Below are 288358 nucleotides of genomic sequence, written 5' to 3'. Positions count from 1 at the left end.
TCTTTGGTCAAGAAGATGCTGTTAAATCCTTAGATTTGCTAAAATTACTCATGAGTGGAAAATCTCTGGGAGATAAAGCATGCTATTTCCCTAATCATTTGGCCAAAGTCCAAGTCATAGTGCATAGTCTTGGAGGAAGAACAGCTATGATTTAATGTGTGGCTGAGGCAAGAGTTTCCTACAAGGTCTACTTAGGGGCAGTGACGAAAAGTTACGATGGAAAGGAGCAGGGCTTGGCAGCATGGCCGGAGTCTCAGTCTCACCTGCCAGCCTGTTAGCACCCAGAATTTCACATGAGTAAAACAGGCCAAATCACATGCCAGAAAGTAATGTCCAGGTACCTTCACATCAATAAGTTATGATAAAATTAATGATAATGACAGAATAAAAAAAAACACAAAGAACAAGCCAAAAAATGTGTCTCACCCCAAACAATCAACAATACAAAAATACAAAATACAAACCAAGAAAGTACTGCTGCTGATTGCCAGCATTTTCTGGGAAGCTTTCCAGTGTGGCTTTTTGTTACAAGGGAGGGCCTTACTGCTCTCTGAGTTACACCCAAGTTTAAACCTCATCATTAGTAATGCTAATAAAAAATAATAGTGGTTTATATTTATTTTCTCTTAATACAGAGGAATCAACTGTACTAAGTCTATTTGGTCTCCTTTCACTTTTGCAATATCCCTAAGAGGTAGGCAGCATCACTTGGAGATGAAGAAATGAGGCTAGTACAGTTAGGTAACCAGTTCAAGGTTGCATCTATATTAAATTTCAAGGTGATGTGTAGATTTAACTCTTTCAAAATCCAAAGCCCATGCTTTTCTTCATTACACACCCTCTTTACTATTAATTGAATCCAACCCAAAACATAAAGTCTTTTCATGTCATTTTATAATTGGCAACCTGAAACTTGAAATTAGTCAGTGGCAGTCTGAAGAATTCCTGCTCCTAGGTCCAGCCTCTTTCTGGCCATCAAACAGATTGAGTTGAACGGTTCTCATGGCTGAAGTGTGTCTTTGGTGCTCCTGGAGAACACCAATAGGTCTTTGAGTTTTTTGATCCTGGCGTATTCTCCTTGCTTTCTCTTGATTTCACAATTGCTATTTCTTATTCCCTCATCAAGGAGTTCCCCAGCCACTGGCAAATTGCTAGGAAACTGAACAAAGAGAGAAAATTGCTTAGTTGTGGTATACATGTCATTCTGTCCTCTTAGCCAGTATTTATTTTATTTTATTTTTTTTAATTTCCAAAGCATTTAGGAGGCAACAGCTGGGGCTTTACCATGCTACCAGTCCCAGAGTTTGTGTGATAGATAAAAACCCACTTTAGTTAAGAAAGCCATCAAAAATGACCAGATGATATTGATCCAAACTTCTTGAATACTGATATAGACAATGTTTGGCCAGGATCTCTTCGTGTCTTCCCTCTTGTCCATTTTAGCAGCTATAGTCTTGGCGTCTGTGCATTGTTATTTTTATCTGTAATTTTGGGGAAAGTGAAGATTCAGCAATTGAAGGATGACTCAGGGAGAGTCATTTTTATTGCTTAAATGATTCTTTTCAGTGAGACAACTGAAGCCGAGAAGGGATTGTTGCAAACCTACAGGAGCTTGAGAAAATTTACACCCTTTAAGGTATTTTAAGCCTTCAGAACTATTTTGAGTGCAAAGACTTATTTTGAGCTCGTGGAGAGTCCTGTTTCCTAAGAGTGGAGCTAAACTCTAATAGCTGCTGTTGGGAACACTGGCTCTGGAGTCCCACTATAAGGATTCAAATCCTGCCTTTACCAGGTAGGAGGGTGACTTCACTTCCCTGTGCTTCAAGTTCTCATCTAAAAAATGTGTGTGTGTATGTGTGTGTGTACCTGATGTTTTTGTGAGGATTAGCCAAGGTGCTTTTTAGTGTTTATGTTGGTTAGGATTTCGTGAGTTGAATGCCCAAAACCTGACTGACGCCACCTTAGGCTAAAGGGCAATTTGTTTTTCAGCCAAATATAAACGTACAGGAGAAAGGCTGGGTTTGGGGGCTCGAACCATGTTTTCAGAACTTTGCACCTCTAACAAGATGACACTAATAGTTCCAACCCTTACCTGCTTCCAGGGAAGAAGTTGTTACCATTGGTTTCTGATTGGTTATCATGTATATCTCTGAATCCATATCAAGGCCAGTATTGGTTCCTGTGTGATGCTCCACTGGTGAAGACTGGGTCACAAAACTCACGCTAGGAGCTGGGAATGGATCCAGTTTTGAGAGAATCATGTGACCTAAAAATACATACGTGTGATTACCTAGAGGCCATTTGTGGTTGGTTACCAGAGGGTAATGAACATGATCACTAGGCTTGGTGAGTGGCAGCCATCATCACCATCACCATCATCATCATTACCATCATCATCATCATCATCATCATCATCATCATCATCATGGTCATCATCATTGTATGCTGCCTCTGAGGAAAAGACCCCAAAGTGAGTGTCTCTGTGGTACCTAGCTGACGATTATGTTCTTATTCTAGGGATTCACAGATATTTATTATACCTTTCTCTTCCACAGTTTTGTGTTTGCTGGTTTCCTATTTCGTGCTGCCCTCTTCACTTGCTTGCTTAATGATTAAACATCAATTCTCCTCTGAAGCCCACTCCACGTTGCAGTCTTACCTGTTACCTGCTGCCTGTTTCTCTCTCATCCCAGAAATTCTGCAGTTTGTGGTCTATACTGCAAAACAAGTGGAGAATTGCTTTACAAATTGGAAGCGCTGTTGTGTACTCAGGATACGACTCTAGAATGTTTATTGTGTAATCATTCTATATTATCATGTGGGGCTTTGAGATCACATCTGTCGTCTTCACCTACTTAATGGTGGAACTTGGTACAGATCATGGAATCTTGTGAACCACAGTTTCATCATCTGTGTAAGGAGGATGAAATTAGTGAGGTCACACACGTGAAGCATGTACCTCGTACTCCCCACAAACACACACAAACACACACACACACACCCCTTTCTTTGTAAGTAGCTTAACAGACACCCTCCTTGCCATCATTCTCCCTAACTTTTCTCCCCTAAACATTAGCTCTTTCTATTAGTCAAAACCAAGAGTCAGTGGCTAGCTGAAAATAAATATTATAATTATTTATCATAGAATTATTGAAATTTTGTATCTAAATCACAGGTATCAGATAATTTAGATAAAGAGATTCTGTAACTTCTTAGAGTTTCAAGGTCTCCTCTAGGTTGAAGATTCCACAAAACACTAGACCAGGACATTTCTGTGATGTGGACTTATTTCTTGTCCTGGTGCTGCACTGCCTTTTCTGCTTCAGTGAACAGTGTGCCTAACCTTGCACTTGGGAGGCAGGTGAGGGGATGTGTGACAGATACAGTACCTGAGCAATTTGTCCAGTCTGTGCCATGAAGCACAACGAAAAGTGATACAAATGCTCTTCTTCTGGAAATGACATAAATATTAGATTTTGCTGAAAAATGGCATGTGTGCCTTGGAGCCATTAAGAATTCTCACAAAAGCAGGAAAGCAAAGAGGCCTGCTCACGCCCTCTTAATAAAGTCTTGCTGACAGGATCTGAAATAAATGTACTTGGATGCACACTTCACCACTTATGGGCAGGTCTGCAGAACCAGCCAGCTGTCTGTTCAAGACATGCAAAAAGTGTTCTTTTACATGTTAAATAGGGGTACAGTATGGAGGAAAAAGAGATAGGATGGCAATTAGTAGCACACAGGATTGAGAACAGGCCTTGACTTCTAAGAATTAAGTGACCTGGTGGTCAGCGTTTTGGTGCATCTGGTTAGGCTGCCACTTTGACACTGGCATCTCATGTGAGTACCAGTTCATGTCCTGGCTTCTCTGCATCTGATCTGGCTTCCTGCTGATTCAGCTAGGAAGGCAGTGGAAGGTGGTCAGAGTTCTTGGGTCCCTTGTCCAAGTTCTTGGGTCCCTGTCACTCATGTGGGAGACCCAAATGGAATTCTTGGTTCCTGTTTCTGGTCTTCCCTACATCTGGCTATTGTGGGCATTTTGAGAAATAAACCAGTGAATGGAAGATCTCTCCCTCATCATTCTGCCTTTCAAATAAATAAATAAATCTTAAAACAAACTAAAAAAAAAAAGAATTAAATGCCCTTGACAAGAAATTTAACTTATTTTAGTCAGTGAATTTTAGTTGTGAGAGACATAGATCCACTAAAGCTATTTTTTAAAAGAGTAACATAGACTATTAAATTACTTTTTGGGGGTGTAAAATTCACATAACATTCACCATTTTCACCATCTTAAAATGCACAATTCAGTAGCTCCCAGTACATTGTATAGCAGTCCTCACTGTCTTTCTGATTCTCAGAGCTCTTTCACCCCTAAAATAAAACCCCACATCAATGAAGTAGTTACTTCCCATTCCCCTCTCTCCTTATTCCCTGGCAACTGCTATCTACTTTCATTGAATTTGCCTATTCATTTTTTGCCTATTCATTTGGTTGTTTCATGTAAACAGAATCAAACAATGCACAGATTTTGTGTCTGGCTCCTTTCAGTTAGCATAAATGTTCTTGGGGTTCATTCATGTTGTAGCATACATTAGTGCTTCATTCCCTTTAATGGCTGAACAATATTCCATTGTATGAATATACTACATTTACTTATCTATTGAATAGCTGATGCATATTTAGATTGCTTCCACCTTTGGACTCTTTGGAACAGACTCTGAATTTTGCTTCTCCATGATATGGTGGAAGTAGCTGTCTGGGTGGTCTGCAGAGAGTGAAAAGAAGGTCTGGTCTCAATTCTAAGATCCTATGGAAGAGGCTTTGGCAAGTATGTCATGTCATGGCTGTCTTGGGCAGAGGCTGTGAGCCAGACCCTCTGATGTGGTGGTAGGGCAGCCTCTTTAACAAGGAAATAAGAGGATGTGGCATACACGCCAAATAATTATGGTTGGCTGCCACTTTTCCAATGTCCATGAAGTGAGAGCTTTATCTCCATTTAATAAATGGAGAACCTTGATGCTTGACCTCAGCTTCCCCAATAATAAAATACGCATTTTACTGGCCTTATAAATATTACATGACTTGAATAGGATGCTCATGAGCTCTTGTAATAGTAAAAATGTGTAGGATCCTGTGAGCAACAGTTGCCCATTCTATCCCCTCCCCCAACTACCCCATGAATATTAAGTACCCTTTTCTCCAGGCCCAACTTCATTTCCGGCTCCAGTGAAGTCTGTGCAGTGATGGGTCCTTGTAATCAGTTTTGTTGGCTGGTGTGTGAGTACTCCAATGTAAGAAAGGCAACCAGTGTACTTCTGAGGGCCAAGGATCCAGCTAGGGTGCTTTGCACTCAGCAGTTGCATAGTGATCAGGAAGCCAGTGAATTAGAGGAGAAGTCTTGATCACGTCCACTGAGATGAACAAAGACTCCATGGACTTGTAATTTCATTTCTCAATTTGAGGGAGACATAGCCCACCATCCAGGCAAAAATGATTTTTCTTTTTCTTTTAGCCCTGGCATTGTCTTCTCCATGGTGAGTCTCCTCTCAGCTCCCCCATTCAATGTGAGGATGGACTGGTCTCTTTGAAAGTCTGATCAAAGGACTGATGAGTAGACTTGCCTCAGTAGACGGGCAGCTGGGTCTAGTAGATACTGTGAAGAGCATGAAACTGGAGGATGTCTGCTGCTTGCTTGCAAGCCCTGGCTGTCCCTGGACTCTGGAGCACTCGCCAACTCTGTCTGTGCAGAGGCTCTCCCAGTCCACAGAAGCAGCCAAGACAACTTAAGTAATGGCCACCTGGGCCTCGGTGCATGTTGTCAAAGGGCTGTTACCAGCTGTGCTTGCAGCTCATTTATGTGTGATGCTTATCCCGTTACCCAATGGGCTGCTCCCAAGTTACTCAATAGCTGTCACCCCTTCTAATGGCCGGACACCAATCTTTGTGCGCTTCCACAGTCTGCTTATTTTGGCAAAGAAAGAGAAATGAGGCCAGCTGATTTCTGTTACGGCTGAATGTGAAGGATTGAGGGTGTCTCTTCAGAGCCGAATAGGAGAAATGCTATTAAAAGCTGGTATACAGAGGCCAACGAACCTGCAGCATTGTAAATAGCATGCTCTGGGCCATTCTCCTCCTCCCCCCACAGGTTCCTATTATCTAGAGTCTTTGTCCTCCCTCTAGGACAAAGGATGCCTTGGCTGCCCAGTCCCTTTCACATCAGTTTTTCTCCCTCAAAGCCTAGTTAGGATGTGACATCAAAGGGTAGCCAATGTGAGCAGAACCTAATAACAATGGACACTGGACTTGGGTTTAAATATTCTGGAAATATGGGAAGGAGGCCACTGGAAGGTAATAGAAGTGGATGAAATATGACAGGGAATTTTCCTTTGTACTGAATCGTGAAGATCAAGGCGAGGGCTCAGTGGGATGTTGGAAGTTGTGTAGTTCAGCTCTGTGCTGTGCAGTATGGTATTCATGAGCCACCTGTGGCTACTGAGCACTTGAAGGTGAGCTCCCTGGAACTGATAGGTGCTGCAAGTGTAAAATATACGCTAGCTATCCAAGACTTAGTGCCAAAAAACTCCCTCAACTTTAAAATTTATTTTCACATGTTGGGATGTTTTTGATATATTGAGAGAAAATTGAAAAATATATGATTAAAATTAATTGTTATAGGGCCAGCGCCGTGACTCAATAGGCTAATCCTCCACCTTGTGGCACCTGCACACTGGGTTCTAGTCCCGGTTGGGGCACCGAATTCTGTCCCAGTTGCTCCTCTTCCAGGCCAGCTCTCTGCTGTGGTCCGGGAGTGCAGAGGAGGATGGCCCAAGTCCTTGGGCCCTGCACCCCATGGGAGACCAGGAGAAGCACCTGACTCCTACCTTCGAATCAGCGTGGTGCGCTGGCCGTGGCGGCCATAGGAGGGTGAACCAATGGCAAAGGAAGACCTTTCTCTCTGTCTCTGTCTTTCTCTCTCACTGTCCACTCTGCCTGTCAAAAAAAAAGAAAAAAGAAAAAAAAATTAATTGTTATGGGGAAAAAGCCACTATAATCCAAAAGTTGTACTTTGGAAATTTATATTTATTAAATAAAAGTTAAAATAATAAAATTAAATTAATTTTGATTTTTTGGTAGAGAATGGGGGAACTTTTATTTTTATTTAAGTTTTTTACATACCAATGAGTTTTTTGTCATCTTACTACATTTATAACCAACACCCAAATTAAGAACAAAGCATTACTATTATCCCATGAGTCCTTACTATTTCCCCCTCCATTTTTTAGTGTGTGAAATACTAGTTTTTTTTAAAAAGAAGTTTATTTATTTGAAATGCAAAGTAACAAAGACACACACACACACACACACAGAGAGAGAGAGAGAGAGAGAGAGAGAGAGAATCTTCATCTACTGATTCACTTCCTGATAGCAGGGCTGGGCTAGGCTGAAGTCAGGAAGCCAGGAATTCCATCCTGATCTCCCAAGTGAATGTCATGGGCCCAATTAATTTCTTTTAAGATTTATTTATTTATTTGAAAGTCAGAGTTACAGAGAGAGAAGGAGAGACAGAGAGAGAGAAAGAGAGAGAGAATTTTACATCCTCTGATTTACTCCCCAAATGGCTGCAAAGGCCAGGGCAGGGCCAGGCAGGAGCCAGGAGCCAGGAGTGTCACCGGGGTCTCCCATGTGGGTGCAGGGGCCTAAGAATTAGGGTCATCTTCCACTGCCTTCTCAGGTGTATTAGTAGGGATCCAGATCAGAAGTGGAGCAGCGGGGACTGAAACTGGTGCCCATATGGATGCCGGTGTTGCAGGCAGCAGCTTAACCTGCTAAGCCACAACACCAGCCCCAATTTTCAATGCTGCTTTTTAGCATTTTAGATATAGATAGTACAAAAGTTTAAACTGCATATGTGTTTTGCTTTTTGATTTTTTTAGCCTGTGATGGTTTGAAGGTGGAGAGTGTGGTCTTTGCTGATAGATTGTCTGGATTTAGATCCTGGCTCCTAAATCTACTGGCCGCATGACTTCTGGCACTGTGGCTTTTGGACCTCCCATTGAGAACCCAGTAATCATTTCATTCCATAATACAGCTACTGAGGTGCATACGAATTAAAACTCAGCTAATGAAATAATACTTAACCTTTGCCCCAAATAATATGTTTTGATATGTTCTATTCTATTTCATCCCCTCCTGTACCTTTTCTCTTCTGCCTATTAATTTAATGCAATGCACATCATCACTTACTGAATTAATTTCACAACCCCTGAATGGACCACCAGTTTTCATCTGTAAAATAGAACAAATACTTCCATGAAAATAAACATAAGAGAGTGTAGGTAAAGCCCTTAGCACAACACCTGGTACCCAAAGCACTTGGTGAAAGTAAGAAAAGATTATTACAGTTGTATCCCTTTGTTTCAGGACCCTCAGTAGATGTTTGAAACTGTGGCTAGTGCTGAGCCCTACTTATGCTATATGTTTTATACATATCTACCTATAGCAAAGATTAATTTATAGATAAGGTAAGAAATTAATAATAGCTCAATGTAAAATAGGACAATTAAAATAATGTACTATAATAAAAATTATGTGAGTGTGGTATTTGTCTCTAATCCCCTCCCCCTTAAAATCTTATGTACTGTACTCACCTTTCCTCTTATGATGATGTGAGACGAGATGAAATGAGATAAAGATGTCGGCACTGTGACACAAGGGCTGCAATCGTGAGACAGTTGTTCTGATAATAAATAGCCACTACACGACTAAGGGGTGGGCAGGGTGTACAGCATGGATATACTGGACAAAGGAATGATTCACATCCCACTCCAGCCAGAGTGGGATAGCATGAGATTTCATCATCCTACTCAGAATGATGTACAGTTTAAAACTTGTGTTTGCTTCTGGAATTTTCCATTAAATATTTTCAGACCACACAGTTGGTTGTGGAAAATTGAAACTAGAAAATGAAGCTATGAGTAAGTGAGGACTACCATTCCAAATAGGTTACCAGTGTTCTCTGTGAACACATAGCAGTGTATGCTATAATGGAAAACCATACTACATGTTAGATGTTCTTACTATTATTAACTTTCATTTGAAAGGCAGAGAGAGAGAGCCGAAAGGTCCTCACCAGCCACAGCTGGGCCAGGCCAAAGATAAGAGTCCTGAACTCCATCCTTGGGGACAGGTAGCAAGTACTTGAACTATCTCCCATTGCCTATCAGGATTACACTAGTGGGAAGCCACAAAAGAAGTGGAGTAGCCAGAATTCAAACTAGGCACTCAGATACGGGACACAGGCATCCCAAGCAGTAGCTTGAGCCGCACACCAAATGTCCAACCCGAGGTCTTATTATTGTTATTTTAAATGGTCCTTTATACTTCACATCATTTTTTCCACAAAGAAAAGTCATCTTTTATAAGGAAATCCAATACTTTCACAATGGGAGAGGTGACTTCCAGGCCAGCTTTTTTTTTTTTTTTTTTTTTGTACACAAAGGTTCATATTACATAATACACAAAAAGTAGAAACAACCCCAGTATCCACCAAAGTGATGAATGGTATATATATATCCATACAATGGAATATTACTCCATAAGAAAAGAAATGAAGTACAGAGTTCTTCAGAAAGTTTGTGGAAAATGTATATTATGAAAAAGCCCTATGTATGAATTTCAAATATGTTTTACGTCAAAATAAACTTATTTCCATTTTTCCACAAACTTTTTGTAAAGATTTATTTATTTATTTGAAAGACATAAATGACAGAGAGAGAGGAAGGAAAAGAGAGATCTTCCATCTACTGGTTCACCCCCCCCCCCCCAAATGCCCATTAACAACTGGGGCTGGGTCAAGCTGAAGGCAGAGACTCCAGCCTGGTCTCCCATGTGGGTGGCAGGAGTCAACGTACTTGGGCCATCATGTGCTGCCTCCTAGGTGCTTTTGCAGGAAGGTGGATCAGAAGCAGAGGCAGAATCTGATCCCTAGCATTTCAGTATGGGATGTGGGTGTCCCAAGAGGCAGCATAACCTGCTGTACCACAACTCCTGCCCCTCTGCAAACTTTATGAAGTACTCTGATACGAGTTACAACATGGATGAACCCTGAAAACATCACACCACATGGAAGAAGCCAATCATAAAAGACCGTGTATCATAGGATTCCATTTACCTGAAATGTCTAGAATAAGCAAATCTGTTATGATAAAAAGCAGTTTAGTGCGGGCCAACATTGTGGCATCCCATAAGGGTGCTGGCTCAAGTATGGTCTGCTCCACTTCCAATCCAGTTCCCAGTTAATATGCTTGGGAAAAGCAATGGAAGATGGTCCAAGTGGCATACTGGAATAGTGGGTAAAGCTGCCACCTCCAATGCTAGCATCCCATATAGGCACTGGTTCAAGTCCCAGTTACTCTACTTGCTATTCAGCTCTCTGCTAATGCACCTCAGAGGGCAGTGGAAGATAGCTCAAATGATTGGGCTCCTGAACCCATGTGGGAGATCAAGAAGAAGTTTCTGGTTTTGGTTTGGCCCGTTCCTGGTCACTGCAGCCATTTGGGAGGTGAACCAGTAGATGGCAGATCTCCATTTCTCTTTGTAATTGTGCTTTTCAAAAAAAAAATCATTTTTTAAAAAAAAGCTTCCAGGGGTAGTTGTGAGGTCTTTGAAATAATTCCATTCCTTGTGTCCAGGTGTCGGAGCTCTTAGCATGCTCTGGGCCTGGGCTGGTCTGTGGAGAGAATACTGAACAAGAGCAACAGAATGGTCTTCTCATGGAGCCTGTCATCCAGGCAATTTCAATTCCTTCCTCTTCACTCTGTTCTCACTGTAGTGCTCTGGAGATGGCTCAGTGAGTGACACCTGATGCTGGACAAGAAAGATCAACAGCATCACATTAGTCATGTATGCACATGAAGTGGGCTGCAATTGGCAATAGAGTGTCCCAGTAGGGGCTGTGCGAGGCAGGTTGTGTCGTATCCAGAGGATGTGGTGCCTCCTGTTTTTAGAGGAGGATGTGAGTGCCTTAGTGGAATAATTTCATGGGCTTATAAGGAACTTGTATCTACTACTCAGGGCTTAGCAAGAACTGTGTTTGATCCCCTTTGCTAAGGAGACACTTACCTGTGGGAACAGAGTTGGCAGGGAATTCATGGTAGGCTGTTTGAAACCTCCTGGCTTCAACTATCAGGCAGAACATAATAAAGGTCCTTAGTTTTAAGCCTCTTTTGGCACAGGGTAGGACGTTGGAGAGAAGATTGCTGGTACTCATGGCATCTCAGCTGGGGTCCCCCAGGACAGTCAGTCAGTCAGAAGATGGGAACTGGCTCATTAATGACTTCAACAGTAGGGAGGGGCTGACAGAGATGAGGAATACCCTGGCAAGAGTGGTCTGTACGGAGACAAAGAGACACCAAAGGATGAAGAAAAGACAGGAATGGAGGCTGAAGGGTACTTCTTACAGGAAGTGAGGCTCTCTGTTTTGGGCTGGTGGCACTCCATTCCCCAGCTAAATTCCTCTTCCTGGGCCCTTAGGCTTCTGCAGTACATGGCATTCCAGTTTCAACATGCTGTGTCTTCCCTGTTCTGTTATCCATGTCGTTAGTGTGGCATGTTGAGCAAGCCACAGATCATGAGCATGACAAGATCAATATGGATTCTGGATTTTGGATCTTGTTTCTCCTACTTACTGGCTGTGTAATTTTTTAAAAATAATTTTTTAGTTTGCATGGCAGTGATGGGGGAAGAAGAGAGAGAGAGCGAGCGAGCTCCCATTTAGTATTTCACTCCTCAAACAGCTGCAACAGCTCCAGGACTAAACTGAAGCTCAGAGGCATGAATTCAGTCCAGGTTGCTCATGACCCTGGAGGAGTCCAATCTTTTCAACTATATCTGCTGGGTCACAGGGTCTGCACTGACAGAAAGCTAGAATCAGAAGTAGAACTCGCTATTGAACCCAGATATTATGACGTGGGGCACAGGTATCTTAACTGTTTGGCCAGATACCTTCCCCTGCCTGTGAAAACGTGAGATGCCTGACTTCTTTGAATCTTAGTTTACTCATCTGTAAATGGATATCCTAATAGTAGCCAGTTCCTAAAGTTGGCTCAGGATTGAATGACATGATATATTAAGGGCATTTGCACTGTCTGGAGTTCAGTAGGACCCAATAAATGTTAATGATTGATACTATCTAGCGTTGGAATCCCATCTGCTCCATGTGATAGCTATGAGGACTCAGAATGTTACCTGCTAGGCAGCTGAGGTTCCTCATCTGTGAAATGGGAATAATAATCATAACAGATTAAAAGAGCAGTAAAGTGTTAATGAGATGGGGAGCACAGAGTACTGGTACAAAGGAGGTCTATGGTAAGGTCAACCGGTACTCTTACATTCCACAGACCTTTTATGGAAGCTCCTTGGTGCCCTGCCACGCTCTCACATGGAGAGTGAAGCTGAGACAGAAGGATTGGTCCTAAGAAATGGGGTGCCATCAGCCCAAAGCAGTGAGCCCCACTTCCTTAAGAAGTACCCTTTGGCCACCATTGTTGACTTTTCTCTTCCTTCATCTCTTTGTCTCCATAGAGACCACTCTTGCCAGGCCTTCCTCATCTCTGCCATGATCTTAGTACCATCACTATTATTTTTTAAATTAGCCACGTTATTAGAGAATATCTGCTATGTTCTAAGCCCACTGGCAGGTGCTTGACAAATGTTTCTTGATTCAATCTTTACCCAACCTTAAGGGGTAGTTGATGTGCTCATTTTCTCGGTGCAATGACTGAGGCCCAGAGTTTGGAGGGCAGGGCCTGCTACTGGCAAAGTTATGGAGAAGGTGATCTCCCCCCATCACTTTTAAAGAATATTTATTACTTATTTGAGAGGCAGATAGACAGAGAGAAGGATGGAGAGAGAGACAGAGTGACAGAGAGAGAAAACACATGCACTCCCATCTATTGGTTCACTCTCCAAATATGTGAAATGGCCTGGGCCGGATTGGGTTGAAGACAAGAGTCAGGAACTCATTTCAGGTCTCCCTCCTGAGCAGCTGCAACCCAATTGCTTGAGCCATCTCTGATGTCTCCCACAGTTTTTATTAGGAGGAAGCTGGAGTCAGGAGCTGGAGCTGGGAATGAATCCTAGTATTACGATGTGGGACCACTGGGCCAAATGCCTTCTCCAAGGAAGTTAATACGTTCCTGATTCATGCCTCTGACTCTGAGCCCTTCTTCAGGCTCCTCCTATTGTTCTGTCATCTATGACTGCTTAGGGCTGCCCAGTGAAAGCTCCGTCTCCAGGCCTGCCCTCTCCTGCACGGGATCATGTTTTAGTTTTTTTATTAAAGCGTGCCTGCTCTTGGTTGTGTTCATTCAGTGTCATGTCTTTTTCAGAGCTAATCTAATAAATGAATTCCAGGTAGAGTGCTGATGGCTTTATGTGAATTATCTTGTATAAAATTATTATCTCTCCAAAATGCTCTGTATGTTTTTTTAAGTGCTATTTACCAGAAATGAGTTGGATGAGGGAATGGAGGTCCATAGGTGAAGTGATGGGCTTGGGCTGCATGGCCATCAAGTGTCAGAACAGGGACAAAATCCCTGGGTTCCAAATTAGAGCACCATGATGTTAATCTGAAGCTGTGAATATGTCAGAGTCCGGGGTCTTGTGGTTAAGATTCCAGAAATGCTGTTTGCAGGTAGGTAGGGAAGAGAGGAATAGAAGAGGCCTGGAGGGTATTGAGGCACCTGAATGATTCACTCTGCCTCTATCTGAGCTGTTTGCTCCCCTCCACCTGCTTTGCTCTTCTATTGTGAGGATGTGGTGAGGCTTTTATGCTTCTGGTTCTTCAACAAAGCGGGAGGTGTGGGAAGTCCTTGCCTTCCCAGAATACTCCATGGGGAGTGTAAAGGCAGCCTTTTCCAGAGATACTCTGCTGCACCTTCTGATTAGAAACAAACCTCACTTATGCAACTGGTTGCCAAATCCCTGTCCCCCACCCCACTGACACACCATGGGGTTCTGCATCAGGGCGCCAATTACATTTGGCCTAGGGGACAACGGATGTCTTCCAGGGGGAGGGGTGCCATGACTTTTTGGAATCTGCATATGTTGGTTGTACCTTGCAGATTTCTTTCTGATAAGTGCAGATTACTGGACACCTGTACCATACGCTAACAATTAATTAGAACATAAGCAAACTGTCGCTGATCTGTGAGGCTGGTTGAGCTAAAAGCCCAGGCTTGTTGTAATTTTTCAGTTCTGCATGCAGTGGCTTTTATGAAGACATTTTATTAAAGTAGCACATCGTGGCCAGGCCTATTATATGATTTCTGCCCTCTGCCTCTTCAGTGTGCTAAGTTCTAGGTGGGGAAATCTCATAGGTGAGAATTGCTGCTAAATGCTGAGTCTTGATTGAGCTGCAGTTTGGAAAGGGTGATGCCAGGATCAAGGTCCTGGGGCAGGGAGCAAAGGGCAGAGTTCCCTGGTTGACTGCTCACAGAAGGCTCATTGGCCTCTGGATTAATCCTCTTCTTCTCTGGGAGAGTTTCCATGACCATCTTTCCACCATGAGGTTCCTTGTTCCATCACTGCCTAGCCCAATCCCATGGATATACTTCCTGGTACTTCATAATGACTTATCTACTTCTTGTTTACTGCCACTCAGGATTGTCCCTTCTCTTTATTCAGTCAACAAATATTTGCCGGCATGTCTGGTAGTCCCGACATTGTTCTCAGAGCTGGGATTACAAAAGTGAGCAAGCTGGAGACAGTCCTTGTCTTCACTGAGCTTATAGTATATTTGGAGATGGGGAAAAGAAGATAAACAAAAACACAGCATGTAAAAGAATAGAGAAAAAGGAACCAGCCCAGTGGATGGTTTATTTCAGTGATGGAACTGCTCTGTTGGATAGGTTAGTATGTCACAGAAGCTACTTGGATGAGGTGGATTTGAGCAGAAACCTAACTAAAGCAAGAAAAAAGACAATGGGGGCTGGCACTGTGGTGTGGTGTGTTAAGCCATCCCCTGCAATGGCCAGCATCCTGTATAAGCACTGGTTCAAGTCCTGGTTGTTCCGCTTCTGATCCAGCTCTCTGCTAATGTGCCGGGGAAATGCTCAAGGACTTAGGCCTTTGCCACCCATGCGGGATAGTCAGATTGAGTTCCAGGTTCCTGGCTTCAGCCTGGCCCAGCTCCAGCTGTTACAGCCATTTGGGGAGAGAATCAGTGGGTGGTGGGCTCTTTTTTTTTTTTTTTTTTTCCGTAACTCTGCCTTTCAGATAAATAGATATATATTTTCTTTTGTAAAAGAACAGAGACACTCCAGTTTGGTTTACTCACTGTTGTCCCAGTCCTGGCACAGGGCCTGGCACAGAAAAAGGGTTCAATAAATAGGAACATATGAAGGAATCAGTGAATGCATAGAATGGGATGGAATTTTGTCTGCAGCTGTTCCTATGTTCTAGCTCCGTAGGGTTGGTGTCTGCCTAGTTTGCTTTGAGCAGCTGCTCTTGCTCTGCTGATACCATGGGTGTTACTCTGAGAGGGAGGTTGCTGGAAAATGGAGCACCAGGAGGTGCCTGAGTGACCTGGATTTTGTCTCCATCGCAATCTACCTTTGCCTTGGTTTTTTCACCTGTGCAATGGAAGTAGTAGTTGTCAGTCAGTTTCATATAGTATTTTATGGAGATGGAAGACATATTGCATAAATGTAAATGTATATAAATATGAAAAAACAGTAACACCTAATAAATGGAGACCTTTGCATTGTACTTTTTTTTTTTTTTGTATTTAATTTTGGCGATAACCCACGGTAATGGTACCAGCAAGAGATCCACTATACAGATGAGAAAATGGTAGCTCTTAACAGTGAAGTACCATGTTTAAAGGTAAAGCATGAGGAAATGGAAAGACCAGGACTCAAATTCAGGACTGTCTGATTCTAGAGTCGGAGAAGTTAGCATCCTTTGAGGTCTGCCTCCCTCCCTGAAACTGTCTCTAAACTGCCTTACTCTCTATAACTCATTCTCTATAGCTGAATTAGAGATACTCTTTAAGTAGAACTCATCAATAGTGGCAATTAATAATTTACTAATAACATTAATGAAGTGAAACAACACTAGCGTGATTTTTCTCTTGGCATTATGCCTAAGTGCTTCTCCAGCTTATTTGATTTGCTAATATAAGTGTTTATGGAATGTAAAAGCCTTCCCACGACACATTAAGAAAGTAGAGAGTGCAAATCACTTACCAGTATGCTGTTTGCTACTGTTTAGGAGGATAAAGAACTTGACTTCTGCTCTCACCTCCTTGACCAACCTTTTTAACTCAGTGTCGGGTGAAGGGACAGCCTCTGCCAGCTCCTATCTTGCTTAAATCTGAACGCTTACAGAATGTATGATTCCCCATTCTATTCTGAGTGCACATTCAGTTGTCAGGTGGTATTTTGTAAGCAACTTTGGAGTTAGGATTCAACTTACCCTGTGAACTGAGAGCAACACAGGTGTAATCCCCATTTGCAGAATTAAAAATTGAGTTTGTAGACATCTTAGTTGACTGTGTTTTTTTTTGGTTGAGTAGCCACCAAAATGCAGATGCCATAGGTCCCATGTGTATCTAAAGAATCAAAGCTTCTGTGAGGTGGTGTTCCCAGGTACATTTAAAATAAGTTCCCTTGGGGGGTGATTTTAATGGTCCATCAAGTTTAAGGATATCATTTTAGAATGTAGACCTGTCCATCTATCACAGGTGGTTCTGGGGGATCATTCTGGAATATGTCCTGGAAGAATGGCCAGCCTTTGAGAGGTACTCAGAACTTAAACATTCTGGTGTCAATTTAAAGGGATTTGTGACATTGACTCTGGAGAAAGCTTGGCTTCTTTATATATTTGAAGGGCTGCTGTGTGGGGAGGATTAGGCTTGATCTGTATCGCTTCAAGGGACACAGCTAGGACCAGCGAGTTAATGGAAATTATAATCAAGCCAATTTCAGTTCCTCATGAACAGAACCTGAGAACACTCAAGTAGTCCAAGAGTAGAATAGGTCGTGTCTGGAAGTGGTAAGTTCTCCATCAGTCATGGGACACACGCATGTTGGACATGACTTAGTGAACGGGATACAGAAGATATTCACATCAAGCAAAAGGATAGACTTTAACAAGGTACTTTGTAAAGCTGGTATCTAGTTTTTTTGATTGTTTTCCTCTTTTAAAACATTGTAATAAGGTGTGCGTGTGTGTACACTCAAATGCAAGTATATGTGCGTACTTGTGGGTGTGCTTTAAGGGGAGTTATGATTTACTTTGAGAAAAGTTAAAAGTTAATTTATTCATTCAACAAATATTTTTCTTCTATAAGTCAATTGTTGTGCTAGGCATCGGTGATTCAGAATTGCCTAATATGCAGTTCTTATGCAGAAAGAGGACTTAGTTTCATGGACGGGACTGACTCATCAGTGGAAAATTATCGTGAACTTGGTAGATGCACAAGCACCAAGAAGGAGGAGAACTTAGCCAGCCTGTGCATGTGTGGCATGGAGAAGAGGGAGGAGGGAAGGACTCCTGGAAAAAAAGATGGGAGGATTTTGACCACCAAGGGCCACCTGGGGAGGCCATAAAAAGGGAACAAAATGAGCAAAAGCACTGGGATAAGAATCAGTAGGAGGGGCCGGCACTGTGGCACAGCAGGTGAAGCTGCTGCCTACAGTGCCGGCATCCCAAATGGGTGCCGTTTTGAGTCCCGGCTGCTCCGCTTCAGATCCAGCTCTCTGCTATGGCCTGGGAAAGTAGTAGAAGATGGGCCAAGCTCTTGGGCCCCTGCCCCTGTGTGGGAGACCTGGAAGAAACTCCTGGCTCCTGGCTCCTGGCTTCACATCAGCCCAGCTTTGGCAGTTGAGGCCATTTTGGAAGTGAACCAGCAGATGGAAGACCTCTCTTTCTGTCTCTGCCTCTGCCTCTCTTAAATCTGCCTTTCAAATAAATAAATAAATCTTAAAAAAAAAATTACTAGAAGATGAGTAGAAATACTGAAATAGCCTGTGCTCTGAAGAGCAAAGCATGATATTTTGCATGTGAGAAATTGGAATCCTGTTTTTTATGCTAAGACATATCTATCCTATGGGGGGCAGGGATTCCTTAAAAATTTGAAACTGATGTAGTCTGATATGGACTAACCTGCTCATAAGGAACCCCACTCTGGAGATATTTTGGCATTGCCTTATCAGTATGACCTGAGACTAAGCAGAGGCTGAGATGGCATCTGTGGCCTCATTGGCCTGATTATTACTAACATAATGGAATCATATCAGAAAAGGTCTGTGAACTCAGAAAGGACAAATAGAATAGCTTCGCAGGCTCTTCTTATCAGGAGTACCTGCTTCATGATGCTAGCCCCAAGCTTTGACCATATCCATCATCAGCACCACACGTGGTCCAATGTCTCATTTAATGCCCTTCTCTGAAGACCTGTGAAAGAGGAAACCCCCTCAACATCTTCTTCTTAATGCCCTGTACTGTGCTAGAATCCTTCAGGTACACTGTGTCTAGGATCCATGTGATCATTTGCTTTGGTATTCCACACCTTGCAAGGCACAGGAAAGAGGTCGTATTTTAAAGTTGATTCCAAATATTCTCTCTCCCCCTGCTCCTCCACTTTTAAGATTTATTTATTTATATGAAAGTCTGAGTTATAGAGAGGGAGGGAGAGAGAGAGAGAGAGAGAGCGAAACCGTCCATCCACTGGTTTACTCCACAGATTGCTGCAACAGCTTTGGCTGGGCCAGGCCAAAGTCAGGAGCCAGGAGCTTCTTCTGCATAACCCACATGGGTGGTTGGGGCCCAAGTACTTGGGGCATCTCCTACTACTTTCCCCAGACTGTTAGCAGGGAGCTGAATTGGAAATGGAGCAGCCAGGACACTAACCAGTGTTCTAACGGAATGCTAGCACTGCTGGCAGAGGCTTTACCTGCCATGCTACAATGCTAGCCCCTATTGTCTCTTTCTAATTGTCTGGTATTTCATATGGGTGGATTGGGAATGAAAAATTAGCTAAGAACGTCAGATATATGGCAGATTTGCCAGACTCCATTTGTGGACATGGGCTTCCTGTGTGTACACAAACATCCCTGTCAACACCAACATAGGAAACATATGCGCAGTGGCATCTCTCTATTTTGCTTATCAGTAAGTAACATACTTGTTGCAAGTAAATACGTATGACAAGAGACCAATTCTTTCCTGTGTCTTTTTGCTTGTGGAGATGCTTTGTCATGTTGCTAAGTTACCACACTGAAGGATTCTACTTTGGGGAATGGAAGTTATTTTAAACCATCTGATCAACATCCTACCAGAAAACCTCTTTGTAATTTGGTAAGGGCCTGTGGTATGCTGAAGAATGTGAATGGTTGAAGGACAAACCCTAAAGATCTTTGAGAGGAACACCACAGAAATGTGAAAAGCATTTTGATGACAATAAATAGTTAAAAACCAGAGTTAAATCACTAAGAAGGAGCTGGGTTAGAAAATTGGAGTATTTAGGGGCCAGTGCTGTGGTGCAGTGGGTTAAAGCCCTGGCCTAAAGCGCTGGCATCCCATATGGGCGCCAGTTCTAGTCCCAACTGCTCCTCTTCCAATCCTGCTCTCTGCTGTGGCCTGGGAAAGCAGTGGGAGGTCACCCAAGTGCTTGGGCCCCTGCATCCGCATGGGAGACCTGGAGGAAGCTCCTGGCTCCTGACTACGGATCTGTGCAGCTCTGGCTGTTGCAGTCATCTGGGGAGTGAACCAGCAGATGGAAGACCTCTCTCTGTTTCTAGCTCTTTCTGTAACTCTGTCTTTCAAATAAATAAAATAAATCTTTAAAAAAAGAAAGAAAATTAGAGTATTTAACCAAGAAGATGTTTGGTGCTTTCTTGAGAATTGCCTAGGGTAGACTGGAATAATAAAGAGAAGGATGGATACTATTTGTCAAACAACAAATAGTGATAATTCAGATATGTGCTGGGCCTTTGGCCTCTTCTTGGCTGGACCATTTCCTGCTGAAGTATTTAGAAACTCTGATATATTCATTCATTCATTCTACCAAATAATCATCAAGCTAGCAATAACAAATACTTTCCTCACACTCATGATGTATACTTTCTGTTGCTGTTAGGACTTCGTCTTGTGTTGGTCAGAACTCTTCTGTGCAAGTGAAAGGAACTCAAGTCATACTGGCTTAAGTGAAAAGGGAAGGCATGGTTTAAGAAACTAGAAAGTCCTGGAGAGAGAGAGAGAGAGATTGAGCCATACCTAGATCCACTGGCTCACATGATTTAGGAAGGCTTTTTCTCCATGCACCTTTGGCTTTGCTGTCTTTGGTTTTTGTTGTTTTTTTTGTAATAAAATTCAATTTAATAAACTTTACATTTTAAGAAAAAAATGAATAAATGACAAAATATGCCCTTTGTAATAGGTTTAACTCCAACTTTTCAATTTTTTTAAACTTTTATTTAGTAAATATAAATTTCCAAAGTACAGTTTATGGATTACAATGGCTTTTCCCCCCCCATAACTTCCCTCCCACCTGCAACCCTCCCATCTCCTGCTCCCTCTCCCATCCCATTCACATCAAGATTCATTTTCAATTATCTTTATATACAGAAGATCAATTTAGTATATATTAAGTAAAGATTTCATCAGTTTGCACCCACACAGAACATAAAGTGTAAAATACTGTTTGAGTACTAGTTATAGCATTAATTCACATTGAACAACACATTAAGGACAAAGATCCTAAATGAAGAGTAAGTGCACAGTGACTCCTGTTGTTGACTTAACAATTTGACACTCTTGTTCATGGCTTCAGTAATCTCCCTAGGCTCTAGTCATGAGTCGCCAGGGCTATGGAAGCCTTTAGGGTTCGCCGACTTTGATCTTATTCCGACAGGGTCATAGTCAAAGTGGAAGTTCTCCCCTCCCTTCAGAGAAAGGTACCTCCTTCTTTGATGGCCTGTTCTTTCTACAGGGATCTCACTCGCAGAGATCTTTCATTTAGTTTTTTTTTTTTTTTTCCAGAGTGTCTTGGCTTTCTATGCCTAAAATACTCTCATGGGCTCTTCAGCCAGATCCGAATGTCTTAAGGGCTGATTCTGAGGCCAGAGTGCTATTTAGGACATCTGCCATTCTATGAGTCTTCTGTGTCTCCCACTTCCCATGTTGGATCGTTCTTTGCCTTTTTGATTCTATCAGTTAGTATTAGCAGACACTAGTCTTGTTTATGTGATCCCTTTGTGCTGTCTTTGTTTTTGAGTTCCTTCTGTCACAATGTAGGCAGATTCCTCCATAGAGCCATGGAAGATGGTTGCTAACAGATCTAGGCTTGAATGATCCCTGTGCCAGGTGACTCTCTCTCTCTCTCTCTCTCTCTCTCTCTCTCTCTCTCTATATATATATATATATATATATATATATATATATAATGCCTATATATTAAAATTTAAAAAGTATTTTGATTGTCTCTACTCAGATCATGTGGTCCTGTTGGAGCCGATCAAAGAAAGCTATGATTGGCCAGGGCTTTGTTTGGTCTGGGACACAATGAAAAACAGGGTCTGGACTAAATACAGAAGCTTGAGGGAATTAGTCAGTGTAGAAATCTTGAGTCCTTTAAGCTCTTCTCATAAGGTCTTTAGCTGCATCTGCCAGACACAGCAATCTCTATTTCTTCTTTCCTTTAATTCATTCAAGTAAATGTTAATTCCCAGAAGAAGTGCCTAGGAGAGTGACCCTTTTCACTCTTTCCATCAGAAGCTCTATTCTTGTGGTACAACAGTTCCATTTTGCTTCTTTGACTCATGAGAGGATAATAAAAGCTAATACAACTTCCACAGGTTTGGCAATATACAAACACAAATGGTGTCACCATCATGTGACACATCAGCCAATACTTAATCTAACTGTAGCTTTGTATCCTAAGTTGTAGTAGGCAATTGGGAGAGTACAAATGAAGATATACATGGAAGTCAAACAGTGAATTTAAGAACATGATAAATGTGTTTATGAATGATATAACAAAGTATTGAATTATTGTTATTGTCGCAGGACATTAAAGAATAAGGGACCAACTGCGATTGTTTCTAAGAAATCTCATGACTTCCTCTAGCTGATGTTATGCTTGTGGTCCTTTAAGAAGGCTTTCTGGAAAAGATGGAACTTAAAGTGGGTTTTAAAATATGAACTGAAGAGATTATGTGCAGGGGATAGAATTCTTCCCTGTACTAGCCATGATTCACTTAGTTTCTCCCCATATATGCTTTATGACATGATGGTATTACCTCTTGTTATTAAGAAAGATCACTTGGGAGGAGAGATTTTAAAGAACCTGGCCTTTTCTGTGTGAGAAGGAAATTTAAAAATGTTGGATATTACAGAAGTATTAGTGTAACACACTTAGCATAAATGTATGATCTCCAAACATAAAGACTATTAAAGGAAACTGGAATCTTTTAGGGGCCATCCTGAGTCTTTAAGGTTGATGTTAACTAGCTAATGATTTCCTCCCTAAGCTGTAGAATCAGGGTTGCCATAGTTACTTCCTACAAAGATGAGAGCCAACATGGGAAGATTGCAGTTGAACATTTATGAGGCACAAGGCTGCTTCCCTCTGACCTCAAACTCTTCTAAGTGTAAACATTCCCATGGGAAAAAAGGGCTCATTTCAATTTCATGTGAAGGATAAGAGTTATTCTTCAATGTGTATGATGTATATATATATATATATATATATACATATACATATATATATAATATTCATAATGTCTGAGTGGTAAAAAATTTTACCATGTTCTTCTGAGATGGGAGCCTGGGCTGCCCTGAGAAAGCCTGCTTCCTAGAGCTATTGTAAGGTGGTGCCATGTGACTATCTGAACCACTGGTGTGGGTCAGGTATTAGTGACTGTGTGAATGAGAGTTGCCTATTGCCAGCCAGTGACATAACTCTTGAATGATGCCAAAGAACCTTGTGGTCTTCCAGCCTCCTGGGAAAACACCTGTCCTGCTGGATTCTGAATTGATTCTGAACCTTTTGGAGACTTCCCCCAGGAGGGTATCAAAAGACAGCCTTAAAATGAAGGCTCCGTTCATGTTTCAGAAAGAACTGCACATATTCAGGGCTAACGCTGTAGCATGGTGGTCTAAAGCCTCCGCCAGCAGTGCCAGTGTCCCAGAGGGGTGCCAGCTCTTGTCCCAGGAGCTTCCAATCCAGCTCTCTGCTATTACCTAAGAAAGCAGTAAAGATGGCCCAAGTCCTTGGGTCCCTGCACCTGTGTGGGAGACCTGAAAGAAGCTCCAGGCTCCTGGCTTCAGATTGGCCCAGCTCTGGCCTTGGTGGCCATTTGGGGAATGAACCAGTGGATGGAAGACCTTTCTCTCTGTCTCTCCCTCTCACTGTCTGTAACTGTACCTCTTAAATAAATAAATAAATAAATCTTAAAATAAAAAAAAAAAAAACCCACATGTTCAAAGAAGGAGATTCCTGATCTTGGCACCATCCTAAATTAGATTTACAACGCCATTTCCATTAATGAGCTATATGTCCACAGACAGTAAATAGCTTTACCTCTTTGAGTCTTGGTTTTATCAGATGGATTAATAAAACTTATTGTATTGGCCTCAGTGAGATTATGGGAATGATAATCAAAATTGTTAATATCGATTGAGTTTGCTTGGCACCAGGTATTGCCTTAAGGGTTTTAATCCTGTACAAAGAGATATTATTACCATACCTGTTTTCTAGATAAGGAAACTTACAAAGCCAAGAGTTGGAAGAATTAAGCAAATTGCTCAAAGTCACAGTCAGCTATCCAATCAGGATGGCCAAACCCCACAGACAGTGTCCCTAACTAATACCCAGAATTCCATCATGCCTGGGACAGAATGGGCGATGTTTGGGGCTAAAGGTTATGGAGACGTTGGTTGGTCATGGAAATGAGTAACTTATTGAGTGGGCTTTGGTACTGGGATTAAAGGTAGACAGGAAGACTACTCTCCCATCCCATTCTAGCAAGACCCTGTTTTGCCAAAGGACAGCCTGCTTTCTTTTTCTGTTTCATTTGTATTTACTTCTGTTTTTATTCTTTTTTAATTTGGATCTTTATTTGTTTTATTTAAAATGCAGTGACATTCAGGGAGAGATCTCCCATCTACTGGTTCACTTTCCAAATGCCCACAATAGCAAAGGCAGGACCAGGACAAAACCAGGAGCCTATAGCTCAACCTAGGTCTCCCACATGGGTGGCAGGGACCCAAGTGCCTGAGCTACAAACTACTTCCTATTTTGGTGGAAGCTGGAATTAGGAGTGGAGCTGAGACTCGAATCAAGAGCTCTGATATGGGATGTAGGCATCCCAAGTGGCATCTTAACTGCTGGACAAAATACCTGCCCCTGTATTTTTCCTTTTAATTGACACTTATTTACTTGTACATATTTATGGGATACATGAATACAATGCATACCCTAGATTAAGTCTAGAGTAAATAGCATTTTTGTCTTAAACATTTATCACTTTTTTGCATGGAGAAGCTTTGAACTCCTCTCTTTTTGTTCTTTATAAGACATAAAATAAATGGTTGTAAACTATAGTCACCCTACTTTGCTGTCCAACACAGGAACTTCCTGCTTCTATCTGCTCATATTTTGGTGTTCATTTTACATCCTCACCCTGTGCCCTCCTCTCCTTTCCTAGTTTCTAGTGATCACTCTTCTAATCTCTACTTTTATGAAGTCAAGTTTTTAAGCTTCCACATGGGAGTGAGAACATGTGGTAGTCGTGTTTTTGTGTCTGGCCTATTACACTGAACAATGAGAATGTCCTTCAGTTCCCTCCGTGCTAAAGGTACTTTTTCTAAAAGCAACTTGAGATCACATTACAACTTTGTTTGGCTGAGATAAATGCTGGGGCTTTCTGCAAAGGAGCCTGTCACAGGAGAGCTGGTTTCTGAGGAATTAATTGGAATTCTCTTAACGTTCCTCTGACATTGGCCTGAACGCTGTGTTCATCCCCAGTAGATTATCATTAATCGAGTGAGCAGGGAGACAGAAACAGTCCGTGATAGCTGATTTATTAGCTGCTTCAAGAGAAAGAGTGGGAGTGAGTTGAGGTGTTTGGGTTGACTTTGAGGGATTTAGGGGAGGAAGCCCAGTGGTAGCCGGCATTGTGACCCTGATCTGAATAGAGAGATTAATGACTTGTCCCGATCTGAGCGAAAGCGAGGATGGGGCTATTCTTTTCTAACAGTATTATTGAGGTATAATCAATATACAAAGAAGTATGAATATTTAATATATGCAATCTGATAAGTTTGAAGATCTATGAACACAAATGATAACCACCACAATGAAGATAACTGACATATCCAGTGCCTCCCACCCAAAGTCTCCTTGTGTCTAATTTGTTATGGTAAGAACACTTCTTGTGAGATCTATCCACTGAATAAATTTTGAAGTTTACTGAGTTCTGGAAATCTGCTGTACAATGTAGTATCTAGAGTTACTGGTACAGTGTTGTTGCACCTAGAATTTTACTAAAAGAATGAGTTTGCTGAGACTTATAATTTTTATTACATTTTTATTTCTTTTTAAATATTTATTTATTCAAAAGGCAGAGGCAGGGGTGGGGGATGGAGAGGGAGAGAGAGAGAGAAGAGAGAGAGGTGTTCCATCTGCTGGTTCACTCACCAGATGGCTGCAATGGCCAGAGCTGGGCCATCCGAAACCAGAAGCCTGGAACTTCTTCTGGGTATCTCAGCCTAAGGACTTGGTCCATCTTCTATGCTTTCCCAGGCCATAGCAGAGAGCTGGAATGGAAGTGGAGCAGCCAGGACTTGAACCAGCACCCATATGGGATGCAGGCACTGCAGATGGCAACTTTACCCGGTATGCCACAGCGCCAGCCCCCTTACCTCCTTTTTTAACGTCCCGTTTCCTCTCATATCCTTCCACAGCTCTTCTCCAATAACAGATCTCCCATGTGCGTGTTTCTCTTCCAATTGATATACTTTGAGGACCCTGGTTTCCCAGGAGCCAGTAGCCATTGTTTCCAATAGCTGATGTGACTTCTAACACTTTATACCTTTCTATTTTCTCTTCCATACCTACTCTGCCAGGATTTACTGTGTGTGTGTGGTTTTTTTGTTTGTTTGTTTGTTTGTTTTTAACATGACTTCCATCAGAAAACTGCCTGAAGATGGTTTTGCAATTGAACAGAGTGATTATGGGTTTTTGGCCCTGGTTCACTTAGGTTTGAACGCTAATCTAGTCGCTTTCTTGCCAGGTGGCTGTAAGCAAGTTACAACTGCACCCTAACTTTCAGTGGTTTGACTTAAAACTTTTTGGTGGTGTGAAAGTAATATACATGCAGTAGACACTGTACTGCACCTCCAGTTTTGAATTTAAATCTTTTCCCAGGCTAGCTATGTGTAATACAATACTCTCTAATGCTGCTGGAGACCAGTAGACAGCTATAGCTCCCAGGCAGTCATAGGGTGATACCTGTAGTGTTCTGTGTTGCTAAGATATGGTTATCAATAGGTTAAGTAAATTAAGAGCATTTTCAATGTATGATGAGTTTATCAGATTGTATCTTCATCATAAGTGGAGGAGGATGTGTACTTCACATCTCTGAACACTGATGTTCTCACAGGTGCGTGGAGATCATCTTAACTACTGCATTGGACTATATGTCTGATGTCCAGACCATACCAAGTCCTTCATGGCTGCTTGTTTCTTCTCCATTTTTCCTCACTGGAGAAGTGAAGGAGGGACTCTCAATGCTAGATGTGAGTGAGAATTCTGACTTTAACACAGTGTGAACATGGGACTTTTTCCAGTAATAGAGTATCCCCAAATATGAATATGCTACAGGTATTCAACTCTATAGCTGATAAACATCTAGGTTCTGTCCAGATTTTTATTACTTTCATGAACAGTGCTGCTGTAAAATGTGTTGAATGTGGGTGCACATTTGTAAAAACTTCTTAAGAGCAAGGACCTGAGGTGGAAGCTTAGAAATTGTTGAGTCATGGGGTACCTCTGTTAGCTAATTATTAGCTAATGCCAAATTGTATTTCGAAATGATTATAACATAATCCAGTCTGACAAGTAGCAAGTAAATATTCCATCACTTTGCATTCTTGCTACCTTTAGATAGTATAAATAAGATACATTTTTTTTTGCCATTCTGATATATATAGGATAGTGTCTTGGGATTTTAGTGTATATTTCTCCAATTTTTAATCAAATTGAATATCTTTGTATATATTTATTAGTCATTTGGGTTTTGTAAGGCGTTAAATCCTTGTTCATTATTCTATTTTATTATTTATTTGCAGGAGATCTTTGTATATTCTGCTCACTGCTTTTGTCTTTCTTGTTGAAAATAGCATCTGCTCATATGTGCCTTGTCTTCTTCACTCCCTTCATGGTACCTACTGATGACATGTCTCTCAGCTTTAATGCCGTCTAATTATAAGAGATGAGTAAATCGAGGCATGGAGTCTTTAAATGTGTTATACAAGGCATTTTTGGTAGCTGCTGGGAAAGATTTGATTCCAGATCTGAGTGCAAAAATTGATTTCACACTACTAGATTGCACTGCTTCCATGCAATAGTAAAAAGGGAAGGCATACAGTTGGAGTTCATAGAAGTTTTATTAGATTGCATTTTTTAGGTAATTCAAGGGAACTTTATTCCCTGCCCCTGGTAGAATGATCATCCAAACAGAATAAGAAGTTTTTGTGATAGTAGAATTTAGATACATCCCTTTCCACCTCCTCCTGTGTCTAACCCTTTCTTTTTCCCCATGGCAGTGGGATTTTTGTTAAAGCTCTGTTTATATAGCTCATAAAGAAACAATTTCAACAAAATCCAGTTAGAATCACTTGTGTGTCTCTGTATCTGTGTGTAATCCTGGCTGATAACACCCCAGATAAAGAAAAATCAGGTTGTCTCTCTAAATGAGCACAAAGAGATTTGGGCATCTGTTCCTTTTAAACTAAGCATATTTTCAGTGTCATAAAACATTTTATACTGAGCTGGTGAATGAAAATACAAAGGAATTATGAGTGCAGTGTTTCAGTGACTATCTCCTTAATCACAAAGAGTGGGACTTCTTAATTTAAATTCCTGATTAGACATGTTGGGTGAGGACAGCGCCACTCTGATCTCATTAGCCCAAGTGATAATGTGCACTAATTACCCCTCTTCCAAAGTCAGGGGTTCATTTATTACCTACATGAATGAACCTTTCTCTCATTCTTAGCATCAAAGTAAAAAATGAGCTCAGGAAAGTGATGGAGGTGCTAGGGGGAGTAAGCAGCACCACGGGCGAACTGGCTTCAGGTTTTAGTGGAAGGAGCAGAGCCAATTTGTGTTAGTGCCAAGCTAGCTAAAAGTGATTCCTAGGTTTTACCTATGGCCTGTGGGGATGTGCAACTCTTGCCATATTCTTTCTCTCTACTAAAGTAGCTTCTTCTTGGCCAGTTGATATAAAAAGTTAATAGCCAAGTGCTAAAGTCTACAATGCAACGTAACTTTTCAGATTTTGGGTGATAGTGATATGAACATCACTAACCTTGGGGCACCATGGGCTGCTCTACTCTTGACTTTACCTTCTGGCCCCTGAAGCCATCCGAGTTCAGAATGTTACAGTTTGATTAGCCCATGTTGGAAGTGTTGTGTATAGGGCCAGAAAAAAGGGGAAGTGGGAATAGAAAGTTATTTCCATTTCTTTTAAATATGGGAGACTCTGTGAGGCTCCTTTGGGGTATACCTGAATTCTTCCAGAATACTTAGGGTTATGATCTCAAAGTGATATGGGATAAGCAGGCAGCCAGCTAGGTCAGCTGAGTTGGCATTCACAAGCCCCTGTGGGTAATTCTATCCTACTACTTGTCAATCCAAACACCCCCTTTCCCAAGATTCATCTGCTTCATCCAGAAGTTAAGAGATGATGCCATGAAAATATGGATACTGACAGCTCTCTGCTATGGCCTGTGATAGCAGTGGAATACGGCCCTTGGGCCCCTGCACCCACGTGGGAGACCAGGAGAAGCACCTGGCTCCTGGCTTCGGATCAGCAAAGCTCCGGTTATTGAGGCCATCTGGGGAGTGAACCAGCGGGTGGAAGACCTCTCTCTCTGTACCTCTCTCTGTAACTCTGTCTTTCAAATAAATAAAGTAAATCTTTTTAAAAAAAATATGGATATTGAGCCCTTTGTGGAGCTTGTGGAAGTGCTATGTAGTTCTCAGGTGGCGTGAACATCATAGAAGAGATAAACACTGGGGGAGGATTGCTCTCAGTCTCTCTCACTCTCACTTTCTCCTGCCATTGACCACATCTAGAGGAGCTATTTGGGTGCTTTCTCTGTCTCCTCTCCCTAACCCCTTCTCCTTTGCAGGCAATCTTCTGCCCCACTGCCACTTATGACAGGTACTTCTCTGTGTGAGGCAATCCATCTTACATGTGTGTTCACTTTCTCACCTTTTGCATACATTTTTATCACTTTGCACACCTTATACCTGTCAGCACTAAGCATGAGTGTGCATGACAAGAACCTAGAGTAAAAATAAATATACTCCCTTGCCCACATCAAAAGGAGTGACTGCCGTGTTGTTTTTCTAATAATCCCCACCCTCTCTACTTATACCTGGAGTCTTAGAGATGTTCTAATTTTATAACAAAGGAAACCAAGGCTCATAAAAAGACTTTTATTTTGCATGAATCACACTCCCTAAAATGTTCTTTTCATATATTTAGTACTTTATGGGAGTGAATATTAGTATAGCTTTATCTATTTTCAGTTTGGCATTTCCATTAAAATCAAATAAGTGCCTCTCTTCTGATCCAGAAATCCTACCTCAGAAGTGTGTAGCACAGAATATTTGCCTAAGATTTGAAGATCTATATATCCCTATTATATATCTCTTTATGGATGTAATATATAATGTTGTCTTTATTTACATCTGTCATGTATTATGTCACCTGCTTCTCTAGAGGAATCTTCATTGCAACCTTGTTTTTATAGATATTGGAGCTGCTTCTACATTTTATTCCATCAGTAGGAGGTTGGTTAAATAAACAATGCTGATGTAGGTATTCTAAAGAATGAAAAATAATTTTAGCTGGTATGGGAAAATGTTCAAGCTATTTATCTATCATATAGTATCCCATTTGAGTTAACAACAATACAAGGACACTTGAAAAAGTTCATGGGAATTGTTTATAAAAAACTCTGCATGAATTTGAACATTTTTAACTCCCCTTTGAAATTCATTTTCCATGAGCTTCTTGAAATACCTTTGTATACAAATACAGGGCTATTAATATGAAGGCCAATGGTTCTTTGTGGTTATCTCCAAGGAAGGGGTGGTGTGAAAGCTGGGCAAGGGAGGCAGCGAAATTTGCACTTGATAAGTTATACTAGTACATTTCAGTATCATTTGAAATCTTGCAATGTGCTGACTTTTCCTTGGTAATCAGCAAAAGCAGTAACGATAACAACTGCTGCTGCACCATGCTGCTCAAGTTGGGGGTCTGCTATCGGGAGGCCCAGCACTGATAGGCTGTCAGAATTGCAAAGCAATTGGAAATCACTGCCCGGAGCACATTGAATGGGTCTGGCTCAGTGACTGTTAAAAAATTGCATTTCTCGCAGAGTAAGATTGTGGCAACTACTAGATAATGTTCTTAAAAGAGTTGTGTTTATAGCAGATAGAAGGTATAATCAGTAAGAGAGCCTGTTTCAGGTTAATGCAATCCTGCCACTCTGTGTTTAGAGCCTGTGTCTGCCTGTGTTAATGTCTGCAGGGCTGGTGACTGACTTCCAGGACCTATGTGTGGATTCATTGGATTAATTTCACTGCACATACTGGCTGATGGCACTAAGGTACTCCCTACCCTCCTGTCTCCTTGTTCATTAAGTCACTCTTTTTTGTTCTTTCTTGGCTTCCTTCTAAGTTTTTTTTTTTTTTTTTTCCTCTTCCTGTCTTGCCTTCCTCCTCTCTTTAACAAACTTTTGCCTAGTCTGTGCCATACACTGAACTGGGCACTGTGAAAAGGAAATGAAGCAATAAATCAATCCGGATTCCTGCTCCAGGGAGTTAGTTCTTTGCTGGAGAAAACTAAGAAGAGTGAATGATAAATTTTGATAAGGAAGAGGGCTTAAGAGCCAGATTGGGTTAGATGGCAAATAGGCTGTGATGGGAATAAGGACATAAGCCTCAGCCATTTTAGGTTCCTTGTTACCCTGCCTTCTTTCAAGATATCAGTTCCATCTCACACCCTGCATTGTCCCCGCCACCCCCGCCCTTTCTTCCTTCCCCAGGTTTGGAAGCCAGTGGGCCAAACCCCAAGAACTAGTATGGAGAAGCTCATCTCCACCTGCTGCTGCCCACTCCCAGCCCCAGCCCACCCAAGAGACAAAAGGGCCCAGCCAGCTGGGGTTGAGGCCTCGGTCAGGTGTTTCATCTGTGAACATGATGGCAGTTGGTCTGCGGATTTATTTTCTCTGAATAAAATCGGTCTGGTTGCGTAGCTGGCACCGTGGCTTAACAGGCTAATCCTCCACCTTGCGGCGCTGGCACACCGGGTTCTAGTCCCGGTCGGGGCTCTGGATTCTATCCTGGTTGCCCCTCTTCCAGGCCAGCTCTCTGCTATGGCCCAGGAAGGCAGTGGAGGATAGGACCAAGTCCTTGGGCCCTGCACCTGCATGGGAGACCAGGAGAAGCACCTGGCTCCTGGCTTTGGATCAGCGAGATGCACCGGCCGCAGCGGCCATTGGGGGGTGAACCAATGGCAGAAAGGAAGACCTTTCTCTCTGTCTCTCTCTCTCACTATCCACTCTGCCTGTCAAAAAAAAAAAAAAAAAAATCGGTCTGGTTGGGACTTCGTATTCTGTCTCCTCTCTGTTCTGCGCCCTTTTCTTTTGGTGCCCTGTGTGAGGAGGCACCCAGCTGCACTCTTCTCCTTCACAGGCAGAGTCTCAGCTGTGCTTCCTATTTGCCCCATGACCTTGGGCAGAACTATTCCACAGCCCCAAAGCTGTTTCTTGCGTTTTGGGAAATAGTGCCTACCTCACAGTTGTACCTGCCTGTCTCTTTCTCCCCTTCTCTTTATTCATGAATAGTAATGATAAAGGAAAAGTAAGAAGTGCTGGGGGAGCCGGTAAGGAGGAGCCTTGTGGAGGGTGAGGGAAGACACGCCCTTTGGGGGGGGGGGAGCAGCATAAATCTGCATGATAAAGAGAGGGGTAGGAAGCCTGAGGCAAAGTATGGCTGTGAGGTGGGGAAGGGTGCTGGCTGGGTTCATCTGAAAGTGGGTGGTTTTCTCCCCCTCTTCCTCTCCGTGGCAGCCCCATCCTGCCTCTTTACCCTCTTCTTTTCATAGGGCTCAGAGGGACTGCTGCGTTATTAGCTCTTTCCTCTTTAATGTGAATTGGGACCACTAGTATTTGCTTTCTCAGGAGTTTTTGCATATATGCCTCTTTTGCTGTTGTGGAATCAAAGTTTTTTTCTCTGTTGGAGGAGTTTTAGGCTTCCTAGAACAGGAGGAACTGGCTTCCCCCTCCCTTTTTGCCAGGGAGGAGTCTTTGCCACCCACTGAAATCCCATCTCCTAGGCAACTGTTTCCAGTGCTGCAGGGGTGAGTCTGACTCTGTCTTTGAACTTCCAAGGTCAGGAGAAATGGATGTCTTGCAGGCACGTCTCTGAAAGACACATGTTTAAGAAACCCACTAAATCATGGCCCAAATCAGCCTTTTCATTAAAATGTAGTAGGGTAAGTACTTTACAAGGAGAGGAGGCAGGTAAAAGATTAACCAGGCAGCTGTTGTCACTCACTGGCTGCTCTTTTCGTGTCCAATATCCCACACATTCATCACTCACCATTGGCCCCACTGCCTTTCCCTTACCCTTACCGGAATCCAGTTTTATGGTTGGGGTCAGCAAAGCTTCCCCCAAGAAGTCACCGCTTGAGGAGTCACCATCAAAATTTATTCCGGGAGGAGAGAGGACACCCTGTTTGTTACTTCTGCAGTCAGGGACTGAAAGTCAAGTTGATTGATGTCCGTGATGAAATTGCCAGAAGAGTACAATGTGTGCTGAGGCCGTTGTCAGTGCAGACCCGGCAGTCAGACAGCCTGGGTTTCAGTGCTGGCTCTGCCGTTTTCTTTAATTCTATGTCTCACTTTTCTTCTTGAAAGTGGAAATAATGATAGTATTCCAATCATCAATTTGGTTTGAAGATTAAAGAAGTTAATATTTATGGAGCACTGAGCACTGGGTGTAGCACCTGGTAAGTGCTCAGCAAACACCTGGCTCCTGCCATCGGATCAGCGCGGTGCGCCGGCTGCAGCACGCTACCGTGACGGCCATTGGAGGGTGAACCAACGGCAAAAGGAAGACCTTTCTCTCTGTCTCTCTCTCTCTCACTGTCCACTCTGCCTGTCAAAAAAAAAAAAAAAATGAATGCAGGGGTAGGCTTTGTTGTGTAGTGGGTAAAGCCACCACCTGCAGTGCCAGCATCTCATATGGGAGCTGGTTCAAGTCCTGGCTCCTCCATTTCCAATCCAGCTCCCTGCTAATGTGCCTGGAAAAGCAACGGAGGATGGCCCAAGTATTTGGGGTCCTGCACCCATGTGGGAAACCCGGAAAAGGCTCCTGGCTTCAGATCAGCTCAGCTCCAGTTGTTGTAGCCCTTTGGGGAGTGAACCAGAGGGTGATAGATTTGTCTCTCCTCATCCTGTGTGTCTCTACCTCTCTCTCTTTCTGTAACTCTTCCTTTAAAAAAAAAAAAAAAAAGAATGGTGACCTTTCACCAAAATTTAGGGTCCGTAGATCTCCAAGAGGAACTTAGAAGCATTTGATAAGAACTTGCAGGTACCCATTATTAACAAGAAAGGCAGGAAGTATAGAAGGCAAGCCAAGCAGAGCTGAATGCAAACCTAAGCCTGTTCGGTTCTTTCAACCAACAATTTCTGTCCAGTGCCTGTGACGTACCCGTCAGTTGTTGTGTTACAAATGTTGGTGTCATTTGAAAATTCATGTGTTAGAATCTAACACCCAGTGTGGTAATAGGAGGTGGGGGCCTTAGGGAAATGAGTAATTAGGATTATTTCCCATATAAAATAGGCTTGAGTGAGCTCCTTTGGGCTCAGCCTTCTGTCTTGTGAGCAGCGAGTTGCCATCTATGTGTGCCCTCCAAACTCCAAACCTGTAGCCATGGTTGAAAGTGAACTTTGCAGTGTCTAGAACTGGGAACAATAAATTTCTATTGTTTATAAATTACATAGTATAAAATATTTTTATTATAGTAACTGGATGGACTAAAATATCATTCATGTAGGTGCTACAGTGGTGAACCATTGGACAAGGGCCTCCTGCCGTGTGCTGGCTATATGGCCTTGAAAAACCCAAGGGACCCTTACTCTGGTGTTTGGTGTGCTTTATGGCGAGTGCGGCTAAGAGCTAATTGCAGATCTCTTGCTTCTGTACACACCAGCTTTGCTTGCTAACACTTGGGGGTAAGAATGTTGCCAAACTAGAAACAAAGAACTGGGCCTGAGAACAAGAAACAGGGCCCGATCTCAGGCAGGTTTCACAGACGCCCTTCCCAGATGTTCCACCGAGATTAACGGGCAGAACATTCCTTGAGTATTCCAAGAAAATAGCCCCCTGAACCCCACCTGCGGCAGCCACTCCCCACCTAAAAGGACCCAATGAGTACCCATGGTAACCTTTAAACTAGCCAATCAAGCCAAACCCCGCGAAATATGTTAATCCTGTGGTTTTTGCCTTTAAAAGATGCTTGTAACTGCTGCTTGGGGCTTCTCTTTGCCTCTGGTGACAGGGAGCCCATTTGCGCAAACGCCTAATAAAAATCCTCTTGCTTTTGCATCTACCGGTCTGGAGTTTGGGTCTTTGGGCGACCACCTGAGTGCATTGGATTCCCAAACTTGGGGTCCTTCAGCCTTGGGTGTGTTATTTGCCCTCTGAGCTTCACTTCTCACATTTGTGAAATAAGGCTGTTAATAGTGGCTGAAAGGAAAAGGGACGCAGAACAGAGAGGAGACAGGATATGAACTCGCAGCCAGAACAGATTTATTCAAGAAAATAAGTCACAGAAGTGGGTGGCCAACTGCCAGTGTGTACACAGACTGAACAAATGGCAGAGGGCCCAGTTTTCCAGTGAGTGAACTGGGCCATATATATATATATATATATATATATATATATATATATATTTAATTTATTTGACAGGTAGAGTTGTAGAAAGTGAGAGAGACAGAGAGAAAAGTTTTCCTTCCATTGGTTCACTCCCCAAATGGCCACTATTGCTGGCACTGTGCTGATCCGAAGCCAGGAGCCAGGTGCTTCCTCCTGGTCTCCCATGTAGGTGCAGGTGCCCAAACACTTGGGCCATCCTCCACTGCCCTCCCAGACCACAGCAGAGAGCTGGACTGGAAGAAGAGCCACCAGGACTAGAACCTGGTGCCCACATAGGATGCCAGCGCCGCAGGTGGAGGATTAGTCAAGTTGAGCCACGGCGCCAGCCCCGTGGGCCTTATATATCTTAATGTGGTCTAAGGGTCCGGACTGGTGGTGGGTGACAGTAGTCAGATGTGACTTTCTTCATACAGGTTTTTCAGGTTTTAGGGGATCTACAAAGCCAGAAAAGAATGCAGAGAGTGGGTGGGGAAAGTAGAGGGCGTGGAGTTTAGCTCATCTCTTCAAAGAAGGCAAGGTAAGGAGTGGGGCAAAAGGGAATTTTATCTACTTTCAGGCAAGAAGCTAAGATGGGTGAGGCTTATGTCCTTGTTCAATTAGTAGCTATTTATAACATTGTAGCTATTTGTTAGTGGTTTTTCTTTACCTGGAAAATAGTATAGAGATCTTTCATCATTCTGGCTGAATATAGAAGCAAACATTCAAGTGGGTTATAAGGACGAGAAAGTTCTCGTCCTGACTTTGAGGCTTTGTGAAATAACTTACTGCCTAACTGGGACCTAACCTGTATTATTAATTAATTACTTGGTGTGGTTATACTCCTCACCCTGAAAAGCAACAGGGTCTTTTTGGTGCCCTGTGTTTATCATGTTCTCCAGATTCCTTTGCCAGTTATCACTTTCAGAATTCTTCTGATGCTAGAGAGGTTTTATTTCGCAAATATCAGAAGAATCTGAGGCTTGGTCTTGGGTGCCAGCAGAAGAAATGCGCCAGAATGTTGTCTATTTTCTTTACCTGTTCTTGTTTTATGCATCTTTCATGGTTGGACTTGTTTCTCCTGTCTCTGCGCTGTCTTAATAATTCTCTTCATCTTTACCAACACTTGGTCTTCCATTGATTGTTACCTACTATATATATATATATTTTTTTTTCCCTCACTACTGCCAACAGTTGTAATGTATCAACATGTACTGAAAATTCACTATGCCTGAGACACTGTGCAACATACTGTAGCTACTTTATCTGTTATTGTCATAATCCCCATTTTAAGATGAGGACATGGAGGCTTAGAAACATTCAGTAACTTGGCAAAACTCAAAAATCTTGTAGGGAATGGAATCAGAAAGGAATGCAAAACACATGCTCTTAGTGACTAAACTCTTCTGTACCATCAACTCAGGGGTGGGAACTGTGTTTTCCTCTCTTGCTGTATTCTATAGCTTTGAGCACATGGTTTTGCACCATCTAGAAACACAATAAAATTTGCTGGCTTGAGTTGATTCCCAGCCTAGGTCCATTTCCAAACTCAGGACATAGTTCTCTCATCCATGTACTAAGAAATATTGTTTTGGGGCTTATTCTTCATAGAATTTTCCCATTAGCTTCTAAATGTCTCTTGTAGGAGTCAACCATTCATATTTCTTTGGATTATGGTATTTTTCACTGCTTCTTGTTAGCCCAAACCAAATCCTCATTCCATGACACAGGCCAGATGTTTATAGTTTGAGCTTGACTACTCAAGAGGTCTCACTTCCGGCTGTTTTAGCTTTTGGATGCAAGTGCATTTTTGCAAAAGCCAGTGTTCATGCTTGTGGGAGTAAGAGGATAAATTTACAAACTGAGAACTAATGACAAAAGAATCCAAATAGTAAAAAGACCTTTTAGGACTATCTGGATCATTTATTCCCCTCCGTGATCAGATGTGAAACCAAGACCCAGAAAAAAATGGGGAGGGGGGAGTTTTGTGAAGTGTATGGGAGAGCTGCACTCATTCTAGGTGATTCTTAATAAACACTACCCTTTCTGATACACCATACTGATGCTTTTGGATTCTGTTAGTCATTGTTATTCATGTCTGTGACTCATTGCAGGTTTAAAAAAGAAAGAAAGAATACTCCTACCCCTCCTTTTTATGCATACTTTTTTCTTTTTAATGATGTATTGTGTTCTTCTCTACTGAATTGTGTGAGACAGTGTATCTCATCTATGAGCGTACTTCAAAAAGTTCATGGAAAACAGAATTAAAAACTGATTTTGTGTGAAAAAAACTGAAATCCATGCAGATTTTATATAATGCACATTTTACCTTAACTTTTAAAAATTCCTTGTATTTAAGCAAAGGTTACTTTATGGCTATGGACAACATCTTAGAAATTTTTATATTTTTTAATTTTTGGAATGGAGAAAAATTTTGGGTTCTGTAGGCTTGGTGAAATTTGGTGAGAGAAGCTCTGAATTTTAAAATTTTTAAAATTTCACTTGTGTGCCTTGGAATTTCATGTACAGGAGTGTTTTTTGGATTGTGAGATTTTAGTGATGTTTCTGGATCCTTTGTGAAACTCTCACCTAACAACCTTGCTTACATGTGGGCTGAATTGGAATTCAGGAATGCCTGCTACACTATTGTCTTGTGATGTGGCTTTTCCTAACACTTCATCTTCTTGTTCCAGGAGGAAAGACTGTGTTAGGGCAAAGAGTGGTTCTGATTCTAAACTTACTGGTTTTCAGGAATACTTACTGGAGATAATAGTAAAAAGCATTGATGACTAGGTGCGATCATCAGGTGTCTGTCTACTTGAGGGAATTTCGAGGCACTGGCATCACTCCTTGCTGAGACAACTCTTCCCCTTGTGCTTGAAATGCCCACTGCTGGTACTTCATTTCTTGCTCCCTTCTTTAAAACATGGGTATTCCTACCAGCCAGCCTCATTCTCACATGTCTTCTTCAGTTTTTTGAGAGTGCTTATTTGAGTTTTTTTTTTTTTTCTTTGACAGGCAGAGTGGACAGTGGTGAGAGAGAGGACAGAGAGAAAGGTCTTCCTTTGTTGTTGGTTCACCCTCCAATGGCCACTGCGGCCAGCGCATCTCACTGATCCAAAGGCAGGAGCCAGGTGCTTCTGGTCTCCCATGGGGTGCAGGGCCCAAGCACTTGGGCCATTCTCCACTGCACTCCCAGGCCACAGCAGAGAGCTTGCCTGGAAGAGGGGCAACCGGGACAGAATCTGGCGCCCTGACTGGGACTAGAACCTGGTGTGCCGGCGCCACTAGGCGGAGGATTAGCCTGTTGAGCCACGGCACCGGCTTTATTTGAGATTTTGAGGCAGGGTGATCATGGGGGTGGTGAGTGTCTGTCCCAGGCTTTGTTCCATGACCCTGTACTTGCCTTATCTTGCACTCAGCTCCTCTGGGAACCTCTAAACATTGTCTTAGCTCCAGCTTCCTTTTCTCTCCTGACCACCCAAACCATGTCCATCTTTTTGTCTCCAAGAAATTTGTTAAAATATCTTTTTGGTTGTCCTCCATTTTTCTTTCACTATTGTTGAGTATAGCTTAAAAATTATCACCATATTGGTAGTGTCTCTGGATGGAAAAGTGCTAACTATTAATAGCTTTGTAAGTACCCCCAGAAACTTCTGGGCATAGAAACTGATTTGCTATGATCTGGATGTGGTATAACACCTGAATTTTAAATCTTACTAACCTAAAAACATTCCTCTAAATACTTCTTTAAATATTTGTATGCCTATTTATACAGTTGATAAATCGACACTTGTTATTTTAATACATTATATTTACCCAAAGTTATTTAATAAACTTTGTAAAAACTCATTACAAAAACTTTGATGAATCTCTCAAAATGCTATTAAGCACCTAAGATGTTGAAGACAATATGCACTGAACGTTTAGTGATTACTGAACTGCTGATAATACTAGGATTAAAAACAATCTAAGATGTGATTGTCCTGGCCTCTTCTTTTTAAAAAAGTTTCTTTTAGTGGTGACCTTCTTAAATTTGCAGTAGTTTTGCTAGATGTTATTTTACAACTTTGTGTATGTGTAGTCATGTTTATCAGACTTCAGAGCAGTTAAGTTCTAGAGTCTGAGTTGGTATCTAACTGGTTAGGAGAAATAAGGTGATTCAAACCCAAGCCACTTGTGATTAGGCTCAGTCCCCGCCCCCCCCCCTTAGGATCAATGTTCATTAGTTACATTGCAATTCGCGGCCTTTCGTGAGGATTTATAATTTTTTTGAAATCTGGCCACTTTCCCAGAAATTATATATTCTTTAAATTTTGTTAGGTTGGCATTATCTCTCTCGTTGTCCTCATAGAAAATGGTATAAAAAGTTTGTAAAAAAAAATGGAACTAAGAGATACTGTGAACTTTAGATGAACTTTTAAAAGTTCCTCCTATGCCTTATCAGGGCCTGATTATGATTAGTCCAGTTGCTTTCAGGTTTACTCTTCAAAGAGATAAGGGGTCAAGTTCATGTGGTTCCTCTTACTCTTAGAACACAGCTAATTTACCATCTTGGAGTATGAGGCCTTCTTTTTGGTATTGGTGATCAGTGGGCACCTCCTTCCACTCAGTTATTATGAATAAATCTTAGCACTGATCACATTTCCTGAAATAATCTGTCTTTGTGGACTATTTTTCTTTACATTTTGAGGGAAGTTCATAGACTTTTAAGTATTATATATGCATATAGTTGTCAGTACATATATAGGTACACTTTTAAACCAAAATATGACTCATGTGTAATAATACATTGCAGCTTATTAAAATCAATGAAAACTAAGTAAGTACTATTTATACTTGTATTGTGTTACAGCTCCTTTTTGCACTTTTAATAATCTCTTTGGTAAGCTATTACACAGTCTTGGCCTTATGGAGTTTTTCAATTAACTCTGGTTATTACCCCATTTTTGGTGCTCGTGTTGGGCTATGGGATCCCTGTGAACTAACTCTTGCTTTTGGCTCTTTCTGCTTTGTAAAGCAAACCAGACCAATCTGACTTTCTTCCCACTATTCCCGTATGTGAGAAACTGGCCTTTCTGGGTCAAAGTTAGGAGGCTTGGCTCCTCAGAGAATAATGGTATTGGTGATCTGGGCTTTTTGAGCTCTTGTAAGTGATGGTTGTAAGCAAAAACCCTACACTACACCTACTTTTGACCTTGTTGGCAACAGGACTTGAAAAAATTACTTACTTATGGCACTGAAGTTCACATTGAATTTTTTCAGTTTAACATAAGTTGTTCTACTTACTTATTTAATGTAAAATTATTTATTTGAAAGGGAGAGAGAGAGGGAGAGAGAGAAAGAGAGAGAAAGAAACAGACAAATATCTCGCACCTGCATCTTCACTCCGAAAATTCTTACAATAGCCAGGGCTGGGACAAGCAGAAGCCAGGAACTGGGAACTCATTCCAGGTCTCCCACAAAAATGGCATAGAGTCAACTACATGAGCTATCAGTAGCTGCCTCCTAGGTTGAGCATCAGAACGAAAATTGAAATTGGGAGCCAGAGCCAGGACTTTGATATGGGATGCAGGTGTCCCAAGAGACATGTTAACTGCTACGCTGAACTTCTGCCCTTTTATTTTTTATGATCTGAGTGATCTGAGATTCCAAGACCATCCCACATTTCTGTCACAGTGAAAATAATGTTGCATATTCAGTCTGCCACCTTGAGCCAGAAAACCCTCTGTGCATGATTTTAAGTTGTAATCGTTCTGAACAGAAAATCTTGTGTCTTTTAGTATCATTGAAATGTGTAAGATTTTTTTATTACAACTTCTTAAGTACAATTTTAATGGCTACATAAAGCTCCATTGTTTAGCTGTTATTAACATTTCTCTTTTATTAGATGATGTTTGGTATAGTAAATATCATCTAGATGAGTTAATGTGGGTAATGGTCTTTTGTATTAAATATTATTTCCTATGGAGGGAAATCTGACAATTTGAATTACTGGATGAGAGCGTATGAACATTTGAAAAACTCATCCTATGAAAACAAAGGTGGTAATACCTAGACCATAGGGTTTCGGGGGGTGGGGTGGGGGGGAGGTATGAGGATGGAATGACTTAGTGTGCAAAACACTGAAGGTACTTTCTGGCACACAGTGAGGATCCAGCCAGTGTTAGGTGTGGTATTAAGGAATGTTCAAGTGCTTTCTCCAATGGTTCTGCCTCTTTACATTATTGGGAGCTTGTGCTGGAGAGAGCTAGTCAGACAGCTTCTGGACACAGATGCTTGCCAGGAAGTCTGGGTTTTTACTGCAAACAAATATCTTTCCAGCTGGTCAGTGCAGGTAAATGCTACTGTGCTGGCTGCTCACTAAGAAGGGCTGACAGTTCTCTTTTGAAACTGCTTGAATCTGGCTCTCTCCTCCTCCAGTGGTGGCTGAGAAGTTAGCCCGTGAGCCACAGACATGCCTTGATGCAGCACACAGAGCGACGTAGTTTCCTCAATTGCAAAAATTACGAGAGCTCTCAAATGGCCTGAAAGTGGGATGAAAAGTGGATCTCAGCTTTCCAAGCTCTGTGCCAAGGGGTGAGAAGTTAGGAAAAAATGAAAAATCAGCAAGCCTGCCCTCAGGAACCTTAGGATCCTGCTTACTGTCTCCTGTAGAGAGGACTGTTACAAGTGTCCTCCAGGATATCCATCCCCAGTACCTGGGAGGATCCTGGCTATTACATGTTGTTCTACAACCTCCCACCCCAGTACCAGCCAATGACCAACCAGTGTAGTCTCAAGGTTGTTGCTGTTGTTTTTTAAAGGTTATTTATTTGAAAGACAGAGTGACAGAGAGAAAGAGAGGGAGGGGGAGGGGGGAGAGGGAGAGAGGGAGAGGGAGAGGGAGCTTCTATCTGATGCTTCACTCAACAAATGGCACCAAACAATTGGGGTTGCTAGGCCAGGGTGAATCCAGCAGCCAGGAACTCCATCCAGGACTCTCACATGATTGGCAGGAATTCAAATACTTTGACCATCATCTGCTGCATCCCAGTTGCATTATCTGGGAGTTGGATTGGAAGTGGAGTAGGTGAGACTCAAACCAGCACTCTAATAGGGGATGCTGGCATCACAAGCAGTGGTGTATTCCACTGTGCCACAATGCCCACCCCTGCTTCAGGGACTCCTGGATATGATGTCCCTGATTAGCAACTTCTCTGATCTATTCTATTTCCCTCCCTTATGCCTCCCACTCTACCCTCCTCCTCGCCCTCCTCGCCCTCCTCCGCCCTTGTCCCCAGCGTGCCCAAATAAAGCAGGCACACCTGTATCTCTGGAATTTAGGGAATCTGACATAGATGAGGAGATGGGATTAGTCTATGGGGTAGATTGCTCTTAGAGGTTAAACACAGATATAGGCTGTAGCTGTACGAAAGACTCAGTGGTGTCTAAGAGATGGGAAGGGAAGAGTTGGGGTTAGTATTGCCGGAGGTGCTAACCTTTACAGTGGTTGTATATGTGTAAGCACATTTTATGTATATACATAGACACACGTATTATATATAATATATGTATACACACACATACTTAAATAATTTTATACAAAGGTAAATATGAAAACACATCGTGATGTTTTACAGAGATGTGATACAATGATTCAAAAGTTACATTAACATTGAGACTCCGCTCAGCCTAGTCTACACAGGTTTTCAACATAGCCTGCATTAACAAGGACTATGTCCTGGTACTCTTGCAGGTTCCCTGCTACCTTGATTCTATAATTGCAGTTGCTGTTCGCTTAACAATTGGGTATCGAGCACTTACTGTATTTATTGTATTTTGCTCTGGGACAAGTGAGGGAGTAAGTTGGTTCCCTCTCTACTAATTGACTTGTGGGTAACATGTGAGTCATAAAGTCTAGATACAGAGAAGTCTGGGTGACCAGCATGTCCCTCCACCACCCCCATAGGTTTTTGAGCTGTTGGTTCACTAAGGATGCTTATTTCCTGGCTTTATTTATTTGCTTCTGTATTATTAGGAAGGAGAAAAGACCCTAGTGTGAAGGTTTCCGTAAAGACTTAGCAATTTTATTATGACATAAAGGTGTCATTATGTTTTTATCAAAGTCGTCCTGTCTCTGTTACCTGTACATTAGAAGAGGGAATTGAAAACTGCAGAACTTCATGCTGTTTTGCCTCCCAGGACAGGAAAGCCCCGGGAAAAGCTATGAGAAATATTTCAAAACATGTTGCATAGTGTTTGATGGATAATAAACTCAGAGCCCTGAGATGTATAAGCTATACAATTCAATAGAATTTGTTTTTTCAAAAGCAGCTGCAAGGAAAATAAAAATTAAAAAAAAGCGAAAAACAGAACACATCAGACAACAGTGGTCTCATTCACAGCTGAAGATCCATCGTGTATTATGGAAGAGGAGGAAATCAATAAAAGCTTCCCAGGAACTGAAGTTCTCCCCTCAGAGGATAAAAAGGGATACTCAAGATTCTAGTGAGCTCAAGATGGCAGCTACAAAATATTTTGCTCTAAGATTAATTTAAAGAAATTTAAACCATACATAATTGATACAGTAAGTGGATAGAACTCAGGGCAGAATCAAAAAACAACTTTATTTTTCCTACTTTGTCTTACCCCTCACCCTCCCTTTGCACAGCACATGCAAGAGCACATGCATATACACACATATTCTGCCTCACACGGACACATCTGTGCACACTCAATTATATAAGCGTATGTATGTGCACACAGTCTTTCACAAATCCATATCCATGTGCACACGTACTGAGCCACACAAGTGTGTATATACTCTCAGTCACATAGTACACAAACATGTGTGCACACACTCTCAGTTCCACTCTTTCTTCCCAGTTTCCTGGATATGATCAGGCAGACCCTGTATCTTATATTCATGCTTGTCATTTACAAAGATACTGCTAAATATTTTACATTTCCCAAGAAGTCTCAGTACAGCAATGAATGTGCCTTGTTTGACATTATAGGAAGAGTTAACATTTCTTTTCTTTCCCAGCTCTGGCCTGGTCTGACTTCTTCATTTCTGCACCTGTTGGGCATCCTTCTGCTCTCCATTTGATCCCCAGATAGCTTCTCTGAGAAAGATGGAGTAGGGGGCAGAGAGGAGTAGTGAAGGGGATTTGAACATGTTACTTTGTCATGGGGATTATTTTGAGCTACAGGCGACTGAGAAACAGCAAACAGAGAAAGAATTCACTTCTCTTTTTGTCTACCTAAAATCAGGGCATAAATGTCTAGTTGAGAAAGGTGCTTCTGTTGTGTGAGGAATAAGGGGAGATTCTGACTGTTGATGGTGGAGAGCCAGCACGGAGATGAGTTTGCATTAACAGACATTACCACTAGGTCCCCCTACATTTCCTAGTCACTTCCCCATGACTTATTGTCCCTAGATATCCAAACTCCCTTTCCTGTATTAAAAGGGAATAAAGTCTCCAAGTTGCCATTTTTGAGTTTTACCTCTTTTCTGGTAACTCCAGTGCACATAAATACTGAGGAAAATTGTGTGCCCTTTTCCCCCTGTTAACCTGTCTTTTGTTAGCTTATTTTACAAGCCTTCAGGTACTGAGCACTTGAAGTTAAAGAAAAAACTTTCCCTCTCTATCAGTAGAAAAGGGCCAGAGAGGATTAGGAAACTAGAGTTGGTTTCCTCTTTCTTCTGATCTTGACGAGTGTTGAAAGCCGGCTTGCACTGAGGCTCACTGAGTGATCACAGTTGAGTCCGTTTTTTGGGAATTGGTGGTGGGTTCTTTGGAGGCAGCATCACACCGAGATAGATCATTTTTCTGCATTTCTTGCAAAGCCAGAGATGCTTTTCTATCTGCTGGCCTTTTGTATCTCCTCCACCATTACCAGGGAATATATGGTTCTGATTTCTTTACATCCCTCTGGACAATGCCTTCCGCTGAAATTTAAAGAACATAAAAAATCAGTTCTCTCCCTCTTGCTCGTATCTCCTGTCTAACACTCAAGAAAACTTTATGCAATCACCCCCTGTCCTTTGCTGATGGGTGTCTAGATCCCAGTGAAGTTGAGTCTCTTATTGCTCTGCTCCCTCAAATTCCTAGTCAAAGCCTTTAGCCTTTAGGTTGCTTAGGTTTGGGTCAGAAATTAGTACTGGTTTTTTCAGATCCTTGAGAGATTCATATCATTCTCTCTTGGGGAGCTAGGTGGTAAGAGGGAATAGTGAAAATAAAAAGGATCATAATATTCTAATGACCTTTGTGTAAGATAGACTTTGTCCAAACTCCTACCTTTCCAGCTGAATTCTTAGCCACAGCAGAAGTAGTGTAGTGTTAAAAGATGAGTGAAGATGTCTCTCCTCTAAAGCTAGGTATGGCAGTAGGAGACTCTGTTACAGAATTAGGTTCCCTGGTAGCAATAGGGCCCAGAATCAGTAGCAGCCAGGTGGACACAATTATTCTAATGAGTGGCAGGGTCAGAGTAGCAGCAAAGAGGCCTGACCCACAGGGAGTTGCAATATGCTTAATGGAACACAAAGTCCCTGGGGTAAATTAGTTGGGTAGCCAAAAAATGTTCTAATCAGCCAATAGGGTATCATGAAAAGAAGGCTTGAGAGCTGGAGGATTGCTGCTGTAATAAGTTTTTATAGTTGGACTGGTTTCCAGACATGACTCAGTTTTTTTTTTCTAAGACTCATTTATTTATTTAAAAGGCAGTTATGGAGAGGTGGAGGCAGAGAGAGAGAGAGAGAGAGAGAGAGAGAGAGAATCTTCCATCCACTGGTTTACTCCCAAAATGGCCACAGTGGCTGGAGCTGTGCCAGTCCAAGGCCAGGAGCCAGGAGGTTCTTCCAGGTTGCCAATGCAGGTGCCAGGGGCCAAGGACTTGAACCATCTTTTACTATTTTCCCAGGCCATAGCAGATAGCTGGATCAGAAGTGGAACAGCTGGGTCTCGAACCAGTGCCCATGTTGGATGCCCGCATTACAGGTGGCAGCTTTACCCACTTCGCCACAGCACTGGGCTCATGACTCAGTTTTAAGACCCAGAAGTTGTTAATTGATGAGGAAGCTGAGACCCCTGAAAGGATTGTGTAACACGGTAGTAGGTTTCCTACATGAGAACTACGGTTGGTTATTCACGACCAAGTCCAGCAGTCCTCAAATTGGCATTGGTATTTGGGGAGCTGGTACTTGGACTGATACCTGTAGACTTTGAGCTGAGGTCCATGGGAATCCAGGGAATAGAGACCTGGCTAAGGTCCAGTTTATAGTGGTTCAGTTTCCTACACTAATTTTTCTTATGCTAATCTAGCCCAATGGTTAAGAAGCATCTAGCACACTAGAGACTGTAGTAAGGTACATGTTCTCCATTGGATGGATGATACAACCCATAAAGATTCAGAGACATGGACATCTGTAAAATACTTAGAGACCTAGTAGTAAGGAAAAACTAGGTCATGCTCTCCAAATTAAGGTACAAATTATTTTGTCTTGCACTTCTCACCAGAAAAGGAAACATACTGTCTGATCAGCCTCTTTGGTTCTTTACTCCATAGTTAAGAATATTGTTCCAGTTCATATGCCAAATCATGCAAATGGCATCCAGTTTTAAATGGAACTCAGAGCAGGGAAGGGCTCTGTGGTAGGTCTAGGCTATACCACAACAGTCTGCTATTTGGCTCTACAACCTGGAGGGCCCTGCGTTATTAGAGGTGTCAGTGAAAGGAGAAGACGCCGTGTGGTGCTTATGTCAAGACTCAGTGAGAGGGGCTGGCGAAGTGGGTTAAGCTGCCATCTGCAGCGCTGGTGTCTCATAGGGACACCAGTTTGATTTCTGACTGCTCCACTTCCAGTCCAGCTCCCTGCTAATGCACCCTGGAAAGCAGCAGAAAATGGGCCCCTGTACCTACTTGGGAGACCTCGCTCCAGTCTGGCCCACCTCCAGCCATTGAGGCCATCTGGGAAGTGAAACAATGGATGGAAGATTTCTTTGTTCCTCTCTCTGTGTCTTTCTCTGTAATTTTGCCCTTCAAATAAAAAAATAAATCTTTAAAAAAAAGTCAGTGGGAGGACAACACAGGGTCTTTACATTTGGATCAAGAATAATAGGTGTTTATGTATCTTGGGGAAAACATCTCCTGTCATATCATTGGATCTTGGGAGAGGTAGAGTATCAAGAGTTACCAGGATACAGTGGGTCTTAAATTGCCCATCATTAGCTGTCATAGAAGCAAAGTAATAAGATTGGGTGGGGTCAGGAATCTACCCAAAGGCAGAATTGCTACAACTGGGGTTGAATGCAAGTAGGACTAGGGGGTATAGGCAAAGTACATAAGCATGTGGTCCAAAAATCTGTCATGCACCACTGTTGCACTAGGTCCCTGCCTTCCTACCCCTCAGCTCACACCTCTGCCTATGGCAAACATCATTTAACACTAGCTGACAGAGCAAGAAAAATGCCAAACTTTATTTATGGATTATTCTGTCACTCACATAACAAGAGTTTTAGGAGTCCACCCCCTTGAATAACCAGACAAAAAGCGCCATTTCCTCAGAGCTGTTGTTCAGGCTGAGATGGAGGAAACACGTGACTCCAGCTGACCTGGAAAAAGCCCTAAGAAACCAGCTAGAACCAGTGATGAACTCAGTCAAGATAACTGAAAATGTGTAAGTGTCTCAAAGTGAAAATTTTCCTGATTTTAATGCTAAGATCGCCACCTGAGGTGGAGTTTAAGCCTTATTATCATAATACATGTTGCATGTTGGAGCATGTTTCCAAACTCTACTGTGCGAGCTCTGCCCATCACCTCATAAGATGGCAGGACCTCCCCTCTTGCATATTCATTTTCCCTGAAAAAGATGCCTGTTTCTCCTTGATCGGGAGGCCATTGCACAGTCTTGTTATTTGTTACAAATAAATTCCTTTGGGTGACAACTACTTCTGGTAGAGGTTTTGATTTTACTCACCAAGAAGTTGGCACACAACTTGAGTGGGTAAAAAATTTTCGGCCACCCAGACAGGACTGTCCCTTGGGGATCTTGGTCTTCTCATTTCCCAGTGTCCAGCAGATAAAGAGGAGGGCAATGGCATATCATTTGAGCTAAGCTGTTCACACCAACTGGGAGTCTGGAATCGTACCTCATGAAGGGAGCTTCCTTTATGGTGCTGATGCTGCTAATCTGGCATCATTGCCCACTTAAGAGATCTAGAAATGTCCCTGAGAACTTTGCTGAGGATCTCCAAGACAAGCATGGCTATGAATTATTTCTTTGAGTTATCTCATAGTCTATAAAACTTGGTTTGTGAAATCTGATGATCACATAACCCTAAAAGAGAGTCCTTAATCTTGGGAGTAGTCTAAACTTTGACCAGTCATTTCTGCATAGCTCAAGTATGGATATAACCCCCTCTTCTGTCAACATGTAATTGAATAACCAGGTATGCATTCACCTCCTCCAGAGTCACTGGGTGATTAAACAAAGCCTTGTTGGAGATGCCCAACTTCTCACAGTTTACATTATCAGGCTGGCTTTTTAGGGTACCTAAACTGTGCTTGCTTCTCCCAGTTCCCGTTACTGCTCTCTGATGGTGCCCCAGACTTTTTAGACTGTCTTGCACATGTATGCAGAGTTCCCTTAAATTTCCTTCCTTTTTTAGAAGATCTTTTCCGGTCTTCCTGGTGCTTTCTCACGTCTCTCTCACATGGTGCACATGGACATGGACTCCCAGTGGAAGTACCTCTCTCAAGGCCGCCAGCCCAACCCATGAGTGATCTACTTCTGAGCTATCTTCTTTCTATTAAAAGAAGTTAGATGATTGTCAGCCTTAGCCAGAGTCAGCCTGAGCTTGTGCCCAGCTTGGTCCTATGGAGTTGTCTATATTCAGAGGGAATAAAAGAAGCATGGAGAAAAGAGTGTTATATCTTTTAGGAGGAATTCCATAAGTTACAATCCCCTAATGTCTACCCATGGTCAGTGTGGGTCTGGCATCAAGCCCACCAAATTTGTAGTCTGATTTGGGCTAAAAACTATGCCATTTCTGTTGTGACTAATCACTTTTAAGTTACCACATGGATTTTAGAAACAAACTCTGAGAAAGGTCCCTAGACTACAGAGAGCAAGCTTCATCTGGGAAGAGGGCCCAGGGGGCTGCATCTTCTATAATGGGAAGGCCTTTGTGATTTCCCCACTGGCCTGGGTCTTTATTCTCATTACAGTCCATGCGCTACAATATAGATAATGTTAATTTCTTTTTTAGAGAAAAAAGAAAGTTGGCCAGAAAATGAGATCCCCAATTTTAATACCATCCTATGGACAAAAGCTGAGAAAAACAGATAATATGAGCCAGTTAGAGTCAGATATTTGGAGGTCCAGTAAAGAGGCTGTGCCAGGGAATGACCCTAACCGGGATCCCAAAGATACTGATAATTAAAAAAAAGTTAGGATGTTTTTAGGGTCTACTCTTGAAAGCCATACAAATGGTGAATCTGTTGTGCCTTAACTGGCCTAAGCTAGGAAAGGTCCAGCAGGATTCTGAAGAAAACTTACCTGCCATCTTGTAAAGACTGGGGGACTGCTTCAGGTGACATAGGACTTGGAACTCTTATGCCCAAGGAACTACAGTGATTCTCAGTTCTTAGTGCATATCTGAAAGTGTTCTAGACATCCACAGGAAGGTCCAAATCTTGGCTGTAGTTCCCTGCTGCATCCATCAAGGCAGGGTGGCACGTTAACCCAAAAGAGGAACGAGATCGCATAGGTTAAGGAAGAAGACTCAGATTGAAGATTTTAGTGTGGGGAAACCAGGGGATAACTCTATCCACTGCCCAAGGTGGAGGCAGAGGCCCAGATGTCTGATTACTCCAAGTATTTATTATCAGTGGTGATGTGACCGATTAATCATAAACATATGCAGTTTTGTGAAAACAGGACTTCATGATGAGGCAGTTTAAAGTAGTGAAACAGGGAGGACTTGTTGATTAGAAGCTGGGATTAAGAAAGCAATCCCAATGTTGAAGGGTCTTCAGGGGGACTAATTATTAACTGGGACTGATCCCACTTGCTGTCTACTGGAGCCCATGTCATTTCCTTAGCTGCTTCAGCATCAAATGACCTTTGCCATTGTTAACACAACTTGACCAATCACCTTTGCAATTTGGCCAAGCATGCCTTCGGCAGAATTCAGTCAATGCAGTGGTCTCTAAAGTGTAGGCCTTTAACTGAGTTCAGGCCATATGGTGATCCCTGACAGCTCCTAATCCTAACTCTGCCTAGCTATCAGAGGCTGCCTTTAATGTATTTACAACTGAGTTTTGACCACAGAAGAAAGGGTAGACAATTAGTAAGCTGCCCTGTTAGCTGTGGCCTCAGGTCTGCTGGAGGTAGCCCAACGGAGAAGATGCCATGGTAGAGTCTTCTGGATGAGGGAATAGAACCAAGTCAACTAGTCTCTGCTGGTGCTACAAGTAGGAAGGACACTGGCAGTGGGTCTGTCTGAACTGTACATAGAGTTGGGAGGAACTGAACAGGACTGAAGCATGTCAGTAAGATGAGATGAAGATGAGCTATGATGGGGCCATGAGGCTCCTGGGCTGGCTCCAGGCAAATCATCTTCTCCAAGGAGCCCAGGGTAACCTTAGTGGCTAGAGAAGACTATGTTGGATTTCTACACTATACTGGTGCTGCAGGCCAAATGCAGAAAGCCAAGTATCACATGATCTCATTCATATGTGGAGTTAAAAAAAAAAGTGATCTCATAGAAGTTAAAAGCCCAAGTGTGGTTACCAGAAGTAGGGCAAGGAGGGGTTGGGAAACGTTGCTTGATAGGAGTAAGAAGTTTTTGTACAGTAGAGTGAAGATAGATAATGTTAATGTACTGTATATTTCTCTACTAAAAAGTAGAAGACAGAATTTTGGATGTTTTCACTATGAGGAAATAGTGAATGCTTGAAAGGAATGCTTGGACATTACACAGTATGAACATGCAATGAAATGTCACATAGAACCAAAAAAATTGTACAGTTTTAATATGTCTGTTAATTCTATTTAAACAAATTCTATTCAAAAGATTTTTTCCCCTTCTGTTTCCCATTGGATTCTAAATCTCAGGAATACTTACTTTGAATGGGAGCACAGCAGAATCCCACCAGAAGAGACAGAACTGGTGCGTTGTCTACCCTCAGAAGTATCAAAACTCCCTTTACTAGCTTTGGGAAAATCCTGGGTCTAGATTTAGGAGAGTTAGAGACAGAGTAATGTATTAATAATAGATGACATGTTGATTCTTATCCTGCTAAAAAGTATCTAATGAGAAAAATGTAACCACGATAAACTTTCTTGCAGGCAAGGGATACAAAGTCTAAAGAAAGGGCCCAAATCTCTAAAAAAAAATCCAAAAAAAAAACCCTGTAAAATATTTGGGGTTTGGCGTCTCAAAAGGGCAGCACAACATTCCACAAAAAAAAAAAAAAAAAAAAAAAAAGATAACATCCCAACTTATCTGACAACAATTCATAAACAAATACAAGAATTCTTGGGGGATACCTGGTTTTTATTGCATTTGGATGCCTACCTTTGGGTGAATTGATAATCTTCCCTATGATAAATGATAGGGGCGAGAAACGGAGTCCTTTAAATAAGATAAGCTGTGTGACCAACCTTTGAAGAAGCTTAAAAGCCTGCTTATGGAAACACCTACACTGGCTTTCAACCTGATTTAAATAACCTGTTTGACCTATATGTCCGTGAAAGGAGAGGAATAGGTACATGAATATTAACCTAGATATTGGTGACTTTAAAATGAATGGTAGCCTACCTCTCAGAGCAGTTAAACACATTAGCAAAAGGATGGTCTCCATGTGTGGGAGCTGTGGCTGTCACTTGTCCCTTAATCAAGAAAACAAAAAGCTGACTATGAGTCAGCCTTTGACAGTATGGTAAGTCTCCAGACTACTAGACACTAAAGGACATCTGTTTGATCCTAAAATAGAGTACTACAGTATCAAGCCATATTGCTAGACTCTTCTCAGATCTCCTGAAAACCCTGTCATATTCTGAATCCAGCTACCCAGCTCCCTGATCCCAGTGGGCCTGTTACCCATGCCTGAGCAGAAGTTTGACACGTTGATGACCTGATCAAGTTTACTCTTGTCAGAAACATCCCTAGGGTGAACCCATAGCTAACGCAAAGATGTGGTTTCTAGTTGGGGACTGTGTTGTGAACAATGGACAGAGAGAAACAGGTTGTGCAGTAGTGTCCCTGCATTCAGTCATGGAAGCCAAAGAACCAGCAGCAGACACCTCAGCTCAAAAAGCAGAAATAATCACCTAAGGAGAGACTTGGAACTGGGAAGAGGGACGATAACCACAGTATACGTGGATTCCAAGTACGTTTCCTCTGAAATTCACACTCATGGAATCATTTGGAAAGAATGAGGACTTCTAAACAGCAACAATAATAATTTAAATGTGGACCAGAGGTTGTTAAACTGCTAAAAGTTGTGCATTGGCCCCAAGAAAGCAGCTGTGGTCATTGTAGAGGTCATAAAAGGGGAAAATCAGAGACCATAAAAAAAAAAATAACAGGTGCACCAGCAAAAAAGAACTGCCGTGTCAGGAGTTTCTCCATTTGCCATTAATTTCTTCTCTACCTTTTATGAGTTTACACCAATGCACTCCCTTGTTAAAATAAGGGATGCAGCTGCGGCGGCCATTGGAGGGTGAACCAATGGCAAAAGGAAGACCTTTCTCTCTGTCTCTCTCTCTCACTGTCCACTCTGCCTATCAAAAAAAAAAAAAAACAAAAACAAAAACAAACAAACAAGGGATGCTGTCTTACAGAGGGTTGTCTTTGGTCCCCAATAGGTAACGGCTAAATGATAAACTAACAAGAAAGGATTTGGGTCACCAAATAGACAATGTGGGGATTCCTTAAAAATTTCATGATTCTACCTCTTACAGGAAACAGACCTTCTATCTACATGGTAAGAGTATAACCCCCAGTCTTGCTTCTATACTGGGAATCACTTTTCTTATAGCTTTGTTAATGGCTTTGATATTTACAGTCACCTGTGCCTTGCCTGGGACACTCATAAATGAATGCTCTTCTAATATGATTTACTCCTACCCTTAATAAAAGTATCACTTAGAATTGATATTGCCTTTGATAATCTTTTTGCAGACCAATAGGGAATCTGTGTCTTAGCCAGCACACCTTGGTGATTCTTTGTTAACGCTAGTGTTGCTCCAAAATAAAAACACAACTAGACCACTAGAAAAAGGACCACCTGGCTAACAAAAAAGCCAACCTGACCCTAACAAGACAAACATGCAATGAAATAAAGCAAAGCTTTCCTAGCATGACTGCATTTTTCCTATTCCTGGGGCCACTGTTGGTCATTCTTTTGCCCTTTGGGCCTTATATATCTAACTTCCTTATACACTTTGGGATCAAATGCAATGAAGTCATTGAATTACATGTCAATGTTATCCAGGGATATATACAATCAGAAGTTACTTGTGATCTTCCCCAAGCCACCCAGGGGCTAGGAGGTGAAAAATTCAGCTCCTCTACTGGGCCTTGTGACAATATCCAGTTGCAGCAGGAAGTAGTGCCAGAAAGTAGACCTTTGCCTCGTTCCCCTCAAGAATGAGGATCAGGATAAAACCAGAGAGGTGATTTTGCTTGATAAGACTAAAAGTCCCATTTCCTCAACATTATTTTGAGGCCTAAATGTGGGAAACAGATGACTCCAATGGATCTGAAAGACCCCCAAGAAACCAACTGTAACTAGACATGACCAGAGATGGGATAGCAATACATGCCAAGTGTTTCAAAGTTAGTCTTTCTCTAATTTTAATGCTAAAATCTTCAACCAGGTGGAACTGAAACCTTTTTACCATAATATGTGGTGTGTGTTGGGCCATGTTTATATTGTATTTTTATTTTAAAAAATATTTATCAGGTTTTTTTGAGATAGCATTTTAAAAACATATTTATTTATTTGAAAGTCAGAGTTACACAGAGAGAGAGAAGGAGAGGCAGAGAGAGAGAGAGAAACAGAGAGAGAGAGGAAGAGAGCGAGAGAGTCTTCCATCCACTGGTTCACTCCCCAATTGGCTGCAATGGCCGGAGCTGCACCAATCCAAAGCCAGGAGCCAGGAGCTGCTTCTGGATCTCCCAGGTGGGTGCAGGGGCCCAAGCAGTTGGGCCATCTTCTACCACTTTCCCAGGCCATAGCATAGAGTTGGATCAGAAGTGGAGCAGCCAGGACCCAAACTGGCACCCATATGGGATGCCAGCACTGCATGCGGTGGCTTTACCCACTATGCCACAGAAATAGCCCAAATATACCATTTTTAATTTACAATTTGCTCAAAAGACCATTGGTTCTATTAAATAAAGAGTGCAACAAATCAAAAGTAAAAAGACTGAAATCCAGCAGGGATATAGCAAGGGCTATACACAGTCATCAAAGGAGAAGATATTCAACTTCACTCATACAAAGTAAATTTTAAAATAGTCATAATATCATTAAACTATATTTGTATGTAATAAATTTGATAAGTATTTAAAACAAAGTTAGACAAACACTATGTTTGCATCAAGGCTGGTACACTCGGGTATTTCTTTTTAAATTTTAGCTTCCACATATAAGGGAGAATGAGCAGAATTTGCATTTCTGTGTTTGGCTTATTTCACTCAACATGATATTCAGTACTTCTTTTTTCTTTTTGACAGGCAGAGTGGACAGTGAGAGAGAGAGACAGAGAGAAAGGTCTTCTTTTGCCGTTGGTTCACCCTCCAATGGCCGCCGCAGCCAGCGTGCTACGGCCGGCGCACCACGCTGATCTGAAGGCAGGAGCAAGGTGCTTCTCCTGGTCTCCCATGTGGGTGCAGGGCCCAGGGACTTGGGCCATCCTCCACTGCACTCCCGGGCCACAGCAGAGAGCTGGCCTGGAAGAGGGGCAACCAGGACAGAATCCGGCGCCCTGACCGGGACTAGAACCCGGTGTCCTGGCGCCATAGGCGGAGGATTAACCTATTGAGCCACGGTGCCGGCCGCTATTCACCAGTTCTAACCATAGTTCTGCAAATGTTAGAATTTCCTTCTTTCTTTATAACTGAATAATATTCCATTATGTGTGTCTGTAAGCACACACATATCATATTTTATTTATTCATCTAATGATGGACACCTTGGTTGATTCCCTATTTTGACTATTGTGAACAGTGCTGCTGTAAACATGGTGGAGCAGGTATCTCTTTGATACAGTCAGTTCGCATCTTTTGGGTATATAACCAATAGTGGGATTTCTGGGTCCTATGGCAAGTCTATTTCTCATTTTGGGGTCATGTTTCTAAGCTATACTTGTATGAGCTTTTGCCCACACCCACACATGATCGAAGGGAACTTCCCCTCTTGTACATTCATTCTCCTTATTTGCTGTAGAGAAATTCTTTGTGTGATAACTACTGCAGGTAGAGGTTTTGATTTCTACTCACCGAGGAACAGACTCACAACTGGGTAGTTAACACATTGATATAGTACGTGGGCGTGTGGAGGTCGGCAGAAAATGGTAAGAACTGCACTGCAGTGTTGATGTTGGCTTTGAAAGGTAGTGATGAGGAATAAGCTTCTCCATAGGCAGAGCTTTGGGCAGTGTGCTTGACTGGCCATTCTTGTGTGTAAGAAGTACTCAGAGATTAAAACGTATTTGGATTTATTAGGAGTAATATATTTTTTTTCACTGTCTTTTTTTTCTTTCTCATCTCTTTCTTGCTTATTTTCCTTCCTCTTTGTATAGTACTTGAACTGTGTAAGCTCTAATTCTTTCAAACATCTGTTCACACCTGCTGGGGGCCAGGTATTGTTCTAGGTGTGTGTGTGTGGGGGGGCGGAGGGACACTAAAGTCTTTTACTTCCATTTATCACATGCTTCCTACATATGTGGCATGATGCTTTTTATATGTGCATCTCTTCTAATCTTGAGAGAAACTCCATGAAGAAGATTGTTAATGCTATGAGATGAACCTGACACCAATGCTTAAATACCTGATACAAGCATTTTAGGTGATAAGTTACTTGGTATTAAATAAACCCACCAGGGACACTGTGTTGACAAAAGAAACAATGCTAATTTTCCATGAAGTTCAAGCCATGGAAACCAGCAGTATTCACACTATTAGTGTAAGGCTGCCACAAAACACATCAAACACCGGAGTAAGGGAAAGGGTTTATTGGAGAAAACCCAGCAGGCCGGAGGGAAGGATCGAAGGAGGAGAAAGAGAGAGTAAGAGACAGAGACAGAGAAAGAAGTCAGGAGACAGAGAGGAAGGGGGGCAGGGGGAGGGGGAGGGAGGGAGGGAGAGAGAGAGAGGAGAGGAGAGAGAGCCTTGTGTTCAGGAACAGGTCCATTTAAAATTTTGCCATGGTGTGGGGGGGGAGGTAGGGAAGTAGGAGCAGTGAATCCCATTAGGATGGGGGTGGAGCTTGACACTGGTGGTTGGGTCATGTGGCCACCTGGCTTCCAAGCAAGGGTGGTGGGGGCTAGAGCCTAGGATGGTGTCAGGGTGTAGATCGCGCCATAGATAAGACTGCACCATTTTACTAACAATTAGCAAACACACATTTTATTTTCTTGTATTCTTTTATTTTAATATTGATGTGGGAAAATTACGTTTAATTGCCTTTGAATTTCCATTGTGCTAAGTGGTTATCATCCAGTAACATCCTGCACAGGGCCACTTGTCTACTCTGTAAGACAGATCCTCTTTGAGCACTGCCAGTGTAACACAGGGGAGACTTCTTTGTTTCTTTAGAGAATCCTGATTCTCTAAATAAGTTCCTGGGAATGGAACTTATCATGGCTAGATGATTGACTCATGGAAAGGCCACACCGCTTGCCTAAGGTAACTCTGTAGGCTGACTGCAGTGCTAGCGCACGAGCTGAGAATCTGGCTCTAGACTCTTAACTTTAACCATTGGATCACAGAATCAGGGGGCACTCGTAAGCAGCTTTAGCATGGCTAGTGCATTGTATACTGTTGTTACCAGAGCTAGTAACCATATGTTCTGCAGTTTTGCTGTGTTGCCGGTGGTCTTCATAATTGTGCATTCACGGTGATAACTTGGTATTTTTGTTTATTTTCTTACTCTGTACTCTTTAAATTCATATTTTTGTTGTCATCATTGATAGTCATGAAATATTGGTCAGTTTCAAAGAATGGCACTGATAGTCATGATGTATGAAGAAAATTCCTATTTTATTTGATGAATGTTCCTTAAATCAACCCGATGGTGTCTCCCTGGTGACACAAATCACAGGGTCCATTTTGATCATCTAAGTTCACAGTGAGTGTGAGATTTTACTTAAAAATCAAATTATTTTGTATAATTAGTTGAAGACCACAAAATTATCTAATAAATTAGGATATCATAAAAGATGACTTAATAAGCTAGGAAGTAACTGAGTCTAGTCTGAGCATTCAGGTGATAAATGAAGAAACCCATGCTTTGCAGTATGTCATCTTAGCCTGTTCACACACAGACCAAGGACCACAGAACATTATGAAAGCTTTCTGGGGTTCAGTATTGGGGTGCAGTGGGTGAAGCCACCACTTAGGATGCCCACATCCCATGTCAGAGTGCAGGTTTGGGTCTGCCTTTCAAATAAATAAATCTTTAAAAAGTTTTTTTTCTGTGGAGGTATGTCATATAGCCTTGGTCATCTGATTCATTTAAATTTTCAGTTACGTATAGGGCAAGGTCTAGGTTGAAGTAAATGAGGTACTTGCCTCAGAAACAAATAGTCAGGAGGTACCCTAAAACTCAGGAATCAAGATAAACTACCCCCACTCCCATCACACACACACATACAGACACATACACACACACACAGGAGGGTACTTTAGAGGTTTTGGAAAAGTAGAATTAAATAATGACTTTATTTTGGTGCAAGAAATTTTTGAAATCTATACATAATTTTTTCAAAAAAAATTTCCCATTAAGTTTTTGACAGCCTCTCATGTACATGGACTTCAAACTTTTTTTCCACTAAAATAAATTTATCTCTTAATTCCATGTCCATGAACTTACTGAAATATCCGTGTGTGTTACATTTTCATTTAAACATTTATTATTTTCAATTGACATATAATTATACTATTTGGGATAAAATGTGACATTTTAATATGTATATAATGTATAATGATTGAATCAAGAAATTTGTATATCCATCACTTCAAGTAATCATTTGTTAATGTTGGGAGCATTGAAAATCCTCTCTTCTAGCTCTTTTGGAATATACAATAAATTGTTGTTAACTGTAGTCAGCCTAATGTGCTATTGAACACCAGACCTAGTCCCCTTCTCTAACTGTATTTTTTTTAAGATTTATTTATTTTTTGAAAGGCAGACTTACAGAATGGGGGAAAGGGAGAGAGAGAGAGAGAGAGAGGGAGAGAGAGAGAGAGAGAGAGAGAGAGAGAGAGAGAATGAGAGAATCTTCCATCTGCTGGTTCACTTTCCAGATGGCCACAACAGCTGGAGCTGGGCCAGTCTGAAGGCAGGAGCCAGGGGCTTCTTCCAGGTCTCCCATGTGGGTGCAGGAGCCCAAGGACTTGGGACATCTTTTACTGCTTTCCCAGGCCATAGCAGAGAGCTGGATTGGAAGTGGAGCAGCCTGGTCTTGAACTGGCACCCATATGGGATGCTGGTACTGCAGGTGGTGGCTTTACCTGCTATGCCATAGCGCTGGCCCCGTAACTGTAATTTTGCACCTAGTTGTTAACCTCTTCTCCTTCCCATTTCCTTCTATACCTCCTAGCCTCTACTAACCTCTATTCTGCTCTCTACTTTTTATATTTTAAAGAATTATTTTATTTATTTGAAAGACAGAGTTACAGAGAGAGATAGTGCCAAAGGGAGAGGTCTTCCATTCCTCTGGTTCACTCCCCAAATGATCACAACGGCCAGAACTGAGCTGATCTGAAGCCAGGAGCCAGGAGCTTCTTCTGGGTCTCCCATGTAGGTGCAGGGGCCCAAGGACTTGGGCCATCTTCTACTGCTTCTCCAGGCCATAGCAGAGAGCTGGATTGGAAGAGGAGCAGCCAGGATTCAAACCGGTGTCCATATGGGATGCCGGTGCTGCAGGCTGGGGCTTTAACACATTGTGCCACAGCACCGGCCCCTGTTCTCTACTTTTTAAAAAATATATTTTTATTTTTAATTGACACACTACATAATTGTACTTATTTATGGAGTACAATGTCACATTTCAATGTATGTATACAAAGTGGTATGATCAGATCAAGGTAATAGGCATATTTAGCAACTGAGATATTTATAATTTCTTCATGTCAGGCATATGCCAAATCATCTCTGCTAATTTGAAATATCCAAGTAGTGATTGTTAGTCATCATTATTCTACTGTGATGTAGAACATTAGAAGTTACTCCTTCTGTCCAACTATACCCCGTACCCATTAACCCTATATCCTTCCAAGACTCTGATAACAATTATTCCATTATTTCTTTTGGGTCAGTATTTTGGCTTTCACTTGTATAATTGAGAATGTGGTATTTTGTCATACCATAATGTCCTCAATTTCTATCCATGTTGTTGAAAATGACAGAATTTCACTTTTTATCGCCAAATAATATTCTATTGTGTAGATATACCATATTTTCTTTATACATTCATCCAACTTGATTGTGTTGTGTAATCTTTTTGTACTGTTTGATTTTATTTGTTAGTATTTTTTTGGAGAATTTTTATATCTATGTCCATCAGGGATATTGGATTGTAGCTTTCTTTTTTGTAGTTGTTGTTTCCTTGTCTTGTTTTAGTATCAAAGTAAAGTTGGTTTTATAGAATGAATTTGGTAGGGGTCCTGCTTTTTTTTTTTTTTGACAGGCAGAGTGGACAGTGAGAGAGAGAGACAGAGAGAGACAGAGACAGAGAAAGATCTTCCTTTTCCGTTGGTTCACCCCCCAGTGGCCGCTGCGGTTGGCATTCTGTGGCCAGCACACAACGCTGATCCAAAGCCAGGAGCCAGGTGCTTCCTCCTGGTCTCCCATGTGGGTGCAGGGCCCAAGCACTTGGGCCATCCTCCACTGCACTCCCGGGCCACAGCCGAGGGCTAGACTGGAAGAGGGGCCACTGGGGCAGAATCCGGTGCCGCCGACGGGGACTAGAACCTGGGGTGCTGGCGCTGCAGGCGAAGGATTAACCTATTGAGCCGTGGCGCCGGCCGGGTTCCTGCTTTTTGAGTATAGTTGTTCATAATAATTTCTAATGCTCCTTTGTATTTCTGTGGCATCGATTGTATTATCTTCTTTCTCATCACTGACTTTATTTGAATTTTCTATCTTTTTACTCAGACTATCTAAAGGGTTGATGATTTTGTTTTTTCAAAAAGCCAAATAGACATTTCGCTTATCTTTTAAAACTTTATTTAAAAATTTGAACAGACCTATAAAATCATGTATTACAGGGTATTGTGTGATATTTCATAACATGTATACATTGTTTAATATCTAATCAGGGTAAATATATTCATCCTCTTAATTATCTAATATTTCTTTATAGTGAAAGCATCCAAAATCCTATCTTCCAATTTTTTCTCTTTTTTTTTATTTTAAAGATTTATTTTATTTATTTGAAAGACAGAGTTACAGAGAAAGGTAGTGACAGAGAGAGAGGTTTTCCATCTGCTGGTTCACTCTTCAGTTGGCCGCAATGGCCGGAGCTGAGCTGATCCGAAGCCAGGAACCAGGAGCTTCTTCTGGGTCTTCCACGTGGGTGCAGGAGCCTAAGGACTTGGGCCATCTTCCACTGCTTTCCTAGGCCATAGCAGAGAGCTGGATCAGAAGAGGAGCAGCTGGGACTTCAACCAGCACCCATATGGGATGCTGGTACTTCAGGCCAGGGCTTTAACCCCCTGTGCCACAGTGCTGGCCCTACCAGTTTTTCTTAAAATAGAGAAATATCTAAAATAGTAACCGCATATATAGTCTATTGGCCTCTAATTATATATTTTCTGTTGTTTTTTTTCCTTTTACTAATTTTGATTTTTTTCCCCTTGCTTTTCTAGTTCATTGAGTTGCACCATTAGGTTATTAGATTGTATTTTTTTATGTAGGCACTTAATAATATAAAATTCCATCTTGGTGCTGCTTTTGCTATATGCCACAGATTTTGATATTGTGTTTTCATTTTCATTTGTTTGAATAATTTAAGAACTTTTCTTTTGAGTTTTTAATTGACTCATTGGTTATTACAGAGAATGACATTAAATTTTCATGTGTTTGTACAATTTCTAATGTTTCCCTTATTTATTTCTAGTTTTATTCCATTATGTCCAGGGAAAACACAGGCTATAATTTTTGTCTTTTTAAAATTTGTTGAGACTTGTTTTGTGGCCTAACATATTGTCTGTCCTTAGAATATTCCATGATGTGATGAAAAGAGTATGTATTTCACAGCTGTTGGGTGAAATGTCTTATAAATGTCTATTAAATCCATTTGGTCTATGGTATACTTTAACCTCAGTAATTCTTTGTTTATTATTTTTTCTGGGTGAACTATCCATTACTGAATTAATCCAATATTTTTTTTTTTTTTTTGACAGGCAGAGTGGACAGTGAGAGAGAGAGAGAGACAGAGAGAAAGGTCTTCCTTTTGCCGTTGGTTCACCCTCTAATGGCCGCCGCGGTAGCGCGCTGCGGCCGGCGCACCGCGCTGTTCCGATGGCAGGAGCCAGGTGCTTATCCTGGTCTCCCATGGGGTGCAGGGCCCAAACACTTGGGCCATCCTCCACTCCACTCCCTGGCCACAGCAGAGAGCTGGCCTGGAAGAGGGGCAACCCGGGACAGGATCGGTGCCCCGACCGGGACTAGAACCCGGTGTGCCGGCGCCGCAAGGCGGAGGATTAGCCTGTTGAGCCACGGCGCCGGCCAATCCAATATTTTTCAATAATCACACTAAAAATATTTGGACAAAATATCAACATTTTGAATAAACTTAGGATTTTATCCTGATTTGCATGACTCACCTCACCCTATTCCTAATATCATCTGCTTGTCTGAGTTCTTGCACTCTACCAAAAGAAGGAGGAAAAAACTATTCTATCCTTTTCCTTGTGCAGCAACTCCCTTGTTTTCCTTTCTTTTTTTTTTTAATTAATTTATTTATTTGAAAGTCAGGGTTACAGAGAGAAAGGAGAGGCAGAGAGAGAGAAAGAGAGTCTTCCATCTGATGGTTCACTCCCCAGATGGCCACAATGGACAGAGCTGTGCTGATCCAAAGCCAGGAGCCAGGAGCCTCCTCCAGGTCTCCCACGTGGGTGCAAGGGCCCAAGGACTTGGGCCATCTTCTACTGCTTTCCCAGGCCATAGCAGAGAGCTGTATCAGCAGTGGGGCAGCCAGGTCTCGAACTGGTGTCCATATGGTATGCCGGTGCTTCAGGCCAGGGCGTTAACCTGCTGTACCACAGTGCCTGCCCCACAGCTCCCTTGTTTTACAGTATTTGTAGGGCTTGACACACTGGATATGCTTGGTACCTTTTTTTTTTCCTCTTACACAAATGAATGAAAAAGTATTACATAGAAGGAGGACTGCATTGTGAATCTAGAACCATGTACTCTCTAGCCTCAGTTAAATCACATCTCTGTTTCCCTTGTATTTGAGAAGAGGGAATTAAATGCTATGAATCCTATGGTTCTTTCCAGCCTTTACATTCCAAGATTTGTAAGTGAGATTTAGACAGGCTCTCGTCACGGGGGTTCATGAATCCAACCATGCAATAGAATTTATCACATACCATCCACATACCTGATGGTAGGCTAAATGCTAGAGAAAGGAAGTCCAGAACAAGCATTCCTGACCCTCAGGAGCCCTCAGTACAACAGCAAGGCAGATATAGTAGCATGCGTGGAAGAATGTAATTAGAATTATGCTCATAGGTTGCAGAAGAAACTTTAGGAAGAAATCTCTGTGTCTCCCAAGGGAAGTCTACATTTTCACAGGCAATTTGAGGGGACAAAGGATAAGGAGGAGCAAGAGAAGAAAGAATAGAGGTTTTCCCGCTTAGGGCAGTGCCTATATGTCACTGCAAGAGATTTTCTTCCCCCTCCCCAGAAACTAGCATATGAAAGGGGATGACTAATAAGAATAAAATGAAGCCTTTAAAACTAAACCAGTGATGGGGCTGGCACTGTGGTGTAGCGAGTAAAACCACTGCCTGCAGAGCCAGCATCCCATATGGGTGCCAGTTCAAGTCCTGGCTGCTCCACTTCCAATCCAGGTCTCTGCTATGGCCTGGGGAAATAAAGGAAGAAGGGCCAAGCTGTTGGGCCGCTGCACCCATGTGGGAGACCTGGAAGAAGCTCCAGGCTCCTGGCTTCAGATTAGCCCAGCTTGGCCAGGTTGCGGCCGCTTGGGGAGTGAACCAGCAGGTGGAAGACCTCCCTCTCTTTCTCTCTCTGCCTCTGCCTCTGTAACTTTGATTTTCAAACAAATAAATAAATCTTAAAAAAACCCTAAATCAATGGGTAATGGAGAGGGCAATGATTCCTTTACTGTAGTAAGATGAGTTATACTATCAAATTTTAATCGTTGAGGTGTAAAGTTTTTATTGTCTTTAAAATAACTTATCCTGATGCCAGATTCCTCCTCATCTTGAAGGGCTCTTTGCTCTTTCTGTGTCCACTGTCGTCATCAAAACCTCTCCTTCACTGGAGAAAATGGTTGCCCCATCTAGGCTAGGAGGTACAAAGTAGCAGGAGTGGGAAAAGGTAGAACAGTGTGTGTGTGTGTGTGCATGTGCACATGTGCACACAGGGGAGTGTGTGTACTTTCCCATGGCAAAATATTGTGAAAGAGTGTGGCTTGCTTGGTCAGAACATTATATCCTACAATAAATACATTTCCCCATAACAGAAAGGAGCATTGTCATGGTTGGTGGGCGAGGGGGATAGGTTATGAGCAGTGAGGTGACTGGCTTTAAGTGTCAGAAAGCATGGGATTGGGCTAATCCTTAGGTCAGATGGAGAAGAATAAGAAACATTTCTCTATATTGGAAGTGTTCCCTGGGTGGTGCTGAACTTCTGTGATATGTGAGTCATTCTATTTACTGCCTTCTTACTACATCAGCAGGAAGTCCTTGAAACAGTATCCCAGGATGAGATTCCCAAATCAGGGAAATGAAGGAGTGGGGACCCAAATGCTGTCACACTGGGTTATGAATGTTGTGATCCGAGTTCACCTCTTACCTGGTGGTTTGCTCAGCTTACACATCAAGCAAAGCCCAGAGTAAAAAGAACCCTCCATCTTCAGGATACTTCTCTGGGGAGCTTCCTTCCATAGAGAATTGATGCGAAGGTGCCGAGTAAAGTCTTGGTGCGTGTGGAGTTTCCTGGCAGTCATCTGGAAACTCCCTTGTTTTTTTCCAAGAGCGTTTTACATTGACTATGACCTGAGGCTTCACAGGTCAGAGAGGGAGAAAATAGAAGTGGCCGTTCACTTCCTGTCTTCATCCTCTTGTTTCACAAAGGGAAGAGTCTTTGCTAAAAGTCAGGTGATGTCTGGGGATTGTCTGGTTGCATGTTTTCCCACTGTGTTCCTATTCTCTAGCTAGGCAACCTAGATACCATGGTTGGGAATTTTTCCTTGAATTTTGTCTTGCTCTGAGAGAGGAGCATTCTCTAACAGTGATCTTGACACTGCTTCTCCTCTGAGCAAACCAACCATGATAAGCAATAGCATTTGTACGCAGCTGCAAAGGTTATTGACTCACATACAAAGCAACATTAAATATTATATACTTCTTCCTCTTGTCATGACCTAAAGACTAATCTCCTAAATCAAGATGGGCGAGGAGACGTTGTATGTTATGTGCCAATGGTAATCTATTACTGGCAGGAGTGTTGTATTGAAAGGGTAGATGTAGTTTCCAAATTCATTGAGAAGGAGTTGTCTGATAAGTGTAAGAAAGGGAAGAACAGGTTCATGTGTCAGAAATTTGCACTATCTTGTTCTTATTTCTAAGCTCTTTCTGTCTTGCAAACCAGAGCTCTTTTTGCATTCTTTAAAGCTTGCCTCCCAAGTTTTACATATTGTCATCTTATGCAATTTTGAGTAATTTGAGCCTTAGACAAAGTAGCTCTGTTAAAGGAATTTATAACAGATAATCTGATGATTCTTTTCAGGTTTCGTGCTGTGGTAGCAAAGGATTACTAATCTTAAAGGGGAATAGCATTTTTTACCTCTTACCTATCAACTTGGAAACCATTTTGACTACTGTGTAAGAGAACTTAAAAAGGCTTGTGGAGAAATGGAATTAAAAGATAAATTTGTTTTGGTGCAAAAAATCCATGCATATGAGGGGGCTTCAAAATTACATGAAAATGCATCTCATGAAAAATTGTACATGGATTTCAAGATTGTTTTCACAGGAATTACTTTTAAATTCCATTTATCCATTAACTCTTGACATGCCCTATATTAGCTCATATCAACAATGATACAGGATAAAATAGGCACCATAATATACTAACAATGAGAATGAAGTTTGATAAGTCCTTTTTGGAGAACAATTTGAAATTATATATTAACAGCCTTCAAAAATGTGGATGTATCCTTTGATCCAGAAATGATTTTTTTCAGGAAATTATCATGAGTGAGCAAAGGTTTACAGTCTTGTACACACATTGAAGTATTATCTGTAATGAAAAGTAGTGGGAAACAAATAGCAAAAACCTAAAAAAAAAGGTGTAAAAAAAGACAACTTACTTTTAAAATTTTGTAAAAAGTTTAGATTTATTTGAAAGTTGGAAAGACTTTGAATAATAAGATAAATAATATAATAAAATATAATACAGCTAGGTTTTAAGTGTATCCCTTCAAAATAGTAATGCAATGCCTTCTGCCAGGCACCTCAAAAGTATTTAGCTTATGAATTCCAGGATCACTTAGGTAGTTTTCATTCAAATTCCCAATTTATATTAAGTAGATCAATTATGATGGTCCGTTAGAAACTTTTATTTTTTGTCCGATGCCTGGGATCGGAAAAAACTACTTGTGGGCATCTTTGATGGTGTGTGGACATTTCCCCTAGTCTACTCACTCACTATAATCTAACTTTATTCATACTGTGATATCCCACACACACCTATCGTAATACCTTTCCTTCTACCTCATGTAGATTTTATAGTCAAAATCTCATGATTACAGAGCTAGGTGTGCACATTGATACTGGACTGTTAATTTCTCTCAGATTTTTCTCAAAAGAAATACCTGTGTTTAGACTCTGGAAGAGAGGGGCGGAGCAAGGTAGCAGAATATTACTCTCTGCGGTTATCTCCCAAGAGAAACAACTTGAATAGCTATCCCTATGCAAAAATACTTACACAAGAGCTAAGGAAATCAGGTGAAAAACCACAATACCTGGTTGTAGCACAGCATAGTCATAAGAAAATATGCATTGATGAGGGTATGAAGGGCGGTTTTCTATTATCCACACAACTTCAGAAAGAACAGCACAAAAAGAGACACTATTCACTTAGGGAGAAAGAGGAGGAAATGAGCATGGGACTTGGCCTTGAACCCCAACACCACATGCCTCCGTAAGACTGAACACGAAGCAGGCCCTCACAGCTCCAGACATCAGGACTGCAGCTGTGGAATGAGGTTCCAGACTTGTGCTGGTACTAGGTGGGTACTCGGTAATGCACACCTAGGGCTGCATTACTGCTCACCTACCAGGCCCTGGACAGCTCTCAGTGACAAACAGGCCACAGTGCCCCCAGAGATTGGGCCTGCCCTGGTGCTGCGCCATCCTCAGACTTCCAGCCTGTCCCCATGTCATATATGCCACCAGCTTTGGGTCCCTGACTTTTTCAGCTCCAGGTGTAGGAAGATACAAAACAAAACAAATCAAAAACCAATAGAAATCCCAGGGAACTCAGTGCCCTGTCATTTCTTGTGTCCTGAGGTCCTTCTCTGATATGTTTTCTTCTCTTTACCTGTTAGTCTTTTTCTATGTGTTGTCTATATGGCGACCTGAGCTTTTAGTTGTATTCCAGGATGGAATAGAGAAAAGCATATCTTCTCTATCTTCCTAGGATCCTGTTCAAATTTTAATACAGAATAAAGGTAAGAAAAAAAAACAAACTACTTCAATACAGACAGGACATCAATTTCATGAACAGATTTATGCAAATGCACAAATAGACATACGTGGACACAAATATACAAGGCTATGGAGAAGGGAAAGCATCAACATTTTAACTCCTTGTGTTTAATAAGTTAGCTTCTGACTTCTTAACTGGCTAGTATTTTTTTTTTTCTAAGAAGGGGAAAATAAATCATGAAAGGAACTACCCATTTGTTAAAAACATGCTTTTTCATGGTTTCTGAGAATTCTGTTATCTACCCTACCTATCCTATACATGATTATACAAGTAAGTATTTCATACATGTTAAACTGTTAAAAATGTGAAATTTAAATCTCTAGAAAAATAGGTTATTTCTAACTGTAATGAAAATGAACTGAGGCCGGCAGTGTGGCGCAGTTGGTTAAAGCCGAGGCTTACAGTACCGGCAACGTGTATGGTTGCCAGTTAGAGATCCGGCTGCACCACTTCTGATCCGGCTTCCTGCTAAAGAGCTTGGGAAAGCAGCAGAGGATGGACCAACTGCTGGGGTTCCTGCACCCATGTGGAGATCCACAAGAAACTCTTGGCTCCTGGCTTCGGATCAGCTCAGTTTCTGCCATTGTGGTCATTTGGAGCATAAACCAGTGGATGGAAGACCTCTCTCTCTTTCTATCTCTACCTCTCTCTGAAACTCTGTCCCTTGAATACATGAAATTAAAAATCTTAAGAAAATACGTATGAGCTTACTAAGAGCTTCCTTTTCCCATTAGTTTCTGTGATTGTCCTTCAAGCTTTTTTTCTGAATATAAAATGGATGATTTGTTTTCTTTTCTAAGTTATAAAGTTGACTGTGAAATAGTTCTTCCCACCGTTTTCAAAACTGCTAAACAAACACCTCACCTTTTTGACCCAGAAGGCTATTAGTGCAGTAAATCTCTCTTCATCTTCTCTGCCAGTCAGAGTTCTAAGCAGAAAGTATGTCCTTGGTTTCTACGTTAGGCTCTGTAACTCAGGCTGAGTAAGGTCTTCACTTTGATACCCTTTAGTTTGCTGTTGCCGTGGCTCACTAGGCTAATCCTCTGCCTGCGGCAGCGGCTCCCTGGATTCCAGTCCCAGTTGGGGTACCGGATTCTGTCCCGGTTGCTCCTCTACCAGGCCAGCTCTCTGCTGTGGCCCAGGAGTGCAGTGGAGGATGGCCCAAGTGCTTGGGCCCTGCACCCACATGGGAGACCAGGAGGAAGCACCTGGCTCCTGGCTTCGGATTGGTGCAGCGTGCTGGCCAGGCAGCCATTTGGGGGGTGAACCAACGGAAGGAAGACCTTTCTCTCTGTCTCTCTCTCTCTTTCTCTTTCTCTCACTGTCTAATGCTACCTGTCAAAAAAAATACCCTTTAGTTTGCTCTTCTGGAAGCTGAGGGTGATGACCACAGATGTGAGTTACTGAATGGCCAAGAATAAACTTGTGTGTTAAAGAGAAGCCCTAGGAGATGATGGAATGTTGAATGCTGGTGCTGCTTCTCTCTGCCTGGCATTCATTTCTATTATTACATCCAAGAATTCATGTAGCCCAAACAGTAAAATTCAGAATAAAACTTTTATTAAAACTGTTTTCCTTCTGCTGTGGAAGTCATAGTGGAAGATTTAGCAAATGATTCTTTGGCCTGCTGGGCCTTCACAGCTAAGAAACTAGGGTGGACAGTTCCCGCCCTTCTTGGATGCTGAATTGGAAATACTCAAGGCCCAATATATTAGACACCTGTTCTCAAGTTTCACAAGGTAGTTTGAGAGCCCATCTGGCCCCCCTTCCTCCTCTTTTCCCTAGGAAGTCGCCTTCATCGTCATCTAACAGCAAAGAAGGAAAGAAATGCAAAGAGAAATTACTTCTAGCTGCCAGGCAGGAGTGGGTAAATCCTTCCGTTTGTCTGTTTTGGTAATTTCATTTACTAAATATGCACAGCTCTCCTTGAACCTTCGGGAATTTAGTAAAGCCCCACCCTCCTGCTTTTTTTCAAGCTGAGTTACCATGCCTCAGGAGGTCAGTTTCTTACTCTGCAATGACAGAGAGAATCCCCTTGGCTTGTTCTATTCTCAGATGCTAACCGGGTAGATGGAAGATCCTAGCTACCTGTTGCTTACATGCTGATCCGGCATATGCTCTCCTGTCTCTCAGTGAGAAAAAGATGGTGCTGCAGACTCCACACTACTGTTCTTGATGCCATGGATCCGAGTTTGCCTATGTAAAAAGACAGAGCCTGGAGAAAACAGAAAGGCAATTTCTTCAGTCCTAGCCTCTGTCAGCTGGAAGATAGGCTCCACTAACAAGGAAGCAGACTTCACAAAGCTCTCTTTCTACACCTTAGCCTGCTGCTAAAAGATGTCCTATGTGAATCGTGGTTCAGCAGCCAGCAAGTGTGATGTGGTGGGCCTTGTTGAAATTCTGATCATGTTAGGATGACATTATGGCTAAGAGTGACATTATGGCAAGAGTGCACCATCCTGTTTTGTTGATCCCTACTTCCACTGTGGTGTTACTTAGGAGACATCACATACCAGAGGCAAAGAAAATCATAATTAAAACTTCACCTATTAAATAAGTGCATAGTATCCCCCATGAGAGCTCACCTGTACTACTGGATTAGGACAGTCATATTAGGTTTGAGGCCTATCCTGATTTCAAATCTTACCATCAATTGCTGGAGACACAGATGTTCTGTGTGCCATGTATTGAAGAAGGGGGAACAGGATGGTTGGGATTGTTCCTAATATATTATTAAAATGTAGTTTGCATACCAACAACATCAACTAAGAGTCTATTAGAAATGCAGGCTCTGGGAGCCTGGCACTGTGGCACAGCTGTTTAAGCTATGATGTGCAATGCTGGCATCCGGTATGGGTACTGGTTTGAGTCCTGGCTGCTCCACTTCAGGTCCAGCTCCCTGCCAATGTGCCTGGAAAGGCAGGGGATGATGGCCTAAATCATAGGCATTTGCACCCATGTGGGAGACCTGGAAGGAGCTCCAGGCTCCTGGCCTCAGCCTGGCCCAGTCCTGGTCATTGTGGCCATTTGGAGAGTGAACCAGTGGATAGAACACCTTTCTCTCTCCCTCTCTCACTCTGTAACTCTATTTTCAAATAAAAAAAAAAAATCTTAAAAAAAAAAGAAATGTAGACTCTGGGATCTCATCCCAGACCAACTGAATCAAAATCTGCAGTTTTAACAAGATCCCCATGTGATGTGTATGCTTGTTCATGTTTGAGACACATTGTTCTAGGAAACAGGCTTCAGAGTCAACTCAGCTGCTCATGGTTGGACCTTCACTGTGACTTTACTGTGTGGTGACCCTGACTTCTATTTACTAATCAGGGCCCAATCTCTGCCACAAATCTGAATAATCAGATTAGTACTTTTAGGGACCAGTGCTGTGGTTAATGCCCTAGCCTGAAGCACCAGCATCCCATATGGGTATTGGTTCTAGTCCTGGCTGCTCCACTTCTGATCCAGCTCTCTGTTATGGCCTGGGAAAGCAGTAGAAGATGGCCCAAGTCCTTGGGCCCCTGCACCCATGTAGGAGACCCAGAAGAAGCTCCTGGCTCTTGGCTTCAGATTGGCCCAGCTCCGGCCATTGCGGTCAATTGGGGAGTGAACTATTGGATGGAAGACCTCTCTCTCTCTCTCTACCTCTCCTCTCTCTGTGTAACTCTGAATTTCAAATAAATAAATAAATCTTTAAAAAAAGATTAGTACTTTTAAATCTGGGAAGAAATAAAGAAGGTATGGGGAAGATAAAAAGAGTTGAGAGCTCTTGCCTATTGCATGTGCAAAACTTCTTGTTAAAACAAAATTCAATTTATTTAATGCAAGATTTTCTCAGCATGTTAATATACATTGTGACTTTTAGAAAGAGAATATGATATGCAGCATTGCTCAAACTTTTCGAATTTCACAACCCTGTTTTGAGGAAGACCTATTAACAGTCAGTGTTCTCTGGAACTCAATATTGGAACTGCCAGTCTCAAGGGAATCATGATCTTATTAGGAACAGTAAGATGAAGTCCCCACCCCCTTATGAAATCTGGTTTGTTTCATTGCTTGAATTTTAGATTTGTCAATTTTCCAAAAGTTAAGACATCTATAGTGAAGTTACATCTCACATGAGAGCTAGAAACTAAAATTAACACATAAAACCAAAATTACATTCTAGTGAAAATTTTCTTTGGAAAAAAATTTTATTATATTATATTACACACTGATGTACCATCATTCATGAAGTGTGGTGTAGCTTGTGTGAACCTCCAACATTTTCACTTTTTTTTTTTTTAATGTGTCCTATCAAGTATTTGAGTAGCACCTAGTTTGAAGAACAGGAGTCATTAAGCCCTAGATCTACAGTCAGCATGATAAGATGCTTAGACTTTTAGGTGTGGGTTGAAAGTAGGACTGACTGAGGGAATAGCAACTTCACGTCTCCTATTCTGAGTTATGGAGAATGGTTGTATTTACTGGAAGAGCTCACGGAATTATCCATACTATTTGAATAGTTCTGTCTCTGTCTCTCAGCATGTATTATTAAACTTACATATATTAAATTTGCTTCAATGTCTCCTTCTGTAGTGTGCACAGAATTTTAGAGACTTGTTTTTCCCTTCAGGGGAATGCCAGAAACCTGGTTTCAAGACACTTGCCATATGGCCTTTGGTGAATTTGATGCAATCTGGAATTTTGTCTTTAAAGTCTCATTGGTTTCATATTTTTTTAAAAAATAAAAATTGAAAAAAATTATTAAAATTAATTTTAAAAATCAGAAATTTGAAAGTCAGAGTTACAGAGAAAGAGGGAGAAACACACACACACACACACACAGATCTTTCAGTTGCTGGTTCACACCCCAGTGACTGCAACTACCTGGCTGAGCTAGGCTGAAGCCAGGATCCAGGAGCTTCATCAGGGTTTCCCATGTGGATTAAAGTAACCCAAACACTTGGGCCATCTTCCACTGATTTCCCCAGGCCATTAGCAGGAATCTGGATTGGAAGTGGAGCACTGTTACATAAATGGGTGTCTATATGGGATGCTGGCATTGCAGGTGGTGGCTTTGTTAGATAGGAAGTCAGAAATGAGCTTATGTGTATGTGACAAAGGCCTAAGGAATTGACATCTACAGCAGTCGGATCCTGATGACCTTCCAGGGCATCCTGCTCCTTCTACCTGGCCTGATAAACATCCTTCCTCTAAGGCGGGCAATGCCAGCCAGGCTCCCCCTGTCCAGTAACTTCAATGGGAAAAACTCAGAAAGGAGTTTTTTGTATTTACATCCAACAAGTCCTTTGTTCCGGGCGGAGAAGAAGAGGGGAGAGTAAAGGCGGGAAGGCGAGACCCATCCCCTTAAAAACCCCAGCCTAACTGTGAACTAGGCACTCTCTCTCAGGTCCTGTCTGGAGAGGTGCCCATCCGTCCTTACGGATGTCCCTTCCCTAATAAACCTTGATATGTCGCTTTCCACTGCTCTCTGTCTCGTGCCTGAATTCTTTCTTGTGCGAAGACAAGGACGCTTTGCTTCTCCGGTAACAAAATCACTGGGTTGGTATCTTGGCATGGGAAGTAAAGCTGTTACCAGAGAAGCAAAGGGTCCTTGTCTTCACACAAGAAAGAATTCAGGCACGAGACAGACAGCAGTGGGAAGCAACATAGCAAGGTTTATTAGGGAAGGGACATCCGTAAGGACGGATGGGCACCTCTCCAGACGAACCTGAGAGAGTGCCTAGTTCACAGTTAGGCTGGGGTTTTTAAGGGGATGGGTCTCGCCTTCCCGCCTTCACTCTCCCCTCTCCTTCTTCTCCTCCCGGAACAAAGGACTTGTTGGATGTAAATCTGAAAAACTCCTTTCTGAGTTTTTCCCATTGAAGTTACTGGACAGGGGAAGCCTTGCTGGTGTCTCCCCACCTTAAAGGAAGGATGTTTATCAGGCCAGGTAGAAGGGGCAGGACGCCCTGGAAGGTCATCAGGATCCTGGCAGGACTTTGAAGTGCAGATGCTGGGCTTCTGGAGCTTCCACAGTAGGTGCTGGTCTTTAGGCCTTTCTCATACACACAAAAGCTCAATTTCTGACTCCCTACCTAACAATTTCAGAATTTTAACAGCAGTGATAGTTTCACTAGTTAATAGAGACCAATGAGCATATGAACCAGAATGCCAATTCATGTTGAGAAATATAGCCGTTACATAAGCTAGAACATTTGTGTCAGTAGCCACCACAATTTTCTTATAGGAAATCTACATAGGAAGTCAAATTATATTTCCAAAGAAAATTCCAAAGTATGCAACAAGAAATGAAACTACACCAAAGTCTATAGCTAAAAGAGTCTGGTGAACTAAAGGGTTAATTCATTTCCCAAGTAAGTGAGTCATTCTGTTGCCTTATGTTTTGTGAAGGGTGTGTGACTTCAGCAGCTGGGGGATTACATAGACCAACGGTGGCCAAATCACTTTCCCGTCCAGCCAAATTCACTTTTCCCCCATGCATTCACAGTGAATTAAATTTATGTGTGCTTCCAAGGAAAGTCTAATAGAGTTCAGTGTGTAGCATTATTACTGTTTTTCTTTATGTCTCCTTGGTATCAAGAGAGGAGGGCCATTGCCAGCTTCCCCTAATCATTTTGTTGGCCAAGTATATGGTCCAGGTAGGAGAAAATTAGAGCCTGACAGTTGCTTCCTGGTGGACGCACTGCAGTTTTGGATGCTATTTTCCTTTTAAAGTTCTCTGGTAAAATGAAGAATCATGCATGGCACATTCCCTGTTCTCCTTTTTCTAGGGACATAAACCACCTTTGTAGATAAAATGATTTTCAGCTATCAAGGTGAAGCAAGCCATTGTCTTCCCTCTCCCTTGACCACATAATCCTTACTTTCCCTCTCATCTCCAGAAAAATGGAGTAGTGATTATATAATTATTTCTTTATATTCTTATTTCTGTCAGTTGAGCTAAATGTGATCAAAGGCAGTAGTTAGCACATTTTTTTTTCTGTAAAGGTCCAGATAGTAAATATTTTGTAGGTCATACAGTCTCTGCAAACTCCCTAGCTTTGCCTTCAAAGTTCCAAAACAACTATATAAAGCAAATTATAGGCAGTTCAGTGCAAATACTAGTGAAGACACTGGTAAAAGTTAAAGGAATATATGACTAAACATTTCCAAAGTAAGGTGCATGGTTTAGAATAGGTTTTAGGGAATATTTAATTACCCTTTGGCTTTTTTCTTTATTTTTGTTATCAGCTTCTGAGGACTTAGGTAACAAGCAAATGCAAATCCCAGGGGAAGTGTGATGCTGGGCTAAAAGGTGGGAATGTGCTGCTGTTCCATTGTTGAAAGTTCATTGCCTCAGTGTTTATTCAGTACCACCTCATGGAGCTTTGATGTAAATAGATTATATGTATAATTGGCAATTTGTATAGTTTTGTAGATCTATAGATAAAATGCCCTCATTCATTTTCACCTGTAATTGTGCTTAGAGTGTTTGTGCTTTATCCTTTGACTTCAGAAGGCTCTGATAAGTTGGATCTGGTGATTTGAATTGTCAGGAAAGAATTGTTCAGAAGTGAGAATGCTATAGTTGGAATTAGCTCAACTGAATAATGTACAACAAGACAATTTTTTGGGGTGAACTGATTCCATAATTAAGTTACTCCTGATGGAAAGATTAGGTTTGTTGTGGAGCTGCTTTCTTGATCAGACTGACACTTTATAGTTTTTCTACATAAAGATTATATGGTTGCAAAGAACAACAACAAAAAAGCAACCATAGATAACACAAAAATGAATAAGCATGGCTGTGTTCCCATAAACTATTTATGAGTACTGAACTGGGAGTTTCATATAATCTTTATATGTCGCTAAATAATCTTCATATTGTTAGCCATCACAAAACACACCAAACACTGGAGTAAGGGAAAGGGTTTATTGGGGAAAACCCAGCAGACTGGAGGGGAGGGGCGAAGAGGGAAAAGGAGAGTAAGAGAGAAAGAGGAGAGAGGAGAGGCTAGATGGGAGGCTAGAAAGAGGAGATGAGGAGGCTAGAGAGAGAGAGAGAGAAGAGAGAAGAGAGACAAGAGGAGGAGAGGAGAGCAGACCAAGAGAGCAGAAGAGAAGAGCCAAGAGAGCAGGAGAGAAGAGCCAAGAGAGGAGAGTGAGCAGGAGAGAGCAGAGCAGGAGAGAAGAGCCAAGAGCGCCGCGTGTTCAGGAACAGGTCCTTTTAAAACTTTGCTGGAGGATGGGCAGGGAAGCAGGAGCAACGAATTCCATTAGGATGGGGGTGGAGCTTGACAACAGTGGTTGGTTGGGCTGTGTGGCCACCTGGCTTTCAGCAATAGGGGGTGGGGGGAAAGCCAGGGCATAGGATGTAAATCAGGGTGTAGATCGCGCCATAGATAAAGCTAACATATTTTTTAACCATTTAAAAATATAAAATCATTTTAAACTCATGAGGTATATTAAAAATCAACTATGGGCTATGTTTTGTTAATTCTTGGTCTAAGGAATTATCTAATTTCCCTACATATAGCATTGTTTTCTTTTGTTTCTGGTTTGGTGATAGGAAATAGTAGTGTGAGGAGTCAGACGGGTTAATAGGTAGCCAGGTTGGTCCCAATGGAAACTGAGGGTACAAAATGCTTGGTTTCCCTGAAAGTTATCTTAGCAACATCAAAAGTACCTGCCTGCCCACTCCTTGGGAGATTTCAATCTTGTCATCAGAATAGTGAGGGAGTGGTGACTCCAACTTTTGAGCTCCCAGTTTACTGTGAAACAAGTTAGGTATCCCACTCTTCTGATGGCTCTTCTGTTTTATCATGAACAAGCTAGACGGGGTAAATAAGATTATAAATCAGGTCTTTTGATGGGTTTGTCCCAGCCTTGTACTGATTGGCAGTTTTCTCCCCCAAAAATTGTGCTTAAAGACCTTACTGCCACCAACTCCTTTGGAGTTTGCCTCTCTTGGAGCCCCTCTTCTGGCCACTCCACCAAGAGGTCTCTGACTGAAGTAAATCTTGCTTTTAAATACGTTTTGATTTCTCTTTGCCTTGGCTGCTTGGGAATTCTTCCATGTGAGACAAAGAACGGAGGTAATTTTTTTCTCCCCACCACCGTTTCACCCATAACAGTAGGACACGTTAATTCTTATTTTATTTAAACATTTATTTGAGAGGTAGACAGATGCTTATACACACGTAAACAGAGAGACAGTGAGCACACATGTGCTGGTTCACTACTCAAATACCTGCGGTAGTAGGGACTGGGTCAGGTCAGGGCTGGATTTCCCACATGGATGGCAGGGACTCAATTATGTGAGCCAATATTGTCTCCTCCTATGGTCAGCATTAGTGGTAAGCTGGAATCAGGAGCTAGAGCCTGGTATCAAATCCTGGTCCTCCAACATGGGATTTTTGCATCTTAACTGCTAGACTAAATGACTAAATGCCCTTCTCTGCTTTGTGTTTGTAACTTGGTACAGGGAAGTGGGAGAAGTTAGCAGTTAAGAGCATGGTCTTTGCCATCAGATACAACTAGGTTCATTTATGACTTTTTATATATAGTAGGAGCCAATTGCATAACTCATTTTCTGATATATACAATTCATAATTCTTAAATCTCATGTAATTAAAAGATATATGGAAAGCAGTCAACAATGCATACCACATAGTGATGATATAATATTCAGCAACTGTCACTATGTTGTAGTATTGTTATCAGGGGACCTATGTTTTCCATTTGTCTTTCTTTTGCTTTATCATCTCTGGGGCAAGTCCATCTCCTTTCTTGGCTTTAGGTAAGGGGGCTTTTGAAACTATGGTTAGACCCATTCATGCGATTGTGCATGTCATGTAATGCCTTGCATTGTAAATGTATTCGAGATGATCAGTGTTTAAAAATAATGTGTTCTAAGAGTAGACTTTGGAATCTTGGAAACAACTCAGTATTTGTGGGAAATGGGGCAGGAGAAACATGGGAGTCTTTATTCTGGTGATTAGTGTTTAACAGAAACATTGACTCTTTGCCTCTTCTTGCTGGGCTAGTTAACAAGAAACAAAATTCTTTTGGATTCCCTGGGGGCAGGTGCCATCATCTGAAGAACATGGCACTCACTGAGCCTCTTGGTATCTCAACTACGATACCATGATGTTTATGGAACTCGATTTGAAGAGCCCAGGTTAGAAAAGACACACAAAATTCAAAAAAGCCTCCAAATGTAGAGAGTGTATTTTCCTCAGCTGAGTGAACTGTGCTATCCAATTAATTCCAATTACAATTGCGTTTCTTTCTTTAATGTTTTCTATGTGATACCCAAGTTGCTAATGAAGCAGACCCCCGCTTTATGATCCCCATTGTTGCGACTTGCTGGGCTTAATTGCTTTGTCTCCATAACAGACAGACATTCTGAACAATTAGACAATAATAAGGAAGCAAGATGGGGAAATGGCTTAGGTTCTCTCATTTTAATTATGCTGATTGTGCACCCTACAGTTCTCAATCGATGCTAAAGTATTTTTTTGATAGTATTCAATAATATCCAACTAGAACTAATAAATTCATATTTCTAGTGCAAGAAATCCACATCCTCTGGCTCAATTGATTGCTACCTTTTGCAGAACAGCAATACTTTCTGTGCACACTGCACATGTGACCTTCAAGTTCCTTCTTTCCTTCCTGTTACTTTACGTTGCTTCTGTACAACATGTAGGGAAAATGGAGTGTATAAGAGGGCTCGGACATACTGTGGCATCTTGGGGCATTTAGCTCCTCAAATATGTCCAAGAATGCCTCTTGAAATTCATCTTTACTTAACTCCCTTTTTAAAAATTTTCTAATATATGTATTTTTTTTTTACTTAACTCCCTTTTAAAGATGTCAAAAATGTAACCATGAGGGTCAGATTTCAGTCTTACCTAAGTGTGTAAAAGGCAAGTTTCTTCACAACTGAGTTCCTGCCTCATTTCTAATCGCAGTGCATTCTACTCTTGCAGCCTCCTGGCTCCAACTACACCACTCAGTCAGTGAACAGCACAGGCTGTCTCGTCTGGTGGTTTTTCTGTTGGTTTTCTGGTTAGTTTTTTATACTGTTAGTTTTAGCTCAGCTGCCAATCTCCTGGGAGAAGTCTTCTCTGATCCCTTGATCTGCTTTGTTCTTCTTCTCACACCCTTTCCCTTTCTATTAGTGTCATTTACTGGATTTTCCTTGTTTTCTCCACAGAGTTCAGTTGTGATTCCATGTGTAGCTTACTGTCTACTTGTTAATCACTTAGGTGCCATGAGGATGGGAGGTACTTGTGTTTTGTTAATCTCTGTGTAACCAGGAATTCAACAGTGCTTGAAACTAATAAGTGCTTAATAAATATTTGTTGAATAAATAAGTGAATACCTGAATGAATGGATCCTTCTTTTCCCCCAGGTGCATAATCTCAGGGCTTTCCACTGAAGCCTTCTAGTTGTATCTCAATGCACTGAACTCTCTGGTCACACAAGATTTCTTGAGGGTAAGTATTTTGGCTTCTACATCTTTGTGTTTGACATTTCTCTCTATATATGGTTGTAGATATTCTTGTGAGAGATGTGAAAAGTTCTCTAAAAAAGATATGACCCTTACAATCTGTGTTTTATATGTGATGACAGTGGTTTGCCAAAAAAAATTAATCTACTTAAAAATAATGAAATTTTTTTTTTTACTTTCATCTTTTTTTAACTTTTATTTAATGAATATAAATTTCCAAAGTACAGCTTATGGATTACATTGGCTCCCCCCCCCCATAACTTCCCTCCCACCCACAACCCTCCCCTTTCCTGCTCCCTCCCCCATTCCATTCACATCAAGATTCATTTTCAATTCTCTTTATATACAGAATATCAGTTTAGCATATATTAAGTAAAAATTTCAACAGTTTGCACCCACATAGCAGCACAAAGTGAAAAATACTGTTTGAGTACTAGTTATAGCATCAAATCACAATGTACAGCACATTTAGGACAGGATCCTACATGAGGAGTAAGTACACAATGACTCCTGTTGTTGACTTAACAATTTGACACTCTTGTTTATGGCATCAGCAATCTCCCTAGGCTCTAGTCATGAGCTGCCAAGGCCACGGAGGCCCCCTGAGCTTGCCGACTCCGATCATACTCAGACAAGGCCATAGTCAAAGTGGAAGTCCTCCCCTCCCTCCAGAGAAAGGCACCTCCCTCCTTGATGACCCCTCTCTCCACTGGGATCTCACTCACTCACGGATATCTCTCATATAGGTTTTTTTTGTTTGTTTGTTTGTTTGTTTTTTTGCCAGAGTGTCTTGGCTTTCCATGCCTATAATACTCTCATGGGCTCTTGAGCCAGATCTGAATGCCTTAAGGGCTGATTCTGAGGCCAGAGTGCTGTTTAGGACATCTATGAGTCTGCTGTGTATCCCGCTTCCCATGTTGGATCGTTCTCTCCCTTTTTTATTCTATCAGTTAGTATTTTCAGACACTAGTCTTGTTTATGTGATCCCTTTGACTCTTAGACCTATCATTATGATCTATTGTGACCTGAAATTGATCACTTGCACTAGTGAGATGACAAGACACTCTGACCAAAAAAAAAAAAAAAGAAAGAATGAAAAAAAAGAAAAAGACCTAAATGAAAGATCTCTGTGCGTGAGATCCCATTGGAAAGAATGGGCCATCAAAGAAGGAGGCACGTTTCTCCGAAGGGAGGAGACAACCTCCACCCTGACCATGACCCTGTTGAAATAAGATCGAAGTCGGCAAACCCAAAAGGCCTCCACAGCCCTGGCAGCTCATGACCAGAGCCCAAGGAGACCACTGACGCCCCAAACAAGAGTGTCAACTTGTTTTTTTTTGTTTTGTTTTGTTTTTTTATTAAAAACTTTTATTTAATGAATATAAATTTCCAAAGTACAGCTTATGGATTACATTGGCTTCCCCCCTCCCATAACTTCCCTCCCACCCGCAACCCTCCCCTTTCCCACTCCCTCTCCCCTTCCATTCACATCAAGATTCATTTTCAATTCTCTTTATATACAGAAGATCAGTTCGGTATATATTAAGTAAAGATTTCAACAGTTTGCACCCACATAGCAACACAAAGTGAAAAAAATACTGTTGAGTACTAGTTATAGCATTAAATAAGAGTGTACAGCACATTAAAGACAGAGATCCTACATGATATTTTTAAAAAATTAATTAATTTTCTATGCCATTTCCAATTTAAAATGGCATAGAAAACTTTTTTTCTTAAGATTTATGTATTTGATTTGTTATGTATGCAGGAGCCAGGAATGCTAAGAATTTTTCCCAGGGGTGGCAGGAGTCCAAGTATTTGGGCCAGTGAGAACTGCCTCCCAGGCCATTCCTAGGAGACTAGATGGGAAGTGTGGAGTAGTTAGATTTTGAACCAGAAATGCTGATACAGTATATGTGTATCCTAAGTGGTGGTTTAATCCATTGTACCACAATGTCCACCTCTTATATATGTACTTGTTTAGCATGAATCCTGTAGACAGAACAATTTTATTATCTGTGGTTCTCATGTTGCACACCAGACATCTCGTCTTATTTATTCTGCATATCTTTTACTTCATATCCTCTGCCCTATGTCTCCCTGCATCCTACTCTTCAACCTATTTCCTGGGCCTGATGATCAATTTTGTTCTCCATTTTTGTATCTTTGATTTTTTTCCAAATTCTGTGTATAAGTGAGATCATGCAATATTTTTTCTTTTATGAATTATTTCACTTTGCATATATCATTAAATCTTACATGTGTTGTAGCAATTGGCAAGAACTCATTCCTTTTTTAGGGTAGAATAATATGCCAGAGATGCTTTATCTATTCACCCATTCATGGACTCTAACATTGTTCCCAAGAGTGCAGAGAGCTTTATGAGAAGGTAATTTCATTTCCGTTTAGTATATATCTAAATGAGGGATTGCTGATTTACATGGTCATTCTCTTTGTAAGCAAGCCAACCAAACTTGTTGTAATAGTTGAAAAAAGATAATTTGTATAGAATTCCCGAAGTTTCCTTGCTTATAAAAATCTTAAATAAAATAAAGAATAAGAGGACCTAAATATTAAGAGGAGGGTCTCAGTGAGATAAGAGTGCAAATGACTTTTCTTTATGCCCCGCTTAGATATTTTCTCTATAGTTAAAAAAATAGTATGACACATTTAATATGGTAAGAAAAAGGCCATTCGCTTTTAAAGTTATGCTGATGGCATTAAAGAGCCTAGATACTACAGGAAGTACTACAGACACTACAGGATACCATAGCGTAGGGCCTAATTATATTAAGAAAGTGTCTGATATCCTCTGTAAATTCCACATGACAGTTGCTTATGATTTCTTTTATATCTCTTAGAAATGCAAACTGATTTTTCTCAGGCTCTTGTTTGAGGTTAAAGTGTGCCTATTGATTTATGTTTTGAAAGGTATGGTGTGAACAAAGCTCTTCTTGAAGGTGAAAGCTGCTTTGTGCCACACATAGTTTAGAACGGGGAGCCTGTCAGAAGTAATCATTTGAAAACAAAATCAAAACGTATTATGGTAATGTGATGTGGATTTTTTAAAGTTGGTTGAAGCAGTTAGGTAGGCTTGCTTATTTCTCATATCACCCAGAGAAAAGTGAACTCAGAGACTGCTTGTGAAAACATGGACTGGGATAAACCTTGAAGCTCTCAGGAGCTTATTTGGGATCTTAGGGTGCGGTACTGGTGATTGCATTCTGGAAGAAAGATAGGGATGTATTATTATTATTATTATTATTGTACATACGCAGTGTTCTTGTGGAACCTGAAAGTATGGTGACTGAGAGGGTAATCTGGGTCAGTGTTGAAGCTATGGACTGAAGAGAAAACCTTATTTCCAAACGAATTTTGGATATGGACACTAGTCATCACTTCTCTCCTTGGTAGTGTTGCAACCAGCATAAATAAACCAGTATGCGTGAGCCTTTCTTTAAACCTTCCCCAAGGGTTGCTACTGCTGCCTGTGAAACAGCAGTGGAAGGAGACTTTGAAGAGAAGCAGCGATGTGGAATTGCTTTAATGCAGAGCAGAGGACAGCAGTCCTAGGGAACACACAATACAAGTAACGATGAAGCTAATTTGGAAGACTTTTATTGGGGAGAAGTTGAGAGAAACCTTGACAGATGAATAGGACTTTGGTTGAAAGTGCAGGATGGATTATCCAATGCAGAGGACATGAGTACAGTTCTCCCGGTCAGCCGACTGGTTTCTGTCTCCCACTGACTTGGCATTGAACTACCTCCTTCACAAGCAGACATCATTCTCTAATCTGTGGTGTGGCTTTTGCCATCTTTAAAATGTGTGTAGAGTGTCAAGCTCTTCATTTTCTCTCCTATCTACTAGAGCAAAACGATTTGCTTTGTACTGGTGTCCTGCATTCTATGGTAACCTTCTTTGACTTGTGAACTTTTGACCCACCACCTCTGGTATTTGCTGCCGCTATCCCTAGCTCTGTAATAGCCTTGCTTTTTTCATCTGTATAACTTTACTGGCATTTTGTCTTGCTTTCACTTACTTTGTTATCATTGCTTTCTTTTAGAATTCTCCAAGTTTAGGCTTGCATCTGGAGTGTTTCTGAGCATTCTGTAGATGCCTCCCTTCCCCAAACCTGGGAGTGTGGCTTAGCTTTGCAGAATGGTCCTCGGATGATACCACAGTTCTCTGTGCATCACGTACTCTCATCAGTTTCAGTTGACTCTCTGAAACATGGTTCTCCAGAGAGAGGAGGAGGAAGAGGTGTTTTAAATTTTTTTTTTTAACATAATACAAGTGATTCATCATTTTTAAAGTCATAACACTATATAATCAGTCAAATGTTGGCTTTAAGAATGTCCATTTCAGGGGCTGGAATTGTGGCATAACGGGTAAAGCCACCACCTGCAGTGTTGGCATCCCATATGGGCGCTGGTTAGGGACCTGGCTGCTCCACTTCCAATCCAGCTCTCTGCTATGGCCTGGGAAAGCAGTAGAAGATGGCCCAAATCCTTGGGCCCCTGCACCCGTGTGGGAAACCTGGAAGAAGCTCCTGGCTCCTGGTTTTGGATTGGCACAGCTCCTGCTGTTGTGGCCATTTGGGGGGTGAACCAGCGGATGGAAGACCTCTCTCTCTGCCTCTCCTTCTCTCTCTGTGTAACTCTGACTTTCATATAAATAAATAAACCTTTAAAAAAAGAATGTCCATTTCAGACTTTTCTTTAAACTTTTTCTTAAAATTTTGGAAGTTTAAGATATTAAAAAATTTTTGTTGCTATGGTTTCATCTTAATTTTGAAAAAAGAGCAACTATTTCTTCTTTAAAAGAATTACACTTTGGAGTTCTGATGCTCTTAGAATTGGGCTCAGGGCATGTACTGGAGGCACAGATTCCATTTTGAAGCTCCCAGTGGTGGTGTAATACTCTCTGAATGAAGACCATGAGACAGAAGTGCTGCCATCCAGTCACTTTGTTAGGACAGCACTGCAAACCCTGCAGAGCCCAGAGCACCAGTCTTGGAATATGGCTTTCCAGCAATGATAGGAAAATGAAAAATTATTAACAATAGTAATGCAGGGAGTTGGTCATATTGGCTTAGACCAGTCTAGAAACATGAAACTCTTTTAAGTTTGAAGAAGTGATGTGATTTTTTGGGGAAGAAAAACATGTAAGAGCACATAAATGGTTTTACTTAACCTTTTAAATGAAAAGGAAATTTTATTAGCAAGTATAAAGAACAAGATGTTCTACTTTTCTTCTCTTCCTTTTTTAAGAAAGAAAAATACATTTTCTAATTAATTCAGGAACAGTAGGAGTTCACATTATTTTCTTTCTTTATAACTTTTTATCAGCATGAGAAGTTTGATGCAGTTTTTCTCCATACGCACTGAAGGGTGGTCGCCCAGCCTGGTACTAACAATTTTCCACAGCAGGAAGTTCAGGATAGAATGTTCCCAGGAAGAATGTCAGGGTGCCTACTGGGCTGATGACCACCTGCATTTCTGGTTGTAGAAACAATATCTTGAAATCACAAAGTGAGTTCACATTCTGAAAATGCAGTAGAGCCAGCACCGTTGCTAGTTTTGAAGTTCATGACAGTATAACCAACTGGTTCCTGAACAGACTCCCACTCACTGTGTCCATGGCCGGTTTGGCTCATTGGAAACTGCACTTCCTGCATCTCAGATGATGTCAGAGATCAACTTTTGATGCAGTGAGCAAAACTCATTCAAATCTTAGTACTATTGATACTAGTGTGATATGGATGAGTTAAGTTAGCCAACACATCCTGGCATCAATTTCATCTCTTGTGAACTGTTTCTCTTAATTTTTAAAAAAGATTTATTTATTTATTTGAAAGGTAGAGTTATAGAGAGGCAGAGGGAAAGAGAGACAGACAGACAGACAAAGAGGGCTCCTCTATCTGCTGGTTCACTCCCCAAATGGCTGCAATGGCTGGAGCTGGGCCAATTCAAATCAGGATCCAGGAGCTTCTTCCAGGTCTCCCATGTGGGCGCAGGGGCCCAAGGACCTGGGCCATCTCCTACTGCTTTCCCAGGCTCAGAAATGGAGCAGCCGGGACTCGAACCTGGGCCCATATGGAATGCAGGCACTGCAGGTGGCAGCTTTACCCACTAAGCCACAGCACCAGCACCATTTTTTTGCTATTTAAAAATTTATGTAAAGGGAACAAGATTGAGGATGGAAGGCTTGCTTTAGATTGGATTGCTTCTCTCTAAATATGTGGATCTTTGGCCAGTCAAAACTTATATAAAAAAAATAGCTTGGGTTTATGCTGTGGATATGTGTTGAACTATTATACTGTGTCTCATAAAAACATATGAATGTTCCATGTCAAGCAAGAATGTTAATAATGAAAAGAATTAGTTGGGAAAAGTGAGTGGAATTCAGTCGAAAATATATGTGAGGTGGGCATGTTTCACTAACAGCTCGTATGTGTAAGAGATGTAATATTCTCTGTTTCTTCATAAGTGAATCTACTTTGTGTTTTGTGCTTCCATTTGCTGGGGGAAGTGAAAATGAGTTTACTCTTTGTTCCGTGCCTGGAGGCAAAGGGAGTACAGCTTAATTTCAGTGAATTTGGAATTTTTATTCCTTCCTTGGGGTCAGTACTAAGACAAGGAGCATTCCCAAGGCATTGGAGTGTGTCACCATCATTTAGCTGTGGCTAAGATGTCTTGGACATCTTCCGATGTTGAGTTCCTTCCTGTTTCCTACCTCAAAAGCTTTTCAAAGCCACAGACTAGAATATGTTGTGGCTTCTGCGTGCTTGTGGATATGGGTTGGAGGGCGGAGGTGGGAACTCAACTCCTTCCACAATACTGAGGACAGTGGGAAGCTCTGCTTCTGTGTTTCTGAATCTAGTAACTGGAAAGAGCTAATTGTGGTTCATTAGGAAAGCCTGCTCTCCAAGACCAGAGTAAGGTTTTTCCCTTTGACCATGATTGCCAACCTGTATGTGATTTTTCATGCATTTCTCTCATTCACTCTCAAATACTTATGCATTTACTATGTGACAGTCAGTGGATATGTATGTAATCTTACAGACCTATGGGCTGAATTTTTATTGTGTTGAAAGCAATTGTTCTGAAAGCTTGCTGTTGCACTGATGTAGCTGTGAGACCATGCATAAAAGACTTGGAAAAGGCAACATCATGGGATGATAGACATATACCATGTGTAAGTTCATTCCTGTAACCTACACCAAGCTTTTGGAAGCCATTTGCTAACTCAGCATAGCATTCTTTCCTATGGGAACTAGATATTTCAGAGTGCCTTGAAGTAAGTTACTAGCAATTGATTGGAGTTGACAAGAGAAAGGAAACATGATTTGCTGTCTTGACCAGGATTGGAAGCAAAGCCCAGATCTAAGGTTGTAGTGGTGGGAGGGGCAGGTACATGGGGATTTGACATTACACTGTGCAACTAAAGGAAATGAAATTGATGGAGGCAATGTCATTACCTGGACCCTCTGAACTTATTTGACATGCCTCTCATCCTTCCAGAGCTAAGCTCCCAGGACACTGTGGTTTTAACAAAAACTCTGGCTGCATGTTGAGGCTTTGTTTGCATTTTCTTTGAGAAGCAGAAGAATGAATAGTAACCCTCAATCATTAGTAGGCATGAATTGGCTGTAGTGGCCCAAAGCCCTGAGAAATGATCGTGTTCTTTGATTTCTCTTTCCCATGCCATGTTTGGACTGAGTAATGTGTTGCTTTGTGAAGAGCAGGGTCTTGGCATGGCAGGCACGTTTGACTGTGTCTACAGGAGCCATTTGTACATTGAAGCCCCAGGAGAAGCCAGGGTTCTGGCATGCTAGTGAACTGTTGCTCATTTGATCAGACAATCCTGGAGAGGTGAATGCATTCTCTCTGGATTCTCTTGCCTGCCAGGGGCCTGGGCAGAGAGACAAGGGATATTCCATAGGCAAAGATCCACAGTCTGGCTGGAGGGTGTCCTATAGCTATTGCTCCCCTGTTCCTAACTGTGTAAACACTGAAAAGTCAATATGGAACCAGAGGTAATTTCTTGGGGGCTCAAAGCAGGTCCCATTTCTGTCCCTCCACTCTCTCAGGTCTATCTTGAAGCAGCCTTAACTACCCTTTGAGGAGCAACATCTGGACCTGTGACAGTGCAAGTCTTAGGGGTGTCTCTAGCTTTTCTGCTCTTGTTTTAGCCATACTTCTGCTTTTTTTTTGCAATGGTGACATCATGTCCAGATTCAGAGAGTCTGGTCCTGAAAGTGTGCTTTTGCAGTGAGTTGCTATTTGGATGTTGGAGGTGGGTGTGTGAGGGTGGACACTATTTGGAGCAGCTGTGAATTGTGTATGGCCATTATGTAGTCTTTATCAGGAGCCCCTGTAGATGTTTTGTGTCTGCACAGATTCCCATGGCATACAATTTGTCTACAAGAGACTGTTTTCACATATAGGGTGTTTGAAGTTTGCATTCTTATTCATTACTCCATATTTTAACTCTTTAGGCAGGGCTGGATTCTGTCATAGAAGCAGAATGTGCGTGCTAAGTAAGCTACCTCCCCTTTCTTCATCCAGAAATATGCTTGCCACAGGTCTGTCAATCTGTTTGAAAATTCCCACATCAGGACCTCATTCATAGCTCCTTTGAGAAGTTGGTGATGAGGAGGAAGCACCATGATCAGATAATGCTGCCCTTCTCACTGAAGTGCTGTAAGGGCTTCGGCAAGTCATTGCCTGTCATGTAGGCTTCCTTTTCTCTACAGCCAGATGGTGGGAGCTGATCTCTAAGAGCTTTCCAATCTTGGCATTCAGTTCTCGTGTAATTCTGTCTGAGCTCAAGGCTTCCCTCCTTCATGAAGTCTTTCCTAATTAGTTCTTGGTGACCTTTTCTCCTGAGTTTGTCCCATATCATCCAGACTTGGGTTAATTGTGTGATCTTGTATTGCTTTATGAGAGTGTATGCTTTTTTTTTTTTTTTGGTATGCTTTATTTTCAGTGTATGTAAATAGTATTGCTTGGATAAAATGAGAAGTTCTTTCAAGGAAGGAAATATGTCTTCTAGGACTATTAAAAATCATGACATAATCCTGAGTTTATAAAGTTATTGGCTTGAATTGTTAACTGAAATAGTCCCAATTACTTTATATTTCTCAGGAAAGATAGTTAAATGATCTAAGTATTCTGAGTCTGCCCTGAGATGAAGGTAGACAGGTCTCAGTTTTCCCAGATATTAATAATTTGCTACACTGAGTCAACACCTTCTTATAGTTACTAGATAATTTTCATATTATTTTTTCAAAAAATATTTATTGATTTGAGAGGTAGGGAGACAGACAGACACACATACACATACACACACAGAAAGAAAGAAGGAGGAAAAGAAGGAAGGAGGGAGGGAAGTAGAGAAAGAGAAAACCCATTTGCTAATTCACCCACCAAATGCCCCCAATGGCCAGGGCTTAGGCCAGGGTCAAACCCAGGAGCCAGAAACTCAATATAGGTCTTCCATGTGAACAGCAAGAACCTGGTTACTTATGTTATCACCACTGCCTCTCAGGATCTGTATTAGTAGGAAACTGGGGTCAGGAGAATTTTCCTATTAATTTTTTCATTTCAACCTTCATAAACTTTGTGAAGTAGGTAGATGGTACCAGTATGAGTGTTCCTGTTCTATAAATGAGAAAATATGAGTTTCATATACAATATCGTATTGTTTAGTAACAGATCTAGGGCTGGCACCCAGGTATGTAGACTCAAAGTTCAATGTTCTTTCTATTATTTTGTGTTGCAGTTGCCTTGGTGTTTCTTTTGAATGATAAAGACTAGTCATATAGATGGAATGATTAAGGCTGTATAATACAGATTTAGGGCTAAAGGATTTACTGCAGATTTGGAATTGAATCTCCAATCTAGGTGTCACCAGTTGCTAGCTATGTGATCTTGCACAACTTAATTAAACTCTGGTTTTTCCAAGTTTCCCATTATTAAAGTAGAGATTATAATAATACCTATTTCAAAGAATTCTGAGTATTAAATAATATATGTCTGACTTAAATGGCCTGGCCCAGAGTGGAGCTAGCGTCCTAACTATTAACTACTGTGAGCATTACTACATGATGTAAGATTAGGAGATCAGCCTTGCATAATTACGTTTGTGTAAGAAACATGTTCTTCTTTTGCCATAAATATTTTTATTTGAATTTTCTTGAATTTGCTCAACCAGGTTCTTATAGAACTATTCTTTTTTTAAAAAACTTTTATTTAATGAATATAAATTTCCAAAGTACAGCTTATGGATTACAATGACTTCCCCCCCCCCATAACTTCCCTCCCACCTGCCACCCTCCCCTTTCCTGCTCCCTCTCCCCTTCCATTCACATCAAGATTCATTTTCAATTCTCTTTATATACAGAAGATCAGTTTAGTATATATTAAGTAAAGATTTCACCAGTTTGCCCCCACATAGCAACACAAAGTGAAAAAAATACTGTTGGAGTACTAGTTATAGCATCAAATAACAGTATACAGCACATTAAAGACAGAGATCCTACATAATATATTTTTTAAAAATTAATTAATTTTCTATGCAATTTCCAATTTAACACCAGGTTTTTTTTTCATTTTCAATTATCTTTATATACAGGAGATCGATTCAGTATATACTAAGTAAAGATTTCATCAGTTTGCACCCACACAGAAACACAAAGTGTAAAAATACTGTTTCAGTACTACTTATAGCATCACTTCACATTAGACAACACATTAAGGACAGATCCCACATGAGATATAAGTACACAGTGACTCCTGTTGTTGACTTAACAATTTGACACTCTTGTTTATGGCGTCAGGAATCTCCCTAGGCTCTAGTCATGAGTTGCCAAAGCTATGGAAGCCTTTAGGGCTCGCCAACTTTGATCTTATTCTGATAGGGTCATAGTCAAAGTGGAAGTTCTCTCCTCCCTTCAGAGAAAGGTACCTCCTTCTTTGATGGCCCCGTAGATCTATTCTTACTGATGAGCACAAACTAATGATTGAAAGGAAGCCCTTCATGATGAATTCATCTCTCGGCTTGTCTGTCCTAGTGCTGCTCAAATATCTGTAGTGAAGTACTAGTTTTTTATGTGTATTTAATGCCCATTCTTTTTCAGACTGATACTTCTATAAAGTGCAATGAAAATATTGCAGCCATGTTAACTAGCCCTAAAAGTTCCTACATGTTTACTCACAATTTTTGCTCTGATGTCAATGAGAACAAGTCCATGGGCCAGACTTGTAGCAGCATGGATCTCTCTAGAGTCCTTCCAAACCAGCCTCACCATGGTCCAATGTGAGCTAGTCTGACCCCAGAGTTCTCCCTACAGCCTGTAGGTGAGATCAGTTTGCTGTGTTGTGTTTGAAGAGGAAACACTTTGCTGTTCCATCTCAGGTGAAAAAGTCCTCCTGTGATGTCATTTTTCTAATACAGCATCTGTCCACAGACTGGGAACTTTTCATTATCTGGTAATAAAGTGAAAGACTTCAGCCTTTCTCTGTAATTCATCCAGTAAAATCCCTAATGCACAGAGGGTGGTGGATAAAGATATGGAAGAGCTGGATGAAACTGTGGTCATTTTCTGAGTGAGGAGCTCCCCAGAAAGATTCAGGCTTGATGATAGAGTTTCTAAGTTGGAAAGCAGAAGAAATTGACAAGAAATTAATGAAATGAAGGGAGAACCATTAATGAGAGTCCAGGTAGGGACAACCATACTGAGGAATAGGAGGGAATATTAGCATCTGTTTTACCAAGGCTTTAGCAGGGTGGTGGCCTGTTCTTTCTTTTTATAGATACAAGATTCTTGTATTTTCATTTGATGTTTCATTCATTAACATAATGAGCAAATATTTCTTTAGTACTTTTAAATTTAAGTATTAAAGATGCATCAACAAACAATAAACAAAGCTCCCAATTTACAATCTCCTGCAGTGAGGGTGAGGGGAAAAAGGTCACAGATGCATTTAAAGTTAGGAGTGAAACTATGGGAATTCAAGAAATATTAACTGGTCCCTGAGGTTGGAGGAGATATTTTTCAGAGGAGTAATCCAGGTGTAGGTAGAAGCTTCTAGACAGAGGAAGCAGCATGTGCAAAGACCCTGAAGTAAGGCCGGCGCCGCAGCTCAATAGGCTAATCCTCCGCCTTGCGGCGCCGGCACACCGGGTTCTAGTCCCGGTCAGGGCGCCGGATTCTGTCCCGGTTGCCCCTCTTCCAGGCCAGCTCTCTGCTATGGCCCGGGAGTGCAGTGGAGGATGGCCCAGGTCCTTGGGCCCTGCACCCGCATGGGAGACCAGGAGAAGTACCTGGCTCCTGGCTTCGGATCAGCTTGGTGCGCCGGCCACGGCAGCCATTGGAGGGTGAACCAACGGCAAAAGGAAGACCTTTCTCTCTGTCTCTCTCTCTCTCACTGTCCACTCTGCCTGTCAAAAAAAAAAAAAAAAGCTATTAAATAAAATCATATGATAAGTAACCTTTAAAAAAAAAAAAGACCCTGAAGTAAGAGAGAGATATTGGTATATTTAGGAGTCTGAAAGATGCCCAAAGTGGCTAGAGAAATAAGGGATAGGGAGGTTTGGAGTTGAGAAGGAAGAGTCTTGTGAGCCACAGGGTTACACTGTCCTTAGTACAGTGGGATCCTAGCAAAGGGCCTTAACCAGGAGTAAGGAAGAATATGATGAACTGTGACTTTCAGAAATACAGTTTTGACTCTGTGTGGAAAACGGATTGGAGCTTGGATGTCTCATCAAGTGACCATTGATGATCTGAGCTAAGGTGGCAGTGGTAGAGGTGGAAAGAAAAGGACTGAGAAGCAATAGGAAGAGATTTGGAATGATGGTATATGGGCCACAGGGGAGAGGAGATGTGGAACAAGGCTTCCAAGTTCTGGGCTGGGCAACTACATGGATGGGGGAGTGGGAGGGTGGAGGAACATGGATATTTGGTGGAAGTCTGCTGAGTTTTCTATCTCTCTTTCTTAAAGATTTATTTATTTGAAAGGCAAAATTTCATAGAAAGGGAAAAAGAGAGAGAGAGAGAGAGGCAGGCTGACCTTCTATCTGCTCGTTCATTCCTCAAATGGCAACAATGACTGGGGCTGGGCCAGGACAAAGACCTGGAACTCCATCCAGGTCTCCCATGTCAGGGACTGGAAGGAGCTCCTGGCTTCTGACCAGCTCAACCTTGGCCATTGCAGCCATTTGGATAGTGAATCAGCAGTAGGAAGATTGCTCTCTCTGTCTCTGTTCTTCTCTTTCTGCTAACTCTGCCTTTCAAAAAAAATTATAAAAAAGAAATAAGGGCAGGAAAATTGGAAAAGAGGAAGTCAAAATATCCATGTTTGCAGATGACATGATGTTGTCCATTGAAAAACCTAAATACCCCACCAAAAAGCGTCAGAACTGATAAAACAATTCAGTGAAGTTACAGGTTATAAAATTAAAATACAAAAAGTAGAAACTTTTTATATGCTAATAATGAATTCACAAAAAGAGAAATCCCATTTACAATAACCACATACACAAATCAAATATTTAGAAATAATTCAAAAAGTGAAAGATCTCTACAGTGAAAATGAAAATTATAAAACACTGATAAAAATCATGAAGGACACCAAAAAAAAAAATGGAAAGATAATCCTTGCACATGGATTGGAAGAATCAATATCATTAAAATGCCTATACTACCTAAAAGATCCTATCGAGTCAGTGCAGTCACCATCAAAATACCAATGACATTCTTTACAGAATTATAAAAAACAATTCTAAAATTCATATAGAATCATAAGAGACCTAGAATAGCTAAATTGATCCTGAGAGAAAAAAAGTCAAGCTGGAGACATAATAACAGACTTCAAAGCATACTACAAAGTTACAGCAATTGAAACAACATTACACTGGCATAAAAACTGACATATATCAATGAAACAGAGTAAAGAGCCCAGAAATTAATCCATCTATGTACAGCCACCTGATTTTTGACAAAAGTGCCTGACCATAATTTTGAGAAAGGATAATCTCTTCAATAAATGGTGCTGGCAAAACTGGATGTATGTAAGTAGAAGAATGACATTAGATCTGTGTCATACCATACACATAAATCAACTCAAGATGGATCAAAGACATCAATTTAAGATCTGAGACGATGAAGTTGCTGGATGAAAATATAGAGGTAACACTCTGCAAGACATTGGTGTAGGTGATGACTTCTTGGAAAACATCCACAAAGTACAGACAAAAAAAAAAAAAAGACTAAACAAATGGGATTATATCAAACTCAGAAACTTCTGCACAGCAAGGGAAATGATCAATACAGTGAAGAGATTTCTAAGAGAATGGAAAAAAATATTTGCAAGCTGTCTATCCAACAAAGGGTGAAAATCCAGAATATACGAGCAACTCAAAAACCCAACAACAAAAAATATCTGGTTAAGCAGGAGGCAGAGGACCTCGGTTGAGAGTTCTCAAGTGAAGAAATACACATGGCCAACAAATATATGAAAAAATGCTCAATATCACTAATCATCAGGGAACTGCAAAAAAAAAAAAAATCACAGTAAGTTGTCACCTCACCCCTGTCAGTGGTTACTATTCAAAAGACAGAGAATAACAAATTCTGGCAAGGCTGTGGAGAAAGAGAACTCATTCATGGCTGGTGGGAATGTAAATTGGTGGCAAAGATTATGAAGAGTTCCAAAACACTGGAAATAGACTTGCCATATGAACTGGCAATCCCACTAGGGGGTATATATTCAAAAGACGTGTACACATTGTATCAAAGAGATACCAGTTCTACTGTGTTTATAGCAGCACTGATCAATAGCCAAAATATGGAATCCACAAAGGTGTCCGTCATCAGATGAATGGATAAGGAAAATGTGGCATACATATGCACATGCAATGGATATATATAGTATATAATATATATTTATATACACAATGGAATATTATTCAGTTATACAAAAGAATAAAATTCTCTCATTTGCATCAAAGGGGTTGCCTGTGGAAGGCATAATGTTGAGTGAAATAAGCTAAATACAAAAAGGCAAATGTTGTATATTCTCCCTTATATGTGGGTATTAGAATTCAGACAACAAAAATGAAGAAAGAAAAAAGTGTCTGTGATATCCATTTCAGTTTTTATGCAAATATAATGTTTTGTCAAACTTTGTTTTAAATATTTGTCAAAAAATCATTAACAGTGATATGCTACTATAGTTTTAATGAGCTGTGACTATTTTAAAACTTACTGTAGATGAATAAAAATAGAAAATAAAATAGAAATCTTTTCATTTAAAAAATTTGTTGGGGCTGGTGCTGTGGCGTAGTGGGTAAAGCTGTCACCTGCAGTGCCGGCATCCCATATGGGTGCCAGTTTAAGTCCCAGTTGCTCCACTTCTGATCCAGCTCCCTGCTCTGGCCTGGGAAAGCAGTGGAGGATGGCCCAAGTCCATGGGCCCCTGCACCTACGTGGGAGACCTGGAAGAAGATCCTGGCTCCTGGCTTCGGCTCGACCCAGCTCTGGCTGCTGCAGCCAATTGGGAAGTAAACTAGCAGATCGAAGACCTCTCTCTCTCTCTCTCTCTCTCTCTGCCTCTCCTCTTCTCTCTGTATAACTCTGACTTTCAAATAAATAAATAAATCTTTAAAAAAATTTTGTTGCAATAAAATCCTATACCAAAACAAAAGTGCACAGAAAACATGTATTATGAGAAAACTATACATGGATTTCAAAATATTATTGCACCAAAATTTACTTATTTGTGTATTTTGTTCTAGGAACTACCTGAAGTACCCTCACATTATAATAAAAGTTATTTAAAACTTACAAATTGTTCAATTCGGAGTTTCTCATCTAATATTTTAAGGCCACAACTGACTCCAGGAAACTGAAGCTGTGAAAAGTGGAACCATGGACAAAGGGTGACTGGTTCCTGTAGTTTGCTCTTGTTTTTCCCTCTACACTGCCTAGGCAAGTGCTGGCTGAACTGATTTGTAAAACTAAAGCATTCATAAATGTGCACCTGCACACATCTGAGTCTCTCTGAAGAGGTTGCAGGCCACAGAGGTATTCAGAAACAGAGCAGGTAGGTCACAGAGATATGTGTTACTACAGCAGCGTGTCGGCGATCAGATACTGAGTTTGGAGGCTGAGCCTGTCAAGCACTCACATGTTTGGACACAGAAGTTATGGAGGCAGGGGTGCCTTCCCTTACCGATCAGTGAGTTAGATGGATATCTGCCACCTAAGCATCATGCTGGTGAGGTTCCATTTCTTTCTTTGGTCATTTTCTTCTACTAGGTGTGGTTTAAATCTAGCACACACTACTGACTTTAATCATAAGTAGATATTGTCAGGGGCCAGCGCTGTGGCTTAGTGGGTAAAGCCGCCGCCTGCAGTGCCGACATCCCATATGGGCACTGGTTCAAGTCCTGGCTGTTCTACTTCCAATCCGTCTCTCTGATATGGCCTGGGAAAGCAATAAAAGATGGCTCAAGTCTTTGGGCCCCTGCACCCATGTTGGAGACCTGGAGGAGGCTCCTGGCTTCAGATCAGCGCAGCTCCATCTGTTGTGGCCATCTAGGGAGTGAACCAGCGGATGGAAGACCCCTCCCCCCCCCCCCCCCCCGCCTCTCCTTCTCTCTCTGTGTAAATCTGACTTTCAAATAAATAAATAAATTTTTTAAAAAAATAAGTAGATACTGTCAACTTTATTGTGGTCGTATTCCTGACTTGGAGCACTAGCTTAGAAGGTGGCTGTAGGGCCCAGGATGAGAGATACAGTTCTACTGGCGATTGCCCAATTTCCCACTTAATTTCACAGTTGGCACCAGAGTGGCATGCTTGTTCTTAACCTGGACCGGCACAGCAGTTTGTGATTTCAAAGAGTTCCAGACACCAATGAGTAGAAATCAATTTGCCCAGGAAAGTCAGTCATTAGCTTTATCTAATAGATAGAAAAAACAGGGACACATTCGTGTGCATGCACACATATACACAGAAAGACACAGACAATGATGAATGTGTAAATGGGCAGAACTGTTCTGAGGCCTGGAGAATTTATACAGGGTTGGATTTAAAGAATGTGGTTGTGCTCACACTGCAACTGTAGTGTTTCCTGTTCCCATGTTATCCCACAGCCTTAAGCATATAGTAGTTAATATATTATTAGTATTAGTATTATGTAAAAAGTCCTGTTAGAATTAATTTAGCTTGATTTTTTTCCCAGGTGTTAGATAATTATTTATTAGGGTTATTTCCAAGATTTGTTGATGAATACCACGACAGTGAAAGTCTTAAAGAATATTTTTAATTTTTGATTAACAGCTTCTATTCTTAACAAAAGTAATATTATGTGAGTCTCTGCTCAGAGATTTTCTTCAAGTCTGTACAAAATCCCCAACCACAAAAATCCTTCTTTTTTTTTTTCTTGTTGAGGAAATGCTCCTCATCTTTCACAAACTAGCTGAAATGTGAAGCTTTCCTGGGTCGTATAAGACTAATAACTCTCTTCTATGGACTCGTGCAGGCCATTGTTTGACCACAAATCACCTGGAGGTGACTTAGCTGAAAATGTACACACTTGGAGGGCCCCATGCTTTCTCTGCTCAGTCTGAATCAGTCCTTTTGTTAAATGTTCTGGTGGCAGCTCTAGAATCATCCTTCATAGCATGTATTATGATTATGGTTGAATGACTCACTAGACGATGACCTCATCTAACTTGCCTCCTTCAGTGGAGTATACCCATGGGTGGACCATTTCACAAGTCTTCATGCACTATCCTAGGGACCCCAGGGAACATTTGCTTGCTAAATGAAAGAATGGATGATGGTGTTCCAAAACAACAACAACAACAACAACAACAAAAACAAAACTTTAATCACAGAAGTCTCTAGAGGGGATTAGAATATCAAAAAATTGCTATTTTATTGTTTTTATTTTCTCATAATCTAGACCAGCTTTATAGCCCACACACATGCAAGGATCATTGTAAGTCAAGAGCTGTTCTAACCTTTTTAAAAATGCTTTATCTTATTTAAGGATGTTATGGATCTGGTGCGAAAGGTGATACCAAGCTCTCCTCTTAGAACTGAGGCCTCTCAGAGGCTATAATACTTGCTTTTGGTCATGAAGATAGTAAGAGGTGAAGCTAGGATTTGTCTGACTTGAATTAAAGTTCTTCATCTCTGTTGTAATCTATTTGGGCTGCTGCAATAAGCTACCATAATTGGTAATAAACAGCAGACATTTATTTCAGTTTTGGAGGCTGATTGTCTGAGATCAGGAGTCAACGTGGCAGAATTCTGGGAGGGCCTTCTTCTAGGCTGTAGATGGCTACTTTCTTGTTGCAGCATTGTGTGGTAGAGAGCAAGAGAGCTTTCTGGGGTCCCTTTTATAAGGACATCATTCCTATTCATGAGGGCTCTGCTCTCATCACTGAATCTCTACCCCAAAGTCTCACCTCCTTATATCATCGCATTGGAGTTTGGGTTTTCAACGTGTGAGTTTTGAGAGGTTACAAAAGTCCATTGTAGTTGTTCAGTGTTAGCTCCTGGGATGTTCTGTGCAATGGTTTATCCCCCACAAAGGGTCATGTGTTGGGAGCTTCGTTCACAGGGTGGCAGTATTGGGATATGATATGATATGGAACTTTTTGGGGGTGGGGTCCAGTGGGAGATCCTTAGGTCACCTGAGGGAGCTGCCCTTTGGAATAGATTAAGGTAGTTCCCATGTAGTACCTCTGAGAGGGTTGTCAGGAGATCCTGAACCTTTGCGCTTCTTACCTCTCTCTGTTTTACCTCGCCATCAGCTACCTTCCTCCTGCACATGCTGGAGGAAGCATTGTGATCTACCATGAGGTTTTCATCAGATGCTAAACTACTGGATCTTGGACTTGGAACATCTAAAACTGAGAGCTACAGACACCTCTTTTCTTTATAAACCAAGCTTGTTTATGGTGTGTTGTAGCAATGAAAAGCCTAATAAGACATGCAGCCTTAACACTGGACTGGAATTTCATGATAATCTCTCATTTACTGGATATAGATATCTTTGTTTTGAGCTATGTGCAATAAGGCTGTTCTTCCTTCTCCATGAGGATGCTTCAAAGAGGTCATGGAAAATGAAAGTAAAAGATACATTTCTTGGGGGTAGGCATTGTGGCACAGCAGGCTACCTGCAATGCCTGTATCCTGTATCAGATAGCTTGTTCAAGGCTTGGCTATTCTCTTCCAATCCAGCTTCCTAGTAATATATCCTGGAAGGCAGCAGATAATGTCTCAAGTGCTTGGGTACCTGCCACTCACTTGGAAGATGCAGATGGAATTCTGAACTACTGGCTTTGGCCTGGCACAGCCCTGGCTGCTGTGAGTATTTGGGAAGTGAAGCAGCAGATGGAAGATTTCTCTCTCTCTCTCACACACTCTCTGTCTCTCTCTCTGTGTGTCTCTGTTGTGCTGCCTTTTAAGTAGATGAAAAAATAAGTTAACATTAAAATTAATTTTGGTGCAAAAATTGAAATCCATGTACATAAGGTCTTCAAAATATTAATGTATAAAGCATCTTATGAAAAAACTATGCATGGATTTAAAAATTTGTTTCCCCAAAATAAACATATTCTAATTCCATTTTTCATGAACTTTTTGAGGTTTCTATAAGTTCTCAGTGCACAAAGATTTAAGCTCTGCACAAATAAGCCCCTCACCAGGCTTAATCATTCTCAGTTCTTTCAATCATGTCACTTGAGACTAGAACATAAGTTTTCTGTCTTTGTTTGGAATGTTTATTTTCACTTAGGTATTTTATCTTTTCTATGGAGAATTAGTCAATTTCTGTATTGAAAAGATGGAAAGGTGACTACCAGGAAAAGGATGAAAGAAAAAAAAAACCAATAACACGTGTGTTAGGATGTCTCTTTTTTTTTAAGGTTTATTTATTTTGTTTAAAAGGTAGAGTTACAGAGAGGCAGAGGCAGAGAGATAAAGAGACAAAGAGGTCTTCCATCTGCTGGTTCACTCCCCAAATGGCTGCAGTGACCTGAGCTGAGCTGATCTGAAGCCAGGATCCAGGGGCTTCTTCTCGGTCTCCCACATAGAAATAGGGGCCTGATAACTTGAGCCATCTTCCACTGCTTTCCCAGGCCACAGCAGAGATTGGAAGAGGAGCAGCCAGGACTGGAAGAGCAGGCTCTGTGGGATGCCTGCACTGCAGGTGGTGTCTTTACCCGCTATCTCACAGTGCCGGCCCCATGATCTCTTAAGAGAGGTTTCATGGCATGATGGTTAAGGCCATGGTTCTGGCCAGATTGCTAAAGCTCAAATCCTAGTTCCTCGACTAGGTGGCTGTGAGCATTAGGACATTTACCTACCCTCTAAACGAGCTGATTAGATTCCAGGAGGCTGCACGCACCACAGCTAACAGAGATTGAGGACTCTCTGGGCCATCTTCTTGCAGCTGTGAGAGGCTACTGTCTTCTCATACCCAGAGAGATATTTATCGAACACTTCCTGTGCTGCCACTGTCCTAAACACTAGGCCTGCATTAACTCATTTAATCCTCACAGCAACCCTACGAAGTGGATCTGGTGGTTCTGTCCATCTCACAGTTGCAGAAACAACCGAGAGAAATTGTCTCATCTAAGTGCCTCAGCTGCTGAGTGGTCCAGCTGCAGGGGCTGCGCTCCAAGCCACTCTGCCTTTCTGCTTCGACTTTATAAACTCATTTTGAGGCACCTTTGCAACCTGCATGCTTGAATGCCTCTCCTTATATTCTTCCACTGTGAGCGATTTGGTTCCTCAGACAAACTCTTATCTCCTGGACAGTCTTTGCCGTCCTTGCCTGCCCTCCCTTATGAGGGTTATTAGAATGGGAGCATGGCTCCTGGTGATTGATGGCCTGGCTGCTGATCATTTGCTACCTCTCCTGCCTCATGGTAAATATTTACTTTTTGTTACACAGGAACAATGAGGTTTCATGCAGGAGATGGATGTCGAGAGAGTATATAATATTTTGCTTGTCTGACTCCTTTGAATGCTCAAATCTCATTTCCCTGGCTTGCATGGAGAGAGAAGGAGGTGCCCCAAGGTGAGTTGGTTGACTTTTCAGAGGACGCTGGGTTAGTTTGCAAGCTGGTTGGATTTATTTTTTTTTCTTACTGAAAGGCTACAAACATGGTCTCTCTCAGTAATTTAAAATCTAGTCAGGACCAAGCAGTTATGCAAGTACCAATGGTTGTGTCATTTACCTAATATTGTCTTTAAATTGATTCACACTTTAAAAATAGATTAATAATTTATACCTAAAAATATGCCCCCCCCAAATTGTGGATGTGATATGCTAATTTTATCAAAACTAGGAGGGCTTAAACCTGGAACTAAAAGGTGAGTTTATTTTGATGCAAAAAAAAAAAAATGAAATAAACAGCTTTTTCTTAAGGTACATTTTCCATGAAGTTTTTGAAGATTCCTCATATATGTAGATTTCAAAATGTTTTCCACCAAAATAGTTTCATTACAGTTTCTGTGGACTTCTTGAAGTACCCTCATAATACTGCACCATGTATATAACTTATTAAAATATAAAATGCTTCCTGTGTTCTTGTGAATGTACCTCAGTAGCACTAGATGACTGATAACTTGTGCAACACACCAGTCTGCCACTTTCTGATTCTATGACCCTGTGCAGGTAGCAGTTCTTTTCCATACCGGCATCTCTCCATCTTCAAATTGAAATGGATTCTTACCGCTTTATCTTTTTCCTCTTTGTTTTCTCTTGCCAGCTGAAGGTAATGTTTATAACAGAAAGAAGAGCTCATGTGGGCAGACAGGTCAATCTAAAAATTTTCTCACTTCCATAAAGGCAGTTTCCAATCTTAACCTTGGAAGGATGTTGGTCGTTCTTGACATTCATGTATCATTGCTACTCAGACAAATACATGAGGAGAGATGCAGCAACAGAAAGGTTCTGGGGTGTGGTTACAAGAGTCTGAGTGGAGAGGCAGAGGGAGACGGGAAGAGACAGTAGGATGGAGCAAGCTACCGAATTGTGAACCCCTCCTTCTGATGAAATCACATCGGCTTTTAGTATCTCCTCATCTTAGCTCCTCTCAATCTCTGTCTCCTGCCACTGCCTCCATTTGCTTCCATTTTTCCACTCCACCTCTTTGGATCTTTTATGCCTTCCTTTCCTCTTTGCTTCCCAACTTGAAAAATGTGCATTTCTCTTTCTAAAGACCCAAATTTTAGCCCAACATCATTGCCCCAACACACCATGTAGTTTGTGTGTTTCTGCCCCACTTATCCTTCTTAGAAAAATAAAACTTTGGAGGAAAATGCTTTCAACAATGGCGAAATATGTCTGCAAGTTCAAGCTAAAGGGAATTCTGGCAAGAGGAAGATTCTTTTGAGCCCAGGCAGCTCCCCTCTTCTTTAACCTGTTCCCTTGCTGCCTCCCCTCCCAAGATGGGGACTCTGCCTCTTGCAGCATGGGCTCTGGTGCAGGAGGCTCTGCAGAGCCTCCCTGTTCTCTGTCTTGCTGCAGGGGCCTTTGAGATTCTCTCAGCTAAGCCCCTTATCTTATGCGTAGGGCAATTGAGGTTCTGAAGAGGTCAAGGCCTGCCCAAGGCACTGTGTTATAGAGATAAGGTGAGGAGTAGAGTCTGGATCTTGAGATTTGAAGATCCTGATCCTCTTTATCTGAAAGGTAGGTGACAGAGAGGAAGTGACAAAGAGTTTCCATTTGCTGGCTCAATCCTCAAGTGCCTGCCACAGCTGGAGTTGGACCAGATGTTCCATCCAGGTCTCCAAATGGGTGGCAGGCACCTGAGTGCTTGATCATCATATGCTGTCTTCCAGGTGCATTAGCAGGAAGCTAGATTCATAGCAGAGGCAAGAATCCATACCAGGCACTCCAATATGGAATGTGGCCATTCCAAGTGGCAACTTAACCTACTGTGCCACAACACCTACTCTGTGACCCCAGTTCTTATTCCCTGATGACTTTTACCGGATAGTTTGGGTCTCAGGTACCCACCGTGACAGGTTCTTCTTTGGACTACATTTTTATGCACTCTAACGACAAGTTCTGTTTCTCCTTCCGAGGATACCCTTGTATCTTAGTAATTCTATGTAGATTATTGTCAATGGCTCTCTTTCTTGTTATTTTTGAACTTCATTAGGGCAGGGACAAGATTGTCTTCTCCCAGCTTACCTCTGTGCCCACAGTCATAAAAGCCATCCGTTTTTAGTTATTGGTTAGGCACGTGTCTTGTGCCAGGCTGAACACTCCATATGTACTGGTTTACTTAATCCTAACAACCCTGTGAGATAGGTGCTGTGGTTATCATCACCATTTTATAATTAGGAAACTAAGATGCAAAGAGGTTAATTAACTTGCTAAAAGTCCCACAGCTACAGAGTGGCAGAGCTGGAACCCAAACTCAAGCAACCACAGCCCAAAGGACCTACCTTATCTTCTACCGTAGTCAGCCTGTCACTCATTTGTTGAGAAAGATACTCAATAAGCATGTAAAGATTTAGTACATTGTCCTGACCATGCTCTCCAGAGAATATTCTGCCTTCCAGTATGAGTCAAGACCAGATGTTTGTGAAATGTTTATTGAGGAAGATGGACATAAATTAATTTTTGAGTCAGAGTTTCTCTACCGTCAGTTCACTTGTGATTTTTCTAGGGTGCTTGTTAATGCAGTTTCCCTGGCCCTATCTCGGATCTCTGACAGGAATCTCTGGCAGAAGGGTCTGGGAATCTGTATTGTTACCTGTTCATCCAGGTGGTACTGATGCAGGTAGCCTGGGGATGATACTGCTGAGAAATATTATTTTGCCAGTTCTTCATTAACTAGGTCCACCTGAGCAGTTGTATGCCATTGGGTGGAAACCCAAAGCTGGTGCAACAGTTTCTACCTTTTCTGCTTCTGTTACTTAGGGAACGGATTTTGGCTCATTAAATAACAAAGCCTAATTCACAGGACACTTAGTGAGCCAGGGGCAACTCCAGCAGGGTAAGCAGCATCTGGTTCAATGATTGCTGCTGAACTCAGGGCTACTAGGAGTTAGGAGGCATAATTAGGCCTTCCTTCAAGGCAAGTCAATCAGCAGCAGCAGGTGGCTTCTCACAGGAACACTTCAGTATGGGGTCTGGTTGTCAGAGGACTCAGTAGAGTTTTCAGAAACATAAAGTTGTTCCATTTGACCGAGGAGAGGAAACATCAATGAAATAAGACAGGATGGTAGGGGCCTCCATGTTCATGTTTAGATGCTATGGTTTGACATACTGCATTAGAACGGAAAACTCATCTCCTAGATAAGAGGTTCACCCCAGTGCACAGGATGGAGACATTTGAATAAGTAGTCCCTTGCTGTGCGTGCACATTGCCAGTCCTTTTGCTTTAAAGACCAGTTGTGGAAAAATCACAACTACTGTCTTATTTCTCCTGCTTTCTAAAAAGTTTTTATTTCAGAGATTGAGATAGAGAGAGGTAGAGGGATAAAGAGAGAGAGAGAGAGAGAGAGAGAGAAAACATGGACACTCCTATCCACTGGTTCACTCTCTAAATGCCTGCAAGGGTCAGGGCTGGGTTGGGGTTGAAGCTGAGAGCTGAGAACTCAATCCAGATCTCCCTCAGTGGAAAATGGGAAGCCAATTACTTGGGCTATCACCTGTTGCCTCCCAGGACTTGCATTAGTAGGAAGTTGGAGTCAGGAGTTAGAGCCAGGACCAGAACTGAGGCACTCTAAAATGGAACATGGGTGTCTTAACAGCTCAACCAAACACTCACTCCTATTTCTCCTGCTTCCAATAACTATTTCCTCATCTCTGCAGCTACCCACCCATGCATCCTTCAGCCTTTAAATACTTGCTGAGCACCTGCTGTTTCTTAGGCCCTATTCTAGGCACTGGGGGTACTTAGCAGTGAATACAACAAAGAGATGCTCTTGTGGGATTTTCACTGTAACACAGATGAGTAGCCATGTTTGTTCCCTGGTACCCTATTTCCCAACCACTTCCCTTCCCTGAAACTGATATCTGATTCATTGTTTCATTCTTTCCTTTTTCAAGACAAACTAGAAAGTATCCCATTCTTTTGCTCACACATTTGTGTGTGTATAAAAACACATTTACATAGACATGTGTATCTGTGTACACATATTTGTGTATCTGTGTGTGTTTATACACATATACATGTGTGTATACATTTAGCAAAGTTAACTCTTAAACTTCAGGATCATTTCATTATTCCTTCAACCAATGTTTTATGAGTTCCTACTATGTGTTTCAGTGATTGAAGTCAGAACCTGTTTGTGGCCTCAGGGGACCTCATTGTCGTTCCGCAATGTGGGCCACATTCCTAAATTTAAGGGCAGGTGTTTAAGAAGGAGCTATCAGTTGGATGTGTGCCTGTTTTCCTTTACTTATTTCATTTATTAGAAAGAATCATGTAAAAAGAAAAATTTCCACAGGATATTCAGTTTTAAAAACAGATTATTAACCTCACTGGAAAACCATCTTCTATATAAATATTAGTAACTTGTTTCATATTCAGAAACTCCTAAAAACCAACAAGGCAAGCCCCAGATATCATCTTGGAATAAACTTGGATGCTCTTATCATATCCTCCAGTGTCTCCAGCTACAAAACACAGTGTTTTGTTAGATTTATTGGCAACAAATAAGCTTAGATTTATTGCAGATTATTGATTTCAGCATTCAAAGGTTAATGAGGTTGGTGCCTTCATTCACCATTTCTCCTCTGGGGAGAATAATGAGATTTCCCGAAGATACAAACCATTCAATTAAAATAAACAGATGACTATAACATGCATCTTGGCTTTATTCTGATACTTTAAAAAAATTTCCCCTTTCTTTTTTTGCCCCTACACGTTTTCTAATTTCACAGCCAATTTTAATTTTTGAATCTGCAGAGATGATTAAGGCTATCCCCAGCAGCACTATTACAAATCATAAATGATTCCCTCATGGACCTTTATATAGAGAAATGGAGCTAATCTATACAATCTATCAAAGCTTGTTTCTTCTGCTACCACTACAGAAAGTGCTACAAAGATAGAAATGTACATTGATTGATGCTCAATTAGACTCTAGACTGACAGGAAGATCCAGCTACACTATTAGAAGCAGGAAGCTGGGGTGGATGTTGCAGTACAAGAGGTTACAATTTAGGATACCTGCATCCCGTATCCAAATGCCTGGGATCCAGTCTTGCCTCTCCTTCCTATCCAGCTTCCTGCTAATGTGCCTGGGAGGCAGCAAATGATGTCCCAAATATTTGGGTTCCTGCTACCATGTAGGAGACCCAGATGAAGGTTCTAGCTCCTAGCTTTGGCCTGGCCCAGCTCCAGCTGTTGCTGGCAATTGGGTAAGAGGATCTTTCTCTATCTCTCCCTCTTTGTCACTCCAGCAGAAATCTGGTAGAGATTGAAGAGGTAATGTGTTGCCAGAATTAACTAGCAATAGACTCTTAGCCAGTATAGTGCTGGGCTTAAATAACTTCAAACAATTGTTTCTCTTGGATCATTCAAGATTTTCTGGCCTAATAGCCGATTTTAAATAGTTTAGCATCTATTTGTATGCATGCTAATATATGTTTTTTTTAAAAGATTCATTTATTTATTTGAAATGCAGAGTTACAGAGAGACAGAGACGGGGGTGGGGGTGGGGGTGGGTGTCTTCCGTTTGGTTCACTCCCTAAATGGCCACAACAGCTAGAGCTGGGCCTATCCAAAGTCAGGAGACTGGAGCTTCTCCTAGTTCTCCCATGCAGGTGCAGGGCCCAAGGACTTGGGCCATCCTCCACTGCACTCCCTGGCCACAGCAGAGAGCTAGACTGGAAGAGGAGCAACCGGACGGAATCTGGTGCCCCAACTGGGACTAGAACCTGGGGTGCTGGCGCCACAGGTGGAGGATTAGCCAAGTGAGCCGCGGTGCTGGCCATGATCATAGATGTTACTTTGTGGTAATCAGCTTTCCATTGCTGTAATGAAATACCTGTAACAGGCAACTTTATAAAGAAAAGAGGTTTGTTTTAACATGTGGCTCTGGAGATTCAAATTCCAGTCAGCATGACACAAGCTTAAGCAAGGACTTCCCTAGCTGCTTCTCATCCTGGTAGAAGGGTTTGTGTCCATCTATATCTATGTGATCTCTCCCCACTGTCTATAAAGTTACTAGGATTCAGTCTTGGTGACTCCACCCTACTGCCATCTACTATCTAATCGCTCTCTGAAGGCTCCACCTCCCAGCATCAAAGATGCATTAAGTTTCTACCTACTTAATGTCATTAACATAAGACTTTGGGGATTAAACTCCTGCATGAGTTTGGGGGGGATAAATCATATTCAAATTATAGCACCTGGTTTGTTTATTAATTCTAGGCAAAACTGCAAACCATCTAGACAATTTAGGATCTGTGCTTTTCAAGGTCTGTTTTTTTTTTAATTTTTAAAAGATTTTATTTATTTATTTGAGAGGTAGAGTTACAGAGGGAAAGGTCTTCCATCAATTGATTCACTCCCTAATTGGCCACAATAGCCGGAGCTGGGCCAATCCGAAGCCAGGAGTCAAGAGCTTCCTCTGGGTCTCCCACATGGGAGCAGGGCCCACGCACTTGAGCCATCTTGTACTACTTTCCCAGGCCATAGTAGAAAGCTGGATTGGAAAAGGAGTAGCTGGGACTTGAACCGGTGCCCATATGGGATTCTAGCACTGCAGGTGGATGCTTGGCCTACTGTGCCATAGCACCAGCTCCCAAGGTCTGTTTTTGTGTAATCTCACAGTCTAGATTGGCATAGAATAGTTTTTCTTAAGTTTTGTCTGACCCAAAGCATTAATAAAATCTGAGTCTGTGTCTGTTGGGGGACCACTATGGAGAACACTGCAAATTGTTCTCTGGAAGTAGCTTTCTGCCAACCCAAAGACAAATTGCTTTTGCTCATGCATTCCTGTGATGGTTTATCTTTGGTTTAGTTCTTCTGTGGACACAGATGGAAGGCACATTATGGACAAGGTTCACATTTTAGTTAAGGAATGTTGGAAATGAGAGGAAGCTAACAGTTTATTTTGGGCTGTTTCCTCATTTTGCCACTTGGAAAAAGAAACCCAGACAGGAACTCTCAGGCCCAGTGCTATGCAAAGCCATCTCTCTGATTTTTTTCTCTCCCTAGAAAATCCAGCTGCTCTAGCCTTATTGTGATAAGAACGACCCTCCGGAACAGCGCGGTGCGCCAGCCGCAGCGCGCTACCGCGGCGGCCATTGGAGGGTGAACCAACGGCAAAAGGAAGACCTTTCTCTCTGTCTCTCTCTCACTGTCCACTCTGCCTGTCAAAAAAAAAAAAAAAAAAAAAAAAAAAAAGAACGACCCTCAAAGGCCTGAGGTTGTATTTATTTCTGGACTCATTTCTTGGGAGCTGTAGATTATTCTGTAGATCCTTCAGTTGTCTGTCAACCACAAGCTGTTGCTATGAAACCATGCAAGAATGCATTGTCATTGCAATGGGATACACTAGCTTGTTCATAAAGGTCAGCTTAAATGCAGTTCTTTAGAAGGCATGCAATTAGCAAAGCTAAAATTCCAAAAATATTGTAGACCTGTGAGGTCCTGTAGAACCCCAGCTGTGAATTAGAAGATTTTCTAGCCTCACAACTTAATGTACTTCAATCCTCTTTATAAAATAATCCCTTGGACATCCCTGAATGTACTAAATCCAAGGCCTAAAGCATATTTCTTAGGTTTTTAATATTGTAAGGCTTTCTGCGATACCATTTCTTTTGTAGGTTTTTTTTTTTTTTTTTTTTAATGCTATGTGTCCCTGAAGTAGCATTTGGGATTCAGGCTTGTTATGATGGAACTTGCACAAATTTACACGGTCACCAAAACCTTGCCCTCTTTTGAGTGAGCATTAAGTAATTCCTTAAAGAAACTTTGTGCATGACCCCTTTGCTAGCCAGATGGCAATTCTTGTCAACCAGAGATTTCTGAGTTTGGAATGAAACACAAGCAAGCAATGAACCAGAATAATCTTACTCCTTTTCATGTTATTTTAGAAAGTTGAGAAATATGACAATGAGCTAAGATTTTTCTAAAGCTGGTTGCACTAATATTAGATATACTTACAATAGGTATATTGTGTATTGATGAGACATCGAAATGAGCAAAAGGTAGCTTTTTACATAAGGAGCTAAATCCCAAGAGAGAGTCTAGTAGCTGATATGATGGATTGACTGAATTCACCCATGAGTAATGAAGGGTGTACTCCTGTGGTTGTTGGGAGCACTGTGTGGCTGGCACTCCTACAGGAACTACCCAGTTTGAAGAGATTAATCTTGCCTGAGGCCATGTTACCTTCTTGGGGCAGGGCCCAACCAATAACCAGTTTTATGGAGTATAAAGCTCTAGCCTTCTGTTCCAATCTGTGTCACTCTGAAGAGACATCCCAACTGGAGAGCTTCCTTTGGAGTTAAATGAGACTTTTATTGTGCTTGCAGCTCAACTTCTTCCTTTGTCTGATTTTCCAGTCCTGCTTTCTTTCTTTCCCTTCTGTAAATGTTGACCCCAAGAATACATCTTGATTAAGCTTTTCCATGCTGTTCCATCTCAATATCTGCTTTTCCTGAAATGCAGTCTGTGACAGAAAACCCTTTGGTATCACTTTAGAAGAAGGGGCTAATATAATCTGGCCCATGGGAAATATCTTGCTTTATTGGTAACAACTGCTTGTTTTTGTAAATAAAGTTTTATTGGAACACAGCCACATCTGTTCATTACTTATTGGCTGTGATTGTCTTTCTGTGACTGTCTTCTGGCTACATTGGTGGAGCTGAGAAGTTGTAAATGAGGCTCCATGACCAACAAAATACAAAACGTTTATTATCTGACCCTTTTACAGAGAAGTGTACTCATTTCTGAGATGACAGGTACTAGAACCAAGATATTGAATGGCACAGAAATCCAGGACATGAGCCTCTGAGAACATTATGTGTTCAGAATGGAATTTTAAGCATCAGTTTCATGAGATCATCTTTGATGTGTTTCTGTTCACACTCATATTCAAACTTTTTTTCTGACTCCCAATTGAAAATAGGAGAAAGAGAAGAATATTAATTTCTGATTTTGAGTTTTGACATAATAAGTGACTGTTCAGGTTTGTAAAAGCATTTTTGCATCCTCTCACTTATCTTGACATAGTAGGCTGTAAAAAAACTTAGGATCAAGAAAGATAAGTTGTGGCCCATGATCATGTCATGTTTGAATGTTTTAAAGTCTTGGATCTCTTGGACCTCATGCTTCACTTATTTTTCTGTTAGTCATAAAAAATGGAAAGACAAGAAAAAAACCATCATAGAGATAAAGTAATGAGATGGCTGAAAATGGTTTTTGGAGGAGAAAAATTATCTTTCCCTGCTATTTGTTAATATATTAATTTATCAAATGTGTATTGAACATACCAAGTTGAAATATGGAAACACTGATATTATGAAATAGCTTTATAGATGATACCCATGTGTCCCATGGCTGCTTGGGGGCCATAGGCCATGCCCTGATTGTTAAACCTAATGATATTATCTTTGAGTGGGGCTTCTGTTTATATAAGAGGCACATTTATTCCCAGAGAATTGCACTTTCTTGATTTTGTTACTTTTTTCATTCATCCAAAAAGCATTTATGAAGTGCATTTTTTGTGTCAGGTACTGTGTAATAATGTTGGGATGACTGATGAATAAGTTAAGCATGGTTCCTGCATTCACAGGTGGAACTTCTAATCTAGGAGGAAGAGAAACTATCAAGCAAGTAATAATCACAAGTGAGTAAAGGACTCGATAGGGCCAGTACAGGCTGCTGCAGATGGGCTTAACTGGCATGAGTCAGATCCGAGAAAGAAATGGCATTTAAGTGAGACCTGAAGAATAAGTAGCAGTTAACCAGGTGGAGAGGCAGAAGTGTGTGAAGGAGAGAGAACATGATATGCAGAAGCCTAGGGATAAGAGAGAACATAATGTAGTGAAGGAACTGGCAGAAGTTGATTGTAGCTGAGAACAGGATAGAGGGGAAGGTGGTTGAGAGATGACTCTGAGGACATACAGCAAATAGGGAAAGTTTACGAACAATTGTCTGCAAGTCACAAAAGAAATTTCAACTTTAGTCACTGGGTTTGGGGGAAGACATTTAAGAGGATTGAAGAGGAGAATAACAGTTATTTTTCCAGCAAAACAAACAAAAAAAGAATTAGCTAAGACTGAAGTAGCTGTTTTCTATGCAGGAGCCAATGGGACACAGAGACTGTTTAAGGAAGCTGAGGTTAGAGGTACCATCTGTGATTGCAAATGAAGTTGGAGCTCTCGGTTTTGTGAGGGCAATGCATTTGCTTTGACTGCCTCTAGACAATTTCAGCATGGAGGGAAAGAAACCATTTAAGTCCCACCTGTTCTGCCTTTGTTAGGCTCACCTCTGTAAACACCACAGACTTGTTTTCAGTGGCTTTGCTGCTGCACCTTTGAGATCCCGGTGAAAAAGGCATTCTGCTGTCTAGCTCTCTCTCTTTGCTCATCAGTGTTTTGATTAAAGTCACTTGGAAGTCCTTTTCTTGGAGTGGAACAGATCTTTCCTTAAGGGGCAAGTGTGAGCCATTTCGGCTGGATTCATGGATTATTGGGTAGAATGCAATTTTCTACTGAAATGGCGCCTGATTACCTATCAGCACAGCACTGCTCAGGGAACTCACTTCTTCCCTGCTAATGTACTTTAAGGTTGTACGTCATAAGGAAAAAGTGGGCAACTTAAGAGGAGAGATTTACCCTTGATGCCTAAAATTTCAGCTGAATAGGTTGAAAATCTTCAATTACCTGTGAGCCTGCAGGCATATAGCTCAGAGAGAGGCTTCCAGCTTTGGGGTTTCATCAATGTCTTCCATTTTCCATAGAATGAAAGGGTAGAAAAGATTTTTTTTTTTTTTTTTTTTTTTTTTTGGTCAGAGATGTGATATTCTGTTTCTAAGCTTTTACTCATTTTACTTATTTCCCTCATCTCTTGCAAGATAACTACATGGCCAAATGATTAATAGGACAGTTTTATATTAAAAACAATCTCTTGTGATGATGTGAGAGAAGATGTGCCTTAGGGGAGATTTCAGAAGATCTTTATTTTCTCCATGTTTAAAAACTTTCCTGTTGTCTTTCTGTTACTGATTTCTAGTTTAATTCCCTTATGATAGAGAACATACTATGTATGATTTCAGTTCTTTTAAATTTGTTTATTTGATGACCTGGGATATGTTTTATCCTAGTGATTGTTCCTTGGGTACTTGAAAATAATGTATGTTCTATTGTTGGGTGGAGTGTTCTGTAAATGGTAATTAGATCCTGTTGGTTGATCATGCTGAATTCTGTGTCCTTGCTGATTATCTAATATTTCTAATAATTGTTGAGAATAGAGTATATAGGTCTCCAACTACAGCTATTGATTTGCCTGTTTCTCCTGTTACCTCTCTTAGTTTTGCTTCACAGTTTTTGCATCTCTGTCGTTTGGCCTTTCCACAACTAATCTTGCTATGTCTTCTTAGTGGATTGCCTTTTTAATTATTTTGTACTATCCCTTTCTATCTCTTCTAATGTTCTGTGCTCCAACTTTACTGTTTTGGGGGGTGAGGGAGGAAAGATGTGTGGCTTTCTTTAAAATCAGTTTTTTTATATCAAACATTTTCTTTCTTTTTTTTGAGATTTAAAAAGCAAGATTTATTAGAGTCAGAGACCTCCAGCAAGAGTGGCAAGGAGGGGGGGCTTCCAAGCGAGGAAAAAGCCCAAAGTGCCTAGTCAGTGGTAGTGGGGCTTTTAAGCACAATTTTGGAAAAAAAAGATTTACAATCATATTGACATTCAGTTACAAGGCAGGGACAAAACCCATCACAAGACTTGCTTTGCAATCCTTTATCCTGTCTGGCTTGCTTATGATAAAACAACAAAGCCATCCAGAAGGGTGGGATAGGTAGCTTGTTTTCACAGTAAACTCTGAGCTCAGGAGTATGGAATCACCACTCCCTTGCTATTCTCATGGTGACATTGGAGAATCCTAAATAAATGCACCCCAATTTCCAGAGTGCCTGTCAACCCATCAGACTCATCACATTTCCCCTTCCCCGGATGAATAGACCCTACCTTCTGTTAGGGGAGCTGGGCAATGATCTCCAAGGCTGCTTCATCCTGAAAAGGGGCGTTATTGGGAACAGCTCTCAAGACAGGGTTCCAGCAGAAGGTGGCTTCTCAGCAGGAGGTGGCTTCTCAAGGGAACAGTAGTGCTAGCTTGCAGAAACTGCTTCCATCTGAGGTTTCATGTGCATGGCTACCTAGAATTTCACTGTTTCAAGTCTAGAGAAAACGAATCTAGCAAGCAGATTAAACTCACAGGGTCTAAAACGAAGGACAGAGTCATTATTAGAAGACCTACAAAAGGTACAGTCTAAACCACGAGCAAGTTTTCCAATTGAGAGGCAAATAGAAACTGACAGAAGGGGGCTTGTTAATAATCAGGTGGACTTTAAGGCCTTGCAAGTTAGGAGGCCCAGACCTATCTTTCTCTTCACATGGGGTGCATCATAAGGGAGGTGGCAACCTCCTTAGGGAAGGCACCCTCTTGACTTCTATTACCTAGCTGGCCTGGGAGGAGAGCTGGCCTGAAGAGAAGGCAGGTGGCATCTTTAAAAACAGTCAAATATTTTATTTCCTATTTTGTTTTATGTTGGCATAGTCATTCCTACCCTTAAAAATTATGTTTTCAAGGTCTATGTTTTTTCTATACTTTCATTTCCAACCTTCCTCTGGCATTATGTTTGAAGTGACTTTCTGTGGACAGCAAAATTGGGTCACAATTTTTTTTATTCATCTGGCAATATTCATCTTTTAATTGGTGTGTCTAGACCACTTATAGTTAAAATAATTATTGGTATGTTGGGGTTTCAGTCTGCCATTTTTATTTTCTGTGTTTCTTTTTCCTTTTTCTCTTTTCCTACTTTGATGTGGGTTATTTGAACATAGAAGTCCTTGTACTACTCAGTGAAATAAGGCAAGAAAAAGAAATTAATGACCCTATAATTAAAAGGAAGAAATAAAACTTTGTTCACAGATGTCACAATGGTGATAATACCAAATGCTGGAAGGAATGAAGGGAAGATGGGTTACTCATAATTCCGTTAGAAATGCAAAAAGGAAAATTACTCTAAAATAGTTTGGCATTTTCCTTGAAAGCTAAAAATGGATGTATATGATTCAGCAATTATACTTATGAGCATTTATCCCAGAGAAATTAAACTTAGTTTCCCACAGAAAAATTTATGCAAACGTTCATAGCAGCTTTATTTTTAATAGCTCCAAACTGAAAAATATCCAAATATCTTTTAGTGGGTGATTTTTCAAACAAACTTAGGTTCACCTATGCTATGGAAGACTGCTAAGATATAAAAATGAATCAGCTATTGGTCTGCATAACAACTCAATTTTCTTTGGTGAATCTCAAGGGAATTATGTTGAGTGAAAAAGACAACCACAAAATGCCACATCCTGAATGATTTCAGTATATAATGCTCTTAAGATAACAAGATTAACAAGATGAAGAATAGATTACTGAAGGAGGTTGGGGATAGGAAAGGCTGTGGCTAAAAGTAGTAGTATAAAGGGGCTCTTCAGTGATGGTTTAGTTCTATATCTTGATTTTAGTAGTAGTCACACAAGCTACACATTACAAAACTGTGCAGACCTGTACACACACACATAACTGAGGGCGGGTGTCTGAAAAAGTCTGAATTACACCATTGTCAACTTCTTGGTTTTGATATTGTACTGTAGTTATGTAAATACTAACACTGGGGGAAGCTGGGGGAAAAGGACACTGAACCTTCTTAGACATTTCATTTCAACTTCCTGTGAATCTCAAATTATTTTACAGTAGAAAGTTGAAAAGATACTTAGCTATGAATATGTAGTCATGCATGTGTATGAAACTACTTCAGCTTATTTCTTATTCTCAGTTCTTTCCTTTTTCAAGCTTTACTTATTTATTTAGAGGCAGATGGAGATGGAGACAGAAACAGACAGGGAGCTCCCATCCACTGGTTCCTACTCCAGATGACTGCAGCAGTTGGGCCTGAGCTGGTCTGAGGCTGAGTGCGAGAAACTTAGCCCAGGTCTTCACATGGGTCTCAGGATCCTGGCTACTTGAGCCATATCCTCTGCCTTCAAGAATGTGTACTAATAGGAAGCTGGAATTGAAAGTGGTGCCAGGGCTCAAATCCAAGCACTCCACTATGGAATGCACGTGTCCGAAGTGACATCTGCTGTGTCAATACCTGTCCCTTAACTGGCGTTTTAATGTCTCGGTCAAACATCTGTCCCTCTTCTCAGTTCGTTATCAGATCTCGTAAGGATGCCGATGGGATCTGAGGCTGCTAAAACGAGGGGCTATACTCCCTATCAGACTGACTGGGTCTAGAATTCATTTTTAAGGATGTAGTCAGCCGACAGATAGTAGCTCAACGAGCTGAGGTGGTGGATTTGCAACAGCTTACAGAAAGACTGTAGTTTAGTGTGATGTTTCCCAAATTTTAAGGTGCATTAAAGAGGAGCTTAATGGACTCCACTCAGAGATTCTAATTCTAGTCTCTGTGGGGGTATGTATCAGAAGTCTATGTTTTAAGTAAACACCGGGTAATTCTCATGTCTGTGGATCTCCAACTACATTTAGAGCCACACTGATATAGCAGATAAAAATTGTACCCTCTGTCCTTATTTACTGAGTGAACATGGGCAGGTTCTGGGACTAATTTTCCTTCTCTGTAAAATAAGGGTAATAAACTCATTATTATGAACTGGTGCTCAAGAAAGAATTGTGATGTTGTTACCATCATTGTCATAAGCATCATTAGTTATCATCATTAATAATATTGGTACACAGTAGGTTTGTCTTAAATCAACACTTCTTCCCTAGGGATAATGCATTGGTAGTATTACACCAAGATGTGCCTAACATGTTACCATTCAACCCTACTAGGGCTTTTGATAAATTAGGTTTGAAGACCTTATAGATACATGAGAGGTCTTATGCTCTATGGTCACTGAGCAGGGTGATGCCAAGGCCATGAGGGTCCAGTCCCATAATATGGGTATGTGTTGCTGCCTGAGGCCAAGTAGTTTGTGCATTTAAGGAGTGCTATCTATAACAGGTAGCATCATGGGCAAAGAAACTTACCCTTGAGGGAAATCTATAAAAGCCCCCCAAATTTGGGGGAACCGAGATGATGTCAGAGATAATGTCATTTTGTCCTAAATCATGTGGGATTATTTTTATATATTCATCCCACAAGTATTACTGTGTACAAAGCAATGGGTGATGTACTGTGGGCTATTTTGGCAAACAAAAGGAATGCTGTTCTGCTCATAATCCAGGGGGAAGATGGACATTGAAAAGAATACTGTACATGGGATAAAGTGCTATTAAGCAGGAAGCAAGGGAACCCTGGAATCACATCATGTGTTTGTGTGTGTGTCTAGTGATTTAGAAGGTGAATGTTAGGGATATCTCCCTCCAGACATGATATTTAAGTTGTTACCTGGAGAACAAGTAGGAGAAGAGTTGTCTGGGGGTAGAACCGGAAAGGCCTGCAGCTGGTGGGAGACATTGGCGTTTCTTTCTTCTTTTTTTAGATTTCTTTATTTATTTGAAAGGTGAAGTTACAGAGAAGGAGAGGCAGAGGCAGAAGCAGAGAGAAAGAAGTCTTCCATCTGCTGGTTCACCCCTCAGATGGTTGGGATGGCTGGCGCTGGGTTCATCTGAAGCCAGGAGTGAAGAGCTTTTTCCAGGTCTCCCACGTGGGTGCAGAGGCCCAAGCAATTGGGCCATCTTCCACTGCTTTCCCAGGCCATTAGCAGGGAGCTGGATGAGAAGTGAAGCAGCCAGGTCTTAAACTGGCACCTGTATGGGATGCCGGTGCTGCAGATGGTGGCATAACCCGCTACACCACAGCACTGGACCTGACCTTGGCGTTTTCAAGAAACTAGAGAAGTGCAGGTTGGGTGTCAGGCAGAGTATGAAGTAGAGAAGGAGAGGTGTCAGTAAAGCACTTAGGACTGTGCTTGGCACACAGCAAACCAGGTCATCTTTTAGTATCATCGTCTTTGCTATCAATCCAAAGAGCAGTTAGAAGTCATTGGGGGATTAAAGCAGGGAGGTAAATTGATGAGATTTTCATTTTAGGACATTTAACGTCACTTATTAAGGACTATAACCTGGTGAAGTACTGAGAACTTGAAAGGGAGAGCAATTCAAGTCTTCCCAATACCCTGCATCTGGCAAGGAATTAGTTCTTCCTTTTCCCTTAGACACCAACTTTTTAAGTCCAGGGAGCCCAATATGGATTGTGCTGCACTGAACATGCATCAAAGCCTTCTTTTACAAAAGGGTAATTGTTGATCTAGAGATCCTGACTACAACTTGTAGATTGAATCTACAACTTGATTCTTCCCTGAATCTGCAGAATAACGAACTTGGACCAGTATCTAAATAGGAACACTCATTGTCCATTTGTTGTCACAAGTTTGAATCTTGCCAACAGCCACCTGCTGTCACTCAGGGAGTCTGTCAGGAGGGCTAGCAGTGCCTTGGCTCCTTACAGAGGTCAAGCCTGCAACCCCATCATGTTTCACTAACGGTTCTGCAGAGGGCCACACAACTGAATCATGTCTAATGCCATGCCTTTCTTCCTGTGGCATGTTGTTGTCTTGGCTGCTTTCTGTATCAGAGATAATAGATTTAAAACCTCATTACTCTTTACATCATAGCAGGTGGGTGTCATCAACCCAGTAAATTTGGCATGTCTTCTCAAAAGGTATTTCAATCTTGTGGAAGACGAAATTTACAGAGACCCTTGTGTGTGTTTAGAAAATTTAAGGACTGTTAGGACATGGTATGATTTGGATCTTCAGTGTTTCTCCATGGAAAGGCTTGAGTTCTCTGGTGGCAGTATTGGGAGGCACTGTGGACCATTAATAGGTTTGGTCTAGTTGGTAGGCTCTGGTCTTTGAGGATGTTCCTTTGAAGTGGGCCATGGAGCCCTAGTTTCTCTGGCACTCTTTGTCCTCCTTCTGTCACTCTCTGCTTGTGGCTTGAGATATAACTACCTGCTCTGACACATGCTCTCATCATTGTTACCTGCCACCTTCACTAGACACCATACCAGTAGGACTGCCCAAACTAGGAGTGCGAACCTTCAAAACTGAGCTAAATAAGCCTTTTCTAAATTAGCTGCCTCTGCTATTTCATTGTAGTAATGCAAAGCTGATTAACACAATGCATATATGGAGAAAAATATTTTATGAAGAAAAATTGAAAAAGCTTAAAGGGGAGAGCAACAATACATATGCTTACCATAATCCTTAGAAATGAGTTTTAAATGAATCTAAAAGGAAGAATAAAAATAAGAAAAAGTATGATGGTTTTGCATTCTAAAAGAATGTCAGTTGTATTAAATAAAACCAACATATTATCTGAAAAATATATGAAAATGTTCTTCCATAGGTTCATGAAGAAAATGGAATTAAAATTAAATGGTACAATTAAAATTAAAATTAAATGGTACAAATTATTTTTGAAATCCATACAGAGTTATTTCATAATGAGCATTTTCCCGGAACCTTTTGAAGATCTTTTATATGTATGATTTTAAATTTTTTGAACCCAAAAATCCAATTTTCCATGAACTTTTTCAAGTATCCTCAAGTGTAGCTAGGTAATAAAAAATCAAACCACAAAATGAACAGTGAAGTTAAAGGCAAGGCAGGAAGACCTGGCGGTCTCTGACAAAGCCCTCTACAAAGTCCAGCTTTATGTGAGGTTCATTTTCTTTTTAGGGTGGCTACATTATTTTAAGGCAGAAAACCAGGGGACAGAGATCCCACTTACCACCCATGCCTCTTAGGCCTCCCTAAATGTGGTGTCCAAGCCTTTTTAGCTTGACCTGTGTTGACAAGAGCTTTCCTGGAAGCACCTGGGAAGTCTCTAAGCAGAAGCAGCTGTAGCCAAAGTAGCCTTTGATGAGTTTCTAGGCCAAACTGTAGGGGTTTATAAAACTCCTTGGAGAATGACTATATGTTGCAAAGTAATTTTCTGTTTCACCTTGGTTGGGCCATGGCACCCAGAAACATGTCCAAACATTATTCTAGGTATTTCAGTGAGCATGCTTTTCTTTTTTCTATTAATAATAACATTACCATTTAATCAGTGGACTTTGAGTCAAACAAGCACGTCCTGTTAGGTGGGTCTAATCATTTCATCCAATCATTTGAAGCCTTTGATAGAACAAGGACTGACCTCTCGTGCCCAAGAAGGATTTCTGCCAGGAAAACTGCCTTCAGACTCCAACTGCAACTCTTCCCAAGACTCCAGCCTTCCCTTCCAGCCTTGCCAGGCAGATTTTGATCTTGTTATACCTCCACAGTCATGTGAGTCAATACCTTCATTTGGGACTCTCTATGTCTCTTTTAAGTCCTTTTGGTTCTGTTTTTTTTTTTTTTTTTTTTTTTTTTTAAGAACTCTGGCTATTACAGCCGTGATAACAATCTGTGAATGCTGCATTATGGTTCAATGGTTAAAGACATGGGCTCTGGAGTCAGCTTGTATGTTGAGCTTAGCTCCACAATTCCTGTCTATGTGATTCTGAACAACTGAACTTTCTATGAGTTTTAGGATCTTGTTTTGTAAAAAGAGAGGATATTAGAACCTATCTGTGTTTATTAGGAATATCTCAGCTGTAACTGATAGAGTAGAACTCAAAATGGCTAATGGTAGTACTCCTGAAATTTTGATAGATACTGGTCTGAAGTCTTTTTCTTTTTTAAGATTTTATTTATTTATTTGAGAGGTAGAGTTACAGACAGAGGGGGAGAGACAGTGAGAAAGGCTTTCCATTTGCTGTTTCACTCCCAGAGTTAAGCAGATGAGAAACCTGGAGCCAGGAGGTTCTTCTGGGTCTCCCACATGGGTGCAGGGGCCCCAGAACTTGGGCCATCCTCCACTGCTTTCCCAGGCCACAACATTGAGCTGAATCAGAAGAGGAACAGCTGGGACATGAACTGGTGCCCGTATCAGATGCCAGTGCTGTAGGCAGAAGCTTAACCTATGCCACAGTGCTGACTCCTGGTTTTGGAGTCTTAAGTGGAAAGAAAGCAGGTGGGGAGGAACATTTTTTTGAATTTAAAAAATTTTATTTATATAGATTTTTTTGCTTTTGTACCTTCTGTACCTGGAGAAAAGTTATTGTTGCTTCAGGAACAGCTGGATCAAGTGCTTAAGGAGGATCTTCCAGAGTTTTCTCTCGATTTTCAGGCTCTGCTGTTCTCTTTGTTGGCTGTTAGACTCCCTAAAGTTTCAGAATTTCATCTTAACGGTTGAAAAGCAAAAAGAAGAGCGCATCCTTCCCAAGTACTTTCAGAAAAAAATTCTTTCATTCGTTTGTATTTGTCGGCCTTGGTTTTGGTGACGGTTTACTCCCAAGTCAATCATAATGGGCAGGTGAATGCAATACTTTCCTGCACCTTCAGCCAAAGCTGTGTGGGATTAGATGCCAAACCCTTTAGCCTTGAGGCATTTAATCATCACAGGCCAACTTGAGCCAGGCTTTGAAAAAACCCTTTGGATCTTTGAAGCTTTGGATTTAGTCTGTGCTGTGAGATATTTTGCTGATTAAGTAGTCCCCATTAATGAAGTGTTTCCTGGGAGGTCTTCAGAACTACCTCCTTTTTTGTAATTGAAAGTTTTAATTGAGTTTAAATTAGACAACGTGACCATAAAACGGGAGAAATAAAATAGGACAAATAAAAGAAAACCTATAGAGGAAATTAAATTTGTAAATGCACTTTGGGCAGGGGCATGTGGGTGAGCTGGGATTAAATGGCTCATCTTTGAGAGGGACCTTGGCTGCTTGCTGGAAGTAAATGACCTTCTCCAATGCACTAAATGGCATCCTAATGGCCTAAAAAGCTTAATACACCCCCCCCCCCAATTCATTCCTTACTGATCAGTAGGTTCATTGAGTATAATGCACTTCCCTATATACCCAGACTAAATGACTAGAAGATGAGAATGTAGAAGGAGTTATTAAACTTTAAGCCAACATAAAGATTTATGTCATGAACTTTTCCCTTTCCCGATGTGTTTTCTGACAGGCTTGATTTTAAAGACTACGAAAGACTTCCAGCTTATTGTATAAAGGCATTTTCAGAAATATAAATGATTGGATAATGACCTAAGTCATCCAGGCATGTTGGAAAGAACTTTCCTCAGAAACAATTTCTGGGGTCTTAGCTAAGGGAAGCTCATTATTACCCATGAGTAGATTCTTGTGATTTTTTTTTTTTATTCTGACCTGTTACACCACACATCATTCTCTGTGAGTCAAAATGAATAGCAAGAGCAAACATGGTCACATTCATCACACAAGTGTATTTGTTTTCTGGACTTCTGGAGAACGTTTCATGGGTGCTAAGTCAACCATGTTGAGTGCTTGATTTGGAGAGAATGGCTGATCCACTTGGCATAGCAAATTTTATCCTATTTTGTGCCAGTCACCCAGAAGACCATTTGGAAGTCTTGGGTAGCGTTTATTTCCCTTGATGGATTCATTCTACTCTGGCAAGAGAAAATGTTTCTATGTTGCCTCTGGTATGCAAATAACTCAAAAATGGTCCTTTGGAAGTGGCTAACCTTATTGGGCTGGTTTTTGATATTAAAATGAAGATGAGGATTTTTGTTTACCTTTGGATTTTGGTGAAATGGGTAAAATTTTTTCCAAGATTGATTCAGTTGTTGTTTATTGGGTTCCTATTATGTAGTGTGCATGATGTGGTGCTAGGGCCAGAGAATGCAGTGGTAGGGCAAATTTTGTCTATCTGCCTCCCCTTAGAGCTTAATGTTTAGTAGGAGAGTAAGATAAAAAATTCAAATCTAGCTATAAGTTCTAATTGTGTTAAGTGTTATAAAACAAATGAACAAGAAACAAGGGGAGAAGATGTGAGAAATGTAATATTGGTTGGGGAGTGGGAAATACATACATATACTCATATACTTGTGCAATAAGAAATTACCTCTGTTTTAAGGGAACATTCATCATTTCCTTCTGAATTCCATGTTCAAATGAATAAAGGAATCTGGGAATCATGATACTTTGGATATAGATTTAGGTTCACACTTGTTGGATTGTATGAACATTTTCAAGTATTTAATAATCATGGAAATTACCAAAGTGGATTAGGAAGGTCAAGTATGCTTTACAAATGGAAACAAATGCTAAACACACACACACACACAGTCAAGAATGAAATTTGTTTTTCTCCATGTACTCTTGCTAAATGTAATTTAAACACCTTTGAGATCAAGAATTATTTTTGTATACTTAAGTAGAAGTAAATCTAAATTAATATTGTTTTAGTCACTTATACCTTTGCACACATAGTGTTTATGCTTTACCAGCCTGTATTCATTATGCTCCTCACCATTTCCATTCCATTTATTTTGCAAGAATTTATTGAGCACTGTACTTGTTACTCAGCTTGGGCTGTGATAACAAAATACCAAAGACTGGGTGGCTTATACAGCAGAAATTTATTTGCTCATAGTTCTGGAAGCTACTAATTCAAGATGAAGGTGCTCTCAGGGTTGGTTTTAGTGAGGCCTCATTTGCTGCCTGCAGTTTGCTCTCCCTTCTTGACTGTGTCCTTACATGGCCTCTCTGTGTGCCTGACCAAGAGTGATTGAGCTCTGGTGTCTCTGCCTCTTCTTCTCAGGACACCAGTCCCATGGGATTAAGGATCACACTTTTGAGCTCATTTTTACTATATTTAAATTTAATCATCTCCTTAAAGGCACTATCTCCACATTGGGGTTATGTCTTCTATGTATGAATTTGGTGGTGGTGGGGGGCATAAATGAATCTATAACAAGGACTCAATGGTGTGAAATCTACTCTAGGCACCAGTGAACAGCAGTGAATAAGGCAGTCACTCTCCCTCCCCTCACAGAGCTTCCAGTTGAGTTAGGTGGATACACAGTAAACCAGTGATTGTAAAGGGAATAATTACTGTTCTGGCAAACACATCTTGGGGAGGAAATGGACTTTTGCAAAGCCCAAAGACAGCATTTGTCTAGTAGCTTTGGAAATAACACGAAGGTTAGCAAGAGTGATACAATCATATGATTAAGTTCTTAATTCCTAGACTTGGAGCAGATTATATGTAGGTGACAAAGAAAGATGATGAACTGCAAAAATGGAAATAGTGTGTGTGTGTGTGTGTGTTTAAATAACAGCACTGTATTTCCATTCCACATTTGGAATTGCTTCTGCTAACATGAAAATTCATGCGTGAATGGGGTTCATTTTATAACAGCTGTTATTGCCAAAAGAACAGATGTTAGAGCACTGTCTCCCTAATTATTTCAAGACAATCATTCAGTTACCAAAATCCAGTTTTTGCTATCAGAGATAACATAGGAGGAGGAAGGAATGAGTGATGGCATAGGTATTTTAGGCTGTAAGATAATCTTGATATTTCTGCTTCCCAAAACACCTCCCCACACTTCCTGTCCTTCCCACATACAAGAGGCAGAATTTCTCATTCCCCCTTTCCTGTCTGAAATCCTCCATGACTCTTCTAGGTGGGCGTTTTGACTATGTTTATAATCATGAATGGAACTTGAACTTGGCATCTAATCACAAGCTGTACTAGGCTCATGCACTCATTCATATTGCTCACCTGTCTGCCTTCCTGGAGCAAACTCCAGGCCAATACACAGAAGTATTGGTAAAACAGCTCTATTTTATGCTCAGGGGTCTTATTGAAAATAGAGTGGATGCAATTCCTCCAAATGGAGGAAGAGCTGGGTTAGTTGGAATTGTCATGGGTGCCAATCTCCACATTGCCTGTTGATGATCATCATATCAAAGGCTGGTGTCTCTCCACCCTCATTTGCCCTCTCTTGTGCAACCATTACAGATTCAATCTGGAACTGGACTTGGAAAACAAAAGGTAAGGGGAACGGCATGTAGGGATGTTCTCTACTGAAACTCAGTAACAGAATCAGAAGTGAGGCAGGGAGGAAAACAGGGAGATGTGATGCGGGCCAGCCGCACCTGTCGAACGGAACCTGAAGGAGGGAGTAGGAATGAAAAGAGGGACACGGGCGCAGAGAATGGAGCCAAGACAAAAGTCTGATCAAGGCTCATTTATTCCAGCGTCTCAGTGATACTTAATACATAACCAGCTGCAGCTCAAGGCAACACAGAAGTTAACAATACAGGCAAGAAACTTAACAGGCTTCTGCAACACAATCATAACATAGTTAATTTTAGCGGAGTGTTCTTGTTTGATCATTCTCCTACAGCATGGGAATAGGTAACTTTTTTTCATCCCAGGAATTCCACAAGCCAAGACTGACCTTGACTTGTCTATGACTTGTTTATGGGCTGCCTACAGAGATGGTCAGAGGAACCGTTAAAAAAGAATTGTTTGTGTTGTGATTTAGCTCATTAAGGCTTACTCTTTGTGTAGGATCAAATACTTCAACAATATTCTGTTTCTTTGTCATTTTTTTCTCTCATCATTACTCCCTTGGCACCTGTAAACCTCATTATGATTGCTTTTACATGACAAAAATGTCCATGTCTTAGAAACATTGCAGTTAATTTTACCATAAGTGATATAAAACAGGCAAGAATGGAGAGTATTACAACTTGTCAGATTTTTTTTGTTTAGTACATACAAATTTCCAAAGTACAGTTTATGGATTACATGGCTTTCCCCCCCATAACTTCCCTCCCACTCGCACCCCTCCCATCTCCTGCTCCCTCTCCCATTCCATTCACATCAAGATTCATTTTCAATTATCTTTATATGCAGAAGATCGATTCAGTATATATTAAGTAAAGATTTCATCAGTTTGCACACACACAGAAACACAAAGTGTAAAAATACTGTTTCAGTACTAGTTATAGCATTAATTAATATTGGACAACACATTAAGGACAGATCCCACATGAGAAGTAAGTACACAGTGACTCCTGTTGTTGACTTAACAATTTGACACTCTTGTTTATGGCATCAGTAATCTCCCTAGGCTCTAGTCATGAGTTGCCAAGGCTATGGAAGCCTTTTGGGTTCGCCAACTTCGATCTTATTCCGACAGGGTCATAGTCAAAGTGGAAGTTCTCTCCTCCCTTCAGAGAAAGGTACCTCCTTCTTTGATGGCCCTATTCTTTCCACTGGGATCTCACTCGCAGAGATCTTTCATTTAGGTCTTCTTCTTCTTTTTTTCCCCCCAGAATGTCTTGGCTTTCCATGACTAAAATACTCTCATGGACTCTTCAGCCAGATCCAAATGCCTTAAGGGCTGATTCTGAGGCCAGAGTGCTATTTAGGACATCTGCCATTCTATGAGTCTGCTGTGTATCCCACTTCCCATGATGGATCGTTCTTTGCCTTTTTGATTCTATCAGTTAGTATTAGCAGACACTAGTCTTGTTTGTGTGATCCCTTTGACTCTTAGACCTATCAGTGTGATCAATTGTGAACTGAAGCTGATCACTTGGACTAGTGAGATGGCATTGGTACATGCCACCTTGATGGGATTGTATTGGAATCCCCTGGCACGTTTCTAACTCCACCATTTGGGGCAAGTCAGTTTGAGCATGTCCAAATTGTACATCTCCTCCCTCTCTTTTTCCCACTCTTATATTTAACAGGGATCACTTTTCAGTTAAAATTTAAACACCTAAGAATAATTGTGTGTTAATTACAGAGTTCAACCAATAGTACTAGAACAAAAAAATACTAAAAAGGATAAAACATTACATTGTACATCAACAGTCAGATCTTAATATTATGTAAATCTGCAACTGACCTATTTATGTTACAAAAGAAATAAGATATCTCAGATTCAAATAGGAGCTTCCTGTATACCCATTCTTCTTCTTTTTTTTCTCCCCACCCTTTACAGAAGTAACTACTATTATGGGTTGAGTGTTTTTACCTATCACATATTTAGATTTCTAGATATTTATCAATGTTATATAATATTGTTTTGCAATTTTGAAAGCTTTATGTGAATGATAGCATGGCACATATGGCCTTTGAACTTTTATCCTCTGCATTTAATATTTTGAAATTAATATGTGGTGACACAAGCAGCTCTAATTCATTCATCTTTACAGCTGTAGAGCAGCAAATGAACATACTTCAGTACATTTTCAGGGGGAATTTTTGGCATCTTTATATTCTATATTCAGTAATACAAATCTAAATCATTAAGGACCTTTTTCTGCAAAAAATATGTTTTATTTTTCATCTAGATTTGTTACAGTATTAAAATTTATAAATAAAATTGTCCATATTTATGGTATATAAGGCATTGTTTAGATATATGTATATATTGTGAAGTGCTTGCTACAGTCAATCTTATTAACATATCACCTCCCATACATAACATTTTTTTATTAAAAGGATAACATTTTAAGATCTATTCTCTTAATACATTCCAAGTTACAACATGGTATTATGAGCTATGATTACCATGCTATACATTAAATCTACAGAACTTACTCATCCTGCATAACTGAAACTGTACATCTGTCCAGTAGCTGTCCATCAGGTTTCCTTTAGCTATAATGATTAATGCTTAAGTAGCATTAATCCTTCTTCCTTGTGTACATACATGTGTGCTTCTCTTGAGTGTATGTCCAGAACTGTTTGTTAATTTCCTAGCAGTACTGTCACAGTAACTGTAAACTGGTGGCTTAAAACAACAGCATTTTATTCCCTAGACTTCTGGAGAACAGGAGCCCAAAATCAGAGTGTTCACTTTGTACTCAAGAGGCTTGAAGGGACATTCTGTCTTTTGCTTCTTCCTGCTCCTGGTAGCTGTTGGCTTTTTTTTTTTTTTTTTTTGCCTGTGGCAGCATCGCTCCCATCTCTGCCTCTGTCTTCACATGGCCTTCTCTATGCCTCTCTTCTGTCCCTGTGTTTCCTTCTACTTACAAATAAACTGTCATTGAATATGCAGCCAACCTGGATAATCCAATATGATCTCTCCTTAAATACCTAAATTTACTATGGCTATAGAGACACTTTTCCCATTGACTGGTTATGGGTAGACATAGCTCTTTAAAATTTTTTTTAACTTTTATTTAATGAATATAAATTTCCAATGTACAGCTTATGGATTACAATGGCTTCCCCCCACCCCCCATAACTTCCCTCCCACCCACAACCCTCCCCTTTCCCGCTCCCTCTCCCCTTCCATTCACATTAAGATTCATTTTCAATTCTCTTTATATACAGAAGATCAATTGAGTATATATTAAGTAAAGATTTCAACAGTTTGCACTAACACAGAAACACAAAGTGAAACATACTGTTTGAGTACTAGTTATAGCATTAAATCACAATGTACAGCACATTAAGGACAGAGATCCCACATGAGGAGCAAGTGCACAGTGACTCCTGTTGTTGACCCAACAAATTGACACTCTAGTTTATGGTGCCAGTAACCACCCTAGGCTCTCGTCATGAGTTGCCACGGCTATGGAAGCCTTCCGCGTTCGCCGACTCTGATCATATTTAGACAAGGTCATAGTCAAAGTGGAAGTTCTCTCCTCCCTTCAGAGAAAAGCACCTCCCTCTTTTTTTTTTTTTTTTAAGGGAAAGGGTTTATTGGGGAACACCCAACAGACTGGAAAGCTGATTCCAGCCAAGACTGGGAGAAAAGTCACTCATCTTTTGTAGACAGAGGGGTTTGTCTGTAGAGAAATTTTGAACAATTATACAGCATTAAGTGGGGAAGAGGATCATCAGTACACACAGTTTTGGAGTAGAGCCATTGGTGGTAGAGTAGAGGTTATGATTACAAAGAAATGAGGCCCAAGTGCGCTAGACAGGGTCTAGAACAAAGGACAGAGTCATTATTAGAGGAGCTAAGAAAGGTGCTGTCTAAGCTACAATTAAGTGTTCTGATTCAGAGGCAAATAGAAGCTGACAGAAGGGGCTTGATAATAATCTGGTGGGCTTTAGGCCTTGTAAGTTAAGAGGCCCAGACCTATCTATCTCTTCACATGGGGTACATCCTAAGGGAGGTGTGAACCTCCTAGGGGAAGGCACTCTGTTGACTTTCATTACTTGGCTGGCCTGGGAGGAGAGCTGGCCAGGTAAAGGCAGGGGGCATCTCTAACGAGAAATTTACAGTTCTGCCTGCAATGTTGCTGACCCAACTTGGCCGTCCCCTCAGCTGCAGTGGTCACTTTGGAAGCTGGGCTGCGTGAAGGGCTTTTCAGCTTAGAGCCAATAAGATCTGTGGCTCTGACCTGGGCATCCTTCGACTCCAGGGCAGGTCCATTTCCAGTGATCCAACTCTTGGCAGAGCTGCCAGGGCTCTTCACAAGCTGACTTCTGCTGAAGCCCAGGCTTACCACATTGAAAGCCACTGCAGTGGACTGGCCTGTTGGGTCTCCTTGAGGGCAGATCACTGTACAGAACAGCCATTAATAGGCCTGCCACTCTTTGCTTCTGATGCCTAGCTTTCTTTTCCTCCTGGTTTTTGTTAAAGCAGACCAGAGGATGCAAGTCAAGGGAGTGCCCGTATCCCATCTCTAATCTTTGGTGGCCTGAACTACAAGTCTATAGTCACAGGCATGCTCTGTAGTAGTTTTTCTAAGGTAGACAATGCCCATGAGGAAAATTATATTCTCACTTTAAAACTTTCTTTCCCTTTGGTCTGAAAGGGAGGTTTTTTCTACTTACTGTTTACTTTGCTGATGGCGAAGTAAATCTAGCTATGAGATTATTATTTGAGTTCTTATTTTGGCTATGCTATTACAGAGAAATGTTAGCCATCTCTTTTATAAGGTCTAAAGATTAAATTGTGCATCCTACCGATTCCTTCATAATAGAATTAGTTTCCTACCTTGAAGAGAATAGAGAAATGAAAGAACAAGTTGGGCTTAGAATAGAGAAATGAGGGAGCAAGTCCTAGATCGCTTGCTGACAATAGCAATATCACACGAAAGCTTAGCAAACAGTTTCAGCCATTAGATAACAACATAATAAAACATTTACCAGAAGGTCCAATGCCTTCTATAAAATTTAAGAATCATGTATTTGGAAACACCTCTTACTATCTAACATTGGTGTAGTTTGTTTAACCAGTAAACTTAAGCACAACCATATAAAATGTTTTTAGTTTCGTTCTACCAACAAGTAAAAAAAAATATGATGCAGAGAATCAGGTCACACGAATTAAAATGTATCTGATTAATTTTAGCAGCTTAAATTTATGGACAATCTTATCTATAAGCCAATTAAAATAAAATTCTTAATAAAATTTTCCCATGTGGACATACAATATGTACACACATATAACCTAACATAATAGACCAATATAGCAATTTTAAAAATAGCTTTTAAAATCTTTAACTCTTTTTGTAGATTGCCAATTGATTTGAATTGCTTTTTGTTTTTTTAACCTCAGTTAAACATACTTTATCTCAGTTGGTACTGTTAATACATTGTTGGCTTCATCTGTTTACAGAGCCATCCCTAAGTACTGAATACAATAGAAGTGGCTAGAAAAAGTCCATAGGAACCTATAGGAGGACAGCTAAACACAGAACCAACAATGCTTTAGTTTTATGAGCAGCAAATCGTATATAACTGTGGATGACAAAAGACTTTAATTCGCCATGTTTAAAATTATAAACTCATCAACCAACAAGAGGCACTTGCTTACTTCACAGTATTTTTGAAAGCATCTGTAGGCTTTTACAAGTATTTAACCCTCTAGGCCTCTGGGGCTTTCTCATTAAGATAACTATCATGTCTAGTAACACAATTAGGATAACATTTTAAATAAGGTAACACAAATTTTAGCCTGAGCTTTTTCATTTCTGTTGGCATGGTATATCTTTTACCAGCCTTTCACTTTCAGTCTGTATGCATCTTTGTTGGAAAGATGTGTATCTTGTAAGCAGCAAATAGATGTGTTTTGTTCCTTAACCCAATCAGCCAATCTATGTCTTTTAACTGGACAGTTCAGTTCATTAACGATTAGTGTGACTATTGATAAGTATTAACGTTGCCCTGCCATTTGCCAAAGATATTTTCTAATATATACTTTGAGCTTCCTGTGATCTTTTGCTGTGAGGTTTCCTTCCTTTACCTTCTTTCATATTGATGACCGTGTTTCTGTGTTTCTGTATGTAACACATCTTTAAGCATCTTTTGCAGGGCTGGATGAGTGGCAACAAATTCTTTCAATTTTTGTTTACTATGAAAAGTTTTTATTTCACCTTCATTCACAAATGAGAGCTTTGCAGGATTTAATATTCTGGGCTGGCAGTTTTTCTCTCTTAGTACCTGGGCTATGTCCCACCATTCCCTTCTAGCTTGTAGGGTTTCTGATGAGAAGTCTGCTGTGAGTCTAATTGGAGATCCTCTGAGAGTAATCTGATGTTTCTCTCTTGCACATTTTAGAATCTTTTCTTCCTGTTTCACTGTGGTGAGTTTGATTACAACGTGTTGTGGTGAGGATCTCTTTTGTCATGGTTACTAGGGGTTCTATGAGCTTCCTGTACTAGGATGTTTCTGTCCTTCTCCAAACGCAGGAAGTTCTCTGCTAGTATCTCACTAAAAAGGCCTTCTAATCCTTTCTCCCTCTCCATGCCTTCAGGAACTCCTAGAACCCGAATGATGGGTTTTTTTAATAGTATCCTGTAGGTTCCCAACAATATTTTTTAGATTTCTAATTTCCTCTTCTTTTCTTTGGTTTGACTGTATACTTTCCTGTGCTCTGTCTTCTAAGTCCGATATTCTCTCTTCTGTTTCACTGACTTTGTTTTTAAGGCTCTCTAATGTGTTTGTCATTGATCTATTGAGTTCTTCATTTCATTTTCATTTCTCTTCACTATAACACTTTTCCTGTTCTACTAGTTTCTGTGTTTCATTTTGATTCCTCCTTAAGATTTCATTTTCTCGAAGGAGATTTTCTATCTTGTCCAGTAAGGAATTCTCTAGCTCAAGCATTTGTTTTTGAAAACTTCTAAATGTTCTTATCATAAATTTTTTGAAATCTGTATCTTGCATTTCTTCCATTTCATCATCTTCATAATCTTGGCTTGGGGTATTTTGTTCATTTGGGGGTGTCATAATGTCATCCTTGTTCTTGTTTTCTCGGTTTTTGTGTTTGTTGCTTGGCATTGTAGAGATATCTTTTAGATTCTCCTTCCCTTCATGTGGTGTTTCTTCTCATTATACTATAACTGTATTAAGTGGATGTCTGCTTTTGATGGAGCCTTAGAGGCTTGAAATGGGTGTGGCCTGAGAGTTCTGTTTGGTTTCTCAGAGTTAAGGGTGTGCCAAAGGTGACATTCCCAGGTTAGGCATGGTAAATCTCTCTCCCTTTTTCTTTCTTTTTTTTTGATTCAAAAGGGAAGTAATTCTGCACAGCTGAGTGGAATTGGAGGTAGTTAGCAGGCGAATGGTATACCCACAGGTGCCAGAGATTGGAAGCTCTTTCCCAAGGACCACACAAGGAATCTGTGCTGCCCTCAGTGTGGGCTCAAATTCTTCTGCAGTCTCCCACTGGGTTGCCAAGGTTACCGAATTGTAGCGTCTCTGGAGAGTACTCAGGTGAATTCCGTAAGTTCTCTCCCCCACTGTCTCTTTTTTCACAGTCTCAGTTCATTAGCACCACACATTCATTAGATCCTAATCTCCTGTTATTTCACCCCCCCCCCCCCAGAGTCAGGTTTTTCTGCTTGGCTGAGGGCGGGTGCAGACCTGAGATCACCCCGCTTCTGACACATGTCCAAAATGGTGCCTGCTCTTTGTCTTGCTCACCTTTGAGAGGTGAGCGGAGAGAGAGAGAAACTCGTGTCCATATCGGTCACTTTTTTTTTTTCCCTCTCTCTTCTAGTTAGCCAGGTGAACTTTTCCCCACGGGGTTTCAAGCCTCGTTCCCTCTAGTCTCGTCTTTCTGCTTGCCCGCTGGTGTCTTGAGCTATTGCGGTTCGGCTCACCTCGCGTTCCAGCGCTGGTGTGTTGATTCCACTGCTGCTGTCCTGAATCGTGGGCTCCCACGCTCTCCATGCAGGTCCACTGTGAATCACTAGTTCCGGAAGAGTTTCCTCTGCTGTTTCTTCCCCTACTCTTCCTTGAACCTGCAGTATCTCCACTTTTATTACACTGTCTCTTGCCGACTCTCAGTGTGCTCCCTTCCTATTCTGCCATCTTGCCGCAGTCTTTTCATTTTATTTGAAAACCAGAGATACTGAAACATAAGCAATCATGGAGGGATCTTCTGTTTGCTACTTCACTCCTCAAATGTCTCAAAGAACCAGGCATGGAACTAAATCTGGATCTCTCACATGGGTGTTAGGGACCCAAGTACTTGAACAGCACCTTCTACCTCCCAATAGCACTCTGATATGGGATGCAAGTGTCCCAGATGACACTTTAACCACCATGCTGAATGCCTATCACTCAGTGGACATGACTTTTGGGAGCTAACATTCAACCCACTCAGATGGTTTCCTAATCTCAGCACTATTAATAGTTTGAGACAGAGAATTCTCTGGGGATAGGGACACCCTGTACATTGTAAGATGTTTAGCAGCATCCGTAGCTTCCACCTACTAGATGTTTGTAGTATCTGTTCTCTCCTCCCTGGCTGTGACCACCAAAATGTCTCTGAGCATTGTCATGTGTCCCCTCCTCTACCATTGAGAACCATTGCTCTAGGAGAATATTGTCAGATGTCGGGATATGAGCATTTACAACTTTACTGGGTATTGTCAATGGTTGTACTACTTGACATTGTCAGACATGAACTTTTATTTCTTGCTATCTCATTGTTAATTTGTGTCTTCCTATCTATATGGTAGGCCCCTTTTAATTCATCTATTATTCCTTTGGGTTTCTTGGTATATGAATTATTGCTTCTTTCAACCCTTTGTCCATTGTTTTCCTTTTTGACTTATTGGAGCTCTTTATGTATTCTGGAGACTCATCCCTTTTCAGTTATGTCTAATACTAGTATTTTCTCAACTGTAGCCTTTATTTTAACTATTTCTTTTATTGAATTTGATGTTGTCAGTTTATTAGTTCTTTTCAATAGTTTGTGGTACTCCAGTTTCCTAACATCTATTTTATGATTAAGTATGCTGTCATAATGTTTAAGCAAAAGACTGTGGAGACTGATCATGTCTGAAAAGTCTTAGCTGTGGGGAGGCAGCCTGGTACATTGGAAAGGTATAGAACTTCAAGTGAGAAGACTGTTGTCTCTTTCTGTTCTACAGTAACTGTGTATTTTTGGAAAATAACCACTTTGTGTTTCCTTGCTGTTCTAATGGAACTTATATTTTAGAAACACCCTTTTTGTATTATAGTTGAGATTACTTAGATTGTAGTGAAAGAAAAAAACAAAGGAAATATACATTTTCTACAAATCAATAACAAAATATCTGTCTGAAGCACACATTTTCTCTTCTGTTTTTAAATATATTGGTACAAAGGTTTGCAGAGTAAACTTGATTATGCCTTTTGTAGTATCAAAATAAATCCAAATAGATATGCATACTTTTCTTTAAAATATTTATTAATTTAAAAGGCAGAGTTACAGCATGGAGGGATGGAGAGAGAGAGATAGAGAGAGAGAGAGAGAGAGAGAGAGAGAATCTTCCATCTGCTGGTTCACTTCCCAAATGTCTCCAACAGCCAGAGCTGGGCCAGACCAAAGCCAATAACTCAGAAATTCTTCTGGGTTTCCCATGTGTGTGCAGGGGCTCAACCACATGGGCTGTCCTTTGTTGCTTTCCCAGGTGCCCTAGTAGAGAGCTGGTTTAGAAGTGGAGCAATTGGGAAACAAACCAGTGCCTACCATTATGGGATGGCACCATCACAGGTGGTAGCTTAACCCAGCATGCCTCAATGCCAGCCCTTGATATGAATAATTCTTAGCATAGGTATTTTAATTAAATTTTCCCTATAGTTAATTTTAGAAATTCCATTGTTGGTTAGTATAGTGACAACTAGTTGGTACTCTTCTGTTGAGTGCTGTATTTCCCTCTTCAGGCATACTTTGCTAAACTTGATTTCATTTTAGTTGATGCTATGCATAAAGTGTTCTTCAGCCAACTTGGGGATCCCCTCAGATTCCCACAACTGCTATGTTTGCTTTCCTGGACTTCATAGTTAAAATCTTTACTGTTTGGCAAGTTCATTTTCACAGTTCTACTTCTAAATATTTTTATTATGAAGCCAAAGTTTGCATTCATCTTAGTCATAATAACACAAGACTACTTGAAACAAATGAAATAAATACCTGGAACTCCATCTGCAGCTCCCACATGCGTATGAGAGATCCAAGTACTGGCCCATCTTGCTACCTTCCCAGGTACATTAGAGAGAAGATGGGTTGGAGTGGAATAGTCAGGACTTGAACTGGCACTCCGATGTATGATGTAGGTGTCTTAAGAGGAGACGTGAAATGTGCTGTGCAGCTATGCCTGCCCCTATGATAACTGTTAAAATTCAATTGCTGATAAGTTACAGCATCTCTAACTGCTGTATATTTATGTACTAAGTTTGTGAGTCTTCACTTTTCATTTGTGGGTATGAACTGAGACCTTCAACTTCTGATCCATCAGCAGTGACATATGCCAATTTCCTTCTAATCAGTTTAGGAGTTTGCTTTATATCACATTCAACAGGGGTGACACTTCTGGCCTACAGTGTGACAGATGACCCTTGTGGAGATCATGGCACCTAATAGATCATCTAACATGAGCAGCTCTGACACACGACCAAACTCCTTAAGCATTAAAAAAATCATGTAAATCCATGCCATATTGAAATCTGTCATTTCCAATAAGTGTCCACTGCTGTCATTGGCAGTTTTGGCAATTGCTGCCAATGATGCTGAGGACAGAGAATCAGGCTACATTCCTGTGGAATAGTCCACATCCATCATAGGGGAAATCAACAGAATCTGGGGAAGAAAGCAAGGGATGCTGAAAAGAGCATTTTCCTTTCTTCTTGACCTGTCCAAAATTTGTTAGGCTGCTTTACAGTACCAGAATATTCTAATTATCACATAAAATATAGCATATAACTAGCTTAGTGATATCTACACACACATATTTAGTAAATCTTTGTTAAATGAACAAGCAGAAAGATCATTAGCTGATTATTACTATGACTGGCTACAGCATCAGGCTTCTTGTTGATTCATGCACTCCCTGACCTGTTTGACAAATAGTTATTGAGTCCCAACATTGTGCCAGGACCTAGACTAAGCACTAGGGGTTCAGTGTGAGCATGAGTACTCTCTGTGCTGGATAAAACATATAATCAGTTGAGGGAGAGAACTGTTAAATAGTCTCACAAAGACATTTAAAATCCCAGCTATGCTAAGTGCTACAACAGACACATTGTGCTTTAGGGCTTGAGCAAAGGTCAGGGAAGGCTTTCCTAAGGAGATGGTGTGGAAGTTGTGAGTTGAGAGTGAGTAGGGGCTAAATACAGCAGAAATGAAATAAATAGTCCAGAGGAAAAGCGGTGTGTGCCACAGTCTTGTGGGGAGAGACTGGTTGGTGCTTTGTCAGACTGGCAGAAGAGCAATAGGCTGTGCTGCTCCTGAGGTTGGAGAGACACAGGGGTCAGAGTTCATAGAGCCTTGTTACATATATTCAAGTGTTGTGTTTTAGAAAAATGAACTGTTAAAGAACTGAAATGGGAGGACAACTTGTTGAGGTTTTGTTGCCGTTGATTTCTCCACAATGTTGCAGTGGGTTCATTTCTGAGAAGAGCAGCGTGGTGGGGGCAAGAGGCGCGGAGTCAACACACAGACCCCGGGAGTCCGGTGAGAGCAGGCTTGAGGCGAGCAGCCTGCAGACTCGTTTATTACAGTTGGTACAACAGCTTATATAGCCAAGACCAGCCAATCTGGTCAAGGGGCGGTCCATACCCCAACCAATCACAGCCTGTTGCCAGGCAGTTTCCAGAGCCATCCAATCACAGCCTGTCGCCAGGCAGTTTCAAATCCATCCAATCACAGCCTGTCGCCAGGCAGTTTCCAGAGCCATCCAATCACAGCCTGTCGCCAGGCAGTTTCAAATCCATCCAATCACAGCCTGTCGCCAGGCAGTTTCCAGAGCCATCCAATCACAGCCTGTCGCCAGGCAGTTTCAAATCCATCCAATCACAGCCTGTCGCCAGGCAGTTTCCAGAGCCATCCAATCACAGCCTGTCGCCAGGCAGTTTCAAAACCATTCCTGACTAACTGACGCTCGCTTGCCAGTGGCCACCTTGACATGGCCTTCTCATTCCACTACATTTCCCCCTTTTCGTTTATTTTTGAGCAACGGGAGGCATGATTCTTGGCCATACCATTGTTGACCCCGTTTCCATGTGGTCTCCGTACGCAGCTGTGCCTGTCTTAGGTTGTCCCCCAGGGGATCTTACCCGTCATTGACTAACCAGCGCTCAAATCGAGAGACCACAGGATTGCTTGCTCAGATAGGGGTAGGAATGAGGAATAATGGTTATCAGGAGTGGCATGACCGCACACAGGCTGTGGGCCATTGGAGTGGCTGACCAGAGCTAGTGGGGTACACAACAGTAACAGATATGGCTTTGGGCAGTTTCTCAGGGTAGGATGATAGGGCAGGAGCGTCTGCTAACAAGGTGGAGTCTTGGTCTTGTTCAGCTGGTTCTGGTTGGCTGTCAGTTGCAGGCTTGATGTTTCTGGCTGGTACCCAAATGGGCTGTTCCGCATTCTCTGGAAAGACACAAGCATATCCTCGACCCTTGGTTAATAGAAGCCTTTTTACAGGCGTTGGAATCCAGGGCCTGAATTCTGCATCCGCTCCTGTATTAACAGCAAATGTGCAGGTGGGACGGGGTCCAGCTGCTGCCCTAAGAGCTTGGGGTGCCCGAGGACTGCCACTAATGTGGGGATCCACTGGGTGCGGATGGGATGACCTCGCATGAGTTATTGTGTAGAGGTCCTCTTAGTTCATCCCACGGGTATGTGGGGGGTGGCTGACTAGGCATTGCTACCTTGTTTGCTACGTTGTTTTTTTCACTGTCGGAGCTCTCTCTCCCTAAGTCTTCAACCATTGTCTGTGAGACAGGGACCTGGAGTGTCAGGCTCCTATCACTCACAGATTCAGTATCTTTGATAATCTGCACAGGATTCTGAGAGGGGGGTATCTTTCCCATGTCTGAGCGCTTAAGAGCGGCACGGTACGCCAACTCTAGCCAGAGGAAAGACACGTATAGCACTGCTACCGTAACAAAGCAAATTCCTAGCACCTCAGCTGTGGATGGCATTTTGCAGGAGGTTTCCCTATGCTAGACAAACAGACAGTGGTGTATCAGATCGTACGTATGTCTTGTGCTTAGTGGGGAACTTCCTTGATTCGTTAGGTCAAGGCCGTATGCCCACACGGTGTCTCCGGAGCGTCACCTCTCTCGAGTGAGGGAAGATGACTTGGTTCCGAATTCTGGGATGATCAGTCCCTTATGTGAATTCGCCGGGCGAACCGAAAGTAAAAGGAGGAGCCGAGAAGCGACGTACGCTTCAGGGCGGTGTGTGCTAACCTGGGGTCACTTAGACCGAGGACAAGGACAAGGAAAGGGGCGTAGGAGGGGGTTCTGTGCTCACCCTCACAGAACCGAACAGCACACAAAACACCGAGGGGCCTACTTGCCGAAATCCAGGGGGGACCTCGCCGAGTCCGACACGCTGTTTCTTTCTCAGTCACGTTGGCGCGCCAGATGTTGTTGTTGATTTCTCCACAATGTTGCAGTGGGTTCGTTTCTGAGAAGAGCAGCGTGGTGGGGGCAAGAGGCGCGGAGTCAACACACAGAACCCGGGAGTCCGGTGAGAGCAGGCTTGAGGCGAGCAGCCTGCAGACTCGTTTATTACAGTTGGTACAACAGCTTATATAGCCAAGACCAGCCAATCTGGTCAAGGGGCGGTCCATACCCCAACCAATCACAGCCTGTCGCCAGGCAGTTTCCAGAGCCATCCAATCACAGCCTGTCGCCAGGCAGTTTCAAATCCATCCAATCACAGCCTGTCGCCAGGCAGTTTCCAGAGCCATCCAATCACAGCCTGTCGCCAGGCAGTTTCAAATCCATCCAATCACAGCCTGTCGCCAGGCAGTTTCAAATCCATCCAATCACAGCCTGTCGCCAGGCAGTTTCCAGAGCCATCCAATCACAGCCTGTCGCCAGGCAGTTTCAAATCCATCCAATCACAGCCTGTCGCCAGGCAGTTTCCAGAGCCATCCAATCACAGCCTGTCGCCAGGCAGTTTCAAAACCATTCCTGACTAACTGATGCTCGCTTGCCAGTGGCCACCTTGACATGGCCTTCTCATTCCACTACAAGGTTTGTGTTTCAAAAAGATCATTCTGCTATACAAAGAATGGTGTTTGGAAGGGTTAAAATAGGCAAAGGCAGTGAAAGGCTAGCAGGTGGCTAGCACTATTCAGTTAGTGGTAAAATAATCAGATTATCCTGGGTTATCTGTCCAGTCAGAATGTAAACACCAGGGTCTTTCAGTGTGGAAGAGGGGTGCAGAAGAGTTGGTATTAGTAATTAAAGGAGAAAGGCTTGGCCAGTCCTGGCTTTGAATGGAAGGGAGCGTCTAGCCATGGAATAGGGGGGAGTTCTAGAGCAGGGGAAGATAAGAAAACAGATCTTCCCCTGGAGTCTCCTGAAATGAACACAGCCTAGCTGAAAACTTGATAGCCCAGGGAGACCCATTTTGGGATTCTCATTTCTAGGACAGTAAGGTAACACATTGGAGTTGTTTGAAGGTACTACATTTGTGGTAATGTTTTACAGCAGCTATAGGAAATTAAAGCAATCGTCTTGAGAGACACTACAGACAGGGCATAAAACGGAATGAAGAAACTTCAGTATGTAATGGCCACATAGGAAGGGTACATGCACAAATGAGACCAGGAAGATAGAAAGGGGGGAAATTGGGAGAATGTATGGTTCTGGAAGTGGAGGGAGAGTATCTATTGAGAAATATTCATTGAGCTGGGTGACAGGTACTCTTCGGTGACCTTAGTGAGGGTTGTTTGCTTGGTGTGAAGGGAGCCCAGTCCAGGTTGGGGTAAGATGTGGTGCAACTAGGAGGTGACGACATGAGGATGGGGAGTATGAATAGTTTTTTGAAGTTTGCTTTTGCAATGGAAAGAGATTGTGGAACTGATTAACTTCAGACTATGTTTCTGAAAGAAATTTGGCACTGTTGGAAATTGAGGCTTGGTAATTCTAGTTTAGCACCATCCTTGCTTTCTACCCATTAGAAGCCAGTAGCATTTTTCTCCCTCAGTTGTGAAAACTTGAGATGTTTTTAGACATTATCAAATGTACTCTGTGGAAAAGGGGTGCAAAATGCCCCTGGCAGAGAACCGTTTTGGATAGAAACATGGAATTTCCAGAGTTTGATTTTGTCCAAGTACATAACACTTGCCTTTTTTTTTCCCCCTGAAGTTTAAAAAAGCCATCATATGACTAGAAAATAATTTGAGTGGATTCTTTAAGGCTCCTATCTGTAGAAGCACATCATTTGTTGGCTACCTACTCTGAACTGATTTATAGTGATTTTGTGTAAATGGTGCATGCTGTCATACAAGAATGAAAAGGTGAGGCTTTGATGGACTCCAGGGTATATTCAAAGTGGGATTTAATTCTCCCTTTGCCACTTAATCTAGATCAGTGACTGAACAATAATTGAACTGCATGGTTCCATGAAGTTACCCCTTACTCCAGGATCATCTGCCTACAAGAATTCTAATAGCATTAGCTGAAATCTCAGAGCAGGTGCCTATCAAATCATGTTTGGAATATTTCACACTGTGAAAAAAGTGACAGTGTCTGCATTCCAACGTGGTTCATGTGACACTTGAGAAATTTAATGGGAAATGCAGGCTGAACCTTGTTTTTGAGTTTGAGGAAAAGAATTGCTTAAAAAATTTTTTTTTCTGCTTATGTTGAATCTTAGAAATACGAAGACTATTTCTCTTACCACCATTCTCAAGATTTTCCTTGTTGGGGTGACTCTTTTGGTATGCCTAAGATGCAAAATTATGTGGAATCTGATTTATTTTATTGCTTTAATAATGCACTGTGTAGTTTGGGGGAAGGATATGGAAAAGGTCTTGTAAAGTAAATTAAAAGCAAACTTTCATGCTTGATCACACATGTAAAAGTCAGAATAATTCATTGGGGAGACATATGGTTAATTAGAGGTCAGTGTTCTCATTGTGGTTGTTCATTTTTTTAGTGTTTTAATATGAATGCTTTTCTTCCCAATTCACTTTTTTTCATCTTTCTGGTGGTGTTTTTACAGTCATAGTTCAGAGCTGGTGTCACCTCATCCTGGACATTGCACTGTTCAACAATGCAGATTTTAAACTATTCCTGGCAAGGCAAGTTGAGCTCTAAAGGATAATGACTTTACACTGTTTGAATTCCACTTTTTTTCCTTATTTTTACTTTTTCATTGTTTTTATATTCTTTCCTTTTTTCCATTTATGCTTTTGTTCTTCTTAAACTTTCATATTAATAGCATATAAATATCTTCTTAAAGAAAACACTAACAATGAAGATAAAATAAAAATCTGCCTTGGTTTATCCTCTCTTCACTTGACTCCTGTTTGCAGAAAAAAACTGATAGTAGTTTGGGCTTTACCTTCTAAAATGGTCCAATCAATTGCTCACACAGGTGGTCCCTAGGTATGATTTTTTTATTTTACTGCGGTGAAAAAGCAATATTCAGTAGAAAATGATCTAGGAATTTTGATTTTTTATCTAAGGTTAGAGATCTGTAGTCAGTTTAAGAAAGTATCTATTTTAATGCATATTTCCAAAGAGGCTATCAGTAAATTTTATAAGATGTTTTAAGATTAAGAATAAGCAGAGGGGAGGACATTGTGGCAGATGGTGTTAAGGAGCTCCTAGGGACACCCATATCCCATTTTAGAGAGCCTGAGAGGGATTCCTGCCAGTAGTTTAAATCCAGCTTCCTTCTTTACCCTTCCCACCTTGGTCCTTTAAATGGTAGCCTTTTAATATTTTCCATTAATTGCTTTAAATAAGGCAATATACATATCATGCTTTCCTCATTATTATTAGTTCATCAATAAATATACAACAGTCAGAAGAAAGATGTGCTTGCAAAAATCAAAGTAACAATAACAGTCACTGCACCTGAATGAACAAGGAGCTTGTCTTTAGAAACAATACAAATGATTTACAAAGAGACATAATTATGACCTAAAGATAAATGGTCTACATTATTCTCTTTAAAATTTTATTTAAACATTTTTAAAATTCATTTTTCCACCCAAAGAAACCTTTTACTTAAGGAATACAGGCTTCATGTATTTCATAAGTACAACTTTAGGAATATAGTGATTCTTCCCACCATACCCAACCTCCCACCCAGTCTCCCTGTCCCCTCTCCTCCCTCTCTCATTCCCAGTCCAATTCTCCACTAAGATCCATTTTCAATTAACTTTATACACAGAAGACCAACTCTACACTAAGTAAAGACTTCAAAAATTTGCACTGTAAAAAAAACCAAAAACCAAAACAAATAAACAAAAAAAACTTCCTCAACAGTCGAGACAAGGGCTGTTCAAAGTCATTGCATATTGAAGTTAATTTCACTTCATTTCTTTTATAAACTTACTTAATTTAAAGAAGCACCCAGGAATGATACATCTTTTGCAAGCACTTAGACAAAATTATAATACAATTCTTTGAAGACAGAGGTCTTGCATAGGAAGTTAGTACACAGTGACTCTTGTTAACAATTAACACTGTTATGTATGACAGCAGTGGTCACTTAAGGCTCTTGATATGAGCTGGCAAGGCTATTGGAAGCCTTTTGAATCCACAAACTCCATCAGTATTCAGACAAGGCCATAAGCAAAGCCAGTTGCTCTGTAATTAGGTGCATATACATTTATGATAGTTATGTCTTCCTGTTGAATTGATCCCTTAATCATTACATAGTGCCCTTCTTTGTTTCCTTTAATAATTTTTGTGTAAGAGTCTATTTTGCTGATATTAGGATGGCTGTACCAGCTGTTTTTTCGTTTCTGTTACCATGGAACAACTTTTTCCATCCTTTCACTTTCAGTCTGCATTCATCTTTGTTGGTGAGATGTGTTTCTTGTAGGCAGCAAATAGATGTTTTTTTCTAAAGATTTATTTATTTTACTTGAATGTCACAGAGAGAGAAGGAGAATCAGAGAGATAGAGGGGGCGGGGAGAAAGAGAGAGAGAGAGAGAGAGAGAGAGAGAGAGAGAGAGAGAGAGAAAGGTCCTCCATCCACTGGTTCACTCCCTAGATGGCTGCAATGGCTGGAGGTGCATTGATCTGAAGCCAGGAGCCAGAAGCTTCACGTGGGTGCAGGGGCCCATGGACTTGGGCAGTCCTCTACTGCTTTCCCAGACCATAGCAGAGAGCTGGATTGGAAGGAACAGTCAGGATTTGAACCAGCGCCCGTATGGGATGCTGGCACTGCAGGTGGTGGCTTTACCTGCTATGCCACAGTGCTGGCCCCTAGTTTTTGTCTTTTAGTGAGAGTTGAGGCCATTTACTTTTTTTTTTTTTTGACAGAGTGGACAGTGAGAGAGAGAGAGACAGAGAGAAAGGTCTTCCTTTTCCGTTGGTTCACCCCTCAATGGCCGCTGCAGCTGATGCGCTTTGACCGGCTCACTGTGCTGATCTGAAGCCAGGAGCCAGGTGCTTCTCCTGGTCTCCCATTTGGGTGTAGGGCCCAAGGACTTGGGCCATCCTCCACTGCACTCCCAGGCCACAGCAGAGAGCTGGACTGGAAGAGGAGCAACTGGGACAGAATCTGATGCCCCAACCGGAACTAGAACACGGTGTGCCAACACCGCAGGTGGAGGATTAGCCTACTGAGCTGCGGCGCCAGTGAGGCCATTTACTTTCAAAGTAACTATTGATAAGTAATGACTTTGCCCTGCCATTTTCCCATCAATATTCCTATTGTTTAATTTGGATTTCATTTGTACTTTTACTGGGAGATTTTCTACCTTCACTTTCTTTCATAATGATGACCATGTTTCTGTGTTTCTATCTGTAGCACATCTTTAAGCATCTTTTTATAAGGCTGGATGAGTGGTGACAAATGCTTTTAATTTTTATGGAAAGTCTTTATTTCACCTTCATTCATAGTGTTCTGGGGTAACAGTTTTTTTCTCTTAAGACTTGGACTATATCTCACCATTCTCTTCTAGCCAGTAGAGTTTCTGATGAGAAATCTGTTGTGAGTCTAATTGCTGATCCTCTGAAAGTAATCTGGCATTTCTCTCGAGCGCATTTTAGAATCTTTTCTTTATGTTTTACTGCTGAGAGTTTGATTACAATTTCTGGTCATGTCTACTAGAAGTTCTATGTGCTTCCTATACTTGGGTGTCCCTTTGTTTGTCCAAATTAGAGAAGTTTTCTGTTATTATTTCACTTAAAAGGCCTTCTAATCCTTTCTCTCTTTCCACACCTTCAGGAACTCCTAGGAGCCCTATGTTGGGTCATTTCATAGGATCCTGCAGATTACTAACAGTGTTTTTTAGTTTTCTAATTTGTTCTTCATATATTTTGTCTGAATATATAATTTCCTGTGCTTTGCCTTCTAAGTTGGATATTCTTTTTTGTGCTTCACTGATTCTGTTGTTAAGGCTTTCCACTACATTTTTCATTTGTTTTATTGAATTCTTCATTTTTAAGATTTCATTTTGCTTTCTCTTTAAGATCTCAATTTCAGGGGATAAATTGTATTTCCTGTCATATACAGATTTCATTAGTTCGTACATTTGCTTCTGATTCCTTCTATGTAATCTTATGATCAATTTTTGGAATTCCATTTCTTGGATTTCTTCAAACTCTTCACCTTCACAATCTAGTAGTGAAGTGTTGTATTCTTTTGGGGTTGTCATGTTGTGTTTCTTATTCTTATTTTTTTGAATTGGTGCATTTATTATTTGGCATTTGTGGAGATACTTGTTGGTTTCTTGTTCTTCTTCTTTTTTTTTTGGTATGGTGCCTTTTATCTTTGGAGTATGTCTTTGTGGATTAGTGGAGTGTCTTCTTTCATAGAATATCTAGAGGTCTATGGTAGGTGTGGCCAGGGAGCTCTGTTCGGTGCTCCAGGTTCAGGGGAGTATTAAGGTGACACCAAGGTTGTGCATGGTATAATCTCTCTCTCTCTTTTTTTTTTTATATCAGAGGAGAGGTTTTTCTTCCGTTGGTCTAGACTCAACGCATTTCCTTTCCTCAAAGGAGACCGGTGCCTGGGCACTATCCCCAGTGGGTATAATATTCATCCACACTTCCACAAGAACGACACAAAGAATCTGTGCAGTCCTCAGTGTAAGCAGATTCCCCAGCAACGTCCATTACCAGGGGACCAGGGAGCCCTGAGCATGTGGAGCCTCCCACAGAGACTGCCCAAAGTCTTAGCCACACCCATGCAGCCTCAGTGTTGTCAGAGCCCCACAGTCTCAGTGTTTTCACAGTTCGGGGACACAAGCATCCCAGAGTCATGAGCACCCATGTCATTTCTCCCCACCAGATTAAGCAGTCTCCATTCAGCTGGTTGCTGGGTGCAGCTGTTATGCATGTCCAAAATGGCACCCACTCTATCAGCTTGTTATAGGATGCCATTGCAGGGTGATCGGGGAAAGAGAAAAGTGCCCTCCTCTTTTCCTCCTCTAGGTTGACAGGTACACTATCTCCCACAGGGCTCCAAGTTGGGTGCCCTCCCAGCTTTTCCTGCAGCTTTGTCGTCAGTGGCTTGGGCGGCTGCAGTCTGGTCTCACCTCTCTCCAAAGCTAGTGTGAAGGCTCTCAGCTGCTGGGGTCCTGATTCACGTGTGCCCACACCCTCTACGTAGTTCTGCTATGTCCCTCTTATTTGCATGGAGTTTCCTCTGCCGTTTTCTCCCTAACTCTTCCTGAGAATGTACTCTTCCCACTGTTTTTAAACTATCTTCTCCCATACTAGAGTGGTAAGTCTCCCCCCTCCCCCACTCTGCCATCTTAATGCTATTCTTGTTCACCAGCTGCCTTCTTATGCGTTCCAGGAGGCAGCAGTTGATGGTTCAGATACTAAGATCTTGACACCCAGGTGGGAGCCCAGGTTCCTGCATGCAGAAGCTTAACCTGCTGCTCCACAGCATGGGCCCAAAATTCAAGTACTTTTAAATCATATTTTTTTGCTTTCTTATCGTTGGATCTTAAGAATTCTTTGTATATGTTGGTTAACAGTTCATTTTCTCTTAGTCTATAGCTTGTCTTTTCATTCTGCTGAGTGTTTTAATTTTTAACAATAATTTTTCTTTTGAAACTTTATTAGAGACTGATGAGGAATCTATAGCCCTTTAGGAAATTGATACTGAATTTAGCAGCAATGTTAGGAGATAAGGTCTTGCCTAAGCTGCTTGCTACATTCCTAGGTTTTTAAATAGTTTTCCCCAGTGGCATGAAAAGATTACCCTTCAGTTTCAAAAGAATTGCAACATGAGGACAAGGATTTAGTTCAAGAATACCAATTTCTGAGACCTAATTTAATCCTTAGCAAAATACACTCCAGTTCTCATTTAAGCAAAATAATTAAAACAAACTGAAGGTGTTCACACTTCTATTTGCAGGATTTAGAGGTTTTCCTGTGGGAGAAAGTTTTGCTTTAATGAAGAAATAGCTTAAGCTGGGTGGATTAAGTTGATAAAATTCATATCTGTAGTAATTTAGCAAGGGAAATATTAAGATGTTGGCCACAGTTGCTGCTAATTTGGTCTCAGATGAAGATCTCTGAATACCTCTGAGAAAGGTAGCATTCATTGCAGTTGATTATGCGGCAATTCAATGCTGAACTTGCACATCACAGCTCCTTTACTCAGTGTCCTTTAACTTAGAGGAACTGTGATGGCTAATTTTAGGTGATAACTTGATTAGGTCAGAGGCTATCCAGGTATTTGCTTGAAGATTACTTCTGAGTTTGTCTGTGAAGATGATTCTGGATGAGTTTTGCATTTGTGCCAGTATTCTCAGTGGATTGCTCTCCCAGGTGTGGACATGTCTCTGCAGTCCACTGAGAGCCCAAAGAACAAAAAAGAGATAGAAAGGACAATTTGCTTTCTTCACCTGATTGTTTAGCTGGGGCATTGGTTTTCTGTCCTTGGACTTGTACTTACATCATTGGCAATCCTGGTTCCTAGACTGTAACTCACACCATCAGCTCTTCAAATGCTCAGGCTTTTGACTAAAACTATGCTTTCAGCTTCAGGTGACAAATCATGGAACTTCCCAACCTCCACCATCAAATAGGCCAATGTCTTTTTTTTTCCTATTAGCTGATAGCTAATTCTGCAGACTTTATTAGATTTACTTTCTTTTTTTCATTTTTGTTTTCTGAATGTGCCGTGTGTTTCCTATATACAGATTTAGGAGCATAATGATGCTTTCCACCCTGTATCCCCTATATCTTAAATTTTACAACATACTTTGAGTTTATTTTATAATCATAAGCTTTATCCTCCACTCAGTAAGGAATTCAACAAAGAGTAAGAAGAAAAAAAGCCCTGTTCCTCAACACTAGAGACAAGCGCTGTAAACAATCATTGAATCTCAAAATATCAATTTCACTCCTATACATTACATTTTTTTTGTACTCTATTAGTTACCAGAGATCAGGGAAAATATATGATATTTGTCTTTTTGGGACTGACTTATTTCAATAAATATAATGGTTTCCAGCTACATCATTTTGTTACAGCATTTCATTCTTTATATTATGGCTGAGTAGTATTCCATAATGTATATATACGGAATTTTCTTTATCCAGTCTGGGTTGATTCCATATCTTAGCTATTGTGAATTGAACAGCAATGAACATGGGGTACAGGCAACTCTTTCAACTGCTGATCTCATTTCGTTTGAATAAATTCCCAGGGGGGATGCCTGCATCATATGGTAGGTCTTTTTTCAGCTTTCTGAGGAATCACATACTGTCTTCCACAATGGCTGTACTAGTTTACATTCCTAGCAAAAGTTTATTAGGGTACATTTTACACACGTCCTCCACAACATTGTTTTTTGATTTCTGTATAAAAGGCATTCTAACTGGAGTGAGGGGAAACCTCACTGTGGTTACTATTTTCATCTCCCTCCTGGCTAGTGATCTTGAGCATTTTTTCATGTGTCTGTGGGCCATTTGAATTTCATCTTTTGAAAAATGGCTGCTCAAATCCTTTTCCCATTTCTTATATAGATTGTTTATTGTTCAGTTTCTTGAGCTCTACATAGATTCTGGCAATTCATCCTTTATCAGTTACATAGTTTGTAAGTATTTTCTCCCATTCTGTCAGTTGCTTCTTCACTTTGTTGAGCATTTCCTTTGCAGCACAGAAGCATCTTAGCTTGGATAATCCCGCTTGTCTATTTTTGTCTATTTTTGTTTTTATTGCCTATTATTCTGGCTAAATACAGTGTTTTACGTAGTTTCCACAATGTTCTCCTCTAATAATTTGATGGGATCAGGTCATAGATTTAGATCCGTGATCCATATTGAGTTGATTTTTGTATGAAAAGTAAGGTTGGGGTCTTATTTCATGTTTCTGCATGTGAAGATCCAATTTTCTCAGTATCATTTATTGAAGAGAACTTCCTTTCTTCAGAGATTGATTTTAGCTCCTCTGTCACAGACTGCTTGGTTGTGGATACATGAACTGATTTCTGGGGTTTCCATTCTGTTCCATTGGTCTATATTTCCATTTCTATTTTCGTGCACTATGAAGCTGTTTAGATTATAACTACCCTGTAGCACATCTTGAAACCTGGTATTGGGATGCCTCCAATTTGTTTTTGTTGTTTAAGATTGCTTTAGTTATTCGGGGTCTCTTGTGTTTCCATATGAATTGTAGTATCATTTTTTCTAGAACTGAGAAGAATGTCATTGGTATTTTTATTGGGATCACAATGAATCTGTAAATTGCTTTGGCTAGTTTAGACATTTTAAGATATTAATTCTTTCAATAAATGAACAGCTGTGACACTGTCTAGCAAACAAAGGCTGTTTGATTTTACATCTTGCAACATTACCAAACTCTCTTATGAGTTCCAATACTATCTTAGTGGATTCTTTTGGTTCCTCTCTATATAGAATCATGTCATCTGCAAATAGGTATAATTTGAATTCCTTCTTTCCAATTTGTATTTCTTTGATTCCCTTTTCTTACCTAATAGCCCTTGATAAAACTTCCAGAACTATATTGAGTAGCAGTGGTGAGAGTAGACATCATTGTTGGTTAAAGATCTTAGTGTAAATGCTTCCAACATTTTCCCATTCAATATGATGTTGGCTGTGTGTTTGTTATATATTTTCTTGATTGTGTTAAGGAATGTTCCTTCTGTACCCAATTTGCTTAAGGTTTTCATCATGAAAGGATGTTATATTTTATGGAATGCTTTCTCTGCATTGATTTAGGTAATCTTGTGGTTTTTACTCTTCAATTTGTTTATGTGATGTATCACATTTATTGATTTGTGAATGTTTAATCATTCCTGAATAATAGGGATCAATCCTACTTTGTCCAGGTGCATGATCTTTCTGGATTTGATTAGCAAGTATTTGGTTGAGGACTTTTGCCTCTCTGTTTATCAGGAATGTTGGTCTGTAGTAATTTTTCTTTGTTGTATCTTTTTCTGATTTTGGAATTAAGGTGATGCTGGCCTCATAGAAGGAGTTTGGAAAGATTGCCTCACTTTCAATTGTTTTGAATAATTTGAGAAGAATTGGAATTATGTCCTTTTCAAAAGTCTGGGGCGGCTGGTGCCGCGGCTCAATAGGCTAATCCTGCCTGTGGCACCGGCACACTGGGTTCTAGTCCCAGTCAGGGCGCCAGATTCTGTCCCAGTTGCCCCCCTTCCAGGCCAGCTCTCTGCTGTGGCCTGGGAGTGCAGTGGAGGATGGCCCAAGTCCTTGTGCCCTGCACCCACATGGGAGACCAGGAGAAGCACCTGGCTCCTGCCTTTGGATCAGTGTGGTGCGCCGGCCGTAGCAGCCACTAGGGGTGAACCAATGGAAAAGGAAGAACTTTCTCTCTGTCTCTCTCTCTGTCCACTCTGCCTGTCAAAAAAAAAAAAAAAAAAAAGAAGTCTGGGAGGATTCAAAGATGGCTGAATAGAGAAGGAGCTTCCTGCTCTAGTATAAAGGAAGATAGTGGAAAAAAGTGGAGAAAGTGCAACCTCAGGGAAGAGTTTAGGGAGAAAACTACAAAGGAAACTCCATGCAAATTAGAGGGAGACTTCGGATCTCTGTGGAGCATGTGGACATACAAAACTCAGGAACCATAGGGCCGGTGCTATGGTGTAGTAGATGGGACCACGGTCTGTAGTGCCAGCATCCCATATGGGCCCCAGCTGCTTTGAGTCCCAGCTGCTCCACTTCTGATCCAGCTGAATGCTATAGCCTGGGAAAACAGTGGAAATGGCCCAAAACCTTGGGCCCCTGAACCTGCAGGGTAGACCTGGAGGAGGCTCCTGACTCTTGGCTTTGGATTGATGCAGCTCTGGCCATTGCAGCCATTTGGGGAGTGAGCCAGTGCATGGAATTTCTTCCTCTCTCCCTTCCTCCCTCCCTCTCGCTACCTCTGCCTCTTTGTAACTCTGCCTTTCAAATAAATAAATAAATAAATCTTAAAAAAAAACCCTCAGGAACCTGCCAGCCAAGAGCCTCAGCACTGGCTTTGGAGAGTTTGATGAGTCCAGACTGTAGCAGCCCAAGCCACTGGTGATAAAGCTGTGGGAAGAGCCTGTTATGAGTCTTTCTTGGAGCCCTGTGGGGGGGACAGTGTACCTGCCAACCTATAGGGAAAAAAGGGGGAAACATTTCTCCCTGACCTACCTAACAATGACATTCTGTAACTAGCTGAGAGAGGACAGGCACCATTTTGGATATATATAACAGCTGGCACCAGCTTGTGTTCGCACACCTAGCAACCAGCTGAGAAGAGATGCCATAGTCTGGCTGGGAGAATTGAAAGGAGACTGGGTGCTCATGACTGTGGGAGCCTTGTGTGCTGGGGCTGTGAAAATACTATGGCTGCCCGGGAGGGCAGAGGTTGTGGTTTGGTCTTTGGGCAGTCACGGTGGGTGGCTCCACACAGTCAGGGCTCCCTGATTCCCTGATGAGGGTCATTGCTATGGGATCTGTGCTCACTAAAGACTGCATGGATCCTTCGCGTGCTTTTTGTGGCAGCATGGTTGAATATTGCACCCACTGGAGCTAGCATTCAGACATTGGTCTCCTCGGAGAAGAGGAGGTGAGTGTGAGACTATGACAACAGAGCTGAGAAACCTTCCCCTCTGATTAAAAAAAAGGGGATATTTGTGACACCCAACTTGGGTGTCACCTTGAACACTCCCCTTACCCTGGAGTACTGGACAGAGCTCCCTAGCCTCACCCAGCACATACCAGAGGGTATTCACTGAATGAATAGATATTCCACTAAGCCACAGAGGCATAGTCCAAAGATAAAAGCCATCAAAGAGGAAAAAATCCCAAAAAGTATATCCACAGATGCCTAAAAATAAAGGCAGATATCGAAGAAACAAGAATAAGGAAGACAACATGATGCTGCCAGAGGAACACAACAACAATACTTCAATACTAGAATCTGAAGATGAAGAGATGGGAGAAATGCCAGAAACAGAATTAAAAAAAATGATCATAGGGTTGCTTAGAAGTAATCAGAAGTAAATCCATGAATTAAAGAAATCAACACATGACATGAAGAAAAATTTTCTCATAAAATTGAGAGTTTAAAGACAACTCAAAATTAAATAATAGAAATGAAAAATTCAATAGATGAAATAAAAATGCAGTGGAAAGTTTAACAACAGACTCAGGCAGAAGAAAGAATATCTGAGCTTGAAAAAAATCTCTAGAGCTTTTATAGTCAGACCAAAACAAAAATGAAATTAGAAAACTTAAAAACTGCGTTGGAAATTTATGGGATACAATCAAACAACCTAATATACAAGTCTTAGGAGTTCCTGATGGTGTGCAAAGAGAGAATGTATTAGAAGACCTTTTTAGTGAAATAATTAGAGAAAACTTCCCTAATTTGGGCAAAGAAAGGGACATCCATGTACATAGAACTCCTGATAGATATGACCAGAAAACATCAACACAATAACATATTGTAGTCAAACTCTCAACAGTAAAATATAAAGAAAAGATTCTGAAAGGTGCAGGAGAGAAACACCAGATTACTTTCAGAGGCTCTCCAATTAGACTAACAGCTGACTTCTCATCAGAGACCCTACAGACTAGGAGAGAATGGTGAGATATTCCAAGTCTTAAAAAACAAAACAAAACAAAAATAAAAAAACCATTCTCTCTGCTGTGGCCTGGGAAAGGAGTGGAGGATGGCCAGGTTCTTGGGCCCCTGCACCCATGTGGGAGACCTGGAAGAAGCTCCTGGCTCCTGGCTTTGGATCAGCACAGCTTTGGCCATTGCAGTCAATTGGGGAGTGAACCATCAGATGGAAGACCTCTCTCTCTCTCTTTCTCTCTCTCTGCATCTCTTCTCTTTGAGTAACTCTGACTTTCAAGTAAATAAATTAAATCTTAAAAAAAATGGCAGGGCAAAATTGTTACTTATCAATAGTCACCTTGAATATAAATGGCCTCAACTCTCCAGTTGAAAGATACAGATACAACAAATTAATTAAAAAAAAAAAAACAAGACCCATCTATTTACTACCTTCAAGAAGCATTTCCCGAACAAACATACACACAGAATGAAAGTCGAAGGATGGAAAAAGATATCCCATGCTAACAGAAATGACAAAAGAGCTCATTTAGCCATCCTTAATAGAGTTTAACACAAAAACTGTTAAAAGAGACAAAGAAGGGCACTATGTAATGATTAAGAGATCAATTCAACAGGAAGATGTAATAAACATTTATGCACCTAATTCCAGGGCATTTGGCTATTTAAAAGAAATCTTAACGGATCTAAAGGGAGACATAGATTTCAATACAATAGTAATGGAGGATTTCAGTACACCACTTTCAGTAATGGACAGAACAACCAGACAGAAAGTCAGCAAGAAAACAACAGAGTTAATTGACACTATAGACCAAATGGACCTAACAGGTATCTATAGAAATTTTCATCCTACAGTTGCAGAATACACATTCTTCACACCAGTGCAAGGAACTTTCTCTAGGATGGACCACATGCTAGGCTCCCAAATAAACAATGGGACAGAGGAGAATTCAAACATACAACATATCAAAACTTATGGGATATAGCAAGAGCAGTGTTAAAAGCAAAGTTTATAGCAATGGGGCCTACTCAGGAAATTGGAAAGACACCAAATAAATGGTTTATCCATGCATCTCAAGGAACTAGAAAAGCAACAGCAAACAAATCCCAAGATTAGTAGGGGAAAAAGAAGTAAATAAATTAAAGAAGAAATAAACAAAATTGATATGAAGAAAACAATACAAAAATCAGCTAAATGAAGAGCTGGTTTTGGGAAAAATAAACAAAATTGATAAGCTATTGTCCTAGCTAACAAAAAAAATAGAGTTAGGAGGGAGAAGACCAAAATCAATAAAAGGAAAAATATCAACATACACAATAGAAATGAAAAGAATCAGCAGAAATTACTACAAAGAATTGTATGCCAACAAATCAGAAACCTAAAAGAAATGGATAGATTTCTGGACACTTACAACCTACCTAAATTGAATCATGAAGACACAGAAAACCTAAACAGATCCATAACCAAGATGGATATTGAATGAGTAATGGAGACCCTCCTAGCAAAGAAAAGCCCAGGAATGGATGGCTTCACTGCTGAGTTTTTCCAGATATTTAAAGAAGAACAAACTCCAATTGTTCTCAAGCTATTCCAAACAATTGAAAGGTAGGGCATCCTCCCAAACTCCTTCTAAACAGCTAGCATCACCTTCCTAAATCTGAAAAAGATAAAACAGGAAAGAGAACTGCAGACCAATTTCCCTGATGAACATAGACACAAAAATCCTCAACAAAGTACTAGTTAACCAAATCCAACATCACATCTGAAAGCTCATTCACACAGACCAGGCGAGAATTTATCCCTGGTATGCAAGGAAGGTACAGCATTCACAATACCATCATTGTGACACATCAGATTACCAAATTGAAGAACAAAAATCATATGATTAACTCAATAGATGCAGAGAAAACATTTGATGAAATACAGCATCCTTTCATAATGATAACTTTTAACAAGTTGGGTTTCATTTTTTTTTAGATTAATTAATTTATTTGCAAGTCAGAGTTACAGAGAGAGAGGGAGAAACAGAGAGAGAGGTCTTCCATCAGCTGGTTCAAAGGAACATTCCTCAGCACAATCAAAGGAGTTTATCACAAACCCATAGCCAGCATCCTATTGAATTTTAAAAGATGGAATCGTTCCCACTAAGTTATAGAACCAGACAAGGATGCCCACTCTCAATGTTGCTGTTCAGTATAGTCCTGGAAGTTTTTGCCAGAGACATTAGACAAGAAAAATAAATCAAAGGGATCCAGATTGGGAAGGGGGAAGGCAAACTATCCATATTTGCAGATGACCTTGTTCTGTATATAGGGGATCCAAATGACTGTGCTAAGAGACTATTGGAACTCATAAAAGAATTTGGTAAATTGGCAAGATATTTTAAAAAACCCATAAAATTCAACCCTATTCAATAGCTTTTGTATATACAGACAATGCCTTGGTTGAGATAGAACCCAGAGGCACAGGCAATCAAATCCACATTGACAAATGGGATTATATTAGATTGAGAAGCTTCTGCACTGCAATAGAAACACTCAGCAAAAATGAAGAGGCAATTGACAGAATGCAAGAAATTATTTGCAAACTAAGAAAATGATAAAGAATTAATATCCAGATTCTATAAAAAAAGCTCAAGAAACTCTACAACAAAACAACATAGTTAAGACATGGGCAAAGGACTTAAGAAAGCATTTTTCAAAAGAGGAAATCCAAATGGCCAACAGACACATGAAAAAATGCTCAGGATCACTAGCCATCAGGGAAATGCAAATTCAAAGCACAATTAAGTTTCACCTCACCCCAGATATAATGGCTTTTGTACAGGAAACAAATAATAAGTGCTGGCAAGGATGTGAGGAAAAAGGTATCCTAATCCACTGTTGGTGGGAATGTAAACTGGTACAGCCATTGTGAAATACAATATGTAGAAACCTCAGAAATATGAATATAGATCTACCGTATGACCTAGCCATCCCACTCTTGGTAATTTTTCCCCAAGGGAAATGAAATCAACAAATAAAAGAGTTATCTGTATCCCCATGTTTATTGCAGCTCAATTCACAATAGCTAAGTATGGAATCAACCCAAATGTCCATCAGCTGAAGACTGGATAAAGAGATTATGAGATATATACACCATGGAATTCTAAACAGTGGTAAAAATAAGTGAAATACAGTCGCTTGCAAGGAAATGGCTGAAACTGCAAAACATCATACTTAGTGAAATAAGCCAATCCCAAAAAGACAAATACCACATGTTCTCCCTGGTCTCTTGTAATCAATAGAACGCCTATAAGGTAATCCATAGAAGTGAAAATGACACTTTGAAATGTGATGACTTTGAACAGCCCTTGTCTCGACTGTTGAACATGTTTTTTTGCATGATATTTATTCAACTCTTTATTTAGTACAGAGTTAAACTTATGTGTATAAAGTTAATTGAAAATAAGTCTTAGTAAAAAATAAGAATGGGAGTCATAGAGGGAAGAGGAAGAAGTGTGGGAGTGTGGATGGAAAGGCAGATACAGTGGGGAGAGTGACTTTATTTCTTAAGTTATACTTATGAAATGCATAAAATTTGTGTAGCTTAATTAAAAGATTTCTTGGAAATGAAATAAGTTTGGTAGAATTTAGCAGTGAAGCTATCTTTTCTTGGGCTTTTTCTTTGTTGTGAGGTTCAATATTACTGATTGAATCTATATTTTCATTATCAATCTTTTTTAGTTTTTCTTCATCTTCATGACTCAAGTTTGGTAATTTTTTAGTGTCCAGGAAATCTTTCCCTTTCTGGTAGATTTTCCAGTTTGTTAGAATATAGCTGTTTGTAGTAATTCCTGGTGCTTCTTTTTATTTCTGTGATATCCCTTGTTACACTTCTGTTTTTCATCTCTGATTTTATTGATTTGGGTTTTCTCCCTCTTTATTTTTGGTTAGTTGGGCCAATGATGTATTCATTTTATGTGTTCAAATAAGCAGCTCTTCATTTCACCAAGCTTTTGCATTTTTTGTTTAAATTTTGTTTATTTATTCTCTAATTTTGATGATTTGTTTCCTCATACTAATTTTGGGGTTATTTTGTTGTTTGTCTAGGTTCCTCAGATGACATGCATAGCTTATTTATATGATGCCTTTCCAATTTCATTATTTAGGCACCAATTACTGTAAACTTTCCTTTGAGCACTGCTTTTGCTGTGTTGTATTGTCATCTTCATTCATTTCCAGTAGTGCTTTTATTTCTCTCATAATTACTTCTATGACTCACTGTTCATTCAGGAGCATGTTGTTCAATCTTTATGTGTTTGCATATTTTGTAGAAGTTCTGAAATTGTTAATTTCCAGCTACATTATATTATGGTCAGAAAAGATATGTGGTATGATTTCAATTTTTTAAAAATTAGCCTAGACTTTCTTTATCTCCTAGTATTTGGTCTATCTTAGAGATAGTTCCACGTACTGATGAATTAATATTCTGAAACTATGGCATGAATTGTTCCATAAATAACAGCTCCACTTAGTCCATAGTTTAGATTAACTCCTGTTTCTTTTTTATAAATTTTCTGTCTAGGGAGTGGCAAGATGGCAGAATAGGAAGGGAGCACACAGATAGTCTGGGAAGAGACAGTTTAATAAAAGTGGAGATACTGCAGGTTCAAGGAAGAGTAGGGGAAGAAACAGCAGAGGAAACTCTTCTGGAACTAGTGATTTACAGTGGACCTGCATGGAGAGCGTGGGAGCTCACAATTCGGGACACCAGTGGTGGAATCAACACAGCAGTGCTGGAATGCGTGGTGAGCCTAACCTCAATAACCCGAGACACTGGCAGGTAAGCAGAAAGACGAGACTAGAGGGAACGAGGCTTGAAACCCCGTGGGGAAAAGTTCACCTGGCTAACTAGAAGAGAGAGGAAAAAAAAAAGTAACTGATACAGACACGAGTTTCTCTCTCTCTGCTCACCTCTCAAAGGCGAGCAAGACAAAGAGCAGGCACCATTTTGGACATACATCATAAGTGGGACGACCTCAGTCAGGACTGCACTGGCCCTTGGCCAAGCAGAAAAACCTGACTCTGCATGGGTGGGGTGTGAAATAACAGGATATTAGGACCTAGTGAATGTGTGGTGCTAATGAACTGAGACTGTGAAAAAAGAGACAGTGGGGGAGAGAACTCACAGAATTCACCTGAGTACTCTCCAGAGACACTACAATTTGGTAACCTTGGCAACCCAGTGGGAGACTGCAGAAGAATTTGAGCCCACACTGAGGGCAGCACAGATTCCTTGTGTGGTCCTTGGCAAGGAGCTTCGGATCTCTGGCTCCTGTGGGTGTATCATTCGCCTGCTAACTACCTCCAATTCCACTCAGCTGTGCAAAATTACTTCCCATTTGAATAAAAAAAAAGAAAAAAGAAAAGATTTACCTGGCCTAACTGGGAGTGTCACCTTTGACACACCCTTAACCCTGAGGAACCAAACAGAACCCTCAGGCCACACCCATTTAAAGCCTCTAAGGCTCCATCAAAAGCAAACAGTCCACTTAATACAGTCATAGTATAACAAGAAAAAACACCACAGCAGGGAAGGAGAATCTAAATATCTCTACAATGCCAAGCAACAAACGCAAAAACCGAGAAAACAAGAACAGGGATGAGACTATGATGCCCCCAAATGAACAAGACATCCCAATCCAAGATTATGAAGATGATGAGATGGAAGAAATGCAAGATATGGATTTCAAAAAATTTTGATAAGAACAATTAGAAGTGTTCAAAAACAAATGCTTGAGCTACGGAATTCCTTACTGGACAAGATAGAAAATCTCCTTCAAGAAAATGAAATCTTAAGGAGGAATCAAAATGAAACACAGAAACTAGTAGAACAGGAAAAGTGTGATAGTGAAGAGAAATGAAAATGAAATGAATAACTCAATAGATCAAATGAAAACACATTAGAGAGCTTTAAAAAAGAATGGGTGAAGCAGAAGAGAGAATATCGGATTTCGAAGACAGAGCACAGGAAAGTATACAGTCAAACCAAAGAAAAGAAGAGGAAATTAGAAATCTAAAAACTATTGTTGGGAATATACAGGATACTATTAAAAAAAACCAACATTTGGGTTCTAGGAGTTCCTGAAGGCATGGAGAGAGAGAAAGGATTAGATAGCCTTTATAGTGAGATACTAGCAGAGAACTTCCCGGGTTTGGAGAAGGACAGAGACATCCTAGTACAGGAAGCTCATAGAACCCCTAGTGACCAAAAGAGATCCTCACCACAACACGTTGTAATCAAACTCACCACAGTGAAACAGAAAGAAAAGATTCTAAAATGTGCAAGAGAGAAACGTCAGATTACTCTCAGAGGATCTCCAATTAGACTCACAGCAGACTTCTCATCAGAAACCCTACAAGCTAGAAGGGAATGGCGAGACATAGCCCAGGTACTGAGAGAGAAAAACTGCCAGCCCAGAATATTAAATCCTGCAAAGCTCTCATTTGTGAAGGAAGGTGAAAGAGATACCTTTCATAGAAAACAGAAATTGAAAGAATTTGTTGCCACTCGTCCAGCCCTGCAAAAGATGCTTAAAGATGTGTTACACACAGAAACATGGTCACCAATATGAAAGAAGGTAAAGGAAGGAAACCTCACAGCAAAAGATCACAGGAAGCTCAAAGTATATATTAGAAAATATCTTTGGCAAATGGTAGGGCAAAGTTAATACTTATCAATAGTCACATTGAACGTTAATGGCCTGAACTGTCCAGTTAAAAGACACAGATTGATTGATCAGGTTAAGGAACAAAACCCATCTGTTTGCTGCTTACAAGATACACATCTTTTCAACAATGATGCATACAGACTGAAAGTGAAAGGCTGGTAAAAGATATACCATGCCAACAGAAATGAAAAAAGCACAGGCTAAAATCTGTGTTACCTTATTTAAAATGTTATCCTAATTGTGTTACTAGACATGATAGTTATCTTAATGAGAAAGCCCCAGAGGCCTAAAGGGTTAAATACTTGTAAAAGCCTACAGGTACCTTCAAAAATACTGGGAAGTTAGCAAGTGCCTCTTGTTGGTTGATGAGTTTATAATTTTAAACATGGCGACTTAAAGTCTTTTGTCATCCACAGTTATATATGATTTGCTGCTCATAAAACTAAAGCATTGTTGGTTCTGTGTTTAGCTGTCCTCCTATAGGTTCCTATGGACTTTTTCCAGCCACTTCTATTGTATTCAGTACTTTGGGATGGCTCTGTAAACAGATGAAGCCAACAATGTATTAACAGTACTAACTGAGAGAAAGTATGGTTAACTGAGGTTAAAAAAACAAAAAGCAATTCAAATCAATTGGCAATTTACATAAAGAGTTTAAAGACTTTAAAAGCTATTCTTAAAATTGCTATATTGGTCTATTATGTTAGGTTATATGTGTGTACATGTTGTATGTCCATATGGAGAAATTTTATTAAGAGTTTTATTTTAATTGGCTAATAGATAAGATTGTCCATAAATTTAAGCTGCTAAAATTAATCAAAGATACGTTTTAATTCGTATGACCTGAATCTGTGTATCATATGTTTTAAACTTGTTGGTAGAAAGAAACTAAAAACATTTTATGTGGTTGTGCTTAAGTTTACTGGTTAAACAAACTACACCAATGTTAGATAGTTAAGAGGTGTTTCCAAATACATGACTCTTAAAATTTATAGAAGGCATTGGACCTTCTGGTAAATGTTTTATTAAGTTGTTACCTAATGGTTGAAACTGTTTGCTAAGCTTTCGTGTGATATTGTTATTGTTAGCAAGCGATCTAGGACTTGCTCCCTCTTTTCTCTATTCTAAGCCCAACTTGTTCTTTCATTTCTCTAGTCTCTTCAAGGTAGGAAACTAATTCCATTATGAAGGAATCTGTAGGATGCACAATTTAATCTTTAGACCTTATAAAAGAGATGGCTAACATTTCTCTGTAATAGCATAGCCAAAATAAGAGCTTAAATTATAATTTCATAGCTAGATTTACTTTGCCATCAGTGAAGTAAACAGTAAGTAGAAAAAAACCTCCCTTTCAGACCAAAGGGAAAGAAAGTTTTAAAGTGAGAATATAATTTTCCTCATGGGCATTGTCTACCTTAGAAAAACTACTACAGAACATGCCTGTGACTATAGACTTGTAGTTTAGGCCACCGAAGATTAGAGATGGGACCTGGGCACTCCCTTGACTTGCATCCTCTGGTCTGCTTTAACACAAACCAGGAGGAAAAGAAAGCTAGGCATCAGAAGCAATGGGTGGCAAGCCTATTAATGGCTGTTCTGTACAGTGATCTGCCCTCAAGGAGACCCAACAGGCCAGTCCACTGCAGTGGCTTTCAATGTGGTAAGCCTGGGCTTCAGCAGAAGTCAACTTGTGAAGAGCCCTGGCAGCTCTGCCAAGAGTTGGATCACTGGAAATGGACCTGCCCTGGAGTCGAAGGATGCCCAGGTCAGAGCCACAGATCTTATTGGCTCTAAGCTGAAAAGCCCTTCACTCAGCCCAGCTTCCAAAGTAACCACTGCAGCTGAGGGGGCGGCCAAGTAGGGTCAGCAACATTGCAGGCAGAACTGTAAATTTCTTGTTAGAGATGCCCCCTGCCTTTACCTGGCCAGCTCTCCTCCCAGGCCAGCTAAGTAATGAAAGTCAACAGAGTGCCTTCCCCTAGGAGGTTCACACCTCCCTTAGGATGTACCCCATGTGAAGAGATAGATAGGTCTGGGCCTCTTAACTTACAAGGCCTAAAGCCCACCAGATTATTATCAAGCCCCTCCTGTCAGCTTCTATTTGCCTCTCAATCAGAAAACTTAATTGTAGCTTAGACAGCACCTTTCTTAGCTCCTCTAATAATGACTCTGTCCTTTGTTCTAGACCCTGTCTAGCGCACTTGGGCCTCATTTCTTTGTAACCATAACCTCTACTCTACCACCTATGGCTCTACTCCCAACCTGTGTGTACTGATGATCCTCTTCCCCACTTCATGCTGTATAATTGTTCAAAATTTCTCTACAGACAAACCCCTTTATCTACAAAAGATGAGTGACTTTTCTCCCAGTCTTGGCTGGAATCAGCTTTCCGGTCTGTTGGGTGCTCCCCAATAAACCCTTTCCCTTAAAAAAAAAAGAGGGAGGTGCCTTTCTCTGAAGGGAGGAGAGAACTTCCACTTTGACTATGACCTTGTCTAAATATGATCAGAGTCGGCGAACGCGGAAGGCTTCCATAGCCGTGGCAACTCATGACGAGAGCCTAGGGTGGAAACCAGAGTGTCAATTTGTTGGGTCAACAACAGGAGTCACTGTGCACTTGCTCCTCATGTGGGATCTCTGTCCTTAATGTGCTGTACATTGTGATTTAATGCTATAACTAGTACTCAAAGAGTATGTTTCACTTTGTGTTTTTGTGTGGGTGCAAACTGTTGAAATCTTTACTTAATATATACTCAATTGATCTTCTGTATATAAAGAGAATTGAAAATGAATCTTGATGTGAATGGAAGGGGCAAGGGAGCAGGAAAGGGGAGGGTTGTGGGTGGGAGGGAAGTTATGGGGGGGGGGGAAGGCAGTGTAATCCATAAGCTGTACTTTGGAAATTTATATTCATTAAATAAAAATAAAAAAAAATCTGTCTAGTTAATCTGTCCATCGATGAAAGTGGGGTGTTCAAGTCTATCATTACTGTTGGAGTAGAGTCTGTGTCTCCCTTTACATCCATTAACATTTCTTTTCAATAGCAAGGCACCCTGCTATTGGGTGCATATACATTTATTATAGTCACATCTTCCCATTCAGTTGATATGTTAATCATCACATTATGCCCTTCTTTATCCCTTGGAACAGTTTTTGCCTTAAAGTCTATTTTGTCTGCTCTTTGAATGGCTACACCTGCTTATTTTTTCTTTCCATTAGCATAGAATATCTATTTCCATCCTTTTAAACTTAGAATGTGTATATCTTTTTGGTGATGTGTGTTTCTTGTAGGCAGGAAGTAATTTTAATCCATTCAGCCAGTCTATATTTTTTATTAGAGAATTTAGACCATTTGTATTCAAGGTTATTATTTATAAGCAATGATTAGGTTCTCCTGTTTTTCTATAAATATTCCTATTGTTTGCTTTCTATTTTCTTTGTAGTCTTGCTAGTAGATTTTCTACTTTCCCATGCTTTTATAATGATGACTATCATTTTCTATATCTGTGTGTAGTGCATCTTTTTTTTTTTTTTTTGACAGGCAGAGTTAGACAGTGAGAGAGCGATACAGAGAGAAAGGTCTTCCTTCCATTGGTTCACCCCCAAATTGCCACTACAGCTGGCGCTGTGCCGATCCGAGGCCAGGAGCCATGTCTCCCATGAGGGCCCAAGCACTTGGGCCATCCTCCGCTGCCTTCCCGGGCTACAGCAGAGAGCAGGACTGGAAGAGGAGCAACCAGGACAGAATCTGGTGCCACAACTGTGACTAGAATCCGGGGTGCCAGTGCCACAGGTGGAGGATTAGCCAAGTGAGCCATGGTGCCGGCCATCATCATTTGTAAGGCTGAACAAGTGGTGACAAATTTTGTCAATTTCTCTTGTTTTGAGGTCTTTATTTCATCTTCATTTATAAATGAGAGCTTTGCTGAGTACTATATTCTTGTGGCAGTTGGACTTTATCTGTTCATCTCATCCTAGTCTATAGGATTTTTGATGAAAAATCAGCTTTTAATCTCATTGGGGATCCTCTGAAGGTAACCTGGCATTTCTCTTGTGCCCATTTTAGAAACTTTTCTTTATGTTTTACTGTTTAAAGATTGACTATGATGTCTTTTCTTGTCACGTTTATTAGGAATTCTGTTTGATTCCTGTAGTGGGAAGCCTCTTTCTTTCTCCAAAGTAGAGAAGTTTTCTGCTATTATTTGCTGAATAGGCCTTCTTTTTTATTTTTATTTTATTTATTTTTATTTTATTTTTATTTTTTGACAGGCAGAGTGGACAGTGAGAGAGAGAGACAGAGAGAAAGGTCTTCCTTTTGCCGTTGGTTCACCCTCCAATGGCTGCCGTGGTCAGCGCACTGTGGCCGGTGCACCGCGCTGATCCGAAGCCAAGAGCCAGGTGCTTCTCTTGGTCTCCCATGGGGTGCAGGGCCCAAGGAGTTGGGCCATCCTCCACTGCCCTCCCAGGCCACAGCAGAGAGCTGGCCTGGAAGAGGGGCAACCGGGACAGGATCGGTGCCCCGACCGGGACTAGAACTCGGTGTGCTGGCGCTGCTAGGCGGAGGATTAGCCTATTGAGCCACAGCGCCGGCCCTGAATAGGCCTTCTTAGCCATTCTCTCTTTCTATGCCTTTAGGAACTCCTAAGACACTTATGTTTGGTTGTTTGATGATGTCCCATAAATCTTGAACATTATGTTGTGTTCTGGATTGCCCAGATAGAAAGAACCAGTGAGACTCACCATAATACAAAGAACAAAGGGACTTTATTTCTAGGTGCAGCATGCTGGGGCCCCAGCCTCCCGTGCAATGCAGTGCTGGGAGACCAAGACCCCCTTCTCTTTGTTCTCGGGGTTTTTATATTTCCTGGGCAAACAAGTATTACGTTTGCATTCCTTTCCCCTCATATGGCCATACATTGAGCCCACCCATTAGTTGCCCACCCCCCCAGCCCTGCCGGACCAAGGACCAGTCAGTTCCTTTGTCTTGTGAGAAGCCTGTCATGGCGTGAGTCTGGCCTCTCACAATTAGTTTTAGTTCTTAATTTTTTGTTGTTTTGTCTGTTTCCAAGGATTTGTCTTCTAGCTCAGTTATTCTTTCTTCTGCCTCACCAAGTCTGTTGTTAAGGCTTTCCACTGCATTTTCTATTTGACATATTGAATTATTCATTTATAGAATTTCAGTTTTATGTCTCTTCACTTTCAATATCTTGGCACAATTTTTATTCATATAGTGTATGGATTTCTTATTTCGCAAGTTTTTCCTCTGTTTCAGTGTAATTTTACGATCATTCTTTTTAATTCATTTTCATGCATTTCATTGATCTCTTCATCTTCAGATTTGCTTTCCTGAACGCATTAGCATTGAGCTGGATTGGAAATGGAGCAATTGGGACTCTAACTGTCACCCCTATGGGATGCCAGATATATAGGTGGTATCTTTGCCTGCTGTGCTATCACCTGCCCCCATCCTCCTTGTTCTCATTTCTTGTATTTCCGTGATTATTTTTAGGCATTTGTGGAAACACTTGTTGGTTTTCTCTGCTGATGGTTTTATCTTGAACCATGCCTCCTTCAGTAAATACCCAGAGGCATGTGGTGGATGGGCTAAGGAGGTTTGGTCAGTGCTCAAAGTGGGGGTGAGAATCCAGTATAACACCCAAGTTGGGCATGGTAGATCTCAATTTGCAGCAGGGGCAGGGTTTGATCACACCTCTTGGCATAATCATGACCTTACTTCCTTTCTTCCAAGGTGACCAATACCCAGGCTTATCCCACAGTGAGTACAACCCCCACCCACTGCATTGAATGAACTGTACAAAGGATCTTTGTGGTCCTCATTGTGTGCACAGAACCTTCTGCAATGACCCACCTTAAGCATTCAGGGAGTTCTGAGCCTCTGATTCCAAACACGATGATTGACCAGAGACCCAGCTATACCCTGCATCTTATTGTGTGGTCACAGAATTCCTACAATCACAGTGCACAAGGCTCCTGTCACAGTCATGGGGCACAGAGGATCAGAGTACGAGTCCTGTGAGCCTGCCCCATCCACAGAGAGAGAAGAGACATTGCCAGAGCCAAATGCCTGTTGGTTTTCTGCCTTGGCAGTTTGAGTCCCTGAGCCTATGATGTGTTGACAGGAGGAGAGCACCTCACAGTCTTATATGGGTTCCCAGCCCCCTGTCAACTCTCTCAGCCAGACTTCAAGTCAGTGGGACACATGGGTTTTTCCCTTTGGTGAAATCCCCTGGTCAAACGCTGTTGCAGCCTCTACTGGTGTCAAGATGACGCCCTTTCCCCACCAGTTGCCAGCTTCTCTCTTGGGGGAATGGGAGGAAAGAAATGTGTTTTTCCTGCAGTAGAGTAGATGGATACCCTGCCCGCCACTTGTGCTCCAGGACTGACTCAAAGTCAGTGTGGTCCACAGGTTCTCCCTCAGAAAACATCGCCAGTGGCATGGGCTGCTCCAGTCTGCTCTCACCTCACCCTCAGAAGCTGGAGTTCCCTTTAGCTCCCACCTGTGGGAATCATTTGTGGTATCCCCGTTGGCTGCTATGAGTTAGCACTTTCCACGCAGCCCCACGCATCCCTTTCTTTCTGTAGAATTTCCACTGGAAGCTTCGTTCTAACTCTCCCCTGGGAATACACTCCTTCTGCTTTTCTTCTGCTGTCCTCCCATGGTCAAAATCAGCATGTCTTTTCCCTATACAGCCATCTTGGAATCCCCGCTGATGTCTTAAAATAAATCCCTCTCTATTTGCATGTGTTTATGAAATAGTGGAATTAAGAGATAAGTTTATTTGGGTGCCAAATTTTTTAAAAATTTATGCACATTTTAGTGATGCTATAACTAGTACTGAAACAGTATATTTACACTTTGTGTTTCTGCGTGGGTACAAACTGATATGATCTTTACTAATTATATACTGAATCGATCTTCTGTATATAAAGATAATTGGAAATGAAAAAAAAAAACCTGGTGTTAAATTGGAAATGGCATAGAAAATTATTATTTTTTTAAAAAATATTATGTAGGATCTCTGTCTTTAATGTGCTGTACACTCTTATTTAATGCTATAACTAGTACTCCAACAGTATTTTTTTTCACTTTGTGTTGCTATATAGGGGCAAACTGTTGAAATCGTTACTTAATATATACTAAACTGATCTTCTGTATATAAAGAGAATTGAAAATGAATCATGATGTGATTGGAAGGGGAGAGGGAGTGGGAAAGGGGAGGGTTGCGGGTGGGAGGGGGAAGCCATTGTAACCCATAAGCTGTACTTTGGAAATTTATATTCATCAAATAAAAGTTTAATTTAAAAAAATTTTATGCACATTTTAAAATTCATTTTTAAAAAGATTTAATTAAAGTACAGTATATATACCAAGAAATGCACTTAAGTGTGTAGATTAGTGCTTTTTTGGGTCATCTGATCCTACTCACAGCCAACACCCAAATTCAGAGAAAAGCATGAGTACTACCCCAAGAGTCCTCACTAATCACCTCTCTCCATTTCTTTTTTTTTTTAAACCTGTGATACGGAAGTATAGTGTCGTTTACATGGTATGATTCAGTGAAGCAATACTTGTAACTGTATACCAGATGATGTGACATCCAAGCCATTTTTATCCTCTCTATGTTAACTACCACAAATAAGAGAAAACATGTGAAGTTTATGTTTTTGTGTCTGGCTTATTACACTTAGCATAATTATTTTCAGTTGCATCCATTTTGTTGCAAATGTCAAGATTTCATTCTGTTTTTGTTTTTCAAGATTTATTTTATTTGAAAGGCAGAGTTACACACAGGGAGAAGGAGAGACAGGAAGAAATCTCCTGCTGGTTCACTTTCCCAGTGGCTTCTATTACCAGGCTGGGCTAGGCCAAAGCCAAGAGCCAGGAGCCAGGATCAAGGAGCTTTTTCCATGTCTCCTACAAGAGTGCAGGAGCCCAAGGCCTTGGACCATCCACCAGTGCTTTCCCAGACGAATTAGCAGGGAGCTAGATCAGAAGTAGAGCAGTTAGAATTTGAACTGGCACCGTATAGGATGCTAATACTGCAGGCCATGGCTTTAACCTACTGAGCTAGGATTTTCTTTCTTTCCTTCTTTCTTTCTCTCTTTCTTTCTTTCTTTCTTTCTTTCTTTCTTTCTTTCTTTCTTTCTTTCTTTCTTTCCTTCCTTCCTTCCTTCCTTCCTTCTTTCCTTCTTTCCTTCTTTCCTTCTTTCCTTCTTTTTTATATTTTCAATACTATCAGTACCCATGAACTTTTTGAAGATATTTTGTATGTATATATTTATTTATCTTCTAGTGGTTCTGTTTCTCCAAAGAACCTTGACTAGTAAATAAATCAAGGCCCTTAAATGTAAAAGCTTTCTTATTTTAAAAGAGACATTCTGGAAAAAGAGAATCTTTCCATTTATATGATCATGAGTTGCTGGCAAAATAGCAAATGTTTGCCTGTGTCTCAGTCTGTGGCAGCATCATTTTATGTGAGGATGTGAAATTGGGCAACAAAGGATCACTCATTGTGTTAAGTAGCAATGCCAGGCCAATTTATTTTGACATGCATGAGTCTACATTGTCAAGAACAACCATGTTAGGCAAAATCTATAGGAAAAATCAATACTCCTGTTGAGAGTTTTCAATAGTATTTAATGATTCTATGCACCTGCTATATAGGTGTGAAGAAGGCTCAATTAAAACCTGTAATGGTGTAAGCAAATCCTGCATATAAAAGAAAAAAGTCTTTATCAAAACCACATGATAAATATAGATGGAAGGTTTACAAAATTTTTCTATTTATTTGCGAGGCAAACACATGGACAGAGACAGAGATACTCCATCAACTGGTTCACTCCCTAAATTCCTGCAGTAGCAGACCAGGCCAGAACTAGGAATCTGGAACTCAATCTGGGTCTCTCACATGGGCTGCAAGGACTAAACTGAGCCATCACCTGCTGCCTCCCAGGGAGTATATCAGCAGGAATCTAAATTAGAAGCAGATTTTGGACTTAAACATTGTGATATGGGCTGTGAGTGTCCCAAGTGGCATCTTTGCTGCCTGGCTAGAAGATTGAATGTTAGTTGGAGTGGCCAGGAAGATGACATGGTAGGGCTGTGCCTCAGTTTTTCTCAGTGTACAATTTCTGTGATAAAGTATCTTTCTCCAAGTTGTGGTGAAGATGGAATGATGTTCTTAGAATTATGCCTGACAAATAAGAAACTCTCTTTATACATTTAAAAAATTAGGAAATCTAAGTACAGCTTTGGGCACTGTCTTACAGACGTGACTGCTCTGAATTTCATTCCTATGGTTTTCTCTGTTTCAGTGAGATCCATTTGCTGAGACAAGGGACTTTGAATGTGAAAATCCTCCATCTGGACTCCTGTGAGCCTCTTCAGCAACAGCTCATATCTCCTTGCAACTGGGATTACTTGTAATAGGTCAGTGTGTGCTGTGACGTCGGGAAGGGCTGGGGGCACTGTAAATGTGTGCCAGGCAGGCGGTCAGGCAGGGAAGAGTCTGAGATATGGGGTATTTCAGGCAGACCCAGGCTTTATCAAAGCATGGTGGTTGCTGGGGATTTTAGAGCAATTTATGGAAAGTGATCCTTGCAGAGCTGAGCTTGGAGCATCATCTTCTCTCGGATTCTGAAAGCCCCTGGTAGGCTGAATATCATGGGAAGCCTTCCTCTTCACTTCAAATCCAGGCGAATGGTCTGGGACATTGGTCAGTGGTCTCCATTCTAGAACTGTTTTACTAGTAGAGATGATTAGGACCACAGATATCACCTGATCCCACTTCAGCATCGTGTGAAGGAGGAGACGGAGGACTGGACTGGGGGAAGAGCTTATCCAAATGAGCCACATAGAGTGCCACACAGTTGAGACTGAAATCTGGGTCTTCTGCCTCCACACTCTGGGGTTATAAAACACATCTGTGACAGATAACGAGGGAAGCAGATGGAGAAACAGGGGATTCGGGCAGAGGAGTTTTTGGATGGATCTATCTCCACAGATGAATTATAGTGAAATGTTGTGTCATAAATAACAATGGTGACGGCTGTCATTTTCCAGCACTGACTATATGATTAGCATATCATGTGCATTTGTCATTTAATATCTGCAACATCATGAGGTAGCACCATTGTTAGCTTTGTTTTGGAGATGAGGAAACTGACTGATGCAGAGGTTCAGTTAATTGTTCAGGATCATGAAGGTAATAAGTGGCAGAGACGAGACTAGGATAACCACTATTGGCAAATTATATTTCACACGACTTCACGCTATTTTCAAGCACTCTTTGAGGGAAGCCCTGTTTACTTCTTCCACTCTGAACTTTGGTTTGCATATCTGTAAAGTGAGGGGAATTGTTAACAGATAATCTCCAAGATCGCTACACAGGTTGCTGGTTTTTTTAATTTTAAATAAATATAACTTTTAACAATGAATACTTATTTGCTAGGGGGAAGGAGAGCTCTCCCAACTACTGGTTTGCTCTCCAAATGCTGCTAATGGCCGGGACATGGTCATGGCCCAAACTGGGAGCCCAGAACTCCTTCTAGGGCTCCTCCATGAGTGACAGAAACCCAGTTACTTGAATGCCTCCCAGGGTCTGCCTTAGCAGTAAGTTGGAGCTAGGAGCCAGGATTGGGTCTTGAACCCAAATACCCTGATATAACAGACATGGGCATTCTAACAGGCTTCATAACCCCTAAGCTAAATGCCCACCCTTGTTATTTGTTAATTCATTTTTTCCTACATACTCTGAGCTCAGTTTTTTTCTAACTACTTGAACCCCAAAGTCTGAGAACAGCAAAGCAAGTTCTCATCAAGTATGGGGTTGGACAGTGTGGTGGCTAACGCTGATGAGTGAAATGGCTGCTCTCCTTCACTCTGGGATGATCACGTGCCTACAGGACTTCTTTTCCAGGCCTCCTTCTATTCCACTATTTCTTCTTTGATGGATGTTGATATTGCCATGTTCCTACTTAAGTGTCTCCATGCTTCTGTGTTTTCTAGATTAAATGAGTTTTTAACAAGGCTTATGGGGTGATTTGTTGTCATTAAAATAACAAATGGATTGAAAACAGCCTTCTGTCTCTTTGGAATCCACTCCCATTAGTGGACCATAATCCAGCTGGTGACAGAGCACAGAGAGCCAGGGGGCTGTCAAAGTGCAGGGAAAAATGTGACATTTCCCGTGGTTTGTCAGTAAGGATGGAAAATCTCAGGAGTGTCAGAAAATGAACTCAAACCTTAGCCGGATTGCCTGATTCTCTAAAACAGATCCTTGCAAATGTGAAGGGAGAGTGGAGAGATGGAGGGCCTTGACACTCTTCCCTTTATGTTTCTGAATTTATCACTGGTTAAGTGGCAAGAAAAGCAGTAGGTGGGGCATCTTCATCCTTCTACAACTCTACACTGTGGAAGTAAACTGAGTAAGCACTGAAAATTTTAGAACTTGTAACAGGGTTTCCAACATCAGAAAAAAGTTGCAAATTAAATCAGAGTTCTCCCCACCTCCTTGGGCAGACAAGCTAAACTGCTTCTAGGGATTCTGTTTCAAGTGTGTGGTACTCTCTAGACAGGCAGGAGTTGGAATATCAGGTTCCAGAGCACTAGACTCCTCTGCCTGGAGCAGATCTTTGCCAAAGGAAATGTGGTCATTATCAAAACCAGGGAAAAATTCTGCTTCCTATTCTTGACCCTGCTTAAGAGAAAAACAATTTAGGGGGTGAAGTTGATACTATCCTGAGAAAAATGATGTCTTTCAATGCTCTGCCAACGGAGCCCTTTAAAATTAATGACTACAACAGAGATATTGAGTTCAGGCCAATTTAGGAAATTAACTAATGACTAAAATGGAGAGCACCAGTCCTCAGACTGGTGGGGGTTGAGACAGACGCTACTGTACAGTAAGCTGCTTGTGACCCAGGCTAGCTACTCCCACGAAGATAGAAAAGCCTCAGGTTTCAGAAGGCTCAAAACTGACAAGCCACAAACTGATTTCTAGCCCTCGGTGTCCAGCATGACCTGGACAAGCCTCTTGCCTTCATTGAGTTCCCTTACTCCCTCTGGAAAATGGGGAATTGGGTTGGCTCATCATTTAGTTTTAACTTTTTTTTTTTTTTTTTTGGACGTGCAGAGTTAGTGAGAGAGAGAGACAGAGACAGAGAGAAAGGTCTTCCTTCCGTTGGTTCACTCCCAAAAGGCTGCTGTGGCCAGTGCGCTGCGCCGATCCAAAGCCAGGAGCCAGGTGCTTCCTCGGGGTCTCCCATGTGGGTGCAGGGCCCAAGGATAGAACTGGGACAAAACTGGTACCCCAAATGGGACTAGAACCCAGAGTGCTGGTGCCGCAGGCGGAGGATTAGCCTAGTGATCCGCAGCTCCGGCCTAATTTTAACTTCTTATAGTCTTTGTTTTTAAGTTTGCTTCCAACTATGTTTACTGGCAGAAATAGGAGCCATCGTATTTTACTTGCTGCGTAAGTTTGCAGAGAATGGAATCTTTTCAAGCATTCAAGTTCCCGGTTATTTCCCTCAGTTCTTAACTCCAGAGTTTTTGTGAAGGATAGTCTTCTTTTACATGTTTTAAAAAGATGGATTTATTTGTTTGAAAGGCAGAACAACAGAAAGAGGGAGAGACAGAGAGAAAAAGAGATCTTCCATTCTCTCTTTTTCACTCCCCAAAAGCAAATAAGAGCCAAGGTTGGGCCAGACCGAAGCCACAATTGATGATTTCCTTTCTAATGTTGCAGATTGATTCTACTTAGAATCAAATTAAAATTTACTACATCTTTACACCTTTTTAGCCAACCACTTTTATACCTTTCACACCAAAATAGTTTTGTATGCTTTTGTAAATAGAGAAACTTTTTTTTTTGCTATCTTCTTTCTCTCTCTCTCTCTCTCTTTTTTTAAAAGATTCGTTTTATCTATTTGAGAGACAGAGTTACAGAGAGAGGTAGAGACACAGAGAGAGAGAGAGGTCTTCCATCCAATGGTTCACTCCCCAGATGGCTGCAATGGCCAGAGCTATGCTGATCTGAAGCCAGGAACCAGGAGCTTCTTCCAGGTTGCCCACGTGGGAGCAGGGGCCCAAGGACTTGGGCCATCTTCTACTGCTTTCCCAGACCATAGCAGAGAGCTGGATTGGAAGGGGAGTACGTGGGACTTGAACCAGCACCCATATGGGATACTGGCACTGCAGGCCAGGGCTTTAACCCATTGTGCCACAGTGCAGGCCTTGCTGTCTTCTTACCATAATAATACTGATGCATTTTTCTATGTTGAAATATGGTTTGGGTTCTTTTATCCTCCAAGTATATTCAAGATTTTTTTCTCTATATGCAGGATGCATTAACATATTATGGATTATTTCTTTTTGTTTTTCTTTAAAGATTTATTTATTTGAAAGGTAGAATTACAGAGAGGCAGAGGGAGAGAGAGAGAGATTTTCCATCTGCTGGTTCACTCCCTAGATGTCTGCAATGGCTGTAGCTGCACTGATCCAAAGCCAGGAGCCAGGAGCTTCTTCTGTGGTATAAGCATTATTGTGCTACAAGATAAACCACTTCCGGGGATGTCCACATCCTAAATCAGAGTTTCTGAGACTGATCGTGTCTCAACTCTGCTTTTTTTTTTTTTTTTAAGATTTATTTATTTATTTAAAAGGCAGTGTTATAGAGAGGCAGAGAGAGAGAGAGAAACAGAGAGAGAGGTTTCCCATTTGCTGGGTAACTCCCCAAATGGCTGCAATGGCCCGAGCTGTGTCAATCTGAAGCCAGGAACCTAGGGCTTCTTCCTGGTCCTCCCACGTGGGTACAGGGACCCAAGGACTTGGGTCATCTTCTGCTGCCTTCCCAAGCCATAGCAGAGAGCTGGATTGGAAGTCAAGCAGCCTGGACTGAGCCATTGCCCACATGGGTTGCTGGCACTGCAGGCGGTGGCTTCACCTGGTATACCACAATGCCAGCCCCTAGATTATTTCTTAAAAATATGGCTTTCTCCATGTCATTTTTTAAGAACGAGGTCTTGAATTTGTGTTTTTAGATTCTCAAATATTGCCTCAACTAACCTACTAAACTTCATTTTTGATTACTCTGTAGAAGTGCAAGTGGTCCAGGGCAGGCAATCATTTAAAGTATAATCTGGTATGGTCACTATTGATCAGTGCCTATAAGATCTCCTTTCCTGAATCTATCCACCAGTTGGTCCAAGGCTTTTATGATACCCTGTGCTTTGAAATCCATGTTACCTGGGGAGATTTCCCAAGCTGTAATCTAGATAAATTTTCCTTATTTGAATTTTTATATTACGCATGGGTTGAAAACGGAACTCCCATGTTACTCCAAAGAACACAAATCTGGAAAGGAATTTAGAGGTGAATGTAGTTTGGTAAATTTAAGTATCTGTGGAAAACAATTAGGGAAATTGTACTTATGGGTTTCTTGAGGACACAGAGAAAGTATAGTAAGTCTTTATACCCTCAGTACAAATATAATTCTTTTCATACAGTAGCTATTCAAAAAATGTAGAATAAATTATTGATTGTTTAAAAATACAGCCTTTAATTTTCTTCTAAATTATATTACTTTTAAGTTTGATTTTTAAAAGTTTTAATTTTTAGGAGAGATGAAAATATTAAGAATAGTATCCATGTCTTACATGATGTTTATATATTTATTTTTAAATTTTAGATCAATATGTCTTACTTGCACATTTTTGAGGCATACAGTACAACTTTTCAACAAATATTTATAGCTTAAACCAACCATAGCAGATAACCAGGCTTTCCATCTCATTGTCTTTTTGTCTGGAACCTACTGTCTGCTCTCTTCAAGTTCTCTGTACAGGGTATTGTAAATCATTAGGAGCTGTAGTCACCCCACTGTGAAAGTTAAAAATTTATAACAAAACACGCACACACACACACACACAATGCTTATATGTTTCACAGCATTTAGTGCAGGATTTGTCATCTGATGGTAATGAATTAAAAACTTGTTGTGTTGCTCTAACTTGACCACTGTGTTTGTAAGCATGGGATAATCACTGTCATTTTGACAACTGGAATATGACATAACATCTTTGATTAGTATTTCATCCTCCAAGAGTCACATTGAATCAGTGATTCCAAGATTCCATTTGACTAAATATTTGATAATTCTTGTGTGAACTTACTGAAACAAGTGTATTCATTCTAATTTTCCTCTTTCAAATCTGTTAGAAGTGATCCATGTGAGCGAAACTACACTGAATAGGCTTCCGAATCTAGCTTAAAACATTCCATCAGAAGGCTTTATTTGTAGGTCAGAAATTAAGGTTTCCAGAGAACTCAATAATTCGAACAAATGCCAAGGCATTTGATGTGTTACTTGCCAATATTCTGATCATCGGAGGACTTTAGGCATAGAGATTTCTCCACCATCCTGTCAGCACCACTATTATTTCCTAAGACTATACTACTTGAACTCAAGGAAATTTTGAAAGCCAGTTTTCTTAAATCTTGTGTGTCTGGATGTGGTCTTTGGCTCTAGAATACCAGGTCATGTATTTCAGTTTGATTTTTCTAGTTCCTGATAGAATTTTGGCTTGTTTTATTTATAGCAACCTACTGTCATTACTTTCAGGAAGTTAATTACAATTACTACAATCTTGATATTGTAATAATTATAATCTAATATTACCTAATAATTAGCTAACATTTGTTATAATAATTTGAGAAACATAAAAATTACACATAATGAATTCATAAAAATTGTTGTGAATTTGTATTATTCCATGACCTTGGACACTTGGGGAAGATGAGCCATTTAAAGTGAATCAGCTACACAACTGATTACTAAATCACAGAGCACTTCCTTTTACGAGGCAGGTTCCAGAAGAAACAGTATGTTGTCTGGGATTAAGCCAGTTCTTCATTTCTTTGTTTCGCCAAAATAGAAGCACAGGTGAGACCTCATACGATGTATTGGCCTTTTAAAAAGTGCTTGAGAATATATTTGCTTTCCTTCTATATGGGGAAATTTAGCAGCTTTCTTAAGCCATTCTTTTTTTAAATATTTATTTACTTGAGAGGTAGAGTTATGGACAGAAAGGGGGTGATACAGAGAGAAAGGTTGTTGTTTTTTTTTTTTTTTAATTTACTTGAAAGGCAGAGTTACAGAGAGAGGCAGAGGCAGAGAGAGAGGTCTTCCATCGCTGGTTCACTCCCCAAATGGCTGCAACTGCTAGAGCTGGACTTATACAAAGCCAGGAGCTTCTTCTGGGTCTCCCATGTGGGTTCAGGGGCCCAAGCAGTCGGGCCATCTTCGCCTGCTTTTCCAGGCCATTAGCAGGGAGCTGGATCAGAAGTGGAGCAGCCTGCACTCAAAGTGGTGCCCACATGGGATGACTGCCCTGCAGGTGGATGATTTAGCTACTATGCCACAGCACCGACCTCCTAAGCCGTTCTTCTTATGAAGAGTTGCAGATACAGAGATCTCAGTTTTCATCCCAAAGGACAATAAATTGGTGCCCCTCTAACATGCATGACAGACTCCTTTTTGCTTCCATGGACTCTTCCCTTGTTTACTTAGCATCTCCTCAAATTCCCTCTTTTTATATTTTAGCTGTATGTTTGAGCTTTTTGTAATCTGTTAGTGACAATACGGCATTGAGGCTAAATGCTCATCTGGCAAGAAGGTTTATGAATGACTGACAATAGAATTTCTAAAACTATCTTTATATTTTGATCACTGGGCACTGCTTATTGTGGGATCTTCAGTGGTCCCTTTTTCTTCTGGATTTTTGAAGGACTTGACCCACCCTTGTCCACCCACAAGTGTCCCACTTTGTCCAAGCATAAGCACTGTCATGTCTCCCAACAATGAACTTCTCTTCTCTCCATTTGGCAAGACACATCAGGTGTTCTGAGCAAGACTGCTTCATCACAAGGGAAAGGAAAACTGGAAACACAGAGCAGCCTCACTAGGAGTTCTTGGTTTCTGATCACATAAAAGCAGTAAAAGTAGAACTAAGGATAGTAGCTGTTTTCCCCATGTAGTGATGGTTAAGTTCATCGGCCTGTTGAATTTCTTGCAGAACATGAACAGGCCTGGAACTTCATGTTTGTAATTGTAAGCATTCATATGACAGTGTGTGTGTGTGTGTGTGTGATAGAGAGAGAGAGGGAGAGGGAGAGAGACAGAAAGAGAGGGAGAGAGAGAAGGGTGAGGATATGGGCTATCCTTTGCACAGTAGCTCAAGCTGAATCCTTGTGTATCTGATGATAAGAGCAATGTTTGAATAGAGTTTTATAATTGGTAAGTATTTTAAGTTAGATTATAACATTTATTTCTTTTCTTTCTTTTTTGACGTTATTTATTTATTCAAGATGTAGAGTTACAGACAGAGTGAGAGACAGAGAGAGAGGTCTTCCATCTGCTGGTTCACTCCCCAAATGGCCTCAATGGCTAGAGCTGTGCCATTTTGAAGCCAGGAGCCAGGAGCTTCTTCGGGGTCTCCTACATGTGTATGGGGGCCCAAGCACTTGGACCATCCACTACTGCTTTCCCAGGCCACAAGTAGAGAGCTGGATGGGAAGAGGAGCACCTGGGATATGAAGCAGCATGTATGTGGGATACTGGCGCTGCAGGTGGGGCTTAGCCTACTATGCCACAGTGCCGGTCCCAACATTTATTTCTAATACCAGCTGTATATTGAGGATAATGTCCTCACTGCTTCAGATGGTTTAAGAGGCCTTTCTAGTGTAACCTCTAATTATTTCATCAATACTTCTTTCATCTCTCCCTTTGTGGATCTCTATCCTACAGCCAGACAAAACTCCTGTTATTTGCTAAATGATGAAATGTTTGTTGCTTTTGTGTCTCAGGATATATGTTTCCTCTGCCAGAACCATAACTCCTTTCTTTTTTTAAAAAAAGATTTATTGATTGCTTTCTTTGAAAGGCAGGTGGCAGAAAGAGAGAGGGTTAGGTGAGGGGACAGAGAGAGAAAAAGAGAAAGAGATATCAATCTTTACTCTCATGGCTAGGGCTGGGCCTGGCTGAAGCTAGGATGCTGAAACTCCAACCGGGCCTCTTACCTGGATGACAGGGGCCCAAGTACTTGGGCCATCATTTGCTGCTGTCCGAAGTGCAGGTGAAGCAGCTGGGACTCCAATGGGCTTCTGGGATGCTGGCATTGCACATAGTGGCTTTAAGTCCCTGCATTACAACATCAGCCCTCTTGGTTAACTCCTTTAAAGAAGCTGTCCAGTACTCAACCACTTACCGATAGTCCCTCCTGTATGGATCCTTGGCATCCAGTATGTCACTTAGTATAGTGCCTTCATTCTGTATCACGGGTGTCTTGTCTAGTGTCCTTATTGGACTGAAAAATGTCGTGACTTCAGGAATCATATCTTTTTGTTTTGTTTTATTTTGAGAATCAAACTTATTCTTCTAATTGGATTTAAACTTTTGGGTATAAAAAGAATCTTGGCATTGTATTTTCAAGCAAGATATAAATGAACTTCACTTTTCTGTTAATACATTTTTGGAAAATATACTTTTTAATACAAAATGAGATGAGTTAAATACATGTTAGGCTCATATGATCATTTAATTTTTTTATTTTTTAGCAATAAGCATGCTAGGCAAATACAATGAGAAGTAATGCAGAGAGTATACTTGATACACCAGATAGGCATCTCATCAAAGGACTGAGAGTCCAGTGTGCATTCAGATTGAAGTTTCTATGGATATCAGTGTGGATCCTCCTCCTCTCCTCCCTCCCTCCTCTCTGAGATTTAGCTGGGTGGACTTCCTGGGCTTGGAATTCCTGAAATTCCTTCCAGAACTTTAAGCCTCCTGGAGTGAAGATTACCTTAAGCTGTCCCCCCCACCCCCCAGTTGGGACCCACCTAACAATGTCATCAAATAAAAGCAATACTTTAGATACATGATTATTGATCAGACTTGCTTCTACATTTCTTTGCTCACTTAACCACACAAAAGAAATCATATCTTAGCTATCTCTATATCGCTATTATCTGGCATGCACCTATCAAAAAGAACTATATTTTGAATTAATTTGCTGGGTAGCTGGCATTTTTGCCATATTACAGGTTAGTGAATGTAAACTCAAAAAGGGTGAGAAGTCCTAGCAGTGAAGGCATGCCTAGAAAGCAAGTAACACGTCTAGAACATAAATGAAAATGATGGCAGTACTACTGTAACTACTGATGATGAGGATGATGGTAACTATTTTTTTTTAATAAAAAAATATACTAGGGACCACATACATTAACTTTGAAATCCCTAGGTCAGCTCTTTTTTTTTTTAAAGATTTATAAAGATTTATTTATTTATTTGAAAGAGTTACAGAAATAGAAAGAGAGGCAAAGAGAGAGGTCTTCCATCTGCTGGTTCATTCCCCAATTGGCCTCAATGGCCGAAACTGCATGGATCCAAAGCCAGGAGTCAGGAGCTTCTTCCAGGTCTCCCTTGTGGGTGCAGGGGCTCAAGGACTTGGGCCATCTTCTCCTGCTTTCCCAGGCCATAGCAAAGAGCTGGACTGGAAGTCGAGTAGCCGGGTCTTGAACTGGCAGCCATATGGGATACCTGCCCTTCAGGTGGCAGCTTAACCTGCTATGCCACTGTGCTGGCCCCCCTAGGTCAACTCTCTAAGGTACATACTGTTACTGTTTGTATATTAAGTTTCAGAGAAGTCCATTAGCAGATCTAAGTGTTAGGCAGTTAGGTGGAAGATTCTAGTACTTGTCTTCCATCTACTTCCTTTCTGTTTATTAGGATTTTGATTAAATATTCATATATGAAATCTTTAAAAAAAAAAAAAAGGTGATCACATAGAAGTTAGGAGCACGATTGTGGTCACCAATTGTGGCTGTTTACTGGCATCCCATATGGGCGCTGGTTGGAGTCTTGGCTGTTCCATTTCCCATCTGGCTCCATGGTAATGTGCCTGGGAAAGCAGCAGAGGAAGACTAAAGCCCTTGGACCCTGCAATCATGTGGGAAACCCAGAAGAAGCTCCTGGCTTTGGTCCAGCCCACCCTGGGTAATTGAAGCCATTTAGGGAGTGAACCAGTGGATGGAAGGCTCTCTGTCTCTCTCTTTCTCTGTGACTCTGCCTTTCAAAAAAAAAAAAAAAAAAAAAAAAAAACCTCCAAAAACAAAAAACAAAAAATCTATAAAACGTTTTTTATAAAAGTTTTATAAAATAAAAAGAATTTGGAAGGTCACAGTAGACACATAAATATTTTAAGAGATATATGTTTATCCCAATTGGACATTGTACAATGCATACAAATATCAAAACATCACATGATACTTGTCAGTTAAAAATTTTAAAAAATTATTGAAAAATGGAAAATAACATGCAGTCTTCCACTGAGCTACAACCAGCAGCAGTCAATAATTAAAAGATAGCAAATCAATTGGTTGTTCTCCTGCAAGTTGTAAACATTGGTTTGTTTGACTAGGTAGATTTCAATGAATTAACAAGTCCAAATTAATATTATTCAGATTACCACTGATTGTGTATGCTCCAATTATATCATTCTAATCTACATTTCAGACTCCATGTAACTTGGATAAACTTAAATTTTAAGACACAGATGATAAAGACCCTAGAATACGGGGGAAAGTCACACATTTCATACTAACACCAAGGAGCATAATTACATGTTTGTCCTTCACATTCCCTGTTATATATTACAGTCAGGTGCAAAATGCTGACCTGGGTGGCCTGGCATTGATCTACTTGTGACAGATTTATATTCTGATGATTTATATGCAAAATTAGCTGTAATTGACAGGCTTACCCCCTCCTTTGTGCTCCCAGCACTTAGCACCCACTGGTGTATCAGAGTCTCATCAAATAGAATTCTGATGAATTGACAATGTGCAGCCTCTGCCTTTTTCCCATTAGATTAGGAGCGCCTTACAGATAGGGAGCTGTCTAATTCATCATTACATCCAGAGCTTGAGGCACTTGTTGGAACTCAGTATGTGTGTGCTGAATAACTGAACTAATATGGCATTGGTGGGGCAAGTTATCCTGAAACCCTGTGCAGTTTCCCTTTCCACTTTAGTTATGTAGGGTAGTCAGTGTCTGCATGTATCCTTCCTCCAACCTAAAGCACCAGACCTCTCAGAGATGGCAGCATTTCCTTTATGTAGTCTTGGATGATGTCCCAAGATAAAAAAAAAAATACTGCAGAAACATCAATGTCTTGCTTTAAATGATGGAGTGGTATTTCTTGGAAGTGTCCAAACTGCCATTTAAAATCATCCAGTTAGCATGACAGTTTCTTATTGTTTGTATTACCAGGAGCCTTCTTTATGTACAAACTCTTGGGTTTTTTAAAAAGCATCTTGGTTGAGGTATAACTGACATGCAAACCACACATATTTGAAGTGTACAGTTTGATAAGTTTTGGCATACGTATAAACCCATAAAGCTATATCACTGCAATCAAGGTGCTGAACAAATCTGTCACCATGGAAAGTCTCCTTGTTGCCTTTATATTCACTTTCTCTTGGCTGTTCCCCCCAACCCCTGCCACCCAGTGCTTCCTGTTGCTGTAAATTGTTTTGCATTTTCTCGAGTTTTTTTTTTTTTCCATAAATCAAGTCACAAAAGATGCATTAGTCTTTTTTTAAAAAAATATTTTATTTATTTATTTGAGAGGTAGAGTTATAGACAGTGAGAGGGAGAGACAGAGAGAAAGGTCTTCCTTCTGTTGGCTCACTCCTCAAATGGCTGCAACGGCTGAAGCTGCACTGATCTGAAGCCAGGAGCCAGATGCTTCTTCCTGGTCTCCCATGTGGGTGCAGGTGCCCAAGCACTTGGGCCATCTTCTACTGCTTTCCTAGGCCACAGCAGAGAGCTGGATTGGAAGAGGAGCAGCTGGGACTAGAACTGGCGCCCATATAGGATGCCAGCATCACAGGTGGAGGATTAACCTACTGTGCCATGGCACTGGCCCCGATGCATTAGTCTTTGTTTGGTTTCTATTACTCAGTATAATTTATCTTGACATTCACCTATATCATTATATAGATCAATAACTAATTTGCTTTTATTGTTAAATAGTGCTGTGTTGTATATAATACATCACGATTTATTTATCCATACACTTGTTCATGGGCATTTGGTTGTTTCTGAATTTTGGCTATAATGAATAATGTGGCTGAGCATATGGGTGTTTGTTTTTGTTTCTTCCAAGTAAATGCCTATGAATGTGATGGCTAGATGATTGTCATAGGTAGAATAGTATTTCCCCAAGTGATATATTGGAGTTGTAATGTGTGGTTCCTCTTTTTTGGAATTAGAGTCTTTACAGACATCACAAAGATAAAATCCAATGTGATGGGTATCATAGGGGAAAACTGGCATGCAAACATGCACACTGGAATGATGATGTGTGGTGATAAAGGCAGAGAGATTGGGCTGATGCTTCTGCAAGCCAAAGAACACCAGAGAAGGCCAGAAAACCACAGGCATGCAGGGGTGGGGCATGAAACAGAGTCTTCCTGGAGCTGTCAGCCTGAACCAACAGCTGAGCCCTCAGCTCTCAGCAAGAACTTTGATACAATGAGATAATAAACTGTTGTTGAAGCTACCCCATTCAAGGGACTTTTGTATAGCAGCCCTAGAAATTAATACATTAGAAGAGTATCTCTTGTTTCAAAAAATCACTCAACTCACCCCCAGTGTTATTATGCCAATTTCCATTCCCAGCACAAGTATATAGGAGTTTTATTTTCCCCCACAAACTCATCAACACTTGATATAGTGTTTGTTAAGTTTAGCCTTTCTAATAGGTATGTAGTAGTATTTCATTGTGGCTTAATTTCCATTTCTGTAATAATTAGTGATGTTGAACATCTTTTCATATGTTTATTTCCCACCTAGCTAACTTCTTTGATGAAGTATCCAAATAATTTACCTACTTTTAATTGGGTTGTTTGGGTTTTTATTATTGCCTTTGAGATTTCTTTTTATTTTCTGCATTAATTCTTTTATCAGAAAATGATTTGAAAAGGTTTCTTACCTTCTTTTTCTTACCTTTTTGTGTTTGTAGCAATGTATTTTGAAGAGCAGAAGTTCTAAATGTTGATGCCATTCAATTCATCACTTTGTTTTTTTATGGATCATACTTTCAATGTCATAACTAAAAGACATTTGCCTAGCTCAAGATTGCAAGTATTTTCACTTATGTTTTCTTTTGGAAGTTTTCTACAATGTAGAAGTGTTATTTTTTATTTAGCTGAAGAATTCATTTTTAGTTAATATTTATATGTAGTGTGACTATGAACCTGGATTCTTTTCCTTTTCTTTGCCTGTTGATAGCCTATTGTAAGATGCTGTTTGTTGTAACTTGTTTCCATTGAATTGTCTTGTATCATCATCAAGAATCAAGTGATCATTAATGGGTAGGTCTACTTTTTGATGTACTATTTGTATTCCATCAGCCTGTACATTTCTATGACACTTTATTATCTCACTTTATTTATTAGTATAGTTCAGTGTCTCTGAACAGGGTGAGATTTTGTTACCCAGGGAGCACATGGCCACGTCTGGAAACATTTTTGGTTATGACAACTAAAGGGTCATTATTTATATCTAACAGGTAGAGATCAGGAGAGCTAACTATCCTGTAATCCAAAAATATGGTGAATTATTTTAGAATTGTGTTTTATATATTAATTTTGGAAGAGTTAATATCTTTATAATAGAGTTCTCACCTATAAACAGTATTGTGTATGTATGTGTATATATATATATATCCATTTATTTAGGTCTTCCTAATTTCTCTTAGCAAGGTTTTGTTGTTTTTCGGTGTATAGTTTTGTATCTTTTATCAAATTTATCACCAAGTAGGTTGAAAATATTTATTTTTTGAATGGAAGAGCAAGCAAGTGCATGAATGATTGAAACACACACACATCCAAACATGCAAGGAGAGCGAGAGATATCTTCTGTCTACTTGTTCACTCCCCAGATGGCTGCAACTATTACAATAGCTTGAGCTGTGCCAGACTGAAACCAGGAGACAGGAGCTCCATCATGGTCTCCAGACACTTTGGTGGTAGGGGCCCAACTGCTTGGGCTATCTTCTGCTCTTATCCAGGTTCATTAGAAGGAAGCTGGATCAGAAGCAGAGCAGCTGGGGAACAGACTTGGACTTTGATATGGGATACTGGTTTGGCAAGCAGTGGCTGATCCAATGCACAACAATGCTGCCCCTCCCCAGTAGTTTTTAATAGTTTATTTCCTGATACTTTAAATTACATTGTTTTTGAGTGAGTGACATTTTAAAGAAGAGACATCCATTATTTCCCATGAGTTTACAGGATTAGTCAGGCTACAGCTTGGTCTATTTTGTGATGAAAATATATTGGGATTTGTGGAATTCCAAGTAGTAAGTACTCAGGTTCTTTAGATTAGGGAAAAGCTGGTCCCTTAATGAATTAAGGAGCTGTAGGTCAGGGCCTCAAGAGCAGGGCTTGATGGCATTCAAATCCACTCTCACATAAGATCCTGAATGTTCTCTCAGGGATCAGCTTCATTTCCCCATGATCCCCTGCTGAAGGGTATTGTCCTGTGCCTTTGCAGGGACGTACTCAGGCTTTGTGGATAGTGAAAAAAAGTTTTTTTCAATGAGCCCCTTTAAAAGGTCCCTGGGAAAGACTCTGCCCTTCTAGGGTCACAAATCTAACCATGGACCAACTATGTGTGGCCAGTCCTGGCTTGATGAAGATTAAATTCCTTCCCTGTAATCAGAGTAGTAGGGCTTCTTGCTAGAACAAAGTGAGGAGAGGAATTGTTCTAGGAAGACAGCAGCCATCACAACCAGCTAGACAAACTCCCCAGATCTGAGTATGCTCCAGAACTCAGAAGAGAAGCCCTCTCATGTGTCATGCCTCCCTTCAAAGCGGTGCCAATCTCATTCAGTAACAGAAATATACCTTGACATTCTCCGTACTTCTGCTTGTATCATCTCTGCTTTTGTGAGCTGATGGCTGGTTGAGAAAAAACTTGAATTCAGTCTCTCATCTCTTCCCTCATCCAAAGAATGCATATTTTGTTTTACTGATTTGTGTTCCAAATAATAATACTTAAAAATGAGGTTAGGAGGGCCACATGCAAAAAGGGTCAAGATGAGCGTTAGCAAGGAAACAGTAACTAGAATAGGGAGAATGGCAAGGGAGTTGTCTTTTTGTCTATCATAATCACCTACCCAGAAGAGTACATTTTGCTTCACTAAGTCTTCAGTGTCCTTTCTGCCATTTGGGAATAATGTAGTTCTGCAAGTTACTTCTCAAGAGGTTACTGCTTTTATTAGGTTGCAAGTTTAAAACAGGATGTAATTCTGAGATGGCACTGGATGCCAGTTTCTCCACCTCTTTCCTCCCTGTCCTCTCCCCCAGTGGCATCAAATTAACTTTAGGTTAGAATGATCTCCAGGGACGGATCAAGAGGTGTTTCTGACAAGCCCAGCTTTTGCAGTGTTGACTGAGCTTGGGAGAACTAGAGTGTGGGTGTTCTGCTTCTGCTCCTTGTGGGAATAACGATTTCTACACTTACATAAGGGATCCAGGCTGGCATTCTGTGTGTCCTCAGCTAAGGAAACGTGTCTTGAATAGTGATTAAGGTGAATTAAAATTCACTTTCAGAGAGGATGGACTTGTTAGTCTGTAATCTTTATCTTTTATGTTTACAATATGCGCTGCAGGTTCTAATAGCAAAGGTGAAAAAGAAAAAAAAATCACAGAACAATCATCATTACCATTGCCATAACACTCGGTATGTAGCACGTACCAGGTCTGTGCCAATGGCTTGACTTTGTTGTTTCGTTGAATGCTCACAATAAATAGATGAAGTGTCATTGTCTCCATTTTCCACATGATGAAAACTAAGATGCAGAGACTAAGCCACCTGTTTTGAACACATAATTATTTGCTAGAGCTAGCATTTCAACCTAGATATGGCTTGTTACCATCTCTTATCACCATACATCCTTCCTCTCTTGGACTCTCAGTGTGAGCAGGGCTTTTAGAGATCACGGACTGGTCTCTGGTTCCCTGGTTCCCATCAACCCCTAATTATGAAAAAAAGAGCAGACAAGTTGTGTGGTTTTCCTTGGGTTGAATAAGTTAATTCTTATGTGAGAGAAGTGAAGCAAAACTTTGAGTCATCTGTGAACGATGAGAATTCCTGGGCTTCCCCCTGTATGTCAGGGCAAGAATTTGCACAGGAATAGGATGTTTCTTTACTCCTTGCTGCTTTTGCTAACATGGTCTTTCGGTCACAGCTTGAGAAAAGATGGATTGTTATGGTTGTGCATTCAAGGCTCTATGGAGCCCAGGTTTCATGGATTAACTTGTTTAAAGGTATGTGTGTGTGTGTGTGTGTACAGGCACACCTGCAAGGTTAAGCGGTGAGAGAGAAGGAAAACGATGGAAATGGAGTTAGCTAGTTAGGGGAAAAGAATGTGTTAGTAAGGAGGATTGAGGAGTCAGCTATATACAAACACATCTCTGTCTATATTTTTTCACTCAGGGCTGTACCCAGCATGCGTCCTTGGTCATAGCTTCCTGCTTCAAAGATCTCAGAAGTACTGCTCAGCTCTGGTCATTTCTGGGCTATAGCCTGCAGTTCAGCTCTAGCCAGGCTCTCACAATGTGGGAGGGGAGATGAAATAATAGTGACATGCAAAGTCATTGCCGCTCTTGCCAATAACAAAAACAAGGTGAAACTACCCCAAACCCAGGAGAAAAACCTTCTGAAAAGGACGTCAAGATGAATGGCTTCTTTCTGAAGCCTGGGAAGCCTCCATGTTTCTCCATGTCCCCTGCAGATCCATGCAAGAACTGCCTAGAAAAATCAAAGAGATCATTTAAAAATTGTTGGAGACATAAGACAATGTTTCTCTAGTAGTCATCATTGCAGAAAATAAGCTTCCAGAAGTCAAGGATTTAGTGTGTGTATGTGTGTGTGTGTGAGAGAGAGAGAGAGAAAGAGAGAGAGGGAGGATGTATTCTTGGTGCCTAGGATAGTGCCCAGCCATGGCCGATGCTTGGTAAACTGTTGTCTGAGTGATAGGAAGAAAGTGTGAATAAACTGTCTCAAACTTTGACGACAAGCAGAATAAAATCACAGTTCCTGAATATGGCCTACAAGGCCCTTTCTCCCATCAGCCTCACCTTCAGTCCTCGTTAAAGTGCAGCTTCTTTCAGTCATCCAGAGGCATCAGTAGCATTTGGTGCCTCTGTGCCTTCTCCATGGCTGTTCCATCTCTGGAAGCCCGGGCTCCTCACTCCTACTAATGTGAAGCACCTTGTCAGGTCTCAGCGTGAGTGTCACTTCTTCAGAGTGGCCGTTCGTGACCTGTCTCCCCCAGCTGAATTAAATTTGCTTCTAATAGCATTCTTCTCTTTTCCCTTTTTGGCCTTGAACACAATTTGTATTTACTTCTGTGTTTTTGTGATTCTTCATTAGGTCATTATCTATGTCTTTTATTGGATGATAGAGTCCATGGAGGCAAGACCTTGGTCTGTTTAACCCTATTTTTCTACTCAGGGCCTAGCAGAAGGCTAGACACAGAACAGGCACTGAATAAATAATTACTTGTTGAGCAGACAGCCACATTTGAGCTGCAGAACATTCCAGCTAAATAATTTAAGTCACGGATAGGACTACTGGGTATCCTGAATTCATGAAAATGAAGCCAAACCCTGGCTAACCCAGATTCACTCAAAGGAAAAGGGCAAGGTTGTCATTGTGTGAGAATGTCAGAAATGATGGAGTTGCTGCAGCCTCACAACTGACCTGTCTTGCTGGTAATTAGTAGCCTGAGGCTAAGCTAGTAGCAAGAGTGGGCGGGAAACAATACTTAACCACCCAATTAGAAGGCAGTTGGAGCTTAAATTTAGAAGCTGTCTGTGGCTATGCTGGAGAAACCACACTGTGGGGACAGTTGGTTGCATGGCTCTGGCGCTGAGGGTCATTCCTCCATGTCAGTGAGATAATTAAAGATACTCTGACACTTCACATTTGGAAATTATGTCCAGTGGCCCTCTTGGCCGAAACAGACAAAAACACAATGGGTTAAGGTCTGGGCCACTGCATACATGATTCCAGGTCAGAAAGTATTTAAACTCCTCCTGTTTGAAAAGGAGGAAGGCATTTTTATTGATGCCAGCCGGTCAAAGGCATGGGGTAGTAGAATATGCTGTGAGCTGGGTATTAGGAATCTGTTCATGGACTTACTCATCCCTTAAAAGGTTCATGTCCTTGGGAAGGACACTCAGAATTTTTGTGAGTCACTTTTACATTGAAGAAGTTAGGTCTCTTTTGGTTAGAAATGACCAGTGGTTTGACTTGAGGGTTTGTTTTCTTTTTCTTTCTTTCTTTCTTTTTTTCTTTGGCAGAAAAGGTTTTAATGGGGTTATATAATTGAGCAGTACTGATGGGAGAAGGTGTTTCTTGCTGCACGGGATACAGGAGTAAAACAACACATTCATCTGGCCTCAATTTATCTTCCCAGCCCGTTTTTCTGTTGGCTCTTTTCTTATGCCTGTTTCCTGTGGTGACAGGATGACTGCAGTATCCCTGACCCAGGTCTTTTCAGCAAGTGTTTTTCCCACAAGTCCAGATGTATCATGAAATTTACTCTTAACAGGAGGACCAGCTGGTCACTGGGGCCCCATTAATGGCAGAAGGAAAGTCTTATACCTCTGCCAAGGAGGTGCTGAATTCACTTGTTTTGGGCAACTTTTTAAAAAATTTTTTTTCATAGCCCTGCCAACATATCCCAGGAGATCTGCCTGTTTTCTTGACAGACTTGAAACTCCCTAGCCAGGGTCCAGTGGGATAGGAACTAGCAGTTGAACAGGATGGATGCAGGTGGGGCTTACTGCATTTCTTTCTTCTCCAGATGTGCAGTTCCAGCAGCAGGTGTTCTGACTTTCTACTGTGTCACACATGATAGTTGAAATTCACATGGCTGTGTGCCCAGAGTGATTCAGAGGGTTGGGCTCTGAAGTTAGGCAGACCCAGGTTCAAATTATGTAGCTTTTGAATCCCAGACAAATGAGTTACCTCTCTCAGCTGTACTTCTCTATTAAAATATGTTATGAGGAGTGTGAAACATTGTTTGGAAAAATACTTACATAGCTAACATGTATGTTAAGTGTTATTTATTTATTCTTTTGTATCTATAAATAAGCCCATGCCTTGCTCTTCTGAGAAACCATCAGGAATGCCAAGTTATGGGGATAATGTGGAATGAACTCTCTTTAACAAATGTTTGTCTCCTTATATTAGAGTTTACTTGTGATACACCCCTCGATTGTTACACGGCTATGTGTCTTGATAGCACCTTTATTTTCAGGTAACAAGTCCCAGGTATGAAAATCATCCAGCAGTGGGCAAAGTGCTTGAGGCATCAGGAGAGAAAAAGTGTTTTTGAAGCGTACACCATGTGTTGGCAGAGACCAGAAATACAGCCTTGAGAGCATCCTGACTTCTTGGCTGAGTTCCCAGTCCTCTCCCCACCAACCCAGATTGTTTCCCTGGACAAAACCAGAAGCTCTCTGCATCTCACTCTAAGCAGGGCTCCTAGTTTAGCAAGTTTTAATGGAATTAATGGGCAAGAATACCAGCTGAGGCAGATTTTTGGCTGTGATGGCATGCCAGCCTGCCATATTTTCATAGGCACCCAAATTCAGAGTTTGTTTACTTCCTGAATTTACTATAAATGAAATTAACCACAGGCCACTTGGGGACTTGGAGAACCACAGATGCCAATAGAAGCAGCCACATCTTTCATATTTCATGTTTATTTGAGTCACAGAATGTGGGGAATATTAAAGAGAAAAGTGTAAGTTGATTTTTGATCATCATTATAATCATCATTATTGTTGTCATTAATCAAAGCCTGAGAGGTTTCAAATGAAAAAAAATTTATCTGAAATGTCATGCCCTGAAGTGTCTCTCCTGCTTTTTCTTTAAGGAACAAAATCAAAGGCCAAGTCTACTTCTGAGTACAAATAAAGCAGGTTTTTAAGTCTATTTTCAACTGTAGAAGGGTGATACTATTTCTTTTGGCTGAGATGGCTTTCAAAATTTCTCTTTCCATAGGGTAAACCAAGTTCAGATAAGCAGGCATCCAGCATCTTGAATATTGCAAGATACACGAGCTGGGGAGTGTTGTAGGTGATGCGATCAGGTATTTATGACAAAGTAAATGATGTCTTTTGCATTCTGACATTTTGTGACTTTAAAAATGGTCCTGGAACCTAAAAAATTTTATTTAATTTATTTGAGAGGGGGAGGGGGGGAGAGGGAGAGAGAGAGAGGGAGAGAGGGAGAGAGGGAGAGAGGGAGAGAGGGAGGGAGGGAGAGAGGGAGGGAGGTAGAGAATCTTACATGCTTGCTCACTCTCTGAAGCTTAAAGCATCCAGGGCTGTGCCAGGGCAAGACCGGGAGCCGGGAACCCAGTGTGGGTCTCCCAGGTGGGCAGCAGGGTCTCTAACATGTGAGGCATCACCTGTCACCTCCCAGAGTGCACATTAGATGGAAGCTAGGATTGGGAGCACACCGAGGGCTCAGATCTTGGCACTCTCATGTGAATGTGGGTTTCCCAATCAGTGTCATAACCACTAGACCAAGTGCTCACCCTAACCATTTTGTTAAATTGTTCTTTTCATTAATGCAAGGTTAATTGAATCCTCTTTGAAGGGAAAGCTTGTTATAGCAATAAAAAGTCTTAAATGGGAGCTGAGGTCTGGTCCTTAACCTTTTTATAACCACATGCTTACTCATCTTCTCTGGTCTGATTTTTTTTTTTTCTTCTTAAAAATCAGGTTAAATAATCTAGTATGTCTTTTTTACTTATTTTTTTATAAGATTGATTTATTTATTTGGAACTAAGAGCTACAGAGAGAGAAGGAGAGAGAGAGAGAGACAGAGACAGAGAGACAGAGAGAGACATCTTCCATCTGTTGGTTCAGCCCCTAGATGGCCACAATGGCCAGGGCTGAACCAGGCCCAAGCCAGAGCCAGGGGCTTCATCTGCGTCTTCCAACTGGGTACAGGGGCCTAATAACTTGAGCCATCTTCTGCTGTTTTTCCCAGGCCATTAACAGGTAGCAGGAACAGAAGTGGAGCAAGCATCCTGGTCATGAACCAGCGCCTATATGGGATGCTGGCATCACAGGTGGTGGCTTTGCCTACTGTGCTACAACACTGGCCCCTTCAAGATGTCTTTTAAATTGAGAACATTTTTTGTTCAATAAATTTTTGAGGGGAATAATTTTGTCTACAGACACAAAGAAAATGTAATCATAACTTTGAAATTTATTTATTTTAGAGAGAGGCAGATATTCACAGACATAGAGATACAGATAGGTATATAGGTGGGTAGATACATAGACAGACCTCCTATTTGTTCGTTTATTCTTTAATGCCCATAATCTCCAGGACTGGGCCAAGAAACAGAGAGTTGAGAACACAATCCAGGCCTCTGGGAAGCAGGAACTCAGTTACTTGAACCATCAATCCTGCCTCACTGGGACTGCTTTAGAAGGAAACTGGAGTCAGGAGCCAGAACTGGAGCCAGTGCAAAAGCCTGCCATTGACCTCAAAGCACTCGACTTAGCCACCCTACTAAATACATACCCCAATCATAACTTCAGGCCAGTGGTGTGGTTAATTTACAGAGGTGCTTTGTAGCATTTATTATGCTTGAGCTCAGTTGAGGTGCTTCTAGAAAGGCAGATGTCAGTCTGTGTCTCATCCGTAGAGATTTGGTGGGTCTGTGGTTGAAGTCTTCATTTAAACAGATACTTTTGGGGTCTACAGGGTGTGTATGTGTTGTAAATGGGAGTAGCATGGTAAACATTTGAACACCATCATAAGAGTAAGCAAAATTTGAAAAGAAAAACCCTTTCTCTATTTTTTTCTCCTTATTGAATAAGTGCAGCAACCTGATTGTCAGGAAAAGACATGGCAAGTGTTTTAAGCAGATGTTCCTTGATTTGTAGAGCACCAGAGGAGGTAAAGGACTTGCTGGCATGATAAGTAATGGAAATACCACTTGATTCAGGTTTTGAGGAGGACTGCCTTAGCTCAGAAGATGTCACAACTTCTGGTTCCCACACTGTTGTTTACCCACTAACGCCTTGGACCAGTCACGGCTAACTGTAGGAGGTTCTACAGTGCAACCAGCTCTCCCTTTTGCAATGAATGATGTACTCCCCAGCTTCTGGATGTGCTCCAAAAATGAACCTCTGGGGGTGGCCTCAGCTGGAGAAAACTGCCTTATACATGGTCTGCTTCCTTCTAGGGCAATGCAAAATAATGACTCATTGGGGCTGGCATTGTGGTGCGGGGGAAGCTGCTGCTTGTGATGTGCACCTCTCATTTTGGAGTGCTGTGTTCAAGTCATGGCTCCTCTGACTCCAGTTCAGCTTCCTGCCAGTGCATCCCGGGAGGCAGTAGATGATGACTCAAGTGCTTGAGACCTGGATGGGGTTCTGAATTCCTGGCTTTAGCATGGCCCAGTCCTGGATGCTGTGGGCATTTGGGGAGTGAACCAGCAGATGGGATATTCTCTCTCTGTCTCTGTCTCCCTCTTTCAAGTGGATGAAAATAAAATAAACTTTTAAAAAATAGCTACTCATCAGTGTGAGGATAGAAAGACACAGTCAGTGATAAGGTCGTGGAGCCAACCTGGTCTGGAGCCCTCCATGGGATTGACAGAGACTTTTTTTTTGACAGGCAGAGTTAGACAGTGAGAGAGAGAGAGAGAGACAGAGAGAAAGGTCTTCCTTCCATTGGTTCACCCCCCAAATGGCTGCTACGGCCAGCGCTGTGCCGATCCAAAGCCAGGAGGCAGGTGCTTCCTACTGGTGTCCTATGTGGGTGCAGGGCCCAAGCACTTGGGCCATCCTCCACTGCCTTCCTGGGCCACAGCAGAGAGCTGGACTGGAAGAGGAGCAACCGGGACAGAATCTGGCACCCCAACCGGGACTAGAACCCGGGGTGCTGGAGCCGCAAGTGGAGGATTAGCCAAGTGAGCCACGGCACTGGCCGGATTGACAGAGACCTTTGTTGGGAATGGTGACAACTCAGCTTCTCCCTCTGTCCCATGCTGTTTCTTCTCCTCCCTCCACAGGTACTGGCTTTTAAAGCACACTCTGATAATGGATTTGCCAATCTCTGGCCCCAGAAACCCCATCTGGGACAGCTTATAGGGTTGAATATCCCTTATCCAAAGTGCTTAAGCTCAAAAGTGTTTCGGATTGTGGGATACTTACATATGCATAATGATCTATCTTGGGGATGGAACCCAAGTTTAAATGTGAAATTTTTTATGTTGTATATACACACAACCTGAAGATAATTGTATACAATAATTTTAGTGTGCCTGCATTTTGGCTATGCCTTCGTAAGGGAGGTCAAGTGTGGGCTTTTCTGCTTATGATGTTATGTTGACACTTAAAATATTTTGGATTTTAGAACTTTTTGGATGTTTGGATTAGGGACAACCAACCTCTGTAGTAATCCTAGTTGTGATAATAGCAGCTGCCACACATTGCATTCTTAAATTTGGGCAAAATTTCAGGTCTCATATAAACATCATCCTGTTTTCTCTGCCAGACTAGCCTATCAAGTGGAATTCTCATCTTACTGGCAAGGACTTGTTGGGTTCCGTTAGAAAAAACATACATGATCATGCTTCAACTATTACAGATGACCACTGCTTCTACTTGTAATGTTAACCGGAAGGACTTTCGTGAAGCTCTCCAGCATCCCTCTCCAGTTAAAAGCTTCTTACTGCTTCTCAGAGAGAGAGGAAGACAGCTCTCCTCTCTCATCCTCTGCCACCTGCTCTATTCAACGAACTCAAGGGGAACCCAAGAGGCCTCTTTGGCCCTAACCTATGGCTCTTTACAAATGTTCTGTGGATTACAATACTGTTCTTTTACAATTATGCTTTGCGTGGAGTTCTGGTGACACTTTTTCAAAATCCAGAAAGCATCTTTGCGTAGGAGGAAAAACAGCACTCTTTGTGTCTCTGTATCCTTAGCCTTTAACGTTCCTATCTCATTGAGTCACTCACACTGCACAGTTTTTGGGTGACTCCCAGGCAAGAGGAAATGTACCTAGCACAAAGGGTCACTAAAGGGATGACGAAGATTCAGTCTTTGCTGCTAAGAAGCTTTCTCTGGGGAACTTTGTCCCAGGCCTTGATCGCACAATTTCTAGACCCTGAGTTGGTGCTAGTGCTTCTGTAGTTCAGTTTCCAGACCCCAGTTCCATCAATGCATCCAGGACAGCAACACATTTTCCCTTTTCTGTGGCCTCTAGCCAGAAGTTTTTCAAATTCTGAAGCACTAAACTTACTCCAGTGAGTCAAGGAATCCTCCAAAATAAGTTAACATCATTTTGACTGAGAATGCCCACTTTGGTTTTGTTTTAAACAGACATTAATGTTTTCTGCTATTTCTTCACCAAATTCAGTCACATGTACCCTAAGGAAGTACAACTCTAGTTTGAAAATAATTTTTAAAGCATTCCCTTTCAAATCAACCAGCAGCAGGCTCCTTGCCAACAACTGTGTTTATTCTTTTAAGAATCATTTCACTCTTAAGAAAGGACTCATCCCTTGCAGTCAATAGTGTTGTTAGTGCATACAGATAATATTTACTGTAGTGACTTCAGGGACTGGAGCAGGTTCTCTCATAGGGATACTTATAGCAATGCAGGTGGCAGTTGTTTGTAACATCACATCCCTAGGCACAAAGAGATTTCATCTTTATCATATTTATTGGCACATGGATGTGTGGGAAGGCTTGGGATTCTCTGATTTGCTGATTCAGCCCTGAGCTCACCATCAACGATGTCCAGGGATTCCAGCAGGGAGTCATCTGTAGAATGTGTAGAGAAGTTATTATTTTTGGGACAAAGGAATCCTGGGAAAGGTTGGGTCCTGGTGTTTGCAATTGTGTAAATGCTATGATGACTTAAAACATGAACACCATATGAAATTAATCCCTTTCACTTCAACATTTATTTGTTCATTCAACATGCTTATTCATCCCCTGCTAGGTACCAAATGCTGCCCCGGGTGTGGCTAGGAACTCATGAAAACAGGGTGGGAATCAGAAAATGACATCCAAATAAAGCAACATGCAGTTGCTGTGCATCAGGAGCCATTTATACTGGGTTGTTCCCGAGGTTCTGGGATGGTGGCCTTTGTAGCCTGGAAGGGGAAGAGTGAGCAGTGTGAAGAGCAGGAGGAGCCCACAGGTAGAGTGGCCTGCATGTTGGCAACCAGGACCAGGAGAGCACCGGAGGAGTTGGCACGCCTGAGCTGGGAAGAGGGCGTGAGAGGTTGGAGCAGTGGGTCAGGACAGATGGCACAGAGTTTACACAAGGCCGTGCTTGGGATTTTAAGTTCGTCCTTAGTAGAAGATGGAAGTGGCGTTATCTGATGTGGCCTATACCAGTGTTCCAAAGGCGGCAGACATGCACGCAATCCAAGCGGGTAAGGTCATACAAATCACCTGTGTAGTATTTCAAGCTGCTGGGAAAAAGTCCTCTGTGATGACCCAGAAGACTTGACAGCATGCACTTGGCAGTCTAACTTCTCAGGTTTGGTATTCTGACTCCACTGTTTATTTGACTGTGCAACTTGGACAAGTTAATTTACCTCTCTGAACCCAGGCTCCCTGATATGTAAAACTGAGCAAATAAGATTACCTGGGGAAGCTCACTCACCTGATTCCTCTGAGTTTTTTTTCCTGCAAACATCAGGACGGGTGGGATGATGTGAAGGCTGAACGTTGGTGTATGAACTATAGTGTGACCAAGGCCATTAGGAAAGACCACAGGCCTGTGGAACTGAGTTCATTTTCTGACCCATTCCATTTTCTACCGCATTCTCCTGCTGCATCCCTGGTCCCACTCCCAGCTCTTAGAGCGATCCTTGCTCCGTGTACTGCTGAGCCTCTTTTGCACATGGCTGTTCTCATTGCGATGAGGCAGGGATGGGGTGAGTGGGGCTCATGACTGAGAAACCAGGGGTGGGACTTGTATACTGTCTTCCTTGCTAAGATCACGGTGTGGAGACATGAGGTTCCAACTTTCTTCTTATCTTATTATTGGAACAGAAGCACTTACCCGCTTTGCATTTGTCCACTTGTAACTTCTGTTTCTACAAAGCGTCAGGCTCCAGTATGAGATCCAGTCCTCTCATTTCACTCACTGAGTGCATTAAATTTGTATTAAACTTAGCCAGACGGGTTTGCTGTTTTTCTATGGGGGACTGTGGCAGGGTTTTCCTAAGGAAGAAGGTTGCCTCCTTAATGGAAACCGGAAGTCTCATGATGATTTGAGTCCTGTTGTTCCTCAAGCCACATTCCTCTGTACACCCCAGCTGCATAATCATTTTCCCATGCCGACTGAAATAATTGCAGTTTCTCCAAGTTATTCCTGTTATCCCTTCTCCTGGGCCTTTGCACATGCCATTCCTGGTCCCTGTAAACTTTTCTCTGTCATCATCAGCTTCTTCTCATCCTCCGAATTTCGCCTCAGAATCTACCTTCCTTGGAAAACATTTCCTCTCTTCCCAAGCCCGAGGTGGGTGTGCCTCTCTCTGCTCTCAGCACTTCTTCTATTTCCTGCATCACTATGTATTACGTGACCTGTTCACATGCTCACTGTTTCCTTCCAGTCTGTGAATGTTGTGCATACAGGGACTTGAGCAGGTGACTGTTGGGGTCAGAAGCAAATTTCCATGTACCACATATTCCTGGCACGCAGTGTCTTTAAATATTTATGGCATAAATACATACATGAATCAAACAGCATCACATCCCAACTACACACAGATGTGCGTGCACACACACACAGATGCACGTTGTGAGAGAGGAGAAGTAGAATGTTTACATGCAGCTGAACAGGACGGCACCCTGTTCTCCCTAGCAGGAACAATCTTGGAGCCATTGCCAAGAAATCTCTGAGCTTAGAAGACATGCATCCATGTCTTTTGTGAAACTGGAATTACCTGGTAGGGGATTAAAGATTTGGTCCACAGGACTCAAGCAGGAACAAATCTATATTCTTTGAGGCTTGTGGTAGGATGTTTCTAAGGCTACTTGCTGCTAGATGAGGCAAGATTGGATATTTGTGGTTTCCTCTGGAAAATGCCCTCATTGTGAGCTGTTGAGAGCTAGGTTTTTTTTTTTTTTTTTTTTTTTTTTTTTTTTTTTGCACTGGGAACATGTAGTGCTGTGATAATCTCCCATGGTTCTGGAAAAGCTGCAAGCTACAGAGACAGGTGTTTGATCCACTAATCCATCTCCCATGGCTTACCATTGTTCGAGTTTGGGTAACAGTGAAGACTTCACTGTACTTCTGCAGGAAGTATTTTTGTGCTCTGGAAGCATCACTGCTTCTCCCTCTGTGAGATAGTCTACACAGGGTTGCGCTGGGCTCAGTGCTTCTTCCTGTCCTGTGTCTGAATGAAAAGAGGGAGAGAAGCCAAGTTCCAACTCCAGAAACCCAGAGGAAAAGGGTATAAGATGAATAAGGGATCATTACAGACAACAAAGACTTTTTGTCATCTTCACAATGGATTTTGTTTCTCAGGGAGAAGGCTTATTTACTGTTGGAATAATAGAATGAAATAAATTCATTTAACTTGTGAGTTCTGTAGAATGCTACTGGGTTTCAGGATTGATGTATGAGAATCTGAACTAATAGCATATTGTGCTGAGGAAGGCACTGATGTGATTGTACATGAAAGCAGCTTTACTGTTAGAATGATGAAGACCTAAGGTAGTTGGGATGCTCAGTGTTCCAGGTGAACTCAAATGGAGGTAGACACCAACAAAGACTTAAACTACTTTATCATTTACTAAAATGGGAAATATTCAGTTATAAGCCTGACTCAGAACAAGGTAATTTATTTTAAAAAATAATGATTTACTTGTAATTATTTGAAAGGCAGAGAGAGAGAGAGAGAGAGAGAGAGAGAGAGAGAGAGAGAGAAATGTTTCATCTACGGGTTCACTCCCTGAATGCTTGCAACAGCTGGAGCTGGCCAGACTAAAGCTGGCTGTCTGGAACTCAGTCTGTCTCCCATGTGGGTGGCAGGAACCCTAGAACTTGAGCCATTATTTACTACCTCCTATTGTGTGCACAAGCAGGAAGCTGTAAGCTGGAATCAGAAGCAGAGCTGGAACTCAAACCCAGCCACCTCGATATGGGGTGTGACAGAGCCCAAGTGACAAGTACTGAACCAAATGCCTACCTACAAAAAGGTACATTCATAGACATTGTTCAGTCACAGTTATCTGTTGTTTTCTGCAGTCTCCTTGAGAAGCACCTCCTCCTGTTTCCATGGTAACTCATAAACAAAACAGGTAGAGAGGTTTCTGATGTTGTGTTTACAAGAAGTCTTACCTTCCTGTTTTGTGGATGTTACTAACAGGCCAGAGTCCTTGGATCGCCATTTTTGCTTTTCTCCCTTTGAAGCTCTTTCTCAGGCAAACCTACATGTGTCTCTATGATAAGAGAACTCGAGAGTTAGCTAGATGTTAGCAGAAGCCCCCTCATATGCTTGGTTTATGTTTTTATTTATTTTAAAGATTTATTTATTTATTTATTTGACAGAGTTACACAGAGTGAGAAGGAGAGATAGAAAGAGAGGTCTTCCATCCTCTGGTTCACTCCCCAAGTGGCCACAATGGCCAAAGCTGTGCTGACCCAAAGCCAGGAGCCAGGAGCTTCTTCCAGGTCTCCCATGTGGGTGCAGGGGCCGAAGGACTTGGGCCATCCTCCACTGCTTTCCCAGGCCACAACAGAGAGCTGGATCAGAAGTGGAGCATCCGGGACTGGAACCAGTGCCCATATGGGATGCTGGCACTGCAGGTGGTGGCTTTCTCCACTATGGCACAACACCAGCCCCATGTTTGGTTTAGAACATGAGGAAAGGCACATGTAAACCCAATGCTGTGTGGCTTTGGAGAGAGATGGACAGCAACCTGGTACAAAATGGACTGTGGAGGATTAAAATATTTTCTGCTCAACTGACTTTGCTCTACACTATGACCACACTATTCTGATGACTTAGCATTACTATCAGGTCTTATTATTTAAAGCTTTTGAAACCTTAATTAGCTCTGTCTCTTGACAGAATCATACAATGGTGCTTCAGAAAGTTCACATAAAAAAGGAATTAAAAGATAGATGTGATTTGGGGGCCAACACTGTGGCACAGTAGGCTATGGCTCCACCTGTTGCACTGACATCCCATATAGATGCTGATTCATGTCCTGGCTACTCCTCTTTTTCTCTGTTATGGCCTAGAAGAGCAGTTGAAGGTGGCCAAGGTGCTTTGACTCCTGGACTCAGGTGGGGGCCACAGAGGAAGCTCCTGGCTCCTGGCTTCAGACCATTGTGGCCATGGCTTCTGACCAGTGCGGCCACTTGGGGAGTGAACCAGTGGATGGAAGACCTTTCTTTCTGTCTCTTCCTCTCTATCTGTAACTATCTCTCAAATAAATAAATAAATTTTTTTTTAAAAGAAGTGTGTTTTGGTACACAAATTTGAAATACTTGCATAGTTATATGATATAGGTTTCATACCTTGTAAGATTGTATTTTTTTTAAAAAGATTTGTGTTATTTATTTGAAAGAGTTACAGAGAGAGGTAGAGACAGAAAGGTCTTTCATCCACTGATTAACTCCCCAGATGACCGCAATGGCTGGAGCTGTGCTGATCTGAAGCCAGGAGCCAGGAGCTTCTTCCGGGTCTCCCACGTGGGTGCAAGGGCCCAAGGGGTTGAGCCATCTTCTACTGATTTCCCAGGCCAGAGCAGAGAGCTGTATTGGAGGAGTAGCATCTGGGAATAGAACTGGCACCCATATGGGATACTGGCATTTCAGGCCAAGGCTTTAACCTGCTGTGCCACAGCGCCGGCCCCGGTTGTATTTTTTTTTTTTTTAAGATTTATTTACTTCAAAGTCAGAGTTATAGAGAAAGGTAAAGACACACACACAGAGAGAGAGAGAGAGAGAGAGGGAGGGAGAGAGATCTTCCAAGAGCTAGTTCACTCCCGAATGGCTGCAGTGCCTGGGCTGAACATGGCAGAAGTCCTGAGCCAAGAGCTTCATCTGGATCTCCACACATGGGTGGCAGGGACCCAAGCACTTGGACCATCTTCTGTTGCTTTCTCAGGTGTATTAACAGGGATCTGGGACCCTGTAGTTTTGTTAATTAAAATGTATGCTTAAGGTTTTTGCCTTGTAGTTTTTTTTGAGACTTCAATTTCATATCAGTGTAATATTTTTTTTACCCAGAAACCTTTTAGTTAAGGTATACAAACTTAATGCATTTCATATATTACAAATTTTGTTACATAATAATTCTTCCTACCACACCCACCACTTGTATTCCTACCCTTCTTACTCCTCCCTTTCCTATTACCATTCTTGTTTTTTTTTTAACTTTTATTTAATGAATATAAATTTCCAGTGTACAGCTTATGGATTACAATGGCTTCCCCCCCATAACTTCCCTCCCACCCGCAACCCTCCCCTCTCCCACTCCCTCTCCCCTTCCATTTGCATCAAGATTCATTTTCAATTCTCTTTATATACAGAAGATCAATTTAGTATAAAGATTTCAACAGTTTGCACCCACATAGAAACACAAAGTGAAACATACTGTTTGAGTACTAGTTATAGCATTAAATCACAATGTACAGCACATTAAGGACAGAGATCCCACATGAGGAGCAAGTGCACAGTGGCTCCTGTTGTTGACCCAACAAATTGACACTCTAGTTTATGGTGCCAGTAACCACCCTAGGCTGTCGTCATGAGTTGCCAAGGCTATGGAAGCCTTCCAAGTTTGCCGACTCTGATCATATTTAGACAAGGTCATAAAAGACAGAGTGAGGATAGTAACCAATGATCCTAAGAGTGGCATTTACCAGGTTTGAACAATTATATAGCATTAAGTGGGGAAGAGGACCATCAGTACACACAGGTTGGGAGTAGAGCCATTGGTGGTAGAGTAGAAGTTATGATTACAAAGGAATGAGGCCCAAGTGTACAAGACAGGGTCTAGAACAAAGGACAGAGTCATTATTAGAGGAGCTAAGAAAGGTGCTGTCTAAGCTACAATTAAGTTTTCTGATTTAGAGGCAAATAGAACCTGATAGAAGGGGCTTGATAATAATCTGGTGGGCTTTAGGCTTTGTAAGTTAAGAGGCCCAGACCTACCTATCTCTTCACATGGGGTATATCCTAAGGGAGGTGTGAACCTCCTAGGGGAAGGCACTCTGTTGACTTTGATTACTTGGCTGGCCTGGGAGGGGAGCTGGCCAGGTAAAGGCAGGGGGCATCTCTAACAAGAAATTTACAGTTCTGCCTTCAATGTTGCTGACCCTACTTGACCATCCCCTCAGCTGCAGTGGTCACTTTGGAAGCTGGGCTGAGTGAAGGGCTTTTCAGCTTAGAGCCAATAAGATCTGTGGCTCTGTCCTGGGCATCCTTCGACTCCAGGGCAGGTCCATTTCCAGTGATCCAACTCTTGGCAGAGCTGCCAGGGCTCTTCACAAGTTGACTTCTGCTGAAGCCCAGGCTTACCATTTTGAAAGCCACTGCAGTGGACTGGCCTGTTGGGTCTCCTTGAGGGCAGATCACTGTACAGATCAGCCATTAATAGGCCTGCCACCCATTGCTTCTGATGCCGAGCTTTCTTTTCCTCCTGGTTTGTGTTAAAGCAGACCAGAGGATGCAAGTCAAGGGAGTGCCCGTGTCCCATCTCTAATCTTTGGTGGCCTGAACTACAAGTCTATAGTCACAGGCATGTTCTGTAGTAGTTTTTCTAAGGTAGACAATGCCCATGAGGAAAATTATATTCTCACTTTAAAACGTTCTTTCCCTTTGGTCTGAAAGGGAGGTTTTTTCTGCTTACTGTATACTTTGCTGATGACGAAGTGAATCTAGCTATGAGATTATAATTTAAGTTCTTATTTTGGCTATGCTATTACAGAGAAATGTTAGCCATCTCTTTTATAAGGTCTAAAGATTAAATTGTGCATCCTACAGATTCCTTCATAATAGAATTAGTTTCCTACCTTGAAGAGAATAGAGAAATGAAAGAACAAGTTGGGCTTAGAATAGAGAAATGAGGGAGCAAGTCCTAGATCTTTTGCTGACAATAGCAATATCACACGTAAGCTTAGCAAACCGTTTCAACCATTAGATAACAACTTAAGAAAACATTTACCAGAAGGTCCAATGCCTTCTATAAATTTTAAGAATCATGTATTTGGAAACACCTCTTAAATATCTAACATTGGTGTAGTTTGTTTAACCAGTAAACTTAAGCACAACCATCTAAAATGTTTTTAGTTTCTTTCTACCAACAAGTTTAAAACATATGATACACAGATTCAGGTCACACAAATTAAAATGTATCTTTGATTGATTTTAGTAGCTTAAATTTATGGACAATCTTATCTATAAGCCAATTAAAATAAAACTCTTAATAAAATTTCCCCATGTGGACATACAATATGTACACACATATAACATAGCATAGTAGACCAATATAGCAATTTTAATAATAGCTTTTAAAATCTTTAACTCTTTTTGTAGATTGCCAATTGATTTGAATTGCTTTTTGTTTTTAGTAACCTCAGTTAACCATACTTTCTCTCAGTTGGTACTGTTAATACATTATTGGCTTCATCTGTTTACAGAGCCACCCCAAAATACTGAATACAGTAGAAGTGGCTGGAAAAAGTCCATAGGAACCTATAGGAGGACAGCTAAACACAGAACCAACAACGCTTTAGTTTTATGAGCAGCACATCATATATAACTGTGGATGACAAAAGACTTTGTCGCCATGTTTAAAATTATAAACTCATCAGCCAACAAGAGGCACTTGCTTACTTCACAGTATTTTTGAAAGCACCTGTAGGATTTTACAATTATTTAACCCTTTAGGCCTCTGGGGCTTTCTCATTAAGATAACTATCATGTCTAGTAACACAAGATCATTAGACTTTTTAATTCTTAAACATTTGTATTAATAGCATTTTCCATTATAGAAACTTAAAACTTGGTACCACGTCACATCTTGACAGTACTTCTAATATAATCCAAATAGCCTGATTAGTCGGTGTCTCTATAAGATGAGAGACATAGGTCCTTCGATTTTTTTCAGTTGGGCCCAAACTGGGAAAACCAAAGTCCAGGATTTACTGGAAATTTTAGAGACCAGATTGTTTGGAACTTTGATTTTTTGAATGCCTGTCAAGAATGCCACGAAGGCTCAAAATCCAAAATATCTGGTTGAAATAAGATTCCTTAAAATGATGACATAATATAGACCAAATTTGATCATTGTTACAGGTGATTATTCAAATCTTTGAAAATAAGCACATATTTCAATAACCCATAGCTCTTACTAAAAATTCAGCTGTTTTTGAACAATTAGAATTTAACAGACATCAAGAGAACATCATAGATTACTGTAACACATTCCTTTAACAGAGCATCAGAGTTTAATTCTATGTCAAAGAGAAGTTGAGCTTCCTGTGAACTTTTGCTGTGAGGTTTCCTTCCTTTACCTTCTTTCATATTGGTGACCATGTTTCTGTGTGTAAGACATCTTTAAGCATCTTTTGCAGGGCAGGATGAGTGGCAACAAATTCTTTCAGTTTCTGTTTGCTATGAAAAGTCTTAATTTCACCTTCACTCACAAATGAGAGCTTTGCAGGATATAGTATTCTGGGCTGGCAGTTTTTCTCTCTTAGTACCTGGGCTATGTCTCGCCATTCCCTTCTAGCTTGTAGGGTTTCTGATGAGAAGTCTGCTGTGAGTCTAATTGGAGATCCTCTGAGAGTAATCTGGCATTTCTCTCTTGCACATTTTAGGATCTTTTCTTTATGTTTCACTGTGGTGAGTTTGATTACAACATGTCGTGGTGAGGATCTCTTTTGGTCATGTTTATTAGGGGTTCTATAAGCTTCCTGTACTAAGATGCCTCTGTCCTTCTCCAAACCTGGGAAATTTTCTGCTAGTATCTCACTGAAAATGCCTTCTAATCCTTTCTCTCTCTCCATGCCTTCAGGAACTCCTTGAACCCGAATGATGGGTTTTTTAATAGTATCCTGTAGATTCCTGACAATAATTTTTAGATTTCTAATTTCTTCTTCTTTTCTTAGGTTTGCCTGTTTCCTTTCCTGTTCTCTGTCTTCTAAGTCTGATATTCTCTCTTCTGCTTCACCCATTCTGTTTTTAAGGCTCTCTAATGTGTTTGTCATTTGGTCTATTGAATTCTTCATTTCATTATGATTTCTCGTCACTATCACCGTTTCTTGTTCCACTAGTTGTTTCATTTCATTTTGATTCCTCCTTAACATTTCATTTTCACGAGAGAGATTTTCTATCTTGTCTATTAAGGATTTCTGTAGTTCAAGAATTTGTTTTTGAGAACTTCTTAATGTTCTTATCAATTTTTTGAGATCCGCTTCTTGCATTTCTTCGATCTCATCATCTTCATAATCTTGAATTGGGGTGTCTTTTTCATTTGGGGGCGTCATAGTGTCTTCCTTGTTCTTGTTACCTCGGTTTTTGCGTTTGTTGTTTGGCATGTTGGAGATATTTGGTTTCTTCACTGTGGTGTTTTTTCTTGTTACACTATGGCTCTATATTAAGTGTACTGTCTGCTTTCAGTGGAGCCTTAGAGGCTTGAGATGAGTGTGGACTGAGAGCTGTGTTTGGTTCCTCAGGGTTGAGGGTGTGTCAAAGATGACACTCCCAGGTTAGGTGTGGTAAATCTCTCTTTCTTTTTTTGATTCAAAAGGGAAGTAATTCCGCACAGCTGAACGTAATTGGAGGTAGTTAGCAGGCAAATGATATACCCACAGGAGCCAGAGATTGGAAGCTCTTTCCCAAGGACCACACAGGGAATCTCTGCTGCCCTCAGTGTGGGCTCCAATTCTCCTGCAGTCTCCCACTGGGTTGCCAAGTTAGATGCTAATCTCCTGTTATTTCACCCCTCCCCCCAGAGTCAGGTTTTTCTGCTAGGCTCAGGGCCAGTACAGACCTGAGGTTGCCCTGCTTATGACGTATGTCCAAAATGGCGCCTGCTCTTTGTGTTGCTAGCCTTTGAGGGGTGAGCGGAGAGAGAGAAACTCGTGTCCGTATCGGTCACTTTTTTTTTTTTCCTCTCTCTCTTCTAGTTAGCCTGGTGAACTTTTCCCCACGGAGGTTCAAGCCTCATTCCCTCTAGTCTCCTCTTTCCGCTTCCCTGCCAGTGTCTCGGGCTATTGAGGTTCGGCTCACCTCGTGTTCCAGCACTGGTGCGTTGAGTCTGCCGCTGGTGTCCCGAACTTGGGCTCCCACGCTCTCCACGCAGGTCCACTGTGAATCACTAGTTCCAGAAGAGTTTCCTCTGCTGTTTCTTCCCCTACTCTTCCTTGACCCTGCAGTATCTCCACTTTTATTAACCTGTCTGTCCCCCAGACTAATCGTGTGCTCTGTTCCTATTCCGCCATCTTGCCGCTCTCTGCCCATTCTTGTTTTTTAGTGAGATCTATTTTCAGTTAAATTTATACAGAGAAGATTAACTCAATACTAAGTAAAGAGTTCAACAAATAATATGAAAAAAAGAACTGTTCCTCAACAGTTGAGATAAGAGCAGCTCAAAGTCATCACATCTCAAAGTGGCAATTTCACTTCTATAGAATACCTTTTAGGTACTCTATCAGTTACCACAAATCAGGGAGAAAATGTGGTATTTGGGACTGGCTTATTTCACAAACTACAATGTTTTCCTCTTGCATCCATTTTGTTGCAAACGACAGCTTTCCTCTTAACACTGCTTTTGCTGTATCCCATAAGCTTTGATATGTTGTATTGTCATATACATTCGTTTCCAGAAAATTTTTGATTTCTCTTTTGATTTCTTCAATGAACAACTGTTCATTCAGGAGCATGGTTTTTAGTTTCTATATATTTACATATGTTCTAGACATTCTTTAGTTGTAGATTTCCAGCTTCATTCCATTGTGGTCAGAGAATATGCATGGTATGATATTGATTTTTTTAAAAGATTTGTTTTTATTTATTTGAAAGAATTACAGAGAGAGGTAGAGAGAGGTCTTCTATCTGGTGGTTCACTCCCCAGATGGTCGCAATGGCCAGAGATGAGCTGATCCGAAGCCATGCATATCCGAAGCCAGGAGCTATGAGCTTTCTCTGGGTCTCCCATGTGGGTGCAGGGGCCCAAGGACTTGGGCTGTCCTCTACTGCTTTCCCAGGCCACAGCATAGAGCTGGATCGGAAGAGGAACAGCTGGGACCAGAACCGGCGCCCATATGGGATGCTGGCACTTAAGGCCAGGGATTTAACCCACTATGCCACAGTGCTGGCCCCTTATTTTGACGTTTTTGAATGTGCTGAGATTTACTTTATGGCCTAGACTATGATCTAACCTAGAGAAAGTTCATGACCTGGTGTGAAGAATGTATATTCTGTAAGTGAGGGATGAAATGTTCTGTAGGTATCAAGTCCATTTGGTCCTTAGTTTTGATTAGCTCTGTTATTTCTTTGTTGATTTTCTTTCTAGTTGATCTTTCCAATGTTGAGAGTGGGGCATTGAAGTCCCCCATTACTATTGTATTGGAATCTATGTCTCCCTTTAGCTCCATTAGCATTTCTTTTAAATAGCCACGTGCCTTTAATTGGGTGCATGGACGTTTATTATAGTCACAGCATCCTGTTGAATTGATCCCTTAATCATTACATAATGCCTTTCTTTGTCTCTTAACAGTTTTTGTGTTAATGTCTATTTTGTCTGATATTAGGGTGGCTGCACCAGCTCTTTTTTTGGTTTCTGTAAGTATGGAATATCATTTTCCATCCTTTCACTTTCAGTCTCTATGTATCTTTGTTGGTAAGATGTGTTTTATTGTAGGCAGCGAATAGATGTGTCTTGTTTTTTAATCTATTCAGCCTGTCTATATCTTTTTTTTTTTTTGACAGGCAGAGTGGACAGTGAGAGAGAGAGACAAAGAGAAAGGTCTTCCTTTTTGCCATTGGTTCACACTCCAATGGCCACTGGCACATCTTGCTGATCTGAAGGCAGGAGCCAGGTGCTTCTCCTGGTCTCCCATGCGGGTGCAGGGCCCAAGCACTTGGGCCATCCTCCACTGTACTCCCGGGCCATAGCAGAGAGCTGGCCTGGAAGAGGGGCAACTGGGATAGAATCTGGAGCCCCAACCGGGACTAGAACCCGGTGTGCCGGCGCCACAAGGCGGAGGATTAGCCTGTTAAGCCACGGCGCCGGCCTTTAATCTATTCAGTCTGTCTCTATCTTGTAACTGGAGAATTGAGTGCATTTATATTCAAGGTGACTATTGATAATTGATGAATGACCCTGCCATTTTTCCATAAATATTCCTTTTGTTTGCTTGGGATTTCTTTTGTACTTTCACTAGGAGATTTTCCACCTTCACCTTCTTTCATAGTGATGACCATATTTCTGTGTTTCTTTGTGTAGCTGACCCTTAAGCATCTTTTGTAAGCCTGGATGAGTGGCGATAAATGATTTTAATTTCATTTTGTTATGGAAGGTCTTTATTTCACCTTCATTCATAAATGGGAGCTTTGCAGGGTACAGTATTCTGCGATGATTGTTTTTTCCTCTTAAGACTTGGAATATATCTTGCCATTCTTTTCTACCTGCAGTGTTTCTTATGAGAAGTCAGCTGTGATTCTAATTGAAGAGTCTCTGAAAGTCATCTGGTGTTTCTCTTGTGCAGATTTTAGATTCTTTTCTTTATGTTTTACTGTGGAGAGTTTGACTACTGTGTGTTGTGAAGATTTTTTCTGGTCATGTCTGTCAGGAGTTCTATGTGCTTCTTGCACCTGGACGTCTCTTTTCTCTCCAAACCAGAGATGTTTTCTCTAATCTTTCACTAAATAGGCCTTCTAATGCATTCTCTCTTTGCACACCCTCAGGAACTCCTAAGACCCATATGTTGGGTTGTTTGATAGTATCCAATAAATCTCCAATTCTTTTTGAACATTTTTAAATTTCATCTTTTTATTTTGGTATGACTATGAAATTTCTAGAGATTTCTTCTCTAACTTGGATATTTCTTCTGCCTCTGATTCTGTCATTAAGGTGTTCCAACTGCATTTTTTATTTGCTCTACTGCTGAATTCTTGATTTCTAATATTTCATTTTGATTTTTCTTTAAAATCGCAATTTCCTTGGAAAATTTTTCATTCATGTCAAGTATGGATTTCTTTAATTCATATATTTGTTTCTGATTACTTCTAAGTAATCCTACAATCAATTTTTTAATTCCGTTTCCAGCATTTCTTCGATCTCTTCATTTTCACATTCTAGTATGAAGTGTTGTGTTCCTTTAGAGATGTCATGTTGTCTTCCTTATTCTTATTTCTTGGGTTTCTGCATTTATTTTTAGGCATTTGTGGAATTACTTGCTGTTTTTTAAAATTTTTTCCCTATGAATGCTTTTATCTTTGGACTATGCCTCTGTTGTTTAGTGACATACCTGCTCTTTTAATGAATATAATGAAGTGTGTGGTGGGTGTGGTCAGGGAGCTCTGTTCAGTGCTCCAGGGTGAGGGGAGTGCCCAAGGTAGCACCCAAGTTGGGTATAGCAATCTCTTTTTCTTTTTTTTTTAATCATTGGGGAGTTTTGATCTGCTCTGTTGGCATAGTTTCTTGCTTACCTCCTTTCCTGCAAGGAGACCAGAGCCAGGGGCTAGTCCCAGTGGGTGCAGTATTCTTCCACACTGCCACAAGAACCACATAAAGGATCCATACAGTCCTCAGTATCAGCATGGATCCTACAGCAATAACCTTCACTATGCAATTGGAGCCCCTGCTTGTAGAGTTGCCCATAGTGACTGCTCAGAGACCCATGCAGCCACAATGTTTTCCCAGTGCCAGCACTCAAGGTTCCTACAGTCATGAGCACCCAGCCCCCTGTCAGTTCTCCCAGCCAGACTCATTTGTCTCTTCTCGGTTGGTTGCTTAGTACGTGGACAGAAGCTGGCGCAGCTGTTATGTATGTCCAAAATGGTGCCCACCCTCTCTCTGCTAGTTACAGGATGCCGGTGCTGGGTGTTCAGGGAGAGAGAAACGTGCCTTCTTTTTTTTTCCCCTCTAGGTTGACAGGTGTATTGTTCCCCACAGGACTCCAAGCTGGATTCATGTCAGGCTCTTCCCACAACTTTATTGCCAGTGGCTTGGGCTGCTGCTGTCTGGTCTCCCCTCACTCTCCAAAGCTAGTGTTGAGGCTCTCAGCTGCCAGAGTGTTGTGTTGTGTCCTTGTTGGTGCTGGCAACATGTAGATCCATGTCGACTCACAGTGTCCCTCTAACTTGTGAGGAGTTTCCTTTGCTATATTCTCCCTAACTTTTCACTGAGATTGTACTCTCTCCACTTTTTTTTTTAAAACCATCTTCCCCTAGACTAGAGCAGTAAGCTTTCTCCCTATTCTGTTATCTTGGAATCTAGTGTATTTTTTTTAAATTAAGAAAATGAAGAAGGTGTGCGCAGATCAGTTGTTTTTCTCGGTAATGTGTACCCTCTTTGTAAGTCCAGATGTTTATGAGTATGGTGGTGGTGCTGCTGTTTTCACTTTACTCACCGTATCTTTTTTAATTAATTTGAAAGACTGACAGAGAGAGAGAGAAAGAGAGAGACAGGGAGAGGGAAAACTCCCATACTCTGTGACTGCCCAAATGCCTTCAATAGTTGAGTCTAGGCCAGGGCCAAAGCTCTGAGCTTGGAGCTCAAACTGGTATCCCACATGAGTGGCAAAGATCCAAGTACTTGAGCCATCACCCGTTCCTTCCAAGGGTCTGTATTAGTAAGAGGGTAGAAGTGGGAGTAGAACTGGGACTTGAACCCAGGGACTCAGATTTGGGCTGCAGGTGTCTCAGCTAGTATCTTAACTGCCAGACCAAATGCCCACCCTACATCAGATGCCTTTTGACATCTATTTTTAGAAATATTCTGAGATTATTTCTATAATTAGTGAATGTTGTGCTAGACACTATTTTAGGGACTCCTGGACAAACCTCTATCTCCCATCCAGGTAGAAGTTACCCTTCATTCACAAATGCTGTATCAGCAAGTGGGGAAGAAATGTCTCCAAGAATCCTAATACTTGATTTGCAACTCCTCATCATTCAAAGATGATGCATTACCAGTTTTGATTAAATTTATGGACATAAAACAATCAGTGTCCTAGCCTGTTCTTTGGTTGCCAACATAAAATGACTTAGGCTATGTAACTTATGAAGAAAAATGTTTCTCTTAGCTCACCTTTCTGGAGGTCCAAGAGCACGGTGCTGGTATCTGCTTAGCTTCTGGTGAGGGTCTCATGCTATGTTGTATCATGATGGGGAAGCACCAAGAAGAAGCACATGCATAGGGACAGACCATGTGTGTGAGAGAATGGAGAAAGGAGACTAACCTTCTTTATAAGTGCCTGCTCTCATAGTAACAAATCCCATTCTGTGAGATCTAAACCACTCCTAAGGTGAGAGCATTAATTCAGAGAGCTTTGGCCCCATGACCTAATCACTTCTCACTAGGACTCACCCCTTAAAGATCCCATCATCCTTCAATATCCTTAAAATTTTGACCAAGCATCTAGCATATGAATCTTTGGGAAACAAACCATCTAATTCTATCTTTTTTTAAAAAAGATTTATTTATTTGAAAATCAGAGTTACACACAGAGAGGAGAGGGAGAGAGAGAGAGAGAGAGAAAGAGAGAGAGGCCAGGGCATTAACCCACTTCACCACAGCGCTGGCCCCAAAGAAATGTGTTTTTAAATTATATTTTATTTATTTATTTGAGAGGCAGAGTTACGGACAGGAGAGGGAGAGTAGAGAGAAAGGTCTTTCTTCCATTGGTTCACTCCCCAAATGGCCGCCACAGCGATAGCTGCACCGATCTGAAGCCAGGAGCCAGGTGCCTCTTCCCAGTCTCTGACGTGGGTACAGGGGCCCAGGGACTTGGGCCATCTTCTACTGCCTTCCCTGGCCATAGCAGAGAGCTGGACTGGAAGAGGAGTAGCTGGAACTAGAACCAGCACCCACATGGGATGCTGGAACCGCAGGTGGAATTAACATACTGTGCCATGGTGCTGGACCCAATTGAAGAAATTTTTAAAAAAGACCTTTTATTGGCTAATATGCCCACAGAGTCCAGACATAGGTCAAGTACCAGGAATGGTATGATCCAGGGATTAAATGGCACACCAGAACCTAGTTTTTATTTCTCCTTGTCTTCCCTTTGCTGTTTCTCTTTGGACTGCATTCTTACATTTTTTTTCAATAAAGGAGGCAAGTCGATGGCAGAAGATGCATCCTGAATATTTCTAGGCTCAAATGAAGAGATTCTCTTTCTTGATGTTCCCACATGTATCTAGTTGAAGAACTATGGCCGATTGTCATGACTGGTGAAATATAGTGAGTTGGTTGGCTATGGGTGGATTCCAGGTCCCATTTTTACAGTTTCAAAGGGAGTCCCACTCAAAGTTAATAACTTGGTAATGGATGAGATGCTTAAGTTTCAAAAAGAAATCAGAATAAAGTTACCCAGTGAGATGGAATGGTTCCGAGAACCAAAACAGTATTTGCCTTTATTTCCAAACGAATTGAAAGTAAAATTTTAAAGGCTAGATTTGTTGTAGAACTGGTTGAAGACTCAAAAAATTCAGTAAATTTCTGAGATTTCCTGAATCTCTCTCTTTTTCTTTTGGTTGTGAGGTTCTTACATTTTGGGTTAACTTAGAAAACCAAAACAGTTTGTCCATTAGAGCTTTAGGAATTTGCTTCTGGAAGGTCTGGTCCTCATGTTAGTGGTATTTGTGTCACCTGGGATCTGTTAATATTGTAGAATCTGAGGTCCTACCCAGACCTATTATATCAGTATTTGCATTGTGAAGAATAGCAACAGAATCCATAGTCACACTGAATTTTTTTCATAGTTGTTTACTTTTTTCCTTATCAGTTTTTTTTTTTTTTTAAGAATTATTTATTTATTTGAAAGACTTAGAGAGACGCAGAAGCAGAGAGAGATCTTCCATCTGCTGGTTCACTATCCAAATGGCTGAAGCTGTGTCAATCTGAAGCCAGGAGCCAGGAGCTTCTTCTTAATCTCCAATGTAGGTACAGGGGCCCAAGCACTTGGCTATCTTGTACTGCTTTCCCAGGCCATAGCATAGAGCTGGATCAGAAGAAGAACAGCAGGCCAGTGCCGCAGCTCACTAGGCTAATCCCCCGCCTGCAGCGCCAGCACCCCGGGTTCTAGTCCCGGTTGGGGTGCCAGATTCTGTCTCGGTTGCTCCTCTTCCAGTCCAGCTCTCTGCTGTGGCCTGGGAAGGCAGTGGAGGATGGCCCAAGTGCTTGGGCCCTGCACCTGCATGGAAGACCAGGAGGAAGCACCTGGCTCCTGGCTTTGGATCGGCGCAGCGTGCTGGCCGTAGCAGCCATTTGGGGGGTGAACCAATGGAAAGGAAGACCTTTCTCTCTGTCTCTCTCTCTCACTGTCTGACTCTGCCTGTCAAAAAAAAAAAAAAAAAAAAAAAAAAAAAAAAAAGGAAGAGGAGCAGCTAGATCTCGAACCGTTGCCCACATGGGATGTCAGCACTACAGACGATGGTTTTACCTGCTATGACACATCGCCGGCCCTCTTTATCATTAGTTTTAAGAAATTTAACTTAGGTATACCTTGGTGTAGTTTTCTTCATGGTTCTGATGCTTGAAGATCATTGATTTTTTTTTTTATCAACAAGTGATTAAAATGTGGTAAAAGAAAGAGATAGGAAGATCAAAAAAGCCTCAAGGCACATGTGTGACCATTTGGAACCATTTGCTTCGAGATTTAAGTCTGGGACCAGGGAAGGTGTGGAACTCTGGGAATTTCCTGCTTTTCATCAGCTTAAGCGTTAGACCACTTCATTATTCATATGAATACCTAGCAGATGCTCACCACATCTGTGGAAAAGTTGAACCTGAGTTTGAAACAATCCACTAGCAAGTTTTTGGAACATAGCCCACTCCTAAATGAGAAACACCTTATCTTCTCATAGCTTGCTTAGCATTTTCCATCCTGTCCTGTGTTCAGGTATCCTGTTGAAGGGACTCCACTCATGTCTGTCTGTATTTCTAAACCTGGCCTTGCCAAGCCAACATTATCCTCCACTTGGGCTTTTTCATTGGCACCCAGAGTGACAGCTTTGATCATGTGCTTAGGCTGTTGCAGTCCCTTGGCCATACAGTCAGCCAGAGTCATTTTTTAAAAGCTTGCCTCTGATCCTATTACTTCGTTCCTTCAATTCTCTAATGGCTTCCCGAAGCACTTACACTGCCATCTAAGCTCCTTCCCAGGATCCTTTCTGGCTTCCCTTCCATCTCCCCTTGATTGGCTGGTCTCCTCTGCTGCATGCATGCTGGCTTGCTGCTTTTTCTTCCTCAAGCTCTCTTTTACCTTTAGGTCTTTGTGTTTTTTTTCCTTCTGCCCATGTACCCTTCACGTGGTTCTTTTCACGGCTGAATCCTCCTACTTACCTTAAGTCAGAGTCGAAAATAGCGTTAGAGAGGTCTTTCTGAGCACGCTCTATCAAATAGTCTCTTCTCTATCTAAAATTAATTTCCTTAATGGAATTCATTCCAGATTGAAATGTTGTTAATCCTCTTGTCTTCATTGTTAGAATATAAACTTTGGGGGTTGGTCTTTGGCCTGGCATATTAAGACATCATCTCATGTTGAAGTGCCTGGGTTTGAGTCTTGCTTTCTACCAATGCAGACTCTGGGAAACAGTGGTGGTGGATCAAGTACTTGGTTTCCTGGAACCCAGATGAGAGATCTAGATGAGTTCTGGCTCTGGGGTTCAGCCCTGGCTGTTATAGGCACTGGAAGAATGAACCAGTGAATGGGGCTCGTTTTCTCTCTCGCTCTCTCTCCCCCCCCCATCTTTATGCATTTCAAAAAATATTAAAAAGTAAGATTGACTAGGACAGTTATCTTTTTTTATCTTATTCAAGCATGTCCTTATGCTTAGAATAATACTTGGCACATAGTAACCACTTGCTGAAATTGCTGAATGTAGGGAAGTACTGTAAGGTGATGTTTGGTGTAATAAACTAAGGTGATTTGATTATATTTGAATAATCATATCTTGAATCATTTTTAAATGGGTTCTATGTCAGATACAACTGTTGATTTCTCTAACCGAGATTGCTGGTAAATAAATGTATGTTCTCTGTTTCACTTGGTTAAAATGTAACCAATGTACAAATATTTTGCTGCTTGTTTTTCTTATACTTCAATAAATACATTTCAAGTATACTAGACTAGAGAATCTGTAATGAGAATATGAAATTATTTTTTCAAAAGTAGTTCCTTCTTAGTTCCTTAATTCTGGAAATAGCTTGAAATAGGGTGTTCAAATCTTAGGAGACTAAAATTCACATGCATGAAGAAATATATATCTTTCATACATATGCATAGTACATTAATCTCTCCATTTCCAACCATCATTAGCTTTATATGTAACTTTCTTTTTTTTTAAAAGATTTATTTATTTATTTGAAAGGCAGAGTTAGAGAGACTCAGAGGTAGAGACAGAGAGGTCTTCCGTCTGGTGGTTCACTCCCCAGATGCTACAGTTGCTGGAGCTTCATCAATCAGGAGCCAGGAGCCAGAAGCTTCCTCCTGGTCTTCCACATGGGTACAGGGGCCCAAGGACTTGAGCCATCTTTTAATTTTTTCCCAGGCCATAGTAGAGAGCTGGATTAGAAATGGAGCAGCTGAGACTCAAGCCAGTGGCCATATGGGATGCCAGCACTTCAGGCGGCAGCTTTATCCGCTAGGCCGCAGGACCGGCCCCTATATGAAACTTTCATATAATGTTATGTGATGTAATTTTATCTAAGGAAAAAGTGCCTCAGTTAACCTGTTTGGTTTTTTAAATCAAAATTATAATAATTCGCTGTTACTTATGAACACAATATTTTCACAATTTATGTTATGAATTTACATTATGATGGAATTATCACAATTTATTATTCACAATTTACGTTATGATGGGATTTTCAGAGCAGAACAGCATGATGGGGATTCCCAGATGGAAAAAACTGATTTGGGACAAAGTTCTTTTTTGTTTTCAAGCGTGTATTCCTTCCTTCTTGCTATGTGCTTCTCATGGGGCTAGAAGAAAATTGCACTTAATGGAATGGAAGGATGCACAGTTTTGTTCTAGAGTCCTTGGTGCTATTTAGAGTGTGTGGTGTTTTCTATTCAAATGATTCCCCAATTGTGGTTGCCCGTTAGAGCAAAGAATCAACAGGGTCTTTTGGTAACCATGGAAGCCACTGGCTCTCGAATGAGTTATTTTTAGATTGCTTCACTGAATATATTTCTTACTTTCTGAGAGGAAAATAATGTAATACGATCTTTACAGTTTGAGGTCTCAGCCATGGAAACAAGATTGGGGTGTTGAGAATAAGGATCTTGTATTGCCTTATTGTAATGATAATCCACATCCTAGTTCAAATTAGATTGGGGAAGTTACATTAATGAGGAGGCATTTTACAAAATGTGGGTGTCATCAAGCAGCTTTTGTTGGGTCTTCAGAGTTTATAATTGAAATTCTGGATTTTTAAAAATTTGTTTTGCCTTCTAATCAGAGCCTCAAAGGGTGGCTTGATATAAGTCCAGCTAGTACTTGAATTGAAGATACTAAGAAAGAGATCTGTTTCTTACTTCTGGGTAGGTGAGCATTGAGTGCCTCCTTTGTAGGTTGTTTCAGACTTGAATCTCCCATTCAGTCTCAGCTTAGAAAAGAGGAGGAAAATTACCGTGATGAGCTTGATTTCTAAAAAATAAGGTCTTGTCTCAATATAATTTTGAAAATATGCATTGATAGAAATTATTCTTATTTTTAAATTTGTAATAAGATTTATCTCTTTATTCGAAAGGTGGATTTACAGAGAAAGAGGCAGAGGCAGAGATAGAGAAGTCTTTCATCTGCTGGTGCACTCCGCAAGTGTCTACAATGGCCAAGGCTGGGCCAGACCAAAGCGAGGAGCTAGGAGCTTCATCGGGGTCTCTCACATGGATGCAGGGGCCTAAGAATGTGGGCCATTTTACACTGCTTTCCCAGGCACATTAGCAGGGAGCTGTATCCGAAGTTGAGCAGCTGGGATTTGAACCAGTGCCTGTAGGGGATGCTGGCACTGCAGGCTGTGGCTTAACACTGGGTGTCACAGTGCCAGCCCTGATAGAAATTTCTAAAAATGCTAACTATGATTTTACCTCTCACTAAAGAACAAATTGCATTTTGTTCCTGGAAATGCCTCTGTATTACTAATATTTTTATTATTATTTTTAGAATTTATTAAATGACTCAAGGGTGCATTCATGGGTTTTGGAAGATGCATGGAAGAAGCAGAAGACTGGATTTCTTTCTAAGTAGGTCAGCCAATATTGGAAAGACATTACATTCATAGTGTTTTACCTTAATGGTCTTTATAATGGTACCCAGAAAATAATGGAATTTCAAATCTGTGTAGAACCTTTACCCCAAGCTCTCACTTTACAGAATGAAAGGAAGGGCAGGGAATTACTGTCACCCATTCTCCTTAACTGGACATCCATTGATATTTCTGTTGCAGAGGAGTATAATCTCATACAAGGGATGAGCAGCTAATCTTAATGGCTCTACTTCCCACAAACACTAAAACTCAAGGTTTTGTCATTGACACTGAGGACCAAGATATTCTGGCACCTGCTGATACCTCCTACCTCATGCCTGCCTATGCTTTGCTTCCTCTTTCATGCTTTGGTACAACAACATGCTTTCCCTTTCCTGAAAACATCAAGTTTGTCACCAACTCTGAGTGTTTTCTATTTCTGGCAACCCTACTTGAAAGACTTCTCCTGGTTTTGAACATCTGGTTCACAGCTAAAGTGGAAAAAATCTACACTGGCCCTCTAGATTTTCACCCTCATGTCTATGTGCTCTGTTGAATCCACTATTGAGTAGAGAATGTAGGTAACCCATACCTGGACACTTGATTCGGAGAAACTCTGAGACAATGCATTTTTTTTAAAGGGCTCAAGTTTGTGGCAATTCATCCTATGGTAATAGAAATCTCACACCTCTTATTTCCTGTCTTGGCTGAAGTGTTACTTCCACAGCAAAGCTTTCTCTGAGCCCTCCAATGTTGTGGGGCTCCTTCTTCTCATGGATCTGATTTATTCTGATTACCACTTAGCAGAATCTAAAGCCACCTTCTGTGCTTATTTTCTTACTAGTTGCTGTGTCCTCCACAGCCTGGAATGTCATTGTATATAGAGTAGGCACTAAATAAACATTTTTAAGGGTGGGCTTTGTGGTGCAGTGTGTTAAGACACCACTTGGGATGCCTGTGTCCCATGTTCTATTTTCAACTACTAGGCACTTCCTGCTAATGCTGCTTCTACGTAGAAAATTGTGACCCAAGTACTTAGGTGTCTGCCACCCATGTGCAAGACCAGAAGGCCTGGGTCTAGCGTAGCCCTGGCTGTTGTGGCCACTTGGGCAGTGAACCAGAGGATGAATGGTCTCTCTCTCTTTTACTCATTCTCACGCACTCTCACTCTCTGTCTCTGACAGTATACTTTAGAAATAAACAAATATTTTTGTTGAATGAATCACTGAATGCACATTAGTGCGTTTTTACCTACTGCCCATGTCTAAACTTCTGAATTATTTCTTGGACCACCAGGTGGCAGTTAATTCAGAGAAGAAAGTAAGTAGAATAAAAGAACCTTGGCCTGCTGACAGAACGTCAATTCTCTAATGGCAACATTGCCATCCAGACTTTAATCTAAAACCATCTGCCTTTATTTTTCTTAACCTGGTCAGTTGGACAGCACATCTGCTATCGCTGGTGTTTCTGTAGCCAAATTGTGTGATTAACTCTCTTAAAACAGGAGCTTAGAAACGTAATAGATTGATAGCATCCTCGCCACCAATTCTCTGACCATCCACAGTAGATTGTCTTTACCACTGCCATTTGTAATTGTGAATTTTATTTCCTGCACAGTTTAACTTCCACAGTGCAGATCTTAGTAATTTGCTCTCCAGCTTTCAGTTGGTGACTATTTTGCATCATATTTTTGGAACAGGTGTTCTGTTTTGAGAGAATGGACCATTATCATAATGAACCTCTCATCATAACTTTGCTCAACTGTACCATGCTCATTGTTGTAATGCAAACCCAGATCACTGAGTACCCAGCTGATTTGGTTCCTGGTTTGTGGGTAAGGCTTTCAGCATGTACACAGAAATTCATTAGAGTGTAAGAGCCAGGGAAACGGAGACCTAGTCTATGTTATTGTTGACTGCACTTTTGTCCCCTGGAATAGTGCCAGGTATGTAATAGATGCTTGATAAATAGCTTTCAAAAAATCAATTAATGAGTGAATAAAATCTCTTGCTACCTGAACTATAGCCAGGTTGTGAAGGATCTTTTGTTTTCTAGGGTTCCTCCTGAAAGAAATCGCCCCTTTTGTTTGAAGAATCTGTACTTTCCAGATCCACTCAACTATCATTTCCTTAGATGATGGGTGTTAGGATGATTATCAGTTATATGTTGTTGAACATATAAATGTGGAACATCTGCTCTGTGCCTGGCACTTTGTGATGTGCTGCTATCACAAGGTAGATGGTACCTACCCTGAACAAGAAGAGTTAATAGTCCTGCAATTGTAATCTATACCACATGTTGTCAGGATTGGCACTTGATATAATTCTCAAAGAGATGTAAAAGTTCATCAGAGTTTCAGATGTGAGAATTCTGAAGATGGCCTTGATGTTTGAGTGTATAGTATTCATGCTCCTTTACTTGCTTTTGTTTAGTTAATGTAATGCTTGATGTTGAAACAGATAAACCTAGCTGCTTCGCATACTTGGGTTATACTTCTCCTTTGTGCACTTTCTAAAAATGGGTCTCCAGATCATTTTGCAGTGTCACCTAAAGCTGTGGTTCAGGGATCCGGGTTCCTTCCATCTTGCAGATCTGCCATCTTCTACCTACCCAGTAGCTGTTCAAGGTGAAAGAAAGGAAGATCTCCTGGGTCAGGCATGCAAGCGCCACAATTGCTCCTACCCACTCTCCACTGGACAGAGGAGCGTTGTCACGTGATCTCCCCTAACTGGAGAGGAGTGTCATACTGTTATAGATGCAGATAGGAAGTGCTTCTGTTCTCCAGAGCACAGCCAAAAGACAGGATTTCTCTTCATCAAAGCTAAGGGAATTTTGATATCATTTTCTTTAAAACATTCAGGATTTTAAAAAAGCTAAAGTTCCTGATACCCAGGGATGAGCTATTTTGAATGGCTTTTTTTTTTAGGAGAGGAAATACTTATTACAATACTAAAACCGAAACACAGAAAATTATAAGCTATTCTGACAAAAACAAACATTCGAATATATCATAAAAAGAGTGAATGTAATGTAAGGGAGACTATAAAGGAGGAAAAACAAGCAGACACAGTGGAGAGCCAGCTGGCCAGTCAAAGTGGTGCCTTGGTATGACGGGAATTCCTTTAGAGTGTCCATACCCACTCTGATTATCGATGCAGAGGGATCAAGAGCCAGGGGCCAGAATAAACAAGCTTTATTTGCTTTTCTGCTATTTATCAGCCTGTTGACTTTTACAGGAACATATACTCTGTGGGCCTCCACAGATTTACATAAAACAAGAACAAGACTCACATTGCGTTACTTGTCATATATTTGTTTGTAGGATAGAATTAAATCACAGCTGTAAAAGAATGTTGTGAAGTGAGGATAATGGGATGTAAGGAAAAGGTGGAAGGCAAGGTTGGGAGGTCTGATCTGGCTTCAGCTTGATCAGTCACTGCTCTGTCACCGTCTGTAGTCAGACTGAAATCCTCGCTGCCCTCTCACAAGCTGGACCAATAGCACTCATTTATTCCATGACGGAGACTCACAGCCCTAATAACAAGTGATTGTCTGTACTGAGTTTCAGGCTTGGACTCCAAGGCCTGCGATAGACAACACATGTGCTTTAGTTGGGTGACCTCATTTGATTTCTCCTTCACCACTTGAAGGGGCGGATTCTGTACCCACCCCCAGCTTTTCACAGATGGGAGAACCAAAGCTCATAGGGAGGAAGCTGGTTCTTTACAGTCACACAGCTGAGTGCTGGCAGACCAGCTCCAGAGCCCGTGCTCGGGACAACTGTTCTCTCTTGGCTCTTCATGTGCCTGTCAACTGCCAGGCACCAAGGGCTTCCGTGGTGAGCAAGAAGACATCATTTCTGACTTTAAGGAGCTTCCCTCCTGGCTCTCGGCAGCCTTTGGGACCTTATACATGCTGTTCCTTTTATTTTTTAAAAAGGCTTCAGTTTTTAGAGCCTAGAAGATACAGAGAGTTGCCATGTATATCTGCCCCCACATGGCCACAATCTCCCCTACTATTATTATTTTATTATAATTATTATTATACTAAAGTTTTTTTTTTTTTTAGATTCATGGGAATGGAATTGAGAGAAATTTATTTTAATGCAAAAATTTTGAAATGTCTGCATAATTTTTTTTTCAAAATATACATTTTCTGTGAACTTTTTGCAGTGTCCTCATGTGACATTCCCCCGTAAGGGTGGTATATGAACATCACCTACCAGAAGAGTGGATTAGTCAGAACTGATGAACCTTCACTGACACGTCGTCACTACCCAAAGGCCACAGTTGACATTGGCTTCCCTCTTGATGTGGTACATCCTGTGTGCTTTGACAAATGTATAATTATATGTATCCACACCATAATATGCAGAGGAGCTTCACTGCTCTAAAAAGTCCTCTATGCTCCATCAATCCCACTCTTCCTTCAGCTCGCAATGTTCTCTTCATGCTGTCCCCCATCCCGCTCCTCGTGCACATGCCTTTCTCCGCCCAGGTGGTTTCTCTCTCCTGTAAGGAGTCATGCCAGACATTACCTCCCTTCTTTCTGACAGTCCAGGTGGCACCTGAAAGGTGTCTCACATACACTTCTGAGCAGAGATAGTATTGTCTAGTGGCTGCTGAAATGGTAATCTAGACTGAAACTTGTCCATCACTTTCAAATGCTAGAATTTGGGGTACGTTATCTCAATTCTTTTAGTTTCAGATTCTATATAGGTAAAATGGGACTTTTTAAAAAAATGTATTTCATTGAAAGAGTTACGGGGCACAGGAGAGAGAGAGAGAGAGAGAGAGAGACAGAGAGAGATCATCCATCTGCTGTTCACTCCCCAGATGGCCGCAACAGCCAGTGCTGAGTCAAGCTGAAGTCTTGGATGAAGCCTGGAGCATCATCCGGGTCTCCCAAATGTGTGGCAGGGCTCCAAACACTTGAGCCATCTTCTGCTACGTTTCTCAGGCCATTAGCAGGGTGTTGGATAGGAAGTGGAACAGCTGGGATTGAATTGGCACCCATATGGGATGTCGAACTGTAGGCAATTGCTTAGGCCACTACTCCACAATGCAGGCCCCAGATTTCTTTTTTTAAAAAGTAGTTTATTTGAAAGGCAGAGTTTGAGAGGGAGAGGGAGACACATATGTACACACCCACACACACACACAGACAGAAGTATTTGATCCACTGATTTACTTCCCAAATGGCTACAACAGACAAGGCTGGGATGGGCTGAAACCAGGAGCCAGAAGCTTCATCCAGATCTCCCATGTGGGTGCAGGAGCCCAAGCAATTGGGCCATTTTCTACTGCTTTCCCAGGCACTTTTGCAGGGAACTGGGTTGGAAGTGGTACAGCTGGAACATCCAGTATTTCAGCATGCCAACGTTGTAGGTGGCAGCTTAAACCACTATGTCACAACACTGGCCCCAAGATGGGACTTTTATAAGGATTACATGAGGTGATGTGAATGAATGGCTTTATGCTTGCATGGCAAATGCTTAGTTAACTTAATTACCTCCCAGTGATTACCATTATGAATGTTAATCTGTGATCACAAAATATTCTTATTTCTTCCTTGTGCCTGTGACCCTAGAGCCTGCTGTGAAAGACAGGGGTGTTGATTAATAACATGTCTTCAATTTCATTGACTTTACATTTGGACTGAAGAGTCAGTGTCTCTGAACTTGAATGCTGCTTTTCTGGGGTTAAACATGAGGAAGGGCTGTGACTTGACCAAAGCTTCTATTTTTTTGTGATAATGCCCATCTTAAGGTACATGCCCAGTTCCACAGCTTTCACATGGAAACATAGGACTGAGTTATGATTTTAATCAGGTCAGCTTTCGCTGGTGTCAGTGAGAAGTAATTAGTTGATTGTTAGTGCAGAGAATGCCATTACACTCAGTTAAGAGAGTATTCTTCCTCTTACACTCAATTCCCATGCTGAGGTATCTCCCTTCGTTTCCTTCTTGCTCAGAAGTGGAACTCGATGGGTGTCTGTGGGAAGCCTAATCATCTCTTTGTCTGCACCTCCTTGCCCAGGCATGTTTACAGTCCCCAGGGGAGAATGAGGACATGTCCAGGTAACCAATTAACCAAAACGGAGCATCAGGAGACTTGCAGAACACATACAAATTCAGTAGATTAAAGGTCAGTGTTCAATAAATTGAGTCTGAGCAAGGCTTTTCCTCCCAGGATTTGAGATGCTGCAGAGTTTAATCTTGGAGCTCCCAGGGTCTATAAAGGAAGCAGCAGGTGTTCAGAATGTCAGTCTTTGTTCCACTCCAAAGGCATATGTGCTCTTGGCTCTAGAAAAATTTTGTCATGTCCTCTGGAAGCTTTGGTTCACTCTCTGTCTTCTTCCCTGTTGTGTTTAGAAACCCCAATGCCTATTTGTAAGCTACACAAGTACATTCTTTACTTCAATCAGAGCCTGGAAATCCAGGGGAAGAAAAAAACTCCCAGACTTGTAGTTGCTTTCTAAAGCTAAAAAATAAACACCATATGGAATGTGGAAACTTAAACTGTAGTCACAAATTCTTCGACATTTTTTCCAGTGAGAGGTGGTATCTATACTTCCCCCCACTTAAATCTAGGTAGGCAAATGACATATTCAAATAATGAAATGTGATGTCAGGTGATTTCAGAGGCAAGGTAAAAAAAAACAACACACATTTTCCACCTTGACATTGTGACACTTGCTCTTGGAACTGTTAGCGCCATGTGAGAAGTTTGACTACTCTGAGGATCACTGTGTTGTCAGGAAACCCAGGGACCTAGGAGAAGCCACACAATGCTTCTTTTAACAGCTTGAGGTGCTGTTAGCCTCTGAGTTACTCCAATCCAGGTGCCACCTATGTGAGTGAAGAAGTTTCCAAATGAATGCAGTCCCCAGTGGTTTGAGCCAACTCCAGACATTCCAGTCACCTACAGTTATTCATGTCTGACATGGATATAGACATTGGGGAGATGAGACCAGACCTGTCCAAATTCTTCCCTTCCAGAATCCAAGAGCATGATAAACTGGTGGTTGTTTCTATGTCGCTATGTTTTAGGGTAGCGTGTTATACAGCAATAGATAGTTGGAACAATGATTTTTTTGAAGCCATCCTCCAAATCTCAGAAGCGAGATTAACTGCAAGCCCAAACAGATAAAAGACTACAAGAATCATAGAATTAATAAATTTAGAACTATTAGAGACTCTAAATTCTATCTAGTAAATTCACAGTCCCTCAATAGCTACTAATAGGTATTTTCTGTTTGAAATAGTCAAGCAGAGGTGATTTACTCTCTACTTACATGCTTCCAATGATGAGGAAGTCATTCCTTTATGAAACATTCTCTCTTGCAGAGTTACAAATGGGTGTACCAAAGAGATGCTCTTACTACTGGATAGAAGTGACTGGTGATAGGACTCAAACTGCTGCATCAGGAAATGCCTTTGGGGAAAGACTCTATGCAGGGTAGAGTTTGTGGGAAAAAAAAAAGGGACACACCATGGTAGCTGTTGCTTGGGCTGTTCAGCTGCTAGTTTTCACATATTGGCTTCTCTTTTTCGGCTTTAGTAACATGTCAATGGCTTCTGTTTCTAGCATGTGCTGGGTTGTAATGGAAAGGGATGGGGGAAGTAGAGCTCATCAGGGTAACAGTCTTAGAACCATGAAGACTGGCATGTAGGCTTAAAAAAAAGGGGGTCACCATTTATCACAAGCTGAAAATAAGTAAATGATGCAGTGTAGCTGCCAGAAACAGAAACCCAATAGGCTACATGATAGAGTGGTCACAGGTGTTAGTTACACCTTTCAATTGATAAGTCAAACCCTTTTTGTAGAATTTCCTTTAATTCTGGGAGTTCTGCTTTAGGAAGCATATTGACAGCCTAGAATGTTGTCAGCAGTTGCCAATACAGGTAGAAAGGAGTCTAGAAACTGTCATATGGAATGTAATTGAAGGATCTCAGCATGTTTAGTGCAACAAGGCAAATAGAGAATGAAATGATAACATCCCTCAAATATTTCAATGGTCCTAAACAGATGAAAAAGCCAACCTTTTCACTCGTTCTGTTCTTAGCACCAATATAGGTCTCCATCCTTGTTTGACTTGACCCCTGCTTTACGCTTCTCTCTGGTCTCTGATTTCCTTCTTACCTCCTGCAATCAGTTTTCCACCAATGCAGATGGGAGCTTTTAAAACTGAATATCAGACCACAGCACTCCCCTTTTCAATATCCTCCAAACTCTTCCTTGGCCTTGGAATGAAACACACAGTTTTCACTTTGTCCTACAGGGGCCCTCTGTCAGATCCAGAGACTCTCTTGTAAACAAATGTTTTTAATCACTGCCTTTACTCCCTTGTAGTGATGTTACAGATAAAGTAGCCTATCTGATCATTAATTAAAAATAAAAATGACCTAATTTTATGAAATTCAGAATGGAAGTGAAGTAGTGTACAAAAATGCAATATGTATTATAGGGTGGACCTATATAGAGATCATTATGATAGTTCATGGAAACAGAATGGTAGGATCAGTTCTTTTGGTGCAGAAGATTGAAATCTATACATATAAGAGGTCTTCAAAAAGTTCATGGAAATGTATATTATAAAAAAGCTGTGCACAATTTCAAAAATTTTTCACACCAAAATAAAAACATATTTATATGGAAATATCTTATATTTCAAACCAAAATAAACATTTAAGCTCCATTTTCCGTAAACTTTTTGAAGTACTCTTATAGATGATTGACCCAATAGGTAAAGTCATCAGGAATACATAAAGGACAAATGTAGGTTGCTATAGGTTTGTTTGTATTTTGAGTAGTGACTCGATACCTCAAACAGCATTGGTATTCTTGATATTATATCTTTAAGTATTGTCAATGTTCAGAACAAACAAAAGAGGCATTCTTAGTTTCACAAGGTGTTTGTGTTTTTGGAAAATTGAGGGACTAATCATTTTAAAAATTATATTATATAAAATTGATGTAGGTTCTAGGCTGAGATGATTGTAAGCTGGAGTTTTGTCCAAGTGAATGTCTGGTGGAACGTTACCATTTCGTATAGGATGAACTGCAACTCTCATGTCTCGACTGTCCTGTGTGTTCCCAGAAGCCCAGAAGTCCTGATCTGAGCCCTTCCAGTACCAGGAGAGAATTTCTGTTGTTTCCACCAACTGGAAAAACCACTGGAAATGCCCACAGGGGTGGCTAGTGCCCACGAATCCAATGGAGAGCCTCTGTCCCAGTGTGTGGTCCTGACTTCTTTGTTCTTGTGTCTCTTATCTGCCCTTCCTACCATGCTCCAAATTCATCGCCTTCTTTATCTTTCATACATAGTGGGAAGCTGAATTTTCTTTTTGTACCCTTTGGACTATTGTGTTTCCAAAGCTTTGCTTGGCTTGGATCTTGTTCAGGGTTTAGCTCAAATGCTACCTTCTCAAACACTCTCAGACTTCCTTGGGTGAAGTAGCCTCCCTACCCGCGGCATTAGGTCCTTACCCCATTTTACTTGCTTTGCAGCATATCTCATGACATGTAGTGTTATCTGTAAAATTTTAATTTGTTTTTATGTTGTCTGTTCCCTTCTGCCACTAGAATGTAAGCCCTAAAAGTCAGGAACTCTTGTTTGCTACCATATACATTCCCAGTGCCTAGAAAAATATCTCACACAAATTAGATACTTTATAAGTATATGTATTGGATAAATTACTAAATTCTTCCTTGAACCACTCAAAATAAAGCCCAAACCCTTTAGTCTGAGAGGTGAAACCTTTCAAGATCCCACCCAGCTTCTATTTTTTTGACCTCTTCTCTTTTCATTCACCCCTCTGTCCTTCTATTATTGCTTCTCAAATAGGCCATGGCATTGAACGTTTTGCTCCTTGGCTCATTGTCTTTCCTGCATGTGGAGTTCAGCTCAGTTCATGCTCCCTCATCTTCTCCCTTGCTCCCATTCAGGAGAGGATAACACAGTCCTTTCACCAGATATGTATTTCTCACTGTGCTAATACAAGGAGATTGCTTGTGTTGGAGTATGTATTGACTACGCTTTGAGCTCACTGACAGCAGGAACCACTTCTTGATTTTTGTGTATGTTCAGTGCTCAGTATGGTGCCTGATGTACAGTCGGTTATAGAATCAAGTTTCATTGTGTTAGGGTTGAATTGTCATCTTAGGTAGTTGAGACCTTTTGGAATCTCAATTTTATCATCTATTTCACTGAGTATTTTCCACAGTATCATAGTAGTTATAAATTTTGTAAGCATGCTCTGGTGTTTGAGACTTTATTGGGATTCATAAAAGTACATCAATCCTTTTCTTGTATTTGCAATGAATGGCAAAATAATTTCAAGATTGTTCTTGTGTTTACTAATAATACTATTTCAATGTGATGTGCTAGGCACATTTCTAAACACTTTCCAAGACTTCAGCATTTCAGTGGCAGGAGTTACTGACATTAGCCCCATTTTTCAGACTTAAAGTGAAATTCACACAGTCACGGCTGGTGAATAGAAAAACCCGATTAACCTGATGTATCTGACTCCAGAGCCCAAGACTTCCACTGCAATGCCAAGTATTTTCTGTGCAATTTCTTTATGCCTGTATTTCTTAGATTCAGCCATCCTTGAACCTGGCCACAAAAGAGTTAATGGAGATATTTTAAAATTAATCCTATTTAATCAGGATAAAGACATCAGTCTTTCCTCTCCCCTCCTAAACAAGATGATATTCTTTTGTAAATTACTGCCTTTTCTTCCCCTTTGTGTCAGGGAAGCTCAGTTTATTATGGGTCACGGTGGATGCAACCAAGCTAATGACAATTGATGTCCATCCTCTGCTCCTCATATTAGTGGCTCCGCATCAGCATCCCTCCTCTTGCACTGGGCATGCCCCTCTCCATCACTTTATCCCGTCAGTTGAGATTTTGCCTTAGCCAGTGAACTTTTAATCACTCTGAATGGCTAATCACCATAATTCCTCACTGTCCAAAGCTGCAAGTTCATCATGTGAATGGACCCGGTGTCCTTGTTAATCACAGTAATCGCTCACCACTCCTGAGCTGTGAAAAGTAGTGAAGAGCCTCCTCATCGCTCAGGTTGCTGGCCATCTGAGGGCGGCTGCTTAAAGTGTCCTCGTTCACCCCACAAGGGCTGTGGAGCTAGCTAACAGTGGAACGTCTGCTAGAGTTGTAGGACTCAGTTGTCTACTGCAGACTGTTTTCCCCGAGTGTGCCAAGGATTGCATCCCCACCCCCATGGTTTCGGATGCTGCAGCCTGGCTTACTGGCCAGGTTGTGAACTTTCTGCCCCATGTTAAACAAGATTTGTCTTATACTGGCATTGTTTTAATAGCAAGGAAACAGAGGCCAACCCATCTGGTTCAATAATACAGGGATTTGTTATAAGGAATTAGGGACATCTCTTTGACCAAAGGCCTAGAAATCTGACCATTTGTCAGGAAGGAGATAAATTGGACTTGGATAGACTTGAGATGTCAAGGCAGTTATTTTAGTACTCTTGTTCCTTGTAGTGTACTCTGTACATGTGTGTCCCACTCTTTCACTTTCTGTCTTGCCTTGCTTTGCTGGTCACCTCTTGCAGCTGGATCATGCTGCATATACATTAGATGGCTTTTTCAGAATGGCAGCCTCTGTTTACATGTCCTGCGCTTCCAGGGTTTTCAGCTGTCTGGATGCAGTTTCTGAACTCCGTTTCTTCAGCTCCTGCCAGGCTTACGCACTCCTTGCTCTCATCTCTTCTCCCAGATTTGTGTATCAAGTTGTCAGCCCCACATTTGTTAAAATCCATCCTTTTAGAAAATAACTGTTTGAAGTTTCCAAAATAAACGTCTCTATTATTACCAGAACCTTTCAGAAAGTCCTTAACAATCGTCTGCATGGGTCAAAGACCTCGACAGACACCTCGCCAAAGATAAACACAGGACCAATAAGCACATGAGAAGATGCTTTGCTCCTATCTTATTTCATTAAGGCAACAGTGAGCTGCCACTGCATACCTATTAGAGTGTCCAAAACCTAGAGGGGCAGGCATTTGGAGCACTGAGTAAGATGCTTGAGATACCTGCATCCCATATCACAGACCCTGGTTCTAGTCTGCTTTTCACTTTCCATCCAGCTTCCTGCTAATGCACACCTGGGAGGCAGCAGATGATGGCACAAGAACTTGGTCCTTACCACCCACGTGGAGACCCAGATTGAGTACTCAGTGCCTAGCTTTGACCAGGTTTATCTCTGGCTCTCGCTGGTATGCTGTCTTTCTGCCTTTCAAATCAAGTGGAAAAAAAATTTAAAAATTTAAATCGCTCAAAAATACTGACCACAAGAAATGTTAAAAAGATGTGGAGTATGGGGCCAGCATTGTGGCTCAGCGGATTAAGTTGCTGTCTGCAGTGCAGGCATCCTAGTTTGAGTTCTGGCTGCTCCATTTCTGACCCAGTTCCCTGCTAATGTGCTTGGGAAACCAATGGAAGATGGCCCAAGTCCTTGGGCCCCTGCACCCATGTGGGAGACCTGGAAGAAGCTCCTGGATCCTGGCTTTGGATTGGCTCAGTTCCAGCTGTTGCAGCCATCTGGGGAGTGAACCAGTGGATGCAAGATTGATCTCCCTCTCTCTTTCTCTCTCTTTCCTTTGCTCTGTTAACTCTGGGTTTCAAATGAATAAATAAGTCTTTAAAAAAAGTAAAAAAAAAAGATGTGGAGCAATATGAATTATCATTCATTGCTGGTGAGGATACAAAATAGTATATGTAGCTATTTCAGATGGCAGTTGGGCAGTTTCTTAGAAAACTAAATATACCCTCTCCATACAGTGCAGCTTATCAGATTCCTTGATATTTACCCTAATGAACTGAAAACTCATATCTTCTGCCTGGCATTGTGGCATAACAGATAATGCTGCTGCCTGTGACTCTGGCATCCCATATAAGCTCAGATTCAAGACCTGGCAGCTCCATTTCTGATCCAGCTCCCTGCTATTGTGCTTGGGAAAGCAACAGAAGATGGTCCATATGCCTGGGCCCCTGAACCCATGTGGGAGACCTGGATGAGGCTCCCGGCTCCTGACTTCAGCCTAACCTTACCTGGCAGTTGCAGCCATTTGCTGAGTGAACCAGCAGATAGAAGATCGCTCTCTATCTCTGTCTTTTTCACTTTCACTGTAACTCTGGCTTTTACATAAATAAATCTTTTTTTTAAAAAGGAAACCTATTTCTTGGGGTGTGTTTTACATATCAGTTGCATGCTATGTCACAGATACTATATCCAGTATGGGAGTGTCTGGGTTTGTCTTGTCTCTGATTCTGATTCCAGCTTCCTGCTAAATGTGCACCCTGAGTGATGGCTCAAATAGTTAGGTCTCTGCCTCCCTTGTGAAAGACATGGATCACCATTCTGGCTGCTGGCATTGACCTGGCCCAGCCTTAGCCACTGCACCTATTTGGGGGAATGAATCCATGGATAAGAGCTTTATGTCTTTCTCTGACTCACTGTCTCTCAAATACATTAAAAACAAACCCTATGACCATACAAAAACCTACATGTGAATGTTATTGAGGGGTCTTCAGAAAGTTCATATAGGGGTTGGTGTGGTGGTGCAGTGGATTAATCTACCATCTGCTATGCTGGCCTCCATATGCATGCCAGTTTGAGTCCTACCTCTTCTACTTCTGATTGATCTATGTCCCTGTTAATGCTCCTGACAAATAAGTGTTAGATAGCCTAAGTACCTGGGCCCTGGCCACCCTTATGTGATATGTGGATGGTGTTCCTGGCTTATGCATTTGGTCTGGTCAAGCCCTGTCCACTGATGTCTTTTTGGGAGTGAACCAGTAGATGGATGATCTCTCTTTCTCTCTAACTCTCTCTCTCTCTCCCTCTACCCTCTCTTTCTCTCACACAACTCTGCCTTAAAAAAAAAAAGAAAAAATTATTCACATAAAATGTATACTCTAAAAAATTATGCATGGATTTCTTTTATACTGAAATGAACTTATCTTTTATTTCTCTTTTTCTACATTCTTTTTTTTTTTTTTGACAGGCAGAGTGGACAGTGAGAGAGAGACAGAGAGAAAGGTCTTCCTTTGCCGTTGGTTCACCCTCCAATGGCCGCCGCGGTAGCGCGCTGCGGCCGGCGCACCGCGCTGATCCGATGGCAGGAGCCAGGTGCTTCTCCTGGTCTCCCATGGGGTGCAGGGCCCAAGCACTTGGGCCATCCTCCACTGCACTCCCTGGCCACAGCAGAGAGCTGGCCTGGAAGAGGGGCAACAGGGACAGGATCGGTGCCCCGACCGGGACTAGAACCCGGTGTGCCGGCGCCGCAAGGCGGAGGATTAGCCTAGTGAGCCGCGGCGCCGGCCTCTACATTCTTTTTAAGATGCCCTCATATAACAGCTTTATTCATTATTGCCCAAACTTGAAAGTAACATTGATGTCCTTCAGTGAGTGGCAGATAAATAAACTGTGGTATATCTAGATGGAATGTGGGTTATTCATCACTTAAAAAATACTTTATCAGATCATTAAAATATATGAGGAAACTTACATGTATATTACTAAGCAAAAAAAAAAAAAACCAATCTAAAAAGGTAGCATGCTATATGGCTCCACCTTTATGTTACTTTGGTGGAGGCAGAACTGTGTAGACAGTACAAAGATCTGCAGTCGCTTAGGGGAAGGGCAAGGGTGGTGAAGGGGGTGACTAGGCAGATCAGAGAGAGTTTTTAGAGCTGGGGAAGTTCTCTGTGTGACATTGTGATGGTGGGGTTGTTGATTGTAAAGTGGCCTATGCATGTGTGGGGGCAGAGAATATATAGGAAACCTCTTTAACCCCTCTGTACCTTTCTCTTCATTTTGCTATGAATGTAAAACCTCTCTGAAAAATAGAGCATTAAGAACATCAAGCCATAATGAGATACCACCTCTGTGCAGTTAGAATAGTTACTGTCAAAGACAGAGAGGTAGCCAGTGCCACGGCTCAATAGGCTAATCCTCTGCCTTGCGGCGGCAGCACACCAGGTTCTAGTCCCGGTTTGGGCGCCGGATTCTGTCCCGGTTGCCCCTCTTCCAGGCCAGCTCTCTGCTGTGGCCTGGGAGTGCAAAGGCCCTGCACCCCATGGGAGACCAGGATAAGCACCTGGCTCCTGGCTTTGGATCAGTGCGGTGCACTGGTCGCAGCGTGCTGGCCGTGGCAGCCATTGGAGGGTGAACCAATGGCAAAGGAAGACCTTTCTCTCTGTCTCTCTCTCTCACTGTCCACTCTGCCTGTCAAAACAAAAAAACAAAAAAACAGAGAGGTAACACGTGCTAGTGAGGATGTGGAGAAAAGGGATCCCTTTGCGCAATGTAGGAAAGCCAATCCACACACCAGTTGCAGATCATAGTATGGAAATTTCTAAAAAACCAAATATAGTACTACATATGATCCAGCAATCCCACTCCTGACTATATAGTCCAGGGAAATGGGATCAGTCTGTCAAGAGACTTCTCTACTCTTGTGTTTATAAACCCAGCATACAGTCCGTTAGTTGTGAATGGTTAAAGAAAATGTGGTATGTATACACAGCAGAATATTATTTAGGCATAAAAAGTTGAAGTTCTGTCATATGCAACAACATAGATGGGGCTGGAAGTTATTTTGTTAAGTGAATTAAGCCAAGCACAGAACGATAAGTAGCACATGATCTTGCTCATGAAGGCACCTATAAAAAGTTGATGTCATAGATGGTGAGAGTAGAATGGTGGTTACCGGAGAGTGGTGGAGGATGGAGGAATGGTGAAAGGTTGAGAACAGGGACTGAGTTACATAGTTAGCTAGGGGAAGAAGTGCTGATGTCCCATGGCACAGTGGAGTGACTATGGATGGTGGAGATATACTGTGTATTTCAATGGAAACAAGCCTAGGGGAAAGGATTTTTTTTAAAGATTTATTTATTTATTTGAAAGGCAGTTACAGAGAGGTGGAGAGAAAGAGAGAGAGAGAGAGAGAGCCAGAGAGAGAGAGAGAGAGGTGTTCCATATGATGGTTCACTCCCCAACTGGCCTCAATGGCTGGAGCTGTGCTGATCCGAAGCCAAGAGCCAGGAGCTTCCTCCGAGTCGCCTACATAGGTGCAGGGGCCCAAGGACTTGGGTCATCTTATACTGCTTTTCCAGGCCATAGCAGAGAGCTGGATCAGAAGTGGAGCAACTGGGACTCGAACTGGCACCCATATGGGATGCCAGCACTGCAGGCAGTGGCTTTACCCACTATGCCATAGCACCAGCCCTACGGAAAGGATTTTGAGTGTGTTCACTGTGAAGAGCTGTTAAATGTTTGGTGAGACAGATATAGTAATGGTGATTGGCCATCATGTAGTGTGTGAATGCATAGAAAATCGCATGGTTCCTGAAGAATATATTCAATTTTTATGTGTTAATTAAAAATTTTTAAAAATCTACAAATAAGTTGTGTCACAGGCCTGTTATTTTAAGCCAGAATGGCTGTCCTGAATGCTGCTGAAAGTTATCGCCTTTCTCAGTGTTTCTTTACCTCTTCTCCTTCCCTCCCAGTCTTCCCAGTCTTGAGAGAGAAAGGGAGAGAGAGAAAATGAGAATGAACGAATGAGGGAATCCAAATCAAACCAACAAACAACAAAATGTTCCTAGTGAAAATCAAAGTTCTGGAATATTGCAGTGGATTTTTCCTGTACTAAGCATCCATTTCCCACATCACTCCTAAACCCCTTTGGGAACTCTGTACCCAAGTTTCTTTGGATAATTGTCTCTTCTCTATTATGTAGACTTTTAGTGGAAGTAGACTTTTAGTGAAATAAATTTCTCTAACCAAGAAGTCAACTGTGAGACCTGAGCCTGAATCAAGGTGTAACTATTTTAAATTAGGCCTCCATCTTGTAACTTGGGCCTGACCAGGCCCTGAACTCTAAGCCAGAAGTAAATAAATGAGCTCACCTTGCAATAAACTCTCCGATTAACAGATAACAGAGGAATACCTAGAGCCCCTGGTGTCTTCTCAGGGCAGATAAGGTGATTAATAGTTACCCGAGACCCTGCAGTTCGGCACGTACACCCCAGCAGCTCGAACCCTATGCTTCGGCCAATCAACTCAAAAGGCATCAACCCCAAAGCCATCCAACCACCTTTAGTAGGTCCATTCCCGCCACTGATGCACTAATCAGTTCTAAGAGATGTCCTTTGAATTTCCCGCGGGATGAGATGATTTGCTAAATGGTACCATGATGTATAGAATGTCTCTGAAAACCCTATAAAAATCCTGTTAACTGAAGGGTCGGGGCTCTCAATTCAGACCCGCTGTGTCGGTGTTGATTGAGAGACCAGGCCGGACCTGTAATAAAACTCCCGTGTGCTTTACAGTGGTATCAGCTCCTTGGTGGTCTTTGGGGATGACTGAACTGGGCATTACACAACAAGATACCCAAACAAGGCCAGTTTGATTCTTATTTAGAAACTTTAAAGTTAAGAGATCCTAGGATGTAAAGTTGTTCAGGATTGATTCTTTTACAGGGTTGCCACCCTCATTATTTATTATTTCCTTCTACTTGGGTCTCTTCTCCCTTTCCTCCACACCCTAAGACTGGCTCTTTAGCAGTTTCTTTAATTCTTTGTGTTATTGTACTTCTGCCAATAATACTGTTTGGCTTCAGTTTGCTAAAGACAGTTGTGCTGTTTGGAAACAAAACAAAAACATCCAATTGATCTAGCTACTACCTTATAAAAAGTCTCAGGACTATAGGTTTCATGTTGCATGATACTAGTTACTGTGTTTGTCTTTACACTCCTGATGGTGTGCTGAGATTCTAATTGGCAGGATTCAGTGGATTAGTGCCTTGTTTATGTCAAGTAGAATTAATAGAGTAGCTCATATTAAAAGAGAAACTCAGCATGGGTATTGTGGCATAATGGGTTAAGCCAACACATTTGGGATATTTGAAACTCCTATCAGAGTGTCTGGGATCAAGTGTTGCCTCTCTCTGCCCCTACTTCCGATCCAGCTTCCTGCTGATGTGCCTGGGAGGCAGCAAATGATGACCCAAGTATTTGTGTTTCTACAACCCAGTTTAGAGACCTGAATGGAGTTTCTGGCTCCTGGCTTCAGCTTGGATTTTCCCTGGCTGTTGCAGGCATTTGGGGAGTGAACCAGTAAATGAAAGATCTCTCTCTCTCTCTTCTCTCATTCCCTCCCTTACCTCTCCCTTTCTCCTCCCTACTCCCTGTCTTTTTGTCTTCCAAGTACATAAATAAAACTTAAAAAAAATTCAGAACCATATTTGGTCATGGTTATACAAGCTGTGGTCTGGTTTCTGGAGACACATGTCTCAGGTAGTTTAATTAACAACTCCAAATCAATCCATCTGGGAATGTTGTGGAACTTGAACCTCACAGTTTGACTACTTCTCCCTCCTGGAAAAGATTCTGAATCATCTGTGGAATGAGGTCCAGGAGGGGATAATGTAGGAAGAGGGTGTTTGAAGTAGTTCAGCAGTTGAGGTACACAGACAGGGAAATCTAGCTCGAAGAACAATGTAGTCCCCGTCACTGCCAGGGATTTCCTTGGTTCCCATTTTCTCTCTCTTGCCTTCCCTTTTCTCTTCTCTTCCTTTGACCCCCTTCATCACCCACCCCCAAGTTCTCCTTTCTTTTTCCTGTTTGCATCTTCCATAATCGTTTCCCACCCTGTTTCTGTTTAATATTCAGCAGCACCTCTTTCTCTCGAGGAATTCAGAGGACTTCATATTAAGACAGGGTGAAGATGTCATTCTTCCTGTTCTGAAGAGAAGTTGGCTGCCCAAACTCATGCAGATGTTTAGACTCTGCCGTCTGAATGTTAAAGGTTGTTGGATTGACACTGGAGACTTGATCCCATTGTGGTGTCTGAGAAGAGGGGTTGGGACAGGTCATGTGTGGCATGCCCCATGGAGTTGGCACTTGTGAAAGGGTTGGTTATTTGAGCACAGTTCGGCCTGGATTCTCTGCTTCCTGGATCACCATGTGACTGTCCCTGTGTGTCCTCTGTCATTGCCACTGTCCCCCAGATGCCACACTATGGGGCCACTTGCTTTTGAGCTGTGACAGCCAAACTGTGAGCCAAAATAAACACTTTCCATCCCAAGAAGCTGCTCTTAGGTATTATAGCTAAATTAACAAAAAGCTGACTGATATTCCCCCCTTGCTGCTTTCTAAGCTGTGTAACCAAGAAAAAGCTCTGCTCTTTGTCTACTTTTCTCATGTTCCAAATGGGAGGAATACAAGTTTTCATCTGAGGTTTGCAAGAAAGGCACTAGACATAGTGAGTATCCTAGAATTGGGTACACAAGGATTGCTATAGCTGATTCTATTGTTGTTGTTGTTATTGTTATGTCTTTCCAGAAAGGAAGAACATTCCTCCTCATTATTTCTCAGTACATTTATTACATTTATCTGTGTCTTATTCCATTTGACTCTCTCTTCACTGTGTTCATCCCCTCCCCTTCCTCTGCCCCATGCTAAGACCACTCAGAGGGAATCTGGGCAATGGAAAGTCATTGCTAAGGGAATTTCAGTAACAATGAAGAAATGCTAGCCTCTGTGAGAGTCCTTGTGGGTTTCCCTTGACACGAGTGAAATGTAATTAGAGATTACTTTAGTACTTCTTTCATGGGAGGTTTCTTTTTTCTAAGTCTCACTTTCCACTCTCTTTAGGGAGATATCAGTCCCTGAATGTTCCAACATAAGGCTAAATCTCACTCACCATCTTCCAAATATAACAAGCTGTATGTATAACAATATTTTTGAAATTGAGACTGCCATAATGATATTTGTATTTATTACAGCAATAAAGATGAGTTGAACTTAAAAGATCAAACTCTTTGAAAATGTGCCATAGAAATTGTTTTAAGTGGAGGGTATTATCACTGCTTATTGGGGCAGAATTTTAAAAAGTTCATTGGTAACTGCAATTCAGTATCTATTAAATATGGTTATCCCTTTCTTTAAATGTTAGTTATTATACTTATTATTTATTTTTTAAAGATTTATTCATTTGCTTGAAAAGCAGAATAAGAAAGAGAAGGAGAGACATGAGAAAGAGAGATCTTCCCTCTGCTGGTTCACTCCCCAAATGGCCACAACAGCCAGGGCTGGACCAAGCTGAAGCCAGGAACCAGGAGCTTCTCCCGGATCTCCTACATGTGTGCAGTGGCCCAGGGACTTAGACCATCTTCCACTGCTTTCCCAGGCCATAGCACAAAACTGGTTGGAAAGTGGAGCAGCAGAGACTCAAACCGGTGCCCATATGGGATGCCATGGCTTTCACCCACTGAGCCACAGCGTTGGCCCCTAAACCTTAGCTACTATGAGAGATATTTAAAAAGCTCAAAGAAAATGCATATTTTGAAAAACTTATTCACGGGTTTCAAATTTTTCTGCACCAAAATAAACTTATCTTTTAGTTACATTTTCCATTTTCTGAAGCACCCTCATATGTTTGATAAATTGTTGTTGGGAAAACTTATTCTTCTAAGCCCAGCAATGTGTAAGAAATGCTATTTGTCTAAGCCAAGGCAGTCTCCACTTGGCTGTTTTCCTAGACTCCTGTTTCTACTTTTAGATGTGTGTTCTCATTCATGGCCAACACACATGCATATTTCTTTCAAATGTATTAAACCTAGGAGCTTATCAAAAGTTTGAACTTGGAAGTACCATAGCTGCAATGGGAAAACCTTGCTTTGCTAAATCGTTAATACTCAGAGTTGAAGTGTGAAAGCCCATCTGGGCCTAATCCACTCCCTGTCACCATTTTCAACTGGAGTTTGGAACATGCGCAAAGTCAGGGGCTAAGTGGAGGCAGGGATCTAGTGACTTAAAGAGCTGAAGGGATTTTCTCTCTGACTCAAAATTTTTCTTCAGACAGTTGAGGGATTGACACCGGAATGCAGCCTTCCAATCTCTGTTTAATACTGGGTATTTGAAGGCATCCACATCTTCTGTCTTATTTCTGTTCCCTTCTTGCCATGTACAGCAGTGAATTCTATCTGATGTACCCCAGGTACACGCTTGATCACCCTCCTCAATTCATGCTTGATGGTTCAGTTCCCAAGAGCTTGTGCTGAGATCTGTTTCACATCAAAATGCATTTCTGTGACATATGTAATCCTCTGTAAGCTTGACGAAAGAGCCTTGTTTCTGTTATGTGATTCCTTTTGTGTGTGTGAGAGGATGGGAGATATAATTTATCTTACTTTGAAGGTGAGAATTAGAGAAAAAACTGAGGAGCCAGAACAATGTTGTTCTGAGGCAGGAATAAAACTACAAGAACAATGATATAGAGAAGTAAGCGGGGATACGAATTTAAATATAGAAGAGGTATAGAAAAGTAAAGCAAAATTGCTTCACTTCGGTGGTTAAATGTAGGTCAAATTTTTAAAAAATCTCAACTTGTTTCTAAAGCAAAAACTATGAAATAGTGCAAATGTTCTGAGTAAAATGAAGGGAAAAGTAACAAAGGCCTCTGTTCTCCTCTCTCCCCACTCCTGCCCTTATTTTACTCCCAGGGGTATGTACTGTGATTTTGGTATGTATTCTTTGAGTCACCTGTTGGGCTATTTGGGGCAAGCTACTGAACTCTTCCAAGGTTTTCTCATCTCTGTAAAGTGAGGATAACACGAGTTACTTAGCTTGTAGCACTGTTGACAGGATTAAAGGATATATGCCACTTTCATATATGTGTAAAAACAAAGAGTCAGTGAATATTGGCTATCAGTATTTTTCCAGGCACATGCAACATACGTATTTTTTTGACATGTATACATAGTGCCACATTATATATGCTGTGATATAGGTTAGTTTTTAAACTAACAATGTGCTATGAAAACTTAAAAATTATATCTATTATTTAATACAATTGCATGCATACAACCATATCATAGTTAATGATGCTATTAGACTTGCTTTCTTTCTTTAAGCCCTTCCCATCCATATTACCTGTCTTGAGGATTCCACATAAACAATGTAGTATATGTAGGTATCTATATTTTTCTTCATGCTCATACACAAAATTACATATCCATATGAAGTTCTGTAATTTATTTACAAAAGTAAGATTACAATGTACAAATATATATTTTATGATGTATAAAATTATAAAAGACCTTTTTTCTGAGCCCTCATTTACTAATTGAGACTGGAAAGCTTAGCATTTGAATTCCCAGCAAATGTCTTTGCTGCTGGGGTGGAAGAGGTGAGGGTTCCTGTGCCTATCTGTTATACTCAAGAGGAAATCTGTTGCAAGGATTTCTAGGGAATTTTTCTTTCCTAATAGATTATTTGGCTTTTGGGTTCCTCTCCTTTCATTCTTCTTGGAAAGCGGAAATGGAATCTGGAATGAGACAACATGTTTAGATCATCTTGGGACAAATGTAAGGACAAACACCACAATATTAATAGTAGCGTGATAGGGATAGAAGGCTGAGGTTCCTGGTAGCACTTTGAGAGGTTAAATTTGTACCAGCAACTGCTGAACTCTCTATTTCTAAAATAAAATATAATATCTAAAACCTAGGTCTCTAGGTATTCTCTTCTTTATGATTAAACATATTAAAGTATATTTACTTATTTATTTAAGAAGTAAAGAAACAGTTCTCATCCACAGGTTCATTCCCCAATCCAGGTTCCATGCAGGTTTCCCAAGTGGGTGACAGGAACTCAGTTACTAGAGCTGTCACCAATGCTTTCCAAGGTCTGCATTAGCAAGAAGCTGGAGTCCGGAGTGGGAGCTGGAAATCAAACACAGGCGCTCTGATCTGAGATGCAGATGTCCAAACCTACATCTTCCGACCTCAGGATGAATTTGAAACTGATATACACTTCTGGATCTTGTTTTTATCACTCACAGAAATCTTGCTGAAGTTCTAAGTGATTACGTATCATGGCTTATACTATTTCGTATTGTGAATGATTTAGTGGGTATTAAGTTTTCATTTTGTTCTTTAGCTACCTCCAGTAATATTGTATTAAATAGCCTTAAAAATATATCTTTGTGTCCTGGGACTTATTTTTGTATGAAATGAATCCCCAGGAATAGAATTGCTGAATCAATGTATATATATTTTAATTTTAATAATATTGCCAGTATGTATTCTATAAAGGCTTTAATAATTTACATTTTACCAGCAATGTGCAAGATTAAACTTTTTCTTCCCATATCCCCACTGGCAATAATTTTTGTTGATCTTTTGCCAGTTGGATGTTTGTAAAAATCATAATTAATTGGTGGATTAGTTCACATTTTCCTGACTGCTAGTGATTTTAAGTCCTTTTCTGTATTATGTTAGTTATTTCAATTTATCCTTCAGTGAATTCCTACTTATGGCTTTGCATATTTTGCTCTTGGGAAATTTTCTTCTTGTCTCTTTAAGAGAGATTTTTAAAAATTATTATAGGCACTCTACTACCTTAGGATTTGTTTCTGTTATAGTCTGAATATTTGTGCCCCTTAAAATTCATAAATCTCCAATGTGATTTTCTTAGAGATGGAGTTTGGGAGGTGACCAGGTCATGAGCCAGAATTCTCATGCGCAGGATTAGTACCCAGGAAAGAAGAGATGTCAGAAAGCCCATTTGCCTCTTCCACCATGAGACAATACAGGTGGAAGTTGGTCCTTCTCCGAGCTTCATCAGACACTGAATCTGCCAGTAAAAATGGTGCCACTCAATGCATACTGCACTATGAACTGCTGGTTTCTGAACTATATTGTTCTATGCTAAGAATATTTAAAGATTGTTTATATAGCTATTACTTAACCTAAGTGAGTACACATGATCATATCACAGTTAAGGATGTTTTTAGGCTGAGTTCCTCTTCCTCCCTCCCTTTCTCCCTCCCTCTCTCCCTTCTCTCCTTCATGCCTTCTTTATCCTCATTACCCATCTTGAGAAAACCTACATTAAAAACAATACAGGGGGCTGTCGCTGAGGCACAATGGTTAAAGCCACGGTCCACAGAGCCGGCATTGTATATGGGTACTGTTTTGAGTCCTGACTGCTCCCCTTCTGATTCAGCTCCCTGCTAATGTGCCTGGGAAAGTAGTGGAGGAGGTCCCAAGCACTTGAACCCTTGTACCCATGTGGGAATCCCTGAAGAAGCTTCTGGCTCTTGTCTTTAGCCTGGCACAGCCCAGGCCATTGACGCCATTTGGGAAGTGAACCAGCAAATGGAAGATCTCTCTCTATTTCACCTTTCAAATAAATCAATCTTAAAAAAAGAAAAACAACTTGGTATGTGTGTCTGCTTTTTCCTTCATGTTCATATAGTCATAGACAAGAGCACATGTTTATATGTACTTTTGATCTTGGATTTCCCAGACTTTAGAACTGTGTGAAATAAATTTCTTTTTTGCTCATAAGCCATCCAGTCTGTGGTATTCTGTGATAACAAGCTGAATGGGTTAAGACAGTGTCTTTGGCTGTAGATGTTTAAATTTTTACATGGCTCAATGTGGGTTTTGTAGTATTTTATTTTCTGGTGTTCATAGATTTACTATGAGAATATACATGAAGTCATCTATTTTTTCTTGTGTGATTTATATATATATATATATATTTTTTATCCTTTGTTCTATCTTTACTTCACATTGTGTATATGGGAGGCTCACTTATCTTCTTTTGTGTGGATCATAACTTGTGGTGATTCCTTTAAAAAATTCATTCTTATCACTTTGAAATATTAATTTGTCATATTCTTACAAATTCTGAAATTTAATTTTAGAATCCTTACTAGCTTTTATTTGTTTGCTTTTCTGTTACTGTACCAATATCACATACTGATTTTAATACCAAGGCTTTAAAGTATTCTGATATTTGGCATGGCAAGTACTTTTTTTACTGTTTTCAACAAATCTTGGATTTTGTCAGGATTTTAGTGTTCTTTGTTACCTAAAAGATAACATTTTTATCTTAAGTTTATTGAATCAATGAAGCCTCCTAAGAGTATTTTAATTTTGATATTATTTCTATTATTTTATTTTTTAACCTTAATGTAAAAATGTAGATTTTAATATAAATCTTTTGACTGTCATATTACATGTATTTCATTTTATGTCTTCTGTTAACAAAATGAAAATAATATTTGGTGATTATCCTTTTATAGTGACTTTGGGCTTTAAGTAAAGTTTTTATTTTTGTTTATATTATAATTAAACTATATTACCATGTTTTAAAATTAAGCTCTTTTTTTTTTTTTTTGCTCATATGTAGTACTTTGTTGCTATTCAATTAGTCACCACAGATCAGGGAAAACCTATGATATTCATCTTTTGGGGACTGATTTATTTCATTAAGTATGGTTTCAAGTTGAAACCACTTTGTTGTGAAAGACAGGATTTAATTTTTTATGGCTAAGTCATTTTCTATAGTGTGTATACACCACATTTTCTTTATCTACTCATCAGTTGATGGACATTTTGATTGATTCCATATCCTAGCTATTGTGAATTGAGCTGCAATAAACAATAAGCGTATTTTCATGTGTCCATTGGTCATTTGAATTTCCTCTTTAGAAAGATGCCCGTTCAAATCCTTTGTCCATTTCTTAACTGTATTGTTTGTTTTGTTGTTGTTGAGCTGCTTGAGCTCTTTATATAATCTGGATATTAATCCTTAGCAGCTGCATAGTTTGCATATATTTTCTCACATTCTGTCAATTATCTCTTCATTTTGTTGAGTGTTTCCTTTGCAGTACAAAAGCTTCTTAGCTTGATGTAATAACATTTGTCTATATTTGCTTTTATTGCCGGTTTCTAGGGTCTTTTCTAAGAAGTGCTTGCCTAGACCAATGTCTTTCATAGTTTCCCCAGTGTTAAGGTCATAGATTTAGATCTTTGAAGCATTTTGAGTTGATTATTTTATAAGGTGTAAGGATGGAGTCTTGTTTCGTACTTCTGCATGTGGAGACCCAATTTCCCCACATTTGTTGAAGAGACTATTCTTTCTCCAGGGATTGATTTTAGATTCTTTGTCACAGAGTAGTTGGTTGTAGATGCATGAATTGATTTCTGGGGTTTTTAGTCTGTTCCATTTGTCTACATCTACATGTCTATTTTTGTGTAGTACCATGCTGTTTTGATTAACTTCCCTGTAGTATGTCTTGAAATATGGTATTTTGATGCTCCAGCTTTGTTTTTGTTGCTTAAGATTGCTTTAGCTATTTGAGATCTCTTGTGTTTCCATATGAATTTTAACATCATTTTCAAGATCTGAGAAAAATGTCATTGATATTTTGATTGGGATCACGTTGAATCTGTAAGTTGCTTTTGGTAGTATGGACACTTTGATGCTATTAATTCTTCTAATCCACAAGCATGGAAGATTTTCCCACTGTTTTGTTGTCTGCTATTTCTTTAATGTTTTGTCGCTTTCATCATAGAGACCTTTCACCTCCTTAGTTAATTGTTTCCAAGGCATTTAAATTTTTTTTTTTGTAGTTTTGTAAATGGGACTGATCTTACAAGTTCTTTGTCAGCCATGGCATTGTATATGTATACAAAGACTGTTCATTTTTGTGTGTTGATTTTATATCCTGAAACTTCACCAGACTCTCTTATGAGTTCATAGTCTTTTTGTGGGGTCTTTTGGTTCTCTTATATAAGGAATCCTGTCATCTGCAAGCAGGACTAATTTGATTTCCTCCTTTCTAGTTTGTATCCCTTTGGTTTCTTTTTCTTGCCTAATTGCTCTGGCTAAAACTTCCAGAAATATATTGAATAGCAGTGGTGAGAGTGGGCATCCTTTTCTGGTTCCAGATCCTAGTGGAAATGTTTTTAACTTCCCCATTCAATATGATGCTGGCTTTGTATTTATCATATATTTCTTTGATTGTGTTGGTAAATGCTTCTATATAAAATTTGCTTAATTTTTTAAAAAGATTTATTGATTTTGTTTGAAAGAGTTACACACAGAAAGGAGAGGTAGGGGGCGGGGGGACTTCCATCTGTGGGTTCACTCTCCCAGTTGGCCATGAAGGCCAAAGCTGCACTGATCCAAAGCAAGCAGCCAGGAGATTCCCTTGGGTCTTCCACGTGGATGCAGGGGCCCAAGGCCTTGCGCCATCTTCTACTGCTTTCTCAGGCCATAGCAGAGAACTGGATTGGAAGTGGAGCAGCCAGGTCCTGAACTGGCTCCCATATGGGATGCCCACACTTCAGGCTATGGTGTTAACCCACTGTGCCACAACGCTGGCCCTGCTTAATTTTTTTATCATGGAAAGATAATGTATTTTTTCAAATCCTTTCTCAGCACCTATTGAGATAATCACAGGATATTTATTCTTCAATTTGTTAATGTGGTGCACCACATTTTTAAATTTGCATATGTTTGACCACCCCTGCATACTAGGAATAAATCCTACTTGATCTGGATGAATGATTGGACTTAATTAGTTAGTATTATGTTGAGGATATTTGCATCTATGATCATCACAGAAATTGGCCTATAGTTCTTTTTGTTTGTTGTAATTTTTTTTCTGGTTCTGAAATTAAAGTGATGCTGATCTCCTAGCAGAAGTTTGGGAATTTTTCCTCCATTTTCTCCATTTCATTTGTTTTGAATAGTTTGAGAAGAATTGGAATTCATTTTTCTTTAAAAGTCTGATAGAATTCAGTAGTGAAGCCATCCAGTCCTGGGATTTTCTTTGTTGGGAGAATCATTGTTACTGATTCAATTTCTGTCTTGGTTATTGGTCTTTTTAGGTTTTCACTGTCTTTGAGCCTCAATTTTGGTAGGTTGCATATGTCCAGGAATCTATCCATTCTCCTAGGTTTTGGAGTTTATTGGCACATTGCTGTTTATAGTAATTTCCGAGGATTCTTTTTTATTTCTGTGGTATCCATTGTTACATCTCCTTTTTCATCTTTGGTTTTATTGATTTGGGCCTTTTTTTCTTTTCTTTTTGATTACTTAGGCCAATGTTATATCAATTATGTTTATTTTTTCAAAAAACCAGCTCTTTATTTCACTGATCTTTAATATTGTTTTTTGCTTCAATATTTTAATTCTATAATTTTAATTATTTGTTTCCTCTTACTAATTTTGGGTTTGATTTTATATTGTTTTTCTAGTTCCTTGAGATGCATTGATAGATCATTTATTTGGTTCCTTTCCCATTTCTTGATGTAGACATTAATTGCTGTAAGCTTGCTTCTTAACACTGCTTTTGCTATATCCCATAAGTTTTGATATGTTGTATTGTCATCTTCATTCCTTTCCAGGAATTTTTTAATTTTCCTTTTGATTTCTTCTATGACTTACTGTTCATTCAAGAGCATATTGTTCAGTCTGTATGTGTTCACATATTTTCTAGAAATTCTGAAGTAGTTAATGTCCAACATCATTCCATAGTAGTCAGAAAAGCTACACAGTATGATTTCAATTTTTTTGAATTTGCTGAGACTTACCTTATGGCCTAGAATATGGTCTATCCTAGAGAAAGTTCCATGCACTGTTAAGATGAATCTGTATTCTGCAAGTATGTATGAAAAGGTCCATTTGGTCCATAGTTTTTATTAGCTTTGTTTCTTTGTTGATTTTCTGTCTAGTTGATCTGTCCATCTATGAAAGTGGGGTGTTGAAGTCCACCATTAATGTTGTACTAGAGTCTATGTCTCCCTTTAGTTACATTAACATTTGTTTTAAATAGTCAGGAGCCCTGGCATTATGTACGTATACATTTATTATAGTCACATCTTACTGTTGTATTGATCCCTTAATCATTATATTATACCTTTCTTTGTCTCTTTTTAACAGTTATTGTGCTGAAGTGTATTTTGTCTGATATTAGGATGGCTATACCTGCCCTCTTTTGGTTTGCATTAGCATGGACTATCTTTCCCATCTTTTCACATTCATTCCCAATTTTTCACATTTCATATCTTTACTAATGAGGTGTTTCTTATAGGCAAGCAGTTTATATTTTTTAATTGCAGAATTTAGGTCATTTATGTTCAAGGTTACTATTGATAATTAATGACTTGACTTGACATTTTCCTGTAAATGTTTCTTTGGTTGCTTAGGATTTCCTTTGTAGTTTTACTAGCAGATTTTCTATCTTCACATTATTTCATAAGGATGACTATATTTCTGTGTTTCTGTGTGTAGCTCATCTTTAAGCATCATTTGTAAGGGTGGACAAGCAGTGACAAATTTTTTTGATTTTTGTTTGTTTTAATTTTATAGAAGGTTTTTATTTTACCTTAATTCATGAATGAGAGCTTTGCAGGTTACAGTATTCTGGGTTGATAGGCTTTTTTTCTTTTAAGATTTGAAATATATCTCTCTGTTTTCTCCTAGTCTATGTAGTTTCTGAGTAGAAATCATCTGTGATTCAAATTGGAGATACTTGGAAGGTAGTCTGATGTTTTCCTCATATATATTTTAGAATCTTCTTTCCATGTTTTATTTTTCAAAATTTGACTACAATGTGTCATGGTGAAGGTCTTTTCTGGTAATGTCTATTAGGAGTTCCATGTGCTTCCTTTTATAGGATGTCCCTTTCTTTCACCAAAGTCTGTAAGTTTCTGTTATTATTTCACTGAATAGGACTTCTAGTCCATTCTCTCTTCCCACACCTTCAGGAACCCCTAAGACCTATATATTGGGTCATTTGATAGTATCCCATAAATCACAAACACTGTTTTTAATTTTTCTAATTTTTTCTTTTTGTTTATTCATTTTTTGGTCTGACTGAGATATTTCCAAAGATTTATCTTCTAGCTTGGATATTTTTTAAAAGGGTTCATTTATTTACTTGAAAGGCAGAGTTACAGAGAGGCAGAGGCAGAGGCAGAGGCAGAGGCAGAGAGAGAGAGAGAGAGAGAGAGAGAGAAGAGGTCTTCCATCCGCTGGTTTACTCCCCAGATGGCTGCAACATCTGGAGCTGAGCCGATCTGAAACCAGGAGCCAGGAGCTTCCTCCAGGTCTCCCACGTGGGTGTAGGGGCCCAAGGACTTGAGCCATTTTCTATTGCTTTTCCAGGCCATAGAGTTAGATCAAAATAGAGCAGCTGGGACTCAAACCAGTGCCCATATGGGATGCTGGCACTGCAGGCGACTGCTTTACCTGCTATGCCACAGTGCCAGCCCCCTAGCCTGGATATTATATCTTCTGCCTTACCAAGTCTGTTCTTAAGGCTTTCCAATGTATTTTTTTCTTTGACATATGAAATTTTCTTTTCTAATATCAGTTTGATTTCTCTTCACAATATCTATGTCATGTGAAAATTTTTCATCCTTGTCATGTATGTATTTCTTTAACTCGTGACTTTGCTTCTTATTGTTTCTGAGTAATGCTATGGTCATTCTTTTCAACTCTATTTCAAGCATTTCATCAGTCTCTCTGTCTTCACATTCTAGTATTGAGCTGTTGGTGTTTTCCTTTGGAGGAGTCATGTTGTTTTATTTGTTCTTGTTTTTCTGCATTTATTTTTGCAATCACTTGTTGGCTTTCTCCACTGATAGGTTTTATCATTGAACTATGCCTCTAAGGCTTAATGGATTTTCTGCTCCTTAAGTAAATGCTGGAGGCATGTGTTTGGTAGGGCCTGGGAACTCTCTAATTTCTCCAGGATGGGGCAAGAATCCAGAATGACACCCAGATTAGGTGTGATACATCTTTTTGTCAGCAGGGAATTGGGTATGGTCACACCTATTGGCAAAATCACAACCTCACCTCCTCTTTTCCGAAGTGTAAGTGCCTGGGCTTAGCCCAAAGTGAACACAAAATTCTCTTATGCTGGTGCATGAACCACACAAATATTCTGTGCAGTTTTCAGTGTGAACATGGAACCCTCTGCAGTGACCCACCCCAGGCATCCAGGGATCTCAGCCTCTGACGCCAGGCATAGTAATTGCTCAGAGACCTAGCTACACCCCAAGTCCTGTAGTGAAATCACAGAATTCCCACTATCATAGGGTGCAAGGCTCCCATAGTTATGGGATACAGAGGATTCCCTTTCAGCCCTGCAAATCTGCCCTATGCATGGAGAGAGCAGAAACTTTAATTCCCAGAGCCAGCTGCCTGTGGGTTTTCTGTCTTGGCAGTCTGAGCCCTGGATCATGTTATATATTAAGAGAATGGGAACACTTCACAATCCTAAGTGGGTGCCCAGCCCCCGTCAACCCTCCCAGCCTGTCTCAAAGTCAGTGGGAAATGCGGATTCTTCCCTCTGTTAAAATCTTCTGGTCGTGTGTACAGGAACTGTCACAGCCTCTACTGGTGTTAAGATGGTGCCTTCACCTCATCAGGTGCCAGACACGCTCATGGGAGGATGGGGAAAAAGAAACCTGCTTTTCCTTTGCTGGGTTAGGTGGTTACCCTGCCTCCCCAGTGCTCCAGGCTGGGCTAAAAGTCAGTGTTGTCCACAAGGTTCTCCCTCAGACAGTATCAACAGTGGCGTGGGCTGCTGCAGTCTGCTCTCCCCTCATCCTCAGAAGCTGGCGTCTCCTCCAGGCCCTGGCTGTGGGAGTCACGTGTGGTATTTCCACTCACTGCTGTGCATATGCTCTTTCCACACTGCTCCACTATGTTCCTCTTCTTTCTGTAGAATTCCCACTCTCTCCAACTTTCCCCTGGGAATAGACTTTCTCCAGTTTTCTTCTGCTGAAAATTGGCACGTTTTCCCTATTTAGCCATCTTAGAATCCATCCAAGAATGTTTTAAAATGATAAACTTCATTTTTCTAAGAATAAAATCCTATCCATAGCAAAAAGTTTCTTTCTCTCTCACTTTACCACTTTTGGTGCCACCTATTTAACTTTTATATCGTATTATATGTACAAGATTCTCTGGAGTAGTACTATGAATATGATAGTTACAGTAGGCATCCCTATTGAGTTCTGTCTCATAATTGAAGTGGACACCATGTTTTACTACTAAGGGTCTCTTGTTATAGTTGATAGTTTCTGATAAGTGTAGTTAAGTAGTTTCTGTCTATTCCTGTTTTATGAAAAACACTGTCAACTTTTATTATAGACATTCTCCTCGCTGGTTTTATGTTGCAAACACCACAGTACTAAACTCAGGAGTACTAAACCTCTTCCTGGGTGAATAAAATGAATAAAATCAGAATGTGGGAGTAGAGCTAGTTCATCACAATTTTAAAGCTCCCTAGTTAATTATCATGAATATATAGTATCAATAGCCACTGATTTATTGATTGGCCAACATGGTTTCCTTCTTCACCTTTTTTTGTAATGATGTGTTATATTGATATGTTTCCTGAATTTAAACCTCCTGTGCTTTGACAGAATTAATTATACAGAGGTATAAGGATAAAATTATTTTGAAGCCTTGCTGTATTCCATTTTTCAAATGTTGTCATGGATATAAATGGTCATTAATTTTCTCCTTTTCCATATGTTAGTCAGATTTTGGTAATAAAGGGGTTCTGGCATTCTGTGATAAACTTGGAGCCTTCAGCCTTTGGTTCCTTACTAGCTTGTAGACATTCAAATAATATTTACAATATAATTTAATTGAAGGTTAGATAGATGGACCTGCAAGCTCTTTTAGTCCTGATTACTCTTTTATTTTATGTTTTCAAAGATTTAGTTATTTTAAAGGCAGAACAACAAAGGGGGAGCAAAAGCTTCCATTTTCTTATTCACTTCCCCAAATGACTGCAAAATCAGGTCTGGTACAGGTTGAAGCAAGAAGCCAAGAGTTCTATCCTGATTTCCCACTTTTGACAAGGGTCCTAGTCCTTGGGACGGCTTACACTGCCTTTTTAGGTGCATTAGCAGGAAGCTGAATCAGAAGTGGAGTAGCCAAGACTTGAACTGGCATTTGGATATGGGATGACGGCGTCACAGATGGTGGCTTAGACAGCTGTGCTGCCCCGCTGCCCTCCTTGCTGCTGTTTTACTGGCAGGTCTTTGATGACTACCAATACAGTCTAGAGTAAGTTTTGTCCGTTGCTTTCTAGTCAACAATAACAATTTATATTTGGCTGGAAAATTAGCCATTTGTCATAGATTTTCAAAGTAATTGCTTTATACTTCTATATAGCTTTTTCCTCTTATTATTCTTTGTTGTTACTTTTGTGCCTATGGTTGAATTTCTTTTCAATTTCTAATCACTTTTGTTTGTCTACGTGTGTGTCTTTTGCCTGAGGATAGTTTACTTTTCCTACAAATTTTCATTTTCATTTTCCTCAACTCTTTCCATCATTTTGAATCTTATCTTTCTAGTGAGTGTGTTTTGTTTTGTGTTTTCTTCTATTTTTTCACAGATAAAATCCAAGTTCCTGCATTTTTCATCTTTCTTTAATGATGTAGGCATTAAAACATATGTATAAATGTCTGTGTGTGTATGTGTGTGTGCACACACGTGTACATTTCACATTTTCTCTAAGAAACAATTTCTTTTTTTTTTAATTTTATTTATTTATTTATTTATTTTTGACAGGCAGAGTGGACAGTGAGAGAGAGACAGAGAGAAAGGTCTTCCTTTGCGGTTGGTTCACCCTCCAATGGCCACCGCGGTTGGCGCGCTGCGGCTGGCGCACCGCGCTGTTCCGATGGCAGGAGCCAGGTGCTTCTCCTGGTCTCCCATGGGGTGCAGGGCCCAAGCACTTGGGCCATCCTCCACTGCACTCCCTGGCCACAGCAGAGAGCTGGCCTGGAAGGGGGGCAACCGGGACAGAATCCGGTGCCCCGACCAGGACTAGAATCCGGTGTGCCGGCGCCGCAAGGCGAAGGATTAGCCTAGTGAGCCGTGGCGCCGGCCAGAAACAATTTCTTTACCTGAAGGTAGTATAGATTTTCTTCAGTGTTTAGTCTGAGAATTCTTGGATTTACCTTTATTTCTACTATCTTTTAAATTGATATTTTATATGCTGTTTTTTATTTATGTTAAATTTTTAAAAGATTATTTATTTATTTATTAGAGATATAGTTACAGACAGTGAGAGGGAGAGACAGAGAGAAAGGTCTTCCTTCCACTGATTCACTCCCCAAATGGCCGCATTGGCCAGAGCTGCATTGATCCGAAGCCAGGAGCCAGGCGCTTCTTCTGGGTCTACCACATGGATGCAGGGGCCCAAGGACTTGGGCCATCTTCTACTGCTATCCCAGGCCACAGCAGAGAGCTGGATCAGAAGAGGAGCAGCTGTGACTAGAACCGGCGCCCATATGGGATGCTGGCACCGCAAGCAGAGGATTAACTTACTGCGCCATGGTGCCGGTCCCTTATTTATGTTTAAATTATTTATTGGAGGGATGGGTGCTGTGGTATAGTGGGTAGAACATCCTATGTGGGCACCAGTTTGAGTCCCATCTACTCAACTTCAGAGTCAGCTCCCTACTAATGGCCTGGGAAAGACAGTAGGAGATGGCCTAAAGCATGGGCTCCTGCTACCCATGTGGGAGACCTGGAAGAAGCTCCTGGCTCTTGGCTTCAGCCAGTCCCAATTTAGACTGTTGCGGTCATCTGGGGAGTAAACCAATGAATGGAAGACATTCATTCTCTCTCTCTCTCTCTCTCTCTCCCTCTCCCTCTCCCTCTCCCTCTCCCCTACCCCCTTTCTATTTCTGTAACTGATTTTCAAATAAATCTTTAAAAATGACATATTTGAAAAGTGGGGTGTGCAGGAAGGGAGAGAACTTGAGCCATTACCTGTTGCCTCTAATGTGCATGTTAGTAGGAAACTAGATCAAAAGTGGAGTCAGAGCTCAAATCTGTGGGCTCCAAAATGGGTTTTGCACATCCCACCTAGCAACTTAACTGCTATATCAAACGTGTACCCTGTACAGAGTCTTTTAACTGTTGTTATAAAAAGGACTAAGTTCCACATTCTTAATGTCCAGTCTGTGATCAGAGCATACCTAAAGATTTTCCTTTTTGCCCCTCCAGTGCTTCCCAACTCCCTTGCCTGTCTGTGAGTCTCTCCCAACTACAAACAGTGGCTGACTGCCTGGCTCTAGCAAGCTCTGAATAAACAGGCTTTGCTTATTCTCATCTGGGTGATCTTCACTTATTTCCAGGTAAGTCTTCAAAGAAGGTTGTATAAGTCCTCCAATGTTGCTATTATTTCATTTTCATAGGTTATTTGAAAGGGTTTTTTGATTTCAATATTAGATTTGGCTTTTCAGTTTCTACAGAAACCCTGTTTTGATTGGAAATGCAATGAATTTATAGGTCTACTTTTTTATTTTGCTTTTTTTTCTTCCCTTTATGGAGCTTTTTGTTATTTGTATTTTAAGTAAAATTATTTTCTGCAGTGTTCTTCTATTTATATGTGTGTTCTGGGGGCTTTTATTTGTGTGTTAAGTTTCTCATTCATCTTCCAATTCATTTTTCCCCCCTCATGATTTTTGTCTTTTTATATTTCTTCATACTCTGATTTCTTTTTCCAAGCAACTAAGTCAAGTTTCAAAAGTGATTTTGAATGTCATCTTTAGTTCACAACTAAATAGTTTAGCTAGAAATCAAATCTTTTTTTCCTGGAAAGTTTTTAGGATGTGTGAGGAGGGAGTAAAAACCGGCAGGACTATGCATAGGTGTCACTAAGCTCTCATTATTTCCTTTTCAAGCTGTCATTCGTCTGTTAGCATCTTTAAAGGTTGTTTCTGTGCATTTTTGGTGTTGGTTTTCTTTCTATTTCTCTGTCTTCCTGCTTTCCTTCCCCCATTTTAAATTTTCATTCATTCATATATGTATTTGAAAGGCAGGGTTACCGAGAGAAAGAGAGAGACAGAGAGAAAGGTCTTCCATCTGTTGGTTTATTTCCTAAATGGCTATAATGACTGGGTCTGGGCCAAGCTGAAGCCAGGAGCCAGGAGCTTCATCCATGTCTCCCATGTGGGTGGCAAGCACTTGGGTCTTCTGCTGCTGCCTTCACAGGAACATTAACAGAGAGCTGGATCAGAAGTGGAGCAGCGGGGGTTTTAACCAGCACTAATATGGGATGTTGATATCGCAGCTGGCACCATAGCAACTTAAACCGCTGTGCCCCAGTGCTGGCCCTAGCTTTGTCCCTTTGAGGTATGGTTAGCACCATACCTGTTACACCTTCTTGTTTCCTATCTACTGTATTCACCAATCTAAAAGGTGAGAGTTCACTCACCCATTATAGCTACTTCTAGATCTCTGGGAACCTGGGTAACCTGGCATTTTCTGGGGGCCCACAGATCTTGGCAGGGCACACCTTCCCAAGATTCACAATTTAGTTGAGATCTTTGCCCCAGGGCTTTCTGCCTATGGTCTCAGTATGTGCCCCTAGTCTACAACAAAGGAATTCTCCACTGATTATCTGCCCAAAGGGCTCTCACAAATTTCTATGTACCCACCAGAGGGCCTAGGCTCTTATTTAGACAAATGAAAAGATTTCAATTGAGATGGAGAGAGTAAAAGAATGGCATTTAAGTCACAGTTTTTCTGGAATCTCCTACAGGCATCTTTTCTACTCAGTACTCAGAGAACTGTCACTTGTTCAGCAGTAGACAGAAACAGTTAATTTTAGACCAAAATACAATATCTCTGCTGGTGGAGTCCATTCCCTGTAAAGCAGCGCTGACAAATAATGGTCAAATCATCTCTACCTGAAGACCTCCAGGGATTCTGAGCTTGCTACTCTGAGTGTCCTTTCTCACTTTAGTCCCAAATTTGTCTCTCTTTGGGTTCCTGTTCTCATCCTTTTCCTACCCTTGGGACCCAGCAGAGGTTATCTACAAATTACCCAGACTTAGATAGCCTATGTCCCCTCCGCTTTGGTAATTTTCTCGCTCATTGAAATTGTTGTAGATTCAAGAGAAGAGAAAATAACGTTTGTGAACTCAAAGCTTTGTTGCTCCTTTAGACTCTCTTAGGTAAGATTTGATAAAGGAGAGTATTAAAGAATTCATTAAAATGAGGGTTTTAGATTTATCTTTTCTTATATTACACTGACTCATTCTGTTGTTTTACTTCCTCTCAATTTAAAATATTACCTTTGTCTTTCCAACATGAAATGAACTTCATTTTTTTCTGAACATGAAAATGATTCTAACTTATTGAGAAAAGACAATTAAAAATAGATAAGAAACAAAATATCAAAATTCCACATCTCAACATCTCTAAATGACCCTTTTGCTTAAGTATTGTTATTTATACATATTGTTTCGTAATCTCCATTTTCACTTAATGAAATTCTGTGACTTTCAACAAAGGACAATAAACCATGGGCAGGAAACTAGACAAAGGAAGGGGCTTTGGATTTACAGGAGCAGTAAATTATCGGAAGGTCACTACAAAATATACAGGGGAAACTAATGGTAGGTAAGATTTATTCAGTAAAGTTTGTTTATACAGGCTCATTTTGGTGCCATCTCTGTTAACAATAAAGGTTATTTACATCTTTTTGACATTGGAGAGGGGGGCACTTTTGCAATGGAAATTTATGCTCTGCTTTTAGGCAGATTTGGGGAGGAAAGTAAGGTCTCCTGGTGTCTGAATTTTTTTTTCCCCTGATAATTTCAAGTCAAAATAATCCTTATGGCAAAGCAGAACATTTAGGGTGGCATGTTCTTATCTCCATTACAAGGAAAAGGGAACCATGGAATCAAAATGTGGGAAAGGACTTTAATGTTCATCCCACCTAACTTTCCATCTGACCCTCGAATTATTAACCATTAAACAACTCTTTCTTCCCTTTGTTTTTTGTATTTTCTTGGCTCTTTCTCCTCTGTCCTTTCCCTTTCTCTCTTTTACTTCCCTCTTTGTCTTCACCTTTCTCTTCTCTTTAATTTGTAGCAAATGCATCCCAGCTTCCAAATACATCTTTTTACCTCCTGGCTGGTTGTCTTCTAAGCCCTTGGAGAAAATGGTTGATATCACTTATCTTTCTATTGTTTTACTGTCATGCAGCTCTGCTTCTGAGCCCAGATACATTTTACAATATTAATGATGTGCTGTAAGAACCTAACATAACATTTTATAACCCTATAACAAATCTTATTATCAGATGACAATGAGGTACAGTACATTAAATATTCATCATCCTTGGTTTACTTTAAAACTTTAACAGGGATACGACACAGAGGTTGCTTCAGACTAATTACTGTTCTAAATATATAGCTTGCTTTTCAATATTTAACGGGTGACTCATAAAACCATGATTGAAAACAATGCAGTGTATCAATCAGATGCCTGCTGACATGCACCATGAAAAAATATCCTGCTATCTTACAGACAATGCTGTTCTATTTCTGCAGTACCATCAGCACTAAGTCAGAAGGTGCACAGTTGTTCTCCCAGTAGCTGGCTAGCTCTCCTCATATTACTCAAGTTGAAGGTTTTACTTCTGTCAATTGGCAATCCAGATAGTAAAAGGCAGTGCTTCCCCCTTCAGCATCTGTGGGCCAGTCTTTTACTGTCATGCCTATATTTTGTATGACTTGATATTGCTGAATAGAATGTCTGCCTGAACAGTGTTGTTAGAAAAGGAAAAAGAAGGGATGCTACCATGGGCATAGGCATTTGGCATAGAAGTTTAGACACCACTTGGGATTGTAATACCTGAGTTCAAGTCCCAGCTTTGCTTCCAGTAAAGCTTCCTGCTAATGTGCATCTTGGGGGCAGCAATAATGACTCAAATGCTTGGGTCCCAGCCACCTATGTGGGAAATCCTGTTTGAGTTCTGGATTCCCAGCTCCAGCAGGTGGAATATCTTTTTGCAACTGTCTCTTGTCTTTATGCCTTTTAAATAAAAATGCAAATAAGTAAAACAGTATAATACCATAATTATCACTGTGTAGCATTAGCAGTTATTGGTTATAAAGATTGAGTGTGGTATAGGAAGAACATAGGAGCCTTGGTTTAAGACTCAACTGTAACATTTATTTGCTACTTCTCCCTGGAAGGCTATTTGATCATTCTGTACTGTAAGGTGGGAAAATATGAAAATCTAGAGCACTCACCATAGGGGAGGAATCTCACCAGTCCTCTCATCACACTCAGCTGCAACTCTCAAAGATTCCATGCACTATAAGAAAGAGAGAGAACAAGATCTAGAAAAGTGCTTCTGAGGAATTACAGTTACAGACTGCATATACTGTGATTTTCAGTGAGTCTCAGTCCTGGAACTTGCTAGACTCAGAGTGTCCCCAGGTGTCTGATAGAATAAAATTAGTTTTTAAGATACAGTCTTTAATGTAAGGATCCAGGCATGTGAGAAAATTAGGCTTCATGAATAAAATTCAATAGAGACAGCTCCTCCAATCCCCACTCCTAAAAAAAAGCCCACAAGCACTTGGCATTAACAGAGATGGATATGAGAACCACATTAATGACATGTTTGCAAAATCAAAACCATTTGCAAATAATAAAAGATTATAGGATTTAGTAGATCTCAAATCAAATAGAATCTCCAAACGCAATTTATTTTTTTAATTAAAAAATATATATTTGAAATGAAATAGCTGAAGTGTACAACTTAATGGTGAAGTTATCAGCAGATTAGATATAGTTGTTGATAGAATTAATGAATTGGAATATTTGGGAGAACTACTCATGGTGTAGCACTGAGGAATAAAGAGATAGAAAATAGAAAAAGAGAAAGTGGAAGACATCGATGCAGTGAAAAAGCTTAATCTAAATTTAATTAGAGTCCTAGGAGCAGTGAAGCAAGAGAAAATGGGAGTAGAGTAAAACATTATAAAACTGTTGTGGTTTTAAAATATGTCTGTACTCTTTGACACTCCTCCATTTACCAGCTAGATCCTAATTCACGTTTTCTTGGAGTATGGGCTGAATTTAGTGACTTCCTCCTAACGATTAGAATGTGGTACAAATGATACTGTGTGGCCTACAATGCTTGAGCATTTGGTGTAGTAGTTAAGATACTAATTAAGGTCCCATATAGAAGTGCCTGGCTTCTAGCTCCTGACTTGAGCCTCCTGTTTTTTTTTTTTTTTTTTTTTTTAAGATTTATTTTATTTATTTGAAAGACAGGGTTACAGGGAGAGGTAGAACCAGAGAGAGAAAGACGTCTTCCATTCTGCTGGTTCACTCCCCAAATGACTGCAAAAGCCAGAGCTAAGCTGATCCTAAGCCAGGAGCCAGGAGCTTCTTCTGGGTCTCCCACATGGGTGCAGGAGCCCAAGGACTTGGGCCATCTTCTACTGCTCTCCCAGGCCAAAGCAGAGAGCTGGATCAGAAGTGGAGCAGCCGGGACTCAAATCGACGCCCATTTGGGATGCCGACACTGCAGGCTGGGGCTTTAACCCGCTTTGCCACCGCTCCAGCTCCCAGCTTCCTGTTAATATAGAACCTAGGAAGCAGGAGGTGATGGCTCAAGTAATTGGATTGAAGCCACCCTGTAAGAGATCTGGATTGAGTTCCCAGTTTGACCCCAGCCCTGCTCTAGCTGTCCCAGGCATTCAGGGAGTGAAGCAGTGCATGGGGGTGCACTTGCCCCCTCTCTCTCTGTCTGGCCCTCAAGTAAATAAAAAAGGAACTTAGCAGGCGCCGTGGCTCAACAGGTTAATCATCTGCCTAGCAGCGCCGGCACACCAGGTTCTAGTCCCAGTCAGGGCACCGGATTCTGTCCCGGTTGCCCCTCTTCCAGGCCAGCTCTCTGCTATGGCCCGGGAAGGCAGTGGAGGATGGCCCAAGTCCTTGGGCCCTGCACCCGCATGGGAGACCAGGAGAAGCACCTGGCTCCTAGCTTCGGATCAGTGTGGTGCGCCGGCTTTGGCGGCCATTGGAGGGTGAACCAACCGCAAAGGAAGACCTTTCTCTCTGTCTCTCTCTCTCTCTCACTGTCCACTCTGCCTGTCCAAAAAAAAAAAAAAAAAAAAAAAAAGGAAGTGAACAAAGGAAAAAAGTTGGAAAAAGAGAGGGTAGCTTCTGCTGAACATTCTGTCTCCTGGGTTGCTTCTTCTAATGGGAAGCCAGCTTTCATGTTGTAAGGATGCCATACTGTATAGAGAGCCCCATCTGAAGACAACTGAGGCTTTCTGTCAACAGCCAGCACTAACTGCTGGCCATTTGAATTACCCTCTGTGGATCCTCCAATCCCAGTCATTATTTTGGTTGACTATAACCTCTGCTAAGTTGTGAAATCAACATTGTGAAAGCTCCTGGGCCGCACATGCCCAGCCAAGTCATTTCTGAGTTTCCCATCCTCAGAAATTGTGAGACCTAACACGTTCATTGTCTTAGTGACTGATTACGGGTGAGCTTTCATGTGCATTGATAAATAACTAGCAGAGATAATGAATCAGGATTTCTTCAACACTGCTAACATTGGTCAACAAATTCAGGATCCTTTAAGCATTTCAAAAATAAATATAAAGAGACACATTGTAGTGAAAATTAAGGAAATGAAAAGACAGGGAAAAATATTCAGAGAAGCCTGAGAAAATAAATTGATAGAGCTAAGCAAAATTTCTCTAAAATAGGGCCCCAAAGTGTTTATATTGGGCTTCAAGGTCATATGATCTTTGTCTCTACTACTTAACTCTGCCAGTATAGTGTAAAAAGGCCAGAGATAATACATAGATGTATGGGCATGGCTATGTAGAACTTTATTAAAATAAACCATGGTTTGGGTTGGGTTAAGGGTTATGGTATACTAGCCTCTGTCTAGTGTAAGAACCAGTGTTTCAAAAATAAAATGGAATCTGGCAGCCATAGGGTCTTCAGAAAATAATTGCTAATGACAGACTTCTATGACAAGGTATATTTTGTGATGGTTTTTTTCACAGAATCACAAATAGGAAGACTTTCTACTTCCATTAGGTCCTACTAAAGGAGATTATAATGGAGAAACTTCAAATAAAACTTAAGTGGTCTCTGGTGCAAAGTCAGAGGTACCAGAAGAAATAAATAATAAAGAGGGTATCAAAATTAATTAAAAAATAGTAATGTTTTCAAAGTAAAAAATGGAAAATATTTCTTAAAAAATGCATGTAAGTTAAAAGGGTGGAAAATAAGTTATCTGGAGTTTATGTAAATAAGAATAATGACATCATTTGATATATTTTAGTATGTTGAAAGTTCACATCACAATTTCTTATGTGCCCATTAATAAAAGTAACAAAGAATATAATCACTAAAAGTAGTAGAAGTTAACAGCAATGGAATTACTCCTACTGCAAAAGAAGGCAGACATGGAGGTAAAGAGAAGCACAAGAGATGTGAAACATAAGAATCCAAAAACAAAAAGAGCAAAGGAGTAGAAATGGATCTACTATACAGACATTAATGAAAAGAAAACTGATGCAGCTGTGTTAATGTCAGACAAACTAGAATTTAAGGCCTAAAGTCATTATTAGAAGTACAGTCCCTTTGTAATGCGAAAAGTTGACATTCAGCAGAAAGATATATTTGTATGCTTTCAATAATAGCATGAAAATAGCTAAAAATGACAAAATAAAAAGACAAATGAGCAAATCTGGAATTTAAAAATATTTTTAACAACTTCTCTTCATAATTAATGAAACAGATCAAAAAATCCAGAAAAATAGAATGTATTTGAACAATGAAGTATAAATGAAATCCAAAGAAAGTGGAAGGAAGAAAATAGAAATTAAGGAAATGGAAAACAGACTATAAAATTAACAAAGATAAAATATGCTTCTTTGGGGGAAAACACTATAATTAATTTCTCATAAAACTTATAAAGAGAGAATAGAGAAGACAAAAGAGCTTATATAAAAATGATAAAGAGGAGCCGGCGCGGCAATGTGGCGTAGCAGGTGAAGCTGCCACCTGCTGCTCCGTTTGCGATCCAGCTCTCTAAGGCCTGGGAAAGCAGTAGAAGTTGGCCCACAATCTTGGGCCCCTGCACTCGCATGGGGGACCTGGAAGAAGCTCCTGGCTTCCAGTTGGTGCAGCTCCAGCCGTTACGGCCACTTAGGGAGTGAACCAGAGGATGAAGGGCCTCTCTCTCTCTCTCTCTCTCTGTGCCTCTGCCTCTCTGTAACTCTGCCTTTCAAATAAATAAATAAGCAGACCAATCTTTTAAGAAATGAAAAAAAGACATCATTACAGAGTCTTTAGATGATTCTAAAAGGCAACAAGAAGATACTACAATTTTATGTCAAAAGAGTTGAAAATGTAGAGCAAATGTGGAAGTTGTCACCCAAGTAAAAAACTTGTTAGCAAAAGAGTAAGAATATCTGAAAATCCTATAATAAATAAAGAAAATAAATTAGCTTTTCAAAAGCTCGCCTCAAAGAAACCTCCAAATCCCGATAGCTTCACTAATGAGTGTTACCCACTGTTCAAAAAAAAAAAAATACTTCTAGTCAACTTTTCCAGAAAATAATAAACAAAGAGACTATGCTTCCTGGCTCATTTTCTGAGGTAGCAGATGGCAGGATGAGAACCAGCACAATCTTGATTTTGATAATAAAAGCAAAAGTCAGCAAAATATTAGCAAATTGAATCAAACATTACATAAAAAGGTGCAAACCATGATATATTATTAATAATATGTTCCTTCTTTGTTCCAGGAACTTTAGATTGTATTTCACATTAAAGGATTAATCATATAATCATTTCAGTAAAGCATTTGCTATAATTTAATTTCCATTTATAATAAGCGCTCTTATTAAATAAGAAAATAGATGGAGACTTTCTTAATTTATAAAATGAATCTACAAGAGATTTACAGCAAATATTATGTTTAATGGTGAAACAGTGAAAATTCCTATGATATGGATATTGCTATAAATACATTCTTCACAGAACTGGAGATTCTGGTCAGTATGATCAGAGAGAAAAAAGGGCTCAATAGAAGGAAAGGAAGAAGCAACATTTCATTATTTGTAAATGATATAATAAAAGTATCTACAGCAAATGATTAACAACAATAAACTGAACAAGGCTGCTGGAAATGAAACCAGTATACAACAACCACCATGCTATTCTACATGGGGTCCAACATTTCAACAAGTAAAATGTAAGGACTCATTTCTGGTCAGGTTAATGTAAAGGCAAATATTTCAGACCACCTGTACTGACACATAAAAAACAAAAGTAAAGATGACATTTACACTGTCCCCAGCTGACTACACAGTGACCCAAGAAAGTATCATGTGATCACAGAGCAAAAGCAGTCATTCTCCAACTGTGTGCCTCCTGCTTCCAGAGAAGAACCTGACCCCACATGCCCATGAGAGAGCTGAGGCCAAACCGAACTGGAACACTGATTGTTTTATATCTGCATTTGCAGTATGACAGAGTATGTCATCACAGAGTTTCACTGTAAAATTTGTATTGCATTTATGTGTGCCAGAAATTAAAAAATGAAATTAAGAAAATATAACATTATAGGAGCAAACATAATAGCAAGTACTTGAGACTAAATCCAATGAAAAACGTGCAGAACTTCTTTGGGGCAGACTACACTCTTGGGGTTAGGGGCAAGATTCTGAATAACAAGCTTAAGGCAAATTGGCTAATTAAGAAGCTTGGATGTGCAGGACCACACAGAGATAGTGGTAATTGTGATGCTTGTACAGTCTGCCAAAATGCTGGTACCTAGTGTGTGACCAGCTTGGAGGACAGATGTGTGATGAAAGGCCACATTTGGCCAATGAAGTCCAGCCAGAAGGAAAGGTCTGGATGTCATCCATGCCTTGACACCTACAGATGCTTAATCAGATGGCACCCACACAGAGGGCCCAGAAATGCCAGCATTAGTCACTGGCTGATTCCCGAGGTTCAGAGGTGCAAGTCAAAAAACGGATCAGTTAAAATCTTTTTTATGCTCTTCCTTCCTGCAGTAGTAATGGAGGTATTGATGCCTGCTCCTTTCTTTCCTGATACTGGCCACAAAGTGGTAGACTGAAGGCCAGAGAAGTCAGGCTTATGTGAGGCCAAAAGTGGGTTGTTAGAGAGTGTGGTCTCTCACCCTGTAGCCAGTCAGAATAGGCCATCTCCAATATTATGAGAAGTTCTGTTGGGGAAAAAACATTTCTCAGACATACAGAAGGGGGAATAAACTAAACAATAAATCCAAACAGCTTTAGGGAGGGAATTTCAGAGGCCTTCCGAATGAATGAAACAAATGACAGCAAGAAATTTATGATAACCTTGGTGCCTTCAGGAGTCTCAGGCTTATGGAGTCTCTTTGCCATTTCAGATTATATTTGGAACAAGACTGTTGTAAACCCAGCACGCAAGCAAGCAAGCAAACAACTATCTTTTCTCCACTCAGGAACATTTTCAACTGGCACGTGGGCTAGTTGAAAGAGGTTAGTACTCTCTGACACAGAAGAGCTACATTTTTAAAAGATTGATTTATTGATTTCAAAGGCAGAGTATATATATATATATATATATATATATATATATGAGAGGGAGAGAGAGGGAGGGAGGGAGAGAGAGAGAGTGTGAAAAGCGAAAGCGAAAGGGAAAGTTCTTCCATACCACTGGTTCACTCCCCAGATGGCTGCAACAACCAGGGCTGGGTCAGGATGCATCTTCTGATGCCTTCTCAGGTACATCAGCAGGGAGCTAGATCAGAAATGGAGCAACCAGGACTCAAACTGACACTCATGTCAGGTGCTGGCATCACAGGTGGCAGCTTAACCTGCTGTGCCACAATACTGGTGCCAGAATGAAGTATTTTGCAAGGCTTGTGATGGAAGTCACTGGACATACATGAACCTTTAGAAATAATCCCAAGTATTACCCTGGGATTGCTGAAGGGAAAAAATATAGACCTCACTCATTAGAACTATCAAAAAAGGTGAAATTAGGCGAGCCCACTTGAAATAAAACTCTGCCTCAAATAATGGCATAGTTTGAGTATTTGGATACTTCTTAAAAGAGTTCTACAAATTTGGGCAATTTTATTCAATTGAAAACTTCCTTTGACTACTTTGAATTAAATATTAAAGAAAAGCAAAAACAAAAATAAACTTCAGTGCTTATGCTTGAGCTGTTTTAAGCTCCTAACTCTATTTCAACTACTTTTGGCAGTGAGTCAGTGAACAGGGCATTCTAAGGGCATTTCTAATATCCTTTAATTAAAACTCGCAAGAGTTTGTATGATGTAATACCACCAAAACCAATTATTCCCATATATTCCTTTGCCAAGAAGCTTTGTATTGGAAACATGTAGTCCTCTCTCTGAAAGCTACCTGATGTCCTGTGTGAAATATCTGTCTTCCCCTGCCGTTGGACTCATGTCTTAGTCCAAGCTCCCCTAAGGCAAAACCTGAGACACAGGCTTCGGTGAGAGTAGTTTATTTGGACACGTTTCAGTTACCAGGAATGGTGATTTGGGTGATTGGGTACTATGCACTGTATATTTTATTTCCGCAAAATTCATATCTTAAAACCGAGGCTCTAGTGTGATGTTATTAGGAGGCGGGACTTTTGGGAAGTAAGTAGGCCTTAAGAATAGATACCTTGGGGCCTGCCTTGTGACATAGTTGATTAAGTTGTTGCCTGTGATGCCAGCATTCCATATAAGCACCAGTTCCAGTCCTGGCTGCTCCCTTTCTGACCCAGCTCCCCACCAATGCACCTGGGAAAGCAGCAGAAGATGGCCCAAATCCTTGGGCCCCTGCACCTACTTGAGAGACCTGGATAGAATTCCAGGCCTCTGGCTTTGTCCTGGCTCAGTCCCAGCTGTTATGTCCATGTGGGGAGTGATCCAGCAGATGGAAAGTTGATTATCTCTATCTCTATCTTTATCTCTCTCTGCCTTTCAGATAAATAAATCTTAAAAAATAATTTGAAGCCCCCATGAATGGGACTAGTGCTCCTATAAGAAGAGGCTTGAGAGAGTGTGCACCCTCTCTCTACACTGTGTGAAGACACAGTGAGAAGGTGGATATCTACATGTGAACAGGTAAGGCCTCACCAGACAACAGATCTTCCAGTACCTTATCTTGGACCTCCAAGTCTACAGAACTGTGAGAAATCAATGTGTAAGGTGCCTAATTTCTAGTATTTTTTGAATTTTTTGTAGCACATAGACTTACTAAGACACGGGGGATGGAGGTGGAGAACTATGAGGATATGCTACTAAAGTTATCACCAAAAGGCTGTTGCCTCATTTTTTGAACTTTTTAAGAAGTTGTGTGAAATTGCCTTAGAAATGTACACGTGGAGGGAGTAAGAATGAGACACATAAACCCATCAGCATCTGTCCTTTTCAGTCAGTTTTCCCAAGGAATATTAACTCCCCTATATCCTGGATTACACATGTGTCAATGCCAAGCACCAGAGCAGCACCTATGCAAAGTGAGATGAATCTGTGCAGAACAGGTCACTGCCAAGGTTTGTGCTGTTAAGCAGGAGGTATACAATATACCTTCCCTTCATTCAAGATATAGCGATGACTGCATGCTTCCATTGTTTACCTTCTTAGCATAAACCAGGGGAACTTGCTTCTGTACTCTGTTTTCTTTCTCATGGATGTATATACTGGTGCCATTGCAGTCAACTGTGGGTGAGATCTTGGGTCATTTCCATGCCTCTCTGTCTTTATCTGTGCAGTGATGGGAACATTGTATGAGCTCAGAGCTACAAACTCGGATGTCAGATGATGCCAGGTTAGTTTGAAAATGGTGTCTGTCTTTTTGTCTTAAACCATATTCTCTCTAGAAAGACATGCTTTTTTGGACATTAAATGCACAAAAAATTGCCCTCATGTTAGAAAATAAATTTTTCTTCTCTCATCTTTCTTGAAAACCCGAGCTCTCCTGGTCTGCCACTCTCTTACTTTAGATAGAAAGCTGTTTACCTATCTATGGCATCCCAGTGTCAGCGGTCAGTGATGTCTTTCATTTGGCCTCAGTGTTGAAGAGATTTAACATGCCAAAAGGACCGTGGTGAATCGTTGAAGGGGACAGCTCAAACATCGTTGCCACTAGACCCAATGTTACCAAATTCTTCAGGATTTCTTTTTGTGTGTGAAAAACCAAAAATCTTGATTTTTATGCATAATTTTTCAATTTTGAGAAGTTGCATCTCATTGAAGTTAATCTTTGTAAAATTATTTAAAGTTACATTTTAAGTTTATTAATATTTAAGGAACAGATTTCATGAATCTCATAGATATGACTACAAGAATCCAATGATGCTTTCTTCCCTCCCTCCCTCTTTCCTTTTTACTTTGAATTTTTGTGATAAACTAATTTCAGTTTATTTATAATCACAGCCTCAGTTCCCCTCTAAACAGAGTGCTCTGCAAGTAAAAGATGGACAGACCACTGTTCCACAGGAGTGTAGACAACAATCAAATCAAAGCTGACAGCTTAGCTAAATGGAAGTTATTTTGCGGGGACCCAAGTTAGCTGAGTAGCAAAAAGACAAAGTGATTTTGACCACGGGAAGACACTAGAAGAACAGGGGAGGGACTGCATTCCGAAGGGACAGCTGGAGAGAATTTTTCTTTCAAATTGATCTTGAAGATTATGTGTGCCAAACCAAATTATCTTGGTTTGTTTTGACTTCCTGGGAACCAAGAGACTTGGGATAAAAAAAAATTCCTAAAATCCTTTCCAGAGTTAATATGCCCTGGTCTATACATAAGCACACCAGGAATCTTTGTTCCTACATCTCGCTGGTCTGCTTTCAGACAGTCTCAGAAATCAACCCGAAGTAGCAGTGCTATTACCATCTTAACCCTGTCATTCCAGGCCTTAAACCCAGCGCGTAAACAGGCTTTCTGCCAGACCAGTTATATTGCATTAAGCTCTGCAAATCTCTGAGATCCAAAAAGAATAAGCCACTAAATGAGACATCATTCTTCTACCAAAGGATTGTAACTTTGAGCCAAAAGCAAAGGCATCGGGAACTATGGGAAGCCTAAGTCACAGGTGCTGTGCTAACCACAGGATGTGTTGCTACAATGCCAGAATAAATTGTACCATCTGATAGGGTGCCATGAGCCACTAGAGGAACAGATTCTGATCTCCTGCTACAAACCACATTCCTTTTGCTCTTTCTCTGTTACCTGTGTCTCCAGCAATTTATCTGGTGGCCATTCCACTTTGCACCTTGGGAAGACGGTAACTTGCTGCAACTGTTGAATACCTATAATTCATAAGTATGCGGCAAGGTCACAAGACAACTTCTTTGCTTTTTGTGCAGTACCTGCTAAAACTTTTGTTCAGATGAAGCAGTGATGGAAGAATAAATACTGTTCCCCCTTTATCAGTTTTATAGAGAAACTTATTAATGATTATAGGAGTGCGTTGCTTCTTAGCTTGTGCTGCTCAGGGTAGGTCATGAAGGTTCTCCATTGTAAATGGATCATTTATGACAGTAATAACAGTGAACAGTTTTCGAATATTATCATGTTCCTGATACCAGGCTAAGTCTTTAATATGTATCATTTCACTTCATTTGCAGCTTTATAGCCTAGAAATAAGCATTTTCATACCTACTTTTTAGATCAGACAACTGAAGTTTAGAGAGGTACTGTCTTTCTCAGGATTGTACAATGACGTGGCAGTGGCACAGAATGATACTGCCCACCTCTCTACTCACAAATAATAGAAGCACTGCATAGAAAATTTCACTCAAGTGGATTCCAAATGTGCATAATGTACTTGAACAGCATTTACAGAAATGCATTCATTCATAGCATAATGACTCTGTGACAGCCATGTAAATATCTGGGTATTAATATTTTCCCTGGACTCTTCTTTCTGGAAGGCGTTATGACTGATCTTTCCATAGCAACCTTTCAGGAATAGAATAGTTACTGCACTCACTAACTGGAGAGCTTTGAATCGGCCACCTAGCAACATGACATTCAAGGGTTGGCTTGAAGGCACTGTTTCAGTCCCAATCTCTACAATGCTTTGTTTTATTAATTATAGGAGTCTATTCCTCTTAAATCATTCCCCAACTGCTCATAAGTGACCTTGTAAAAAGAAGATGAATTTAAAAATAAGATATGGATGACGACAGCCTAGGGTGGTTACTGGCACCATAAACTAGAGTGTCAATTTGTTGGGTCAACAACAGGAGCCACTGTGCACTTGCTCCTCATGTGGGATCTCTATCCTTAATGTACTGTACATTTTGATTTAATGCTATAACTAGTACTCAAACAGTATGTTTCACTTTGTGTTTCTATGTGGGTGCAAACTGTTGAAATGTTTATACTAAATTGATCTTCTGTATATAAAGAGAATTGAAAATGAATCTTGATGTGAATGGAAGGGGAGAGGGAGTGGGAGAGGGGAGGGTTGCGGGTGGGAGGGAAGTTATGGGAGGGGGAAGCCATTGTAATCCAAAAGCTGTACACTGGAAATTTATATTCATTAAATAAAAGTTAAAAAAAATAAGATATGGGATTTTCAGAAAGTTCGTGGAAACTGCATGCTATGAAAAAGCTATGCATGGACTTCAATTTTTTTGCATCATACTTATTTTTCTATTTTTTTACAAACTTTTTTTGATGAGCCCCCATACAACTTGGTGAAGAGCAATTTGCTAGAAAAATGAGAGGTCTTCTTAACAATAAATTTGTTAATGTATCCACCCACTCATCCATACCACAGTTATTTTCTAGTTTTTTGCTACATGTACTTGAGATTCTCCTATCCCATGCTTCATTTCTCTTAGGTCTGGTGGATCTATCCCTGACTTCATTTTATCTTACCACTTGCTGCCCGTCATTAGCATGCACAAGTGTCATTAATGAGAATTAAGCACTAGGTGTGACCATCTAAGAGACTGATCAGTGGTCTCAGGAGACTGTTCTTTTTAGCCCATCTTTGGGCTCAGCTCTGACGTATCCTACTGGGCTTGAAGTCCCTCAAAGTGCAGTATAGAAGATACTAAAGGAACTCTGTTCTCAGCCAGCTTGGGTTCATGGTCCACTCTGTTACTAGTTGTGTGATCTCAGATCTGACCCTTAATTTCTCTGTGTCTCAGTGTTGTAATCTGAAAAAAGGAATCTGATTCCACAGTATTCATAGGAGGATTAAATAAGGTCATGCATGTATAACCTATGTCACAGTGCCTGGCATGTGTGGTGTGTGCAAGAAAAAAGTGGTGTTTTGTTTGTATCTTTGCTATCCACATAACTCAGATTGAAATTTTGAATCTAACATTATATTGGTCACATGTAATTACTTTGCTGGTTTTGCTTTCAAGGCACTTGCACACACAGTCTTTCTTTTTTTTTTTAACTTTTATTTAATGAATATAAATTTCCAGTGTACAGCTTATGGATTACAATGGCTTCCCCCTCCCATAACTTCCCTCCCACCCGCAACCCTCCCCTCTCCCGCTCCCTCTCTCCTTCCATTCACATCAAGATTCATTTTCAATTCTCTTTATATACAGAAGATCAATTTAGTATAAAGATTTCAACAGTTTGCACCCACATAGAAACACAAAGTGAAACATACTGTTTGAGTACTAGTTATAGCATTAAATCACAATGTACAGCACATTAAGGACAGAGATCCCACATGAGGAACAAGTGCACAGTAGCTCCTGTTGTTGACCCAACAAATTGACACTCTAGTTTATGGCGCCAGTAACCATCCTAGGCTCTTGTCATGAGTTGCCAAGGCTATGGGAGCCTTCCAAGTTTGCCGATTCTGATCATATTTAGACAAGGTCATAAAAGACAGAGTGAGGATAGTAACCAATGATCCTAAGAGTGGCATTTACCAGGTTTGAACAATTATACAGCATTAAGTGGGGAAGAGGACCATCAGTACACACAGGTTGGGAATAGAGCCATTGGTGGTAGAGTAGAGGTTATGATTACAAAGGAATGAGGCCCAAGTGCGCTAGACAGGGTCTAGAACAAAGGACAGAGTCATTATTAGAGGAGCTAAGAAAGGTGCTGTCTAAGCTACAAGTAATTTTTCTGATTGAGAAACAAATAGAACCTGATAGAAGGGGCTTGATAATAATCTGGTGGGCTTTAGGCCTTGTAAATTCAGAGGCCCAGACCTATCTATCTCTTCACATGGGGTATATCCTAAGGGAGGTGTGAACCTTTAGGGGAAGGCACTCTGTTGACTTTCATTACTTGGCTGGCCTGGGAGGAGAGCTGGCCAGGTAAAGGCAGGGGGCATCTCTAACAAGAAATTTACAGTTCTGCCTGCAATGTTGCTGACCCTACTTGACCATCCCCTCAGCTGCAGTGGTCACTTTGGAAGTTGGGCTGAGTGAAGGGCTTTTCAGCTTAGAGCCAATAAGATCTGTGGCTCTGACCTGGGCATCCTTCGACTCCAGGGCAGGTCCATTTCCAGTGATCCAACTCTTGGCAGAGCTGCCAGGGCTCTTCACAAGCTGACTTCTGCTGAAGCCCAGGCTTACCACATTGAAAGCCAGTGCAGTGGACTGGCCTGTTGGGTCTCCTTGAGGGCAGATCACTGTACAGAGCAGCCATTAATAGGCCTGCCACCCATTGCTTCTGATGCTGAGCTTTCTTTTCCTCCTGGTTTGTGTTAAAGCAGACCAGAGGATGCAAGTCAAGGGAGTGCCCGTATCCCATCTCTAATCTTCGGTGGCCTGAACTACAAGTCTATAGTCACAGGTATGTTCTGTAGTAGTTTTTCTAAGGTAGACAATGCCCATGAGGAAAATTATATTCTCACTTTAAAACTTTCTTTCCTTTTTGTCTGAAAGGGAGGTTTTTTCTACTTACTGTATACTTCGCTGATGGCGAAGTGAATCTAGCTATGAGATTATTATTTAAGTTCTTATTTTGGCTATGCTTTTGCAGAAAAATGTTAGCCATCTCTTTTATAAGGTCTAAAGATTAAATTGTGCATCCTACAGATTCCTTCATAATAGAATTAGTTTCCTACCTTGAAGAGAATAGAGAAATGAAAGAACAAGTTGGGCTTAGAATAGAGAAATGAGGGAGCAAGTCCTAGATCGCTTACTGACAATAGCAATATCACATGAATACTTAGCAAACCGTTTCAACCATTAGATAACAACTTAAGAAAACATTTACCAGAAGGTCCAATGCCTTCTATAAATTTTAAGAATCATGTATTTGAAAACACCTCTTAAATATCTAACATTGTGTAGTTTGTTTAACCAGTAAACTTAAGCACAACCATCTAAAATGTTTTTAATTTCTTTCTACCAACAAGTATAAAACATATGATACACAGATTCAGGTCCCACAAATTAAAATGTATCTTTGATTGATTTTAGCAGCTTAAATTTATGGACAATCTTATCTATAAGTCATTTACACAGTCTTTCATTTTGTCCTCTTAAGAACCCTTTTCCAAAGACAGGACAGATAATTAATCCTCATTTTATGCATGAAGGAATATGCAAGCAAAGATGACCAGAACCTCCAGAGAGACAGGCTAGTGCTCCCCTCTCTGTCCATCTCTGTCTTCCTAGATGTAGAACTGCAAAGGAAACAGAGTGGAAATTACTGATGCCTTCTTTACAAGGCTCACCCGTGGATGGCAGCTGTGCATGTTGGGCAGTCATTTTGACAGAACACCTTCTTTTTTTTTTTTTCCAAAAATGGAAGGTAATTAAGAATTATAGTTTAGTGATAAAATACCCATAGATGTAGCAATTTTATCTTCAATGTCACAAATCACAGACTATGCTAAGACCACTTGGCTCATATCACCCTTTACCTTCTTACTTGCCTGATGGTCATCACAGTGTCCAGCCTACACCTGTCTTTCCCTAACTGACATTTAGGAAGCCCATCCTCTTGATTCTACCACAGCATCTGATTTTGAGTCTCAATAAATACCATCAGCCTGACTTGCAACACTTTCCCAGTGTGCATTGCTTCTCAGGCCAACGAGTTTTCCACAGGCCTGGGGAACATCTGGCCCATCGGTCCATTTAAGGCCTGCAAAATTATTTGTTCTGGCCCTGCCAAGGCAATCCACAAGCAGGACTGAAAATTTATCAAATCTAGAGCAGGCTAATTTTTAGCTTGATGATTTTGTATGGCCCATGAATGATGTTACAAATATCTTAATGGTGCTTGCTTGGCAAAGGAATATTTCCCTACCCTCTATGGGTTTCTAAGATGTACTTCCTTCATTTTTCACTTTTCATTATTCATATTGTATACCTCCATGATGAAATGAATTTCCTAGACATACTTAGCATAGTGCTGCCTTACCATACAATTTTAATAGTTTGTGCCTGTATTTTTCTTAAGACTTATTGTCTTGTTCCCTGGCACATCCAGACAACACAATTCTCTTCTTCCTTGGGAAGCAACGAAGAAAATTGTGTCAAGTGCAGGTTCTAGGTACAAAGCTTAGTTTTCTTTTTGTTTTTGTTACTGCCCAAATTCTCATTCTAGGCATTCTTGTGTTACATAGCACATCCTGTCAACCATCCCTCAATCTATCCTTTCAATTGCCTCCCAAGTTATTTTCTTCCAGTGAAAATAAGACACCATTTTGCTTCTCACTTGTGAAACTTCTATTACTTTACTACTGCCTGTAAAGTCCAAATGCCTTAACCTAGCATTTATTTTTATTATGATTTGACAGATAAAGATAATATATATTTATCATATGTAATATTTTTACATATATATATATATACATTGTGGAATTACTAAATTTAGCTAAGTAACAAATTTATGACACCCCATACTTATCATGTTTTTATGGTGAGAACATTAAATATCTGCATTTTTTGAATATACAATATGTTTTCTTTTTTTAAAATTTATTTATTTGACAGGTAGAGTTGTAGACAGTGAGAGAGAGAGAGAGACAGAGAGAAAGGTCTTCCTTCCGTTGGTTCACTCCCCAAATGGCTGCTACAGCCAGCGCTGTGCTGATCTGAAGCTAGGACCACGTGCTTCTTCCTGGTCTCCCATGTGGGTACAGGGGCCCAACCACTTGGGCCATCCTCCACTGCCTTTTCGGGCCACAGCAGAAAGCTGGACTGGAAGATGAGCAACCAGGACTAGAACCCGGCGCCCATATGAGATGCCAGTGCTGCAAGGCAGAGGATTAACCAAGTGAGCCATGGTGTTGGCCCCTATACAATGCATTTTCATGAACTCACCATACTGTATATGAGATCTCTTGAAATTATCCATTCTGTCTAATTACTTGTGAACATACTTTGAGCAACATCTCTTCATATGCTACACCTCAACATCTGGTAACCACCATTCTATTCCTTCCTTCTACATATGAACAGAATCACACATTTTACTTAACATAATGGCTTCCAGATTCATCTATGTCATTGCAAATGGCAAGATCTAATAATTTTATAGCTAAAGAGTATCCTATTGCAAATACATGTCACATTTTCTTTTTCCATTCATCCATTGACAAACATGTAGGTTTATTTCATATCTTAATTATTGTGAATAGTGCTGCAGTGAACATGGAATGCAGATTCCTCTTAGGCATTTCATTTCATTTGGATATATATGCAACAGTAAGATTGCTGGATCATAAGGTAGTTCTATTTTTAATATTTTGAGAACCTTGATTGTGTTTTCCATAATGCCTGTACTAAAGCTAAAAGTTAAAAATCTGCCAACTACTGGTTCCAGTCTGTCTTTTCAGCTTGTTTCTTCTAAATGTATCATTTGAAACTTCCGCTAAAATTTTACAAGGATGGGTAATGGTCTCTGAACAAGTCTCATTTATTTACTTTTTCCTCCACCTGTTTCATTTTTATTTGTATTATTTCTTTAGCTGAACATGTCTTCCATGTTATCCCCTTTGTCCTAATCTAGATCATATGATCATGTTCACTGCTATAGTTTGGAGTGAATTGCATTGTTTTTTCTATAAATATTTCTAATCTCACAGAATCAGGACCTCTTCTGCACTTTTTTCCATTCGCCTTGTTCTGCAACGTTGTCTTTTGCTTACACATTAGACTGGAAATGTCACTGGATCTGGGTTTGGTATTTTTTTTCTGAGTTTTTTACTTACAGCACCTGGTGTTGCATCCACTCATTCACTGAAACAAAATGTTACAGAGGCTAGTGACAGTCACACGCTAAAATTTTATTTGAGGGGCAAGGCCACCGATCGGGACCGACACCCCTTACCAGAGTGGGACCCCCAACAGCGAGTTACACAGCTTTTTATAGGATTCTGTTCACAAGGGCTCACAATCTTGAAACTTCTTGTCATGCAGTTACCAGGCCCAGAATGTAGTCGTAAGATAAACGTGGTGAGGCACATTTCTCTAATCTTAGGCGGAACACTGGGCTGGGCCTTTTCTCGGTTCCTGGAATTGGCCCCATACATCAGTCCCTGGAATTTGCCCCACACAGTTTCACAAGATAGCCATTAGCAAGCAAGCAAGCAAGACTGATCTTTACAGAAGCGGGAAATCGCGCAGTTAGCTTCTAGCCTCACTTACTCCGTTTTGATTTCAACTCTGCACCTCGTACAGTTCCTGATTAAGTTCTTGGGGGCAGGAGAGCTGTTTTTAGGGAAGGAAATCTCTCAGTCAGGACCATTCAAACTGTGAACAGTTAAAAAGCATGAAATGTGTGTAGCTGTCGATTAGATCAGCAAGCAACAGGCTATGTGGGCCCTTTCATGTCGCCTTAGAGATACACATTTATTAACTGTGCCCTTCAAAAGAGTGTAGACTTCAGAGAGTTTTCAGCAAATGTTTACAAGACATGCTATAGAGCCCAGAGGAATTACTTAAACCCTCTGCTCCTTTTCTCTCACCTGTCCTCCCCCCGCCTGCTGCGCTCCCACCTCTCCAACCCATGGGGTAGCCACAGGCAGGCAGGAAACATCAAACGCCTCCTGAATCCAGGATGCAGAAGAAGCCAGCCTTCTTAGCTCTGTGTCAGGGAAGATCCTGTAGGGAACTGTTTTGTATTATAAACAATGAGAAAGTCTGGGCAAGATTTACAAATTAGCACATTCTGGCCTCTGCTAAATGTGGTCTTGCAGAAACTGGGCAGAAAAGAAGCAAGAAAAGCCAAAGGCAAAAAAAAAAAAAAAATGTATCTTCTTACTGTGTACATCCCTGCCGGAAAGCTCAGATGTGTTGAAGATGTCTTCTGCACAAGCTGGTGGCTGGGGTAAAGAACAGTGGGAAAACTGGGGGGCCGCGGCAGGGAAGGGTGGTATTGTATTTGTAAGCTGTAAATGTTTACATGGATAGATTGGGGTGCTTCCCAGTCAGTGACCTGTTTTCCTCTGGGAACAAGTACTACTGACCAGTACAGTGAGGTCTGAATCCATTCTGGTGGGTTTCCTGCATCCTTCTTGTCCAATGGGACCTTCTTCACCTCCCTTTCCTGCTGAAAACCTAAGTGGGTTAAGGATGAGAATATGACTCGAGCCAGAGCAGTTAGAGTTCCTTCTCTAGGAAGCTGATTTAGCTAAAGTCATCTTCTCCCCGTGGCTGACCAAGGAACTTGAAGGTCACTGCTGGCTGTGAGCTTCCATGTGGTCTGAACATGTGAGGAAGATATTCTGCATAATGGGAATGATGTGGATGGCACTCAGAGAGGAGCAGCAGTGAGACAGAAATGCTACCTGGAGCATCTTGGTGTCCTCCTGTGTCCTTCCTTGTGTTTCTCCTGCCATTGTGAGAAGCCTTTTTTCACTGGGGCTTCTTTGTTTGTAGTCAATCCTCCCATTCCTTGTTTTCCCCAAAATAAAGAAAACATTACAAAAGCAGCTACCTCATTATGTCAAACACTAAGGAAATTATTCTGTTTAGTAGAAAGTTATGCAGCTACTAAAAATTATACTTATGAAAAGATTCTGATAGTCTAGAAAAAATACTTCTTTCATGAAGTGCAATAGAAAAAAAACTAGACAAAACACTGTGTATGTACATTATCAACATAGCCCCAATAAAACTTGCATTAATCTGTGTGTAAATGTGCATAGAAAAACAACCCCCAGATATTAACAGTGGCTGTATTTCTGTCATTTTATGCTTTTTCATATATTTCAAATAAACATATTTCTATAAGCATGTTTTTCTAATAGAAAAATCTGACTTTATTGGGAATCATATTTTCATATTGCCTAATTTTATGTATTAGCTGCTAAGCTTGGACTTTCAAACAAAATCAGTAGAAAGATCACAGAATGCAAATGTTGTAAGGAACCTTAGAAATTCTTTAGTCCAAATTCTTTAAATATTTCATTGGGAGTCACAGATATCTTCAGAATCTGATGGATACTTTGACCTTTACAGAAAAAAATGTGTGTAAATATCAGTCTCTCAGGATGCTTTAGTTGCAAGTAACAGAAAACCCTATGACACCGGCTTCAACTCTAAAGGAAGTTTATTGATTCAAGTAACCCAGAAGTCCAGGAGCATCTGACTCCAGGCAATGGCTGATCGAGAAACTCAACAGTGTCACAGATGCCTAAGTATTTCTTCCCGATCTCTGCTCTTTCTTCCCCAGGTTCAATTTCATTCTAAGGCTTATTCACCTGTGAGTCCCAGGATGGTTTTCTTAAGCTCCTAGAATTTCACACATACTCATTTATGACCAGCAGCACAGATTCTTTGCCTCAGTGTTCCTAGCAAATTTCTACTTGTTTTTGACCTGAGTTGTTGAGTCAAGGTTACATAGCCATTTCTGACTTGATCACTGGGGCTAGAAACTTGTGGATGACTTAGCTTATATTCCATTTGGCTTCTCACACCATAATTATTGCCCAGTACACACTCGACTTGATATCATGATGTTCCTTGTTCATGCTGCCCTGAGATCTCAGGCTAGAATTTTGTCTATTCTAAGGACAATGGGAAGGCACAGGAGATTTGTAATCTTTCTAAATCACTCTCAGTGACACACAGGTGGATGGATGAATGGGTACTCAAAGTTTTGTGAAATGGTTTTGGTGACTGTGAAAAATGAGCATTGCTGAAGGTTAAGGGCAGTGAAACCTAAGCAAGAAACTCACCTCTGATGTTCTAGCTCCTAAAACCATTTATCTGGATACAGCTCTGATTTGTCATCTAGCCTACCTCATTGTTTGCCAATAAGGTCACATTCCCACCTCCTCGAGAGATGAAGTCACACTTTTTCAAGTAGATAATAACAATAAATATGTTGGTATTAATGATAATAATTATAATAAAAAACATTAGCCTACTCTGTAGTAACAGAAACCAAGCTCAAGTTAGCTTAGGAAGAAAAGCAGATATATTGGCTCACTCATCTGGAAAGTCCAACCAACCCTGAGCCAGGCTTCTGAATCTTTAGCTATCAGATGGCTCTAGAAACAGGGTAGGAGTGCTGATCACTGACAGGCGAAGACTAGTGCTTACAGCTCACTTTCCTCTATTTATGGTGAGAACGTTTGCAGGGCGAGAGGACCACGGTGGAGATGATAATGAATTTCGATTTGGACATGTTGACTTAGAGACCTTGGGGGAAGCTGATAGCCTCTCTAAGAAAGAATGTTTAAGCAAATATTTGATGAGATCACAAAATACAGGAGCAGCCAGGGGAGAAGAAAGTGTTCTTGGCAAAAGCCTCCATAATAATGGGACTTAGAGCATCTGAGAACCTTAAAGAGGGTCTGTGTGGCTGACCATAGTGACTAAACAGAGAGAGATACAAACTGACATGGCAGAGGGTAAGCAGGACCCAACTTATGCAAAGACAGGGCTCCACAACACTCATAGGAAGAGACCCTCTTCACTAGAGGCTTGAGTAGAAATGATGACACAATGAGACTAGCTTAGGATATGCAGTTATCTCTGATAACAGCAGAGGAATGGGGTCCATTAACTGACTAGTCCTAGGATTTGCAAGTCTCCCAGGGGTGGGTAGGTGGTAAGGGATTGATCAACCTCATGTTCTTGATAGGAGAAACTATTCCCATTGCTTAAAAAATGATTAAGAGTAGCTAAGCTGTGTCAATAGATGGAACAAACAAAATAAAACAACCCATCCACACTAAATCACAAGTCCTTCTTGCACAGATAATATCAGCAGTAAGAATAATGATAGTATGATAATTGTAGACTGCAATTTGTTGGTTGATAATGATGTGCCAGAATCCATGCTGAACACTTTTGCGGCATTCTTTTATCAAAAACTTACTGCAGTCTTTTGGATTTGGTGTTATTATGATGCCCATTCTACAGAAAAAGAAATTGAGGCCCAAAGAGCTTAATTAACTGCTTGAGATCACACAGCTGGTAAGTGGCAGAGGTAGAGCTGGTATCTGGGTCTAGTCGGTCTAATTTGGGATGCTAAGGTCTTAACTACTAAGTATGGGGTAACTATCTAGAAAGTTTGTAAAACCTCTCTAGATTAACTTTCAGGAAGAGCTTCATGATAAAGACAAGACTGGGCTCCTCCAAGCCAATGACTGAGCCTGGCAAACACGCTAACTTAGGTCTGTTCCTGGGAGATGTGAGACTTTCTCTGTCATGTCTCCTTGGTACAAGGGCTCCCCATCCAGTCTGACAAGCTTTTTTAAAATTTAAATGCAGTCTAAGACTCTTGCACTTAATAATAGTTGCTTCTCTGGTTCATAAAGGACAGACCTGCATGACACTTCAATTTACTTCTTGGCTTGTTGTGTTACTATCTCCATTTTTGCTCAGAGATGTCTTCCCTTATTAGTCTCTTGTGTGTCTACTCCACTATATTAGTTTCTCTGGGTTGCCTTGACAAAATCCTGCAAATGGTATGGCTTAGAACACATAAATTTATTGGCCTGCATTTGTGGAGACTACAAGTCCAATATCAAAATGTCTGCAATGTTAGGTCCTTCTAATGGCTGTTGCATGCATCTTCTCTGGATTCTGTGGCCTCAGATGTGCTGTAGCTTGTACCTGGTGTCTCATGTGTCTTTACATCATCTTCCCTTGATATGTGTCATCTTGGTATCCAAATATTCTCTTTTCATAAGGACACAGTCATACTGGTTAGAACTCATCCTAACGACCTCATCTTCCATTGATCATCTGCGAAGAACCTATTTCCACATAAGATCACAAATTCACAAGTACTGGTGGTTGGCACTTCAAAACAGGTTTGGAAACACAGTTCAACCCAAGACTTGCATATTACTCTTTCTTAGAGGACTTAGGCTAACACAGAGTGGAATTTAGGAATTTAAATAAGTCTCTTGATATTAAAAACAAGTGTCTAGAGTCGGATTTGGCCTAGGTATGTTTTGAGAGAAAATCTTGTATACTCTAAACCATGAAAAGTGCCAAAGATACTTAAAATTAATATAGTAGAACATAATTATACTAATTAGATACATTAACAATTTCATCAGAAACACTCCACAATATTAATTTTGAAGCATAGCTATTCTAATATATAGGATCACCTCAACTTTTTTTTAAAGACTTGTTTTATTTATTTGAAAGACAAAGTTACAGAGAGAGGTAGAGACAGAGAGAGTGAGGGAAAGATCTTCCATCCGCTGGTTCACTCCCCAGATGGCCGCAACTGCTGGAGCTGTGCCAATCTGAAGCCAGGAGCCAGGAGCTTCTTCCAGGTCTACCACATGGGTTCAGGAGCCCAAGGACTTGGGCCGTCTTCTACTGCTTTCCCAGGCCATAGCAGAGAGCTGGACCAGAAGTGGAGTAGTCAGGACTTGAACCGGCGCCCATATGGAATGCTGGCGCTGCAGGCCACAGCTCTAACCCGCTGTGCCACAGCGTCGGTCCCTAAACTGTTTTTTTATTTTGAGTAATCATAAGATTTTATTTGATTTAGTTTTACTCTCAGAAAATCTATGTTTTATGGAATATAGGCTTGCTGTGAGATAGATATTTTATGAAGATGATGTTATGTAGTCAGATCTGTTTTGGAATAGAACATATAGCATCTACTTAGAAGTTCCTTCATTTATTTGAAAAACATTTGCTGGACTTCGGTTTGTACTAAAAATTATGTTAGGTAGTGAGGATTCATCTCCTAGTCAAAAAGTCAGTGTCTTCATTTCTAGACTTTATGAGCACATATCCTGTTAGACATGAAGATCCTTTTATTTAGAAAGGACAAATGATAAATTAAATGAAGAAATAAATGAATATAATGTGAAAGAAATAAAACAGGTGACATTGTAAAGATATCTGGACAAGACCATATGTTTTCTAAGTGGGATGATACAAGAGTTCTCATGAAGAGACTGGCATTTTAGCTGAGCCCTGAAAAGTAGGAGGGAGAAGGAAAAAGTCATGCAGAGGGCTGGGGAATGTATGGATGGCAGGTGCCAAGATAGACTTAGAATCGATGCAGAACTTGGCAAGCAGACAGACTGATGGGGAGTATATGGTCAGACCATGGGGACTGGGACAGATTGCTATGGCCTGAGTTTGGAAAGACCTGTAGGAGTCATATCACTATGGGTCTGGTAGGCAGTACTGAAAAGCTTGCATTTCATTAATTAACTTAATAAAACTAAGAATGATATATTCAAGGCTCCAAGGGGTCATGTGGTAGAGCAACCTCTTTGACCTGGCTTATTTCCAAGCTTCCAAAAAATAAATGTCCAAATTGTTCTGCTAATATATATTTGACAGAATAGTGAAAGACTCAGACACTGATTTGGTGAATTTAGGGTAGTTGCTATGTTAGCAACAGAAATGTCCTGTGAGGGACCAGCATTGTGGCACAGTTGTTTAAGCTGCAACTTGCAATGCCGATACCCAATATGAGCACGGATTTGAGTCCTAACTGCTCCATGTCCAATCTCGCTTCCTGCTAATGAGCCTGGGATGGCAGCAGAGGATGGCTCGGTATTTGGACTCCTCCCACTCATGTGGGAGTCCCAGATAGGGTTCCAGATTCCTGGCTTTCCTTTGGTTCAGGTCCAGTTTTTGTGGCCATTTGAGGAGTGAACCAGCAGGTGGAAAATCTCTCTCCTCTATGTCTCTTCCTCTCTCTCCCTCTAACGCTGTCCATCAAATACATAAAACAGATCTTTTTTAAGAAAGAAATGTGCTGTAAAAGTGGTTATAGGGGCACCATTTGGTGCAATAAAGGTGGTTTCAAAGACAAATAGGTTTACAATTGTCATCTCTGAAGTCAGAGTTACTATCCCAATTCCATTCTTTAATAAATGTATCTCTGTAAGGGCAATTTCTTTGTGCCTCATTTTTTTTTCACCTGTAAGTAGAGGATAATATTTATTATTTCATGTAAAGTTCTCTGAACATAATAAGTATTCCTACTTATTATTATTGTATTGTTTAGCATTATTAATGTAAAATGTCAATGTTTTTTCCTAAGAATTTAAGATTGATTCATTGATTGATTTAATTTTAATTTCTGTGTATAAGGGAGAACATGAAGTATTTGTCTTTCTGTGTCTGACTCATTTCATTCAACCTGATGTCCTCCAGTTGCATTCATTTTGGTGCAAATGATAGCATTTCATTCTTTTTCATAGCTGACTAATATGCTATTGTGTATATATAAAACATTTTCTTTATCCTTTCATCTGATTGTGGACACTTTGGTTGGTTCCAAATTTTGGCTATTGTGAACAGTGCTGCTATAAACATGATGGTGCTGCTGTGTCTTTGATTGAATGTTTTCATGACTTTTGTGTAAATACCCAGTAGTGGGGTTGCTGGATCACATAGCAGGTCGATCTCTAGTTTTAAAAAAAATCTCCATACTGTTTCCCACAGTGGCTTCACTGATATACATTCTCACCCATAGTATATAAGTGTTCTCCTTTCTCTACATCTTTTCCAGCATTTGTTACTCTCTGTCTTTTGAATTTTAGCCATTCTTCATTAAGGGGTGGGGTGCTATCTCATTGTAGTTTTGATTTGCATTTCTCTGATGGCTAGTGATGTTGAGTGTTTTTTCATCTATTTGTTGGCTATTTGTATTTCTTCCTTTGAGAACTGTCTATTGAGTTTCTTTGTCCATTCTTAACTGGATTGGTTTTTTTTTGTTGTTGTTGTTGTTGTATTTTTTCTTTTGTTAAAGATTTATTTAGTTTATTTGAAGGGCAGTTATGCAGAGAGAGGGAGAGGGAGACAGAGGTTTTCCATCTACTGGTTCCTTCCAAGATGGCCTCAATAGCCAAGTCTGGGTCAGGCCAAAGCCAGGAGCCATGATCCTCATCTGGGTCTTCTGTGTGGGTGAGGGTCCCAAATTTTGGGATTGTTTTTTCTAAATCTGTAAACAAGGTCATTGATATTTTGATAAGGATTGCATTAAATCTGTCGGTGATTTTAGATAGTACAGACATTTTAATGATACTGATTCTACCAACCCATGAGCGAGGAATATCCTACCATATTTTTGTGTATGTGTCCTTAATGATATCCATCATCAATGTTTGAAAATTTTCATTGTAGTGGTTTCAGTTCTTTGATTAAATTTATTCCTAAATATTTGATTTCTCATGTGTGTAGGTATTGTGAATGAGATTTTGCTCTTCATTTCTCTTTCAGTGAATTCTTTAGTGTTTTTTTTTTATGTTTACTTTGTAACCTGCAACTTTCCAGAATTGGTTTATCAATTCTAATAATTTTTTGGTGGAATATTTAGGTTTTCCCATATACAACATCAAGTCATGTGCAGACAAGGATAATTTCATGTCTTCTTTTCCAGTTTTGATGCCTTTTATTTCTCCTGCCTAATTGTTCTCATTAAAAGAGCAATTTTTATTCCATAAGGTAGGTGCAAGTGGACATATTTGTCTTATTCCAAATCTGAGGGGAAATGCATGTAGCTTTTCCCTAGCCTGTACGATATTGGCTGTTGGTTTGTCTTATATAGCCTTTATAGTTTTGTATTATGTTCCTTCCATACCTAATTTATGGAGGCTTTTTTGTCATGAAGTGGTATTGAATCTTATCAAATGCTTTCTCTATTGAGATGACTATATGGTTTTTCTTCTTCATTCTGTTGATGCGGGCTGATTTGCACGTTGATCCACTCTGTTATTCCTGGGATAAATCCCACTTGATTGTGATATATGATCTTTTTGGGTGTAGTTTTGGATTTGATTTGCTAGTGTTTTATTGACAAACTTTGTGTTTTTGTTCATTAGGGATATAGGTCTGAAGTTTTCTTTATTTGTCATGTCTTTGTTCAGTTTTGGTATCAAAATGATGTTGGCCTCATAAAAAGAGTTTGGCAGAGTTCCATCCTGTTCAATATTTTGGAGTAGTTTGAAAAGTGTTAGCTTCCCTTCTCTAAGCTTGGCAGTTGCTCAGACCATAGTCAACTCCTTGGTCTGGAGTAAAAGTCATTGGGTGACTGTGGAATTCCCTCTCAGCTAAAACCGTGAGTGGTGGAGCATGCAACAATTTCTTCCTACCTTGACTTGGTAAGATGGAGGCTCACAGCCAGCAGCTGGCTGTGCCACACAGCTGACTATATCAGTGGCTGTCCTCCCTCCCCTTGTCCCATGTGGTCTTCATTGCTTTTTCACTTCTCTGTCAAAAATTTCTATCAGTTAGACCACTGGAAATTTGGTCCTTCCTTTGTTCTTTTTATATCCCACAGCAGTTGAATTTAGAGTGTCTTTTCTCTATTCAGCCATCTTGGATCTCTCTAGTATTTTTCTTAAGCTTAATTTTTGATGTTAATTAAATAATGTACCAAAAAATTAAGGTATTCTGGAGAAAAATTTCTTGGAAAAATTTTTGTTGAGCAAAATCAGAAAAACAACTATGAATACATACCACTTTGACAAAATAATGTGTCATTTATATTCTGAAGCAAAATAAATAAATGTCATTTGATTCTTATTTTCTGGATTCTCTGTTTACTCAATTTTGCAAAACTACTAAATATAAAACATTACTAAAGTTAAGAAGTAACATCATTCAGAACACATTTGTTAGTGAGTATTCAAGTGTCACCATGGTTCAACACACAGATGTAGGTGTTTTCTTTAAGGAACTTTTAGATCCCTGGGTGCTTCTTCATCCCATTTTCAGTGGTAGAAAGTGAGCACACTCTCTTCACTTTTTACTTGTTGAGAATGCTTGAGACTTGTTTGCTCTTTATCCTTGATGCGAGTTAGCTTCCGTAAGGTAAATGAGTCCCATTTGGGGACCTAACCTAGCTGATAGCATGGCTGAGGGAACTTCTGAAGAATATAAGGGTACTTTAAAAGGTCTGTAGAAGTGTCGAATTAGAAATTATCCATTGTGATGCAAAAACTTTTGAAATCACACACAGTTTTTTTCACAACAGACATTTTCCTTACCCTTCTTGAAGATACCTCATATATAAAAAAAATAAGGAGGGCTAGCACTGTGGTGTAGCTGGTAAGGCCACTGCCTGCAGTGCCAGCATCCCATATGGGCACCAGTTGAGTCCCAGCTGCTCCCCTTCCAATCCAGCTTTCTGCTGTGGCCTAGAAGGGCAGTGGAGGATGGCCTCCACGTGGGAGACCTGAGAGAGGCTCCTGGCTCCTGGCTATGGATTGGCCTTGCCCCGGCTGTTGCAGCCATTTGGGGAGCGAACCAGTGGATGGAAGGCCTCTCTCTCTTTCTGAGCCTCTGCCTCTCTGTAAGTCTGTCTGCCTTTCAAATAAATACATAAATCTTTAAAAAATAAAATATGGGGCCGGCGCCGTGGCTCAATAGGCTAATCCTCCACCTGCAGCGCCGGCACCCTGGGTTCTAGTCCCACTCGGGGTGCCGGATTCTGTCCTGGTTGCCCCTCTTCCAGGCCACCTCTCTGCTGTGGCCTGGGAGTGCAGTGGAGGATGGCCCAAGTCTTTGGGCCCTGCACCCCATGGGAGACCAGGAGAAGCACCTGGCTTCTGCCTTCAGATCAGTGCGGTGCGCCGGCCGCATTGTGCTGGCCACGGTGGCCATTGGAGGGTGAACCAATGGAAAAGGAAGACCTTTCTCTCTGTCTCTCTCTCTCACTGTTCACTCTGCCTGTCAAAAATACATACATACATACATACATACATAAATAAAAATAGGGAAACCTTCAAGAATGTGTTTCTTGGTTGTTTCGTTCCAGACTCTTTGTCCTGCATTAGAAAGGAATTTAAAGCAGAAGCCTAACTATAGTAATGGCCCCAGGACTTACCTGAAGTGAGAGAGTGAGCCATCATTCAGTCCCACATGTGGGCCACCCCATGAGGAGAGAGGCTCCTCATGAGAGCTAGAGAGAAACAGAGAACAAATAGCCTGTTCTGTCCAGTGGTCCCTTTTATTTGGGTTGGATATAGTGTCCTAATTGAATATGCAAACAGGGTGGAGTTTGGGTGGGGTTCAATGCATGAGATACTCTCTGGGAAAATTTTTATGGCGTTTCCATGTGGAGCTCAGCTTACACATACGTGTTCATGGTATCCTCTTCTTTATTGTCTAGACAGCTCAAGTGCATTGTGGGAAAGTGAATATGCTGGATTGACATGAAAGGGATGAAGTTAAGAAACAAGGCTACAGACACAAACTATTGAATATCTTTAGCTCTTTTATTTCCTATCTGACATCCTGCCTAGTCTGGTTGCATATCAAAACCAGTTAAAAATCACTATTTCTCTACTTTCAAACTGAAGAAGAATCATTGACATAACATAATTTAGTCCATTGAAGATTGATCTTTTTTTAAAAAACTTACCTTTTCTTTTTTCTTTTTTTTTTAGATTTTTATTTATTTATTTGATAGGCAGAGTTACAGACAGTGAGACAGAGAGAAAGGTCCTCCCTCTGTTGGTTCACTCCCCAAGCAGACTCAACAGCCAGAACTGTGCCGATGCAAAGCCAGGTGCCTCCTCCTGGTCTTCCATGTGGGTGCAGGGGCCCAAGCACTTGGGCCATCCTCCACTGCTTTCCCGGGGCCACAGCAGAGAGCTGGACTGGAAGAGGAGCAACTGGGACTAGAACCGGTGTCAATATGGGATGCCGGCACCACAGGTGGAGGATTAACCTAGTGTGCCATGGCACCAGCCCCCAAAGCTTACCTTTTCTAAATGGATTTAATGAGTATGTGTGTGTGTGTGTATGTGTGCTCTTAATCCTGGCACTTAAAAAGAAAACTTAATTGTAATGTTTATGTGTAATTGTTGGGTGATCAATGATTGAGGAATTTTTACTTTCCAGACACACCAAAACAAAAACAGAATCATGGCACAATCAACATTTCTGGTAAAAATGAGAGATCCCCTCCTCTGTGCTGTTTGTGGACATTTTATATTTAATTGATTCACTACTTTGTTGGTTTCTAAATTTGCCTTCCAACGGAATTATCTCCAAACAAGATGCTCTCATGGTAAGGGGTGTGTAGTACATGAAACGTCAATCTTTCATCCAGCTTTGTGTTCCACATCACAGTTTCAATCTTGCTGTCAAGGAAGTTATATTTGGGAAATAGTACTATTAATGTATGAGAAATAATTGTAACAGTAAAAGAGGTTTTAGGTGGTTGATTTCTTTCTAATATAACAAAGACTCTAGATATTAATGGATTCCTAAAGAATAATTAGTAATAGAGATGCAATAATGTGGAGTGTGAAGGGGTAAGGTTGATATGTAGTAGTCTCCCCTTGTCTGTGAGGAGACCTTCCAAGATACCAGTGGAGGCCTGAAACTAGGGAAAGTACCGAATCCTACATAGGCTGTGTTTTTTCCTTTACATCCACATTATGGTGATGTTTGTCTTATAAATTTAGCACAGGAAGAGATTGAAAATAATAACAAGGTAGAATGATTATAGCAACATACTAAAAAGTAACAGAAGTTGTAAATGTTCTTTGTTGAAAGATTCAATCAAGAAAAATACATGTTACTATTTTAGGAAGATGGTTTTCCATTGGTAAAAGAAAATGTGGAAGGTGAAACTTCAAATAAGAGGGAAACCACTGTTAATATAATTTTCAGTTCAGATTCATGATCAAGTCACGGATGAAGAGAATAAGGCAGCATCTATGGGCCTAATGCAATTCTCTGTAATTCTCTTTCTCTGTTGCATCTTTTTCAGGTTTAGGAATTAAGGTGATGCTGGATACATATTCAATTGTTTTGAATAATTTGAGAAGAAGTAGAGTTAGTTCTTCTTTAAATGTCTGGTAGAGTTCAGCAGTGAAGCCGTCTGGTCCTGAGCTTTTCTTTGTTGGGAGGGTCTTAATAAAGATTAAACTGATGCAGTTTCTGTCATGATTATAAAGGGCCTGTTTAGGTTTTCTGTGTCTTCATGGCCCAATTTAGGTAGGTTGTATGTGTTCAGGAATCTGTCCATTTTCTTCTAGCTTTTCCAGTTTGTTGGCATACAGCTCTTTGTAGTAATTTCTGATGATTCTTTTATTTCTGTGGTGTTTGGTGTTACATTTCCTTTTTCATCTCTAATTTCATTGGTTTGGGTCTTCTCTCTCCTCTTTTTGATTTGTTGGGCCAATGGTGTGTCAGTTTTGTTTATTTCTTCAAAAAACCAGCTTTTCGTTTTCCAGATATTTTGCTTTTTTTTTTTTTTTTTTTTGGTTTCAGTTTTGTTGATTTCTTCTCTAATTATTTCTTTTCTCCTACTAGCTTTTGGTTTGCTTTGCTGTTGTTTTTCTGGATCCTTGAGATGTACTGATAGCTCATTTATTTGGTATCTTTCCAATTTCTTGATGTAGGCACCAATTGCTACAAACTTTCCTCTTAACACTGCTTTTGATATATCCCGTAAGTTTTGATACGTTGTATTGTCTTCTTCATATGTTTCCAGAATTTTTTGATATCTCTTTTGATTTCTTTGATGACCCACTGTTCATTCAGGAGCATGTTGTTCAGTCTCCTTGTGTTTGCATATGCTCTAGGGTTTCCTGAGTTGTTGATCTCCAGCTTTATTCCATTGTGGACTGAGAAGATGCATGGCATGATTTTGATTTTGCCGAGACTTACTTTATGGCCTAACATGTGGTCAGTCCTACAGAAAGTTCCATGCACTGCTGAGAAGAATGTGTATTCTGCAACTGTAGGATGAAAAGTTCTATAGGTCCATTTAGTCTATAGTGTCGATTAACTCTGCTGTTTCCTTGGTGATTTTTTTTTGTCTGGTTGATCTGCCCATTGCTGAAAGTGGGGTATTGAAGTCCATTACTACTGTATTGGAGTCTATGTCTCTCTTTATATCCCTTAACATTTCTTTTAAATAACCAGGTGCCCTGTAATTAGGTGCATATACATTTATAATAGTGACATATTCTTGTTTAATTGATCCCTTAATCATTACACAGTGCTCTTCTTTGTCTCTTTTAACAGTTTTGGTGTTAAATTCTATTTTGTCTGATATTAGCATGGCTACACCATCTTTTTGGAATTCTGTTAGCATGGTATCCCTTTTTCCATCCTTTCACTTTCAGTCTTCATGCATCTTTGTTGGGGAGATGTGTTTCTTGTAGGCAACAAATAGATGAGTTTTGTTTTTGAATCCGTTCAGACAGTCTGTATCTTTTAACTGGAGAGTTGAGGCCATTTACATTGAAGATGACTATTGATAAGTAACAACTTTGCCCTGCCATTTTCCCATAAATATTCCTATTTTTCACTTTGAGTTTCCTTTGTACTTTTACTGGGAGATTTTCTACTTTTACCTTCTTTTGTAGTGATGACCATCTTTCTGTGTTTCTGTGTGCAGCACACCCTTAAGCATCTTCTGCAGGAATGGTGGGTGGAGACAAATTCTTTGAACTTCTGTTTGTTATGGAAGGTCTTTATTTCACCTTTGTTTATAAATGAGAGCTTTGCAGGGTATAATATTCTAGGCTGACAGTTCTTTTCTTTTGAAACTTGAAATATATCTTGCCATTCTCTCCTAGCCTATAGGGTGTCTGACGAGAAGTCCCCTGTGAGTCTAATTGAAGATCCTCTGAAAGTAATCTGGCATTTCTCTTGCGCACATTTTAAAATATTTTATGTTTTACTGTGGAGAGTTTGCTTACAATGTGTCATGGTGAAGATCTTTCTGGTTATGTCTAGTAAGAGTTCTATGTGCTTCCCGTACTTGGGTGTCCCTTTCTTTCTCCAAATTATGGAAGTTTTCTGTAATTATTTCACTAATAAGGCTTCCTAATCCTTTCTTTCCACGCCTTCAGGAACTCCTAGATCCCGGATATTGGGTTGTTTGATAGTATCCTGTAGATTCCCAACAGTGTTTTTCAGTTTTCTAATTTCTTCTAATGTTTTTGATCTGACTGTATAATTTCCTTTGCTTTGTCTTCTAAGTTGGATATTCTTTCTTATGCTTCACCAATTCTGTTGTTTAAGCTTCCCACTGCATTTTTTTTTGTTCTATTGGATTTTTCATTTCCAAGATTTCATTTTGATTTCTCTTCAAGGTCTCAATTTTGTGGGAGAAATTTTCTTTGATGCCATGTATGGATTTCATTAGTTTGTGCATTTGTTTCTGATTACTTCTAAGTAATCCTATGATCAGTATTTTGAATTCCATTTCTGGCATTGCTTCAATCTCATTATCTTCATAATCTAGCATTGAAGTATTGTATTCTTTTGGGGATGTCATGTTGTCTTCCAAATTCTTGTTTCTTGAATTGGTGTGGTTGTTATTTGGCATTTGTGGAGATACTCATTGGTTTCTTCTTTGTTTTTTCACTGTGGCGGTTTTTGGACTATGTCTGTATGGATTAGTAGAGTGTCTGCTTACAGGGAATGCCTGGATGAATATCACGGGTGTGGCCAAGGAGCTCTCTTCAGTGCTTCAGGGTGAAGGGCATGTCTGAAATGACACATCCAGTTTTGGCATGGTCAATCTCCTCTTTTTTTTTTTTTTTTTTTTTTTAATCAGAGGGGAGGTTTCTTCTTGTTTGTTGCCATAGACTCAGCTGAGCTCTTCTCCTCAAAGTAGACCAGTGCCTGGGCGCTAGCCCCAGTGGGTATATCATTAATCTGCTTTGCCACAAAAACCACACAAAGGTTCTGTGCAGTCTTCAGCGTAAGCTCAGGTTCCCCAGCAATGTCCCTCACCAGGTAACCAGGGAGCCCTTATCATGTGGCTCCTCCCACAGTGACTGCCCAATATTGCAGCCACACCCTGAGTCCTCCCATGCAGCTTCAGTGTTTTCACAGTCCTGGCACACAAGACTCCCACAGTCATGAACAAACAGTCTCCTGTCTGTTCTCCACCCCCCCACCCCCGACTCAGGAGTCTCCACTTAGCTGGTTGCTGGGTGCAGACAAATGCTGTTTTCTATGTTGAACATGGCACCTGCTCCTTATTGGCTTTTTACAGGATGCCATTGTAGGGTGATTGAGGAGAGAGAAAACAAGCCCCCCCCCCCCCTTGTTTCTCCTTCTCTGTTTTGGCAAGTACACTATCCCCCACTGGGCTCCAAGCCGGATTCCCTCTAGGTTTTTCCTGAAGCTTTTTGATCAGTGGCTTGGGCTGCTGCAGTCTGGTCTCACCTCATTCTCCAATGCTGGTGCTGGGGCTCTTGGCTGCTGTGGTTCTGAGTTGTGGGTGTTCTTGCTCTCTATGTAGGTCCACTCTGTCCCTCCAATTTGCATAGAGTTTCCTCTGTTGTTTTCTCCTTAACTCTTCCCTGAGACTGCACTCTTTCCACTTTTTTTTTTTTAAAGATTACTTATTTATTTGAAACTCAGAATTACACAGAAAGAGGAGAGGCAGAGAGAGAGAGGTCTTCCATCTGATGGTTTACTCCCCAATTGGGCACAATGGCCAGAGCTACATTGATCTGAAGCTAAGAGCCAGGAGCTTCTTTTGGGTCTCCCACATGGGTGCAGGGGCCCAAGGACTTGGGCCATCTTCTACTGCTTTCCCAGGCCATAGCAGAGCGTTGGCTGGAATGGAAGTGAAGCAGCCAGATCTCAAACCGGCACCCATATGGGATGCCAGCACTTCAGGCCAGGGCGTTAACCTGCTGCACCACAGCTCCAGCCCCTCCACTTTTTATTTTAAAACTATCTTCTCCTAAACCAGAGTCCCAAGCTCCATCCCTACTATGCCATCTTAGTCCAATCTTGTATTCATCTGTTCCACTTTTTCTCAATACATCATCTTTGCTTCATTGCTTGATTTATGTACTTGTATGTATAGAAGGTCTGAGCTGCATACTGCCAAAATTCTCTTCTTTTTCTGAGTTCCTGCTTCTTTGTCTGCCGTGCTGTGGAAACCAACTAGATTGTGAAAAAAACACCAGAAGCCATGGATTTTTCCTCCATTTGTTGCCTGATGCTTGATATCTGAATTTGCATAATGATCTAATGGATTGATGGACACTGTATTAGTGTACTTTTGTTGTAGATGACAAAAGTGTGCATGGACACACCCAACACACACACACACACATGCTGGGTAAAGTAACTAATAAATTCAGCTCAAGCATGGCTATGCTCAGTTTCAGCAAGACTTGGTCTTGGTTCATTGCTTTGTTCTGCTTTTGCCCATGTTGGCATCATTCTCAGGCAAGTTCTGCCTATGCAGTGGCCAGATGGGCCAGAGCGACTCTAAGTCCTCATTTTTCCCAGCTCAGGTCCAGAAAAAAAAAAAAAAAAAAAAACTTACCTATAACTGAATCGCATTGGTCCAACCTGGATCACAGGCTTGTCTTAGACAGGAACTTGGACTGATCACTGAATGACGGCGAGCCAGAGTATATAGTTCTCTGGAGGAAAATCACTGTGTAAAGGGGGATGCAGGGCAGGTGAAGGTATGAAGTGACCTGAAAAGAATGAATCAGGGTTCGAGTCATGGGCCTAGCCCTTTTGGGAGAAAGGTGAACCAGTGGTTCTTTAAATCTTCATCATGTTTTCTCTTTAAAGTTCATGAGACAGCGTCTCCATCATATGTATTTTAATGTAAAATAATGTTTATAATGACCAGTTTCCCCCCCATTACTGCCTGGTTTTTACATTCCAGGAAGAGGCTTCATTTTAAACCCTGTGGTTTCAGTGCCCCAGGCAATTCTCTAAATTCTAGAGCCTACTGCTTGAGAAGCAACTTTATTCAACTATCAGATAGTAAGATAGCCATTGTCAGGTCTCTTCATTGTTGCAAGTGAATTGCTTAAGCCTGGAGGAAAGAACATCAAGGAAAACTGGCATCCAGAGTGGCCATTAAAAGAGCAGGTGTTTGGTCAGATGGCTACGGGCTGGAATTCTGCTCTACCACTGATAATCTGGATGACCTTTGAAAAATTACTTGACCTCATTCAGCCATGATTTCCTCAGTGGATTACGTGACTCATCCTTATGAGTTGTGGGGACCTAGTAAACAAATACTTGTGTAACCAGAACAGTCCTCAAGACATAGTAATTCCCAGGGAATTTTTAGTAATTATTACTTTTTAATAAATGTTATTATTAATATTTTATATGTACTGTAGATATAATAAACCTGTAGCATGGCTTTATTTCTACCTCATATTGCAGTTTCAAATGCAAGTAAAAGATGGATGATAGATTTGCTTTTTGTTTTCCTGTGAACTGCAATAAAATTGAAAAGACTCAAGCTACAGAGGGCGGGCCCTCAGGGCCGTGGCGCATGGGTGAGGAAGGTCAGGTCCAGATACTCTTGCTCCTTGCTGCCCAAGAAATGTCTTCGCTTTCAGAATATGCTTTGCACATGACTCGGCTGAGTGCCCGGCTGTTTGGAGAAGTTGCCAGGCCCACTGACTCCAGGTCTATGAAAGTGGTGAAACTGTTCAGTGAGCAGCCGCTGGCCAAGAGGCAGGAGAGTTACGACTGGTATCCCAATCACAACACGTACTTTGCGCTCATGGGGATCCTC

The 288358-nt window shown here is 40.8% G+C and overlaps 1 protein-coding gene across 1 annotated transcript in view; it reads left to right on the top strand.

Annotated features, from left to right (window-relative positions):
* The first annotated feature begins 288097 nt into the window (after window positions 1-288097).
* Window positions 288098-288358, top strand: part of LOC133758520 (small ribosomal subunit protein mS33-like) — a 384-nt gene continuing 123 nt past the window's right edge. Inside the window, exon 1 of the mRNA XM_062189696.1 lies at window positions 288098-288358. This exon is cut by the window's right edge and continues 123 nt beyond it. Within this exon, the coding sequence (XP_062045680.1) occupies window positions 288113-288358 (246 nt within the window). The 5' untranslated portion in view covers window positions 288098-288112.

Source organism: Lepus europaeus, chromosome 4 (genome assembly GCF_033115175.1).
Source record: "Lepus europaeus isolate LE1 chromosome 4, mLepTim1.pri, whole genome shotgun sequence".
In the NCBI taxonomy this organism is placed as follows: Eukaryota; Metazoa; Chordata; class Mammalia; order Lagomorpha; family Leporidae; genus Lepus; species Lepus europaeus.
Note: the sequence above shows the minus strand (reverse complement) of the source record. Positions and strands in the feature narration are given on the sequence as shown.